At 40.7% G+C, this 255683-nt stretch overlaps 21 protein-coding genes, 1 long non-coding RNA gene and 5 pseudogenes across 34 annotated transcripts; 20 read left to right on the forward strand and 7 right to left on the reverse strand.

Moving 5' to 3' along the window:
- Positions 1 to 861: 861 nt before the first annotated feature.
- Positions 862 to 1813, reverse strand: LOC125315924. The gene is made up of 3 exons (XM_048282338.1): positions 1205 to 1813; positions 1057 to 1108; positions 862 to 951 (listed from the first exon to the last, which is right to left on the reverse strand). Exons 1-3 carry the CDS (start codon positions 1648 to 1650, stop codon positions 916 to 918), a joined length of 534 nt encoding a protein of 177 aa, XP_048138295.1. The 5' UTR covers positions 1651 to 1813; the 3' UTR covers positions 862 to 915.
- Positions 1814 to 7780: 5967 nt separating this feature from the next.
- On the forward strand, positions 7781 to 8852 carry LOC125315925. Its single transcript, XR_007199229.1, has 2 exons — positions 7781 to 7942; positions 8012 to 8852. It is a non-coding gene; the product is annotated as an uncharacterized LOC125315925 (long non-coding RNA).
- A 2505-nt stretch (positions 8853 to 11357) lies between these two features.
- Positions 11358 to 13465, reverse strand: LOC115741890. Its single transcript, XM_030675906.2, has one exon. It carries the CDS (start codon positions 13385 to 13387, stop codon positions 11582 to 11584), a length of 1806 nt encoding a protein of 601 aa, XP_030531766.1. The 5' UTR covers positions 13388 to 13465; the 3' UTR covers positions 11358 to 11581.
- A 1518-nt stretch (positions 13466 to 14983) lies between these two features.
- LOC115741952 (kinesin-like protein KIN-1) lies at positions 14984 to 19565 on the forward strand. 6 transcript variants are annotated; one of them, XM_030676001.2, is made up of 15 exons: positions 14984 to 15239; positions 15451 to 15553; positions 15814 to 15857; positions 16381 to 16410; positions 16490 to 16609; positions 16692 to 16717; positions 16882 to 16963; positions 17337 to 17378; positions 17462 to 17495; positions 17625 to 17700; positions 17785 to 18001; positions 18080 to 18171; positions 18572 to 18686; positions 18761 to 18940; positions 19222 to 19565. In XM_030676001.2, the coding sequence occupies exons 1-15, from the start codon at positions 15126 to 15128 to the stop codon at positions 19429 to 19431; spliced, it is 1485 nt and encodes a 494-aa protein (XP_030531861.1). In that variant the 5' UTR covers positions 14984 to 15125; the 3' UTR covers positions 19432 to 19565. The 6 variants fall into 6 exon arrangements, with proteins under 6 accessions (XP_030531861.1, XP_048138899.1, XP_030531862.1 ...); XM_030676002.1 differs by having other exon boundaries at positions 15099 to 15296; positions 15449 to 15553; positions 17785 to 18171; XM_048282942.1 differs by lacking the exons at positions 15451 to 15553; positions 15814 to 15857 and having other exon boundaries at positions 17785 to 18171.
- Positions 19566 to 20727: 1162 nt separating this feature from the next.
- Positions 20728 to 36466, reverse strand: LOC115741835 (pre-mRNA-splicing factor RSE1). The gene is made up of 15 exons (XM_030675841.2): positions 35952 to 36466; positions 34570 to 34704; positions 34323 to 34402; positions 34110 to 34193; positions 33096 to 33183; positions 32830 to 32978; positions 30667 to 32674; positions 27898 to 28208; positions 27337 to 27652; positions 27086 to 27241; positions 26848 to 26989; positions 26268 to 26344; positions 25480 to 25619; positions 22874 to 22982; positions 20728 to 21527 (listed from the first exon to the last, which is right to left on the reverse strand). The coding sequence occupies exons 1-15, from the start codon at positions 36117 to 36119 to the stop codon at positions 21333 to 21335; spliced, it is 4158 nt and encodes a 1385-aa protein (XP_030531701.1). The 5' UTR covers positions 36120 to 36466; the 3' UTR covers positions 20728 to 21332.
- Positions 36467 to 37560: 1094 nt separating this feature from the next.
- On the forward strand, positions 37561 to 42749 carry LOC115741836 (rab3 GTPase-activating protein non-catalytic subunit). Its single transcript, XM_030675842.2, has 8 exons — positions 37561 to 38038; positions 39861 to 39995; positions 40543 to 40731; positions 40978 to 41039; positions 41172 to 41329; positions 41516 to 41664; positions 41752 to 41892; positions 42465 to 42749. The coding sequence occupies exons 1-8, from the start codon at positions 37694 to 37696 to the stop codon at positions 42651 to 42653; spliced, it is 1368 nt and encodes a 455-aa protein (XP_030531702.1). The 5' UTR covers positions 37561 to 37693; the 3' UTR covers positions 42654 to 42749.
- A 3689-nt stretch (positions 42750 to 46438) lies between these two features.
- Positions 46439 to 49394, forward strand: LOC115741834 (IQ domain-containing protein IQM6). Its single transcript, XM_030675840.2, has 8 exons — positions 46439 to 46832; positions 47019 to 47133; positions 47217 to 47282; positions 47368 to 47456; positions 47550 to 47637; positions 47797 to 48036; positions 48141 to 48242; positions 48537 to 49394. Exons 1-8 carry the CDS (start codon positions 46522 to 46524, stop codon positions 49269 to 49271), a joined length of 1746 nt encoding a protein of 581 aa, XP_030531700.1. The 5' UTR covers positions 46439 to 46521; the 3' UTR covers positions 49272 to 49394.
- A 6747-nt stretch (positions 49395 to 56141) lies between these two features.
- LOC115741848 (40S ribosomal protein S28-2) lies at positions 56142 to 57649 on the forward strand. Its single transcript, XM_030675861.2, has 2 exons — positions 56142 to 56260; positions 57255 to 57649. The coding sequence occupies exon 2, from the start codon at positions 57256 to 57258 to the stop codon at positions 57451 to 57453; it is 198 nt and encodes a 65-aa protein (XP_030531721.1). The 5' UTR covers positions 56142 to 56260; position 57255; the 3' UTR covers positions 57454 to 57649.
- A 1936-nt stretch (positions 57650 to 59585) lies between these two features.
- On the forward strand, positions 59586 to 67510 carry LOC115741846 (rhomboid-like protein 15). 4 transcript variants are annotated; one of them, XM_048281775.1, is made up of 14 exons: positions 59586 to 59776; positions 61067 to 61232; positions 61833 to 62136; positions 62354 to 62386; positions 62487 to 62578; positions 62673 to 62746; positions 65167 to 65261; positions 65341 to 65410; positions 65677 to 65731; positions 65813 to 65855; positions 66292 to 66343; positions 66436 to 66492; positions 67198 to 67272; positions 67352 to 67510. In XM_048281775.1, exons 1-14 carry the CDS (start codon positions 59753 to 59755, stop codon positions 67355 to 67357), a joined length of 1146 nt encoding a protein of 381 aa, XP_048137732.1. In that variant the 5' UTR covers positions 59586 to 59752; the 3' UTR covers positions 67358 to 67510. The 4 variants fall into 4 exon arrangements, 2 of the variants coding, with proteins under 2 accessions (XP_048137732.1, XP_030531718.1); XM_030675858.2 differs by having other exon boundaries at positions 59589 to 59776; positions 65677 to 65855; XR_007199129.1 differs by lacking the exons at positions 66292 to 66343; positions 66436 to 66492.
- A 2556-nt stretch (positions 67511 to 70066) lies between these two features.
- LOC115741847 (universal stress protein A-like protein) lies at positions 70067 to 73079 on the reverse strand. Of its 3 annotated transcripts, none has more exons than XR_007199130.1 (4): positions 72729 to 73079; positions 72435 to 72538; positions 72099 to 72274; positions 70067 to 70182 (listed from the first exon to the last, which is right to left on the reverse strand). XR_007199130.1 is itself a non-coding variant. In XM_030675860.2 (4 exons), the coding sequence occupies exons 1-4, from the start codon at positions 73039 to 73041 to the stop codon at positions 71841 to 71843; spliced, it is 630 nt and encodes a 209-aa protein (XP_030531720.1). In that variant the 5' UTR covers positions 73042 to 73077; the 3' UTR covers positions 71738 to 71840. The 3 variants fall into 3 exon arrangements, 2 of the variants coding, with proteins under 2 accessions (XP_048137733.1, XP_030531720.1); XM_030675860.2 differs by lacking the exon at positions 70067 to 70182 and adding an exon at positions 71738 to 71934 and having other exon boundaries at positions 72156 to 72274; positions 72729 to 73077; XM_048281776.1 differs by lacking the exons at positions 70067 to 70182; positions 72099 to 72274 and adding an exon at positions 70250 to 70382 and having other exon boundaries at positions 72729 to 73078.
- Positions 73080 to 77116: 4037 nt separating this feature from the next.
- On the forward strand, positions 77117 to 77934 carry LOC125315975. Its single transcript, XM_048282603.1, has one exon. The coding sequence runs from the start codon at positions 77117 to 77119 to the stop codon at positions 77921 to 77923; it is 807 nt and encodes a 268-aa protein (XP_048138560.1). The 3' UTR covers positions 77924 to 77934.
- Positions 77935 to 79287: 1353 nt separating this feature from the next.
- On the forward strand, positions 79288 to 83823 carry LOC125316052 (disease resistance protein RGA2-like). Its single transcript, XM_048283017.1, has 2 exons — positions 79288 to 79722; positions 83505 to 83823. Exons 1-2 carry the CDS (start codon positions 79423 to 79425, stop codon positions 83571 to 83573), a joined length of 369 nt encoding a protein of 122 aa, XP_048138974.1. The 5' UTR covers positions 79288 to 79422; the 3' UTR covers positions 83574 to 83823.
- On the forward strand, positions 80903 to 83796 carry LOC115741921 (disease resistance protein RGA2-like). The gene is made up of 2 exons (XM_048283016.1): positions 80903 to 81996; positions 83500 to 83796. Exon 1 carries the CDS (start codon positions 80911 to 80913, stop codon positions 81994 to 81996), a length of 1086 nt encoding a protein of 361 aa, XP_048138973.1. The 5' UTR covers positions 80903 to 80910; the 3' UTR covers positions 83500 to 83796.
- A 2136-nt stretch (positions 83824 to 85959) lies between the features above and the next one.
- On the forward strand, positions 85960 to 87527 carry LOC125315976 (annotated as a pseudogene).
- A 2137-nt stretch (positions 87528 to 89664) lies between these two features.
- On the forward strand, positions 89665 to 97837 carry LOC115741919 (MATH domain and coiled-coil domain-containing protein At2g05410-like). Its single transcript, XM_048281667.1, has 5 exons — positions 89665 to 89746; positions 89815 to 89824; positions 96081 to 96210; positions 96310 to 96467; positions 96918 to 97837. The coding sequence occupies exons 3-5, from the start codon at positions 96095 to 96097 to the stop codon at positions 97757 to 97759; spliced, it is 1116 nt and encodes a 371-aa protein (XP_048137624.1). The 5' UTR covers positions 89665 to 89746; positions 89815 to 89824; positions 96081 to 96094; the 3' UTR covers positions 97760 to 97837.
- Positions 89824 to 226739, forward strand: LOC115741917 (MATH domain and coiled-coil domain-containing protein At3g58270-like). Of its 3 annotated transcripts, none has more exons than XM_048281664.1 (3): positions 89824 to 89954; positions 225117 to 225274; positions 225752 to 226739. In XM_048281664.1, exons 1-3 carry the CDS (start codon positions 89839 to 89841, stop codon positions 226591 to 226593), a joined length of 1116 nt encoding a protein of 371 aa, XP_048137621.1. In that variant the 5' UTR covers positions 89824 to 89838; the 3' UTR covers positions 226594 to 226739. The 3 variants fall into 3 exon arrangements, with proteins under 3 accessions (XP_048137621.1, XP_048137622.1, XP_048137620.1); XM_048281665.1 differs by lacking the exon at positions 89824 to 89954 and adding an exon at positions 193327 to 193442; XM_048281663.1 differs by lacking the exon at positions 89824 to 89954 and adding an exon at positions 224651 to 225001.
- LOC125315805 lies at positions 102055 to 167808 on the forward strand (annotated as a pseudogene).
- Positions 108692 to 109949, reverse strand: LOC115741856 (2-oxoglutarate-dependent dioxygenase AOP3-like). The gene is made up of 3 exons (XM_030675874.2): positions 109576 to 109949; positions 109147 to 109471; positions 108692 to 109043 (listed from the first exon to the last, which is right to left on the reverse strand). The coding sequence occupies exons 1-3, from the start codon at positions 109947 to 109949 to the stop codon at positions 108786 to 108788; spliced, it is 957 nt and encodes a 318-aa protein (XP_030531734.1). The 3' UTR covers positions 108692 to 108785.
- LOC115741920 (MATH domain and coiled-coil domain-containing protein At3g58250-like) lies at positions 124926 to 126710 on the reverse strand. Its single transcript, XM_030675958.2, has 3 exons — positions 126581 to 126710; positions 126314 to 126471; positions 124926 to 125773 (listed from the first exon to the last, which is right to left on the reverse strand). The coding sequence occupies exons 1-3, from the start codon at positions 126694 to 126696 to the stop codon at positions 124941 to 124943; spliced, it is 1107 nt and encodes a 368-aa protein (XP_030531818.2). The 5' UTR covers positions 126697 to 126710; the 3' UTR covers positions 124926 to 124940.
- On the reverse strand, positions 132383 to 133896 carry LOC125315808 (MATH domain and coiled-coil domain-containing protein At3g58270-like). Its single transcript, XM_048281670.1, has 3 exons — positions 133781 to 133896; positions 133526 to 133674; positions 132383 to 133214 (listed from the first exon to the last, which is right to left on the reverse strand). Exons 1-3 carry the CDS (start codon positions 133894 to 133896, stop codon positions 132394 to 132396), a joined length of 1086 nt encoding a protein of 361 aa, XP_048137627.1. The 3' UTR covers positions 132383 to 132393.
- LOC125315803 (MATH domain and coiled-coil domain-containing protein At3g58340-like) lies at positions 151918 to 167808 on the forward strand. Its single transcript, XM_048281668.1, has 4 exons — positions 151918 to 152057; positions 152146 to 152285; positions 152393 to 152550; positions 166725 to 167808. The coding sequence occupies exons 2-4, from the start codon at positions 152173 to 152175 to the stop codon at positions 167564 to 167566; spliced, it is 1113 nt and encodes a 370-aa protein (XP_048137625.1). The 5' UTR covers positions 151918 to 152057; positions 152146 to 152172; the 3' UTR covers positions 167567 to 167808.
- On the forward strand, positions 171798 to 175996 carry LOC125315806 (annotated as a pseudogene).
- LOC125315809 (MATH domain and coiled-coil domain-containing protein At3g58410-like) lies at positions 182292 to 184000 on the forward strand. The gene is made up of 3 exons (XM_048281672.1): positions 182292 to 182407; positions 182520 to 182668; positions 183180 to 184000. Exons 1-3 carry the CDS (start codon positions 182292 to 182294, stop codon positions 183998 to 184000), a joined length of 1086 nt encoding a protein of 361 aa, XP_048137629.1.
- On the forward strand, positions 187230 to 195023 carry LOC115741918 (MATH domain and coiled-coil domain-containing protein At3g58270-like). The gene is made up of 3 exons (XM_030675951.2): positions 187230 to 187353; positions 187461 to 187618; positions 194111 to 195023. Exons 1-3 carry the CDS (start codon positions 187238 to 187240, stop codon positions 194950 to 194952), a joined length of 1116 nt encoding a protein of 371 aa, XP_030531811.1. The 5' UTR covers positions 187230 to 187237; the 3' UTR covers positions 194953 to 195023.
- Positions 195881 to 204455, forward strand: LOC125315807 (annotated as a pseudogene).
- On the forward strand, positions 220768 to 222707 carry LOC125315802 (MATH domain and coiled-coil domain-containing protein At2g01790-like). Its single transcript, XM_048281666.1, has 3 exons — positions 220768 to 220990; positions 221090 to 221247; positions 221609 to 222707. The coding sequence occupies exons 1-3, from the start codon at positions 220875 to 220877 to the stop codon at positions 222448 to 222450; spliced, it is 1116 nt and encodes a 371-aa protein (XP_048137623.1). The 5' UTR covers positions 220768 to 220874; the 3' UTR covers positions 222451 to 222707.
- A 14436-nt stretch (positions 226740 to 241175) lies between the features above and the next one.
- Positions 241176 to 244006, forward strand: LOC125315810 (annotated as a pseudogene).
- Positions 244007 to 255683: the final 11677 nt, after the last annotated feature.

The raw sequence follows: 255683 nt of genomic DNA on the forward strand, positions 1-255683 counted from the left end.
AACCTAGTTTAACATCTTAAGATCATTTGACACTTGGACGCCAATTTAATTGCATAATTGACATACGTTAACTCTAGAGGATAGCTACGGCCAATCATCCCAACATCATTTGCATTTACAGAGAGCAATAGGTAGCATTTCACCTAATACATAGAAACTGTCCTTAAATTGGAAAACAAAACTCTCCTAGACCCTAACCGAAGCAAAATACGAAAATTTTTCAAGGAACTCAAAGGTCCTGACTGAACAGAGTTAGGACCTTTGAGTTTTCATGATCCCACCTCTGCCTTCATAGGCAGCACATTGCTTAACGCAGCTACTGGATTTAGCACCTATTCCACCACATTGATCACACACTTTAGAATATGAAACTTCAATTTCCTTCCGACCTCTAAAAAGTTGATTCTTTGAAGCTTAGGAACAGATCATACCTATAACAAAATAAACTAAAGAAATGAGAACTCAAGTATTCATGAGGAAATCTTTTGTACAAGGTGATACTTTCTAGTTACCGTATATCAAGCACATGTCTTCCTGCAATTCCTAAATTGAAGTTCAGGCCCCCTTGTTCACCCTTGTCTCCAAAAAGCTCATCTGGTCCACCAAAAAATGCACCAAAGACTTCGAATGGATCCACCTAGAGAAAGGGGTCATTAGAGAAAAAAAAAAAGGAAAAAGAAACACGCACATGGAAAAGGTCTGATGGTCATATCAACATCCTGACTATCAAATCGAAGAAACAGAAAGAGCGCTCTAAAGGAGAGGTCCGCACAGCACACAAATCTGCAATAAACCAGTAGTTGAAGGATGGCAGTATCATATCCACAACTTCAGACTTGCCCGCTTCTCCTTGCCATCCTGGAATTGAAAAAAGGAAATTTAAAAATCCCAAAAGAAGCACTAGACTGAATAGAGTTAGAACGACCGGTCATTGACATTGCTAGGTAAGATCTCTACAATGAGAACTTAGGCATTTCAATAGCACGATCAAATTATAATCACAAAACAAATACTCAAATAACAATGAGACTCAAGTGGACTCCAATCGCTGAAGACGATCTTTTCCAATTCACATAAGTGTATCGGAATATCTTTTACAACATCTGGACTGTCAAATAGAAGAAATAGAAAGAGTTAATTTAATCAGAAATTAGCATGCATGATAAAATGAACATAACTTAGTGCAAATAGAATAGTGCTTTACTCGTCACCAAACGGTGCTATCATGGAAGGCATATTCAAGTCTTGTGATGCCTCTAACCTACTGAATAAACTAATGTAAAAACTCGGAGGCTTATTGTAATTTGCAAGAACTTGAGGTACAAAAGAAGCTTGCGAAGAAGCTTGAGGCACATCTCCTTGCTTCTTTCTTTTTGTTTTATTCTTCTCTAGACAGTTTTTATGTCGCTTTCCTCCTTTGTGTCCATCTTTCTTCTTGAGGCCCGTACATTTTGCAAGGAGTCTCATATCTTCACTTAAAGCTGTCAAATTTCCCCGAGACTCACTTCCAAGTGGCATTTCATCGAGAGATTTGTTTATGGTCAAGATCATTTTCTTGATAAATTCATATCTCTGAATAGTTTGTGACCCCTTGATTGCTGTCTTAACAAACTCGGGACACACCTCTCTATATCTATTAGTAACATCCATGTCATCATTCCCTTGAATGAATATATAGAATTTATTAGAAGTTACCAATAAATTAGAACACTAAATTGAGTAAAAAAGAGTGTAATGACAATTTATACCCGAGTATCTAAACCATGCTTCTCTAGTATTCCATCTCTTGCTTCACGTGTCCATCTCTTCAAAAAGTAAGCACCAAGAATTAACTTTATGTCCAAGTTATCAAGCACTTTCAACGCATGGTAACATAAAATCCCAACGGTGTCAAAATGATTACAAGCACAATTCACCACTTCATTGCTTGGGCCACCGGTAACCTTATACTACGGTTCATTTGCACCAAATGAACCAACAACAGATTCAACCAAGAGACCCATCTCATTACACTCCTTGATAACTAGGGATAAAGTTTTTATCTATTATATCTGAAAATTTTCAAACATCGAAGGTGTATAGACCTTACTTGTTTGATGCAACATAGGTGATGTCCGACACAAAATCGTAGGCAATTTCTCTCTAGCATTAAACTCAGCTTGTAACTCTTTATACCACTTATCATTCACCACCTTATCAAATCTCTTAAAAAATGCATTTAGATTTATATTACATGTAAGATAATCCTTCAAATCTCCATTTAAACTCTCACTCAACCGTGTACTACGCATCCCCAAGGTCACTATAGATTTCATATAACATCTAGCGTACTTCTCTTTCAATCTATACAGATGTTGGAGCCAAGAATTGTCACTAGCTTCATATGTTGAAAGTAATGAGTCCCAACCTTTTCAAATTTTTTCACTGCTACATATTCGTACACAAGCTTCTTCAAATCAGTCAAAAAATTAGATCCACTCTTCATTAAATGACCAACATTTTTTTATGGCATTTTGGATTAAATGCCATGTACACAATCCATGTCTTGTCTTGGGAATCACCTCTTCTAATTCCTTCAACATTGCTACATCTTGATCAATAAAAATTGTTACAGGCCTCTTATATTGGTGTGCCCCCAAGAATGTTTCCAAAAGCCATCCGAAGGAATATGTGGTTTCATCATATAAAAGTGCAACCCCAAAAATCACAAGTTCTCTATGGCGATTGAATCCAATAAATGCACCAAGTGGCATGCACTCTTTGTTGGTGGAAAATGTGGTGTCAAAGGTCACAACATCACCAAAAAGGGAATAATCAATAACTATTCTAGAATCTATCCAAAATATGTTTGTTATTTGCTAATTACTATCAAGCTGAACAACATAGAAGAAAGATGTGTCTAAGATCTATCGTTTCTCGAAGTACCTCAATAAACATCCTGTGTCTCCAAACTCCATGTCTCTCCCTCGTTTAATGTAAAGATAATTTTTTATCAACCCTTGTGTAACTAACATTTTCTCTTCCCCCAATCTATACACTAGACAAGTCATGTTGCTAGCTTTGTGTAAGGCCTGCATTGTCAGCCAACACAATTTGTTGAGCTTGGACATCGCTTATTTGCCTATGTGACCGTATCAAGTGAGTACAGTTTGCAAAGTGGAGTGGATGAGAATGCTTTGGCTCAAAATCATACACACTATTTACCACTCCCTCGAACTAATCTGATTCCCATTCGGGCATGGCAGTCCATCCTCATTTCAGATCTAGGCTTTTTTACTAATGCCGGGCGTTTATCTTTTCGTCGACGTTCCTCTTTTGCACAACAAAAGCATGTCGAAGGGAAAAAGTACATTAAAAGTGCCATAACTTTTGTACGGCATTCACTTGAGTGCCATAACTTTCAAAACGTTCACTTAAGTGCCATAACTTTCAAAAATTGTTCACTTGAGTGCCATGCTGACGTGGACACCGGAAAAGCCGACGTGGCAGCCGGAAAGCCGACGTGGCTCGCCGGAAAGTTGACGTGGCTCGCCGGAAAAGTAGTTGTAGCACTCAAGTGAACGATTTTGCTTCGACGTGGCACTCAAGTAAACGATTTTTGAAAGTTATAGCACTCAAGTGAACGCCCTACATAAGTTATGGCACTCATGGTGTACTTATCCCCGTGTAGAAGTTATGGAACCATCCTTCTTTTTATTAGTAACTCTCCTACATACACCAAAATCAATTTTCAATGCATACATCTTCCAAAACTCCCACGCCTCATCTACATTAGGGGTGTGCAAATTGGACCGGACCGACTCGAACCGGCCCGGGATCGGACCAGACCGGCCGGGTTGGTCCGGTCCTTGAGGGGGGCGGTCCGGTCCCCGGTCCCAATAAATGGAACAGGTGACCGGGCGGTCCGGTCCCCGGGTCCATGGTGGATGGGACTAGTCCGGACCGTCCGGATCTGACCGTTCAAAATATATATAGAGATTCTTAAAATTATAAAAATAATTAGAAATGTTTGACTTCAAACAAAATAATTCAGTAATAAAAAAGAAAAAAAGAACCAGTTAACACGAACTAGTTAACCCAATTTTCCTAAGTCCTCTCCGCTTGCGTCTCCTTGTTGCCTCTCCGCTCACGTCTTGCCTTCGCTTCTCCGCTCATGTCTCACCTTCGCCTTTCCACTTGCTCTTCTTGTAGTCCCGCCTATTGTTGACTCGTTGCTCTTCTCGCAATTAAAGCATATTGTATTCAAAGAGTTAGATTTTTATAAGTAACTAATATTAGCGGTCCCATTGGGCCGGGACCGGGACCGGATCGGACCACCGATCCAGGTCCCGGTTTGGTCCGTGGTCCTGAAAATTTAGGGACCGGGACTACCGGTCCGGTCCCCTGTTCTATATCGGGACCGGATCGCCCGGCACCATGCACACCCCTAATCTACATCATTAAATTCCATACCTACTTGTGCGGTGCAATCATTACTGGCGATAAAATCACATAAAACATAGTGGACAAAGTGGCATCATTAGAAGATAAACTTGAACAACAAACAATAAAACAGAAGAAAAACTAACATACTTTCATGAATACATCAATTACCTTGGGCCATCATCATCCATTTGAGAGGGCGTCTCCATTTGAGGGATAATTTGATTGCTACTACTAAGCATGGCAGTTGAGAGCCAAAGTGCTCGCCTATCTCTCCCAATATTTCTGAAAGTGTGCAACCGCTGCCAGCTAACATTTTTCTGGATTTGATAAAGGCAGGTCTATGAGTGTCAAGGATTACTTATAGGAAACAGTTGCTAATGAAGCAATTGCTTGATAGGATTGAAAATAATTTGCAATATCCCTGTCCACATTTGTAGGTGATCCAAGTTAGAATCTTAAAGTTTATAATTGCATGCTCAAACTCCCTTTCTTGTTATTACCTTTGGGAGGCCGGAGAGAGGTAAATTAGGCTGTTTCAACTTGCGTGCGAATTTTCTATTGCTTCAACCCCGCCAAAAATAGGAAAAAGGAATAATCCAACTCTTCAATATGGAATGAGAAGCATGTTACAGAAAAGTTTCAACATCAATGATCCCCTAAAAACGAATAGTCCTTAAGCGCACCAAACACAAACAACGAAATTACCCAAAAAAGCTACTTGATTTCTTCAAAAGACATTCTTATGTGGACCCTTTTTATTCTCCTCTTTTGATTAACTAGATTTCACTTCATTGATATCTACAAAATCTTGAAACCCGATACATTACCCAGAAACAAGTTGGAGCAAAACAATAAAAGAGTAAATCATCAAGCATTCGGGAATCACTCCCAAATCGGATTGAAGAAAAGATTTTACCTTTCTTCTCTCCTTTTAATTAATAAGATTGAAGAAAAGATTTTACCTTTTCTTCTCTCCTTTTAGTTAACCAGATTTCACTTCACTAATATCTACCACATACTAACAGGTTCAAGAAATCTTGATACACAATACATTACCTAGAAGCAATAGAAAGACCAAATTGGAATACTAGGTACTGCTTGAAGCAAAACAACAAAAAAGTAAACCGTCGAGCATTCGGGGAATTGCCCCGAGACCTAGAACAATAGAAAGATTAGATTGAAGAAAAAAAATTCTACCTTGAGAAGTGAATAGTTTGCGGGCCGGTACCAGCAACCAAGACGTGCACAACGAATCGCGCGAGAGATGGCTATTCTTTAGAAATCCTCGATAGCTCAGGGAACAAGCGTAAGTACAAATAGCAATTCCTCTCCACCAATAAGTGCCTGCCCAGACAGACAGAGAAAGAGAGCAAAAATTTGCCGAATGAGTACGACTCGCTCAAAAACAAAGTTGTAGGAATTGATGAATTTTGATATCAAGGCTCAAATCATAAATTTTACCACAGAAGCCGAGGCGAGCGGAGGCGATGCGAGCGAGAGGGCAAGCCGAGACGAAGCCGGCGGCCTCGAAGTGGAGAGCCGCGACGCGTCGAGGGGGAGGCAACGGACGATGCGAGGGAGACCAATAGTCGCGAGGCGGCGAGCGGGGAAGACAAAGGACACGTAGAGCGGAGGAGACAGATGAGGCGACACAGAGCACCAAAGTGCGAAGAGAGTAGCGCAAATTTCATAACAAATATGAGGAGAGAGAGGGAATCCAGGTTTCAAAAGTGCTGCCCAATTTTTGCCTCCCCCTCCTTCAAATGATGTGGAGGATTTTTGGGCATCGGATGAGAATGGACGGTGGAATTTCATTTAATGTTACCACTGACATTGAAGGGGTGTGTTAGGGGATCTGGTTTCATGTCAATGGTCGTTTGGTCTTTAGACAGTAGTTATCCTGTAGAGTACAAATGACGCGCTTTGTCGGGATCCCGTACACAGGGAGATTCCTGTCGGAATGGGGATTCTCTGTGATTGACACCCCTTGTAAAGTTTTGATTGGAAAAACAAATTTCTGGAAATTCCTCTGTAGCTGTAAATCTGGCTATTCATCTACTTTATCATCTGTATTGATTCTTTTACTTTTTTTTATCACTAAGAGTATTTCATTAAGACGCAACAAGGGTATACCAAGCATTTACATCAAGACTCATGGCATCAACAAGTGAATGCTCGTTTCAGATCCAACCTGTCTATGGAGATTTGTTTTCGCTTTCTTTTCTAATATGATTCCTTTGTCACGCCATAAATTTGTTGGGTGAATTTGCTAAAGATCGTTTCCAAGCATAGCACGCTTTCTTTATGCAGCATGTGGCTTTAATGGCGTGGAAGGCTGTTGTGAATGTAATGCGTATTCTGATCATTGGCATTCTGATAGAGGCATTTGATTACATCGTGCGTGGGGAAATGTTCGCTTGAATATAGGAGTTGCATCAAATTTGTGCTTGAGCGTTGACATGCTTTCAGTGTGAAATTATAACGATTGAATTTCGGATTTCGTTGAACCGCTATGTCTTTTTCCCTCAACTAAATGGGATAATTGTAGCAGCTTATGAAGTGAATGATGATTAAGATTGTCTTCTTGTTATTGATCATAATACTGAACTAATGTGATGCTTAAAATTTCCATGCCTGCAAGGACGAGTATGAACTCCTAGAAGCACTGAAGCCTAAACTTGCTGTTCATCCATTGACAGCCCCCGTTTTAGGAAATGATCATAATGAGTTTCCGTAGTCGTGAAAATCTGGTAAGGCCTGATGAACTCTCTTGTTGTGGTTATCTATGCTGCAGATACGAAATTTTACTTGGAACATTGCAATTATCACTTCATTTATTATCTCCTTTTTTGTACTTGAGGGTGGTTGACATGTTTGTCCTTTTCGAATGCTGTGGCAATTAAATACATAACTTGTGCCTTTCTGGACAGGTTTGTGCACCATCATGATGCTGAATTTACCTTGCATTAGTGGAGTCCTCTGCGGAGTTGAAATTTTGTTTCAGTTTTCCAAGCACGTAATTTCACAATTTCATTTTCAGATACAGAGGTGTTTGTCCTGCTTCGAATTGGATAACATGGTCACTACTTGATCATTGTATTGAGGAGTGTTCTCTGTTGCATAAGAGGAGGCATACGTAGTTACTAGTGACAGTTATCTTGATGGAAAATATCCTCTGTTCAAAGCTCAGTATCAGTTTTCAGGTAAGCTTCTTGGGGTTGGGTTGTGGCCAGCTGATGAGGGGTGCAATTTTGTGAACCTGTGGAGGACCCATCTTTGCTTGGGGCAGAACGCCTTATTGTTGGAAATGATATCCTTCTAGTAATAAGTGTGAAACTATTTGTCAGAATGTGTAGACTGATTACTCTATGCTCTTGCTGTCGATTTGGTTTCTTCATGTAATTTTCTACCGTCCCTTTGTACTGTTGTGCTGAATGCTCTTTGCCGCTCCTTGTCTCAAAGAGAGTTATTGGATTTAGTAAGTCTTTGCAACTGAAAGAAGAGCCTTGGCACAACGGTATTATCTGCACTTGTTAAATCCTTCTTACCCCTGTTCTCATGGTTGCTCCTAGTTCTTTTGATGAAGGTTGGGATCCCTAAGGTTCTAGCTGGTGACCTGCTTTTTCTCAGTTTTTGGAGCTTACAAGCATGCAACGGGAGGCTGTACTCTCACTGCCTCTTTTCGCTCCTGAGACAGTCAAATTGAGTTCAGTACCATTTCCTCCTGTTTCGGTCAACCAGGTCGTGCAACTCCTAGAACGGGTTCCTTATGCGTTAAATTAGTCTTGCCATTTCAAGTTTCTTTATGTTGAGCTGTGGATACACAAGTACTCCATGCTTCTCCCCGGGAGGATTCTGTCAAGTTGCATAATGTGCAAAGGGCACTGTGTTTACGACAGTACAGCTATGCTTACGCGGTGAAGTGCCGTCTGAGACGCCCAAGCATAATATGGGAGTTACAAACTCTGATCAAAAACCATACGCTAACCGGGAGTGGAGAGTTTTACTACACACCGGAGCTTGTACACTCCAATTCTCTTGCCAGGAGGATGTTAAGGGCTGCTAAGTTTGCGCATATGGGTAAAACGATGGTTCATTCATGTAACTAGAGCCTTAAAACTGTACCGGTTTTCACATTTGTGCTGTATATTTGATGACAAATACCCTTTCTTTTTACCTACGTACCTTGGCAAGTTAATTTTCAAAAGATGAATGGTGATGTTTCTGGCGGCGGCCTCTTAAATAAATGTTCTTATACTTGCACAAGGGAATGCAATGTTTCTTGTACCGAGAGGGATTTCCGGGTCATGAGGCTGATTTATCTCCAGATTCTACACAAAATAGTGCTTAGCACAGTTACTGCAGAGTCTACTAGTGGATACTGCTGTCGTGATTCTTTTGTACTGAGGGGTGTCCAAGAATGTTGAGAAGTGCAAGAGGTTTCTCTAGTAATATGAAGTGTACGTTTATCAATAAGACGAGGAACAAAAAGTATTGATTGGATTTGCAAATTAAGGGCTTGTATGGTAACACTCCCTGGAAAGTGTTTTTGTTCTGAAAGTGTTCCCGAAACACTTTTGGAACCGAAACGCGTATGATAAAAAAATGTTCCAAAAGTATTCCGGAGAACATTTTTGAAGCAAAATTAAGGAACAAAAAAAATCTTGTTTCTTGTTCTTCGGAACACTTTTTGGAAACAACTCGAAAACAAGCTTGTGTAAGCCACCACATCCCATCATCGTCGACGAGGAGTTGACGCAGCTGTCGCCACCCGTCGTAGCGTCGCCGTTGGCCGCCGGTCGCCCCGCAGCCGGTCGCCGGAGGCCGGCTACCGCTGCCCACCGCCACGACCACCCGCAGCTGCCGATCGCCAGCCTCCGCCCTCGCCGGCCGCCGGTTGCAGATCCTTCCTTTTGATGAAAAAAATTTTTTTTTTTTTTTTTGTACTTACCAAACGAGTTTCTATTCTTGAAAATCATAGCTGGCAACAGAAACACAAAAAAATGTTTCTATTCTAAACATATTTTTAGGAACAGAAGCATTACCATATAGATCCTAAGTCACCGGAGCGAGTTCAGACCATTTACCCTTAAAGGACAGTTTGACCGCCACATTTTAAGACATGTTACGCTTGTCATAACAAATCAACACTTGTCATAACGAGCCGACACTTGTCACAACTAAAGTCACTACTTTTCAACAGTCACCCATCATACAAATGAAATCAATTTAAAACAATCTGATAATCAATGTAAAGTCTCAAGCCCAGATTTCATTCCTATGGAGCGTAAAACAGTAAGTCTAGCCGAGGACAGGATCCCATAATTCCGTCGTCCAACGATATGTGTATAAAAATAGCGAGTTCATAATCTAGATAATGAGGAATTAGCGCGGTCCCGAACGAGCACCTTCGCTTTTATAAGCAGGGCATCGCCTCCCGACACTTTGGGAGCATCTAAAGCTTTCCTCTACTGGATTTGCTTCTCTCGACACAACTAGAGTCATCAAAGAAAGTTGTCCTTCAACCTACCACATCGTGCATTTGGAAGATCTTACCAATCATCGACACAGAGAAGCAAACAACCCGTTAATCCTAAGAACAAGAGAATCTATGTCCTTCCTAGTATGTCATCCTGGATTTCCTGACAGGGAATCCTGGGAAAGTGTCGAAATCACTGTAAGGTGAAAGGGGAAGCATAGTGATTCCCCTTGAGAGCCAACATATCTGAAGAGGAGTTTGCCTGAATCCTGGAGGAGAAAACATGGTCAAGTGCAAGATCTGGAGGTGATGAATAGTGCTTAGCATTAAAAGAATGAGGTTGAATTCCCTCTATCAGATAGACGAGACAACGGTCCTCGGAATGAATGAGGAGTAATAATGAATATTCCTCCATATGCACGACAAAAAAACCAAAGTTTGATTTCGTCCACCACCACTTTCAGGAGTAAGCAGAGTCTGCATCCTACACAATGGAACGAGGTCTTTTCAGCATTCATACATAACAAACATACAATGTCCCCAATGTCCTTAAAATAGCAGGACTTATTCTTACAAGCCCCAAGGACACGAGATTGTCAAAACTGAGGTAATAAGATTCCCCCATATGACTTCACATTGTGCAACATCAAAGGTCTCAGAACAGCACTTAATCACCAATGGAAACAGAACACAAAAGCATATAGCGCTTTCTGTATTTTCTGTGAGTTGGGAATATGCTTCCACGCGTAAATACACAGCAAAACTATTCCTGCACCTCGAGGTTAAGAAGGTGGAGATAGCAGAATCTCAAGCATAACAAACTCACTCTTCGGCGCGCATTACATGACATGTCAGATACAATTTGTTGCTCTTTTCCCCTTGTTTTAGACAGCAAGATATTTACCATGATTCCACAGAAGCACACTGAGAGAAACACCACACAAATGAGGAGCTAGACATAAGTTAAAAACGGATACAGCTCGATGACAAAAATACATTCATGAGGATACCCACGTCTTGCACTGCTCTTCCACTACTTCCCACCACAGTTAATGTGTGCTGAAGAAACTAAAAGCTTTAAACACAGTGAAAAGCAAGCAAGAATAGCTTAACAGAGTAGTGACCGAGAACTGTTAAAAGAATTACCACCGATGCAGCTTGGCTAACATCCACTCTTCAGATTTAGGGACATGAAAGTAAATTTCGGGTACAGATATGTCGGACCTTCATTTCGCAATCTCAAATGCTGCACGTACAAGACATCAGGCATTTGATATCCTCGGAAGTTTTCAAACATATCAAATCACAGGAACATACATAACTTTAAGGACTCACGGAAGAGTTCATCTAATTCTCCGAACTAATAGCTAATAATAGACATCAAAACATGAACATTGATAGGACCAAGAATTCTTCGATGAGGCAGCCTCCCAAACGATATATTTTTTGAGTTCATGAAAATCAAGATCATTCCCAGAGCTAACTTTACCTTCAATCAGTTTCAGAAGAAGATTTAACAGAATAAAACGCAAATATGAGTCAAGAAAACATCATACTACATCATGCCACTGAGCAGAACCTAATCTTGTATCAACATGAAATTTCCCTCAAAATATCTCTCAGTGCCTTATATCTGGCAGGAGATGCACAAAAGCTATTACCCCAATGGGGAACAGCCTATTCAGGCTTTTCTGTTCCAATATCACCATCCAAAATGGCATGCCTAGTCAGAACAACCTCTTTCACGAGATTCCTGTAAGTAAATGGCCTAACTGCTGCTCGCAGAAATAGTTCTGGAGGAATCTTGCTCTTCTTAATTCTCTTCCTCCAAGGGCCGATTCCAGCGATCTTCCATTCTTCTGGACTGACTTTTGCTCTTGCACCCCTGATAGCCGTTTCATCTCCGTCTTCCACGATATTCCTCTTCCCCTGGAATTCCATTTCCTTCAATTGCTTCTTATAGAACTCCGACGTTACTTCAACACTCCGCTTTGCTAACTTTTCCATTCGTTCGGAGTTATTCACTGCCTTATTAAATTCCTCTTGCCAATATTTCTTATCCTCTTCTTCGTCGGAGTTGTCTTCTTCTATACCCGATTCATCAGCTCCGCCATCTTCCAACTCCATTACTGTATCATCCAGATCACCTTCCTCCTCCCCCTCCTCCTCATCATCATCATCAGCACTCCCATCATCCTCTATCCAATCCACAATCTCATTATCGCTTTTACTACCACTCCAATCATCTTCATCGTCCGGAGCATCACAACCCAATTCCATCTCCTCCAACTTAGCTTTCCACTCCTTTGTATATGGATGCAACAGCTGAGCGGGATGATTTGTCAGCAAAAACTCCAAACACTCATTTTTCTTCTCGTCACTCGACTTCTCATAAGCCTTAACCACATCATCTACAAAGGCCTTGGGATTTGCCTTGAGAATCTTGCACAAGCCATTGAAATAAGTACACAATTCGACCATCCCATCACCTTTTTTCACCTTGAAAAGAAAGTCCTTCTCTGTCCTGGGATCGAGAAAAGGCGTCAGCAACCGGAAGAAATCGTCCTGAGGCTCAAACCTACATTGATACACTGGTCTCTTGACATAGATTATATCGGGCCTCATCCATGCAGCACATTGCGTAATCAAGTTCCGAGCCTTATTCCCGAGCCTACCCATCAAATTCCACTTATCCAATCTCTGTTTCCCGGCTTCCAACACTACCTCGGCCACCAAAGTCCACTGCTGCCATGGCGATTCCCTAAGCGTCCACTTTGGGTGTCTCACGAACACCCAAAAGTGCCTAAACCCCACGCTCTTATCCATTTCCTTCAACCTCTTGCCGAAATCCGCCGCCATCTCAAACTGCTCAATCTTCTCCCACTCCTCATGATCTCGGACCTCGCCAATAATGGTCACGCGCTCGTCCGAGAACCTGCCCCGAATCGGGTCGCCCACCACGACCCCTCTCCAAGAATACGGCCCGAATTCGCCATACTTGTACCAATCGTGAGGGTGCCGCAAATTGGGGTCGTCCTTCTCCATGAACCTGACCATCCTGTCATATCCCAGGCCAATCATCTGGAGCTCTTCCTCGGAGAAGTTGTCGGCGTGGTTCTTGCTAGGGAGCTTGAGGCGGTAGAAGAGGGACTCGGCGAGCTTCCGGCTCTTCCTCCGGGCGTTCCGCTTCGCCTCTCGCCGCACCTCGGAGCCGCCCTCGATGCGGCCCGGCGAGGGGCCTCCGCCCTTCTTCTTGCTCCTGCCGGCGAGTGCTCGGGCATCGCGGCGGCGCGGGGAGTCGCTCCGGCGAGGAAGATGGGGCGAGGAGAGAGAGAGGGGTGTCAGGAAGCGGGGGTTCGGTTTGAGAAAGAGGGTCTTCTTGGAGATGGGGCTGGAGCATGGGAGGCGAAGGGGAGGTATCGGCAACAGGGGGTTTAGTAGGGTTTTAGAGAAGGAGAGACACAGCAGGTCATGGTTCAGCATTTGGAAGCAGAGCAATGTGCTTGGCCTTCAAGGAGTCGTCTCATTGCATCCCTTTTACCGCCCTAAAGGATGACAAAAGAAGAGACTTTTTCTCTTTTCTCTCTCTTATTTTTTTTATCATAAATTATTTGTTCGGAGTGAGCACCCAACTAATTCTCACCATAATCCAGTCGAGTCGAGCCGAGCCGAGTCGAGTCGAGTAAATAAGCCGTCGAGCTCGGGCTCGATTCATTTCGCAATGCTCAAAATACAATCCGAGCTCGATCATATATTTAATTTCCCGCTTGAACTCGACTCTACGAGAAACTCTACTTGATATCATTATAATACACCTGTCCATTGATTTTGAACTTAATAAGCTAGAAGGTAATATGATTTCATGTACTTTTATTAATTTTTAGAATTTTAGAAACATTTTTCATAATACAGTACAAGTTCGAGTAGATTTTATCAATTGAGTATTGATCATTGAGAATGCGATGAAAGTTTTTAGGTTTTTATTTAGTAAAATTGTGTTTTGTTAATTTTGGATGATAAAAACCAAAACGTATGTGTACAAAAGAAGATACACCAACGTCCATGTTTACAATTCGAATTCTTCGAGAAAAGAAACGTTCAAAAAAAATATGATTGCCACGTGTCGAATTCACTGAATGACGGGGAGCACGTATAAGTGTTTTATCATTTGCAATATTTTTCAGGAAATTCTTTAATTTTGAACGGTCGTTTCCAAATATATAAGATATTTACCTATCACAATTTCTAAAGAACTTTCGGAATTTAAAGTACTCGTATTTTTTGGAAAATTCCAAATAAAGATTCAAAGTACTCTCATTTTCTCAAATAAAAATCCTAAATGAACTTTATTTAAAATAAGATCCCGAGATGGCATATCATGTTTCAAATAAGGCATTGAAATAGCTATAGAATTTCAAAAAAGGACCTAACCTAAAGGACATTTTCCTCATTTCTCCATTTTGATTTTTGATTTTATCCTTTTTCTATTTAAAAATAAAATCACAGACGGGAGGGCTGTTCTGTCGCCCCCTTGTTGGTGAGGGCTTAACGACGCCTCCACGAGGGCTAGCGACCCTACCGACTAGAGGAGAGGGCCTGTTGACCCTTGCCAAAATTTAAAGAGGGTCGGGCCCTCTCTCTAATTTGGGCGGGGCAGTCCTCTCGCTTGTGTGTGTGCGTGTTTTTTTTTAAATTTTTAAGAAAACATAAAAAGGAAAAAAAACTAATAAACAAAAAAATCAAATATAGGAAAATAACAAAAATGCCCTTGAAATCATGTTTTATGGCCACTTTAGATTCTTATTTGAAATAAAATTCAGTTCAAGCTCTTATTTGAAATAAGGTTCACTTAATGCCGTTGTTTCGAATTTTCTCTTTTTAAATCCAATGTTTGATTGGAAGAGAAAGTGTGGTCGTGTATTTACATTACAATTAAAAGAAAATTGGAAAATGGCCTTGCAATTCCTGGTTCCCTCCATTTTCCGTCGCTATAAAAGGGGGGAAGGAGCGTTTCTTCTCCCAGACTCGGAACCAAGTCGCATTCCAACATTCAAATTCTCTCTTCCTCGGTAAACAAAATTGCCTCCTCCTCCTCCTCCTCCTCCTCCTTCTCGCTCTCTTCTTTCCTTCAATATCTTCGATTTCCTCTGCATTTCCGCCGGTACTCGTCAACTTCCTGAGCTCGATTCGGCCTTCTCTCCGGCAGTGCCAGTGCGCAGACATGGCCAATATTACCGTCTGCGCGCGGTTCAGGCCTTTGAGCTCGAAAGAGAGGAGCGGTCATGGCGATTCCGTCTGCATTGAGCGGATCAACGATGAAGCCTTCAATCTCAAGGTGCTTGACGAAGCTCTTTTTCTACTTCTGTCCGATGAGGTTGTGCACGTGCCGGAAGGTGGCGGATGATTAAGTTATTCTCGTTGATTACACCGAGTCGTGGAATTTGTGCTTTCGAGTGTGATTTTGTGAACTCTCCTCTCGTATTGGCTGAGATCGTGCTGGTTTTGATTAATTATGCTGTTGTTACCTCCATGTCGATGGTCGTTAGGATGAAAAGGAAGGAGAGATGAAGTTCAGCTTCGATAAGGTGTTCTACGAGGACTCCAAGCAAGACGATGTCTATTCGTTTCTGGCTCATCCTATAGTTCGAGGTAAATCTACAGTTTTGTGTTCATTTCTAGATGTGAAGTTTTTTTGCTCTATAGAGCGAGAATCATTGATCAGAACATTAGGTGCTTGTGTCAACATAGACATGAGATTAATCAAGTACTTTCATGCGAATCCACTGATTTCTTCTTTTAGTAGATGTATTCATAGTGAGAATGTAATGTTAGCACGGCACGCACTGTCTAGTTTACTTCCCGGTGTATTAATTTTTTTAGTTTGTTTGTTTTGGTCTTAAATCTAACAGATGTGGTGAATGCAATAAATGGGACGATCATCACCTATGGACAGGTGAGACACTATGCTGCAATAAATGACGCATGGTTTCTGTTGTCTGTTGATTCCTCAACTCTTTACCTTGATGTTTCACTTGGACAAAGTAGATCAATTATGAGGTAGAGAGGCATGACTAGATGCAACATGTTTAAATGTGGAGGAGATGATGCTAATAGGTGCTTTACAAATGAATGGAGTAGACGTAATCCTATGATTAGTGCCATAGTAAGTCTCGAACAACCTCTTTTTGCTTGATCAAGTTGAAAAGGTTGTATGGATCTGAAGTTGCCAATAATTGTTTGTTCTACTCCTAGCAATTCGGTTTGGAATTCTTTCATAGTTTTCCAGTTTGACATTTTGCATCGTTTTTCCATGTAGAGGAGTCCCCTGTCCTTGTTCTAGCTAGATGTCATACTTCAAATTGCTGCAGAGCTAGAACCGCATATGTGATACTTAACTTATTTTCTGAATATGCAAAAGAAATTATACCGGTCATTTTCTCTTTTCTAACAACAAACTCTATTTATTTCTGGAACAGACCGGAGCTGGAAAGACATATAGCATGGAGGTGATCAGTTTGCCCGCCGAATAACGTTAGTAGATGGCTATTGATATATACCAGTTCAGTAACAACAGTGATGAATCAGGGACCAAGCATCCTTGAAAGTAACGATGCCAAGAAAGGTCTCCTTGCAAGAGTGATCGATGGAATTTTCAGAGAAATCACTTATGCTGATTCAATCAAGTATACAATCAAATTGTCCATGGTAAGCCTACGCGAGCTGCTACCTGATGCTTCACTTATTATTGATGTAATGCTCTAATTTTAACGTTTTCCAACTTCTTTAGGTAGAGATCTACATGGAGAAAGTAAGGTATCGATTACCATGACTGGATTATAAGCCATTCATGTTGTAATTATGACTTTTCATTATTTTATTGATTGCATGCTGTATGTCATTCTCCTGAATCTCATCCAAGAATCCTAGGAAGTTCTATGAATAAAACCTCATGGACATTATTATTTTTCTTCTTCCAGGGACCTTTTGGATCTTTCAAAGGACAACGTACAAATTAAAGAGACCAAATCACAAGGAATATTGTTACCTGAAGTTACGGAGGTGATGCTATTCACCAGCTCACGCGACTGCTTTCAATCCACTGATAAACAGAGAGTAGTTAGGCTGTATAAGTGACCAATTTTTTATGTGCAGTGGCCCTGAAGAAGCATGCATCTTAAGAATCTTACCTGCATCACACACAATCTAAAAAAAAATTGAGAATATTTTGCCCTTTGGACTCAAATGGTGTTCCAACAATGCCGCTAGTGGAACAACTAGAAATTTGTTTGTGGCTGGACTAACATAAAATCCACCTATCCCTTGTAGTATGCACAAAAGTGATAGCTTATTAAGTTAAAACCACCTACATTTACACGTCATCTTATGATTTCTTTCTGTGAAAACCCCTTGATAGTTTCCCCCTTCCCTCCAGATATCTCTGTCAGACTCTGCTGAAGCATTACGGAGCTTATCTGTAAGATACAAGCTCTTTTTCTTTTGACTGTGTTCCAATATTCCCTGAGAATTGATCTTCTAGTTCCGTCCCCTGAAATCCAGAGTGGTATATGCAACAGAGCGGTTGGAGAGACCCGTATCCTTTCTCCTTTCCTTTCTGGCTTGGTACTTGTTCTTCATCTTGCGTAGCCAGATCACAACTTTCTTTTAAATATCTGCTACCTGCCCTAATTATGCATGCAGTTTTGAACTTAAGCTGAAACAGAAATGAATGTGGGCAGCAGCAGAAGCCATTGTATTTACATATTCTCGGTGCACCAAGAATCAACCAAACAGACGAGGTATGGCTGGTCTCTTATGCGATTACGATTTCTTGGTAATCTTTTCCTTTCTCATATAAAATTTTGTGTCTTCATTGTGGCCAGAACATATGGAAAACTAATTCTCGTGGACCTGGCTGGCTCTGAGAAAATTGAGAAAACAGGAGCAGAGGGCAGGGTTCTTGAAGAAGCTAAAACCATCAATAAGTCCCTGTCGGCACTTGGAAATGTAGTACATGCCTTGACATGTGGTCCAAACGGAAAAGGGAATCACATTCCGTATCGCAACTCCAAACTTACTCGGATTTTGCAAGATTCTCTTGTGAGACTGCCCCACATTAGCCCTTCCATTATCCTGCTAGCATGTATTCAAAACATAAGCAATGAGTTCGTCTCACAGGGAGGGAACTCTCAAATGGCATTACTATGTTGTTGTTCACCCAGCGCTTCAAATGTGTCAGAAACTCTGTCAAGCCTCAGGTTTGGTGCCAGGTATGGAAGTGTGAAGTCAAACTCATTTAGGGCAGGGCATGTTCTTATCCTGATGGCAGGAATACAATGAGAAAAAAGAAAACGTTTCAGAATCAGGAGGTTCTAGCTTTCTCTATTCCCTTTAGAAGGCATGCAGAGGAGATAATCAAACTCAGAAAAATCACGTATGAGCTCCCCAGGTGTATTGACCATAAGCAACCTATCCATGAGTAGATATGTTCTTTTCTGTTCAACTAGTTGAAACTGACATTAATGCAATTTCTACAAGTTAGAGAATTTGCACCTTGAGCTTTATAAGTTCTGATTCATCAACTATGTATACTGTCTTAGATGTGTTGTGCTGTGCGGGTGGTGGATGCCACCATGCTTTCTAATTCCAATTTCCCTATCATTTCTTCAGGGCAAAGCATATAAAAGCATCACCACGTGTCCACTGTACCAAAGATAAACATGCTAAGACAATCAGAACATCCTTCCCATCCGAAGACGGATCATGTGATGAAGTTACAGAAAAGGTTAAGGGGTACAAGACATCTCATTAAACTCCATTGATCAATCTATTTCGCCCTCTCACATTTGGCATTTGTAGCCAAGGGAGAGCATGGATGCTGAAGATGTCAAGTTGCTTCGAGATTTGTTCACATGGGAGGGTAGAGCACTCGATCCTAATTTTCTTGAGGACTTGGAATTGGATTGGGGGTTGGTTGCTGCACCAACTAATATTCCATTGCGACAAGCTGTGGAGGAGCTTGCCTCTGCTGTCGAGCTGGTTAGTCAAGAATCTAGGTTGCACTTGTTAGCTTATTTCACACTTTTTCTTTGACCATGTGATGGTTCTATGCCACTTTATGGCGGTAGAAAGTATGACATGGTGACTCGGAATCGAGTTGCCAACTCATTTTAAAATGAAGTCTTGGGGGGATTTTTTATTCTTTTGGTACTTCCATGAAACTGAATGACTGCTTAAAGCCATCTAATGTCCATGTCACATGACGAACTTAACACTCTTTTAGCCGTTGCTTATAGCGACATTTCCGGCTCTTTTGACAGCTTAAAGATCAGAACAAAGTCCTCGAGGCGATGCTGGCAGTTGTGACAAGGATGCTGTCATCTCACGGTGAGGCAAATGAAAACGTTGGCTTCGGGCACTTGGTATTGGAATCTCTAAAACCCTCCATCGCTTGGGTTGCATCATTGCCCCTGTTCAAGCTGTTGACAGACAGCTATGCCTTTCTATCATGCTGCTGCTTTACAAAATGAATAGGGTAAAAAGGGAATTATGTTAGAACTACAGTAAAACCTCAATTCAGAAATTGTTCCCTATTAATTCTCTCCACTACTTGTTTTGATGCGACTCTGTGAATGTGTATATTGGAACTGAATTGTTAGCTCTCCACATCCCTTATGGGTTAGTGAAAAAACAAAAAGGGACATCTATTAGGCATTAGTCTCATATGGTTGTGCCACGTGGCTTGAATTAGGGCGAGCTTAGCATAGTATTAAAGCCAGAAAAGGTACGGACCTTGATCTCTGGATAGTCAAATTTCAAAAGATAACAGCTATTTCTAGACGTGGGATCCCTTTTAATGAGTACTAGGTGTTATTTGAATCGATGAATGTACCTGATATCAATTTCTAGGGTTTAAGAGTTATTTCAAATTGATGGAAGGTAATTGTAATAAAAACCATTCTCAAATGATTTAACAAGACTACCGAGTGATCGGAAACAGATTTGGTGTATTTGAGTTTTAATTAAAGGATGACAGAAAGTAGACTTTTTTGAAAAAGTCGAGTAAAAGCTGTGATGGCCAGAGGCAAAATCAACATATTGTTTCCGTTAATCAAAAGTAATTGCTAAGTGTATACAGCATAAGTTCGTAATGAAGATTGTTACACGTGTCTAACATATATGTGCGACAGAGGGCGTGACCACTTTGACAACGTTAAAGTAGAGGGATAGAGTACTTTTGAACTTCATACATCGTACAGATAATAGTTAACTGTATAGACTGATTTTTACCATTTACATTTTGCTTGTGTTTCGACTGTTGTTTCACAAGAAACGCGTAGAATCTTTCGAAATGTCAAGATATCGGCTCGTAGATTTACATATAAATTCAATCATTACTTCTAAAGACTTAAAAGAGTAATACTTTTATAACTTAAATCTTGAAAGAGAAGTTAAGAAACTGAACAGAGATTGGACTCTATAGAACCCAACGCATAATCCAATGACAAATCGCTCTCGAGAACTTCAATGAAGGAGAGAAGGTGGAGGAAGGGACCGGAAGAGTAGGGCTCCAACTCTGAAGGAAACATTCTTAAAACTTGCAAATTTCGACTGCTACCGCTATACCGATGCATAGCAAATCCCATCAATACTTTTCAATCTCCAAAAGTTAAAACCTCCCAACGTACTTGTAGCCAACACTTCACGGTTCCGTTCATTTCCTTCAAAAGATGAAGTTGCTCCGGTGACTTGATAAGAGTGATTAACCATTGAACAAAGCTATAATTTTGTTCCTCGTGTGCGTACTAATAAACGTACACTTCATATTACTTGAGAAACCCATTGCACTTCACAACATTCTTGGACACCTCTCAATACAAAAGAATCACGACAACAGTATCCACTAGACTCTGCGGGATCCATGTCAAACACTATTTTGTGTAGAATCTGGAGATAAATCGGCCTCTCCTCTCGACCCGGAAATGCCTCTCGGTACAAGAAACACTGCATTTCCTTGTGCAAGAGTAAGAACATCTATTTAAGAGGCTGACGCCAGACATCACGATTTAGCTTTTGTGAATTAACTTGACAAGGTATGTAGGTAAAAAGAAAAAGGTTTTTGTAATCATATATACAGCACAAATGTGAAAACCACTCCTGAACCATTGTTTTACCCATATGCGCAAACATCCTCCCGGTAAGAGAATTGGAGTGTACAAGCTTCAGTGTAGTAAAACTCTCCACTCTCGGGTAGCGTATGGTCATTGATCTGAGTTTGTAACTCCCATGTATGCTTGGGCGTCTCAGACGGGCACTTCATCGCTTAAGCATAACTGTACTGTCAAAAACAGTGCCCTTTGCATATTCTGCAACTTGACAGAATCCTCCCGTGGAGAAGCATGCAGTATGTGAAGAAACTTGCAACGGCAGACTAATTTAAAGCATAATGAACCCGTTCTAGGAGCTGCACGACCTGATTGACCGGAATCGGAGAAAATGGTACTGAGCTCAATTTGATTGTCTCTGGCGCGCAAAGAGGCAGTGAGAGTACAGCCTCCTGTTGCATGCTTGTAAGCTCCAAAAACTGAGAAAGCAGGTCGCCATCTAGAACCTTAGGTATCCCAACCTTCATCAAAAGAATTAGGAGCAACCATGAGAACAGGGGTAAGAAGGATATAACAAATGCAGATAACACAATGACTCTCGTAGAGACAAGGAGCGGCAAAGAGTGTTCAGCACAACAGTAAAAAAGGACGGGTTGAAAATTATATGAAGAAACCAAATCGATAGCAGAGAGCATAGAGTAATCAGTTCACACATTCTAACAAATAGTTTTTCACTTATTACTGAATTTTCTGACTGTTTGTGATATCTTTACATCACACTTATGTGGTGTCACAGCAGAGTTCGCTTGCCATCATATAATTCTTCTCTCTCTCTCTGTTGAGGGGGTTAGTGTGTATAGCGACAATGGCTGTTTGTGACAGCTTTACATTGCACTAATGCGGTGTTACAGCGGAGTTCGCTTACCATCATATCATTCTTATGCGTCTCTCGGTTGAGGGGGTTAGTATGTCTAGCAACAAGGAGTAGCTGGACCAAGTCACTAATCCATGCACAGTTCAAGTCATCTTCTGACAACAGAAACTCTTATATGTCTTTTTCAAGTCTTGTGTTTCCCCAATTTTCTCCTAAGGGTGTGTTAGACAGAGAGCTACTCCCATCATTTTCTCACGTGGCATATAAACCCCTCCATCAGTAAATAGCACCATCAGCCCAAAGTGCACTTATATCTCCCTTTTCTCCAATGATATTAGGCTTTTAGAAAACCGAGATAGATGGAAATTACTCTGGTTCAAGTTACCGCGGTAGCCTGGATTCTTTCTGAAGATTTTAAAATACTAGAAGGATATCATTTCCAACAACAAGGAGTTCTGCCCCAAGCAAAGATGGGTCCTTCACAGGTTCACAAAATTGTACCGCTCATCAGCTGGCCACACCCAACCCCCAAGAAGCTACCTGAAAACTGATACTAAGCTTTGAACAGAGGATATTTTCCATTAAGATAAGCGTCACTAGTAACTACGTATGCCTGCTCCTATGCAACAGAGAGCATTCCTGAATACAATGATCAAGTAGTGACCATGTTATCTAATTCGAAGCAGGACAACACCTCTGTATCTGAAAATGGAATTGTGAAATTACATGCTTGATAAACTCAAACAAAATTTCAACTCTACAGAGAGCTCCACTAATGGAAGGTAAAATTGGCATCATGATGATTCACACACCTCAGTCCAGAAAGGCACAAGTTATGTATTTAATTGCACAGCATTTGAAAAGGACAAACATGTCAATCACCCTCAAGTACAAATATGGAGATAATAACTGAAGTGATAATTGCAATGCTCCCAGTAAAACTTCGTATCTGCAGTACAGATAATCACAACAAGAGAGTTCATCAGTCCTTACCAGATTTTCACGACTACGGAACTCATTATGATCATTTCCTAAAACGGGGGCTGTCAATGGATGGACAGCCAGTTTAGCCTGCACTGCTTCCAGGAGTTCATACTCATCCCTGCATGCATGGCAATTTTAAGCATTACATTAGTTCTGTATTATAATCAATAACAAGAAGACAATCTTAAAATCATCATTCACTTCATAAGCTGCTACAATTATCCCATTTAGTTGAGGGAAAAAGACATACTGGTTCAATAAAATCCGAAATTCAATCACTATAATATCACACTGAAAGCGCGTCAATGCTCGAGCACAAATTTGATGCAACTCCTATATTCAAGTAAACATTTCCCCACACATGATGCAATCAAATGCCTCTATCAGAATGCCAACGATCAGAATATGCATTACATTCATAACACCCTTCCATGCCATTAAAGCAACATGCTGCATAAAGAAAGGGTGCTATGCTTGGCAACAATCTTAGGCAAATTCACCCAACAAATTTATGGTGCGTCAAAGGAATCATATCAGAAAGAAAGCGAAAACAAATCTCCATATACAGGTTGGATCTGAAACAAGGATTCACTTGTTGATGCCACGAGTATTGATGTAAATGCTTGGTATACCCTTGTTGCCTCTTAATGAAATACTATTACTGATAAAGAAGCAAAAGAATGAGTAAAGATGATAAAGTAGATGAATAGCCAGATTTTACAGCTACAGAGGAATTTCCAGAAATTTTTGGTTTCCACTAATTTACATGCCTAACAAGAGCGGCATAATTCAGACTGACATAGCCAGCATCATGGATTGTTGAACTTATCAGTATCAAACAAGTTTTTTTGTTTCAGGTATCAAACAGGTTTACAAGGTTGTCTTTTTTCATTTCGTCCTCCAAATTCTTCAAATATCTTGTTCTTCAATAAAAGAGATTGAATTTCACGTGGCTGGGATACGAGCAAAGATCATTATAAGACTTTCAGGGCACTAGAACCTAGTGCCACCAATAGAGGCATTCTACACTGTGCAGTGCTTCACTTCCCTCATCTACAAGCTAAAGCTACAGCCAAAAGGGTCGCTCCTCTTTTGTCTTTGACTCTGTTTAAATTGTAAATCAAAAGCAATCCCCACTTCAGAGAAAGCAAGGAAAGCCCCCCTAGCACCATAGCCAAGGAAGTCCAGAAGCAGTACTAGAATTGCCAATTGTCACCATAGAACAATACTAGCCCCAATTAAAACTTGGAAATTTCTTTTGCATGTATAAATAATAATGTCTAGGCACAACATGACGGCCACATTAACATATCAGAAATGATTTTGTCATGGAAACTAAAAGATGCATCCCTATAAAAGAACTCTGCTGTCTTAATTTAATTGGGTTGCTGTAATACTTAAAACCTCAGATCTTCGACCTCAACAAATTCTCTTGATACAATCCATAGCAAAAGCCTCTTCACTAGCACATATTTGGAGAAATTTGACAATGACAAAGCGGGTTGCTCCCTAGTAATATATGGTAAAAGTAACTTGGCTGAATATTGATTCCAGCATATTATCTACAGTATCGGAAGTTATCCAGATGTGAGGCATATCTTAAATTGACAGATTGTTGCTAAAGAGAAGGCATAAAGCAGGTGGTGCATCATTCAGAGTTCTCTCAGCTGTTGAAGATTGAGAATAAACTGAATTGGGACTTCAGCATATCAGGAATTAAAGGAAAGCAAGGCATTTACACCAGAAGTTTCTCACGAGAACAATTTATGATGTAAAGAGGATGTGAAATACCATGAAAGAATTTTCTGCGCAACCAATTATAAAGAAAATCAAATGTAGACACAGTACCTTATGAGGCAATCTAATTTACATTTTAAATATCCAAACTGATCGGTCTCAAGTGAACAACTAAACATGCCTACCACCAGACATACCATTAATCAATCATGACAAGCCACTGTCAAAGAAGGAAGACATAGAGAGCTAAAATCCACTAGGCCGAAGTCTGTGAGTAGACAAGCATTAATCCCAATAGCTAAGGTATTCCCAAAGTGCATGATAAAAAGCAACATGTAAAGCAGCAAATTGTGGCTCTTGCCTTCATAAAACTAGTAAAAGGCAAAGCACGAAAGTAATTTTTTCTTGGACTTAATGAGTATATCCTCAAAGTCCTAAATAAGTTTCCAAACCCTCCACAGGCAAAGAGGATGTAGAAAGCTAGGGACTTAAAGCAGCAAAACCAAAACCAAAAGCATCGATTGTATCAGGTCCAATTACTATTACAAATTCGAGAAACTTAATGCTTATGACACAAAATTCACTCCTTTCATATCCCAAGAGCTTCCTGCACTTCTTTTACAAGAATCAGGGGAATCTCGGTTTGGCATCTTTCAGTAAATCATTGCTTTCACAATTTGGAAACAGAAGCCTTAACTTGCTATTCTCTTCCCTACTTGGTCAACACCAACCTCGCATGACACAGATAAGGCACCCAAGAAAAACTTCCACACAAATTGAGGACAAGCATTTACTTTAATGTATGGTACAGGTATGCATACTGACTGACATCTTTGCCTATGCTAGATACATAAAGGAAGCAAATTCTGAAATAGCACCTTGATATTGGAATAAAGACTGTTATACTTCCTAGTAATGTGCTGACAATGATAATATTGTGGGCCAAGTCAACTTTCAAAATTGGGTCATCAGATGCCCTCAACATATCATCAGCTGAGAGTTTATAAGAGAAGGATCCCTGCAAATAGAATACAGTTCAGATCATCAGAGATGGTGGACAATAACATCCTAACACGAGAGAGATCACCAGCAACAACTTAAGCCCAACCATAGAAAGCGCCACGCAATAAGATGAACAACATGCCACCAAAAAGAAAGCTCCCAAATGAATCAGACAATCAACCCATTCAACTTACTGATATTATCATCATCGATCGAAAGTTGAAGAAATAATCTAACAAAATTAGCAACTCTAAAAGAGGAAAATTCAGTAATTGAGAATTGAATTATTCTCATTCATTCAAATATTCAGTCATGTTTTGCCTATATCTAAAGTCATACCTAATTTGACTTTCAAGGCTTGGATTGTATGCTGATGAAATATTAATTTTTGATTGCAATGAACATCATGCTCCATCTTATCAATGTTCAAATGGATATACTTTCAAGTTTTATACTCGATAAGGATGTCATAAATAAGTTTCCAAACCTTCCACTAGCGGAAACAAATGCTTCATCAAACAGGTCCTAAGCTCGCACTTCACCCAATTTTATCTAGATCTCAAGATTCACTGCTTGCTCAATGTTTAAAGACAACTGAACAAATTGAAAGCCATACGGTTGTAAACTTTCTGCACAACAGCTGCGTGCCAATAACATGAATTACCTTCTTGATGCTCATCCCAATCTCTCCCATATAATAGGCACAACCCAATGTCAAGTTGCTCTCTGGACTTGCATTATCTGATAACGAGAATAAATTGAGAGAAATCAAGAAAGGAAAACACATTGGGTCAAGGAAATAAAGGATCAACAGCAGATACAAAGCAACAACTATTCTTCAAACAACAATAACAAAAACGAAGATCCAATAACACTCATCCAACTTAGTGGAGCTGGCTATATATCTCCTATCCAAGGCCAAACAACAGTTCACCCTTCGACAAACGCCATAGTATCTTGAAGAGCCCTTTTCTTTAATAGTGACAGCAATTCTTATAGCACATTAAGGTGAGTAAAAAAGATAAAACTGTGGCTCTATAAGTATCTAAGAAACTCCTTTGACCTGTCTAGATGCTCCATTCTAATAATAAGATGCCTCAATCTTCATTAGCCTTCTAATCTTATTAATTGCAGATGCTCAACACAAAACAGTGCCTATACAGATACAGTGCACATCACTAAGTTTCACATCAGTTTGCATCCAGAGTTATTTCATGATGTACACTGGTTGACCAATTACTGACCTTCTGTACGATCAGGAGCTGATAAGACAGCAATACTCCCTTTCCTGTCTGAAACAACAGCTGTGTTGACATCCACAAGAGTACAATCAGCAACTAATCGTTGGGATGGATCAGAATAATCTTGCTCTAGTTTTCTTCCATCCTGGCATCAAAAGAAGTTCCCCAAGGAATATTCATGAACCAAAGAATAAGCAGGAAAAATGTAGTTGCCAGGAATGACTAAGGAAATGCTACAGACCTCATGATAAGAGTAGAAAAGAATACCATCACGGCAATCACCAACAGCAATTCTGGTAAAATGCGACGTCAAAGACGTAATCATAAAACGAGTCCTTCCCATAGCAAACCTTTTCACCTTTTGTGGATTTTCATTTACAAAACCACATACATAGAACTGGAAAAAAGACGCCAACAATATGATCAGTAGAGCCCAAAAATATCCTGTCCTTCATGGACTAAAAAAGCAAAAGATATGGCTAGGAAGATTACAGCATTGCCGGCTGATGCCAAAAAAAGATGATCCAGATACGGACAAACAGCAAGCACCATTCCTGTCCATATAGTTGAATAAGCCAATCGTAACTGCCAAACTTCACTTTCTTCATGTTTGATTCCCTCACAACTAGTATCCTCTTCACTGCTGCAGAAACTACTACTCGATAGCTGCTCAGTCGCGTATCCAACAATCTCACGAAATGGTGAACTGCGTTTAGAAAATGAACCTGCCTTCCTGAAGAATGCCGTTGGACCACCATCCAAATTCTGCGTCTGCTCAAGGCAGAGCACAATCAGACGGCCTTTGGTACTGTCGAAAACCATCCAGTTAGCATAAACATCTTCAGGGTAAAAAGAGAAGGATGTGACAACAGAGGCACAAGTAGATCTTTAAGATTCTGAAATTACAGGTACCGAATGAACTGGTACTAGAGATAATGCAAGAATGAAAAAAATCAAATCCCAAATGACATGGCATCTTTATTTAATGAGAGACAAAATCTAAATAAAAATTAATACTAAGAGATACAGTAGGACATTGGCCAGAAAGTGTACCTCTCAGCTTCACCACTGGGCATTATAGCAGGACCACAAGATCGACTGGTCCCAATCAGAACTACTTGTTCCCTCCCAACCCTCACTACCTCCATGCATTTTCCAATTTCTCCTGGTTCAAGTTTAAAAGTTGACAACACTGAGCCACTGTAAGGATCCACGCAACATATGTCGGATGTGCATGTATCGGCACTTAATTCAGTCCTCATCACAAGTAGTAGCCTGCTATCGCTATGATACAAAACTTTTCTTGGAGTACCTTCAATCTGAAACTTCTGTACATTAAGCCTCTTGCTATGCACCATTTCCACCTTGCAAAATATGCAACGTCACGTTGGTGTCCTTAATAATTGTATGTTACTGAATCTACAGCATTCCTCTTTAATGGAAAGTAAGTTTGGATGAACACAGTGAGGCTTTAGAAATGAATGCAATAACTATGAAATGAAACATCACCAACTCCGCAGTCCACGATCACTACCATCCTTAAAGGAAGGGAAAGTATAGAACAGCCTTGGGTTGATGCATCATCAGCACCGCCCACGAATAACTTGCTAACAACACCTATGCAGCCTAAGAATAAAAGAAGGACCCCCAAAAATGGACAAATTCCTTTTCTTTTCTTAGGAACACGTACAATGTTCACCACGACAAGTTTTCAAAGCATCATGTGCTTCAGAGAAGTATTGATAAGAGGTTCCACTCCACTTGGCAACATTGGGCACAACTATCGAAGGAAGTTAATGAAAAGTGCAATCTCAAGTTCAACATGCTAACCTGCATATATGCCAACGCAGAAAGTCTCCATCATTTGCTAAAATTGCAAAAAAAGAAAAAGAAAAAAGCATCATGTTTTTCCATTCAGAGCAACCATAGTCTATTTGAAAGACTAGAGGGCCGTCTACAGCTATCTGACCAACCACGAAATCTAGAGAAAACAGACCATTCATCCATCTCAATTATAAGCTCTCATACTTGTCAATGTGGTGGTGAAACCTTCATTTAAGGGTAGGAAAAAAATTTGGGCAGTTCTGTTAATCATCAAATAGATTACATTACCGTACTTTGCCGCATCAAGAGGCTTGCTTCCCATAATATTAACTTGTTTACAAGATAACAACTGACTCCAGGAACTTGATCACATAAAGACTCAAGAATGTTTGAGCTGCAATGATTGGCAATGAACTTGTGGCCCACTATAAGAGAAGTTTGCATATTTGCATATATCTTATACTCTTTTAGACTGGAATTTTCAAATGGGTTGCACACCTGGTGGGGTCTTATTTTGCTGATCAGAAAAGAAATTTGCTGTGAGCCTGTGATGTATGGAAGGAGTTTTGTCTCAGCAATATATTAATCAAACCACAAGCTTTTTCAAGTTCTCGTGATATCACAATTTACAATTAACAGTGAACTTTGCCTTTCAAGTTCCTAATCTTTATTCTTCATGTGTGAAATAGCCAAGTTCACTTCATTCATGAACTAAAAGAAGGTTGAGTTTGGCTCCTTCATTCGATCATATGGAAGTTGCAATCCAAAATAATAAGAGATGCATAGATAAAAGTACTTTTTAGCCTTTTCAAAGAAAAATTTCATTTGACAGACAAAAGGCAGGAATCAAACAACAATTTCATAAACTGATTAATCAAGGAAATGAATCTATGGTAAAGCTAGTTATCCCTGGAAGACCATTTAAGAGTGATAGCTCAAAGTGCGATTGTCTTTTACCTAAGAAGCAGCAATAGATAACATTCTTATAGCTCATGAAGTCCAGCAAAAAAGACTTTCGATTGCAAGTAGATCTTTTCCCATGTAACAAAAATGCTGAATATCATTAGCTGCTACCCGCTAAACAGCAATGACAGCTCTTTTCTTGATGCATTGACTGGAATTGACTGGGCAACAGCTGGAAAGAACACCGTGGATGTACAAGCAAAGATTATTTAGGATGTGGATTGCTCTGGGACATGGAACAGAAACGCGGAATGTGGAACATCCTTGTCTCAGATCACGTACTTGAACTAAGATGTGAATATTCAATTCACTTAGGACTATATCAACAGTATTATGTCTGAATCATAGTTAAAAGACTCCATTGTATAGTAAAATTAGACATTTGTAGCTAAAATACATTCCTATGATTAGCACTACATTGATCATAACAGGTCACGAATAAATAAGATACTTACCATACAGTTCAGGAACGGTTATTTAGTGGACAAAATCGCTAGTACAGCATAAAAGGAACAGTGCTTCCATTGTGACTTGATTGTGAAATGTGAATTAGTGTTTATCCAGCAACTCCTAGAAACCAACAATTGTTTGTTTGGGAATGTAGAATAGAAAACTTTAATCCGTATTTTCATTCAGGGAGGAATGGAGAGCTTTTCAAGAGTTTGTTATGGGAGTGGACATGATGCATTAAATGTGCAATTATTATAGATTTTCTAAATCTTTTGGATGGGTATTTAGATGTATTTTCATCATCAATCTAGTTAAAATAAATCATGGATAAGAGAAGACAGTCACCAATGCTTTTGTAAGTACAATTTCTCCTTAGCCCAAAAAGAAATAAAATTAGGACGTGAAATAACAAGAGATAACAAATCAGAATTGCAGATAATTAGTGGTCATGGCTCATGTAAAGGATACTTCCACTGTTGAACTGCTAATACAGAATGACACTAAAGAGCTTCAAACGTGATGAAAAGAAAGAGCAGTCTAACAAGAAAAAGCCACCAGAATAATAAGAATAAGATCAATACTCACCAAATGTAAACTGTTTCCGGCAACAAATAGAACTCCCTTGGTGCACTCAGCCGAACAAACTGGAGTTACATGAGTTGCAGGTTGAAAAGAAATCGATGAAAAAGATAGGCTGTGCCTTGCTGTTTGCAACAACCAGGGTCTATCACTGAGAGCAATCATGTCAGAATCCAGAGAATCACTCAAGGGCACCAGAAAAACAGGAGTTACCCCGATTCGACGAGTGGCTATTAATTGAAGATTAATAGGATGGATATCTCCAAACTTCCCAGACAAGACACCAGTAGACATTCCTCGGCTGAAATAATTTGCCTTTATCTCTGACGCTGCTGCGTATGCATTTCCACGATAAGGACTACTAGAAGAGTTCTGACATAGTAACTCTGAAGAATTCATCCATGAGGCTGTAGGCCACTCAAAACGGAGAAGCATCCCATTCCTCAAACCGGAAAGAACATATAATGTGTCCACTAATACAAGCCTTACGTCCTGGGGGATACAACCGCTGACTACAGTGCCCATTGTACTGGTTAACGTTATGGTCCCTGATGCAATCACTCGAAGGCCTTGATCAGGAATGATAGAAATAACTTCCACAGAAGGCCTATGCGTGCCAATCACAACGATATTGCCAATATGAACTCCTTGAGGAAGAGATTCAGCATGCTTAATATCTCTTCTGCTGACGTAGGAACAGGACTGTTCTCGTTCAAAGTAATTCTGAGGTACAGAAATGCAGGAAATTTCACTTTGAAATCTCAGATGGTGCACGTCGAATATTTCATATTGATATGTAGAAAGGGCTTTAATCCCTAGAACTATTAGAAGGCAAGGATTAGAAGTAGAAATCACAACAAAGTGATGTCCCACTGCACCCATACTAATACCAACATTCCTGGGAGACCAAGTTGCGCATATTGGTGAGGATGAAGGAATGCCTTCTGAATGGGCAGCCTTGGTAGGCAAACAAAGCCTCACTGCACACCGGTGTATCTGGATTAGCCAACCATCTTCTACAAGGCCAGAGGCCGAAGTACAGACATCAGGCTGGAAACCGACTGCATCAGTCACATCGGTAAAGCTTAGACCAACAGATAATACCCTTGTTTCTTCGACAAATGATAGTACAAGGAAAGAATGATAGCAGTCTGTCACTTTCATCTTCATCGTCCAAATACCAGTTATGCCTTGATAAATGGAAGCAGTTTTCAACAGCTTCTCAACATTGATGCCACTTCGAATAATTCTGAGTGATCCTTCGGGTGCCACTCCACAACAGACAAACATCTGATCTTGTTTTTCATCATGAAAATCTGCTAGTGACACATCCAAGATAGGACAATTACTTTGGACAGGATTTGCATATGTTAGTTTCCCATTTTCAAATTTCAGGATCTTCCCATCTCCCATCTCAACAATTGCAGCCAAGAATCGACCTTCTACCCATAGAAGAGCCTTGCATGGTAGATCTCTATATAGACATTCAGATAAATTAACTTTAAGACCATTAAAATCAGAAGAAACTTCAATTATGAAAAGTTCTCCTGTATCTACACAAAATATCATCCTCTGATTTCTAGAGTTTCCAGGTTCCCAACTCCATGAGCAGACATATGTGGAGCTTGACTTAGCATTGCAGTCGTCGTCATCTATACACATGGGATCATGATCCCTCAGCTTCAGTAAAGCACATGCAGCATCGTTTGACCCTTCATCATCCATGCTGAAGTCATGTACACTACATGTTTCTTCCACCACATCAATCTCCTCCACTGAAGGAGGTAAAGAATTCAAACTTGTCCTATAGACACAACAGGGATTGCAATCATCTCGAAGATCCATCAAGAGAACATCACCAAGCCTCATCAAAAAGACAAATCCATGAAGATGAGGAACTTCAATGAGGTTATGTGCTAACGGCCCAGCCTCAACATACTGAGAAATAAAATGCAAGTCTTGCTCTCTAATATTCCATCCGAATAACAACAACTCATTCAGACTTGCACCCCTCCTGCAGAACTGATTAGATCAGTTTGTCATGGGGTTAAAGCACCAAAACAAATACAAAACTAGAATAGAAAGTAAAATTCATCTGATAGTGTGTGAACAACTAAATATTTTGTGTACACAAGTTTCCTAGCAGGACATAATACTCAAAATTCATACCTATTCAGAAGAACGGCTAATACAGTATCATGCTCCTTACTTGGTTGATTTGATAAAAAACACATGCTCCATATAGTTCCACATATATTGGGCTTCTGGAAGCTTTTTCCAGCAAATGTGTCTCCACTGTCAGGGGGATAAAAAATCCTCTGAAATTGCAGCACGAGGGAATTAATTGGGCACTGAGAACATCCATAAGAATAAAGATCTCCCAGACTGCTTATTCCAGACATACATATACAAAGGAACATAATTTTGCATCCAACCTGATCAATAGTACAGCTTCCAACAGAAACTGAAACAGAGAAGAGAGCAAATCGGTCCTCATATGCGCTAACAGCTACAAAACCACCTCTGGACAAAGAAAAGCATAGACGAGGAGTAAGATCTTCAGATAATTCTCAATCGTAAAGGTTACTTAAGTTGACTTTGAAGCACGTGTTGCAACACAAGGTTTAGAAGGAGAAAAGAGCTAGGACAAAAAGAGTGTATAGTGAACATGAAGGAGATAATGGCTATGTATGTATTTCTTCAACAATGTACCATGTCCAGGCCACACCTATTCCTAAACCACATAGCATAGAACTATCCACTGCGTTGTATATGACCAAAACAACGACATTCCCTTGTTTATCATAAATAGAGAATGACATTAAAACCTAAAGATGCCACTGTTCCAAGCACATAACCTGTTTCTCAAAGTTATCTCATGTATGCCTCGTGGTGAGATTGGAGAGAATGCGCCAAAAGACTTTAAAGGATCTGAGACCCCAAATACTTTAGTCTTTGTAGATATGATTCTTGACACCATCCATATGGTAATTTTCGAAACTTCAGAGACTATTATCTCATGATCTGAAGTAGGAAAATTATGGTTCTAGTTGGTGCAACTGCAAATAACTTTAATGATTTTCATTACTGATTACAGAAACATCACATCCTAACGACTCAGTAACTAATGTTCATATAACTACAAGTTGCTTAGTCATTTCCAAAATGCCAATCACATATCTTACTTCCAATTGTCCTACTTATTCCTTATACATATACTCAGCTTCAAGAGACACAAACTTATGCTTCAGTAATTATTCTACGCATAAAACTCAATTACTGTAATTATGGAGTAATTTGCTCCAAAATAAGACAAAGAAGCCTATCAATTCTATGGACATGCAAAATAAATATGACTCAAGCACAGACAAAGAAAAATCACACTTGCACACTGGAATCATCAGATTTGATTGTGTTTTCTGAATCTCATAACTACACATGTAACTTACACCGAATCAACAGCTAACATTCTACCAAGCTGATTTCTTGAGTTCCCAGGATTGGAAAGTTGAACACTTGTCACCGGCAAAAACCTGAGTTAATGAACAAATAGCCATCGTTCCCAGATAAGACATCTTGTCCCTACCTCTTAATAAGGATAAAACAAGCCACAAAAGTACTCAAATTTGATACAGGAAGAGATAAAAAGGAAATGAAATAACCTGTTCATTTCTCCGCAAAATGTGAGAAATGAAAGCTTCCCAGAATCAGATATAACAACCAAAAGATCCTTTCCCTTCATCTTCATAAGATTACAAAGAAATAACATTCAGAATGATCAATGTGTGCATTGTAATTTGCCAAAGAAATTTCATTCATGACATCCTGACAAATTTCTGCCATGAAAGATAAGAAATGAGAAAATATCCCCAATAAGAATGTTGTGGTAAAGTACATAAATTGATAGACCTGAATGTTATGTGCATCAAACTTTTCATTCCAGGGGAGGATTGCGAGATCCTTAATTGTACCAAACACGGACTGCTCACAGATGGACTGCACAACCCCATCATTGTCAATGAATGCCAGCTCTATGGATGTCTCCTGTTATACCATATCCAGGATCACATTTAGAGGAGACGCTACCATTAAAAGTAAATAACTGTCTTCATTTGAAATCGCAACATGTGGGAAGATATCAGGCGAAACAGGAAATGTCCAATTAAACGAGAGGCACATTTGAATTGGGAACCTAAATTCACAAAATTTAATAGGTTTTGTGACTGGCATTTTAATAGAACCATAAAGATAGTTGGTCACAGCTATTTTTGCAATTCTATCCTAACAACCTGCAGGCTCCATGAAACTAAAGAGCTGCATTGCGCTTCCCACCCACAACCAAGGAAGAAAATCCCGTGCTTGCCAAAATTATGGAAAGCTGGTATACAATAACTGTCAAGAATAAACCCAAAGAATTCAAATGCAAAAGTAGAATTCCAGGGACAGATGCAATAAATGGAAAAAAGAAGAATATCGAACATGCATTCATATGGAAAAATCAAAGTCCACAGATTTAAAACAATCTGTCTGCCAACTGACTTGCTTTCAGTTCTTCTCATATAATTGTCAAGTACAACTATACATTACTGACAACATAATGCATACAAGTCATATCATACTAGCTATAAATTGCATTTACAGAACTTAAGCACACAACCAATGTCAAGAAAAATTTCTGAGGATTTCTTATAATAAACCGCTGGCAGCAACAAGGAGACACAATGGATGGAGACCTCCACTCCACCTGCAGAGCAACTCCTTTAATTGTCTCAACAGTCAATCTTTCCTGGAAGATAGTGAGTTTATCACTGAACAACACACTGAGTTAGTACACTGCAGTGCCTTGCTCAGTTCTACTTCTGACCTCTTCATGAACCAACCAAACAAATTGCAAGAGCAAGAAGCGAAGGAGAGTGACATTCAAGCAATCTCCAAATAAATACTACCTCAACATTGCGGACCCCATAGAGGCTATCATGTTGCCTTTCGAATTCTACACAACAACTTAAATTATAGCCAAAGGCTTCAAAGTGGATACATATCAAACAAGTCCAGAATAAAGAGCTTCCATCAATGAACCACGGCAAGCTTAAGTATTGAAGATGCACGAGTCGAACTGACTTATACAAGTTTCACGTGAATCAAGCATGATTTCACGAACTCTCCATCCAACTCCGACACACCAAATTGCGCAACTCAATTTTTATCCGCCAGGCAAATTTGTTAATCGGCACATACTAATAATGGGGAGAGAGAGAGAGAGAGAGAGACTGGGGGCAAATAGAAGGAACCTTGCCGAAAACGACGTCCCGAGAGGACGGCGAACGGAGGCGGCCGTAGGCGACCTGAAGGATGGCGCTTCCGCGGACGACGCACTTGGCCAGGTAGTGGGTCTTGCGCGACGTCGACGTGGATGCCCCGGACCTCGCCGTCGAGCACTCGTCCTCCGACACCGCCATCTCCCAACGACCCAGAATCAATTCAAGACCTCCGGCGAGCCGAAGGCTAGGGCTAGTCCTCTCCTCCTCCTGCTTCTTCTTCTACTTCAACCTCCGACGGCGACGGAAGGGGGATGGTGATCAAAGCGGTTCTCGCTGATTCCCGCTCCAGAGGCCAGAGAACTTCGACGGGAGTGGAGGGTTCCGATCGATCTCACCCGGAGAGAAGATGGAGAAGCAGGGCTTTCGTACTGCCAGGGGTTGATGGATCGATGCGAGCCTGAACGTGAAGATTGGGCTTTTGCTTTGGTTTTCGCTGACGAAGCAGAGAATGGGATTATGGGAAGCAGTTGGTCGAGGGGTCACGGGCACGTTCTAGCCATTGACGGTGACCCTACCAGGCATCGAATCCATGGATTTTAGCCTTGGTCGAGATCCGACCCGAATCAAAAAGTGCACTTAAACCCCAAAATTTATTTAAAAATATGATTAAATCTTAAAACTTTAGAAAAGCATGATTAAGATAAAAAAAACTTATCAAATTAATGAAATCAGGTCCTTATTATACTTTCTACAAATTTTAGGACTCAATTGTACTTTAGTGATAAATTTTAGGAATTTGTTGCATATTTTGAAAGTTTTAACATCCAATTATATTTTGATGATAAGTTTTACAACTTGATTACACTTTTTTATATAAGATAAAGTTATGAGATTGAAATAATTTTTCAAATGAAAACCAAACACTACAAAATATTTTCGACCACATATTATCAAACAAATGAAAATAACTCCTGAAAAATGACTTTCAGGAAATCATTGTCCTTTTTCATGGAGTTTTCCGTGAAATAAACTCACTCCCAAGGTAATCTTTACATTATATGATAACATTTAATGTCGTCCTTGTGTTAATTCATATTAATAAAATCTGTTGATATGTCTCTCAATCCATTAATTTTTAACGGTGGATGACAAATAAAAGTTCCACGTGATCATTTAAGTAAGACATTAATCTAAAATCAGAATATAATAATTCACGTCATCAAATAACAATAGACACGTCAACGTCTTAATTTTTTGTCTTTTTCTAAAGTAGGTGTATAAAAAAAAATGAACGTAGCAAACTGAATAACTTCATTAAACATTTACTAATAGTTTGAAAAACACATTGAATAAGCTAAAAACGTAAGTATTACATTATAATCGGGCTACTGTACGAATTGTGTGAATTTTCCCAAATTGGATTACGTTCCGGTTCTTTTCTTCGGTAGAAAAGTGTATTTTTTTTTTTTTGGGTAAAAAAAAAGGTGTAGTTTATATTGAATAAATAAACAAAATGATTTTTTTCCCACCCAAAAAAAAAAAACAAAATGATTTATTGCTTTTATCATTTTTTTTTTAGTCAAAGTTTTTATCATTTCTGCTTTAACAGTTGTTGCGCTCTCTTCTTCTTCAATCGTCACATCATCGATCCGAACAAAAAGCATCAAAGGGAATCGATCTCCGGTGACCCCTTCTCCTCCTCCGTCTTCGAACTCTCTCAGAACGAATCGCAATCCAACCATGGCTTGACGAACTCCGACCCCGCCCCGTCCATGTCTCGGCGAAACCACACCACCGACCTCGGCTGCATCGCCTGCGACGACCTCAGCGACCTCGGCGCCGGCAAGGAGGGCTGGCTCGCCGACAACCCCAACCTCCTCTGTGCGCTCGACACCCACTCCCTCGCCCTCGCCGACCGATCCATCGTCCTCGTCATCGGGTGGTCCGATCCCGACTCCCCCCGGGTCAAGATCCGGCCCGAGCTCTCCCCGATCCACGCCGAGTTCATCAGCGCCGTCGAGTGGCTGGTCTTCGACGAGATCCGTGTCATCGCCGTCGGCACCTCGCGCGGTCACCTGCTGATTTACTCACTGAATGGCGATTTGATCCACAAGCAGGTAATCTCGCGGGATGCGTCCGTCTGTTCCTTCTCTCTGTTGGTCCTTTTATATCTTCTGTGGAAGTCGGAAGGGTACAACGATAGGAACTGTTTGGATCTGTACGTATTGATTAGAGTTCATCTAGTGTTTTTGGGGAGCAATTTTCCTGCGAATTGATGAGTCCTTTTAGCTTTGTGAATCGCCTTGGTCTGTTTGGCAGATTTTTCATGTTTCGTTGATTTGTAGTAATCTTCTCATTTTGGACGTAGAGAGACCAGCAGATTTTTAATTCTAAGTACTTCTTCGGCATGTTATTCGCAACTCATTGAATTTGAGCCTAGGTTCCCCAGTTTCATCCACTTGGGGTATGGTTGAAGTGACGAGACTGGTGATATGTTCGTTCTGTTCAGGCAATAGTTCATCAAAACTACTCTGCCTACTCACCCCTAGTTCTGTTATAGTACTACTACTGCCTCACAATGTCAAAACTGAATGGCAAATGTTCTTGGTAACTTATTGATGATTAACAAAGTAGACGTGGGCTTGTCTAGATTGGCTTGTACTTTTAACCTTTTGCTATTGCTTAATTTGAGACTCACGCACTTTGACTTTGTTTTTAATCATAGATAGACACTTTCACAATATAAATGGGGACACGTAAATTGACGTATAAGCTTTTCGTAGTTTTTGAAATTTGATAATAATTATTTTGTTGGGAAAGCAAAGTAGTACTTTTGCTTCTGATAATGGCAAACAAATAGGGCAGTAATCTTTTAAGTCTCACTACAGCAGCATGACACTCAGATGGTAGAAGCATCTTGAATCTGTGATGGTTCCATAAAGACCTGCCTTTGCACAAATCTTATCTATGATGGCCAGGCAGGCAGCAGAAGACATTCTGCCGTAGCTTTTAGGAAATAAAATAGATGGAATCCCACCAAATTTAAAATTAGGCAATTCATCTTTCACTTCAAATCATGTTTTGGCAGACCAATACTTTCCTAATAGATGAAGATTACTTCTCTGGGTGCATTTACAGCCCGTGTCTTTCATGTCCTCCTGATTGTCAGCAAACTGTAAGGTTAATCATGATATTAATACCATTCCCCATGTCCTGCTGTTGTATCTATAAGTGTTCAAGTGATTTTGTTGATCATCTCTTTCTCAATTGTAAGTTCGCCCTCAGGCTTTGAAAAATCATCGTCTGAACCTTTTTCGTATGGTTCATTCCAAGACATACCATTCAGCTATTTAGCTGTTGAAATGCCTATATCGGTTACTCAAGTTGTGATAAGTCCCGGAGGGCAGCACTATCATGTGGTGCATTTGGAAAAAAAAAAAAAAAGCCCAACACAAGATTGTTTCGAGGGTTCAAAATCTAGGTCCCTTCAACCCTTCTGGCTTCTATGCCATTCCTTTTTTGCTCAAAATCATTACATTTACAGATGGAGCCTTTCATTTTAAGTTTATGCTTTTCTACATGGTAAAAACAAAAGCCTCATGGTTAACCTTCCTTGTCCTTAGAGCCTCAATTTATGTCACCTGGTTGGTTGGTTTGGCACCATTGGTTTTTGTGTTCCATTCTTTTCATCTCTTCCTCCTGTCATCTTTAATTTGAAGAAATAATTAAATTACTAATGAAATGCGTTTGGTATGGAAAACCAAGTCTACTGAGCGGTATAGGTAGAATTTTATGGAACATCCCTTTCCTTGTCTGTGTTACGGAATCACATTTGTCTATCTTGAGTAGGTTCACTCATTTGAATTGGAATATCAAGAATGTTGTGTGCAAGCATTATCTTATAACATGAATGCATGGCTGGAATGTATGTTCTCACAGATAATACATGCTGCCCGGATATTAAGATTGAGAGTTCGGGGGACTAAGAAGGACCTGATGACAGATGCTTGTGCAGAGGAGGTTTGTGCTATAATGCCAGGTGTGATTGCCCGTTTTGATGGATCTGATATACAGGTGGATCTTCCTTCTGACAGATTGAAATATTCATCTGAATTTCATGGAATGTTTTACATCAAGTAATGCATTTATGACCTTTTCTTTATCAAGGAACATGTTAAAGAGCAATCATTCTTTTTTTTTAATAGTTAGTGTTTGTTAAAACTGTTGCAAAATAAGCTTCTTTTGAAAATATTACGATGATGTTTTAGTCGTTTTAACTTTTGTTTTCTCTATTACTTTTAGGAAATAAATGCTAACAGCGGAATGTACGTCCTAATTTACTATTTTATTTTAACTATTAAATGAAGAAATTTTCATTATGTTTAGTACCATTGTAATAATCGAAGTGAAATCTTCCTGTGATGAAGAGCAATTGAAAGTTCTTATTTTCCTCTTTAAAACATGTGTAAAAGCAATTTTTCAAGTAGCCCCCTTCCAAAATAAAAGAGAGAAATTTCCTAGTATGACTTTCAAATGAGCACTAAAATTTCCTAGATTCCTTCACTATTCAGTTCCTTAAGCTCTTCATCACGACATCTCACATCTTCCTTTTGCAATGTAGAGTATGCTGGATAGATGGTCTCAAGAAACAAAGTCTAAGTTTTGGGAAGAAATGGAAAGACGAAAGTCGGGTTTTTCAGGAAGCACTTTTGAACAATTACCTTACCAGTTATGGAATGTCAACAAGTATGGTGCATGTGCTGATGCAGCAATCACTGGGATAATGCCCCCTCCTCTGATGGAAGTTCAGGTTAGCATATTCCTTTTCTTGCCTAAAGGCCTTTATTTTCTATGTAATGGTTAAGTTGAGCTTGTGTTGTGTTTCTCCGTATATCCTATGTTCGAATCTCATAAAAATGGAAAGATTTCATTTTGCTTTCTAGGTTAATGGGTCCTGCAGTTAATTCTTCATTTTTTTCCTGTTCTTCTATCTACTTTTGGAAACTATCTGAAGTAATACCGATATTTGAAATGAGCTGCCTTTATTGTTAGGCAGTCAAGTCAACGTTATTACCGTGCAATTGCCATTGGTGAGGATGCCGTAATTTCAGCTTTCAGGTTAGGTCTTGCGGTCTGATGTCACTATAGATTTTAGTTTTTCTGGTCATTTGCTGGTTTTTGCCTCTTTCCTTTGTTCCTTTTCCTGTTGATTCTGAATATCTTTTTAAGTTTAATTTCATGCTTTTGAAGACTTTCAGAAGATAGAAATAGATCCATAGTTGGAGCAATTCTCTCAAAGGTTGTGCCTGTGACGTTTTCAACAATAGCTTCTTTCTCTAAAATGATATGGCGAAGTGACCAAGGTTCAACGCAAAAATCAGAAGTGAAACCTCAATCATTTGCCCGAGGTAATATTTTATTGTGTATATTTTGGTGATAATAATACCATAACTGTTGTGGTTTACTCTGACAATAGTCACAAGTGCTAAGTATGCATCTCTATACACATCCATGTTTTACTGGTCTGGTTACCAGGGTCCTAGCTGTTCCGTTATCATTCTAAGTACTAACAAGTGGTTGATTCTCAATGGCAGCTTCTCCATTGACATGTTTGAAGGATCATCCCAGGAAGGGTGAAAAACTCACATTATCGCCCAGTGGTACACTGGCTGCAATAACAGATTCACTTGGCCGTGTTTTACTCTTAGACACTCAGGCCCTGGTTGTAGTGCGTCTGTGGAAGGTTTTTCTTCGAATTCATTCTTATATTTATTAGTATGTTGTAGTATCTTTTGGCCCATCCTGATAATGGGCTTCTGCTGCTATACAGGGATACCGTGATGCTAGCTGTCTGTTCATGGAGATGCTAGTGAATGAGAGTTTGTCTTCGAGTTCCACTCACTATGAAGCAACTAAAAGTGACTACTGCCTCTGCCTAGCTATTCATGCACCTAGAAAAGGAATCATTGAGGTGCGCGCTCCCTCCCTCTCTCTCTCTGGACTTGCGTGTGCACGTGCATGTTTACACGCACGACATGTGTTTTATTCTACTTAAGAATCTAAATTTGGGTATTAGCATGTTCTTCATGATGGCTACTTGAACAAATCTTATTAGGATCATTCTTGTAAGTCTCATCACGACTCTGTTCAGCGGGATTGTGTTGCTTTGGCCATCTTTTCTTCATCTTTTTGTTGAACGAGGAAAAGTACTTGATCTAGGACCAGTTTCCATCTAAGTCAATGGACTGCATCTGAGCCTATATTAGATGTCTACTCGAGACCATTTGAGGATTATGGATATTGTTATCCATGTCATCACCGTACTATATGCATATCCAAATTCCTTGTTTTTTTTTTTTTTTGGGTCAGATCATATACAGATTCATGATCATCATTTTGAACACATTTTGATTGAATTTCCTCATCATCTAGTTTGAGTGAACTCACAATGTTTCATTCGTGATTCACTCTCTAAAATCTTGTTCAGATACTGCATGGCAGTCCTTTCCATTGAATATGCCATTGATCGAAAACTTGATGCAGGTGTGGCAGATGAGAACCGGACCTCGTCTTCTGGCTATTTCATGTGCTAGAGGAAGCAAAATGCTGCAGCCCACTTACAGATTTGGAACGTCAGTTTCCTCTCCTTATGTCCCATTGGAAGTTTTCCTGTTAAATGGTGACTCAGGTCAAATCTCAGTTATCAATAGATATTCACAGCTAAAACTTTGATTTTAGCGGACTATTCTTGTTTCCTCATAACTAAAGAAATACATAATTGTCTTCTCACTGCTTGTGTCTAGAAATAAATCCTTGCCTTTTTTTTTTGCCCTTTCTATGCAAGTGCTAGAAATCAAGGGTGCGCATGGTAACACTTCTAATGGATTTCTGCTTCCGAAGTGCTTCTGGAGCAAAAATTTGTTTGGTAATTTAACTTCTAAAACATAAATTCGTTTGGTAAAATTTTTTACTTTCGAAGGAAATTTATACTTCTCAAGTCTGGAGTTGTTTTTTTCCCCAATTTTGAGAAATTAAAAAAAAATTATTTCTCAACTAAAAAAGTACTTTTTGCATCACTCTCTTTTCGTTATGCCCACACCTTCTTTTCGACCATGCCGGCCTTCACCTGCCATTGACCTCTGTCGTCGTCTACCACCGGCCCCGGCAGCCAATCGCTAACCACCGTCGGTCGCCACTTGCGGCCACTGCTAACTATTGCCCACTACGGACCTTTTCCTATTGCCGCCCACCGTCGCTCTTGACCGTCACCACCCACCGATAGCCCCTCGCCGCCAACCACTACCGACATCCATCGGCCATTGTCCATTGTCACTCGCGACTATCGCGGACCACCGCCGCCGCCAATCATCGCCCACTGCCACCATCAACCATTGCTAATCACCGACCGTCACCCCTCCTAGCAAACCACTAATCGCCGCCCATCACCAGGTGACGTCAACCATCGACCACTGCTCGTCCGCCGCCTCCAACCATTAACCCTCGCCGACCACCGTAGCCCACCACTGTCGCCGTCTTCGTCTCCGTCTCCAACCACAGAAGTAATTTTTTATTTTTAAAAAGTAAATAATATTTTTAAATTTAAAAAATATTTTTTAAAGAAATTTAAAAAGTTTAAAAATGAATAGAAATTTTTTGGCCACCGAGAATAATTTTTTTTTATAGAAGATTTTGTGTTAATAATGTTTTGTAAGTAGAAATTTTCAATCGTTACTAAACAAATTTCTTTGATTAGAAATCAATTTCTTGAGTAGAAGTAGAAAAATCAACTTCTGTTTTTTAGTAGAAATAGAAAAATCAATTTCTCGTTAGAAGTTAATTTCTGAAATACAATTGTTGCCATACGCGGCCCAAATGAATGATCGAAAAATTCCACTCGCCTGTGACCAATTCATGGTGGTCACACCTCTTGGACGACTTCCGTCATCGTGGAGGTCCGGACCTACCCCCTTCCATGTTTTGTGAGTGTGCCAGGCCAAAGTTGATACACTGTGACCATCTTTGCAATGGCTACTTCACGGATGAGACCCAGCTTGGGACGGGGATCTCATTTTGCTCTCTGTCGACGGTGATCTTACGTGGCTACCGCAATAGACTCGAATTAACCACCACTGCAGTGGTCGTTGCGGACATTGGATAAGCGACCATGATGGTGGTGGCCGCCGTTGAGCAGGTAGGATCACCGTGGCGGCGGCGGTTTCTTCCCGTCTACTTTTTTTTTTTTTTCTACTTTAGGGGATTTTTTTTTTTTTTGCATAAAACAAACGTTTTTACTTCTTCACTCATATCAACAACAAATCTACTGAATAAAATTGCAACATGTGTTTTCTGATTGCACCTTAAAATTTTCGAATGTCGACTCAGCACTGTGGTGGCAAAATTTAATCGGACGATTAATAGTAAGACTTTCTAAAACGTACAGAGATTCAAAATTAACAGCACTGAATTGAATTTCAGGCAAAAGTATCGATTACTAGTTCTATCTTACCTTTTTCTCCTTTTAATTGATTAACTAGATATAAAGTCCATAGAGTTAGTGAGACAAACCTTACCGCTGCCTAGAGGTAGCAAAATAGGTCTAGAATTCACATTTAACCCATATTTACTAGTGATGGGTGGGTTATAAATGTGTTGTTTTAAATTTTTAAAACAAGTTTAAATGGATCATAAATGGGTTATTTAGAAAATTAATGGGTCATAAATGGATATAGGTAAGATAACTATTAATTTAGTTATAAATAGGTTTCCTCAATACTTTAAAAAATTCTAACTTTTTAATAAATTATAATTTTTTTTTCTTACTTTTCTTTTTTCCTCCTACCTTTGCCGCCACTAGCCGGTGACGGGCACCGACGATCTCAAACTAGCCGGGATCAACCAAGGCTCAAGCTCGTCGGGATCCGACAAGCTCGTGCTCCCCCGGATCGGTCGAGCTCGAGGCTCACTAGGATCCTTGCCGGCACGAGCTAGTCCGAATCGGTCGTGTCTGTGGGCGGTTGACGAGTTGCCAGCGATCACCGAGGTCCGACAATCAGCATAGGGAGGAGAAAGAAGGAAGAGAAAAGAAAAAATGAAAAATGAAAAACAAAAACAAAACCAAAAAAAAAGAAAATTTTAGAGATTTTAAAAAATTTTAACCTCAATGAATCTCGGCAGGGGCACTGAGGGCTCAGGACTCGGCCTTGAGATTGTTGAGCTAGGCTTCCTGGCATCAGTAATAACACGAAGCCCTTGTCGGTAGAAGAAAAAAAAGGAAAAGAAAATTAAAAAATAAAAAATTCAAATTTTTTTAAAGTAAAAATTGTCCACAATGTTTTAGGAGTATTTTCTTTTTCAAAAATGTATAAGGAACAAATTTCTTAGATTGGATTAAATATGTAAATGTTTTAACAATATAGATCGGGTTAGGTATGGGGAGTTAGATATATGAAAATGGGTCAAAACGGGTTAAATGTTCGACTCAACCCGACCCGATCCAAACCTGATCCAACCCATCCATTTGACAACTCTAGCCGCTACGGGGACAGAGTTAAAGAAGTATACAGAGCCCAGCTCGCAAGTCCCCAAAAAGAGTACTCAACAATGGTTTGGGGTCAAATTTGATTTCTTTCACCTCGGGGTATCAATGTTTAGTTTCGTTCTCCATACCCATTTGATAGCGTAAGTCAGAAAACGAACTTAGCATAATTTGATTCGCGGTCTACAGATTTTTCCTCTCCCAACATAACTCATCACATAATTGTTTGTTATACCTAACGAAAGTGTTGTCTCTGTTTTGAGAGCTTCTCCTCGTAGTCATTGGTTGTCAAAAAAAAAAAAAAAAAAAACAACGGGGGTCTAAACAAATCCCTGACACTTCCTCCCTAATCTCCTCTGTGCATGACGATGCTGATGATGATCATGATAACGGTGACGGGTGCAATTTGAATGTCACATCCTCCACCCTCTTGACTCTTTCCTATACAGAGTTTTTGAAAAACCGTTGAAACAACCGCTTTGCCTATCTTTCTCTCCTCCACACTTATCTCTCTCTCTCTCTCTCTCTCTCTCTTCTCAGATTTGTTTCTGTTGGTCATCTCTGTCTTCTTCTTCTACGCCCTGGACTTTTGCCCTTTCTTCAACTTCTCTCTCCCTCTCTAAATCTGACGTTGGAGCAGTCTCATCAATGGTGATTTAACTTTGTCCCATGTTAAGTACAATCCTCCTCCTCCTCCTCCTCCTCCTCTAGATTCATGATTTTTTTTTTTTTTGGTGGCAATAAGGTTCGAGGAATAGAATTATTGCTCTGCCGATGATTCGGGAAATGCATATGTTATCATGAGAGCACTATTGGGTTTGCGCAGATCTTTCACGTAACATGGAAAAACAAAGCTTTCGCAAAATGATGGAGATTAGTCTGGTGTTTATTTGAGTTCATGTGCCTGGTTCATATTCAATTGATAGGAGAAAATGTCCCCTTTTACGTATGTATCTTGATGATGTCTTTCGGACACAGTTGCATCGCCGCCGCCGCCGTACCGTGAATGGGAGGGTGACCCCCCAGCAATCTATCGGTTTCTGCGGTTGAGATTCGGGATCCAATATGGTGAAATCATACGCGTCGAGGAATGTTTCATCTCCCGTCTACAGCGGGAAAGAAATAGAAACTGCGCTCTGCTTTAGCTCGCCTTCGTTGGACAGGGAAAAGAAGGCCTTTCTTGGGTCGACAAGCTTGAGGATGAGATGCAAAGAAGAGCACTCACGGGAATCGGATGGCCAGCATTCGCGCCTTTCGTTGTCTGAGCTCGCAAGTTCGAGAAGCGAGGCTGCCGCGACGAAGTTGCAGACGGTCTACCGCAGTTTTCGGACCAGAAGACAGCTAGCTGATTGCGCAGTTCTCGTGGAACAGAGATGGTTAGTCTTGCAATTTATATGCATTCTCTTTCCATAGATTTATCCCTAAGAGAAAATGCAAATTAACTCGAGTCCTGTCTAACTACATATTGTAAATAGCATGGACAGGTTTTGTGTCTATTTTCTTGAACTTTGGTCTTGGACATGGGATCCACATTTTCATTCTGATGGCATACTCTTTTGAAGGTGGAAATTGCTGGATTTCGCCGAACTAAAGAGGAGCTCCATATCTTTCTTTGACATCGAGAAAACCGAGACTGCCGTTTCACGTTGGTCCAGAGCAAGGACTAGAGCTGCTAAGGTGCGTACATCCTAGATAACTTCATTTACTTCCATCAGGATATCCGACATTACTCCATTGAGTATAGCTCTCTTCTGTAATAGGTTGGAAAGGGCTCGTCCAAGGATGAAAAAGCTAGAAAACTGGCTTTGCAGCATTGGCTCGAGGCGGTGAATCTCACTTTTGCATAACCGTCATAGCGAAGATGATGCCGCAGCATTTGTCTTACTTCATGTTCTTTTTTTTTTATGACAGATTGATCCCAGGCACAGATATGGCCATAATCTTCAGTTTTACTACGTCAGGTGGCTGCACTGCAGTAGCAAACAGCCCTTCTTCTATTGGTAAGTCGATGGACTAAGTCGAAGCAGATTAATTTAGTTTCGTGCCTGAGAGAATATGACTGACAAAACCAGGACGATCACTGGGAATTGCAGGCTTGACATAGGTGAAGGAAGAGAGATCAACATGGATAGATGCCCTCGAGCAAGGCTTCATCAGCAGTGCATCAAGTATCTTGGACCGGTGAGGCTTTTTCCCCGTGCCTCATCCTTGTTCCGCAACAGTTATGGAATTTACAATCAGATTCGAATGCCTGGATGCATTCCAGAAATATATTAGAACAGTTCTATAAGAGATAATGTGCTGCCTCCACCTCCTATCCGTGTTCTTTTCTTTCTGCAGACTGAGAGGACGGCTTTTGAGGTCGCGATAGAGGGCGGGAAGTTCTCCTACAAGCAGAGCGGCGAGATCCTTGACACAAGAGGAGGGCCCATAGATGTCAAGTGGATCTTTGTGCTTAGCACATCCAAGGACTTGTATGTCGGGCAGAAGAGCAAGGGCACGTTTCAGCATTCGAGCTTCTTGGCCGGTGGAGCCACATTATCTGCCGGCAGGTTGGAGGTGGAAGATGGTATCCTAAAGGTAACAATACATTCTTCATCATCTTGAAATCCTTTTTCGAGAAACGGTTTGGTCCTACCACCAAGGTTTTTGGATTTCATAGCGACAATCTTTTATTGTCTTAGGCGGTTTGGCCCCACAGCGGACATTATCTCCCGACCGAAGAAAACTTCGAGGCTTTTATGTCATTCCTCAAGGAGAAGAAGGTGGATCTTACCAATGTCAAGGTAAGAAAGATGAGCTTGACGGGGTCCTATCTGAAGATATTAGCAGTTGACATGAACTATTGTTTTGATGTCATTTTGGTATAATAGTAGGTGGAATTTTGGATGGCAACATCAGAATTAGAAGGTTTATTTGCAAGTCACAAATTTCGGCAATTCGTAATTCGAAAAATTATCCTAGAGCAAGTCTATCTTCATAGTTACACATCTTATCGAGCTAAATTCTCGGTGGCTTATAGTAATGATCAGATGTTATAAGAAGCCTATAGCTCTTCCAAATTTCTGATGCATGTGCAGAAATGCCCTACTGAGGAAGAAGAGGCAGCCCTTGCAAGAAAAGGCAAGAGCCTCCCAAGCAATCCCTCCGAGGTCGATTGGGTTCAATTCCTTGAACGATTGCATGATGCGAAATCAGCTGACAAGGAAGCTAACTTACTGGTGCACGGTGGCGATGGCGTCAGTGACTCCGATCCTCAAATAACCACTTGGTCACGGCGAAGAGGCTCGAGCATAACCAAGCTTGAAATACCGCAAAAGCCTAATGGCTTCGACGTGCTTGGAGAAGAAGCGCTTACGCGAGGACTGAGCCGCTGGGCCCAGTTCATCGGTAGTCCTCCAGAGGATGGGTACGAAACGCCGGCAGAATCGTTCCTCACCGAGGAGGACTTCATGGTCCCGAAACTGAACATGTTTGACGAGGAAGAGGCCGACGGCGAATGCCCGGTACCGAGAGAGAAGATCATGCAAAGGATAGATTCGCACAAGGGTTTGAGATCATATCAGCTGGGTCAGCAGTTGTCCTGCAAATGGACGACCGGGGCCGGCCCGCGCATCAGCTGCATGAGGGATTACCCGTCGGAGCTCCAATCCCGCGTGTTGGAGCTCGCAAACCTGTCCCCGAGAGGATCAAGCACGCCTTCCCGATTTAGCCCGAAGGTGCTGACCCCAACGTCTCTATGTAGAGAAGCCACGGCGAGCAGAAGCCGCTTCGTCCAGGAACGGGTTATACTGTACCAAACGGCAACGCCTTAGCGTATATACACATATCTGGATTCATTGGCATCAAGCAAAGGATGAGGAAGAAATTTTTCTCGCCATTCTTGGTTTTTTCTTTCTTTCTCTTTTGTAAAGATTAACAGGGCAATGGAATCAGATCAGGAGACATTTTTGCTCTTCTTGGTGGGGAAAAGCTTTGTAGGGAACGCTGATAATTCCATGCTTGCATATATAGTGAGATCCTTTGGAACTAGCACATGTTGCAGTAAACGGGAGATGGATGATTTGCTAGGACTCATCGTGTCCATTGCAAACCATTCCAACCAAATTCAACCAATTTAATCTTCTTTCATATCAAGATCCTATCAGGAGTTGGCAGCCATGAATAACCAAGATATGAAACCAAATCTAGGAACATAGGACCTAAGCTAGACTAAATATTTCTTGATGAATAATAACTTCAACACGACGCTAGAAATTGAATCAAAACATGCTATGTACATGCGAAAACGACATGTAAATGACACTAACTTGCAAAATGGTGATTCGGGACTGCTTGAGGTACTCCGCAAGGTCTAGATAAGAGCCAAAGGCCTATTATTTAGTGTTGTGTGTTGTACAAATGAGTTGTGTTAGAAAGTCTCATAAAAGGAATTGATGTGGGGTGGAATGGTAAATATATCATATCGATCCACAACTTATTGACTTAATCTTTTAAGTGAATATGGATCCCACTACATATATTAACCAACTTGAACGTGGGCTCCCTCTTCGGATGAAGGTATCGAATTTCTACTATGTTTTTTCACCCGACACACCCGTCTGGACTTTGGGTCATTTTTCGAGTTCGAAAAGGGCACCAAATGGCCCCGGGCGATTCCGATGAGTCCACGAGTCATAAGGGCCAATAGAGCCTGACCCGAGAAACCCCTGAGACGCTGAGACAAAGCCGACTATGCACTCAAAGCTCCCTACCAAGCACCGATCAAGTCTAGACATATTACGAAATATTTGTCAAAGAGTTGCATTCTATTTTTCTAATTTTTATCATATCTCTTATTTTTAGTTTTCGATTTACTTTAGGTTTTTAGTTGGCATAATATTTTGTATAACCTTTATGATTAGTTAGAGATAATTGGTATATCTTTTCTTTCCCTTTTTTGTTAAGCAAAAAGTCGTATAAGTATTTGTACTATATGTTAAACGATATAAGCAAATTACAAATTATCTTATGGTATGAGAGCCAGAGAGCTTAAACACACCAGACAATTCGACCCGCATCGTTTGTAATATGGCTGCGAAAGTGTCTACAAAAAAGGTACCTCTGACAATGCTGGAAGCGTATTCGTTTCATGCATGTTGACCCTGGATGACTATGCAACACGATCAAAGGCCACAAGACGTGCATTGTGGGCGAGAAATGAACTCGGGGTTATTGATGGATCTCTAGGGAAGCCGGATCCGACGGCACCCGAACTTAATGCTCGAGACATTTATAATTCCATGATAGTTTCATGAATTTTCAATTCCTTGACAGAGTCTACCAGGAAGTGTGGCATACATAGAAGAAGCAAAGGCAATATGGGATGAGTTTAAAGAGAGTTTCGCTTAAGGTAACGAACCTCGCATCCACGAGATTGAAACTGAGATTGGGCTCATATAGTAAAGAGGACTCTCGGTGGTGGAATACTACAAAACAATGATGGTCTTATGGCATGAACTTGATAACTATGATGACGACCCCGAATGTACCTGTACTGCAGCCGCGAAGTATGCGAAAAAGAAGGAGGTGGAGAAGATCCACCAATTTCTCACGAGCGTCAACGTTGAGACCTATGGGAATGATCATTCTCAAATTCTTAACCTCGACCCGCTCCCGTCCCTTGGTAAAGTTTATTCTATGATCACGCAGGAGGAGCGCCAATGATAAATTGGCTGGGTTAGGGAAGAGAAGATTGAGGGTACTGCTTTCTTGGTTGGAAGAGCAAGCCCAACGAAAGTACCATTCGGGAAACCTGAACGCGACCACTGTGGGAAGGTTGGGCACAAGAATAGTCATTGCTGGGAGTTGATTGGATATCCGTCGAATTGAGAATGAACGCCAGGTGGGAAGGCGCACAAAGGGAATCCTTCCACAATGGCTGTACATTTCGTACGGGCAAGCAGTAGTGATTCAGACACTTACTGCAAATACCAACCAAGGAGCTCCGAAGGGGACTAAGACAAACATCAACAATTAACAATGACCAACATCAACATTTGGTTAATTTGCTTAAGGCGAAGAAACCGCCCATTTCGAATGGCCAACTCACGGGTAAGGTCTATTGGGCCAATGATGGTTCCACAAATTGGACTATCGATAGTGGCGCTTCCGTACATATGACGATGCAACTTTTGCTTCTAAATCGACCGAGAAACATCGCGGGTGCATATCCTATACGAACTCCTGATGCAATAGTGACTTACACCATCAAGAGAGGCTATGTTTATTTAAGCCATAATTTTATTTTGCACGATGTGCTATATAACTCCCAAAATATTGAAATCATATTTCTGTCGGAAAGTTGAGTTCGAATTTGCAATACTCAAAACGTTCTTCTCTTCTCGATGTGTCATGCAAGACCTATCCTCGAAGAGATTGATTGGAGTGAGTAATCTTCAAGAAGGGGTTTGTTCTAAGGGATATTCGGCTTTCCAGGGGTCAAATGACAGAATATTGACATTGAATTTGATCACCAATGTTGAAATCAGGAAGGGGCTAATTTGTGTTATGTACGTTGTCGTGCACAACAAACCTGTTCCTCACTTCATTTGAGTAATAATAAATTCGAAGGATATTTTGATTTGTTGCATTGTGATGTTTGGGGGCTATATCAGACAAGGTCTCTAGCGCACATTATTTTTTAGCCATCCTCGATGATTATAGTCGGACAGTTTGGGGCTATTTGATGAAGGAATAATCAGAGACGTACCAAGTCTTTATTAATTTTTATAATATGGTGAAAATCCAATTTGGTGTATTTTTTTTTTTTCAAAAGAAAGATTATATTCATTAATAGTCGAGAGATTTACATAAAATGCTTTCAAACTCCCAAAAGACAATAAAAGAAACCCAAAAAGCAAATTCTGCAGCTAAAAGCACACTCTCGTCCTCCAATAGTGGATCTGATACCATAACCTTACGGTGGCCGTTCACCAAAGTCCATGATGGGCACACGTCAAATTGGATTTTCACCATATTATAATGGTGCACAGTGAAATGGCCGTGAATTTCTTTCTAGGTCCATCAAGAATTTTTTTTTTGTTTGGTCAGAAGTGGAGCCATGCATCGGACGTTGTGCACTTACACGCCACAAAAAATGGTCGACTTGAAAGGAAACACCGATACATCCTCAATGTTGCATGGACACTTATTTTTCAACCAAATTTACCAATTTGTTTTTAGGGTGGATGCCTATTAACATATGCTTATTTAATCAATCATACTCCAAATCCATCTTTATCGGGAAAAAAACGCCTTTTGAGCTTTTGTTTGGGAAACTCTCCTCCATGAATTATAGTAATCTGCCGGTTTTCTGCGCACTGTGCTATGCTCACAAACCGTCAAAGGGAAAAGATAAATTTGAAGAAAGGTTAAGAAGATGTGAATTTTTGGGATATCCATATGGCACGAAAGGTTGGAAGGTTTTTGGTTTGGAAACTAAAGTATTATCGGCATCTCATGATGTTTTTTCTATTAAGAGTATTTCTCATTTGCTCAGCAAAAAAACCTGCACATGGTGATCAAGACTCTCTTCCTTTGTTGACACCAGCTTGTGAGCAAGGTCTTATTGATGAGGATTGGAATCAGCCTAAGGGGGAAGAAGAAAGGTACCGAGCCAAGTTCGTGAAGAACACGGGCAGACTTGTGATGGGGGATTGTCATAGTACAGTCCAAGTTGAAGAGCAACCCATCAAGCAGCCTGATGACCAAATTCCAATCACAACTCGCCCGCACGATAGAAAAGACAGCCAACCTATTTGCGAGATTATGTGTGCTCATACGATCCAAACGAAGACCTCAACTCCTTATCCCACTCAGTCGATATCTTCAGGTACGGTCTATCTAATCGAGAAGTTAATTTCTTATGAACAATCTAAGCCTCACATGGTACTTTGAGTTGCTGTTGAATCTAGTATCGAGCCTAGGAATTACACCGAGGCATTAAAAATCCCTTGTTGAGAGGAGCGACGGTGACAAAAATCAAAGCACTCAAAGATAACAAGACTTGGAGGGAAGATATCTATAGGCTGCAAGTGAGTTTATAAAATCAAGCATTAAATTTCGTCTTGCTGCCAATGGATTCACCAAGATAAAGGACGCGGACTCCATGAAACCTTCGCACAAGTGGCTAAGCTAGTCATTGCACGGTGTCTTCTTGCAGTTGCATTGGCTCGTAATTAAGAGTTGCATCATACGGACGTCAACAATATTTCTACATGGTGACTTGGATGCGGAAGTTTTTACGAAAGCTTCCGCTTGGTTTCACGACAAAGGGCTCGAATCCTGTATGTCTACTACAAAAGTCCTTACATGGTTTTCGCCAAGCATCTCGAAAATTGGTTTTCAAAATTCTCTAGTGCATTGAGGGGGTGTATGGTTTTGATCAATCGTCAACAAATTACTCGTTGTTCACATAATCTCAAAGCGATACTTTTCTAGCCTTATTACTATATGTCAATGTTCACATAATCTCATTTTGCCAGCCAATAATTCAAAATAGTGTGCAGCGCTCAAACGGTACCGTGATGAGCGTCTTCATATCAAAGGCCTTGGCCAATTAAAGTACTTTTTGAGAGTTGAAGTAATGCGGACGACTTTAGAATTATTTTTGCGCCGGAGAAAGTATGTACTTGACATCCTATCAAGATTGGGCATGCTAGCAGCTAAACCGAATACTTCTCCGATGGTGCAACAATACCGGCTACGTTAACTGGACCCTCTGTGACATTTCTGATTTGTTATCGCTTGTGCTTTTTTTTTTTTTTTTGGTAGAGATCAACAAGGAAATGGAATCAACCCACCCACGCATGGCTAAGTTGGTTGAGGGGCGTGCTATCCCTCGTCAGGTCACTGGTCCGAAACTCTCCCTACTCGGTTTCGTGACTTAAGTGGGGGGCCATGGCTAGTGGGCCGCTGTGCTAGCTCTCCCCGAGGTATTGACGCAGGTTGACGCCGGCGTTGGCGAAGCCGGCAGGTCTCTATGGATCCTCGGTATAAAAAAAAAAAAACAAGGAAATGGAATCAGATTAGGAGACATTTTTGCTTTGCATTGTATGATCACTTTGATAGAAAATCTCTCTTCTTGGGGCAAAAGCTTGTAGGGAACACTTTGGTGATGCCATTGTTGCATATATAGTGAGATCCTTTGGAACTAGCACTGTAAATGGGAGAAAGAAGAAGAATGATTGCAAAACTATTCCAACCATCCAACTTATTAATCACTACCCATAAAAAACTTAATTTCTTCTTACTATTAACATTTGCAACATTTATGTGTTCAAAAAGCAAAGGACATGACATTATGTTTAAACCGCTTGTTGTAGATAGGATTTGTGATAATTTTAACTGTTTCACGCTACACATAGTCTAAAAAGTCAAAGGATTTTTGTTTGATACACTGGCTATGTTGTCGTGACCCTCTCCCCGTGATTCTTGAAGAGGTTTGACGGGGTTGTCAAGCAAGTGCATAGGGTACCTCTTCCGAGGCGGCTCTCGTACTTAGCACAAGCTCTCCCAAGCCGCACCGGTCGCGAATTGGGTTAAATAGAATTAATTATATGATTTATTTGTCTTTAGGAGCGGTTAATCTATTGTGGACCAATTAGAGGCCAAGTAAAATGGGAGAGGTCGGATTGCTTCCATTAATAAGAGATTCAGTCTAACCCTATTTTGTGAATGTCGATTCACTCCTAAACTTTTCAATTTTGTTATTGTAATCTAAAATATTTGCGCGAAAATCAAATGCAATCGTTCTAGCCAATCGCCCCGATGTCGGGGTGCTACGTTGGACGACTGGCGATGATTGGACTCCATGTCATCAATTTTCGACGGCAATTTTTGGCTAGAAATACTACATTAGACTTTTGAGCAAATGTTTAGGGCAATATTGACTAAATTAAAAAGTTTATGGTTAAATTAACATTAATAAAATAAGTTTAGCATTGATTGGGCAATTATCCCCAGTTAATTGAATGACAAAATAAATAGTTCTTCATTTGAAATTTGAATTTACTTGAATTCTATTTAGGCAATCTTGTGGGAATAGCCCAATGGAGCCCAATTAAGATTATTCGTGGTTGCGGCGAACTCCTCATTTTTAAAGTTGCATCCTAAGCTAAAATCATGTAAAATTCTTATCTTGCCATTGAGTTACGATCCTATGTCATTCAACTTCAGTTCTTCACCATTTAAAAAAAAAAAAAAAGGAGTTTGCAATTACTTATAGATTAACTATCTCCTTAATAGCCTTACCAAAAAAAAAAAACTATCTCCTTAATAGATATTAGTTTTCATGCACAAATTGCCCGCCCAATTTTGAAGATAATATTATTAATTTTATTTGTTAAATTTATACGTCTTGTCTTATCATAATAAGGGTAAAACGAAATTATTATATGTTAGTGGAGAAATAAGGTTGTAGTAAAATTTATATTCGAAAAGTGAGACGAGATAGTATTTTGACGTAATAACACAAAAGAAAGGACCCATTAGAAAATGTTGAATTCTCTTTAATTTTGCCTTTTTTTTTGTTGACCTTTTCTACTTTAAAGGCCCATGATATGACAATTGTACCCCTGGGCCCAAAAGCAAGATAAAACCATCGGCGGCTGAGGATGGGGTGGGCAATGTGGTCATGACGGAGATACAACTCCCCTATAAATAGAACCCTCGCTAGGGTTTTGTTCACTCTCGCCGAAGTTTTTGTGAAGCCCAAGCTTTCGGCCGCTTCCTCTCCTCGTCTCCCTCCTCGCTCCGATCTCAGGTTCTTCCACTTCCTTTCTCGATCTCATGTTCTGTTTAGTTCATGAATGTTATAAGTACTGCATCGGTCCTTCGCGTTGTGCTCAAGCCCAACCTACGTCGATGCGTTGTGGATGGTTTTTCTCGGTGGCTTTTGCCTGAATTGGCTTGTCTCTGTTTTTGATTTTCTGACCCTGATAGTGCTGCAGCTAATCTATTCCGATTACTTGACTCGCCTCGAAATGTGATGTGCGATGTTGTTCCTGTTTGTAGTTTGGTTTTCGGTTGGATTCTGGCTTGACTTTGTTTAAGTTGGGGAATCACTTCATGGCGTGTTTCTTGTCGGTAGATGAGAGGGGAACGGGATGAAACGGTCTTATCTGTTTGAGAAGGAATGAATCACCCGTTCTGTTTTGTTTTGAATTGAAGTTGTAGTGGGCGTATGTTCGACAATCTAGGTCCTTTGATGAAAGTGTTAAGTTTTTTAGGTTAGCTCTTTTATTTGCATCGTAGATGTAGTATTCAGTAACTCCTACTGTGGTGTGTGGATTTTGTGCGGTGTGATCGAGCTCGGATCCTATATTCAGTCAAACATTTGCTCGTTTCTTGTTTGCTGGACCAGTCAAGCTTCATTTATGTTAATCTTTGTCATTAAATTGTTGAGGGTTGTTGCTTCTCATGGGTGTGAGTAAGAATTTACACTCTTATGGGCTAATGAAGTACTAATTTATGAGAGTACGTTTGTGGTCGAAGTAGCATACAGTTGTTAACGACGCTGACTTTTTTCTCGTTTGTTGTGAGAATTGGGAAGTTAAATTGTGGTTTGTGAATGGGAAGCGAATGTGAATTTTTCCAATGTGTATGGCAGCTCTTCTGTGTATCCATGTGTGACGGGCAATTGGTTTGTCAATGGTAGCTCTTTTGTATGGTAGCTCTTCTGTATATCCATGTGTGACTAGCATTTGGTTTGTCAATGGTAGCATGTTCTTTATGTTTGGTTTGTCTCCTTTGTGCAGAATGGATTCTCAGATTAAGCATGCTGTTGTGGTGAAAGTCATGGGTCGAACTGGGTCAAGAGGGCAGGTGACTCAGGTGAGAGTCAAGTTCTTGGATGACATGAACCGGTTCATCATGAGGAATGTGAAGGGACCAGTGAGGGAAGGAGATGTCCTCACCCTTCTGGAGTCCGAGAGAGAAGCAAGGAGGCTTCGTTGAGCCAATCATTTTTATGTTTTCCATGAGTTTTGGTATGACTATGGTGGGGTTTCTGCTGCTGGTGAATTGAATGTGAGAGCGTTTAACTTTATTTTTGGTTCACATTCTGGTCACTTTGTGTGAAAGGTTTGAACTCGAGTATGAATGAATTGTAGGAAGTATCTTACATTTAATGATGCGTCATGGATTTCCATTTCGTGGTGTGTGAGATATCATGTCACTTTCAGCTTCTCCTTTGTGTTTCTGAGATGTTCGACTGTATGTGCTTGAATTATTGCCCTTTCTTTTGAGGGATCGATCTGAGCCGGCAGTAGCTTCGAGCAAATAGCTAATTGAACTCTAGGGGATCTTGTGGAGAGTGTTCGAAGTGAGGTTCTTATGGTAATTACATCGCTTTGTAGATGTTGTGAACTTTTGAGATATATAAGAAGTATGGGCATTATGCTGGAACAGATGATTTTGGCCATTCTTCTTCTCAACCTTATATGGTCGAAACGCTGTCGACTGGATGTTTTCCCTAATTCAAACTCCTTAGTCGTTGCACCTCTCAAATTGTACACCTCTCAAATTGTACATATCTATGTGGAAGTTAATTGTCTGAATATGAATCTGTTACTGTATACTCATTGTCAAACAAGGGATAGCATCACCAAAAATCTTATATTATGTCCACTGGAACATATTTATCTCAATTGTTTTTACATCAAAAATCTCAAATTTGTATCAACATTTGCCTCAAAAATTTTTTTGACACCAAAATCTCTAAACTTATGCTATTTTGAAATAAATGTCTCCCACCGATACAAATTTTGAGTTTTTGGTGTCGCAAGAAAAAATTTGGGGCATATATGTCACATGGATAAAAGTCCGAGATTTTTTGTGTCAAAAAAAGGTTAAGGGTAAATGTGGCACAATAAATATAGTTTATAATTTTTTATGATGTTTTTCCTAGCAAACAACGATTCTAGAGAGAGAACATTATCTTAGTTTTCATAGGAATTGGATCCATTATCGAGTCCTCGTAAAATTCAATGTGGTTTTGTTTTTCTCTCTTTCTTATGGTGTTTTTCGTGATATACAATTTATCTTTCGGCCTTGGTATCTCGTTGAGTGGTGAGCTGATTGTGCTGAATTAGGACACTGGTCCGATCGAAGCAGATCATCATACGTGCCGAGAGCAAGGGGATTCGCACGGATGCCCGAGCCCGACCCATAACAAACGATGTCGAGCCATGATTAAAATTTCGATGCCCGTGTTCTTCTTAGGTGAAAATTTCCATTTTGTGTTACCAACTGTGATTATTTAACCGGTCTCTCCTTTATCAGATAGTTGAGTTTGATTTAAGGGTTTGTTTGTCTTGCGAATTTTTTTGTTTGTCGGAAAATATTTTCCTCACTTTCGAGTGTTTAGATCGCCTGAGAAAATGACTCGAGGGATACTTTGTTTTGTAGTTAATGTAAAGCTTATGTTTAAATTCGGAAAAAAATGATTTCTTCTTTTAAAAATCACAAATCATCCTGCAAAATATGTCTAAATAGTGATACTTAAGTTAGAGATCTGGACAAGTGGGCTCGGGAGCCCGAGGACTTGGGACATTAGCTCTCGTGCTCGAGTCCTCAACGGCTATGCTTGAGTACCCGGCTCCCACACGTAGGTCCCACTACACTCGGGTTAGAATTCAACCAAGTTTCATTTCAATTTCCTGAATAACTTTTGCTAAATATTTTATATCAAATTATTCACGCGAGCGGAAATGTTTCGTATTTCTATTTCAGTTCTTATTATTAAAGGTGGAGAAGGTTTTTAAGGAAACCTATATAACATCGTCAATTAGCGATTACAATTTGTCTCATCACTTGTCGAATGTCACATCGTACCGCATTGTACGAGGGCTCTCCGATCGGGCCTTTCTACTGTCCGCATCCTTCTGTTTTACCACGCTTTCTATTGTCCGTCCATTTCTCTTTGTTTCACCACTCTTTTTCCACATAAATCATTGCCCAAAAAGAAAAAAAATTGTAAAAAGAAAAAAAAATCATGATTTAGACAATTCCTTTCTTGCCCTTCTATTTTTATCGCTCGCCACGGGGCTTTTTCTAAAAGCCTTTTCGAGCCCCCGCAGTTCACGCCATTGCAAGTTTTTCTTTCCAAAAGTCGCAGTCTCGAAACTACCGTGAAGTTCCCGAGTTCCCCCCCAACTCAGTCGAGTCGAGCGGTGGACGGAGTTTAGTTTGCAGGAGTTGGAACGCTGTTGACGCCCCCAAAAGTCACTGAGCCCGAGCGAGTGGGAATCGAGAAATGCGACCCAACATTGTTACCGAGGTGAGCCGGAAGTTCGATCCGCGGCTTCTCTGCTCCGTTCGTTCTCTTCGATTCCGATCTCCGATTTTCGCGTTTCCGCGCCTTCACCCCGCGAAAATGGCCGCCGAGCTTGAGCCGGTCGCTTGCCCACGTAGTTTAAGAAGAGTTGAATTGCGAGATGGGTCGAGATGGCTAACTCGATGCTCAAGAATGGACGGGGGAGTTAGCTTCTTAGGGTTTTGTTCTATGGGTGATGTTTAGAGAGCCGTGGCGCTAAATAACGGTGCTTAAGGAACTCTTGAGTTCCGATTTATTTACTGTCCGAAGGGTCTGAAGTTTTTTCGACGTATCTTCGGTTTGGAGTGCACTCGCATTGAAAAGATGGGTAGATCTTTCATTTGGTTTGTGCTGAAGATGGATTTTGCCGTGAGAAGAGGAAAATTCTGATTTGTGTTGTCAATTTGGTCTTCTGGCAACGGGAATTTCTTTGGAGTGGTGGAGTCATGTAGAATCAAACTGTTGTATGGACAATAATCGAGGTTAATTTGAATTGAGTGAAGTCCTGGATCTTTAAGAATATGTGTTTAAAATTAGTATGCTCTTCATCATTGTTTAAGTTCTGTATAAAGAGAGGTTTTCAAATTCCTAACCTCGTCTGTACTTCCTGGTGGTTGGATGAGCGTAGGTCTTGACTGTGGGCATTAATGGCTGAAGCTAGCTAGGTTTGTGTATTTAAGCTGGGTAATCTTGTCAATATATTTCTCCTACTTAATTAGATTTTATTAGCTCTTTGCTGATTGTACCGAGGAAGCACAGTAAGCTGGTCAAGCATGCTGTCTACTCGCAGTTATGCATTTCAATGTAAAATACCTTTTGCAGTTCATTCGTGTTCGAATGAGGTGGTCGATTCAGCTGGTTGATAAGATCATATGGCAATGGCTGCGGTAATGTTTGTGATTATCTCCACCTGGATTGAGTTTCCTCTATTAGGTGGTATGCATAAGCTGTCTTGTTGTTTTTTCAACCCTGATTTCTGCTTTATGTTTTCTTGTTATGCAACTTCCTTCTTCCTGGTTGCTTTGAATTCATATTGCTTAGGCCTTACAAAGCATTATTGTGTTAAGAATTGAGGTCCCATGTGCTGACGAGGTTGTTCTGCTTTGTTGGTGTCAATAACTGTTTGCTCATTGAAATGTGACATGTGCATGATATGGTAATCATTAAGAGTAATTCATATGAATACTAGGTTTTTGGTTGCTTCACAGAGCATATATTTATCATTTTAAAATGTTAGTTTTACACCTTGTACAGGCTGGCTTGCCTACTCGGTTGGGACAATGGTGGGAAGGGATTCCATTCCTCACTTCTGCCGTGGTCATCACGTGTGGTACCATATACTTGATATGCCTTCTAACGGGATATGACTCCTTTCATGAAGTATGTTTCTTGCCTTCAGAAGTCATATCACGATTCCAAGGTATGCTTTTCAGAACTAGAAGGTCAAAATAATGGGCAATCCAAGCCCCATATAGTTATGCAAGACTATGATTTATGTCAATGCCAATGTCCCTTCTTTCCATTGTGTTACCTCTCCTCACCGTCACCTCCCACATTCCCTTGCGGCATTTCGTTCTTGACAATGTCGATCCGCAGGATAGTTCTCTTCGAAAGTTCACTGGTTTTGATTGCCCTTGTAAGTAAGTGTCACAGGTCAAGGAGAGAGAAAAAGATGGTGGTTGAGTGAGGAATGGTACTTGAAAATCTTTTTGAGTAGATGCAATTTTCAATTGAATAACTGTTAGATGGCCTTTCGTCACAACGGAGAGTATTAATCTGATACGACTCTGTGACCAAGCCTAACATGTCCTGTCTTGTGTCATGCTCTGAGTCTGACTTGTCTACTTACTTCCATGCAACAATAATGGGTTAAATAACTCGATCTTTTAGAATATTTCACAGCACATCATCATGAGCTTGAGTAGATATGATCGATGCTTTTGGTTGTATTGATGAATTGCAAGATGGTTCTAATTGTTACATTAAACTGATTGGAAAAACTTTGTTTGTAATTTTTTAGTGTACAGGATATTTACGTCAATTGTCTTCCACGGTTCACTGCTGCATGTTTTCTTCAACATGCTGGCTTTGGTTCCTTTGGGCTCAGAGCTGGAGAGACTGATGGGATCTGTACGGCTGTTGTACATAATAGTTCTCTTGGCCACAAGCAGTGCTGTTTTCCATCTCTTCATTGCGCTTTTGGTAGCCCATAATCCTTTTCGTCGTTCTCCATACCTGATGAATGAGTGTTCAATTGGCTTTTCCGGGATTTTATTCTCCATGATCGTGATAGAGACGAGTTTGAGTGGAATTCAATCAAGAAGGTCTGTTATTACCCCTAGGCTTGATGAAAATGTTTCTTCTTGCCTAGTTGCAGGCTCTTACTCATGAACCTCATTATTTCTTTGGAAAGTTATCCTACAATGAATATAATCACAGTTGCGTGTTGACAAAAGAATAATAGTAATAATCACAGTTTTTAATTGTAAGGTGTATGCATTGATTCTAACAGATCTGGAACTTTTGACCCTTATTTTGCAGTGTGTTTGGACTCTTCAACGTGCCTGCTAAATGGTATATGGATTAACATGCCTTTAGAGTCTTCAGTTTATTCTTAATCTCACTCTCTGCTATGTTTCATTGAAGTAATGTCATTCCATAAATCATGAACCAGGTATGCCTGGATCTTGCTGGTTGCCTTCCAGCTTCTTATGTCAAATGTGTCATTACTTGGACATCTTTGTGGAATTCTGTCGGGTTTTGCATGTCAGTGATTCTCCTTTTATCTCCTTTCTTCTTGCTCTCTAACAATCAAGTTACCAGTTTGATGAAATTTTTCTGGTATGCCTGCCTTTTACAGATACTTATGGCCTTTTCAACTATCTCATACCTGGGACATCATTTTATTCTGCCATAGAGGCCTCCTCGTTACTGGTAAACATTAATCGTCTTTGTTGCTTGAAAGTTGAAATACAATCATTTTAGATGCCTTTGTTGGATCAATCTATTAGGTCTAAGTTTTGCAAAGCCTGAGATTGTAGAATATGCTTTCCATATTATTAGTACTGGTAACTTCCTAACATTAACCATTTGACATGGTATCATGCGTTTTAAACCTTCTCTATTTATTAGATAAATGGGGTCTTACATGGATCTATAGGAATATTATGGTGGTAATGTTGAATGGTCGCATATGTTTGAAACCTCTTTATGTTTTACACAAATGGGGTGTTACTTGGATCTGGGAGCCATTTCAACTGTAAAAGTAACAACTTAGTCAGCATGATCTCTTGGGAGAGATGCTGATGCACTTATCTTTCCTTGGACACAATAAATTTAACCCCTAGGGACATTCAGTTGGACATGGAATCTACAATAAATACAGAAAAGACCTGTTGGACGTCTGTGGCTGTGACCTGCAGGTTTAAATGGCCAGTTTTATGGGTCTTATCATCCTAAAGTTTTGGTCAGAATTCTAACCTGCATGAGAGCTGAGAATGGCTTGGTTTGGTCTGCTTCAGGTTTTCTTCTCCTTGCTTAGTGGTTTTTCCCATGGTAGAGTAAGAAGATCCCCCATAATACTAATTTTATTTTTTTTTGGAAAGAGAAACATAGTTTTCTCAGGTAATAAGATGGTGTGAATGTGTGTGACCTATAGGAATATTGGGAAAGTTATGGGTGTAGGTAAGTGGCAGATGGCAAAGGTTGCACTATTTGCAACAAAAAACGTTTTTATAGGTTCCTTTTATAGGTTCCAGTCTAGTGGGCCAGGTTCATATGGTTTGTTCGAGACAATTCCAGTTTTCCATTTTAAGATGTAAACAAGGAACAGAACCTGAATATTGAAAATCCAAACTATGGTGAGCTGAATGGGGCATGAAGCAAAAGAACTTCGGAAAATTGTTTTGGTGTTGGCTAGCCTGCTTTGTTCAAGTCTTTAGGTCAGCTTCATCTGTCCTATCTACATGTAGATGTCTAGGTGAATCTGAGCTGTTTACTCACTTTAATCCAGCGCTTGTCGAGAACAATCTTTTGGTACTGTAACATAAATTCCTGCTTTATCCGAGGGTGGACAGACTAGTGGTTGAGAAAAAGAATGAACTGCGAAAATTTCTTATTCGACATTTTTTCAACTAAAGAGCGCTTGAAAGCATCCCCATTTGCCATCAGCTTAGTGGACTATATTCATTCTATGACCAATAATTTAGCTCTTCTTCTAGTTGTGCCTGTCTATGTTTTCTAGGCGACTGGTGTCCGTATTTTCCAGAGAGATGCAATTATAATTTTCTACTTTGGTGCTTGAGATAGGTTTTTGTTGTATGCAGTGGACATACCAAATCATGCATTTTCAAAGATGTCACTATGTTAGCTTCAGACGTCAAAATGATATATGTGGCTTTTCATATCTAACTGCTTGGTATATGTAGATTGTAGAGAGCCACTAGCTTGATTGATGCTACTTTGTTGTTTGCCTCCATGATGTGTACTGGGTTGAGTAAATTGTGACTGATTCAGATGCATGTCAGATCCCAATGTAGCCAGCTTGGCTCATGCACATGCGGTGCATATTGAAGAGCCAGTGTTTTGCAAGCTTCAACTTTTGTTCTTTCATATTGCAGTTTGCTGCGAATTGTAGAATCACCTGAATAAAATTGCTGGTTTGGTGACAGTGAAAATGGGTCCTTCTTTATGTTTGTTTGTGGAAGTAGAGCGAGTTATATACATCATATGACACGTATTTGGGTTTAGGGCCATTGTGCAGTTATGAGGATGCTGACTCTCTAAGTTCCCTTGACAGTTTTTGACTAGTGCTATCTTGGTTTAATTCCATACAATCACCGTACAGTATTATTCGGCCTTAGTTTCTACAAATGCCATAGAACTTGTTTGGCATGCTCATACCCACCCGCTGTTGTTTATTTGGCATTTGCATGTCTTTCATCAATTGTTGAATTAAGTTTTGCAACATCAAACGCTTGCCTTCAATTAAGTGATGAGTTAAGTTTGAGGGGACAGGGTAGTGTGTTAATCAGAATATCTGGCAGCAAGCTTAGTCCATGTACCATTACGTTTTGCCATTCAGTCTGTGTGTCTTTTGCGTATGTTAATGTATTTAGGAGCACTCGATATCTTAACTGCTTGTTTTTCTGCAATTTCTTGATTCATAGTTTTGAATTGCTGGACAGAGAACTTTTGAATGTTTTTTTAACAACACTTATTTTTGTGGGTGTGATACTGCTGAGGATCTTGGTCATCATGATGATGGATTGCAAATTGGTTTACATTTACTTCTTATGTTTTCAGTTTGATGTGCATAATTTAATTAAGTGTTGTGTCCCTTAAATTATCTTCAGTCAACTTGTGTAAGACGGCCAAAATTTATCATGTGCACTGGGGGGAATACTACGGGTTACATCCCTACATACTTGAATCAAAATGCAACATCCAGGTAAACAGTGGTTTTGCTTCTCAAATTGATCTTCACATAACTGGGACACTTAACTGTTTTTTGTTTTCAATACTCATAGTGGATTGATCTCTGGAAATTTGTGGAGAAATTTGTCTGCCTGGATGCCACAGCGGGAAACTTCTGTTCAGGTATTGGGCACAGGTTAACTGCTAAAAACATTCATCATTTTTTGTTGAAGATTATTTCTCTGAAACGCCGATTTAATCATAATATGATTATCCCTGGGAGCCTACTTCCATGAGGATGACAATTAGTTCAAAATGAATGGCTGTTGTCATGACATGTTAGCTTTGAGAGAAATTAGGTAAAGAATATTTTGGTTCTTTGATGGATTCAGATTTTGTTAACCATGTCTTAGAATTTGTTTTGACCTTGTTTTGTTAATTCGATGCAGTCAACACAAGACGGTAGGTTTCCTGGTAGAGGAAGGACGCTAGGATCTGAAAGAGGTCAAATGGTTTCTTCTCAAAATTCTGATTACAACTTACAGGCTAGACTCCTGGATAATAATGGCCCTGAACATTCACCAGGCATCGCACCTGTAGGTTCTGGGCTGCCGTTACTGGATGGAAGGTATTCTTCTCTTTTCCCTTGTCTTTTCTGCTCGTCTGTCATTTACGTGGATACAATCTTTAACATTCTATGATCTTCTATGGTATTGGGGTTGTAGTGATTTAAATCTTCTTCAATTCTTGGTCTTTTTCTAGAACTTGCCAGGTTATCAATCTTAAGTGAGCTGATTACATTAATATCATGCATGAAAATTAGCTGCTGTGATCTTTAGAGGAGGTAAACCAGCATTTTCGCCTTTAGTAAAAGTACGGAGAATCCTGAAATTAGCCTCGGTTCAGGTTTATCTGTCCGCTAGGTGTTTTGGAGATTGGAACAATGAGCTACCCTTTTCTGTTGAATACTCGCCCCAACCTATCTACCAGATGGCGTTAATCTTGAAAAATTCCGTATTGTTGCCGCTTCTGGTTTTCACCTATCATTTTCTCCTCTACTCCAGGAACCTGGAAAACACATTGCCCGTGACTTTAGAAAGCCATCTACACAATCAGGTTTCTTTCTAGTTGTGATTCAAAATGCCGATTTACCTTCCTGCCTCTGGAGGTTATTTTGTCATCTTGGGTTTATTCATTTGTCAATGCAGGCATCAGTTGTTTCCGATGAAGAAGTCCAAAAACTTGTATCAATGGGCTTTGATAGGGTAAATTGCAGCTTCCATTGTCTACATTTGATTTCATGATTGCTGGGCTGGATCCTTTAAGCTGTAGCTTCTATCTTTTAAACTATTCCTGAAAATTTGGGTCCACTATCCCTGAAGAAGTGAATTGCTTGGTCAGTAGTCATCTTCTTTAGAGCAGCAGTTCCCAGGCTAGTCTTCACTGTTTGACAATTAATCACATAATTCACGTTATGAGAAAAGACGGATGTTCAAGTGCTTATGGAGCATGTCGTGTCGTACACCCAAGTAAATCTCAGCGTGTGAACTGTTATCTTAGATAGAGGATGAGGAAATCCATGACTATCCACTAGAGTCATTTATTTGGGGTGACGAGAAAATTATGCTCCTGGAGCACCTAAAAATTTGTCATGAGGGGGGCTCTTTCTTTTCCTTTTCCCTTCTCCTAGTCTTGATTTTCCTTTACTTTTTCTGCGTTCTTTAAAAGCAAAATTCTAGAATACATTTGGTGAGTGAGTCTTCACAGTTCTTTTAAGGGACTCGAAACTGCAATGAGAAGAAAATGGCCATGTATTGATGCATTTGATGGAGGAAAAAGATTTAATCATTTGGTATTTCACCGTCTTCTTTTATGATTTTTCATTGTAGAACCCCTGTTCATCGAAGTTTAACCTCGATTTCTTCACATTATTACCTATGTCTATGACTAACTCCTTGGTCGTGTTTCAGACACAAGTTGAAGTAGCAGTTGCAGCAGCAGACGGGGATCTTGATGTAGCAGTAGAGATTCTGATGAGCCAACAGGTAGTTCCTTGAAATCTGAAACATCAATAGGATTCACATCGTGCTTCTGGTTCTAAGTTGCAAACGTGCTGTGCTACAGGGGTGAAGCCGGGGCAAGCGCTTTTTCCACATTATTCCTGGTTAGCTCCTCCATTGCGATTGATCTTCTGTGCTTAGTTTCAGCTGATTATCCAGTGTCATTCTGTATATAACTTACTCTTAATTACTCAGTTTAACATGGTTTTACAATGGTTCAAAAGAGGCAAAATGGGAAAGAAGATATTGTACTTGCAAAAGTCACTAATAGGATTTGAAAGAGAACTTGGGAAGAGGGAATTCCTAGGTATTTCACCTAAAGCAATGCTTGAGAATGCCATTGCATCCAGCTATCTCTGGGGCAAAGAAAGCGTTGTCGAGAATTCGAGAAACTCATCCTCCGTATGAGATTGGGTGTAATTGTATCTCCAAGGCAAATAAAGAATATTTGAAAATTTAAGAAGCTTCATTTTACCTCCGCATGAGATAGGGGTGTAATTGAGTTGAGCTGAACCAATATGGTGCTGAGCTCGAGCTCGAGCTCGAGCTCGACTCGATTCACATGCTTGGCGGTCCAAACTTCGTTCTAGCTCAATCAAGTACTAAACTTTTTTGCTCGAGAGCTAGCTCAAGCTTGATCTTCATCTTCAAAAGGCTTGAGTACTTTCCATCTATTTTGATATGTGTGGTTAGACATGTCACTGTTTTGGAACAATAATAGAAGCTTCATTTAGCTTGCGAGCTTGTCGGTATGACCTCAAAATCAGGCTGTCAATCTCAAGTAAATCGAGATCAAGTTACTCTCAGGTAGCTCTACTCATTCATGGAGTTCCCCTAGTTCCCACTGTGTTAAACTTGGGGAACCCTAAGAAGCCTTCTTTATCATATATTGGTTTGCAGGATCTTGGCATATCATTTAAACCCTACGCCAATTCTGTTTAAGGGGCACAAATTATAGTTCATGTCGTTACACGGTAGTAAATCTGGTTCAACGTATAAGGTTTTCTGATCTTGCCGGCCGCAAGAAAAATATGCCAACATAGAAAAGTGGAGTTCTTTTTTCTTTTTCTGATCTGCACCAATTTTGTTTAAGGAGCGCAAATTAAACCTTGGCATAACTACGTATTTTACGAAATAACCTGTGTCTTCTACACGCAATTTCTGATTAGGAGCATATGTTTGGACAAGGTTTTGTCCCACTCTTCTATTTAAAAAAGTTCGCCCGTTGCCAAGAAACAAGTACCCATTTATTACACCATTCTATAATTTACGTTCTTAATTTATCAGCACATCGACCACCGCCTGATCTCTCTCGTCGATCCCTTCCTCATGGCTTGCTCACTTCTTTTGGGGGCTTCATAATCAGGATTGGGCATTTCGCGTGATGCGTGCAGTAGTAACAATGCCCTGCAGCTAGCAAGAAGACGATCAACTCAACGATCAATACAGCTTTGCTGTAGAAGGAATTACCGGGAAAACTTCATTGGGGAAGTCTAAAATTGTCTCAATGGTCAATTCTATTCTAAATATTTTAATTGTGTCAATTTATTTTTAAGCCTTTTGATGATTCGTCAATTTAATTCTCCATCTTTTAATTATGCCAATTTAGTCTTAAATATTTTGATGATTTGCAAATTTAGCGTAAAATCTATTATTCTGATAATAGGCCGGAAGGATCACATTGATAAATTCTCAAAATATATAAAATTAAATTGGTACAATTGAGAGGTTTATGATTAAATTGATACAATTGAAAGGTTCGGGATAAAATTGATAAAACATAAAAAAAAAATTAACATTAAATTGTATAATTAAAAAGGTCGAGAGTGAAATTTTTTGAGAAAATTTCTAAAAAAGTCATAAACCTATTGTATTCTAAACTTTTTTTTTTTGCCAATTCAGTACTAAACCTTTTGCAATTATGTTATTTCGGTGCATCCGGCAAATTTTGGCCGGCCGATGACTAAATATTTTAATATTTTTTCGATTTTATTTTTATGATTTTTTGCTTTTCCTTCCCCCATCTTCTTCGTCTGTTTAACAATTGGCCATGGAGCGTGAGATTCTTGAATGGGTAGTTGCCTTCTCCATTCGTTTTCTCCATTAAAAGCCGAGCTTCGATTCAGAGAGAGAGAGAGAGAGAGTTTTGGAAATATTACTGAAGCAACCATGAATGGAGGAACCTAGATCCGGGGCGACGAGATTCGACTTTGCACAACCATGGCAAGGCCGACCTCGCCCGATAACGGCGAGGCTTGCCCACGCCGGGACCTTGCCGTCGTTGTCTCGCTCGGCGACGGCGATGTTGAGCCTCACCATGGCTGGGCAAGGCTTGACCTTGCCAACCCGGATCTAGGCTTGTGAGGTCGAGCCTTGCTCGCCCATGGTGGGGCTCGACCTCACCGTCGCCGGCCTCTTCGATAGCGTCTTTGGCCGTTCGCCGGCCTCACCTAGCGATGGCGGGGCTTTGCCTCGCCGTCACTAGCCTCTCCGACCGCGTCCTTGGCCGTTCCGGCGACCGGCTGGAGGTAGGGAGAGGAGGAGGAAGAAAAGAAAAGAAAAAAGAAAAAATATAAAAAATATAAAAATTCAAAAAATATTAAAATATTCAATCGCTAGCCGGCCGTGTCGGATGTTCAAAGTTATTTGGATAGATTGAAATAATACAATTGTAAAAGGTTTATGATTGAGTTAACAAAAATAAAAAGTTTTAGAATTGAATTGACATAATTATAATATATTTAAGACTTTTTTGATAATTTTCCCGAAAGTTTTTCTAGACAATTTTTCCTCTTTCCGCAAATAGAACTCAAAAGACTCGACCATACCCTAGTCTCACACCAATCTAATGGTCATCGTTAGACAACTCCATCGACCACTGAATCGTTACTGAGCCTGTAATAGCAAGAAGCCATCTCGATCCACCGAGTGCTTACAGTGACACATCAAAGGGTTTGCTCTTACGATCATCATCACCTTTTGATCTTGCCGAGTCGGCGGCTGCCCACGACGAGGAGATCCACGTGCATTTGCTCCGTCGCCTGGCAGATCATGTCTTTGGGGTCCCCGATCAGAATCAAGGTCTCTGCCTTAACCTGCAGGCATCCTTGGGTTTACAATTGTGTTGTCTGCATTAACCAAAGCTCAACTCAACATCGTCAAATATGAAATTTAGGGTCTCTCCTGGACTGCTCCACCCGCCGTCAGCGGGGCCGTGTCCGTCGCCATCGTTTCGTCCATCGCCGGATTCCGCTCGTGGCCTGACTGGGGATCAGGCCGAAGTTGTCTTTGCTATTTAAGATCTCTCCATTGAGAGGAGTAAGAGAAACGGGCAGACATGGGGGCGCGATAGCTGAAGGAGGAGGAAGGAGAACATGGACACGTGGCGTCCATGCAAATGCTTACGGGCAAACTTTCCATGCGAAAAAAGCACAAACCCTATCTTCCAGGGGCATTTCCGCAAATTTTTCGAAATTTTGATTAATCTACAGTTGCTGCTCTCATAGGTCAGCTCTTAATATTCGGTTTAGTTTCACGATCACCTTTCCGCTTCTAGGATGGGAATTTGATTTTTGAAACTTTAGTGCTTTGGCGATTTGGTATTTACCGAAATTAATCTCACAAATCTAATCATCCAATGTGTATTTTGGTATTTTTGAATGACTACTTATATTTATTCCTCGACTTTCCTTGATCCCGCACTTCCTTTTCAATCTAAACTATATTTCCATTCAACTTAAACCGCCTAGAAAAATTCTGCGAAAAAAAAAAAAGGGTCTAGAAGTTCAAGGATTTGATCTCAGAAAAAAAAAAGGGTCTAGAAGTTCAAGGATTTGATCTCAGATCTCTATAGTGATATATCACATCAAACCCTAAAAATACTAGATCGATTCATCGACTTAGTGTTATATATATAGATTTCTCCGATTATATTTGATTATCTAGATTTTTAAGTTACTACAGGATTACTTGAGTAGCTCGACCTAAAGCTCGAGCGAAAATCAGGCTGTCAATCTCGAGTAAGTCGAGCTCAAGTTACTCTCAGGTAGCTCTACTCATTCATGGAGTTCCCCTAGTTTCCACTGTGTTAAACTTGGGGAACCCTAAGAAGCCTTCTTTATCATATATTGGTTTGCAGGATCTTGGCATATCATTTAAACCCTACACCAATTCTGTTTAAGGAGCACAAATTATAGTTCATGTCGTTACACGGTAGTAACGTATTAGGTTTTCTGATCTTGCCGGCCGCAAGAAAAATATTCCAACATAGAAAAGTGGAGTTCTTTTTTCTTTTTCTGATCTACACCAATTCTGTTTAAGGAGCGCAAATTAAACCTTGGCATAGCTACGTATTTTACGAAATAACCTGTCTTCTACCCGCAATTTCTGATTAGGAGCATATGTTTGGACAAGGTTTTGTCCCACTCTTCTATTTAAAAAAGTTCGCCCGTTGCCAAGAAACAAGTACGCATTTATTACACCCATTCTATAATTTACATTCTTAATTTTTCAGCACATCGACCACCGCCTGATCTCTCTCGTCGATCCCTTCCTCATGGCTTGCTCGCTTCTTTTGGGGGCTTCACAATCAGGATTGGGCATTTCGCGTGATGTGCGCAGTAGTCGCTCACACTCCCTAACAATGCCCTGCAATTTCCAAAAAAGACAGTCGACTCAATGATGAACATGCTTCGTGGTAGACTGAATTATCGGAAAAACTTCATTGGAGATGTCTAAAATCGTCCAAGAACTCATAAAACTATTGTACTAAGTATAGTGGCCAATTCAGTTACTAATCCTTTCAATCGTGCCAGTAATAGCAAGAAACCGTCTAGATTACTTAGTCCACCGGGTATGAGCATCATCACCTTTTGATCTTGCCGAGTCCGCGGCTGCCCACGACGAGGAGATCCACATGCATTTGCTCCGTTGCCTGGCAGATCATGTCCTTCGGGTCCCCGATCAGAATCACGGTCTCTGCCTTAACCTGCAAACATCCTTGAGTTTACAATTGGCCAGTGCTCAACTCAGCATCGTCAAACGTGATCACCAACTCTCCTTTCTTACTTTTGTTTCTCACTTTTTACACTTTCTATTACAGGACAAGAAATTTAGGGGAAGAAGTGGTAGGAGATGAGTCGAATCACCATCGATTCTTTGCACATGTGCAAAGCACGGGACATTATGATGGCCGTGTTCTCCTCTTGGGCTTTCCTCACCGATTCCGCTGCCGCCGATGTTGCATACATCGCTGCGACCACCCCCACCGGACGCCCCCGAACAAATCCATGTAAATGTTAGTACAATCTATATGTCAAGCTTTGCCATTCTTGCAGATTTACATGCTTTGATGACTAGTGAGATGCAACGGTGTCTTATGAACCATTAACGACCATCGGTTTGTGTAGTTCTAAATGAATTTTGGACGGAGAGAGAGAAACCTGTTCCTGCAGGGCCGGCGGGGACGGCATAGTGATGAAAAGGCTGCTGAACGTGAACGAGCGTGATCATCTCCACCTCCTCGTCGTCGTCTGCCGCCGGAGCGGGGCTACTCCTCCCGACCTGGTGGTCCAGCGTCCACCTCAGCGCGTAGAAACTCCCTTCGCTCTCGTCCACCGCCACCATCACCTTCGTCTTCGGCTTCCTCTCCGCCGAATGCACTGGTTCCTGCATCACCATCCCCACCACCATGCTCTCCTCCACTACTGTACCCGCCGTCAGAGGGGCCGTGTCCTTCTCCGTCGTTGCGTCCATCGCCGGATTCCGCTCGTAGCCTGACTGGGGATCAGGCCCAAGTTGTCTGGCTATTTAAGATCTCTCCATGGAGAGGAGAGAGAGAAACGGGTAAACGTGGTGGTGCGATAGCTGAAAGACGGAGGAAAACACGGACACGTGGCGCCCATGCAAATGCTTACGGCCAAATTTTCCATGCAAAAAAGCACAAACCCTATCTTGTAGGGGCATTTTCGTAATTGAAGTGAGATTTTGATTAATCAATAGTAGATGCTTCCGCAGGTCAGCTCTTTTTGTTTTTTTGGTCGTGAAGATGCATGTATTAAAGTAAGTTAGTTGCAGAGGTACAAGTGGGGTAGGCTTCAGAACATAGGAGAGCCCATAGAACAGTTGGCGGTGAAGTGGGCCAGTCCGAAGGGAGGGCCTTCCGCCGATGGGCTTGGCACAGCCAGTGGGCAAGCTTGTTTGCTTCCCTAAAATAGAAACTAAATGAAAAAAGTGATGCGTTTGGACCCATCAAGCGGGAGCACTCCAACAGAATTGGGGAAGAACTCCACGAGGAGTCGAGGACGATTGGAGCAGAGTCGCACACGGTTGAGCCGAGGGGTTTGACGCAGACCATCGTTGCTGGCGGGTAAGATCTTCAATTACATTCTTGCAGTCAGATTCAATGGCAACCAGTGTTGACGTACTGAGGTCAGCACTGTCCTGGGCAATGCGATTGACAACAAATTTAATAGTTTGTTGACTTGCTAGGGCTTCAACTTGTTCGGGATCAGTAGCATTGACAGATTGTGCAAAGCCATCAATGCATCGGCCATTATCATCGCGAAGGAGGCCAGTGATGGCACCAGTAGCTTGTCCCGAGATGATTGAGCCATCGCCGTTGAGCTTGAGAGCTCCAGGGCGTGGCGGTTGCTTAATAGGTAGGGATTCCAAGTTACTCAGATCTTTCCTCTACTTGTGTTCCACTGGTTACGAGCTTGCATTCCACCGTGTAAAGCTTAGGCAATTTGTGAGCACAATATTTACAATGTGCCACGGATCAGGGCTCTGTTGCCGAAATATGTGGCCATTTCTCGCTTCCGCCTTCATAGGGCAATGCTTTAACCAATTGAACTACAATCCCAATCGAGATAGGTACTTTGAACACAGTCATTGCATATTGGGGAATCACCTGGACTACAGCTTTGATTAGGACTTTTCTTCCCCCCATTGAAATCAACTTCTCTTTCCACCCTTCCAGTTTACGGTGAACCCGTGCTAGAATCCACGAGAAAAGTTGGCACTTAGTCTGACCCCAATCTGATGGAAGACCAAGATTCTGTCTTGTCTTTTTCTATTCCAGGACCCTGAACTCTGTTGCTAGTGTATTCCGTAAAGATTGAGGGCAGCCACTGCTAAAATAAATACCATATTTGTTCAGTTTAACAACCTGACCTGAAGCATAGCAATAAGGGTCAGAATCTGGTTCAAATTCTGGCATTCTGAGATTTTTCCGTCAAGGAAGAAAATAGCGTCATCTGCAAACAGCAAATGTGAAAGGATTGAGCAGTGATAGTTGAGTTTAATACCTGTGAAATTGCCTTCATTTACTGCCGCAGTTAACATGCAAGACAGGACATTCGACACTAGGATAAAAAGGTGGGGGAAAGTGGATCGCCTTGTCGTAGAGGACATGGATGGAGTAAAAAAGGCATAGGAGTACCATTGAATTTAATGCTGTAGGAGAGTTTCACGATCATAGGGTGGGAATTTGATTTTTGAAACTCTAGTGCTTTGGCGGTTTGATTTTTACCGAAATTAATCTCACAAATCTAATCATCCCATTTTGTATTTTTGAATTTTTGAATGACTAATTATAATTATTCCTTGACCTTTCTTGATCCGGTACCTGCTTTTTAATTTAAACTATATTTTCACTCAACTTAAGCTATCTAGAAATTCAAGGATTTGATAGGAAAAATTACTAAAGAGTCCTAAATTTATTTTAATTGTACTAATTCAGTTCTAAACCTTTTGTATATGTGCCAATTCAGTCCATTTGGCCTCGCTGGCCCCCGGGTCCAAAAAAAACTTAAAAAAAGGAAGAAAGTTGTAAAATATTATTTTAAAAAAAGTCCACGTTAGAGCTGCAGCGCCATATCAGCATCGTCCGATCAAAATTAGCTGAATAAACTAAATTGACACAAATACAAAAAGGTTTAGGACTGAATTGGCCCAATTTTTTTTTTTTTTAACGAAGTTGACACAATTGCAATAGTTTGACGACTTTTTTGGTAATTCTCTTGGATTTGTTCTTAGATTCATATAGTGATAAAATTGTGTCAAACTGAACATATAAACGTGTCTCATCAAAACCCTAAAGGGATTTAGAACGATTCATCAACACAGTGGAATATATATATAGACCTTCCTAACTGCGTTTGGTCGTCTGAATTTCTAGTCGGGATGGATAGGATAAGATATGGCATCTAGAGATTTTGCTATATTTTATCTACAGTATGGTAAATCATAATAGTAAAATCGGATATTTTCAAAAATAAACACGTCCATTGTTTTGTATGGATGTAAATTCTATCTATCTTTATCACACATCCCACATGGGACAATTTTATTCGAGTTATATCCTTTTTATATTCGACTTAATCCTTCTTTGGCATGAACCAAAATACAGGATAGGATGACTACCAAATGTAAATGACTGGCTATAAACTTAGTTTGTTGTAAATTACACATTAATTATCTAGAGAAATCCGAAAGTTGCTTGAATACGATCAAATTTTAATGTCGCGTGAGCACGGGCCACCGAGCTAGTTATTTAGTATAACCAAACATGATTATGACTTTAGAGACACTTAACGAAACAACAAACAAGTCAGTCTGCTTTATTGTTTCCAATACATGAAAAAAATAAATGCAAGCAAACACTTCTTATTAATTGTTGATTACATCCGAGATAACGCTTAACTACTTATGATTTCAAAAAAGGTCCGGAATTGGGGTGATCGAGTCCCTCTGCTGACGGTGTTAGGATTTCGTTGTAGGGTTTCCACAAGGTTCAGGATTTTGATTACACTCCCCATGAAGAAGTCTTTAAGGACTTTGATGTGATCTTCTTGATATGCAAGTTTAGGACGCTCACTTCTAGTGTTAACGATTTGTCAATTTCATGTAGGAGGTAACTTGAATATGTAAATATACTTTCCAACGGAAAGGATATATACAATATTTGAAATTTCATTCAGTTGCTATAGTTGATAACTCTTATATCTTTAAAGTACGGGTCCAGGACCTTCCGTCGGATTCATGCCCTTTGATTCTGTGATGTCTTCAACATAGTTCATCCAGTTTTATTATAACAGTGATTGAAGGCAATGAGTTCCAGAGGCTTTTACAGGTGCACTGTTAGCAACTTCAGCTTGCGGACTGCGAACAAGCTCTGCTCTGATGTGTTCACTACTGCTGGTTGTACTTGGTAATGAAGAATTCGGATTGTACTTCGATGATCATGTGACGATCGCTTTTCCAGGCAATGTTTCCCTTTGAAGCTCTGATTTTTTTTTGTTTTTCTTTTTTGTTGGCATTTCTGAGCAGGAGAGTGCAGATTTTTCCCAGGGGGAACAATACGAATCGCTTGTCTTTATACCTTGAAGTTCCGGGTTCCGCGATATTGCCAAGAGGGTGGATTAGAAACACCTGGTTTGCGTTGACTCTGGTCAGTGAACTCAATCCAAGTTGCTCTTTGAAAAAAGGTTTGTTCTCTCGACCTTCATTATTTCCCGTTCTCCTGGGGGGTCTCTAGTTTCTTGTTTATATAACTCTGAATATGCATCTTTGATTGATTGCGCTTGGCATTCGGTCGTGCAAGCACGAAAGTTCCTCGTTTTCACGTTTAGGGTCGGATTTGGATGTTAATGTTTGGAGTTCATATGGATGATTCTGTGTGGTCGGATTGGCCTAATTGTGAGCTTGATTTACACGAATTGCAGTTCCTGATGGATTCCTATCTAAATTTACCCTATCTTTTCTGAATCGACAGATCGCTCACTATGATTAACAGAAAATTCAAATTGTTAATGGGGTGCTTATCTTGATGGAGTTCATATGGATGATTCCGTTGACAGAGCTCCACGATCATACCAAAGGCTATCTAGTGAATGACAGGTTGGTGATTAACGTCGAGGTTTGCGTCTTAAGGTTCAATCCTGCTGTCAATACTCGATCCGCGGGACTGATAAATAACTTTGGCGCCTATTTTGTGAGTCTCAATGAACGCATTGAAGAGGCTGAGACTAATGGTGTTCGTGTAGGATCGAGTTCGCGAAGTCGAGATGTTGCTGTCACATCTGAAACTCTTAGCTTGGAAGAAGTTGAGGAGGCTAAGCAGTCATTGAAGGGATGCCTTTGGGATCTCTTCAAATTGAATATGAAAGAGAGACTATCTATGGCATTGTCAACTTTAAGGTCAGCTAGAGCTGGATTATCTGCCAAGCACTGTGAAGCGATCCAAAAATTCCTGGCCAACTATGATGAATTCACTTCCGACTACTTAATTTTTGAACAGGATAATGCTGAATTTGAGCTGCATAAGATACAAATGGATAGAATGTTTTTGGAGATGAAGGAGGTCCGCGAAATTCACACCTTTTATAAGCAATTGATGGAGGACATCACCAAGGAAGAGAGAGAGCTCAATGGAAAGATGCAGAAAGTGCAGTGTAGGAAGGACAAGCTCCTCTCAGACTGGGAGATTTTGTTGGTCAAGTTGGAAGAAGCGAATTCGGGCTACACTGAGGAGAAGAAGAAAGCTGCAGAGGCTGAGGAAAAGAAGAGAATAGCTGAGGAAAGAATGTCTAGATCTGCCACTGCTTGGTCTGACTTGAAGGTTCTATTTTGTTAAAACTTTCGGTGGCCATTCTTTCAAGTATATGAAACTGTGCTTTTGGCAGAATTATTGCTAGATTATGTAAATTCGAACAGGATGTTAGGCCAAAAATCTGGATGAGTAGTCAGTTTCTAATTATCTTTAGATGACATGCGTGGGGTTACAATTTCCTGCTCTTGGAACTTGGGAACAGAGTGCTCTGTCTCTGTAGGTTTAAGTGTTTTGCAAATAGGGAACAGAGTGCTCTGTTTCTTCGGGTGTCAAGTGTTTTCCCAGAGAGATGGGAAACGAATATGCCACAGCTGAGCAGAAAATTTACCATTTCGGGACACTTTCTCAAGCATTTGTTGAGTCGTTAATCATCTATCTATGTGGATCTAACTCAAATTTTTGTTTAAAGAAAACCTTGATCTAGTACATCTTTCTCCTCTCTCAGCTGTCGCAAGACTCGTCATGGCCACCGCCGTTCCACCCATCACTAACGCCGTGTCACAGCCACCATGGTGGAGGCTCTTCATTTGGACAGCGGTTAATCGTTACCGGACTGTACTTAAATCTTTTTCAAAGATGCTTGCCAAATGATTGCTTGTCCGGAAATTTAGCATAAAGTGAGTCGGAGCAGAGAAACCAAAAGCAACTTAATATGCAAGGCAGAAAACAATGCGCCTAAGAAAAGGTTTGAGAATTAACGTTGTTAGACTACTCAGGTCAAGAGATCAAACAGATACCTAAATCGTGTAGTTTGATTGCAAGACTGATACTAGTGTATGATTCCGACAGTAATTCATCATAAAATGGAAAGTTAATTCATCATAAAATTGTCGTATCCTATCAGAAAACGAATTCAAATCTTGCTTTTGATTGTTATATACAGTGTGAGAGCGACTCTCCTATCATGCAAATTGTCTTTTATAAATTGTCCATAATGAGAACCTGCGTTACAAAACTCGAGTTGGAATCCCGCTAGCGACCCAGATGCATTTGCATATGCTGATGTCAGTTTGTAGTGTGCCCCTAATTCACAACATAAGTCCTTTCCTAAACCGCCAAGCTAATCCTGTGGAATTTCATAGCCAATCATTGTGTCAGGCATATCTAAACATCACAGAACCTAATCTCAGATAAAGAAAAGGTAGAAAAGAATATTTTTGTTAACCTGCTGGCCACTCCTAAGGAAAGAACATCCCTTTCATCCCGTTGCAAGAAAGTTATCATACAGCAATTAACTCACGAAAGGAATATATTTCTTTTGTCCTTAAAATTAATGGCACATGCGCAACTTGAAAAGCAAGTAATAACAATATGCCATTAGTAATATGTTCATGTGAAATATGAAATTCATATCCCTTGCTTGACCAATAATAATTAGCAACCTACCGGGTATCATATTCGGGTTGCTACCATTATTTACTTGGACATTGAGACATTCTTGTTTAGACCATCAAGTTCTCGAGTTAAATAGCCAAGAACCAATTTCCTCCACCTTTGCAGCCCCATTCCCTCCTTGGGAAAACATGGCAGACCTCTTTGGCATCGCAGAGGGGGTGCTCGGGAAGATAGCCTCCCGCGCCTTCGAAGAAGCCATCACGATTTATGGTGTCGAGGACCAGATCATCGAGCTTAGAGAGACGTTGACTTCTATTAAGGCAGTGTTGTTAGATGCAGAGGAGCAGCAGATGAAGAACCACCGCCTGCAAGTGTGGTTGGATAGGCTTCAAGATGTGTTATATGATGCGGAGGACGTGCTCGATGAACTCGAGTGCGAAGCCTCACGGAAGAAGGTGATAAGTCGCTACGGTGGCATCAAAGGGAAGGTATGCCGCTTCTTTTCCAACTCTAATCCTCTCGTGTTCCGTGTGAAAATCAGTCATAATATTAAGGAGATTCGGGAGAGATTATCTAGAATTTCCACTGATAAAGATCAATTTGGTCTTCTGCGAAGTGCTGACAATCATGAGGTGCATATGCCAACACGAGAGATCACTGACCCATTTGTAAAGAAATCGAATGTTGTCGGAAGAGATATTGATAAAAAAAAGATTATTGACATGTTGTTGCCATCAGTAGATGATCAAAACATCTCGGTGATTCCCATTGTTGGAATAGGAGGCTTGGGTAAGACAACCCTGGCAAAATTAGTTTATAATGACAACAGGGTGAAAGAACAATTTAAGTTGCGAATATGGGTGTGTGTGCCTGAGGACTTTGATCTCAAGAAAATTATGGAAGAGATCATTAAACATGCAACTGGTCAAAGTTTGGGTGACTTTGATATTCAGCAGTTGCAAACTCTTTTGCTAGACACCATCAAAGACAAGAAATATCTACTTGTCTTGGATGATGTATGGAGCAATGACCAAAGGAAATGGAAAAAATTGAGAGATTTGCTCAGTGAAGGAGCTAGTGAAAGCAAAATAATTGTGACAACACGCAGTTTAGAAGTCGCTTCTATAATGGGTACCCATCCAACGCATCATCTGAAAGGCCTTTCTTACGAAGACTCTATGGCCTTGTTCCAAAAATGTGCCTTCGATAAAAAGGAACCACGTCCTGAACTGCTTGAGATTGGACAAGACATTGTCAAAAAATGTGGAGGAGTTCCTCTCCTTGTGGAAACTCTGGGAAGCCTACTGAATTCAAAGGATGATGTTGGGGATTGGAATCGTATAAGGGATAGTGAAACATGGGAGTTAGCGGAAGCGAAAAAGGACATTTTGCATGTTCTTAAGCTTAGCTATGTTCATTTACCATCGCACTTAAAGCAATGTTTTCCTATCTTGTCACTTTTCCCCAGAGGAGTTCGATTCCAGGCCGAGCATTTAATTAGGCTATGGATGGCTTTAGGACTTATTAGTCCAAAAAGGGAAAAAGTAGCACCAGAAGACATTGGTGTTGAGTATATCAAAGAGTTGCGGAGGAGATCTTTGATCCAAGATGTCGAGGAGCAAGGAACACTATTATTCATTAAATTGCACGATTTGGTTCATTCTCTTGCAACAAATATGGGACAAAATTATTGTTTGACTGCTGACTTAGATACTCTAGAGATTTCAGAAAGAGTTCGATACATTTCGATCCCTACCACTTCGTTAGAGGAAGTCTCAAACTACGATGGAGTCCCACCTTTTCTGGGAAAGAAAACTTCGAAGAGGTTACGTGCAATTTTCTTTCCATACGAAGTTGATGATGGAGTTATTACTAGAAAATTTGCTAGAACATTCATCTCCAAGTGTAAACACTTACGGCTTCTCGATTTGTCATGGGGTTGCTTTGAGGAGCTGCCAAGTTCCATATGTAACTTGAAGCAATTGAGAGCATTAAATCTCTCTGAGAGCAAGCGGTTGAAGATGCTTCCAGATACCATTTGTGAGCTGCAGAGTTTGCTAGTGTTGGACATCGGGGGTTGCTTGGAGCTATGCGAGTTACCAAAAAATATGAACAGACTTGTCAGTCTTAGATTTTTATATATAACAACAAAGCAGAAGAGTCTGCAAGAAACTGGCATACAATATCTGGAAAATTTGCATTTTCTGGGACTCGAGGCATGTGATAATCTCCAAGTTTTATTTGAAGGTACTTGCCAATTGACTCACCTTCGGAAGTTGGACATTAGAAATTGTAGGGGACCACTATCTCTGCCTTTTGGGGAATTAGTTGCCCTCGAGTCCTTGAATATTGCTAGTTGCAAGCTCGCATTAACCTCAAAAAATAAGTCCAACTTTCCGTTGAATCTTCGAGTTCTGGTAATTGATAAGTCCGAACAAGTGATGGAGCTCCTCCGATGTCTCGAAGAATCGGCTTGCACTTTGGAGTCGTTTTCTATCTATGACTGCCCTAGCTTGACAGCTATTCCAGAATGGCTGCCCAATCATACACATCTCGGATTAATTCACCTGATCAGATGTCCCAACTTATCATTCATGCCACAAGGAATCCGATCCCTCACTGCCCTCAAAGAATTATGCATCGAACACTGTGGTGAGCTGAGCAAAAGATGTGAGCTTGAAACCGGTGAGGATTGGAACATAATCGCCCATGTTCCTCGAATCGAACTTGATTTGATAGAAGTACAATGGACGGATGATTAGGTACGCACCAATCTGCCTCTCCCTTCATTTCTTTTACGTTCTTAGATATATATTGAGATTCCTTCCTTGTCTTTTTATTTTTCCTTACTTCCTCACTTGGTTAAAATTAGAATAAGAAAATAATGCATTATGTTTGGACTACTACTGACGGACTCCAATTTCCCAATTTCATGTAGCGCATTGAGTGTAAAATTTGATTGCCTACGGTGGAATCTCGCGTCCTCCTTACTTAGAAATTGGCCTGGGACGTGCTGTTTGACTATATATACTTTTTCTATTCGTAGTTTGAATACAATTTATCAAATGAATCTGTTGCAAAGTGTCCTAAAAGGACTAGTTAAGTTCACTAACCACATCAAACAGCAACTGTCAAATAATTGGAACCTTATTGAAGAAAGCGGACTTAGTAGAAAGCCATATATATAAGAAACCTTACAACTCTTTTGATCTCAAGAAACATTTTCACGACATTTTTTCATTCTCGATCAAATGGAAATGAAAACAAAAGTTTAGAAAACTTGGAGGAACCAAATAAGGCCTTAAATTCTCAAAATGCATTTAGCGAAGTTTATAGTAACTGAAAGCTTTGCAGGTTGTCTCCTCCGAACTTGCCACGTGGAAAGATGATTGAGGGTCAAGTAGCAACTTTTACCCAATTTGAAATTTGCCAAAATACGACCAACAGTTGCAATTCTGGATCTCATTATAAAACTATCGAAAACGTCTTCAATTCAATTTCTTATGACTATATCTCATTATGCTTCGCAATGTAAGTGCTTATATTTAAGTAAGTGTTTTTAACTTTCTGCTATCATATATACTTCATAACTTTCATAATACAACACGTGAAAGTATAAAAAATACCAACAAGATTCCTTTAAAATGTGCTAGTATTGTGGCTCCAACTATGCATGTGGATGAAGCACAAAGTGTTCAAGAATATTTCTTCAAAATCTTTGACCCAGTGCAGGGGATTGCCAACTAGTGACTTAGGATAGCAATAGGTCCTTAACTCAAGTTTTGGGGGCATGTTTCTTTTGGATTAAGCAAAAGTAAAAAGTACTTTTTGCATTTCCGTTTAAATTTAAACTATTATTTGATAATTTAAAGATAATAAAATCTATGTGCCACCATTTACTTGTGAAAATTTGAGGTGATTTGATTAACCAAAACCCAAAGCATGTAAGTCATAACACTACGACTAGAGGCCAAAATGGACTCTCCATTTTTGTGGCAACCAATCAATAATAAATCAAGATTCATTGGTCGAGTACCATTAGCACATTGTTCAACATGTAAGCGCTTGCCCTTAATGTGTACATAGCATACATCTGTTTTTATTGAAAGAATCTTACAACCATATGATGATTAATTTCGCTAATGAACAAACAAAATCTTGGAAAATAGAATATCTAAGAATGACAAATTCACATGACACCACAATAGATGCCATAATACTATGTTGTATTTACTCTAAACTCTTTTTATTTTTTTTCTTTTGAGCGCAGATGAACTCCCATGATCTATTTGCCACGCCATGTGGATCTCTACAAAGATTTGAACGTGTACTCAGCTAATCTTTCGTCGATCTCTTTCAATTACAGGGATAAAAGCAAAGGCCGTTGATATTGTGCTTTTCTCTTTCTTTCCTCGAGTGCGTGTTATTCTCTATAATTTTCTTGTGTGGGCTTGTGTTTGTGTTGCACATTTCTCTATGGAGAAAATTCTTTAGTCGTAATGTTTGAGACCTATTGTGACATTATCTTTGTCTAATGTAAAACAATATTTGTCTTTGGTTCATGGATAATGAATGAAATCATGCCGCAACATTTGAATCTTATTTTTTATAAATTAGTGCTAGTTACTCGATAGTTTTATAATTGTTCCACTAGACCATAGAAAGAGTTTCCTAGAAATAATGCGCTTAGGAAATTATATATTTTCACACCTACATAGAAAGATTATTTCTTGTTTTCGTCTTGATCTTAGGACCAGATCTTATGAATATGGATGCACACAGGGTATTGCATGAACAGTAAGATCTTACGACGGCCTTAAAGCCTTTGGGAGTTTGTGTCTCCGTTTTTTCAATGGCAAGAAAAAAATGGCCGAAGCAATCCCTTTCGGTGTCGTAGAGAGTGTGTTAAGGCAGCTCAAGTCACATGCCCTCCCATAATTTAGCTGGGATGTGTAGGCCTAACTGTTTTTTTATGAAGATCTCGTTCAAGCACGAAAAGGTCCAACAAAGTTTAATTTTAGAATTTGGGATTGCGTTTCTGACTATTTTGATCTAAAGAAAGTTCTTGAAAGTCTTGAGAGATACTACAAGTCAAGGCATGATTAGAGTTTTGTGGACGCATAAATTTTCGCCGAAAAGATCAGTTAGGCATTCGAAAAATTTAGGGATTAAATTCACTGTCAAACGACCGAATTTAGCCCCTAAGCAAAAGCATCGATTTTGCATTCATCTTTCCTATTGCATCCTTTCTGCATTTAGAAACTAGAGACATGGCTGTTTGTCGATACTTGAGTTTCCCTCCCCATAGACCATCCATGCATTTTATAAAACTTACGGATGATCGAGTTCTCGAATAACAGTGGAATTCGGCCCCTAGCAAAAAATCAATCCAGCAACGCGTTGGATTCCCTTATCTTACACCATTCTTCTGCGTTTAGAAACTAGAGGCATTATAGTTTATTATTTCAGACCCATCCTGAGAGTGAGGGATCACCCCTGCATTTCGCAAAGGTTAAGGGTTGAAGTTGCTGATAACGGTGGAATTCCACCCTTAACCGCAAACGCCAACATAACATCATCATGCACTTAGCAACTGGAGACATCATAAGTTTAACAGTTTGGACCTGATAGCGAGAATTTTGAATGACCAAGTAGCCGGAGCTTAAGGACCAATCAAGGCCGGAAATCGGTGAAAAATCGAGCAGTGAGGGGTTGATTCCCGCCTAACTTCTCTTGCTTGTTTCATGATCCAAACAAACTTCGAAAAAATGCGTACCACGTACCACGACGGTCGGTCTTTGAGTCTATTTTTTTATTGGTATGTGGCTCGTGTACTGATTCTAAGTGTAGCTTTCCAGACTTGGCTTTTCTCAAGAGGCCTTAACTCGTAATCTGTCCAACTTAGGCCACCAAAACGGGGTTTCCCGATATCTGTTTAGCGTGATTTCCTTACCTGATCAACATTGATTTGTTAGCTCACTTCCCTCCAAATTTCAGATGAATCGGAGGAACGACAAATGCGAACTCACAATATGTCCTTCCTCACCCGAGTAGAACGTTTTTTCCGACCTATTTTATAAACCATCCAACCGGCCACCACTAACTAAAAGGTAACGACTAACTAGATATGAAGTAGAAGTTAAGAGGAACCAACTTGGATGACCATACCGGTTCATTTTTTTTTTTTGTGGGGGGGGGGTCGATAGCCATACTGGTTCATTTGGCCACCGCACTCCCCAACCAATCAAAAAACGTCACGTGTGACATTTCAGCGAGTGGGCCAAAGCAAATTTCCGGATGGAAATTGCTTACATGACCGTCTAACAATACTATCAGTTATTTCTAACCGTAGATTCACATACTATCACCACGTATTTTATATAAAGCACTCATTAATTGAAAAATCGTCTCTTCTCCACTGCCTCTCCTCCCCTCTCTCTCTTCTGTGTCTCGCGAAGCGAACGCGACCACCCTGATTTCGAAAATTTTGGCCGCCGGGTCTCTCCTCCGACACACACGAAGCCCAATCTGCTCCTTTTTTTTTCCTCTTTAATGTCGCGGGGAAGTTTTCTCTGTTTTGATTTTTCCTTTTGCAATTCCCCCCATTCCTCCTCCTATAAAAAGCTCGAGACTTCCCACAGGCCACCACCTTGAAGTCGAAGAGGAAACAGCGGAGTTGTTCGCAAAAGTTGATCGTCCAAAAGCAGCAGCCAAATAAAAGGAAAATGGTTGCACAAAATGATGTTAATCGGGGAGAATTCGTGTGGAAAATCAGCTACTTCACTGGGAAGAATGCGAAGGACCTTCACTCTGAAGCATTGACAGTTCTGGTTGTAAATGGTACTTACAAATTTTTTTTTTTTCTAATTTTGCGTTGTTTCTTGATGTTCGCATGTTCATCACGTTGCAAGCGATTCTTGTAAGCAACTGGTCCAGTGGATGGAGCTGTTGGGGCTTGACTGCACCTATATGTCGGTCCAGCAAAATTGAAGATGGTTACGTCTGGTGGTGTTAAAGATGTCGTGTATCCGTCAGTTTCATTTTTGTATGGATTTGGTTGTTTAAGCTGATCATGGGGAGGTGTTTGCTTCTTTTGTTGTTAATATTGCTCATCTTACAATACAACCTTCTTAATTCTTGATAAACCCCCAATGTTTTTCCTCTACATATCCTGATCTGGTGTTGTAGTAAACAAGTTTTACGAATTTGTCACCTGTCTCCTAAATTCTGCGGAGACGCAATGCAATTTCACTGCAGGGGACACTGAATGGGGTTTCCCCAGTTTCATTCCATTGACTGAGCTTCATAATTGTACCGGGGGATGCCTAGCAAATGGCACTTTGGTGATTAAAGCCGAAGTTTGCCTCTTAGCAGTTACTCCTCCAGTGAATATTCAGCCAGCTAGACCAACCGACTTTTGACTCCTATTTTACTGGTCTGAAGGAACTCATCGACGCTAATGAGACTAACGGTGCTAGAGTAGGATCAAGTTCGCGCCATCAAGATGGTGCTTTGACGGTTGCAATTCCTAGCTTAGAAGAAGTTGAGAAGGCTAAGCAGTCTTTGAAGGAGTGCCTTTCGGATTTCTTTAAATTGAATATGAAAGAGAGGCTATCTGAGGCACTATCAACTTTAAGCTTAGCCAGGCAATAATTAGCAATTGAGACATTTGAGGCCAACTTCGATGATTTCACTTCCGGCCTCTTAACATTTGAGAAAGACAATGTTGCGTTTGAGCTGCAAAAACTACAGAAGGATCAAAGGTCCTCTGCTGTGAAGAAGTGCCATGAGACTCACATCTTGTATAAGCAGTTCATGGATGAACCTAGCCAAGGAATAGGGAGAGCTCAAGAGAAAGACGGAGGGAGTGAAGTCTAGGAGGGACAAGCTCCTCTCAGACTGGGAGTTCTCGTAGGTCGAGTCCGAAGAAGCTAAGTCGGGCTATAAAGATAAGCAGAAAAAAGTAGTGGAGGCTGAAGAAAGGAAGAGAATAGCCGACAAAAGAATGTCTAGATCAACCATTGCTCGGTCAAATTTGAAGGCCCAATTCTGTTACAACTTTAAGGTTTCAAATAGGCTATGAGCAATTGTTCACTTGAGTTTGGAAACTGTGTTTTTGCTTGGCCAATTTTCGGCAGAACAATTGCTCAGGGTAGCTTATGTGGTTGATCCTATATCATGTTAGTTTAGTCAGCATGTGAGTCAAATATGTACATAAATAGATGTATGCGGTAGAGTCGGTTTTTGATGTCTTCATATGAATGGCATCGTCATTGTGCTTTTTGCTCTAGGAGCTTGGAAATTCTCACAATTCTGATGTGCTTTCCTGACTATTGTTCTGTTAATATGTGATGATCGAGTTGTTCCTTCACAAAAATCCTTCTTGTATGACTCAGCATTTGGTTGACTCTGGTGATAAGGATGTTCCCTTCTCATGAGGTGGAGCCTATAGTATCATTACCGTATGGGGGATTTGTATTAGGAGAGTCTACCCTGTCCTAAGAAAGGGATTTTCCCCTTGCAATTGAGTTAGCATTTATAGTATCTGATGGCTGGGAGTGTTCATACAAGGAGAGATCCACAAACATGTGGCTCTAGTGTTGTTGGGGATGTTATCGGTTATTACAGAAGAAAAACGATTGACGCTTTCAATTTCTCCAGACAGATAGCAATGCAAGACATCTTAGGTTTCGGTTGTGAGGTACAGAACACGACATTACATCCATAGTTCTCTGGAAGAAAGGGCTGTTGCTGCCTGGGTTTTCATTATGTCCCTAGCTGATCCATGGCTTTTCCTGTTGGTGTTTTTGGGGGCAACACAATCGTTTGGTTCAGAACTTTGGAGTTTGAAACTGCATAATCAAATGAAATCGGGCTCTCATTCCATGGTGCGGCATTACTTTGTTTAACAAGGATAATGAATGAACGAAAACACATGGGGAGTTTTATTCTTAGAGGTTTTGGCCAAACTAAACTTTTGTGAATGAACTGTCATTATGAGGAGGACCTCTAAGGAGGATGAGAACTTTGTTGTAACACATAGTAAAATTGTACAACTAAGAAAAGTAGATGGTCGAATGATGATCCGGAGCAATTAAAATGAAACCATCATGTCTCAAGAGTTTTGAAGAATGAGTAAAGAATTGATATGAGGAATTCTTTAACAGCCATGGCTCGGCCCTTTCTGAGAGATCAAATCCATTAATTCAACTTAGGAGGATTTAAAAGCAGGGCCCCGAAAATCCCATCTTGTATAAGCAGTTGATGGAGGACATAACCAAGGAAGAGAGAGCTCACCAGAAAGATGGAGAAAGTGAAGTGTAGGAAGGACAAGCTCCTCTCGGAATTGAGAGATTTTGTTGGTCTAGTCGGAAGAAGCGAAGTCGGGCTATGAGAAGGAGCAGGAGAGAGGAGCGGAGCAATATGAAAAGAAGAGAATAGTCGAGGAACTTGGTCCGACTAGAAACCTCTATTTTGTTAAAAAATCTAGGGGTCATTCGTTTTCAAGTATTTAGACTGTGTTATGGCAAAAAATTTGGCGGATTATGTTAATTTAAACAGGGTATTAGGCCAAATATCTCCATTTATAGCCGGTTTCTAATCATCTTTAGATGAACTGTGGGGTGGTTGCAAATTTTATTTGCTCTAGGGACTTGGGAACAGAGTTCTCTGTTTCTTTGGGTGTTACTGTTTCGGGACTTCAAATCAGAGTGCTTTAATCCAATAATTATATATGCTCTCTCGTTTGAATGGGTTTCGAGAATATGACCTGTCTGTCATGACACGAAATTAACTCACTCACACAAAATCAACCCACCGGCGGATCACAAAATATCCTTAATTTTTCATAAAATCTATTTACAAACTTCAATAATCCGTCAACAAAACATCGCCAAATTAAATTAAAAAGCATGAAAATACCCAATGGAATTCATCATTTTAAAATCTTAACAGTGAAGAGCATGTCCGAATAATCTTGTAGTTAATCGTGTCTAAATGATCCACTTACAAGCCATGTCAATACCAACTTGTTGATTATCCGGGTCAATTGGGTGTCCGGGGGGTTGGGCAAGGACACGAGGGCTATAATTCGGGTCTCGAGATTGGCTCGAAATTGACCCGGGCACAATCACTATCCATCCAATCAATTTTGATTGGCATATTGAAAAAAAGCGTATCATTTTTATTTATTTTTTGGTAAAAAAAAAAAGGCGTATCATTCTCCAGCACTTTTGGTGGGCATAAAGAAAGCCAATAAGTTTTATTTGAGTTTAAAATTCTACGCGACACTTTTAGTTTAAGAGGAGATAACTTGCCCATGAAGTTCTTCTTCTTATTTTTTCTCTTCACGGGCAAGTTTTCTCTCTCCCTTTTTTTTATTTTGCTTTTCCTCGTTTTATTAAAGCCCGAGACTCGCGACATACCGTCAGGTCACCTTGAAGTCGAAGAGTCAACAACGTTCGACAGAAGCACTCGTGTGGAGAACCATATAAATTTCCCAACTCCTGTAATGCAAGAAACTCTCCTCCTCCTTCTGGAAACAAACACATTTCTGTTGTTTGCGAAAGTTGATCGTGGAGAAGCAGCAGTCCAATATAAGAAGAATGGATGCACAAAATGATGTGAATCGGGGAGAAATCACGTGGAAGATAAGCTATTTCACTGAGCAGGATGCAAAAGAGCTTTACTCTGAAGCATTTACAGTTTCTGGTTGTAAATGGTATTCCAAAATCTTTGCTTTTCCTATTTTTGCCTTGTCTCTTGATGATCGCGTGTTCATTGTGTCGATCCTTTTTGAGCAGGAGACTTCTGGTATGCCCCAAAGGAAGTGGCTTGACGAACGATTTGGAGGTGTACCTTGGTGTTCCTGATTCTGCAACGTTGCCGAACGGGTGGACCAGAATCGCCAAGTTCAGCTTGAGTGTGATCGATCAAATCAATGAGGATCGCACTATTAGAAAGGGTCTGTTCTTGAATTGGGTGGATTTTTCTTGGAATGTCTTATTTTAAATGTGAGTGTATGATAGGTTTCTGTCTGACTGATTGTGCATCTAGATTTTAAAAGATATCGGTGTTAAGACTTGAATAAGAAGAAGAGTTTAGATGACAAAACAACAGGTGACAAGAAGTGGAAAGAGAAAATAGCTTTTCTGTGTCTCATTCGTTAAACCTCTGAAAGCCGGTTGTTACTGATTAAGGAATTTAGCAAGTTAAGTTTGTAAGCAACTGGTCCAATGGATGGAGGAGTTGGGGCAATTTAAGTTGCCTGATGCATATGTTGGTCCAGAAAAAAAGAAGGGAGGACCCACAATTTAAGTTGTAGGATGGTTACGTCTGGAGGTCTTAAAAATGTTGCGGATTGTCAGTTTTATCTTTTTGTAGGGATTTGGTTGCTTAAGCTGATCATGGGGAGGTGTTTGCTTCTTCTGTTGCTAATATTTTGCTTGATGAACAGTACAGAATTCTAGTTCTTGATGGTTTCCAATGTTTCTTCCACCAGTCATGCTCTGGTGTTGTATACAAGTTTTTGAATTCATCGCCCTGTCTCCTGAATTCTGCAGGGGGGCATAATTATTTCACTGCAAGAGAGAGATACTGGGGTTTCAGAAGTTTCATTGCATTGACTGAGCTTCATAATTGTACCCGGGGATACCTAGCAAATGACACATTGGTGATTAAAGCCGAAGTTTGTGTCTTAACAGTTACTCCTCCTGTGAACATTCAGCCAGCTACACCAACCAATAAGTTCAACTCCTATTTTACTGGTCTGGAGGAATTCGTCAATGCTGCTGAGACTAATGGCGTTAGTGTAGGATCAGGCTCGTGCGACCACAATGGTGCTTTGACAGCTGAAATTCCTAGCTTAGAAGAAGTTGAGAAGGCTAAGCAGTCTTTGAAGGAATGCCTGTCAGATCTCTTTAAATTGAATATGAAAGAGAGGCTATCTGAGGCACTATCAACTTTAAGCTTAGCTAAAACTGGATTATCGCCGGAGCAACAAACAGCAATTGATACATTTCATGCCAATTTTAATGATTTCATTTCCGACTTCTTAGCATTTGAGCAGGACAATGCTGAGTTTGAGCTGCATAAACTACAAAAGGATCAAAGGTTCTCTGCTATGAAGAAGAGCCAAGAGACGCACATCTTTTATAATCGGTTAATGGCTGACCTCGTCAAAGAAGAGGAAGAGCTCAAGAGAAAGATGGAGGAAATGAAGCCAAAGAGGGACAAGCTTCTCTCAGACTGGGAGATCTTGCTGGTCGAGTCTGAAGAAGCAAAGTTGGGCTACCAAGATGAAAAGAAGAAAGTAGCAGAGACTGAGGAAAAGAAGAGAATAGCCGAAGAAAGAATGTCTAGATCAACCACTGCTTGGTCGAATTTGAAGGCTCAATTCGGTTAAAACTTTTAAGGTTTCAAATAAGCTATGAGCCAATTGTTCACTTAAAAGTACAAAACTGCATTTTAGCTCGACTACTTTTTCCAATATCGACGGGGCAATTGCTCACAGGGACTCAAGTGGTTAATCCTATTTTCTGTTATTTTAGACTGCACATTGGTCAAACATACACGTACATATGTATGTCTATAGAGTCAGCTTTTGATGTCTTCATATGAATTGCATCGTCTTCGCGCATTTTGCTCTTGGAGCTTGGAAATTCTGACAATCCGGATGCACTTCCCTGACTGTTATGTCAATATGTAACGATCAAGTTGTTCCTTCACGTATAGCCTTCTTGATATGACTCTGCATTAGGTGGCTATTGTGATGAGGGTGTTTCGGTAAGCACATCTCAAGAAGAGGCGGAGCCTACATGCAGTTCATTACAGTCTTGATTTGTTTTAGGAGAGTCTAACCTGTTCTAAGTAAGGGATTTGTTGCTTTGCAATTGAGTTTGGAATGATCAAAACAAGGATACTGTCTAATGGTTAGGAGGAGTGTTCTTACAAGGAGAGAGCCCCAAACAAGTGGCTCTTGTGTTGGGCAGGCTATTGATATTTACAGTAGAAAAATATACGATGCTCTCAATTTGCCTAAACAGATAGCAATGAAAGACAATTCAGGTCTTGGTTGAGAGAACCAGTACATAATCTCATATCCGTAGTTATCTCGTTTCATTTTGGGACATTTGATTCTTGGAGTTTTGTCCGAAATATAACTTTTGTGTCCAAGCCGGAGGTAAACTCGAGTCATCCACTCATATGAATCATAGTACACGTAACAGTGGCATTCGACGAGCGCCATAAATGACGACCTACGTCGTAAAACAAGTGACGTTTGATCTAACCGCAAAGATAACTTTTTGATAGTCTTGTTTGGGAAAAAGTTCTCATATGGAGTCTATTTTGAATGAACTCTACGGAGGAATTGAATGAAGGATATTATTTCTTGTAAATTTGTTCAACCAGGAAAATTAGATGCTTTTGGGATTCCTGGGAAAGTAAAACGTTGCGATATTGTGTTACGAGTTTTAGAGGATCAGTAAAGAATGATAAATGGAATTCTCACAGAAGACTTTAGTGATCATTTGGAAGCCCTTAACAGGTAAGGATTTCCTTTGACAGCCCTGGCTTGGCTCTCTCAGTATTATGATGATTTGAAAGTGGGAAATAAGACTCCATAAATAATAAATTTCTATATATAAAATAAGATATACAGTTTATCCGTCATTTAATTTCTATTTAAATGCTAAGGTGAAATTCAAAAGTAGAAAATTCTTATCCAGCATTGAATGGATTTTTTTTTTTTTTAAAGTATGGAGTGTGATGATGTTCAAACCAGGGAGAGAGAGAGAGAGAGAGAAACAAAGAAAAGAAGATTGCTTATGAACAACAAAATAATTAACGTACAAGGAAGTCACGAGAGAAATGATTTCAAGCAAGTGAATTACTACGTGAAATCCTGTTTCAGATGACTTGAATAAGTGGAAGGATATGTAGTGTGATGTCCCAGGACGTGTCGCCTTCGAGTTCGACCCATAGTTTCTATTTTTTTTTCCTTTTAATTAATGGCATGAGGAAGCGCAATCTTCTTTTTCCCAACAAATAATCAGCAACCAAAACATTCAAGAGCAAAAACACACGACTTATTTAATAGGTGTCAGTATATTTTACATAGCCTACTAAGGCTTTGTCCACTACTACATTATATTTACATAATATTCGCATTATTAGAAAGGCTGGGGTGACCTAGGGCCGCCATTGGACATAGCCTCTAAAATTAGTCATCCTCCATTGGTAGACCAAAGCATCGAAATAAGCCATACCTACAAGTTTGGAAAAATATTCGGGTGAGATGACGCTCAATAAGTAAAGTCGTTAGTTCTAAGATAAGAAAATAGTTCGACATCTAACCGGTCACACTACTCACAAAGCCAAGCCGATAACGGATCAATAGCAAATGCAATATCATCTGTTTACTATATATACCCCGAATAAATATATACGCTTAGACTACGACTATGAGAAGGCATAAACATGAGCATGCATGCATGAACTTTTAATAACATCATCACCGTCTCAGCATCAACCAATCTTTCTAGCATCAACCAGGCATCTCGGAACTCCTGGCTCGGGGTCCTCTTAGCTCAACCAAGGCATCGCTCACTACCGGCGGTATCCCATTGACGTGGGGGCATCCCGCAACTAAGACAGAGCATCTCTATCACTTCGAGCAACGGAGGATCTTATCTTTTCTTAGTGTCCATGCAATCATAATATTCACATCTAATGGGTGTATTATCCTGAATTTTAGCGATAACACAAATATCGAACATATGACATAAAATCACACACTGTAATTATGAGGACTTTTAAGGTGGATGAGAACTTTCTTGTCAAACATGCTTGTAACGTTGCACAACTAAGAAAAGTAGATGGTTTGAATGGTCATCTGAGCAAAATTAAAATGAAACCATCATGTCTTACGAGTTTTGAAGAATGAGTAAAGAATTGATATGAGGAATTCTTTAACAGCCATGGCTCGGCCCTTTCTGAGAGATCAAATCCATTAATTTAAAGTCAGAGGATTTAAAAGTAGGTCCACGAGACTCCCATCTTGTATAAGCAGTTGATGGAGGACATCACCAAGGAAGAGAGCTCACAAGAAAGAAGGAGAAAGTGAAGTGTAGGAAGGACAAGCTCCTCGCGGGACCGGGAGGTTTTGTCGGTCGAGTCGGAAGAAGCGAATTCGGGCTATGACAAGGAGCAGAAGGTAGCAGTGGAGGCTTATGGAAAGAAGAGGAGCCGAAGAAAGAATGTCCACATCAAACACTGCTTGGTCTGCATAGAAAGCTCTATTTTGTTAAAAAATTTAGGGGTCATTCTTTTTCTAGATAGTTTGCATTTACATGGACTCTAGAAGATTAGGATAAGATTCGAATTTAAATTAGGACTTGGATTAGTGAATTTCCTATTAACAGTGGTGCAATCTCATTCTAGATGGTTAATTTCCATTATTTCCCAATTTCGAATTTTAATTTAAAAAAACCAAAAAAAAAAAGTCTTTTGCATATCATATAGTCAAGGATGCATCATTTATGCTATGTCGTCCATCTTTGCTTCATCATTGACTCATGTCATAAATTTAAAATGGTTTTGCATGTTAATGTAGTTAGATTAATTTTTGCATGCCACGTGACATATTAGAATAGTTGTATTTAGTTTTAAGTGTGCATCTCATGCATTGCATCTTAATATAATGGTCATTTAAAAGGAAAAACAAAAAAAATTAAATTAAGATTGCATTCTTATATACACATTTTTGTTTGCATGTTAGGACAAAAAAAATCCCAAAAAATAAATCATTTGTTTGTATTGCTTGATTTTCTTTCTTGCAATTTTTTAACCGCTTTCAATTTATTGGTTGTTAAATTATTAATTGCGCAAAAGCATGAACACCTTTTGCATGTTAGGGGCTAAGTTAAAAAGAAATAATCAAAGATTGCCTACGAAAATATTTTTAAAAGAGGAAGGTATCGAAAGTGCGTTAAAGAGTAATTTAACCTAACCAAGTCAAATAAAAATCTTTTGCATGAAGTACTTCGACCATAATCCTATAAAAGAAAACTTTAGGTCACGACACCAACCCGTTAATTAAAATGGGTTACACGGGTCAATTGCATCTTTTCTGGTTGGACAAGAACAAGAACACGACATTACAAATTCGTCTCGAGGTTGACTTGAAATTGACTTGGGCACAATTATTCTCAATCCAAACCCTCTAATTTGGTTAAGATAATTAGGATATTTCCTTGTTTTAGAGACAAGTAGGTTATTTCCCTTGATTTTCTATATCTTTTGTCATCTACATATATTTAAGATATTCTTCATATCTCTTTTAGATCGTGCATAACCTTGATTAATGATCTTGTTATTTTTTATTTTTTTGGTCAAATGATCTTGTTATCTGGATGGCATTGTAATAAAGCCTATTCATGTACTCATCATTACGAGACATACCAATATATATATATATACATCACACCATTATTTTTTCAACTTTATTTTTATCTTGGTATTTTTTGGAACCGTAGTACAGTGTCGCTCTAGAAAATTTCACCCAAACAACGTGAATTCTCGATTGTGAATTTTTTATTGTGATATAAATCCTTTTGATTTTTTTTTTTTAATTTTTTCTTCCCGTGTTTTTCTTCTGCGTTTTTTTCCATTTCCTCCTCCCATAAAAGCCCGAGACCTGCGACATGCCGTACCGTCGCCTTGAAGTCGAAGAGTCAACAACGTTCGACACTATTCCTTAATGTAAGAAACTCTCCTCCTTCTAGCCAGTTAGGGCGTCCGCTAAGAAGAAGCGTCGTTTGCGAAAGTTGATCGAGCAGAAGCACAGTCCAATTCAGAAAAATGGATGCACCAAGTGGTGTGAATCAGGGAGAATTCACGTGGAAAATCAGCTACTTCACTGAGCAAGATGCGAGGAAGCTTTACTCTGAAGCATTCACAGTTTCTGGTTGTGAATGGTACTTCTATGTTTTTCGATTTTTCCATTGTTCCTTGATGATCGCAGTGTTCATCGTGTTGCCAAGTGATCGTTGCGTCGTCCGATCCTTTTTGAGCAGGAGAATTAGCTTATACCCGAAGGGGGATGACACGGACCATTTGTCGCTGTACCTCGATGTCCCTAATTCTGCGACGTTGCCGAACGGGTGGACCAGAAACGCCAAGTTCAGCTTGAGCGTGATCGATCAAACCAATGATGTTCAATCTATTAGAAAGGGTTTGTTCTTGAATTGGATTAATTTTTACTTGAATCTCTTCTTTTTTTAATGCAAGTGTATGATGGGTTTCTCTCTGATTGATTGTGCATCTAGATTTTGAAAGAAGTCGGTGCTATCACTTGAATAAGAAGAGCGAGTTTAGATCACAAAAGAATAGGTGAGAAGAAGTACGGAGAGGGATATTGAGCTGAGGGAGAAAATAGCTTTTCTGTAACTCATTCGTTAAACCTTTCAAAGGCTGTTGTTACTGATTAAGGAATTTAGGAAGTTAAGTTTGTTGCTTATGCTGATCATGGGGAGGTGTTTGCTTCTTCTGTTGCTAATATTTTGCTTGATGTACAAAAGAACATTCTAGTTCTTGATGGTCTCCAATGCTTCTTCCACGTCATGCTCTGGCGTTATGGTACAGAAGTTTTTGAATTTGTCACCCTGTCTCCTGAATTCTGCAGAGACGCAACATAATTTCACTGCAACAGAGAGTGACTGGGGTTTCGCAAGTTTCATTCCATTGACTGAGCTTTGTAGTCCTACTGCTGGATACCTAGCAAATGACACTTTGGTGATTAAAGCCAAAGTTTGCGTCTTAACAGTTACTCCTCCAGTGAACAGTCGGCCAGCTGGACCGACTGATAAGTTTGACTCCTATTTTACTGGTCTAGAGGAATTCCTCAACGCTGCTGAGACTAATGGCGGTAGTGTAGGGTCAACTTCTTGCAACCAAGATGGTGCTTTGATGGCCGAAATTCCTAGCTTAGAAGAAGTTGAGAAGGCTAAGCAGTCTTTGAAGGAATGCCTTTCGGATCTCTTTAAATTGAATATGAAAGAGAAGCTATATGAGGCACTATCAACTTTAAGCTTGGCCAGAACTGGATTATCGTCGGAGCAGCAAATAACAATTGAGACATTTCAAGCCAATTTCAATGATTTCACGTCCGACTTCTTAGCATTTGAGCAGGACAATGCTGAGTTTGAGCTGCATAAACTACAAAAGGATCAAAAGTTCTCAGCTATGAAGAAGAGCCAGGATACTCACATCTTGTATAAGCAGTTAATGGATGACCTCATCAAAGAAGAGGAAGAGCTCAAAAGGAGGACAGAAGAAGTAAACTCTAGGAGGGACAAACTTCTCTCAGATTGGGAGATCTTGCTGGTTGAGTCTGAAGAAGCGAAGTCGGGCTATCAAGATGAGCAGAAGAAAGTAGCAGAGGCTGAGGAAAAGAAGAGAATAGCTGAAGAAAGAATGTCTAGATCAACCACTGCTTGGTCAAATTTGAAGGCTCAGTTTTGTTGAAACTTTAAGGTTTCAAATAGGCTATGAGCCGTTTGTTCACTTAAAGTATAAAAACTGCATTTGAGCTCTACTACTTTTTCCAATTTCGACAGAACAATTGCTCATAGCGGCTCAAGTGGTTGATCCTATATAATGTTATTTTAGACGGCACGTCGGTCATATACATTCATACATATATATATATATATATGTGTGTGTGTGTGTGTGTCTATAAGTTCAGTTTTTGGATGTCTTCGTATCAATTTTCATGGCCTTCACGCATTTTGCTCTTGGAGCTTGGAAATTCTAACAATTCTGATGCACTTTCCTGACTGCTGTTATGTCAATATGTGATGATCAAGTTGTTCCTTCACACACAGCCTTATTGATTTGACTCCGCATTAGGTGGCTCTTGTGATAAGAGAATTCCTGTATCCACATCTCAAGAGGCAGAGCCTATGTGCATTCCATTACAGTCATGATTGGTATTAGGAGAGTTGACCCTGTCCTAAGTAACGTATTTGTTCCCTTGCAGTTGAGTTTGGACTTACAAAAACAAGTATGCTGTCTAATGGCTAGGAGGAGTGTTCTTAGAAGGAGAGAGAGCCAGAAACTTGTGACATTCGGTCTGAATGATAAGTTAACTTTTCGATAGTCTTGTTTCGGAAAAAGTTCTCATATGGTGTCTATTTTGAATGAACTATAAAGCTGCGGATGCTCCTAACCATGATTGCCTCTCTCTATGTCTTACATGAATGGCCGATGCTCGCCCAACATAATCCGTTACTTGTTGTGGTTTCATTGTGTACCACACCACCTCCTAGGCTTTATGTGAACGGCATACGCTCGGCCAAAAGGAGCACAATGTCTCTATCGGTCATGTTGGAAACACGGTAACAGGTGACATATGTGCTTTGGACAGCAAGCGATCATACAATAAAATAAACAGAATAAGGAAATAGGTTGGATGCCATATTTATATGGCTTGGTTGGTGTGACCTACAGTTTGGGAGAGAGCAGAAAGAATTTCTCAATATGCAATGGGGATTACATCCACGTTCGAATCACTCAAACACTCTAAAGTGTTTCGCACTCCTAATTATAGTCATTAACTCGTACAATATTTAGCCATGAAATAATCTCTCAATCTCATAAAAGAATTTGCAAATCTTATGACAGGATTCAATCGGCTTCCCACACGAATTCTTGGCATAATTCTATGAAAAAAAATACAAAGATAGTCACTGCTAAGCACTAGATGAAACGTTGCTTCAGTCAATTATCGAACACCAAAGACAACCAACAAAAAGGGATGATAAGGCCGACTTCTATGTGAATAAGGAAATCTGTGTGATTCGGTCGACCAAGTCCAAGTTTGGACTTTCCCTTGTCTTGACCGAGATTTCTACATGATTTTATATATATATATATATATATATATATATATATATATATATTCTTGATACCTTGGTCGACTCCAGTAGCTAAAGGAAGTTCTGTTCCCGCCCTTTTTTTTTTCCTTTTCAATTCCCACGACAGGAGTACATGTACTTCCCTTTTACGTAGCCGGTTAACTTAACAACTTTAATTCCGGCCGGATTTCATTCGACATAGTTAAACTCGAGACATATTTTAATAATTTGCACATACAATTTAGGAACTCTACTCTGATATGATTTGTCTGATCTAGGCCAACTGGACTCGGCCATGCATTGGCGCAGCACCTGATGAGTAGATTCACTAGGCCAGCCTTCCTTTCAAAGGATTGCTCCCATGGCTTGTATGTTAGAATGCTTCATTGTGACCAGTTGTTCCTATGTGTCCCATCGACTTGGCCACCTCACCGTGCCGAGCTAGGTGTACGTCTCGATTCAACATAATAACTAGTTTCCACTTATTTGATCATCATTAGCTCCTTATCAGTTTGCACAAAAGTGGTCAACTCTACCTTGTGCCACCGAGGAAAAAGTAGGTTCGGAGAGAGGGTTTCGAAAAATTGGAGAAACTTGGTTTCAAAACTAACAAGCTCAGAGGATTCTTCGGGTAACAAATTCAATGGGTTTATTCATGAACCTCGTATCTTTAATCCAGGAATTTAATCTTAATTTTAGCATTAAGGCTTGCTACTTTTATTGAGACGGTTTTTGAATCCTTGCTAGGACACCGCATTAATTGTCTTCGATCCACATTTGTCTTGGATCGGGTGGATTTTTTCCCAAGAGGATTAGTGGCTCAGCGCATTGCTTGCCGACCCAACCTCAAGCGACCACGTATAACCTCAACCGATCATCATTTTTTTATTAGAATATATGAAACAAGAAAACTCGCTATAGAAAAAACAGAAAGAAAAATTGTTATTATTAACTACTTTGCTAATGTTTTCATTATTTTAGAAAATTTAGCATTTTAGTTAATTTTGATTTCCCCACTAGTACATATTTTCCATTTTTTCTACAACAATTAAGAGTAAAAGTGAGATTTTCTATAAAAAAAAAAAAAGATAAAAGCACATTTTACCCTTTAAAATCCATGTGCATTGAACCTGCTAACGAAAAAGTTTGGAAAATTGGAATATAGAACATTCTGATGGTAAAAGGAAAGAGGAATCTTTTGATTTAGGAAAGATTATGCAATCAAGTGGCAACATTTGTATACGACGCTCACTTTGATGCCAAAATTTTTTGCTGGCTTACTTAAGTGCCGGATCGGAGAAAAAAAGATCACTTAAGTGCCAATGACGAGAAGTTCCGGCCAAAATAAATACGTGACTTTTTTAATTAAAACAAGTTAGTGACATGTCATTTTTAATTCAAACAATTTAGTAACACGGCTTTTGTAAATAAAAAATCAATTCCATGTGTGCAAAGAGAACAACGTTACTCGATCGACGTGGCTAGGATGTTTTAAACTTATAGCACTTAAGTGATCACATTTTACAACTTATGGCACTTAAGTGATCATTTTCAAAAAAGATTGGCACTGAAAAGATCATAATTTACAACTCATGGCACTGAAAGTCACTCTGCGAAATTGACAAAATGACGTCATTTGTGCTTTGGAAGCTGATTAGGATCTCCGGCAAGCCACGTGGGATTAGTTAATTATTAAAAAATTGCCACGTATGGTTTCCGGCCGTGCTCATCGGAGTTGACACTGAAATAACCGTTTTTAAAAAAAATTGGCACTTAAGTGATCCGGAAAAAAAATTTGGCATTAAAGTGAGTGTCATACACAAATATTATCACTTGAGGTGTTCTTCTGCCGAAAAAAATCTCATTATAGGAAAATGGGAAACTTCCGATTGCTTTCAAAAGGAATGTATGGTCACAAAGAAAGGAAATTCAATTATCTACATATAGGATTAGTCCAAGTTGCTTTGAAACCCCAACAGAGATTGAAATAAAACACTCTATCTTGGTATATGTTTAAAGGATTAGGCAAAATAAGTTCACACACTCTTCCTAGAAATTATAGAATCCCCACTGTGTGATGGACCTGTATTTTTCTATTGCTATCCAAATTTTACCATTTCGACAAAAGATCAAAATGTTATGTGAAAATACAGTGAATATAAGACCTCAATATTCGTCATAATTGAAGGATCTCATGATCTAGATTAATATATAAAATCTATTACAAGGTCATGTCACTAACAACTGATCCAAGAACACTCGAGTTAGATCTTAAAAAATGTGAAACTATTTCGGTATATGCAAATGCTGAAGAAAATAAATAACCCAATAGTGTCAACAACAATTACACAGAACTAAATTCAACTTTCAAGAAAAATGATTTTTTCAATCAGAAAATGTTCAAAGACCTGCAAAACAATGAAGAAGTTGAAAAGGATGGGACTGCCAAGACGGGATCGCTGAACGGCAACCAGAGGTGCGAGACTGCCGGGTTGCTGCTGAATGGCCCTAGACAAGCTCGGTAAGCGTGGGATGGCGCTGAAAGCCAGCCCAGCCGGGGCTGAGCATGCCCAATTAGGGCTATGTCGGCCATCCAGTTGGCCAGCATGCGGTAGGCCGTCCTTGCCGTCACCCAATCCCGCCACCGTTATACTCCTGTTCTCTTGTCCCGACACTGGTGAGTGTAAAATGTCATTTTCGATAAGTCAATGCCAAGTCAAGATAGAATAAATGTCATTTTCAATAAGTCAATACGAAGTCAAGAAGCAAAGGACAAATAGAAATATCATTTTCAAGCATTTAATAATAGGATAAAATTAATGTCATTTTCAAGCATTAAATGATAAGAACAATGTGCCTGAGGATCTTCTCATTTATTACGTATGTTTGTTCGCGGTTCTTGCCAATTGGAGCGTCAGCTAAGAAGAAACGTCTGTGTTGTTAGCGAAAGTTGATCGTGCAGAAGCAGCATTCCAATACAGAAAAAATGGATGCACAAAATGATGTGAATCGGGGGGAATTCACGTGGAAAATCAGCTACTTCACTGAGCAGGATGCGACGAAGCTTTACTCTGAAGCATTCACAGTTTCTGATTGTAAATGGTATTTCAAGATCTTTTATTTTGTTGGCTGTTTCTTGATGATTGCAGCGTTCATCGGTAGTTCTTTCTTGAATTGGATGAAATTTTACTTGAATCTCTTCTTTTTTTAATGTAAGCGTATGATGGGTTTCTCTCTGATTGATTGTGCATCCAGATTTTAAAAGAAATCGGTGGTATCACTTGAATAAGAAGGAAGAATTTAGATCACAAAATAGCTGAGAGAGAAAACAGCTTTTCTGCAACTCATTCGTTGAACCTCTCAAAGGCGGTTGTCACTGATTAAGGAATATAGGAAGTCAAGTTTGTTGCTTATGCTGATCATGGGGAGGCGTTTTCTTCTTCTGCTGCTAATATTTTGCTTGATGTCCGATACAGCATTCTAGTTCTTCATGGTCTCCAATGTTTCTTCGACATGTCATGCTCTGGTGCTGTAAAAAAGTCTTTAAATTCATCACCCTGACTCTAGAATTCTGTAGAGACGTAACATAATTTCACTGCAAGAGAGAGTAACTGGGGTTTCACATTGATTTCATTGACTGAGCTTCGTACTCATGCTAGAGGATACCTAGCAAATGACACTTTGGTGATTAAAGCCAAAGTTTGCGTCTTAACAGCTGCTACTGCGGTGAACATTCAACCAACTGATAAGTTTAACTCCTATTTTACTTGTCTGGAAGAATTTGTCAATGCTGCTGAGACTGACGGTGTTAGCGCAGGATCAACTTCGTGCCATCAAGATGGTGCTTTGATGGCTGAATTTCCTAGCTTAGAAGAAGTTGAGAAGGCTAAGTAGTCTTTGAAGGAATGCCTTTCGGATCTCTTTAAATTGAATATGAAAGAGAGGCTATCTGAGGCACTATCAATTTTAAGCTCAGCCAGAATTAAAGTATCATCAGAGCGACAAATAGCAATTGAGACATTTCAGGCCAATTTCAATGAGTTTATTTCCGACTCCTTGGCATTTGAGCAAGACAATGCTGAGTTTGAGCTGCATAAACTACAAAAGGATCAAAGGTTCTTTGCTATGAAGAAGAGCCAGGAGACTCACATCTTCTATAAGCAGTTGCTGGATGACCTCCTCAAAGAAGAGAAAGAGCTCAAGAGAAAGACGGAGGAATTGATGTCTTGGAGGGACAAGCTTCTCTCAGACTGGGAGATCGTGCTGGTTGAGTCTGAAGAAGCGAAGTCGGGCTATAAAGATGAGCAGAAGAAAGTAGTAAAGGCTGAGGAAAAGAAGAGAATAGCCGAAGAAAGAATGTCTAGATCAACCACTGCTTGGTTGAATTTGAAGGCTCAGTTTTGTTAAAACTGTAAGGCTTCAAATAGGCTATGAACCAATTGTTCACTTAAAGCATAAAAAATTTGTTTTAGCTAGACTACTTTTTCCAATTTTTGGTAGAAAATTTGCTTAGATGGGCTCAAGTGGTTGATCCTATGTCATGTTATTTTAGACAGCACGTCAGTCAAATATATGCATAAAATCTGTACGTCTATAGAGTCAGATTTTGATGTCTTCAAATGAATTATGTGGTCTTTGCGCATTTTGCTGTTGGAACTTGGAAATTCTCACAATTCTGATGCACTTTCCTGACTGTTTTGGGATGTCAATATGCGATGATCAAGTTGTTCCTTTACATATCGCATTCCTGATAGGACTCCGCATCGGGTGGTTCTAGTGATGAGGGTGTTCTTATATCCACATCTCAAGAGGCGGAGCCTATATGCATTTCCTCGCGGTCTTGATTGATATTAGGAGAGTTTACCCTGTCCTTAGTAAGGGATTTGTTCCCTTGCATTTGAGTTTGGGATGAAAAAACAGAGGATACTGTCTAATGGTTAGGATTGTTCTTACAAGGAGAGAGCCACAAACAAGTGACTCCTATGTTGGGCAGGTTATTGATATTTAAAGAAGAAAGATAACTGATTCTTTCAATTTGCCTAAACAAATAGCAATGACAATTTAGGTTTTGGTTGAGAGAACCAGAGCATAATGTTATATCCAAAGTACAACTTCTGTGTCCTAGCTAGAGGTAGACTCGAGTCATAGATGTAAAATTATAGTAGACATATGCCAAGCGCCATAAATGACGACGACTGTGTTGTGAAAAGAAAAACAACTTGTAACGTTCGGTCTAAAATGATAAGATAACTTTTTGGTAGTCTTGTTTGGGAAAAAATCTCCCATATGCAAGTCATTTTGGATGAACTTTTATGCTGCGGAGGACATGCAAGGAGTATAAAAAAATTCTTGTAAAATTGTACAACTAGGAAACATAGAAGCTTTGAATGAATGGGTAAAGAATGCTGGAAGGAACTCTCACAGAAGACTTTCGTGATCATTTGGAACCCTCAACAGGCAAGAATTTTCTTAACAGCCCTGGCCAAGTGCCATGGGTCCGTGCGGTGCCTCGTGAGCCAGCCTTTGCTTCTAAGGATTATTCACATGGCTTGTATTAAGCAACGCCTCATTGTGATCGACCACATCATGTCTCCTTTTTATTTCAGTATCTTGTTTTCCGAGAGGACCATGGGCTGAAGGTCTCGATTCAACACTGTAACCGTTTTCGGCCTGGCATGGTCATCTTCAGGAGAGCGGCATAATGCACAAGTGGCTAGCCTCGCCTTCGGACATTTTCCGTATGATATCCCTTTCATCAGTAGATTTATAACACCAGGCCAACGATCAAGTTCTATTGTTCAAATCTCATCCCTCATGCTTCCCCTGTATCCCAAAGTTTACTTCCATGCTTTTTCATGGGGATAAGTACACCGTGAGTATTATAACTTTTGTACGGCGTTCATTTGAATGGTATAATTTTTTTTTTCCATTTACTTGAGTGCCATATCGGAGTAAAAACGTTCACTTGAGTGCTATTTCCAAGCGATCATCGTACGTGGACTTTTTATAATTTTTTATTTATTTTTTAGTGACACATGGATTTTTTTACATTTTTTTAAAATATTTGATGGAATTTTTTAAATTTTTATTTATTTTTATTTTAATTATTTAATAAAAAAAAGCCCTTCAATTTCCCATTGCCGGCTAGCCCGGGAGCGAGGGTCGCCACGCCCTCAACCGGTGGGTCCTCGACAAACGTTGCGGCCTCGTCGGCCATGGGTGAGGCAACCCCGGCCCGGACCCGACGAGGGTCATCGTGCCCTTGGTAGTGATCAACAAAGCTCCCTCGATCGCGGTCAAGGGCGCGACGGCGGTCCCTGTGTCTAGGCGAGGGCCGCCTCACCCATGGTTGGTGGGGCCGCGAGGGCCCTCGCCCAAATCTGCGAGGACCTTAATGCCCTCGCCCGCCGCCGCCGGGGCTACGACGGCGGTCGTCCGGGGCCATCGTGGTCCCCCCTGTTGAGGGCGAGTTGGCCGTGGCCAACGAGGGCCCTCACGATGAACCTCGCCGGCCAAGAGGGGGAAACGAAAAAAAAAATCAAAATAACTAAAAGAATAAAGTAAAAATCCACATATATATTAAAAAATTCAAAGAAATTAGTTCAGCGATGCCACATCAGAATTTTCAGCATCCATGTAGGATTTCCAGCGGCGCAAATCGATGATGACACTTAAATGATCATTTTTTTAAATTTGTGACACTCAAGTGAGCGAAAAAAAAGTTGTGACACTCAAGCGAATGCCATACACAAGTTATTGTACTCACAGTGTACTTATCCCCTTTTTCATGGAATGGGAAATACGCGGACCATGGAATTCTCCCACTTGATTTTAACAACGCCCTCGTTGATCCGCCAAAATGTTACATGACGAAGATATCAACCTAGAGGGGATAGTGCAGCTGTTGGCACCACCATCACACCTGATGAAATTAAGGCCATCCCGAAGGCGCAGCCTCCTCGAAATGGACGGGAGAACAAGTAGGATGTATTTCCATCCTAGGGAGAGATAGCCACGCTCTTCGATGAGGATGAACCGGTCGACTCCGAGAAGGTTATTCCCAATGAGCCTTTCGTAGGCGTCATCATATCCGACTAGACAAAACACAGCCGGTTCAACCAACCCTCCATCCAACCAAAAACAAAAAACAAAAGAACCAACCCTCCATGTTAGGATCGCGGATTTGTTAGTTTTTTATCATGTATATATGCTTTTACCACCCTACCTGTCACCAGTCTAGGAGTACATAGGTGATGTGGTTACCATTTTTTGGAAGCTCACAGTTATTGAGCTGTTGGCCTAGGGCAGTACATGTTGTAATGCGGCTCGCTGGTTTGAATAAAACCAACATATGTTTATTAAGGATGTGTGAAAGTATACTGCCAGTCCTATGACAATTCCAATATAATCATGAGGACTGGAATTTCATACGCTTCCTAGTTTCAACTCTTGGAAAGCCGGGATGGCCCAATGATATGAGGGTATTTCCTGGAGCTTGCTCATTAAAAAAAAAAAAACATTGTTGCAAAATTGTTTTGAAGGACACAATTTTTGCACCCTTTATTTGTCATATTAACCTTTCTGCATCGTGTCTTAGGCATAACATTTTTCATATTCATGATAAAAATGCATATGACTTGAACTCGCTAGAGGACGATTCTTCAGACTTAGACAAAGACAATGATGAAGGGGATTGAATTCGAATGGAATTGTTCTGAGGACTCAAAATCCGTTAACAGCTGAGCCGACATTGACGGTAAATTTGGGCAATGAAGACTGTGTCAAAGAGGTCAAAATTGGGGCAGGATTGCAGTAAGCAGAAGCCACCATATTGATCGGCCTTCTTCGAGAGTTTTAAGATGTGTTTGCCTTGATCTAGCTATCGTGTAGCATACCCTGCCGACTAATCCAGTGTACCCCTAAAGAAACAGCCGTTGAGGAGGACAAAGCTTGAGCTGTCTAAGAAGATCGAGGAAGAAGTAATGAAGCTTATGAAGGTCAACTTCAATGAGGTCACTCATTATGTGAATTAGATAGTGAATATTGTCGGGAGAGTCAGAGTGTGTGTTGACTACCGTGATATGAACTAGACCAGTCCGAAAGATGACTTCTGGCTCCCGTATATTGATGTGCTACGTGATAGTACAGCTGAATTCAAGATGTTTTCCTTCATAGACGGTTTTTCTGGCCACAACCAGATTCGGATGAGAGAGAGGAAGACAAAGCAAGACTTCCTTAATAACCCCGTGGGGCATCGAGATCGATAAGTTGGTACGTCACTCTAATTTAGATTGGTAATATAACATAAAAGTTAGTAAATCCAAAATATTCATCAGTCATCTGAATGAATTTTGGTAAGTTAGTACAAAAGGTGGTAATGCGCAAACTACATGTCAAAACTGTGGATAATTCCATAAAAATGCTGGTAAGTTACGAATAAGTTATCTGGAGAAGAAAATCACTAGTCATTTTTATTTTTGGGCAATAGTTCTTTTCACACTTGATGTTGAATTTCACCGGAAAAAAATAAAAAAGAGCGCATTATTTAGGCACGGAATAGAATTTTGTCATTACACTCACATGTGGCTCACATCTTTTACCTTAGCAATGTTTATATTAATGTGAAGAATGGTGGATGGGATGAATGCGAATGTCTTCTTAGAATGATATATTTTTCATATAGTGTTTGGTCAACGGAATATGCTCACTTGATGAGGCTTAAGGAGCCGAAAGAAATATAGTTTCTTAGGAACTATTACATGTGGTTCCAGTGGTTTGAATTCTGCTACTTCTTATTATATACCGTTACTTCGCAAGTTCCTTTTATTAAGCTATTCCGTTTCTCAACCGTAGTGCGATTTGGTGATGTTCGTACGGTCTATCTTAGTTATTCAACTGAAAAGCCCGTGTATAACTCATATCAAAGGTTCATTTCGTGACGGCTGAAGTTTTTTCGGTCGATCATCTTTCACGAACAAGCCATAAGTTCTTTTCACCGATGCCCAAAATAAGAGAGAACCAAATGATGAATGGCATTTACAATTTCGAAGGGCGAGTATGAACCAAGTTCTTTATGTTGGACATGGCTCTTATGTTCGCCAACGGGCCATTGAGCCTTTTCCCAATTAACCTTGAAATGAAAACCCTTCGCCCTATAAATTGAAACGATGTACGGCTTGGAGTAGGATGTAAACTCTTTTCCAAGTCCCATCATCTAAATTAATCAGGCCAGTTAAGTTGGATAAGCCCAATTAGTATACCGTTAAGTAAGTCCAAAATACGTTGCGTGGACTGACTTTGCCAGTGCTATGTTGGAACAAAGTAATTGAACTTAAGTTCAACTAATTGCGGAGAATAGGAATGAAAAAGTAATTGAACTTATGTCCATATGGACATGCTTATTCGAACAATATTGATGTATTCGAAAAGTTGTGCAACGGCATATCCTGGATCAGATTTTATTACAAAAGCAAACGAAGCCAATATTAAGGCATGACAAACTCGCGAGAGCCCTCATGACATGATTGTTTCACCAAAGAAAATAGAAATGACAGATAATTTGAAGCAACATTGCAAAATCACACACCAACACACAGTTACATAAATAACAAGGGGCTCATTGAGCCTTTGATTAATCAGACGACAGGGGTTTCGATCCCACAATAAGCCTTGACCGTGTACTCGTGCTTGCGACCCTCCTCGGACACGTAGAAACTGATCAACCCCACGTTGTCGAATGGATTATACTTGAGAGGGTGGTTCTCATCGACGAGCTCTCGAGGCACTTGAACCATGCCGCTGAGGAACGAGAACAAGGCCAGCGTGTACCGGGTCGTGCTTGCCTTCATGGCCACTCGATGATAACATGCACGTATCCTGTCATTGCTCCATGCCTGGTCGAGAGCCGACACACGGAGAATTAGAGTCGTTGCTAATGTTTGAAAACATGCATCGAATCAATCAGATGATTAGGTAGTGAAAGGCCGAGCTATTTACCATGCTCACATCGCCCGCCATGACTATGAAAGCGTTCGGAGGGAGGTCGATCCCGATCCACTCGCCTTCCTTGGTCTTGATTTCCAAGCCGTTGATGCGGTTCTGGTTAAGTATAGACAGGAAGGTCTTGTCGGTGTGGCGGGGCAAGGCGTTGTCGCCCTGGTCGCTGGTCTCGGGCGCCCTATACTTCAAGATCCGAAGGAGGTAGCTAGTGGAAGCGACATGAGAGTCATAGCATTTCTCCAAGCCGTAATTCTCGAAGATCATCCTCACCACCATATGATCTAGCTCCGCGACTTTCATGGAGTAAGAGTACGCGACCTCGCTTATCACATAACAAACCAATTCGTTAGTTAATCACATCATAAAGCAAGCAATTCGGGAGGAATTTTTCCGTAAAACGGAGCCAATCAACGGTTAGCAAGGTACCGGAAGCGGTGATTCCCATCGGGCCACATGAGCTCGGTGAACTTGCCGACTTCTTCTGGATCCGTGACGTTGTCGATTCCCATGGCTTCGAAGAGGGGAATGGTGGGTATTTGGCCGGCGTAGCCGAACTGAGGCTTGTCAACGACGTTCTGGCTCTTGATCTCCGTGGGGAGGGCGAACAACTCCTCGGTGGCCTTTAAGATTGCACCGTCGAGCTCCGGAGGGACTCCGTCGTACAAAGCTACGAAGCAACCGTACTCTTCCAGGCCATGGCACACTTGTTTCATCGCCGAAGCCCATGCGCTTGTCCCTTGTTTCAAGTCCTTGTGGTTGAAGTCAATGAACGGAACAACGGGAGAAATAAGAGAACCCATTGATGGTGAAGGTGGGTAGGTGACTTTGCCCTTCTACAGATATGGTGTATATGTTGATGCTTCCCCTTGTTCGTTCCATGTATATATACTGTCATATGACGCGCGAACGGGTTTCTTCTTTTATTTTTATGCTTAATTTACACAAGCCATGTCACATCACGATTGAATTTTTTTTTTTTTTGGTCAAACATCACGATGGATTTGTTTTTTTTTTTTTGGTCAAACATCACGCTGGATTTTTTTTTTATTATTATTTTGGTCAAACATCACGTTTGATCTAGTTATTTAGGTTATTAGTTTATTGGTTTCTGTATATCTGCTCATATCGCTGGTGATTCGATAGCTTATGTTGAAAAGGAAAACATTTCATGGCATACGCATAGGAAACGGGGTAATTGCGAAAAAAAGAAAGCCAGTAAATTTGTTGTATGGATGTCAATTCAGTTTTAAAACTTTCGATTTAGCCAATTTAGTTCTAAACATTTTGATAATTTGTCAATGTAGTACTTTCAACTTATTTTGGTCGAAAATTACTTATCCGTCGTAAGTGGTACTGTTGAAATTGACGTTGACAATTTTTGCAAATTTTTTCTATATTTTATACTTTTTCTTTTTTCCTTTTCTTTTTTTCCATTGCGGTTGACGAGGGCTATCTCACTCGTGGTTAGTGAGGGCTTCAGTGGCCGCTTTGTGAACAAAAAAATGTAAAAAAAAAATCATAAAGTCTTAATAAAAATGCAAAAAATGTTTACATTAGCACCGGCCATCCGACTATGCCACGCAGGACAAGTGGCGTCTACATCAGCAGTTCTTTGCCATAAATTAGCGGGAACGACTTCACTGTCAAAAAGTTTAGAACTAAATGGGCCAAATTGAGAGATTTAGGGTCGAATTGACATCCGCACAATAAATTTATGATTTTTTTTTTGTAGTTTTCGCCATCCAAAATAGATCGTGAGATTTGTCATGTTTCTCTCCATTCAAGAAGCTGCAAGAAGAAAAAGAAAGAAAAAGGAAATTTATTCTATTGTTCAATTTCTCAAAATAAAGATTTTATTTCTCCATGCTGCTAGTTTATGAAAGAGTCGGCAAATATAAAATAACGGTAAAAAAAAATTATCACTCACTTGTTTTTCCATTTAATTGTTCGTAAGAAACTTTCGTGAAATATCTTTTTAATAGTTCGTAAATTACCAACTTTTTTTTATTGTTATCAATTTGTTTTGTTAGTCTTTCTTTCCAACTTCTTAAATTTATCAAATCTTATATGAATTTACTAGCCCCTATGCGACCGACTATTCAAAAAACAAAATTTCTAATCAACTAGTTTTGGATCACCAATTCTCATTTAAGTTACTACCACATTTGTTGGTTTCTTAATTTGATGCATCTGTTTGGGGTTTACCAATTTTTGTTCTTCTACAGATGACATAAATTTATCAACTTTTATGTGAAATACCAACCTTTGTTTATATGATTTACTGGATTTTCTCCCTTCGTGTTAACAACTAGTTTTGGATCACTAACTCTCCTTTGAATTGATTTCTAAACCAAAACTAGTAAATAAGTTTAGTAGGAGAAAATTTGATAAATCACTTAAACTAAATATAGTAGAGAGTTGGCAAATTTAAGGCATACTTAAGAAAGATTTATAAAAATTGGTAAAAGATAAGAAAAGTTAGTAATTGAAAGAAGAATTTACTCGCTGAGTGAATTAAATGACAATGCTAATCGTTTGCTAACTTACTCGAAAAAGAGTTTGGAAGTCACTCTAATTAAGATTAGTAACTTCTAAAAACAATTGAAAATTTTTAGACTGTTACGAAAGAATGCAAAAATAATAACAAAAAAGAGTTTGCAAGCGGTAAGAAAAATTTGGCAAATTAAAAAATAAATAAATATTCTTCTAAGTAACTCAAAAAAGAGTTGATAACCCAATACTAAGTGATACCTAATGGAAGAAAAGATGGTGAGTCATGCTCATCTAGGTGATCATCTTTAAAAAAGTTTGTAAATGCAAGGGGTCATTAAATAAAATAACAAAAATTAATCAATCCACAGAAAAATTGGTAAATTAAAAAAAAAAATGATCGCACGTTGATATATAACTCCAATAAAAATCAGTAACCCAAAATCAATTGACAATTTAATTTGACAGAAGTTGGTACTCACTCTAATTTAGATTGGTAATATAATATAAGAGTTAGTAAATCAGAAGTACTCGTCAGTTATGCAAATGAATTTTTGTAAGTTAGTACAAAAGATGGTAATGTGCAAACTATCAAATGAAAACTGTGGATAATTCCGTAAAAATGCTGGTAAATGTTTTTTTGGCAAGTTCATTATGTTTTCCGGAGAAGAAAAACACTAGTCATTTTTTTTTGGCAATACCTACTGCTGTATAATATTTCTTTCTTTATAATTGATAGGATGTTATGAAAGGTGCGAAGTGCTAATTATAATGGAATTATTTACTGGACGTAGTTCTAATTTAAGAGTGAATCAAAATAATTGTAGCGGGACTTCCACACTTTTCTGTTGTTGGGGAGTATGAACCACACCCCAACACTTTTCACACTTGATATTGAAGTATACCGGCAAAAAAAAAAGAAATTTGAGAGTATTATTTGAACACGGAATAGACTTCTGTCATTACACTCACGTGTGGAAATTGGTTCCAAGACCTCGTAATAGCGCGCCGCTGTCATCTATTCGTGTTGCGTTCTGTAGGGGAAATGAAAAGCCACGTTAATACAACAGAGGTGATGAACCGTGTGAGGTAACTCCACTAATTATAATTTATCCAACTATTAGCTTAGGATATAATTAAATGATCTTCTAGAAGAAGAAGAATTTTTCTAACAAACATGGGAAAAGACTACTAAAAAGGATGAAATTAATAGACCTGGAAATGACTAATTAAAAAGATGAAAAAACACAACCAGAGGAAGACAAATATGGAGTTGTTGGGAACTAAAAAAACAGAAAGGAACGAAAGAAAAGACAAAAAGCATGTGATTCGGAATGCGCGTTGACTTTTATTGCATTTGTCTGCTCTTCCTGTGATTTTGTATTTTATAAATGAGACAAGTCCACTAAATATCCTAAAACTTGTCAAGAAAATATAATTAAGTCCTAAAAAATTTTTAAAAATGTAATCAATTGTTAAAATTTTTCAAATTGGTACAATTAAGTTTTTCCATGAACCTCACCAGCTTTTTATCCGGGTTGGCATGGCCTGGATACCCTTGCCCAGGTCCGGCAATGGGCGGCAACAGCCACGCCTCACCGACAAGGCCTTGCCCTGCTCTTCTTCTTCTTCTTCTTTCCAGTTTTAGCTTTTTAAAATTACACTTTAGTCATTTTTAACATTTTCAATTTAAAGTAAATAAGATTTGGAAAAAATAATATTAAAAAATTCCACGTGGGAGAGAGAAGTTAATTTCAAAATCCCACGTCAATGTTTTCATTCTCTCGTTGTCATATATTTCTTTTGTAATTTCTCTTTATCAACAATGGGAATATGCATTGATTACCACTTATTATAATTCAACTTTATAAATAGCAGGAACTCTTATAAAAATTTTTCATTACGCGCACAAAGTTTGCAAATTTCTATAATTTAGGCAAATTTCCAAATAAAGGCCTAAAATACTCTCGTCTATTCAATTTTCTTTCATTCTCTCACAGCTAATCCAAGAGATCGAGGTAATTGACATTTGGTTGGGAAGTGGAGCAAAACACAAGTTTATAATGCACACAATCTGTCAAACTATATTGGTTTCATGTGAGATTCGCCAAATCCAATGGATCTTACAGGCCAAAAGTACCGACTTTCATCTTTTTTTATTTTTTTTTGTAAAAACCAATCTCACCACTAAAACTACCCCACAGCATGAAAAATGAGGTTTACTATATAATCTAGGGTTTTTAAATAATCTAGGGGAATTGGAATGGGGATTGAGTGATCCGAAGACTCACGAAATACCATGCGAGTTTGATGAACATGATAAATTCTAGCTCTTGGTTTGAGAAAGTGATCCGGTTCCAAACCAGTTTGCACACGATTGATGGAATTTGAATGAGTAAGTGGTTGACAGTTTAATGATGAGGAAGATCTTGAATGGTGAACTCTATGTTAATAGGAGTTGGTAATAAACTTATAGTGTTTGCAATCTCAAAAAGTCTTTTTCTCTCCTAGGCGCTCGAAGATGCTTGGAATTGCGATTTCTTCAGCATTTTATGGATCCTATGCTAAGTACCGAGATCCAATGGCTGACTCATCATCTCACAATGAGGAACCAACTTTTTTCAATTACGATGTCCCTAGCATGCATCATCATCAAAGCATTGAGATAATGAAAAACCTAGACTTTAAGTCTCTCTGAAAAAAGACAAATGAGGATTAGTTAGGATATAAGTAATTGGACATTGGAAGTCTGCAAGAAGAAAACGAATTTTCTTAATATACCAAGAAGAAGACTAATTAAAATTATTGAGAAGACGACCAGAAGAAGACAAATATGGACTTGTTAGGAAAAAAAAAAAAAGCAACGAAAAGGAACAAAATAAAAGACTGAAGCATGAGAATATGAACGTGCATTAAATTTTCTTTCATTCCCTCGCTGTCATACATTTCTTTTGTAATTTATCTGAATCAATAATGGAAATATGCATTGATTACCGCCTGTTATAATTCAACTTTATAAATAGTAAGAACTCTTATAAATTTTTTTATTACGCGCATGAAGTTGGAGGGCTTACGTAATTTAGGGAAACTTTCAAATAAGGGACTGAAGTACTCTCGTTTATTCAATTTTCTATCATTCTCTCACAGCTAATCCAAGAGATCAAGGTAGCTGACATGTGGTGGGGAAGTGGGGCAATTTTCACAATGTATCTGAATCACACAAGTTCATAATGTACATGATTTGTCAAACTATTCTAGTTTCACGTGAGATTAACCAAATCCAATAGGTCTTACAAGCCAGAAGTACCGACTTTCATCTCACTTTTCGTAAAAGCCAATGTCACCTGTAAAACTACCCCACAACACTGAAAAATGGGGTTTACTATATAATCTAGGGGTATAGGAATGGAGATTGAGTGATCCAGAGATTCACGAAATACCCTGCAAGTCTCATGAACATGTTAAATTCACGTTCTTGGCTTGAGCAAGTGATCCAGACCCGGATCGGTTTGCCCTTGATTGATGGAATTTGAATGAGTATGTAATTGACGGTTTAATGATGAGAAATGCCTTGAACGGTGGACTCTACGTATATAGGAGTTGGTAATAAACTTAAAGCTTTTGTCAATCTCAAACGTCGTTTTCTCTCCCAGGTGCTAGAAAATGCTTCGAATTGCAATTTCCTCAGCATTTTATGGGTGCTATTCTTAGGACCGGCATCCAATGGCTGACTCATCTTCTCACAATGAGGAACCAACTTTTTCAATAACGGTGTCCTCGCATGCATCATCATTGAAGCATTGAGATAATGAAAATCCTAGACTTTTAAGTCTCCGAATAAGACAAATGCGGATTAGTTAGTATAGCAGTAAATGGGCATATGAAGTCTGCAAGAAGAAAAGTAATTTTCTTTAAATACCCAGAAGATGATCAATTAAAATTATTGAAAAGACGACCAGAAGAAGACAAATAAGGACTTGTTAGGAAAAAAAAAAAAGCAATGAAAACGAACAAAATAAAAGACTGAAGCATGTGAATATGAACGTGTATTAAATTTTCTTTCATTCTCTCGCTGTCAGATATTTCTTTTGTAATTTCTCTTAATCAATAATGGGAATATGCATTGATCACCACTTATTATAATTCAACTTCATAAATAATATGAACTCTTACAAACTTTTTATTATGCGCCTGAAGTTGATGGATTAATCTAATTTAAGAAAAATTTCAAATGACGGCCTGAAGTTCTCTCGTTTATTTAATTTTCTTTCATTCTCTCACAGCTAATCCAAGAGATCGAGGGAGTTAACGTCTAGTTGGGAAGTGGAGCAATTCTCATATGTATCTGAATCACACAATTACATAATGCACGTGATCCATCAAACTATATTGGTATTATGTGAGATTCACCAAAACCAACAGATTTTACAAGCCAGGAGTGACTTTCATCTCACTTTTCGTAAAAGCCAATCTTACCCCTAAAACTACCCCTTATCACTGAAAAATGAGGTTTAGTATATAATCTAGAAGTTTGTAAATAATCTAGGGGTATATGAATGGGGATTGAGTGATCCGGAGACTCACGAAATCCCCTGCAAGTCTCATGAACATGTTAAATTCACGTTCTTGGCTTGAGCAAATGATCCAAACCCGGATCAGTTTGCAGTCGATTGATGAAATTTGAACGAGTAAGTAGTTGTGGGTTTAAAGATGAGAAAAGTCTTGAACGGTGAACTCTACGTATACAGGAGTTGGCAATAAACTTAAAAGTTTTTGTCAATCTCAGAAAGTCTTTTTCTCTCTTAGGTGCTCGAAGATGCTTCGAATTGCAATTTCTTCAGAATTTTGTGGATCCTATGCTTAGGACCGAGATCCAATGGCTGACTTATCATCTCACAATGAGGAACCAACTTTTTCAATTGCGGTGCCCCTAGCACGCATCGTCATCGAAGCATTGAGATAATGTAAAAACCTAGACTTTATGTCTCTCCGAAAAAGACAAATGAGGATTAGATAGGATATAAGTAAATGGACATTCGAAGTCTGCAAGAAGAAAACTAATTTTCTTATAATACCCGGAAGAAGACTAACTAAAATTAATGAAAAGACGACCAGAAGAAGACAAACATGGACTTGTTAGGAACAAAAAAGCAACGAAAAAGAACTAACTAAAAGACCGAAGCATTCGAATATTAACGTGTATGAAATTTTGTTTCTTTGTTTCATTCTCTCATATATTTCTTTTGTAATTTATCTTAATCAATAATGGGAATATGCATTGATCACCACTTGTCATGATTCAATTTTATAAATAACAGGAACTCTTATAAATTTTTTACTATGCGCATTAAGTTGAAGGATTTATGTAATTTAGAGAAAATTTCAAATAAGGACTCGAAGTGCTCTCGTTTTCTCAAATAAGAGTCTAAGGTGGATCTTGTTTTAAATAAGAGCCTGAAATGCCCCCATTATTTTAAATAAGGATCTTATTAAGGGTATTTCGTCATTTCCCTTTTTCTGTTTTTTTCCTTTTTTTCTTTCTTTTTCTCCACTTTTTCCGTTTCTTTTTTTCCTTTCTTTTTTTCTTTCTGCCTTTTTTCTGCCAAAGCTTCTCGCTTGTGACCAGGCCGGCACCGAAGAGGGCAGCCCTCGCCGGCCTCACCCTGCCCAGGCGAGAGAGCCGAGGCCCGCTCGGCGTTGATCCCATGAAAAGTGACCGCGAACGCATTCACTGTGGAAATGTGACGAAGAGAAGATGACATTTGCATCGGCAAGAATAGCGTTTGTGGCCTCCTCGAAATAGATGAACCATCACCCCATATTTTCTTTGGAACTGAGGTGGGCGAAAAGACCCAACACCCGATTTACATCTCCACGAAGCTCAGCCACATCGACCCCAGCGCCCTCAAAGAACTCTATGCCTCCTGCAACCTCTGCGTGCCACCGGTCCCCAATGTGGGTCTCGGCCGCTGAGTTCGAGGGGACGACGTCGTCTGTCTCGACAAGCTCCGTCGTCATGTCCATCTTCTGCAGGGACGAGGATTTGTCATCGGACGTGGAGCAGTGTGCGGTGGTGTGGATTGGCGGTTTGGTGAATAAGATGTTGCGGATAGTCTGTCCCTCGGATGGCTGGTTGGTGGGATTTGGCCGGTTTGTTTCGGATTTGGAGTTGACTGTGTCCATGTACGACGTCATGGCCCGAAGAGGGCCGCCCCCGGCTTGCCCAGGAGAGGCCGGTGAGGGCAGCCCTCTCCTCGCCCAGGCGAGGGCCTAGTTAAAAAGATGAAAAAGCCAACCAGAAAAAGACAAATATAGAGTTGTTAGGATTGGGATAAAAGTAAGATTTAGAGTTTTTTTATGAGACAAAAAAAAAAGTTCTGGATATAATTATCGCAAATGCTAAAGTTAGAGATTTTTTTTGGGAATTGAGCCTATAATTGTCGCAAATGCTAAAGTTAGGGTTTTTTTGGATAGTGAGCCCCGATTCATTTAACATCTTTAATTCGAGGCGAGTTTTATTTGACGCATTCAAATTCAAGACATATTTTAATAGTATGCACACACAACTTGGGAACCCTTGCATCGACCATGCGACAGGGTGGCGCTTGGCGTGAAATTCACTAGGCCAGCCTTCCTTTCAAAAGATCGCTCCCATGACTTGCATCGTGGAATGCCTCATTATGACCAATCATTCAATATCGCCCATCAACTTGGCCACCTTACCATCTCGAGCAAGATATGCGAACATAACTTGTTTCCATGATCCAGTTTTTATCTTTAATATCACATCTAAGTTAAAAGGGAGAGCGGCCTTAGCTCTTGATCAGTTTGGACATCTCACTATCTGAGCAAAGGCACTCGTCTCGATTCAACACCAACTAGTTTTCAATTATTTGATGATCATTAGGAGAGTGACATTAGCTCTTGACCAATTTGTGCATAAGTGGCTAACCCTGCCTTCGGACATCTTCCATGTGATGGTCCTTTTGTCAATCGACTCCTAACATATACTTTCCGACACCACTCTAATTGTCTTCGATCCATAATTATCTTGGATTTGGTGAAACTATTGAGTTTCTCCAACCTTCAGAATTTCCTTACCCAAATCAAGAGGACTAGTATCCAGATATAGAGAGAATGATAACTAAAGCATGAGTTATAGTGAATTACCAAGAAGAAAAAAATAGACCACAAAGGCTTAAAAAGAAAATATTTCTTTTTCACCAAAGAATGAGGGAAAAAGAAGATGATTTGCAGAAACGTGCAGTCTAAGAAAAGGAAATGTTTCCAAGAACAATGATATGCAGAAATAGAGAAAAAGAAAGTGAATCTAATATTATTTAATTAATTTCTACCTAGAGTAAAAAAATAGGGAAGCATAAAAAACATAGAAAATCATCATGCAACTTATACTACGGTAGATGGAAAACCCAAAAGACCAATCCATCCTCTTTTGGTCGGATTAGAACTAAGAGAGAGCACTACAGCATATCTTCAGTTATGAAAGGGCAAGCTGATACAATAGGCATTGCGATGCGAAGAGCTATGGTTACCTGTCCAATTTCTAATTAATCAAGATAACCATTCGTTTCCGTAAGAGAAAAATGATGATTGGCTATGCTTTTTTAAGCGTGCATCATGTCATCATAAGGTGGTTCATATGACCGTTTTCAAAGTAATACTAATGGAAACATAAGTTAAGACCATTGATTTAATTCTCAGTACACGAAAATTTTTGGAAATGTTTTAAGTTTTCATCACTCCATATTCGTAACATTTCTGCAGATGAAGCGTTGGGAAAAGTGCATTGAGAAAAGCCTACTAGCACTGGAACTAGAAGCCCCTATAAAATCAGAATCAACGGATTGGTATTGATACGGCCTGTACGTGACCTGTTTAGACATAATTAATTAAAAATATATGTTCACTAGAAGTCTTAAAACTTATCATGAAAGTATAATTGAATTGTAAAATTTGTCAAATTAGTGTAATCGAGTCCTTCGGTTAACTCCGTCTAAATTGGCTAATGGAAAATGCTGACGTGGATCGTTTAAATATTTTCTCTCTCCTACATGGTGATGATCATGATGTCGTTTTGGACCAAATATGATTTTTAATACAATTTGTATTTAAAATTACTTTTAAAAAAGGTAAAATTAAAAAAAATAAAATCAAAAGAATGAGAACCAGTGCAGCCCTCGCCGCCACTGCCCCACCACAGCCAGGAAGGGCCGGCAATGATGGGGAAGTGGTCGGCGGGGGTCTCGGAGCCCCAACCAAGGTGTGGCGACCCTGCCAACTGCAGGCTAAAGTCGGCTGAATTTCATGAAGAATGGGGTTCTGCGATTGCCTCCTGTGTATCGGTTCCTCATCAAACCCCTTTTTGCCTCCCAACGATGGACAAAAATTCTATGCTTTTCTCAACAGTTCCGCCTCACACAAGTACTTTCCTCTTCCCTGCTCAAGAACTCCAAACCATGAACAGGAAAGGACCTGGATGAAGGGTTCTGCGATTGCCTCCTGGGTTTCGGTTTCTTACGAAACCCTTTTTTGCCTCCCAACAATCGATGAAAATTTTATGGTTTTCTCAACAGTTCCGCATCAAATTCACAAGTACTCTCGTCTTCCCTGCTCAAGAACTCCAAAACATGAAAAGGAAAGGATCTGGGTGAGGGCCAGTTGGCCCTCACCTTTGGTCAGCAAGGGCCGCCGGCCCATTGCCGGGGATCGGCAACCACCACCAACCGCTTCTCCACCATCGCCGCCCCTTCCCAGCGGCGGTGAGGGCTGCAAAGCCCTCGTCGCTGGTTCTCATTCTTTTTTAATGTTATTTTTTTTTTATTTTACCTTATTTATTAAATTATTTTAAATATAAATTGTATTAAAAAATAGATTCGAACAAAAACGACGTCGTACATCAAACTGTTAGTTTGTGAGAGAGAACCAGCCTACGAAGCCAGCCAGCCCTGCTCTAGAAGATATTTCCAATCTTATATCGACCAATTGCTTTATATAAGTAGTAGTTCATCGCCACATAAAAGAGGGAAGGTGTTAAAAAAAGCCACATTAGTATTTTCCATTAGTCAAATTAGATGGAGTCAATGAAAGGACTCAATTGGATCAATTTATCAAGTTTTAGGACTCGATTGCACTTTTTGCAAGTTTTAGGACTCAATTACACTTCCACGACGGAGTTTTGGGATTTCTAGTGAACATATCCATTAATTAAAAGATTATCCCTTCAGGCTTTTCACTAATAATATGCTAAATTGATGATATTTCCTTAGTTGTGTCACGCCTCAATCCTCGTGTACGTAATTCCTTGCCGACTATCACTGCGGTCGACCATGTGAAGGCACAAGTGACGAGCTCCTTTGCAACAGTTTTGCTAAAGGATGGTTCAATAAAAAGAAAAAAGAATAAATCATCTCGATTTACTTTTGGAAATTGAAAAGCGAGCTCAAGGAACCGGCATAAATCTGCGACCACGATCGATTTCAAGCCCTTCGGGAAGGAGAAAACTTGCTATCCCTCTCCCTTTGTCGAGCCATCGAAGATTTGAACTTCAAAGGTACTCTAGAGAGTAACAAAAATGATATTTGATGTAATCTAATTATATTAATTTGTTGTTTCGTTTAATTTCAGGTCGTTAAATTTCGAGTCTCGTGCGATTAGAAGGGAGGCTTGAGATAAGCTGTATGCATGCGGTTTTTCAATTGGCAATTTGTGTTTGTTTCATCACATCATGATTTGTGATTAGGATAATTGGCTTATTGTGAGAATGATGGAATTCGTGTTTATGGATTAGAAAGATGTCAAAGTCGAGTTTGTCTAGAAGAAAATTAGTAGGTTCGCGGGTATCCTGGAACTGGATTCCGAAACCCGTGATAGAGTAGGTTCCGGATTCCAAGGTATGCGGGATAGGTTCTAGGTTCCGAAAATTAAGGAACCTGTACTAGCGGATAGGTTTCGGGTTTCGGGTGGAACCTATCCAGAACCTGGAACCGCTCACCCCTAGTAGTATACCCTTATGTCGACACAACAAGAACATGACCATGAACACGAATTGCCACCCTGGTCATCAACAATCCTTTTCTCCATTTTTATTTTTGTATGAAAATTTTGCGGCATTCCCTTTCTTCAAGTATTTACGCAAAGTGCTTTATGAGTGAAACACATATAGGTACGTTTGATGGTGTTTACTGCCTGACATGCTTCGGCATGTCAACTATGCTCCCTTGATGCCCTTGTCTCATCCTTTTACATTACTAGAAGTGACCAGGTTGCTCCTCGACAAAGCTTATGAGTTGCGTGGGCCTAAGCATTGTAACTGGTAGAGACAAGATATTTACCAGTTGGCAAGAAACCTTCAAGCCGATGGGAACACAGTTGCATCAGTCGACAGCATATAACGCCGGTCGAATGGACAAATCAAGAGACTCTATTGGTGTTTGGCGACATACTTGAGGTGCATGCGTTTTGCTAGGCCAAACTGATGGCATCGATGGTCATCCTTGGTTGGATGGTGGTACAATACCACCTTCGGCACTGGCATCCAGACAACCACATTTCAGACTTTGTATGGTTCTTCCCCCGCCAACTCTAGGGCTCGACATTCATGTGTTAACTGTCAAAGCAGTAGCCCCAAAATGAAAACTTGACCAAGCCTCAGAGTTGAATGAAGCAGTATGCAGATAAGAAAATGGCTGATAGGTCTTTGGAAGAGGGGACATGGTATACTTAAAGCGACAACCCAACAAGCAGAGATCCTGACAATCTCACAAAGCTCATTCCTAAGTGCAGTGGCTCTTTTCCAGAATGACTCATGTGTTCTTGGCTCAATTGTTAGTGACATGAGCTTGTAATAGATTTCAATCTAGATTCTGATAGCCTCAAATTATGACGAATACTGACATTTTATATTCACCATATTTTCTCATAACATTTGGATCTTTTATCGAAATGGTATATATATATATATATATATATATATATGTATATATAGGTTCATCACACATTGTGGATTCTACAATTTCTAGTAAGAGTGTGCCAACTTATTATGCCTACAATCCTTTGATCATGTACCAAAATAAGTGTTCAATTTCAATCTCAGTCGTGGATTTTAAAGAAACTTCGGCTAATCCTGTATGTAAATAGTCCAATTTCCTTTGTTTGTGACCGTTCTACATTGCTTTTGAAAGCAATTGTGCGCACGATGGGGTGCGATTGGGCCTGCACGATGCAGGCCCAACGTCGTCTGGTCGTCATTCGAGTGTGGCCCTGCACATGCTTTTTCCTTAATAGAAGTGCGAGGGATGTGATAGGACAGATACAGCTGGATCATGAGAGTTGTGTGAGGGAGTTTATGTTAGGAATAAGTTCACCAAAGGACTATGGCAAGGAAGATGTCTGAAGGCAAGGTTGACCACTTGTGTACAAACTAGTTGGGAGCTAATGCCGCTTACCTAATGATGATTACAATAAGTGGAAACCGTTGCAATGGGGCATACCACGACACAAGCTTGAAAGGAAGGCTGGCCTACTGAATTTGCACGCCAGGTGCCGCACCGTCGCATTATCGATGCCGGGGTTCCCAAGTTGTATGTGCATATTATAAAACTATATCTCGAGTTTTGTCAAATAAAACTCGACTCCAATTATCGTTGTCAAATTAATCGGTCACGTAAAAGTGAAGTGCATGAGCTCCTATCATCGAAATTACAAAAAGAAAATAAAAAGGATGGGCACATAATTTCCTTTAGCTACTAGAGTCGGCCAAGGTATGGAGGAGATACATAAAAGACTCATATCTTCGCGGCATAATAGGAGTTCATTCAAAATAGGCTTCATAAGGAAATTTTTTCCAAAACAGGACTATTAAAAAGTAATGTTTTCACTTAGATCAAACGTCACAAGTTGTTTTTCTTTTACGACATAGGTTGTTGTCATTTTCGGCGATCGTCGAATGCCACTGTCGTCACGCATACTATGATTGATATGAGTGTATGACTCAAGGCTGTTGGAGTTGGCAAATACTTGAGAGACCCTTGTTTCTCACACCGGGTATGCCCACGTGAGCTTAGGGAAACCGAAACGTTACCCAACGACATGTGACCCCTGCGCGCGGGATGCGGGGGTTTGGGGGCAGTGCCTCCGACACGGGATGTTCCGCTGTCCGGTCACCGGGCGGGGGTTCGAGGGCAGCGCCTCTCGATGGGGGTTCTGCTGCCCGGCCCGGCGGACAACCGCCCCCTCACCGGTGAGCGGGTTGGGGTTCGGGGGCAGCGCCCCCGAAATCTCTACGGGTTTTGACTTTTATTTAAGCTGGCCCGTATGGATGGAATTAAGAGGTTTTAGGTTTTTTAGCCAGTTTTTGGGGCATATATATTTTGCTCGGTTTTATCATTGTACTAGTTGAATTGGCTGTAAACCGAAAAATATAGTGAAATCTCTTTGCAAGGCGTAGCCCTAATCTTGGGGTGAACCTGGATAATGTCGTGCGTCATTCCAATTTTTCTTGATTTTCTGTGTGATCGTCTGATTCGGTTCCGATAAATCCCTTCGGAGGCTACCTCCAGCTTGGGCACAAAAGTTATACTTCGGACAAAACTCCAAGAACGTTACAAAATCAAATGAGATAACTATCGGATATAACATTATGTTCTAATTCTCTTAACCAAAACCTAAATCCTCTTTCATTGCTACCTGTTTAGGCAAATTGAAAGCATTAGTCACTTTTCTACTGTGCATATCAATAACCTGCCCTACACTAGAGCCACTTGTTTGTGGCTCTCTCCTTGTAAGAACACTCCTCCTAACAATTAGACAGTATCCTTGTTTTGTTCATTCCAAACTCAAATGCAAGGCAACGAATCCTTTACTTAAATGCATCTAGTCTCTGCCTCTTGAGATGTGGAGACAGGAGCACCCTCATCACAAGAGCCACCTAATGTGGAGTCGTATCAAGAAGGCTATACGCGAAGGAACAACTTTATCATCACATATTGACATAACAACAGTCAGGGAAGTGCATCCGAAGTGGGAGAATTTCCAAGATCCGAAAGCAAAATGAGCAAAGATGACGTAATTCATATGAAGACATCTAAAATTGAGTCAGTAGACATACATATGTATGTATATGTTTGACCAACGTGCTGTCTAAGCTAACTTAATATAGGATCAACGACTTGAGTCCCTCTACGCAATTGCTCCTTCGCAATTGGAAAAAGTAGCCGAGCGAAAATGCAGCTTTTATACTTCAAGTGAACAATTGGCACATAGCCTATTTAAAACCTTAAATTTTAACCAAACTGAGCCTTCAAATTCGACCAAGCAAAGCTTGATCTAGACATTCTTTCTTCAGCTATTCTCTTCTTTTCCTCAGCCTCTGCTACTTTCTTCTGCTCATCTTGATAGCCCAACTTTGCTTCTTCAGACTCGACCAGCAAGATCTCCCAGTTTGAGAGAAGCTTGTCCTTCCTAGACTTCACTTCCTCCGTCTTTCTCTTGAGCTCTTCCTCTTCATTGACGAGGTCATCCATTAACTGCTTATAAAAGAAGTGAGTCTCTTGGCTCTTCTTCATAGCAGAGAACCTTTGATCCTTTTGTAGTTTATGCAGCTCAAACTCAGCATTGTCCTGCTCAAATGATAAGAAGTCGGAAATGAAATCATTGAAATTGGCCTGAAATGTCTCAATTGCTATTTGTTGCTCTGACGATAATCTGATTCTGGCTGAGCTTAAAGTTGATAGTGCCTTGGATAGCCTCTCTTTCATATTCAATCTAAAGAGATCCGAAAGGCATTCCTTCAAAGACTGCTTAGCCTTCTCAACTTCTTCTAAGCTAGGAATTTCAGCCATCAAAGCACCATCTTGGTGGCACGAAGTTGATCCTACACTAACACCGTTAATCTCAGCAGCATTGACAAATTCCTCCAGACTAGTAAAATAGGATTCAAACTTATCAGTTGGCTGAATGTTCACTGGAGGAGTAACTGTTAACACGCAAACTTCGGCTTTAATCACCAAAGTGTCATTTGCTAGGTATCCCCACCTAGGATTACAAAGCTCAGTCAATGAGATGAAACTTTTGAAACCCCAGTCAATCTCTCCTGCAGTGAAATTATGTTGCGTCTCTGCAGAGTTCAGAGTTCAGGAGTCAGGGTGACGAATTCAAAAACTTATTTACAGCACAAGAGCATGACATATGGAAGAAACGTTGGAGACCATCGAGAACTAGAATTTTGTATGTTGGTCAAGCAAAACATTATCAACAGAAGAAACAAACACCTCCCCATGATCAGCTTAAGCAACCAAATCCATACGAAAGTCAATAAAACTGACAATGCACAACATCTGTAAGACCACCATATGTAACTACATAACTTAAATTGTGGCTCCTCTCTTTTTCTGGACCAACATTTGGATCATATAGGCACAGCCAAGCCCCGACATCATCCAATGGACCAGTCGCTTAGTAACTTTCTCTCTCAGTTCGATATCACTCTTTCTACTTCTTCTCACCTATTCTTTTGACGTCTCAACCCTTCTTCTTCAAGTCATATCACCGATTTCTGAAAAATCTAGATGCACAATCAATCAAAGAGAAACCTATCACACACTCGGATTAAAAACAAAAGATTTCAAGGAAATTTTTATTTAATCCAAGAACAAACCTTTTCTAATAGAGCGAACATGATTGATTTGATTGATCACACTCAAGCTTAACTCGGCATTTCTGGTCCACCCGTTCGGCAACGTCGCAGAACCAGCGACAGCAAGGTACACCGACAAATGGTCCGTTTCGTTCCCCTTAGGGAAAACCAGAATTCTCCTGCTCAAAAAGGATCGGACCACGCAAGAATCACTTGGCAACACGACGAACACGGGACCATCAAGAAGAAACAATGCAAAAACAGAAAAAAGAAAAGACTTTGGGATACCATTTACAACCAGAAACTGTAAATGCTTCAGAGTAGAGCTTCTTCCCATCCTGCTCACTGAAGTTGCTGATTTTCCACGTGAATTCTCCCCGGTTCACATCGTTTTGTGTATCCATTTGTCTATATTGGACTGCTGTTTCTGCACGATCAACTTTCGCAAACAACACAGGATGTTCTCCTTAGCCGGCACTCTAATTGTGTCGCACGTTGTTGAACCCTTCGACTTCAAGGTGACGGCACGTCGGAAGCCTCGGGCTTTTATAGAAGGAGGAATTGGGGGAAAGCAAGAGCCGGAGAGAGAGAGAGAGGGGGGGAGAGGAGAAAATTTCGCCGTGAAGTTAAATAAGAAAAATCGGGAGTGGTTTTTTCAGGTTCAGAGGAAAATCAAGAAAAATATCGTCGTTATCTCTAATTTATAAATATCATAGTAATCTCTGACAAAGTTAACATAATTGGATTCCGACTGGTCGTGCCCAAGTCAATTTCGTGTCAACCTCTAGACAAGATTAGATGGATGACAGTACAACGGCTATGACAATATATTTCAATTGGACTTGACGATAATTTGTTCACGAATTGTTGCAACTTCTAAATAGATTTCATGAAAAGTTGAGGATATTTTGTCACATTGGTGGGTTGATTTCGTGTGAGCGAGTGAATTTCATGTCACAGCGAGTCATGCGCTGATGTTGACCCATAAGATTTAATCATGTCACTGAGGTCATGTTGTGTCAACAACATTTTTGAGGTACAGTCGCACACCAACCAAGTCATGTAGATCTAGTGTCCGACTTATTTCCTTTGATTGCTTGCTTTTTGCAACAAAGATGTGATATTTTACCATGTTTGGAGCATGACCGTTAGAGATAATGTGTTCTATTGGCCGAGCGCAGGCCGTTCGCGTAAAGCCTCCTAGGGAGAGGTGGTGGTGGTGTGGTACCCAAGCAAACCATAGTGAGTGACGCATTTTGTTGGGTGAGCATTGGCCATTCATGTAAGACATGGAGAGAGGCGATGATGGTTAGGAGAATCCAAGGAAGAGATAGAATGACCCGCAACGAGGGGCATTGTTGAAATCAAGTGGGGGAGAATTCCACAGTCGAACTATTCTCTATTCTATGAAAGAGCGTGGAAGTAGACTTTTTAATATAGGAAAAAGCATGAGGGATGAGATTTGAACGACACAACTTAATGGCGGGCGTGGTGTTAGAGACTTCGTGTTAGAAATCTATTGATGAAAAGAATATCGTGCAAAAAGTTGTCCGAATGCGAGGCTAACCACCTATGCATTATGCCACTCTCCTAAAGAAGACCATAGTAGGCCAAAACCGGTTATTGTGTTTAATCGAGATGCATGCCCCTCTTAGGAACCAAGATACCCAAGTTAAAAGGGAGATGTGGTACAGTCGATCACAATTAGGCGTTCCATAATAGAAGCCATGGGAAGAATCCTTAGAAGCAAAGGCTGGCTGACCAGGCAGCATATGGTCCAATGATAGAGATCAATTGGCCCAAACCATTACACCCTGCACGAGAGGGGAGGATCCTTCACTTATTTGAATCATCTAGAATAGGATTTCACGTATCAATTCACTTGCTCGAAGTCATTCCTTTCATGACTTATTTGTATATTCATGGTCTTGTTTTGAATTCATAAACAATCTTCTTTTCTTTGTTTTCTCTCTCCTTTGTTTGAACTTCTCATTTCATACTCCAATAAAATCCATTTAATGCTAAATAATAAATTTCTACTTTCGAATTTCATCTTAGCATTCAAATATAACTTAAATAGTGACTAAAGATTGAATCATACATATGTGATTTTGAATGTAGATTATTTATTGTTTGTGGAGTCTTATTTCCCACTTTCAAATCCTCATGATATGAAAGAGTTGATCTCTTAGAGATAGTCAGCTAGGGCTGTGAAAGAAAATTTTTACCCTAGGGCTGTGAAAGCAAATTTTTACCTGTGAAGGGCTTCCAAATGATCACAAAAGACTTCTGTGAGAATTACATTCCGCATATCATTCTTTTCTCATTCTCTAAAACTCGTAACACAAGAACGTTCCATTTTAATTACCCATCATCAAGTTCAAACCATCTAGTTTTCCTAATTGGACAATTTCACAAGAAAGTTCTCATCCGCCTTGCAAGTCCTCCGCATTGTAATTAATAGTTCATCCAAAATAGACTCCCTACGGGAACATTTTCCCAAACAAGACTATCAACAAGTTATCTTATCATTTAGACCGAATGCCACAAGTTGTTTTTCTTTTACAGCATAGGTTGTTGTCATTTATGTTGCTTGTCGAATGCCACTGTTACGTTTACTATGATTTTACATTGGATATGAATCTATGACTCGAGTCTACCTCGAGCTTAGCACAAAAAGTTATACTTCGGACAAAAACTTCTAGAATAAAAGGTCCCACAGTGAAATGAGATAATTACTGGTATAACGTTATGTTCCAGTTCTCTCAACCAAAACCAAAAATGCCTTTCGTTGCTATTTGTTTAGGCAAATTGAAAGCATCAGTTATTTTTCTCTTTAAATATCAATTACCTGCCCAACACTAGAGCCACTTGTTCGTGGTTCTCTCCCTGTAAGAACGCTCCTAACCACTAGCTTCTCCAATTTGTCGAAACCTACTTTTTCCTATGTGGCACTTCGCATCACGTCCCTCACGCTTGTCCCGCTATTACAGAGATTACTTTCATGTGTTCATGGAAGAAGTAAACAGAATGATTGAACCGGATCATGAGAGTGGTGTCGGAGAGTTTATGTTAGGAGTCCGATTAACGAAAGGAACGTCGCATGGAAGATATCCCACGGCTTGATAGCGACAAATGATGTCAGACCAGGGCCTCAAGTTGTATTGTGCAGACGTTATCTATTACCATGTCTCGGGCATGACCGGTAGAAACGATGTGTTTCTAATGGCCGAGCCGAGTGTAGGCCATTTTCGTGAAGCCTAGGGAGAGGCGGTGCTGGTGTGGTACATGAGGAAACGGCAGCAAGTGTCGCATTCTGTTGGGCGAGCATTAGCCATTCATGTAAGATATAGAAAGAGGCGGTGATGATTAAGAGAATTCAAGAAGCGGCAAGACGACCTGCAATTCGACAGGGGAAAAAAAAATCGTGCAAGGAGGGCGTTGTTGAAATCAAGTGGGGAGAATTTCACGACCCGAATTCCCCATTCCGGGAAAAAGCATGGAAATGAACTTTGTTACACAGGGAGAAGCATGAGGGATGAGATATGAACAACGCAACTTGGTCGGGGGAATGGTGTCAGACACTTTGTGCTGGAAATTTACTGACGAAAGGAACATCATGCTAAAAATGTCCGAAGTTGGGGCTGGCCTCCCGTGCATTAGCTGTAAGGAATTTATGCGACTCTCTTGATGGTGATCGCGGTAGGCCGAAGTCGGTTGCCGTGTTTAATCGAGACGCATGCCTTCCTCGGGACACGCGATACCTATGTTAAAAGGGTGGTGTGGTGTGGTCGATCACAATAAGGTGTTCCATAACACAGGCCATGGGAACGATTCTTATAAGCAAGTGGTTTGGTGAGTCGGCTCACTAGGCACCGCATGGTGCCATGGCCAAGACCAACTGACTAGGAAAATGTCCAAAAAGTCCTAAACGCATTGCACTTTTTCCCATTAAGTTCTAAACTATTTAGTTTTACCAATTGAGTCCTAAACCTTATAACATTTTGCCAATTTAGTCAGTCTAGCCAATTTTAACCAGAAATCATTGACTTGGATATCGATGGTGCTACGTAGGATGGCCGGCATCGATGTGGACATTTTTTTTTAAAAAAAATTATTTCTTTTCTTGCTTTTCCTTTTCTTTTTCTAATCAAGTCCGACAAGGATCATCGGCGGAGGCTCGCAGCTCGCAAGAAAAGTGTCAGAAATAGCACATAGGAAATCAACGACTTGTCCAACTCACCGGATACGCAATTGACTCATACAACCCATTTAAATTAAGGGGTTCACACGACCTGTGGTGACTCGTTTCGATACGATTAATTAAAAAATTATTAGCCATGCTCTTCACTATTAAGATTTTAAAATGGTGAATTCCATTGGCTATTTTCATTTTTTTTAAATTTGATTTGAAGATATTTATTAACGGGTTAATTGCAATTCGTAAATAGGCCATGAAAAATTGAGGATATTTCATGTCACTTTGGTGCGTTGATTTCGTGTGAGTGAGTTAATTTTGCGTCAAGACAGTCATGTACTCGTGTTCCCTCGTCAACTTGATATTTAATCACGTTAACACCAGTTGCGTTATTCCAACCGGTTAATTTTTGGGTCATGTTCCTGAGTTGGCTTGCTTTGCAGTGTACCCCTTATGTCGATATACCACAAACATGATTCGCGAACACGAATTATTGGGTTATATATCTATTTTCATTATCTTTTAGCATATACATCGATAAATATTGCCACTTTATTACAAATCATTGAGAGCGTCTATTGTTTTTGTAGAGGAACAGTATGATCTTAGTTGATCAAATGACTTCAAAACCCATAAAACTAAGAGAGAACGTACAATAATTTGAAGATTTTGAATCTGAAACCAATGAAACAGAGCACTCTGTTCCCAAGTTCCAAGAGCAAAAAGTTTGCAACCACCCCGCAATTCATTTAGATAATTAGAAAATGGCTATAAATGAAGATATTTGGCATAACATTGTTCTAGATAATATAATCTGGCATTAATTTTTCCGAATCACTGTTTCATATACTTGAAATCGAATGACCACTGAAATTTCTAACAAAATAGAGCTTCCGAGTCAGACCAAGCAGTTGGACCAAAAAAAAAAAAAAGTCAGACCAAGCAATGTTTGATCTGGACATCCTTTCCTCGGCTATTCTCTTTCCTTTCCTAAGCCTTCACTACTATCTTCTGCTCCTTGTCATAGCCCGACTTCGCTTTCTGCCGACTCGACCAACAAAAGTTTACTTTGGCCAAAACCTCTAAGAACAAGAGGCCCCATGTGCTTTGGTTCATTCATTATCCTCGTTAAACAAAGTAAATATCGCACAGCGAAATGAGAGCTCGATTGCATTTGAATATGCAGTCCCAATACTCCTAAGTTCCTAACCCAACAACGATTATGTTGTGGCCAAAAAACGCCAAAAAGAAAAATTATGGATCAGCTGAGGACATGATGAAAAACCAGACAACAAAAGCTCTTTTTCCAGAGAACTTTCGGGTATAACCTTATGTTCTGTACCTCACAACCAAAACCGATGACATCCCCAACACTAGAGCCACTCTCCTTGCATGAACCCTCCCAAACATCAGATAGTATCCTTGTTTTGTCATTCCAAACTCAATTGCAAGGGGGAAATCCCTTACTTAGAACAGGGGTAGACTCTCCTAATGCAAATCTCCAAGAATGTAACGATACCATAGGCACCGACCCACGAGAGCGGAACATCCTTATTACTAGAGCTACCCATTGCGGAGTCATATCAAGAAGCATTTATGTGAGGGAACAACTTGATCATCACATATTGACAGAAGAATAGTCACGATAGCACATCAGAATTCATGAGAATTTCCAAGCTCCAAAGGCAAAAAGCACTGACGACGCAATTCATATGAAGACATCAAGCACTGACTCTATAGAGATACATATGTGTGTGTGTGTGTATTTGACTCACATTCTGACTAATTTAATATGATATAGAATCAACCACATAAACCCCTCTAAGCAATTGTTCTGCTGAAACACAGATTTCATACTTTGTGTGAATAATTGCTCCATGGCCTATTTGAAACCATAAAAGTTTTAGCAGAATTGAGCCTTCAAATTGGCCCAAGCACCAGTTGATCTAGACATTCTTTCCTCGGCTATTCTCTTCTTTTCCTCAGCCTCGGCTACTTTCTTCTGCTCATCTTTGTAGCCCGACTTTGCTTCTTCGGAGTCAACCATTAAGATATCCCAGTCTGAGAGAAGCTTCTCCCTCCTAGACTTCACTTCCTCCTCTTCCTTGATGAGCTCATCCATTAATTGCCTATACAGGATGTGAGTCTCGTGGCATTTCTTCAAATCAGCGAACCTTTGATCCTTCTGAAGTTTATGCAGCTCAAACTCAGCATTGTCCTGCTCAAATGCTAAGAAGTCGGAAGTGAAATCATTGAAATTGGCCTGAAATGTCTCAATTGCTCTTTGTTGCTTCAATGACAATCCAGTTCTGGCCGAGGTTAAAGTTGACAGTGCCTCTGATAGCCTCTCTTTCATATTCAATTTAAAGAGATCCGAAAGGCATTCCTTCAAAGACTGCTTAGCCTTCTCAATTTCTTCTAAACTAGGAATTTCAGCAGTCAAAGCACCATCTTGGTGGCACGAACTTGGTCCTACACTAGCACCATCATTCTCAGCACCATTGATGAGTTCCTCCAGACCAATAAAATAGGAGTCAAAGCTATCAATTGGTCTAGCCAGCCGACTATTTACCAGAGGAGCAACTGTTGAGACCCAAACTTCGGCTTTAATAACCAAAGTGTCATTTGCTATGTATCCAAACCTAGGATTATGAAGCAAAGTCAATGGCATGAAACTTGCGTAACCCCAGCCTCCTCCTCTCTCGTTGAAACGACGTTGCGTCTCTGCAGAATTCAGGAGGCAGCGCGACGAATTCAAAAACCTCCTTACAACAGCACCAGAGTTTTACGTGGAAGAAAAACTAGAGAGACCTTCAAGAACTAGAATGTTGTATTGTACGTCAAGCAAAAGATTAGAACCACCTCCCCATGATCAGCGTAAGCAACAAAATCCATACAGAAGTTGATAGACAATATCGATTTTCGATATTTCTCAAAATCTAGACGCACAATCAATCAGAGAGAAACCCATCATACAAATAGATTCAAGAAGAACAAGAGATTCCAAGATAAGTCAGTCCAGTACGAGAACGAACCTATTCTAATAGAGCGAACATCAATGGTTTGATCGATCACACTCAAACTGAACTTCGTCCACCCGTCCGGCAGCGTCGCAGAATCATCGGCATGGAGGTACAGCGACAAATGGTCTGTCTTGTTCCCCTTGGGGTATACGATGATTCTCCTGCTCAAACAGGATCGGACGGCTCAAGGATCAGTCGGCAACACGACGAACATGCGATCACCAAGAAACAACCGCAAAAATAGAAAAAGAAGAGATTTTGAAGTACCATTGACATCCAGAAACTGTGAATGGTTCAGAATAAAGAATCTGCTCAATCAGCCCGGTGAAGTTGCTGATCTTCCACGTGAATTCTCCCCGATTAACATCAGTTAGCGCAGACATTTCTTTTCTATTGGGCCGCTGCTTCTTCCGTTACAGGAGGTGGGAATACTACAAGGTACTCCACATGAGCAACCGTGTCAAACTTCGTTGATTCTTCAACTTCAAGGCGACAGTACGCTGGAAGCCTCGGGCTTTTGTAGGAGGAGGAACAGAGGGGGAAAAACAGCAAGAGAAAGTAGAAAACTTACCCGCGAAGTTATGGGAGATCTTTGACCAAAAAAAAAAAAACAAAAAGTTATGGGAGATATGGAATATCAAGATAAATATCATAATTATCTCTAATATAGAGAACTACCATAATTACCTCTAACAAAGTTAACAGGTTTGGATTGACACTAATCGTGCCCAAGTCAATTTCTCGTGAATCTAATTAAATTCGGCACGATTAGTGTCAATCCAAACCTGTTAACTTTGTTAGAGGTAAATATGATATTTCTCTATATTAGATCCATATCTCTATTTGACCGTGGATTTGCTTATCTTAGATTAGTCATCGAATAAAAATTTTCTTTTTCGTTTTATTCTTATCTTGACATCGTGTTAGAGCCCCATTAAAGAGTCCTATTAGATTTTTTTTTTTCACTCGAATAAAGCTCGGGAAAAATTTTAGTATATGAAAGTGTGTTTGAGCAAAATTTATTGCCGGATTATGTTAATTCCAACAGGGGCCAAATATCTGCATTTATAGCCAGTTTCTTAGTACCATTAGATGAAGTGAGGGTTGGTTGCAAATTTTTTACTCTTGGAACTTAGGAACAGAGTGCTCTGTTTCTTGGGGTGTTACTGTTTTGGAACTTCAGAACAGAGTGCTCTAATGATCTAATCCATTAATAGTACATCTTGTTTTAATGGGTTTCGAGCAGATGACCTGTCATGCACTCACACGAAATCAACCCACCAGCGTGATCCGAAATGTCCTCAATTTTTCATAAAATCTATTTACAAATTGCAATAATCCGCCAATAAAGTATCACCGAATAGATTAAAAAGCATGAAAATAATCAATCCAACTCATCAATTTTAAAATCATAATAGTGAAAAGCATGAACATAAAATCTTTCAGCTAATAGTATCTAAACCAGTCACTTACACGTCGTGCCAATGCAAACTTTTTATTTAAAATGGGCTATACGAGTCAATTGCGTGTCTGGCGGAGTGGACACGAATAAGACAACTGTAAATCATGTCTCGAGGTTGCCTCGAATTTGACCTGAACACAATTACTCTCAATTCAATCCCGCTAATTTTGGTGTAGATAATTAGGTTATTTCCCTTGATTTTATATACCTCTGTCTTGCATATATATATTTAGGATATTATCCATGTCTCTTTTTGATTGTGCATATCCTTGATTGATAATCTTGTTACTTAGATGGTATTCTGATAAAGCCTATTCATTTACTCATTATATGTTACACAATCAAATTTTTTCACTTTATTCTGATAGAAACTCTCCTTCTCCTCCTCCTTCGCAATTAGAGTGTCGGCTAAGAAGAAACATCTGTGTTGTTTGCGAACGGATGCACAGAGTGATGTGAATCGGGGAGAATTCACGTGGAAAATCAGCTACTTCACTGAGCAGGATGCAACGAAGCTTTACTCTGAAGCGTTCACAGTTTCTGGTTGTAAATGGTATTTCAAAAAAATTTCTTTTGCTGTTTTCGCGGGTTGTTTTGATGATGGCATGTTCATGGTGTTGCCAAGTGATCCTTGCATCATCCGATCCTTTTTGAGCAGGAGAATTCTGGTATTCCCCAAGGGGAATGACACAGACCATTTGTCGCCGTACCTCGACGTCCCTGATGCTACGACGTTGCCGAACGGGTGGACTAGAAACTCCAAGTTGAGCTTGAGCGTGATCGATCAAATCAATCATGTTCGCTCTATTAGAAAGGGTTTGTTCTCTTCTTGAATTGGATTCATTCTCCGATTGATTGTGCATCTAGATTTAAAAAATAATAATCGGTGTTATGATGGTTATAGGATGGTCAGGCCTGGACGTCGTAAAGATGTTGCGCTTTGTCAGTTTCAATTTTGTAAGAATTTGGTCGCTTAAGCTGATCTTGAGGAGGTGTTTGCTTCTTCTGTTGCTAATTTTTATGCTTGGCGTACAATACAACATTCTAGTTCTTGATGGTCTCCAATCCTTCTTCCACTTGTCATGCTCTGTTGTTGTAAATAAGTCCTTAAATTCATCACCCTGACTCTTGAATTCTGTAGAGACGGAACATAATTTCACTGCAAGAGAGAGTAACTGGGGTTTCGCACGTTTTGTTACATTGACTGAGCTTCATAATCGGACTGTGGGATACCTAGCAAATGACACTTTGGTGATTAAAGCCGAAGTTTGCGTCTTAGAAGAAGTTGAGAAGGCTATGCAGTCTTTGAAGGAATGCCTTTCGGACCTCTTTAGATTGAATATGAAAGAGAGGCTATCTGAAGCACTATCAACCTTAAGCTGAGCTAGAACCAGATTATCGTCAAAGCAACAAATAGCGATTGAGACATTTTAGGCCAATTTCAGTGATTTCACTTCTGGCTTCTTAGCATTAGAGCAACAAAAGGTCAAAGGTTCTCTACTATGAAGAAGAGACGGGAAACTGACATCTCAGATGAGCTAGTGGAATATCGAAAGAGAAAGATGCTGGTCGAATCTGAAGAAGCGAAGTCGGGCTGTCAAGATGAGTAGAAGAAAGTAGCAGAGGCCGAGGACAAGCTTTTCCCAGACTGGGAGACCTCGCTGGTCGAGTCTGAAGAAGCGAAGATGGGCTATCAAAATGAGCAGAAGAAAGTAGTAGAGGCTGAGGAGAATAGCCAAAGAAAGAATGTCTAGATCAAACACTGCTTGATCGAATTTGAAGGCTCAGTTCTGTTAAAACTTTAAGGCTTCAAGAAGGGTACGAGCCAAATTTTTCACTAAAAGTATAAAAACTGTGTTTTAGCTCGACTATTTTCTAGCCAATTTTCAGCAGAACGATTGCCTACAGGGGCTCAAGTTGTTGATCCTATATCATGTTATTTTAGACAGCATGTGGGTCAAATATATGCGTACTTATATATATTTCTATAGAGTCAGTTTTTGAGATTTTCATGTGAATTGCGATGTCTTCGTGCTTTCCTCCATATGACTCCGCATTGGGTGGGTCTAGTGATGAGGGTGTTCCCGTATCCTCATCTCAAGAAGCAGAGTCTGTATAAAAGAGAAAAATAACTGATGCTTTCAATTTGCCTAAAAAAATAGCAATGAAAGGCGTTTTCGATTTTGGTTGATAGAACTGGAGCAAAGTGTTATACCCGCAGTTATCGCATTCCATTTTGGGACCTTTTATTCTTGTAGTTTTGTCATAAAGTATAAATTTCCTGTCCAAGATAGAAGTAGACTCGAGTCATAGATTCACGTCCAATGTAATAGTACCCATAACAGTGATTCGACAAGCGACATAAATGACAGCAATGTATGTTGAAAAAGAAAAACAACTCCTGTGATTAAAGCTTCATGCGAGCGAGAGCAACTGGGGTTTCTCAAGCTTCATGCCATTGACTTTGCTTCACAATCCTAGGTGGGGATACATAGCAAATGACAGTTTGGTGATTAAAACCGAAGTTTGCGTCTTAACAGTTACTCCTCCTGTGAATATTCAGCCAGCTAGATCAACTGATAGCTTTGACTCCTATTTTACTGGTCTGGAGGAACTCATCAATGCTGCTGAGACTAATGGTGCTAGTGTAGGATCAAGTTTGTGCCCCCAAGTGGTGCCTTGAGAGCTGAAATTCCTAGCTTAGAAGTTGAGAAGGCTAAGCAGTCCTTGAAGGAATGCCTTTCACATCGCTTTAAATTGGATATTAAAGAGAGGTTATCTAAGACACTATCAACTTTAAGCTCTGCCAAAACTGGATTAACGTCAGAGCAACAAATAGCAACTGAGACATTTCGGGCCAACTTCAATGATTTCACTTCCGACTTCTTGACATTTGAGCAGGACAATGCTGAGTTTGAGTTGCATAAACTACAAAAGGATCAAAGGTTCTCTGCTATGAAGAAGTGCCACGAGACTCACATCTTGTATAAGCAATTAATGGATGACATCATCAAGGAAGAGGAGTAAGTGAAGTCTAGATGGAGAAGCTTCTCTCAGACTGGGAGATCTTGTTGGTCGAGTCCGAAGAAGCGAAGTTGGGCTATAAAGATGAGCAGAAGAAAGTGGCAGAGGCTGAGGAAAAGGAGAATAGCCGAGATAAGAATGTCCAGGTCAACCATTGCTTTGTCAAATTTGAAGGCTCAATTGTGCTAAAACGTTAAGGTTTCAAGGAAGGCTATGAAACAATTGCTCACTTAGATGTATCAAATCAGTGTTTTAGCTTTGAGTAGTGTCGGATACTTAATCCGATCTAATAGATACTTAAAAGCGGAAACATGCACAATAGATCACTAAATTCACTGATCGACGAAGATACATCACGAGGACATACCTTATTGATCACCGGTTAAAGCCCTTTGCGATCTCGGAGTTTTTCTCTGTCAAACGATAATTGACAATTTGGGGAGGAGCGCTCTTCATTCTCTGTTTTCTTGGAAGTGTCAGAATGAAAAAGTGACTTCATAGAACGATGGGAGGACGTCAGTTATTGACGTAAAATCAACCAACGTGACCTTTCACGTTTGAAACAGATAACTGTTCAAGGGGGTGTGGTTGCCCGCATGGGCGCACATCGTAACCCCGTGGACCCCACTTTAATTTAATCTAATATCTCCCACTCGCCCATGTAGGGCAAACAACTCCTATTTGTCCACGGAGGACTAACAACTAAACTTTTTATCTTCGCAAAGTTCATATTCGCAAATAACCCGTGCGACCAGTATACACTGGGAGCTCGTTGTCATATATCCGTTGGGAGTATATGACAGCTCTAAAATTGGACATAAAAAAAATAAATTGTATGTTGTACCCTAAATCGATCAGTCACATATAAATTTCTCACTAGATCTCATTTTAAAATTGACATATTATATTCACAATTATGATCACGCCAAATAATCATAATTGACCGGTCTGTGAATATAATCCATAATGTGACTTAAAACTCCAAATCAATCTTCCTCATTCAATAGATCTCTCAATCTCGGTTCAGCTCGCTTTCCTAGAAATGTTCCTTTAGATCGAATCAATTTCATGACCATAGACAACACCCTAAGATAGCAAACACTAAATAGATACCTTGAGAATAATGAAAAGTCATGAGGGTACTAAAAATGAGGAATTTTATCCTCGAGAATCTCATACGGCATAGAGGAGTTGAGATCAAAACTTTTGCCTACTCTCATTGGTCGATAGTGCATACGTAATACGAAATACGTACTACGGTATGTTCTCCTTTCCTATGGTGCGTATGTCTTTCTATTTTAATACCGTACAGATGCTCATCTTGACACACTCAGTGTCTAACTTGCGTTCACGTAACAACTCCAGCCGAGAGTTTTCATCATAACTCTCATCCGGCATTTAAAACAGATAAAGCGAAATATGTGGGTTATTTCACTTTCGGACATTGTAAGTAATAAGTCCTCATCTTAACATCATGTTAAGGCGGTATTAGTATTTTAAGTTTGAGCTCTCAATTATCACATAAATAATAAGCTTAAAATTGCCTCATCTCTATTCACTACATAATAAATAGAGGCGGTTACCCGTGTGAGTGGGCTAACCTCTCATCCGTCCGACATACCTTTTTAACATATAGTGCACCAAGCATTAATATGCATGAATATCAAATAAACTTATAGACTTCAATATTGATAAACAACATCATCAATTATTGACGTTCAGGGAAAAAATTACAAATATTCAATACATTAACCTCTACGCAGTCCTAGAGTCTTTATATGACCAAAGAAAGCATCTTTAGGAATTGGCTTTGTCATGGGATCTGCTAACATTCTATGCGTAGATATATACTGTAGGTTCACTTCCTTTCGTGCTTCCATGTTTTTGACATAGTTATACTTAATGTTTATGTGTTTGGTCTTACTATAAAACTTAGGATCCTTAGTATAAACCATTGCTGCTTAACTATCACAATAAAGATTCACAGGTTTTGCAGCATCTCTTGTAACACCCAAATGATCCATAAATCTTCTAAGCCAAACACCTTCTTGTGTTGCCGCTGATAATGCCACGAACTCGGCTTCCATGGTGGATAAGACTATACACTGTCGTTTCTTACTACTCCACGATATGGCGCCATTATTCAGTAAGAATACATTTCCAGAAATGGATTTTCTCTCATCTAAATCTCCTCCCCGGTCAGCATCAGTGTAGCCCTCAAGGTGCAGATCACTTCCTTGATAAGTTAGCGAGTAATCGGCGGTTCCTTTCAGATACCTCAAGATTCTCTTAACGGCAATCCAATGTGCTTGACCTGGATTGGATTGGTATCTACCGACCAATCCAACTGCATAACAAATATCAGGTCTTGTACACATCATAGCGTACATGAGACTTTCGATAGCACTGGCATATGGAACGTTTTTCATACGTTCTTGCTCTTATGGAGTCTTAGGACACATTCTTCAGCTCAACCCATTACCTTTTGCAATAGGAGTATCAATAGGTTTGCAATCTTGCATACAAAATCGTTCGAGAATTTTATTGACGTAGTCTCTTGCGAAAGAGATAATGACCTTTTCGAACGATCTCTCGAAATCTTAACTCCGAGAATGTATGTAGCTTCACCCATATCTTTCATTTCAAAATTAGAAGATAGCCAACTTTTGATTGTCTTCACAAACTCCATATTATTTCCAGCAATCAATATATCATCAACATATAATGATAAAATTACAAAGTGACCTTTGGACCTTTTGATATATACGCAATTGTTTTCATTAATTATATCAAAATCATATGCCACTATGGCATTATTGAAGCGTATATACCATTGTCTTGAAGACTGCTTAAGGCCATATATCGATCTCAAAAGTCGACATACCTTTTGTTCTTGGCCCTTTTTAACAAACCCAACGGGTTGTTCCATATAAATCTCTTCATCTAATTCTCCATTGAGAAAAGCAGTCTTTACATCCATTTGATGTAATTCAAGATCCAAACTAACCACTATTGCTAGAATAAGACGAATCGAGGTAAATCTTACCATAAGAGAAAAAGTATCTTCATAGTCAATTCCTTCCTATTGGTTATATCATTTCGCCACAAGGCATGCCTTATATTTCTCAATTGAACCATCAGTCTTGCGCTTTATTTTGAGAACCCATTTGTTCCCAATGGCTTTGCGTCCTTTCGGAAGATCAACCAGTTCCCAAACTTGGTTTGATTTCATTGACTTCATCTCTTCTTTCATTGCTTTCATTCATTTTTCTTTATCGGGGCAAGATAGAGCCTCATTCACATTTCTTGGCTCATATTCATCTAATGGAGCGATCATGAAAGCTTCCCCTTCAATTTCAAAGCGTCATCGAGGAATGCTTTTGTGACCGGTTCGTCGTGGAGAAGATTGTACCAAGGGTACTTCATCCTCCAATACGCTCTTACTCGGACCAGATAATGACATTGGTTCATCAAGTGGTTGCAATGGAGATTGGTTTGTATTCAACTCCCTACCTCTCACATTGCTTCCACTTGGATCATTATGTCCAACAGTCTCATTATCTTGATCCAATGTCTCAAATAGGGAACAATCTTCACCTATTTCGCCCTTTCTTGGAAATTTATTCTTTAAGAATGTGACATCTCGTGATTCAAATTCAGTAACATTTCCACTTTCTTGCTCACCTATGAACACATATCCTTTTGAGTGTTCTGAGTATCTTATGAAGATACTCTTTTTGCCTCTTGGTCCTAATTTTCCATATTTATGTGAGGACTCATGAGTATAGGCAACACAACCCCAAGGTTTGAGAAATCTTAAATCGGGTTTTCGACCTGCCCACAATTCATATGGGGTAGAAGTGATCGATTTGGAAGGCACTCGGTTAAGTACATAGGCAGCAGTTAATAAAGCATCACCCCAAAAGGCAATCGGTAAATTAGCTTGTGCCATTATGAACCTAACCATTTCAAGTAGGGTTTTGTTTCGTCTTTCGGCAACACCATTTTGTTGCGGAGAGTATGGAATAGATAATTGTCTATCTATTCCCTTTTCATCAAATAGATTTCTGAACTCATCGGATAAATATTCTCGACCTTGATCGGATCTTAAAGCTTTTATTTTCTTATCTAACTGATTTTCCACTAAGGTTATAAATTTCTTGAAGCAACTAAATGCTTCTGATTTATGAGATATCAGATAGACATATCCATATCGAGTATAATCATCAATAAATGTGATGAAATAAACAGCACCATGCCTTGCCCTAACATTCATTGGGCCACAGATGTCAGTATGAATTAATTGCAATAGGAATTCAGCTCTTGTCCTTTTTTCCAAATGGCTTTCGAGTTGTTTTTCCCATTAGGCAATGCTCATAGGTAGGCAATTCAACTTTATCAATATTGCCTAATAAGCCATCTTTGGCTAATCTATTCATTCTTTGTTGGCCAATACGACAAAGTCTAGCATGCCATGTATTTACATCATTCTCATTAGAACTAGAAGATGTAAACAGGGAATAACATACATTCACACTAGCATATTCAATATCCAATACAATAAAGCCATCCGTGAAATAACGGGAACCATAAAAAGTTGGTCCTAACAACAAATCCACACCATTATTGTAAAAATTCATACTAAAACCAAGTTTGACACAGAGACAAGATTTCGACAAATCTCCGGAGCGCATCGAACATCATGTAGAAATAAAGTGCGTCCACCACGCATGATAAGTTGACAAGTGTCAATTCCTTTCACTTCTACTCTGGAATTGTTTCTTACATAAATCCATCTCACTCCACTTGGAATTCGTCGAAATTCCACAAACGTATTTCTATCTCTGGCTACATGGTCCGTGGCTCCCGAGTTTAGAGTCCACAAAGGATGAGATTCAGTTAAAAATACCAAATTTGAAACATAACAAACACTTTTAAGTGTGTTAAGGGTTTCTACCTTTTTCGGCTCGCCATAGTCGCGAGCGAAGTGACCCTTCTTACCATAGTTGTAACATTTCATCCTCGAAATGTTTTTCTTCATGGGACGTTTCCCTTTTCCATGCTTCTCAAACTTTGGTTTCTTGTCGGATGGTTCAACTCTTTTGTCTGTCCACTTTTTGAACTTTCTAGGATGCTTGCGCTTGATGCCCGAAGCTTCATGTGAGCTAGATCCAAGAACATATACATCAGATTGTATCTTAGCCGCCAGAAGGTGGTCCTCCTCTAGCTCCAAATGGCGCACAACATCCTCAAAGGTTGTGACGTTCACATTGTGAGTCGGGTTCACCTTCATGTGTTCCCAATTGTGAGGCAAAGAGCGAATTACAGCCTGCACTTGTTGTTCATCGGACAATACATGACCAGCATCCTTTAGCTCACTAATCATGTTCGACATCTTCCTCAAATGTTGTTTTATATTCTGCCCATGTGGCATCTTATAAGTGTCGAACCCGATTGTAAGCTGCCTCGCCTTAGTGACAGAAGTCTGTCCAAATCTAGCCTTCAATGCATCCCACATGTCTTTAGCATTTTCATGCTGCCTGAACTCCCGCATGATGTCATTATCCATACTACTCAACAACGTAATGCAAGCAGTTGAGTTCTTTTTCTTCTAGGCAACGAAGGCTTCTTTGTCTCTTCGTGGCTGTGTAGTATTACCATCCTCTAGCTCAGCCATGGTCGGGTTAAGAGCTTCCAGTGCCTCTAGTTCTTCAAGCACATACTGGATTTTCATACTCCGGATTTCATAATTTTCTCAATTCAATTTCTCACCCTTGTTAAGCTCAAGAACAATATTCTTAGATGTCGTTGCCATAGTATCTGAGTATAACATTTAGTACATGTTTAAAGTTTATTTGTATGCAACAAATGCAATCATATTCATACATCTTGATTATATTGGTATATAATTTCAAGAAAAAAAATTCTAAAATCAACAGTTCACTAAGTTCCCCATCATCATCCAAATTTTCTTTTCTAAAACCAATACCAATACAATCATCACTTTGTGTTCATCATACGATTACTAAAACTTGTGAACACTCCCACTCAAAATATATACACATAACATAATGTATATACATAAATCATCAATACAACAATCACAAGTCCCTAAAAGTCTCCTAAGAATACAGAAAAAAGAACTAGCTAAAAATAAAAGTCTAAATATAATGTGTGATCCTCCTAGCTCCGGTTAGAACATGAGCATATGTAATTTTCTTGGTACAAAGAAAAGAAACATTAAGGTCTTGATGAGGATTATGAATCAAATTAGAAGCCAAAATCAGCTCCTTTGGATAAAAACTTTGAGGACCCTTGCGTTTACGCCAGGGCACATTCTGTTTGCGCCAAGACACATTCATTGTAAGCGATGACGTCTTTATCGCTCCGATCCTTATAAAATCGTGTAAGAAATGTAGCACGGATTTCTTATATGTGGTAACATCATTCCATCATGCACTATTCATCAAACCATGCCATTCTACGGGTATAGTGTTACGTAGTGCATAAAATGCATATACTGGAGTCATTTCTTGTCCAGCCCATACGATTTCTTGGATCATGTCGTTGACCTTAATAACATGCGTTATAATGTCAAAAGCATTATCCCATTTATAAATGCCCAATTTTGTAATCTTTTCCCTTTAGAGCTTGCCGAGCTTCAGCTCTCCTTGGCCTTTGGGATGTTCTCGCATGTCGTCTTACCCATGTCATTGTTCCTACAACGAATGCAGAACACAAATGGATTATGAAAATCCAATAATTTTGTAACTATTATGAACATATCATAACAAATAAAATAATAGATAAAACAAGTCCCCTTAGTATTGACCAACAAGACCCTTTTTTTTTTGGGGGGGGACAACGGTCAAAGTCAACGGGTCAACGGTCGACGGGTCAAGGTCAGACCGGGTCGGGTCCGTAATAAAGCTCCGGTCGCCGGCCGGACCTATTGAAAACGAAATGGGCCGGCCCAATTTTTTTTTTTAAACAAAAAAAGGGGGCTTGGGCTTTGTGGCGGATCGGGCCAATTTTTTTTTTTTAAAGAAAAAGCTTTCGTATTGGGCTGGACACGGCCCAATACGCCGCGGGCCGCAGCCATGTGCGCGGCCCGGGTCCCCCCACGTGTGGCGCATGGCCCGCCGCACATAGCAGCTCTGCTAGCGCGTGCGGGCGTGGTGGCGGCCGTCCGGCCTCCTCCGGCGACCAAATTTCCGTAAAAATTTTCGTCTCTTCGAGACGAATACAATGGTATATTTGAAAATAAAAAATGACAAATAAAAAGGGCATAAAGAGGGACGAAACGCCACGGCCCCGCGGGACTCCGCCCTGTCGCGGCGCGTGGCGCGCGTGCGGCGGCTTCCGGCGAACCCTCGGGGTCGGCGACCACTCAAAACGATCGTCTCGACGAGCTCGTTCTAATGGTATGTTCAATTACTATTTTGATGAACGAATCATAATCAAAATGCTATGAACAAGAACGACGCGATTTGGGTAAAAATCCTTAAAACACAGCATATCAACATAAAAACGATCGGGAAACTAGTAAATCATTGCTCTGATACCAATGTCGGATACTTAATCCAATCTAATAGATACTTAAAAGCGGAAACATGCACAATAGATCACTAGATTCACCGATCGACGAAGATACATCACGAGGACATACCTTATTGATCACCGGTTAAAGCCCTTTGCGATCTCGGAGTTTTTCTCTATCAAACAATAATCGACAATTTGGGGAGGAGCGCTCTTCATTCTCTGTTTTCTTGGAAGTGACAGAATGAAAAAATGACTTGGGAGAACGATGGGAGGATGTCGGTTATTGACGTAAAATCAACCAACGTAACCTTTCACGTTTGAAACGGATAACTGCTCAAGGGGGTGTGGTTGCCCGCATGGGCGCACATCGTAACCCTGTGGACCCCACTTTAATTTAATCTAATAAGTAGTGGTGGGCCGGAGGGGTCTATACGGTTTATCCTATATCATGTTCGTTTAGTCGCCTTGTGTCTCAAATATAGACAAGCATATGTGTGTGTATGGAATCGGTTTCTGATGTCGTCATATGAGTTGCCTGGTCATCGCAGTTTTTGCTCTTGGAGCTTGGAGATTCTCATAATTGTGATGCGCTCTGCTGAATGATGTTATGTCAAGATGGACAATCGAGTTGTTCCTTCACGTATAGCCTTCTTGATATGACTCCAAATTGGGTGGCTCTACCGATGAGGGTATTCTTGTATCCACATCTCATGAGGCATTTCATTACACTGTCATGGGGATTTGTGTTGGGAGAGTTTACCCTGTTCCAAATAAGGGATTTTGTCCCCTTGCAATTGAGTTTGGAATGAAAAAAACAAGGAAACTATCTAATGGTTAGGAATGTTCTTACGAGGAGAGAGCTGCCATAAAGAAGTGGCTTGTGTTGGGGAGTTCATCGGAAATTACGGAAGAATGATAGTTGATGCTTTCGGTTTGTCCAAACAAATAGCAATGTTATGTCCGCAGTTATCCGGTGAAGGGTTTTTCCTTACATAGATTTTCATCATATCATTAGTTGATCCGGGTCTTCGTTTTAGTGTTTTGGGGAGCACAACACGTTGGTCGAGATTTTTGGAGTTTGGTACTGCATGATGAGATGCATTCCAGCTCTCATTTCGTTTTGTGATATTTAACTTTAATTCAACGAGGATATTGAAATGCTCTACAACACAAACTTGCTTATGTGAGACCTTTCGATCTTAGAGGTTTTCTCTAAACTAAGTTTTTTTATCCAAGCTAGAGGTAGACTCGAGTCATGAATTCTACCCAACGCAAATTCACGGTGCACGTACAGCTCGTGTGGTAAACGAAAAACAACTCGAGACAGTGCGATTGGTAAAGGAGAGATTTCCTCAACAAATGGGATTAAAATACACCTTTACTCCTTCAAAGTCATGTGGAATGCAGCTGTCAAAGAAAAACATAATTGAGGGTTGAAGGCCGTAATAAAATGGAAGTTTAGGAGGTTGTTACGTAACATTTGAATGTTTGGGAGCGAACGAGTACTACCCCAAAAGTCATGGTGACGTTGTGAAAAATGAGTAGTGTTGAAGTGGTTGTTGACAATCCGGTTTGTTTTTCTTGCTGATGTGATACCATGGAATCGAAACATTCCTCTAGCCGTGTGTCATGGGCCGGCACTTTCCTGGCTGCAGAATAGCCCGTGCGACCCTTGACAAGTCGTGTAAGCCAGGCCAACATCGTTTCTCTTGTTATCCCATAGAATACTTAGGTAGATAACTTTACCATATGGGATGATACCACACTTGGCTCGGGCATCCATTTTATCGAGCGAGAGCATATTACATTAGGCACCATAACTAGTTTCGACTTGTCATGGCCTCATCAAGATAGCGATATCAGCTCTCGACTAATTTGTATACGGGAGGCTAACCCCCACCTTTAAAGATCCTAAGGGCATATTCTATCTAATCTAAAACTGCTAGCAAAAATTGCCCTTACACCACTCCCCATGAACCCAGTTGCATCTTCCTCTCTACATTTCTCACTCACCACGATGACACCAACAAACTCCATTTCAAGGTTATAAGAGTACGGGAGGACACGGGGATGCAAGTCTTCCAAGCCACTACATTATACATTTATACGGATAAGGGACACGGAACAAGCGGCCCGTGTCATTCTCCCTCACTCAAATCTGCAACGCTCCTGTTGTGGGCGATTCTATTGCTTCCTTGAGTCTTTTCCTATCATCAACGCTTCTTTCTAGGTCTTACATGGATGGCAAGCACGCGATCGTACGATAAAATAATTGCGGGCTGTTTTATCCCTTCCTTGCTCATTTTCCTACCATTAATAGCTTCATTTTTATCAAAGGCCTTTCGAACTTTCTTCGGTCACTTGCATGTTTTCGGGTGTGGCACTTTTGGCCAACCGTGCTTTTCTGGTAGCACCATTTTTGGTCACTTGCACTTTGCAAGTATGGCACTTTTGGCCAACCGGGCTTTTTTACGGCACCCTCTTTCCCCTACTTGCACTTTTCAAGTAGCTAAATAGCAGAGATTTTTCCTTGTTGAAAATGTGGTAGAAGACGCATCTTGAGATTTGTGTAATTTATCCAGGAACGTTATCCCATTTCGGTGATGAATACGTTTCTTTTTGTGCTCCCATTGGCATCCTAAAAGCAAGTCGAGAGCCGCACTTTGTCGTAGCCACTTTTACTCCGACGATTCACTCTCTGCACTCGTAGGACCAAGTAGACCACAGATTCTCTCTAACTCCCATACCTACTAGAGGGATCCTAGCTCTGATATTACTTATCAAGGGCCGATGCTTTCATGGCTGCAGAATGGCCCGTGTGGCGCCCGGCGAGTCGTTCGCGCCAAGCCGGTCTTGTTTCTCCTATAGAACACTTAGGCAAGTAACTTTTTCATATCAAATCATACCATATCCAGTTTAGCTCGGGTTTCCGTTATATCGAGTAAGAGCAGATTACTTTAGGCCCCATAAGCGGCTTCGACGTGCTACGACCTCATTAGGAGAGCGGCATCAACTCCCGACCGGTTTGTACACGAGAGGCCAACCCTACCTTCAAAGCTCCCAAGAGTATATTCTATCTAATCTAGAAATTCTAGCATAAACTCACTCCCACGGACCTAGTTGCATCTTCCTCTCTGCATCGCTCACTCATCATCATAGCACCAACAAGCTCCCCTTCAAAGTTATATGAGTGTTGGAAGATACGGGACACAAGTCTTTTGGCTTGTGTCGGTTGTATATAGGATCCTTATTCAAGATGTCCGCCATACATTCGACAAAATGTTTCTGAGAAATGTCATGTTAAATTCAAATCGGTTTCTATGTGAATTTATCTCATTGATTTCATACATTATGGAGTGATTTTCACATGCACGTGGTTTCAAGTTTGAATTCACTACACCTCACTTCACTCCCCTCCATCGGCTATACGTGAGACATTTGATAAAATGTCACTTAGAATTGACTAAAACACTACCTACAATGGTTCAATTCGAGAGTATATTGGTGATATACGCAAGACGTGGACTGAGATAGTAGCTATTACACATGATTGTGTATGCCTCCCATGGTTCCTACGTACATTGATGAATGTGTGTTTTCTTTATCTTGTGTCTTATATTCCCATCGTAATTAATGTTGAACAATCGGCGAGTAATGATAGATAGACAATGGCTGCCGGTTCCGGCTAATGACGGTGGTCTTTCGGTGGCCGGCGGTAATCGTCGACGATGGCCGCAATTCGACTAGGGTCAAGAGTGGCCGGAAATGGGGATTGGTTGAGGTCGTTGTCCACGGTCGGTTTGGAGAAGACAATAACAGAGTGAGAAGATGGTCAGAAGTGATTTAGAGTAAAAGGCTTTATTAGGTTCAATTAGGATGGGCTTAAGTTGGTTTAGTGGGCTTGAGCTTTTCTCCGTTTTCATGGGTTTAAATGAGTTTAATGGGTGTGGGCTCAAATTTGGGCTTACCGTGGCCTTAGGTGAGTGCGGATTGAGGTGGATTCGGACGAGTTTTGATGGAGTGGGCTTCATTAGGCCTTGTTTTGAAAGGGGCCGAATTGCCTCCATAGCTCGGACCTGCCAAACCACATCTATCCTTATTTAGATTGAGCACAAGGGCCCAGCCCGGGTCCCTATTTAGAAAAGGGCTTGATTAGGTTGTTTGATATTAACATTAGATTTAGCTTAATTTCTTTTAATTAGTGCACATATAATTTTGATATTTTAGTGAGTTACCTTTGATATAAGTGTAGTCTTGGTAGATCAAGCTTTTAGGTGAGAAATTGTACTCGATTTGAATTTAGCTCACGAGGATCCTATCCCGGGGACCGGGGCTTCCAACATGGCTATGTATATTCTTTGCCCAACAATTATTGGGTCTTCATTTCCGTATTTTGTACTTTCTAGTCTTTAAATAGGTTGGTTTTTAAATACTGTATTGAAACAATTGTTTGTTCTTTTATTTTCTAGAATGGTTAGGATCACCATTACGAACATTACAAAAAAAAAAAAAAAACGTTTGCGTGAACAGAAACACTAAACGAATTTGAAAGGCCTTTTAGGATTACAATCGGCAAAAGGATAGGAGAGTCCGAAAGCCATTAGCTTGTCTTTGGGCAATATCTCTAAGTCTTTTCTTGCGACAATGAGTCGTGCGGTGTTAATGCTAACTCGTTAATTTAAAGGTCTTAAGTAAAATACCCTAAATAGAATGAGCTTCAATCCAACCTCTCTAAAACTTGATATCGTATTTAGAGTCTAATTATTGGCTTTCGAGCCCTGTATGGTTTAGCATTGGAGCTCTAAGTCTTTTGGCCAAATATAAATGGTATTTGATTCATTTTTTAGCTCACATTGAAGAGATGCAATTGCATCTGAAATACTTTCCAAAGTCCTTTAGCCCAAAGTACGGCCCTTTTTGGTTCATCATTGGGAATTAGCATTGAAGCTCTAAAGCTTCTTGGCAAAATGCAAATTGTGTTTGGTTCATTTTTTTGCTTACTTTGAGGAGATGCAATTGCTTCTCAAATGCTTTTCAAAGTTCTTTAGCTCAAAGTACCTTTTAGAGGTACTTTGGGCTAAAGTACTTTTGCGAAATGCAACTAATTTTTTTTCTTTTAAATTTGTCACCTTAGATTGCCGCCACTCGTCACTGCCGCCATCGCCGCCAGCCGCCATCGCCTCCGGCCATCGTCGCCCGTTGCCACTGACCGCCGCAGATTGCCGTCCATATCTTATGATCGCTGCCCACAGACCGCCGCCTGTCACCGCCGATGATCGCCGCCAATGATCGCCGCCACCCGCCTACCGTTGTCGCCCGCCGACCGCCGCCGTGGCCCACCAACCGCCGCCATCACCGACCGCTGTCACTGCCCATTACTTATCGCCACCACCGCCGCCGCTCGCCACCTGCCGTTGTCCACCGCCGCCCGCCAACCGCCTCTGCCACCACCATCGACCGGCGGCGGAGGCGGCGGCCGCCCACCACCGATTGCTAGCGCTCGCCGATCGCCACCAACAGTGGCCCGCCGCCATCACCGCCACCACCATCGATCGCGATCGCCGTTGACCGCCGCCTCCCACCATCGCCGATCGCCACTTTTTTTTTAAAAGTAAAAATACTTTACAAAGTTTAATTTTCACCAAACAACATTTACTTCAAAGTTGTTTTTCAATATGTTTTTAGAATATATTTTACCAAACACTACTTGCATTTTGGAAAATACTTTTAGCCCAAAGGTATTTGCAATTTTTCAAAGTCTCTTGGCCAAATGTTGAACCAAACAGGCCCTACCTCTATAGGTACTTTAGGTTGAAAGACTTTTGCGAAATTCAATTAATTTTTTTTCTTTTAAATTTGTCACCTTAACTTGCCACCACTAGTTACTGTAGATCGCCACCCACTGCTGCCGCCTGCCACCGCCGACCGACGCCGACCGCCGGCTGCGGCTGCCTAGCGACAGCGGCTGATCGCCGCCGCCCCTCGCCGATGCCGCCGGCTGCCGCCGCCCGCCGTCCACCCCCCACTACAGCTGATCGTCGTCCGCCGCCACCACCGATTGCTGCCGCCGCCGACCGCCACCTCCCACCACCTCCGCTTTCTTTTTTCAAAAAATAAAAATACTTTACAAAATTCATTTTTCACAAAACATCATTTACGTCAAACTAATATGTTTTTAAAATATATTTTATCAAATATTACTTACATTTTAATACATTTTAAAAAAGGTCTTTAGCTCAAAAGTATTTATATTTTTTAAAAAAAATTTTGATCAAATGCTGAACCAAATAAGGCCACGGTATGCCAACCAAAAGTGTGAATGAGGCGCCTTTCTCCTTTAACCCCGAAAGAAGAGTTCCTCTTTTTTTCCTTCCCGAGGAAGTTTTCTCCTTTTCTTCTTTCTATAGAAGCCCGATCGCCCGAGACTTCCGACGTACCATCTCCTCCAGGTCGAAGAGTCAACAACATTCGGCACAAGTACCGAGGTAAAGTACCTCAGCAATTTTCCCAACTCCGGTAATGTAAGAAACCCTCTTCCTCCTCCCGCTTCTTCTTCGCAAGTAGTGTGTTGGCTTAGAAGAAACATGTGTGTCGCTTCCTGGAGTTGATCGTGCGCGAAGCGAGCAGCCAAATGGATGCACGGAATGATGTGAATGGGGGAGAATTCAGCTGGACAATCGGCGGCTTCACTAGGAATGCCCGGAGGCTTGACTCTGTTGCATTCACGGTTTCTGGTTGTAAATGGTATTTCAAAATCTTTTCGTTTTTCTGTTTTTGCTGGTTGTTTCTTGATGATGGCATGTTCATGGTGTTGCCGAGTGATCCTTGCATCATCCGATCTTTTTGAGCAGGAGAATTCTGGTATTCCCCAAGGGGAACAGCACGGACCATTTGTCGATTTTCCTCGATGTTGCTGATTCCGCAACGTTGCCGAACGGGTGCACCGGAGATGCCAAGTTTGGCTTGAGTGTGATCGATCAAATCAATAATGTTCGCTCTATTACAAAGGGTTTGTTCTCTTTCAACGATCGTGCATCTAGAGTTTTAGAGAAATCGGTGTGATGAATTGTCTAAGAAGAAGAGTTTAGATGATAAAAGAAAGAGTGAGAAGAAGCTGGAAGAGAGATATTCAGCCGAGAGAGAAAATAGCTTTTCCGTATCTCATTTGTTAAGCCTTTGACTGATTAAGGCATTCAGCAAGTTAGTTTGTAAGCAACTGGTCCCTGTGGATGGAGAAGTTGGGACTTGATCGCATCTATTATGATCTACATGTTGGTACAGCAAAAATGTCGTGTGTTGTCGGTTTCATTTCTTGTAGAAATTTGGTTCTCTATGCTGGTCATGGGTGTTGACGCCTAAATTTTGACTAATCTATTTTTTGCATAAAAATTATAAAAAAATCATCTCACATATTTATTTTTAGCGTACATTGCATTGGCATATAATCGGGCAAGCAGAACACTTAATTTAGCATGCGTCTAGACTAGGCACGGGATGGAAAAATACACCGAGAAGATTTGAAACTTCAAGGACTGTATTGCAAATACTTAAAATTTCAGGGACTGTATTGCAAATACTTGGAACTTCAGGGACTGTATTGCAAATACCAAAAGAAGATGAAGAAGGGAAGATGATGAAGGGAAGATAATGAAAAGAAGATGAAGAAGGGAAGATGATGAAGGGAAGATAATGAAGGGAAGATGAAAATGGAAGGTGAAGAAATGAAGATGAAGAAGGGAAGATGAAAATGGAAGGTGAAGAAATGAAGATGAAGAAGAGAAGATGAAGATGGAAGGTGAAGAAATGAAGGTGAAGAATGAAGGATGAAGAACTTTGCCTATAAAAGAGAGAGCTCTTGAGAAGAGTTTTAGAAGGGGGAAGTGGAAGAGAATTGAGAGAGAGAGTAGAAGAGAATTGAGAGAGTTTTTTAGGAAGAGTGGAAGAGAATTGAGAGAGTTTTGAGAGAGTTTTTGAGAGGAATTTTTAGAGAGGAAAAAGAGAGTTCTTGAGAAAAATCAGAAGAGAAAATTCGAGAGTGAAGAAAAGTGTTTTAGTCGAGCATCATCTTCGACGAGTCCCGACACATATTTCCCCCTCGCAACCCAACAACGCCATTGCTTGCCATTTTCGACGACAGCCGCGTTCTTCCAGCTCCGAGATCTTGAAGGGAACTATAATGTGTATGTGAGTAAGATTTTATGTAATAGAAGGTAATCCTTTCCATCTCGATCTACAAAAATGTAATCGTTTGGTTTGAACATTTGTTTGTTTATTTTAGACATGCCACGTGTTCCAAATTTTAGCATTATTACATGTTAATTTATTTTTATAAATACTCGTGATTGGCTGCGTTTTCTTTCTTTCTAAATCACCCATGGTGTATATCGTACAAAGTTCAATGTTTTACATCCCCATAAAAAAGAAGAAAAAACCAAAAAAATTGCATCTTTGAATTTCAAGCAAAATCCATCAAAATTGCCAAATCAAATATTTTTCATGAAAATGGTACCGAAAGGGCGTTAGAGAAATCTGACGTAACCAAATCCCCGAATTCAAAATCTCTGGTTCGCGGAAATAAGATAGTTTTCTCCCGCTATTTTATTTAGGTTTCTAATCAACCTACCAAAAATGATTAGTGGCGGCTCCAAAAAATGAAAAATCTTTTGCAAGATAATCACATGAACCATAAGTTGCGATTTGGTATGGACTTGGGAGAGTCCGAGTTAGGTTAGTTAATTAATTAACCTGATAATCCATTAGCCCGAAAATTAACTCGCGTTTATTTTTTTTAGGTCGCGACGACTTGGCGACTCCACTGGGGACCCAAAGAGGACTTAGGCCGGATAATTTCATGAAAAAGAAATCACTTGATTTGGTAAACTTTGGTTGAATTCTCATTCTTAGGTGTTAAATGTTTTTGCAGATTGGGAGTTATAAGGAGAGGAGTGATCGGCTAACCCTTTGTTTTGCAGGCTTGGTGAATTGGAATTGTGATTTAACTTTTGAATCATTGAAGCGGTGTTTGCCTTTAATTGTTGTGCATGATTTATCGTCTTTGCACTACACTGCACACAACCCGTGACCGAACCCGGGTCACACTAATAGTTTTAAGATGGTATTTAGATGGTCCTTTAACCTTGGCGGTAAGGCTTCGCTAAAGGTTATCCCATCTGGATCCCGAAATTTTTTTTTAAAAAAAATGGCTCAAGGGTCGTTCTTATGCACGTGAGACTACGATGCATGAGAATTGCCCTTGTCGACCGAACCAAGCCGAAGTGATTGGACCCGACTAGTCATGACTATTGTACGCGAGGTTGCGACTAGTCATGATGACTGTGCGCGAGGCTGCGACATGTCGTTTCGTTCATCATTTCACTTTGCAAAAGCCTTTTGGATAGATAGAATAAGATTTAAACTCACGATTCATGCGCATGTCTTTGTGATTGACATTTTCTTCGTATGAGAGGTAAATTCTTGTCTCTTGTACCCTGTTATCTCATTTTTATTTTTGGCCGGTCCATGGTTTAGGTTGATTGTTTAGAAGTTTCATTGTCTTATTTCCAATTTCGCACTTTGCTTCCGTAGCTTTTACAATTTCATTAGTTGTCCTCAATTCTGATTTGGCTTATTCCTGTTGTGCGATTTTTACTAAATTCTACGATCGAGCTTTGAGTAAGTGCCAAACACGAAAGTTGTAGACCTATGTTTCAACTAATATCTTGCAAAATTTCAGAATTAAATTCATAATTTAAGATGGCCTTTCGTTTTTTCAACTACCTGCGGTTATAACAGTTTTCTGAATGTGATTTTTTTGGAAAAACACATTAAACTGATTTGATCTGTGCATTTCTAGTCCGATTGGCCAACATAAAAGTTGTTCATCATCTTCTCAACTATAAGCTCGTAAAATTTGGAAATGTTTTGATCAACGTACGAATTAATACGAATTTTTTTCGTAAAAGCGGACAAACTGAAAATTACATGTTTCAATCCTTTGGTCATAATCACTTTGTTCGTTTGAGTCTAGATGGACGCCATGGGCCGGCTCGCTATTCTTGCTCCCTGTACTAATTTTGGGTTTGTTACTGTGTACAGGTAATTTATCACGGATCCTCCACATATTACTCGATCGGTCGCAAAGAGGATGGCCGACATTAACGATGCCGTTAGTGCTGCCCTAGACGAGAAACTTGGCTCCTTGATCGAGCGCTTTGAAGGGATGATGTCCCGAAAGATGAAAGAAATGATGGCCGCCTTCACCGCCAAATTTCAATCATCCGCCGCCAGCCCGCGCTTCTCGCTCTAGTTCCCCCTACGGACAACTTCGGTCACAAGTCTGGAGAAGTTCAAGATGCCCGACTTCGAGAAGTATGATGGGACTTCCAACCCGGTTCAGCATGTCCGAAGCTGTCACAAATGTCAGATTCATGGTAACAAGATTAATGTCCCTCCAAACGAGTTGCATCGGTTATCCGAACCATGGCCGTTTTCTATGTGGGGCATTGATGTTATCGGCCCTATCAACCCTAAAGCATCCAATGGCCATCGATTCATCTTGGTGGCGATTGACTATTTCTCCAAATGGATCGAAGCCGCATCCTATTTAGCGGTCACGGCACGAAATATCGTGAATTTTATCCGCCGGGATATCATTGCTCGATACGGTTCACCTGAAGCTATAATCACCGACAATGGCTCGAACTTAAACAACAAGCTAATGGACGAATTGTTCAAGATCAAGCATCCGAACTCTTCCCTATATCGTCCTCGGATGAATGGAGCAAGAGAAGCCGCCAATAAGAACATCAAGAAAATCTTAGCGAAGACGGCTGAAAATTATCGCGATTGGCATGAGAGGTTGCCATTTGCACTTATGGCGTATCGGACCTCGATCCGGACATCTACCGGGGCAACCCCGTATTCTCTTGTATATGGAATGGAGGCTGTTCTACCGGTTGAAGTGGAAATTCCTTCCTTACGTATATTGTCTCAAGCTATGCTGACGGAAGCTGAATGGATCCAACAGAGGGCGAGCCAATTGAATCCGATCGACGAAAAGAGACTTAAGGCTGTATGTCATGGCCGGTGTTATCAGCAGAGAGTTGCTAAATCATTCAACAAAAAAGTTCGGCCTCGATATTTTCAGATCAATGACCTGGTCTTGAGAAAATTATTGCCAATAGTCCCACTCCCGGAAGGGAAATTCGCTCCAAACTGTGGTGGTCCATATATAGTAAAGAAGGTGCTCCCTGGTGGTGCTTTGATTATGGCCGAGATGGACGGTCATGTCTTTACCAACCTGATTAGTTCGACTTTCGTAAAGAAATATTATACTTGATTCACTCTGATGTTTTCATAATCGAGTTATAATATTAATACTGATTCACGAGTTGTTCACATTTGGGCATTCGTTTGTTTCCTCGCTACTAATCTTTGCTGAGAGATTGTTTCAAATGGGGGAGTCTCTCCGGCCCAATTGAAATGACCATCAGTAGCGTGAGATTTACATATTCACAGAGTAAAAGGCTTATCTTGCAAAAAAAAAGATATGACGACCAAGATGAAATGAGTAAAATGAAGAGCCCCTTCAATCCGTCAGCATATGGAAGATCGAATAATGCGAAAGCGAAATGCAAATGAGTAAAAACTTGCATTTATTTCATCCATCGGAGAGCCTTACAAACAGATCATCGGGGTGGGAACGTAAAGCCAAACCGAGCCCTAATGAGCATCACAAAGGAGTTTAAGCGACTCTCCATACAGTTGATGCTCCGCCTACACCGATCGCTTCGAGAATCGAGATCCGCCAGCTTAAAGAGGAGGAGCTCACATTTCTCTTTAAGCTTGGCCACCCTGTCCTCGTGATACTCGGCAGCAGATTCCAAGTCATGGATCAGCATTCTCCCGCGGGCTATATCCAGGGTCGGATCGTCCAGCCTTTCTTCCAGCCATGAGCATTGAAATTTCAAAACAATATCGAGCGGATCGCGCTCGAAGATGGTCTGGGACATGGCCAAGCGTTCCACCAAGTTCCCCCTCTCACGAATCAGCAGTGAGACTTGATCATTACCGTAGTCAAGGGCCTTCTTATAATTGTCGGCTACAAGATCGGCCAACATCAAGTTATCCGACCGATCCCGATAGCGTGCCCTCACAAGATAGGCCAAAGTAACATCTTGATAAGCATGATTGTAAGCCTCCAGGAAGTTAGTGAAGAGGGTAGGGAAGATCCTATATTCCTCTTCTAACTTGGTACCTTGAATAGAAACGGTGTCCATATCCGTAAACATGAGACGGATTTCGGTTTCGACCTCCGGATGGTTGGCTATATAAGAGTAGCCCTGGCCTAAGAGATTATAAAGTTTCTCCCATTTGGCCAAAACTTCAGCCGAGAAGATGCGTGCGGGGAGGGAGGCCATTGTTGCTTGAAGTTGCTTTGAAAAAGAGTGGATGCGAAAGAGTGCTTAGAAGGTTGGAGATGAGGATATGGAAGCGATAATCGTCTCGGCGTTAAATCCTAATTTAAAGGGCAGAAAAAGTTATAGCAATAATTATTGTGGGGGCCGAGTTAATTATCCGGGTAAAACTACGGACGTTTCGTCCGTGAATCACGGATCTACCATCTCGAGGCTCACGAAATTCGAAAAGTTGCGAAATGACTTAAAGGTTCCGCCATATTAAAAGAGGGACAAGCATACTGCAGAAAAGATTTGAGGGTCCCACCATGTTAGAAGGAAATGAAGAAGACAGGAGCGGGAAACACGAAATCTTGGGAGAAGCACCGGCTTAGTGGTTTTCATCCACGTTAAAAGGGAGGCTCTGGAACATGCATGTTTACTCGGAAGAATTTGGAGAGAGTAAGCATACAGCGGAGAGTAGAGTGAACAAAAGGCAGTAAGAAGTATTTCAATCCAACATGTTTGGAGGCTACCAGCACTTACTGGAGGCAACCAACCTAGACATCCCCGAGAATGAACTGCTGAATTTCGAGGCCGGATCCAGCGCAGAAGCCGTAAAACCCAACTCCCTTGGCGGTGAAGTTCAAGATCTCGATAACAGCAACAACAATAGCAGCAGCAGAAAGCCGTAGTCAACCCCGTAAAAGAAAACATCAAATCAAAGAGCTCGAAGCTGCCTTTAAGGAGTGCCCTTACGTGAACGGGAAACGAAAAAATGAGTTGAGCCGGAAGCTAGGAATGGAGCCCTTGAAGGTCAGGTTTTGGTTTCAAAACAAGCGGGCCCGAGTGAAGGTTCGAAGTGAAAGTCATGAACTTGCGTCTCTAAAGGAAGAAAATGAAGAGCTTCGAGCAGAGATCAAGAGGTATAGGGATGCTCTTAACATCGCTATTTGCCATGTCTGCAGCAACCCCATCACCTTTGGTGGCATGTTCCTTGATGAGCCACATCCGAGCATTGGAAATGCTCATTTATCGATTCATCCTCCCGAGCAAGTTCTCGCACAATCGGATTTCGTTGGGGATACATCCCGGAATGTCGGCCTTGCGGAGGCGTAACCGATGCCCTTCGAGGGAAGTGACATGCATCACTACAATTGGAGTTTCCACGATGTCACGATCGGCCAATTCAACACCGATGAAACTCCGAATCTGTAGCCTACATGAAGCTTGAGTTTTTATTATGGGCTCTCAAAATGTCGCTCTTTTGAGCATTACTAGCCAGCCCTTACGAATCCTCAAGAAGAGTAGAGACATGCGTGAATGAATGTACTGTTTGTTACAAAGTCCCCATGCGAGACATTCTTCCTTTTACGCCTAGAGATAATCAAGGGGCAAAGAACAGTACTATCCGCAAATATCGTCATGCTTAAATGCGTGAATTCTTTGTCAGATTTGACTGAACGCCGAAAGAAAAAGCATTAAAAGCCTTCACATAGGTAGATGCAAAAAGATTTGAGGAGGGAAATAACTGCCTCGTTCGTAGGAGAAAGCGGAAAGATTTGAAGAGGGAAATAAGCGCCTCGCTCGTAGGAGGGAGCGAAAAGATTTGAGGAGGGAAGTAAGCGCCTCGTTTGTAGAGAAAGTGAAAAGATTTGAGGGCTCCTCCATATCAGAAAAGGAAGAAGATGATAGATGGAGTGAGAGATGAGAGTTATTACGAAACGGATCCAAGGCACTAAGGCTGAAAAGGAGAGAAAAAGCTGTCCTCTTTCGTAGAGAAAGCGAAAACCTGTTTGCAAGACTAATAAAAAAAAGAGAGAGGAAGTTTATAAAGAACTTGAAGTCTCCATACACCTAGCGACCTTCGGAATCTGTCACGAAAGGCCATCATCGCTTTTGTGATTTTCGGGCAATTTGTTTTTGCAAGTCCAAGAACATCTAAAGCTCATTCTCTAGTCGAAATAGCCATTTTCGGTCTACATATGGAAGGTTTTAAAAGAAAAACACGTTCATTCCAAGCGGAAGTATGGGAACCTTCCTATCCCGAGGATCTGCATGAGTCATGGCCATTGATGGCAACCCCGTTTCCCTCTCAATCCTCGTTGCTATGCTTGAGAAGTTGCATGTACGGGGTTTTTGCTTATGCGAAGGCAACGGATGCCTTAGAAGTGCTGAGGCAGTACAAAGAAGAGTTTGACATCGTTGTCACAGCCGTGATAGGGATCAATATGGACGGTTTCAGTCTCTTAAAGATCATTGATTCCGAGTTAGACATACAGGTCATCGTAGTATCAGCAAGTAATGATCGCGAGTTCATAACGAGGGCCACATTGCATGGTGCTCGAGACGTCCTACAGAAGCCGGTCTGCGTTCGAATGCTCCAAAACATTTGGCAGCATGCTGTAAGGAAGCAATTACTCGAACAAAAAAACTACGACCAAGCCGATGACGACGATTTTGTCCAAAAGAAAAGGCCCCTTTGGTCCGCCAAGCTTCATTCTATATTCATTGAGGCGGTTCGACAGCTAGGAATCAATTCAACACGACCAATGGCTGTACACAGAATAATGAATATAGACGGACTCACCATGCAAAGTGTCACGAATCACCTTCAAAGGGTTAGAGATAAGCTGAGGAAGCACGATGCAGGTTGGGACCAACACGACAGGACCAAAGTTGATTGGAAGATCAATACCGGGAAAATCTACCGAGCAAAAGGTACTCGGCCACTTCCCAATCAAGAATACATGTCATACCAACCTTCCGCTGGTGGTTCTAGCAGCAGACCAGTTGATCATCCCTACAAGTTTCCGAGCAACGGCGGAAGTTCAAGCTCAAGGGGTCAGATTGCTCACGGTGAAAACAAAGTGGGAAATCCGTCGCTAGTGTTAGCAAGTAACACTACCCAATTCGAGTATCAATCAGAAGATTACTTTGATGATGAGCTCACCACATTGATCAGCCGGTTCGGAGCTGAAGGACCTCCCGAGTTGTGATCCGAAGCAAGTGATTATGGATCCTTGAACAACGATCGTTGGTGTATAATCCAAGACAAAATCAGTCGATCATTGGAATGGCCAGCAAGAGAGGTGGAACCAATCTCGCATGAATACTTCTTTGATTCCATGTATAGTTCCCCTGCGTGGGATATTTTTTTTTACTTTCTAGCTGTCTAGAATTTGCCTAGAGTTAAAGGGCGAATTTTCTCCTCCCTTATCAAATGCGTGAGTTCCTTGTTAAGCTAGGCCTGTAGAAAATCAATTTGTGGACGACGCCCCTGAACGCCCGTAAAGAGAGATTCCGAATAGCCTTACTTGGGAGAATACGAGTAAAAGGCCAAGCGGACTCAAAGATGGGTAACTCCGTATCGTCCCAATTGGCTCTCAATCATTTCAAACTCTGATTTAAGCTTATTTCATTCTCGACAGGAGATTGCCAACTGTTTTGAGAACAATATAGCAAAAAGCGAACCAACCGTGGACGCCAACATCACCATGCCCTAATGGTTGGGGGAATAACGATGGTCCGAGGCGTCCCAGGTTCGATCCCGGGATTTGGCATCAATGTACAAAGATTAATAAAAACTTTTTTGCTTCGCAGTTCAATGCCGATTGAAACTCAGCCCAGATGGTTACAAGACCGGAGAGATAACACCCCGGACATACAATCCAATCCAGATGAGTTGATCCTTTCAATTCAAAGTTCACAAGAAATTCGTACAAGGGTAAAGTGGTATCGTTTCAACTCGTTTAGAACATGAGAACGTACATTGATGCTTTCCCTTTTGATTTTTACGGGGGTCATTGCCTTTCCAGATACGGAAGTATCCCTTCTCCCCGAGAAATTAATGAAATGAGAAATTCCCGGAGCCTTTGACAATCTCATGTCTCGAACCAAATAATGAAGTTTTGCAACTCATTTGCATGAGCAGGGGCAACTCACGATCCACGCCCCTAAGAAGTTTCTTATATGCTTGCAAATTCTATCCACCAAGATAAAAAGTTGCTGCATTTTATATGCTCGAAAACACTCATACATTGCATAGTTTGTGCATGATTGTTCCTCATGTTTAATTTATCAACTCTGAATAAGGAACATGAACTACATAAGATACACCAAATGTATGGAATGGGGCAAGACAGGATGATGAAAGGCAATCTTTTTCCAAACACGTCCCATTTTTTCAGGCGAGTTGAACGGTGGCTAAGTTCCGCATTCCCCGAGGTAAAGAGTTTTCTCGCGAAAGGTACGTTAGCCGAAATGACAGAGGCATTCAATTCTCTATCCCAAACACTACAGGTGATCCATTGATTACCCCTTTTGAGCGGTGGTTTCATTTCTTTACCCCTGTCAAGAACCACCCCACATCGGGGTCCAGACGAGTTAATTCCAGCGGCAACACGAGGTAAATGGTTAGAAATTTTCTTGCTGGGACTAACATTAATCTTCGGGTGTTTCTTTGCATTTATACTCGAATTTTAATTCAAGTGCCTTAGGATGATGAAGAGCATTCACTTCTCTATCCTATGCACTTCATTCTTTGCATAGCCCACTTGAGCCTGCAAATTCATTTCTTAAACCCCCGTTGGTGATCATTTGCTCATTCCAAAGACGAAGATAGCATGTTCCCAAGGATTAGAATTGAAGATGGTCGGGTCAACAGAGAATTCCCGAATGGACTCATTTCTTGTATGCTAGATTTTTTATGTTTATATAATTTTTCTTTTTAAATGTTTATGTTTGTTGTAATTCCTGGTTCAAAATCATGGGATTGTAAAAAAAAGGAGAGGCAAACTCAGCTTAAAGGAGAAGGGCCCGCTCTCGAAACAAAAAAACAAAAAAAAAAGAGCAAAATAAAGAGATGTCGAAGGGCTCTCAAAGAAAAAGGAAAAGAAATCTTTTCTCGAAAAAAAGAAGAAAAAAAAGAAAAATGAGAGTCGGGAGTAAGAAAAGCAAAGGCTGATCTCATATGAAAATTTCAAGCATAGGAAAAGCAAAGTGCCTACCAAAAGTAAGGCCAATGCACATTCATTTGTAAAGTACTTCTGAATTTTGAATGTACATTTTTGCATGTTAAGTTGTAAATTCCATGTACATGTTTGCATTGTGTCTCTTGCAAATCCTTGACGGACACTTGTTATGAAGAAGACTCCCCAAGAAATCGGTTTGTAAAGTGCAATTTTCAGTAGAAAACTACCATCCCTCATTCAATGATGGTATTCTTTCTGAAGACATTTCCGGAAGACCAAGATCGGTGACTAGTCGGCGATGATCACCAACGTCAAGCCCCTTCTCATTTAATTTCTGAGCCAAAACGAGCCTTTTCGTTCCTCGGTCCCCAATCCTAGCCTACGTTATAACCCTCCAAAGTCTCTTCCGATTAGGGCACTTGAGTTAACGTAGAGTTAAATGATTTTAAGCATCACTCGAAGAAGTTCAAGCAAGATTATTTCTCTCTCATTTTTGCAGGATTCTTGACTTGTAAATCCGGAGCAAATGATGAAGAAATTCATTTCAAGCAACCTTGACTCAACCTGGAGTCCCCTTTGTAAACCTTTGACCTAGCTCTCATTACGGTTCTAATCAAGACCTCCAGATCGACTCGGTCGTATCAATTGCGAGATTACTTGGATCCTTATCGAATGCGATGATGGAAAGATTGAGTGATTTCTCTTGAATCCCTGAGACAGGATAAATAGCTTTTCTCGAGAGTGAGAGAAAGCCCTTTCGGACTGAAGTCCCCCCATTCAGCTCACATTCGAGGTATTCGTAATGTGAGAACCTCCATGGACAAAATTGGTAATGCAAACTTGACAGAATGGTTATGCATGAACCATAGTATGAGTGATTGCATTATACTCATTGTTGAATATGTTTGTGTGTGTTACCTATGACATTCTATGATAGGTAATACATTCCCGATGTTCGAGTTCCCTCCCAAGGTCTCGAAATTCATCCAAGGATTATTGAATGAGCAAGTTTTGCTGGCAAATGCCTACCAGGTACGATACAGCAATCTGCTTCGTTCCTTGATTAATCGTTTGGAGAACCCGGGTAAGTTTTCTGAACCCCTTTTCAAATTAACAACTCTTCTCATGATAGTTGTTATGATTCAATTCGGGCAATATGCCCCTTTTGTACTTATCGATTCCATTCGATGGTGCTCCTATCAAATATTGTTCAATTCGGGCAATATGCCTCTTCCGTCAAGTCGTGTAGACATATGCACCGGCGATCTTGACATCTTATCAAATCATAACGACGTAGCTCTTATGGTTTCAATCTCGGGACGTGAAGACATATGCACCGGCGATCTTGACATCTTATCAAATCATAACGACGTAACTCTTATGGTTTCAATCTCGGGACGTGAAGACATATGCACCGGCGATCTTGACATCTTATCAAATCATAACGACGTAGCTCTTACGGTTTTAATCTCGGGACGTGAAGACATATGCACTGGCGATCTTGACATCTCTTCAAATCATAACGACGTAGCTCTTATGATTTCAGTATCAGATCACGAAGACGTATGCACCGGTGATCTTGACCTTTAGTCGGCTCATAATGACATAGCTCTTATGATTTTCGGCTCCTTTATCAAATCATGAAGACATAAGCACCCATATTTTTGATCCAAACCAAATCATAACGACGTAGCTCTTATGATTTTGGTTCCCCTTTATCGAATCGTGAAGACATATGCACTGGCGATTTTGACATTTAATCAACTTACAACGACGTAGCTCTTGTGAACTTGATCCCACTTCTTTCGACTCACAACGACGTAGCTCTTGTGATCTCAAACGACACACATATCTTGCGCTGTCTTGCATTAGGGAGAAGTCTCCGATAACAGATAGGCCAAATACCTTAAAATCCTTGCATCCGCAAAAAGAAGCTTGGAAATTAAGAGAACCATTAGCTTACGAGAAATTTGGTAAAACAGGTATTCTTGTATGCGATCAATGTGCAGGTTTCTCTAACATGAAAAAGGGAAATTATGACACGTGTTATTTACAGTCTTGCATATCATGCATCACTTCATTACATAAAAAATGGGATTAAAACTCCCGCCAAAAAGTTCATCCATAATTTGCACTGTCAAAATTTAGGATTCAATTTTGTCTTTGAGCGGAACCTCTACGAGCCTCCACTCAAAGAGGGGCAGCTGTTGACGCCTAAATTTTGACTAATCTATTTTTTGCATAAAAATTATAAAAAAATCATCTCACATATTTATTTTTAGCGTACATTGCATTGGCATATAATCGGGCAAGCGGAACACTTAATTTAGCATGCGTCTAGACTAGGCACGGGATGGAAAAATACACCGAGAAGATTTGAAACTTCAAGGACTGTATTGCAAATACTTAAAATTTCAGGGACTGTATTGCAAATACTTGGAACTTCGGGGACTGTATTGCAAATACCAAAAGAAGATGAAGAAGGGAAGATGATGAAGGGAAGATAATGAAAAGAAGATGAAGAAGGGAAGATGATGAAGGGAAGATAATGAAGGGAAGATGAAAATGGAAGGTGAAGAAATGAAGATGAAGAAGGGAAGATGAAAATGGAAGGTGAAGAAATGAAGATGAAGAAGAGAAGATGAAGATGGAAGGTGAAGAAATGAAGGTGAAGAATGAAGGATGAAGAACTTTGCCTATAAAAGAGAGAGCTCTTGAGAAGAGTTTTAGAAGGGGGAAGTGGAAGAGAATTGAGAGAGAGAGTAGAAGAGAATTGAGAGAGTTTTTTAGGAAGAGTGGAAGAGAATTGAGAGAGTTTTGAGAGAGTTTTTGAGAGGAATTTTTAGAGAGGAAAAAGAGAGTTCTTGAGAAAAATCAGAAGAGAAAATTCGAGAGTGAAGAAAAGTGTTTTAGTCGAGCATCATCTTCGACGAGTCCCGACACATATTTCCCCCCTCGCAACCCAACAACGCCATTGCTTGCCATTTTCGACGACAGCCGCGTTCTTCCAGCTCCGAGATCTTGAAGGGAACTATAATGTGTATGTGAGTAAGATTTTATGTAATAGAAGGTAATCCTTTCCATCTCGATCTACAAAAATGTAATCGTTTGGTTTGAACATTTGTTTGTTTATTTTAGACATGCCACGTGTTCCAAATTTTAGCATTATTACATGTTAATTTATTTTTATAAATACTCGTGGTGGCTGCGTTTTCTTTCTTTCTAAATCACCCATGGTGTATATCGTACAAAGTTCAATGTTTTACATCCCCATAAAAAAGAAGAAAAAACCAAAAAAATTGCATCTTTGAATTTCAAGCAAAATCCATCAAAATTGCCAAATCAAATATTTTTCATGAAAATGGTACCGAAAGGGCGTTAGAGAAATCGACGTAACCAAATCCCCCGAATTCAAAATCTCTGGTTCGCGGAAATAAGATAGTTTTCTCCCGCTATTTTATTTAGGTTTCTAATCAACCTACCAAAAATGATTAGTGGCGGCTCCAAAAAATGAAAAATCTTTTGCAAGATAATCACATGAACCATAAGTTGCGATTTGGTATGGACTTGGGAGAGTCCGAGTTAGGTTAGTTAATTAATTAACCTGATAATCCATTAGCCCGAAAATTAACTCGCGTTTATTTTTTTTAGGTCGCGACAATGGGGAGGTGTTTGCTTCTTCCGTCGTTAATATTTTGCTTCGTGTACAATACAACATTCTAGTTCTTGATGATCTCCAATGTCTTTTCCACATCATGCTGTGCTGTTGGAGTAAAGAAGTTTTTGACTTTGTAACCTGTCTCCTGATTCTGCAGGGACGCAGTATGTTTTCACTGCGAGACAGAGTAACTGGGGTTACAAACATTTCATTCCATTGACTGAGCTTCACAATAGTACTGGGGGATATCTAGCAAATGACACTTTGGTGATTAAAGCCGAAGTTTGCGTACAAGCAGTTACTCCTCTGGTGAACATTCATCCAGCTGGACCAACTGATAAGTTTGACTCCTATTTTACTAGTCTAAAGGGACTTATCAATGCTGCTGAGACTGATGGTGTTAGTGAAGGATCAAGTTCATGCCACCAAGATGGTGCTTTGACAGTCGAAATTCCTAGCTTAGAAGAAATTGAGGAGGCTAAGCATTCTTTGAAGGAATGTCTTTCAGATCTCTTTAAGTTGAATATGAAGGAGAGACTATTTGAGGCACTATCAACTTTAAGCACAGCCAGAACTAGATTATCGTTGGAGCAAGAAATAGCCGTTGAGACATTTCAGGCCAATTTCAACGATTTCACTTCCGATTTCTTAACATTTGAACAGGACAATGCTGAGTTTGAGCTACATAAACTACAAAGGGATGAAAAATTCTCTACTATGAAGAAGAGCCAAGAGACTCACATCTTTTATAAGCAATTAATGGACGACCTCGCAGATGACGAGGAAGAGCTCAAGAGAAAGATGGATGAAGTGAAGTCTAGGAGAGAGAAGCTTCTCTCGGACTGGGAGATCTTGCTAGTTGAGTCCGAAGAAGCGAAGTTGGGCTATAAGGATGAGCAGAAGAAAGTAGTAGAGGCTGAGGAAAAAAAGAGAATAGCCGAGGAAAGAATGTCTAGATCAACTTCTGCTTGGTCAAATTTGAAGGCTCAATTCTGTTAATACCTTAAAGGTTTCAAATAGGCTATGAAGCAAGTGTTCACTTATAGTTGAAAGCTGCGTTTTAGCTTGACTATTGGTTGGCCAATTTTCAGCAGGACAATTGCTTAGAGGGGCTTATGCGGTTGATCCTACATCATGTTAATTTAGTCAGCATGTGAGTGAAAAATATCATACAGTCAGTGTTTGAGTTTGGAATGAAATAAAACCAGGATACTGTCCAATGGTTAGAAGTGTTCATACAAGGAAAGAGCCACAAACAAATGGCTATAGTGTTGGGGAAGTTGTCTGTAGTTAAAGACGAAAACTTTCTCGTAGCATATGCTTGCAAATTCATCAATTCGTCAGATTTAGTACTGCATTTTCTTTGCTGTTGTTAAATTTCTTTTAATGATACCACTTCTCGATGGAACTTCCAATCTCTAACGATATCAAGGAGAAATGCATAGGAAGTTCTATAACTTATTCCAAAAGTGCAATTAAATCCTAAAATTTTTAAAAAGTGCAATTAAATTTTAAAACTTGTCACGAAAATACCATCAAAGTCCTAAAATTTTCAAAAAGTACAATCAAGTTTTAAAACTTATCACAAAAATGCAATCGAATCCTAAAATTTTCAAAAAGTGCGGTTAATAAAAGGACTTTGTTTCACAAATTTGACAAGTTTTAAGATTTGATTGTACTTTTTAACAAATTTTATAAGTCAATTGCACTTTCATGATAAATTTTAAGACTTCCGACGCATTTACCTCCTGTCAAGAATGTCCGAAAGTTCCTCAAGATATATGTGACGTGTCTTGATTAATTGGACCTGGTCCGACTGGGGGGCATAGTACTCATTGGCTTTCGGTGTGAGGGGTGCCAAGCCAACCAAAATGTGTGAATGTTATGCCTTTTTCCTCCGAACCTGGAAGAATAGTTCCTTATTTTTTTCTTCGTAACTTCCCGGGGAAATTATCTCCTTTTCTTCTTCTATAAAGCCCGAGACTTCCAACACAAGTGCTCGGGGACTACCTGATAATTTTCCCGAGTCTTGTCTGTCACGACCTAAAATTTAGGCTAACGGATTATCGGGTCAATTGAATCAACCAACCTACTTCGGACCCTCCCAAGTCCTACCGAATTGCAACTTAGGTTTATTCGTGAAAAAAAAATATTCAATTGGAGCCGCCACTAATCATTTACGGAAGGTTGATTAGAAACCTTAATAAAATAGAGGGAGAACTATTTTATTTCTGCGCACCAGAGAAAAATGGGTCCGGGGACTTGGTTACGCTAATTGAAAAATTAACGCCCTTTCGGTACCAATTTCATGAAAAAATCTTTCCGATTGATCGATGTGAATTTGATGATTAATTGGAAAAATGTGACATGAGGACCATATATTATGTGCCCGGAGGATTATTATTATTTTTTTGGTATTTTCGGTGATAAAAGAAAACATTTAAAAGCAATCAAAAATCTGAATAAACAAAAATGCCCATAATATACCTTTAATTTTCAATTTTTTCGAAAATCCTCTCATTCCCAAATATCTAGGTTAGAGCGAGATTTTATCCACTACATTCTCGAGGATCCGAATCAGTATGCGGATATGTGTATAGAAAACCAACATCCCTTTCACCAAAGGGCAGAATATAAATTTCTATACTAAATCATTATCCCATTCCATAAGATCATGGACAAGGCGTGTGATTTATTTTTTTGATAGGTCAAGGCACATGGGAGCATATATTATGGGCATGTTTGTTTAAAATTGTGCAAATTTTATTACAAATCAACACAAACAAGCATAATGACAAAAATAAAATAAAAATGAGTTGATTTATTTTGGATTTTTGAAAATATGAGAGGGGTGGCCAAAATTGTGAGATTGGGGTCCACCTTTCCTCATCCAAAGTTCAATTTTAATTTGAGAAAATTATCTTTAAGATCTAGAAATTTAACTTCAGATAATTCTTGAAATTTTGGACAATTATCCAACTGAATTCAGATCTTATCGCTAATCAAATAAACTCAAAAAAATTAGTGAGAGATAAGATAAGATAACAACCTAGCAATCCATCCAACCAAATCAAATGTTAATGATAAGCATTCAAAGCAAATGATTATCCAAGACAGATCAGATATTATCTAATTCAGTTAATTCTCGAAAATCCGGATAATTATCTGATTCAAGTACATCCGATCCATAGCATTGAATATCCGCAAGAGATAAAATCATCCAATCCACCAACAATAAAATTTAAACCAAGGCTCATCCATTGGCACATCCAATTCAGCCAAGAGGGGGTATATGCCGAAAATTACAGATTTTATCCACCCAAAATTCTTATCTTTTCAAGTTATCCAATTTGATCTTTAAAAATTGAACAATTTGTTATCTTGAGGAAAAAAATTTCAAACCAAATTTAATTAATTCCCAAGGTACCGCAAAGCTCAATCAATCTCATGAACAAGTTGAATTAACTCAAAAAAATCAGAATTACATACAAGGCAATGCGGTTTTCGGTTCTAATCATGGACTTTGATAGAGAAGGTTTGAATTTTCCCACTTTAATCGCAAATCAGGTATGCTCAAGCTGGTACAAGAACATTAATGCAAGTTTCTAAGTAAACAAACATGATTATGCAATCAAAAGTTTCAAAAATTCGTACCTTTTTGAACCAAATTTCCAGCACAGTGCAGCCCAGGATTTTCATCTAGAAACACCCCATGTTCGAGTCCAATTTGAGCTCTAACCCTCAAGAGATTCTAGCACCAAATAGCACACAAGTTAGCAATTGAATTTCAATAAAAAGACAACGTTGGATAAACCTCAAATAGGGCTAAACAGTAGCTACAAAGCTGCTGGACAGCAGCTTGATTTCTGGAAACAGCAATAAAAATATTCCTCAAATGGCCTACCAAACGACCCAAAATCTGCAGCAAAGATTTGAATCAAAATATGAGTGAACTCAAGCTGATCTATCATGGAACAAGAGCTGTTCAACAACCGAACAGCAGATGGATGAGTTGACAGTGAGGCAGACGAACGGGACTCCACGGGATCAACTTCAATGGCTTTGGGAGGTCAACCTGCAGTGGTCACCTTGACACATCGTGGATGACTAGGAACGATGACCAGAAGAACCTTTTAACTTTGCTGAACGTGGTTCTCTTTCTTGCTCTTAATCTGTTGAATACTCCCACTGGAAAATCTGGGGACCACCATTTGGAGTCCTTCTTTTTGTCTTGTGTCTTTGGACATGTGGCGCCTCCCCTCCTCCTTCACGTTTTTCTCGGTTTTGCTTCGTTGCCCAGAATCTTCATGTGGAGACCAAAGAAAAACCCTTTCTTTTGCGTGGCCGTGTCTTATCAATGAAGTGGCCTCCTGTGAACATTGCAGAGGAAGACCAAAAGGAAATTCTTTCTGTGAGTGTCACGTAGCAAATAACTAATACATAAAAGGACAAAACAATGAATAGAAAACTTCTCTTCTTGTTGCTTTTTTGACCGAGAGAAAGAGTTTGATGGTCCGAGTCTTCTCCTCTTAGGCGTGTTCTTTTTGGATGAAGCTCTCTGATGAAGACCGAAGCTCTCTGATGAAGACTCTCACGTGGCCGTGTATGACAATTGTGTAGCCCCCCGAATGTAAACCCTACGTGTGTATTTATAATGGTGAGCTAGGGTTTACGTGTTATTTTCATTATTTGCAAAATTATCCCTCAACTTGTGATAATCGCAATTTGATCCGGAGACAAAATATTCATCTACGAAGCCCTTTTTTTTTTTTTTTTTTTCAATTAATGGACATTTTTAATTAAAAGGATTTTCCCAAATTAAACAGTAAATGGGCTGATTTAAGTTCAGAATTATTCCAATAACCTTGTTAATTTTTGGCACACACCCCTTCTTGATTGCCGAAAAATCCAAACTAAGCCTAGTCTAGTCCTCTGTCAAATTGAGCTCAATTGCTTTGCCTCCGGCCTGAATGCAATGATATGCATGACTGACAAAAAGTAAATATGCAGTGCATGAGAATTAATTTTTGTGAGAATTATGATAATTCTCATTTTATACTTAAATGAATGATTTACTAAAAATCAAAATTTAGGTGTCAACACTGTCATGCAGGAAAACGCTCCTCTTCTTCCGCCATTAGAGTGTCGGTCAAAAAGAAACCTCCATGTTGTTTGCGAAAGTTGATCTTGCAGAAGCAGTAGCCCAGATTGAAAAAAAGAAAAGAAAAAAATGGATGCACCGAATGATGTTAATCGGGGAGAATTCAGGCGGAAAATAAGCTGCTTCAGTGAGCAGGACCCGCGGAAGCTTCACTCTGAAGCATTCACGGTTTCTGGTTGTAAATGGTACTTCGAAAGTTGTTTATTTTTGTTCTTTGTTTTTCTATTTTTGTGTTCTTTCTTGATGATGGTGTTGCCAAGCGAATCTTGCATCATCCGATCTGTTATGAGCAGGAGAATTCTGGTATTCCCCAAGGGGAACAACACGGACCATCTGTTGTTGTACCTCGATGTCCCTGATTCTGCGACGTTGCCGAGCAGGTGGACAAGAAACACCGGCTTCAGCTTGAGTGTGATCCATCAAACCAATGATGTTCGCTCTATTAGAAGGGGTTGGTTCTCTTCTTGAATTGGATTGTTTTTTATTGGAATCTCTTCCTGTTAATGTAAGTGTATGATGGGTTTGTCTCTGGTTGATTGTGCATCTAGATTTTCAGATTGAAGAAGAACAAGGGTCTAGATGGGGAAAGAGTAGGTTAGAACAAGTGTAAGAGGGAGAGAATATGTTCTCTATATTTCATTCCTATGAACCCTAAAAAGTGGGTGAGCTTCTTACATGCGCGTACGACAACCTTGAGGTTACTGATAAAGGAATTTAGCGAGTTAAGTTTGTTAGCAACCGGTCCAGCGGGTGGAGGAGTTGGGGCTTGACTGCGCCGACATCATCCAAATGTTGATTCAGATAAAAGAGAGGAGCTGCAGTTTAAGTTTAAGATAGTTACTTCTGGTGGTGTTAAGATGTTGGGTGCTGCTTAAGCTGATCATATGGAGGTGTACGCTTCTTCTGTTGCTTATATTTTTCTTGACGCACAGTACAACATTCTAGTTCTTGGTCACCTCTAATGTTTCCTTCACGTATTATGCTCTGGTGTTGTAGTAAAGAAGCTTTTGAACTCGTCACCCTATCTCCCGAATTCTGCAGGGACATCACGTGTTTTCACCGCGAGGCACAGAGACCGGGGTTACATAAGTTTCATTCCATTGACTGAGCTTCGTAATCGTACTGGGGGATACCTAGCAAATGACACTTCGGTGATTAAAGCCGAAGTTTGCGCATTATCTAGGGACATCATGAGTTAATATTGGACCAGAAAACGAGAAATTTGATTGACCAAGAAGCCGCAGCTCAAGGACCAATCGAGGCCGGAAATGAGTGAAAAATCGAGGAGTGAGGGGATGATTCTGGCCTAACTTCGCTTGCTTATTTCATGATCCAAAAAAGCTTGAAAAAAATGCGAGCTAGGTATCACGATGATCGATCTTTGAGTCTATTTTTTGTTGGTATATCGCTCGTGTGCTGATTCCTAAGTGTAGCTTTCCAGATTTGGCTTCCTGACAATTGTTTTGTGTATGTGTGATGATCGAGTTGTTCCTTCACACAAATCCTTCTTGATATGACTCCGCCTATGGTGTCGTTACCTAAGAAACACAGACACTCTTCGGGAGCCTACAAGTCATATCGTGTCGTGTTCGACGCTTTCCGAATCTCTCGACACTCTCGATACGCGGCAAACACATGGTCAGCGCTCCGGATACGTCAACAACATGTAAATCTAGCATCCCAGTATGCCATTTCGACACACATGTGGTCAATTAAACATTTTCAATAAGTTAGGGATCAAAATGTAAATTTAGCACCCACCCATCGGTGGCCGCGATGGTTTGAGTCCAGTTCCTTTCACGAGGATCCTGGGTTCGAAACTCGTAGGCGTCGGTGATTTAAGCGGGGGGTCGTGACGGTGGGATGCTGCGCTAGCCACCCCCGAGGACTAGTCGTGCTTCATCGCTGGTTCGAGCCATAGCTCGCCGGCCGCGCGGACATCTCGGTTACCAAAAAAGAAAAAAATGTAAATTTAGCAATTATATATATTTAGTTCATATATCCAACAATCCCAAAATTAATATGCACAGCCATAGAAAAAAACTAATCATGAATCCCTTAAATAAATAAAAAAACTTATCGCTGATATTTTTATATACACATAATAATTTACTCTATATATATTTAATGTATAATATATCCCAACGTATCGGGATTATCTTTTTCCTTTTTATAGAAATGACGTGTCGGCGTGTCATGTCCCGTGTCGATGTCGATGCTACTTAGGTCATTACAGTCTTGGGGATTCAGAATAGGAGAGTCTACCTTGTCCTAAGTAAGGGATTTTCCCACAGCAATTGAGTTTGGAATGACAAAACAAGGATATTATCTGATGGTTGGCAGCGCGCGTACCAGGACAGAGCCACAAACAAGTGGCTCTAGTGTTGGAAAGCTCGTAACGATCAAGTCTTCATACAGGAAAAACCAAACTCAGAATCCTTAATCGTAGCAACGGAGTCGATGCTCTAAAGTTACAAGAAATGGAACCCTAAAAGCTCGAATCTTTCTGTGAAAAGGACTCGCCTGCAGCAAGAAGGAGACTTACATAAACAGAAGAACCTGAGGAAGCGTTGTGCTTGCTCTCGACTCCTTTGGAGTGGTTGAAGCTCTACTAGATATCGAGAAGGCTCCATGGGACATGAAACCTGTTATAATGGAAGCCCATGCCCTGCTGGCCCATTTCAAGAATACAACCATAGCCTACTGTAGAAGATCAGAGAACCAGGTTGCTGACTTCCTTGCAACCCCTTTGGCATTTATTATGTAGCGATGCTCCCTTGTTGTGCTTTTCTACAAAGCACTCTTGAGACTTGTAAATAAAATTATTGTTCCGCATCTTGCTCAGTGAAGTAGCTGATTTTCCCCTTGAATTCTCCCTGATTCACACCATTTTGTGCATCCATTTTTTCCTGTATTGAACTGTGCTTTTGCACGATCAATTTTCGCAAACAACACAGAAGTTTCTTCTTAGCCGACGCTCTAATTGGCAATGAGGAGGAGAGCTTCCTACATTAAGGGATGGTGTCGAACTTTGTTGACCCTTCGACTTCACGGTGACAGTATGTCGCACAACTCGGGCTTTTATGGAAGGAGGGATGGGGGAAAAGCAAAACAAAAAAAGAAGAAGAAAAAACAAAAAGAAAATCAGAATTAAAAGGCTTTATATCACAATCAAGAATTCACGAATACCATCTAAATAAATAAAAAAAAATCAATGATATGCACAATCAAATGAGATATGGAGAATATCCTAAATTTATGCATGATGACCCGTGATATAAAAAATCAAGGGAAATAACCTAATTATCTCCAATATATGAAAAACATCCTAATTAGCGGGTTTAGATTGCAAGTAATTGTGCCTAGGTCAATTTGAAGTCAACCTCGAGAAAAATCTATAATTGTAGTGTTCTTGTCCAACCGGCCAGACACGCAATTTTCTCCAATTTTTTCATTCAATTGACTGAGCTTCGTACTCATGTTGGGGGATACCTAGCAAATGACACTTTGATGATTAAAGCCGAAGTTTGCATCTTAACAGTTGCTCCTCCGGTGGACATTCAGCCAGCTGGACTAAAAGTTTGACTCCTATTTTACTAGTCTACAGGAATTCGTCAATGCCGGTGAGACTACTGGCATTAGTGTAGGATCAACTTCATGCCACTATGGTGCTTTGACAGCTAAAATTCCTAGCTTAGAAGAAGTTGAGAAGGCTAATCAGTCTTTGAAGGAATGCCTTTTGGATCTTTTTAAATTGAATATGAAAGAGAGACTATTTGAGGCGCTATCCACTTTAAGCTCCGCCAGAACTGGGTTATCATTAGAGCAACAAATAGCAATTTAGACATTTCAGGCCAATTTCAATGATTTCACTTCCCACTTCTTTGCATTTGAGTCATACAATGCTGAGTTTGAGCTGCATAAACTACAAAAAGATCAAAGGTTCTCTGTCATGAAGAAGAACCAAGATACCCACATTTTTATAAGCAGTTAATGGATGACCTCATCAAGGAAGAGGAAGAGCTCAAAATAAAGATGGAGGAAGTGAAGTCTACGAGGGAGAAACTTCTCTCAGACTGGGAGGTAGTACTAGTCGAGTCCGAAGAGGTGAAGTCGGGCTATAAAGATGAGAAGAAGAAAGTAGCCGAGGCTGTGGAAAAGAAGAGAATAGCTGAGGAAAGAATGTCTAGATCAACTGGTGCTTGGGCCAATTTGAAGGCTCAATTCTGCTAGAACTTTTAAGGTTTCAAATAGGCTATGAAGCAATTATTCACATGAAATATGAAGACTGTGTTTCAGCAGAACAATTGCTTAGAGTGGTTTATGTGGTTGATCCTCTGTCATATTAATTTAGTCAGCATGTGAGTCAAATGCGCACACACACATATGTATGTCTATGGAGTCGGTTCTTGATGTCTCCATATGAATTGCGTCGCCAGTGCTTTTTTCCTTTGGAGCTTGGAAATTCTCCCAATTCTAATGCACCATCCTGACTATTCTTCTGCCAATATGTGATGATCAAGTTGTTCCTTCATATAAATGCTATTTGATATGACTCTGCACTGGGTGGCTCTAGTAATCTTCTTTTCTTAGAGGTTTTGGCCAAAGTAAACTTTTGTGTCCAAGCTAGAAGTAGACTCGAGTCATATATTCATACCCAGTGGAAAATTTAAGTATGCATAACGGGTTGCATTCGACCAGTGCCACACACTTGATGACAATATGGAGTCTATTTTGAATGTTGTTAACTTTTACGAAGGCTTAAGTACACTACAAGTGCCAAAACTTGTGTACGGCGCTCACTTTAATGTCAAAACTTTCAAAACGATCACTTAAGTGTCAAATTTTTTGAAAAACGATCACTTCAGTGTTAAAACTTTCAAAACGATCACTTAAATGCCAACATTTTTTGAAAATGATCATCTAAGTGTTAATTTTTTTAAAAATCGATCACTTCGGTGTTAATTCTATAGTGCCACGTTAGCTCAAATATTAATAAAAAATAGCACGTGTTGGATTTTCGGCAAGACATGTCAACTCAAATTAGAGTTGACACTGCGATGATCGTTTTTTAAAAAAAGTTGGCACTTAAGTGATCGTTTTGAAAGTTTTGGCACTAAAGTGAGCGCCGTACATAAGTTTTGTCACTTCTAGTGTTCTTTAGCCCTTTTAAGGAGGATGAGAACTTTCTTGTGGCACATTGTAAAAAATGGTACAAAAAGTATATGGTTGAATGATGATCCTGAGCAATCAGTATGAAACCATATTATATATGTTATGAGTTCTGAAGAATGAGTACATAATTGATATGATGATGCTGACCATGCAATGGTGGGGCACCTAGCCAACGAATTCACTAGGCCAACCTTCCTTTCAGAGGATCGCTCCTATAGCTTGTGTCGTGGAATGCCCTATTGTGACGATTTCCACTTATTGTAATCATCATTAGGAGAGCGGCATCAATTTCCGAATAATTTGTACACAAGTGACCAACCTTGCCTTTGGACATCTTCCTTGCTATTATTCCTAACACAAACTCCCTCACACAACTCTTACGATCCAGCTGTATCTTTCCTATCACATCCCTCGCACTTCTATTAAGGACAAAGCATGTGCAAGCCCACACTCGAATGAGGACCGGACGATGTTGGGCCTGCATCATGCAGGCCGACAGGCACCCCATTCCGCCCACAATTACATATAGCATTAGCCCAAGTTTCTTTAAAATCCATAACTGGGATTGAAATTGAACACCTTATTTTGGTATATGATGAAAGGATTGTAGGCGTAATAAGTCGACACGCTCTTACTAGAAATTGTAGAATCCACATTATGTGATGGACCTATATATATTTCAATTGCTAGCCAACTTTTACCATTTCAATAAAAGGTCCAAATGTTATGAGAAAATACGGTGAATATAAAACCTCAATGTTCATCATAATTGAAGGATCTCATAATCTAGATTGAAATCCATTAAAGGGTCATGTCACTAACTAAGTAGCACCGATACTGACACCGACACCGACACGCGACACGACACGACACGCCGATACGTCATTTCTCAAAAATAGAAAAATCCGACACGTCGGGGACACGTTATATTAAATATTTTTTTTTAATATAAAAAAATAAATGAAGCCGAAATAGGTATTATATGCACTGATTCGAATCGTAGATGACGAGCTTTCACTTACGTCAACAATTCGACAAACTCAAGAATTGTAAAAAATAGAAAGATATCATATTCTGGAAAACTTAAAAGCATGGCACCATCAAAGGATTCCAAACGAGATTAGAAGGTTTTATCTTTCATAAAAGATCTAAAAGTTAGCATTGCCGAGTAGTTAAGGCTAAATTTTTAGAAGATGGGTCAGTCCCACAACTTAGAGTTAGAGAGAAGGAAAGGGAAAAACGACGACGGGGGTCGCAGTTCTACAATATCTAGGGTTCCAAAGTCCAAACTGTCGTTATTAAGTTTTTTCTCTTTTTTAATGAACTTCACATGTCCGACACGCCGGACTCGGGTGTCGGCAGAGTGTCGGACCCGTTGACCAAGTGTCGAAATGCCGATACGCGGTCAACGCGACCGACACGGGTGTCGGGAGGTGTCGGACGGGTGTCGGTGTCGGACACGGTGTCGGACACGACACTTTCACTTAGGAGGAGTGTCGGTGCTACATAGGTCACTAACGATTGAGCCAAGAACACACCAGTCGGATTCTAGATAAAAATGAGAATCGAAAGAGTGATTGTAGCAATTATAATTGCTGGTCAATGTAACCAAAATCCATGATCAACCATTGAATTAGCATCTGAACACCAGCTTGTACCACTCACTTCCTTATGTCCAATGTGCTTTTTCAACAGAGACATGGAATAGATGATGAATTTGAGCTGTAGCTGGCAAAGTCAGGCGATAGGCAAGCTTTTCCGCTATTCTCTCAATTGGAAAAGAGCCACTGCACTTGGGAATAAGCTTGTGAGATTGTCAGGATCTCTGCTTGTCGGGTTGCCGCTTTAAGTATAGCATGCCAGGTAGTAAACATCATCAAACTACCCATATGTATTTTATGTTAGAGTAATTAAATATTAAACCACACATTCATCTTACAGTTTAAGCTTTTAGAGCAGTTGGTTGTGGTCCTATCAAATCTCACATTTCACTCATGAAGCACTGACGTTCTTTGCGTAAATACTCAAAGAAAGGGAATGCTGCAAAAATTTCATACAAAAATAAAAATGGAGAAAAGGATTGTTGATAACTAGGGTGGCAATTTGTGTTCAAGGGTCGTGTTCGTGTTGTGTCAACATAAGAGTATACTACAAAATAAGTCCACTCGATCACATTATAATTAATTTAGGATCATGCTTTTTTGACTCATTATTTGGCTTAAACACTCCGTTTATAGTGCAGTGACTACATTATTCTTGGCTTTTTTCTCCTTTACAATGTTGTACCCATAATGAATCAAATGTGAGGCCCATTTGGGCCTTTTTTTTTTTTTTCCTTCTTTCTCTTTCACTTTCCTTTTCCTTCTTGATATTTGGTTGACTGAGGATGCTGCCTCACCTCCGACGAAGGTTTATTGACAAATTTTCTAGCTCCTAATCGTCCTAGATGTCCAGTTGCCAGTGCATCGGGTTGTCCTCTTCACGCTCTAGTCTTTTCTTGCGTTGCCCTTGAACTCAAGCACCACGATCAATTTTTTTCTGATTCTCAAAAATCATTACAATAATCAAAGGATCATCATAAATAATTACAAGCCCTCTCTTCATTGGTAAATCTCGGAATGATCCTCTCGAACCACAAAGCCTCAATTTCAAAAGGATTCTTCCAAAATTATTGCCAAAGGTGGCAAAATCCACTCGTTGACTCGATTGGTGATGGAATTTAGATTTTCCTCACTAGTTACAACGTGAATCTCTCTGAAATCTTGATGAATCATCCATGGCAGGGAAATCTAAATCTGTGGGAATTGTACTTTGAAAGCCCAACCTCCGGTGATCTCCCGATTCGGTCTCGGTCTGATCGGTGTAATTAATCCTTGTCGTGCTATGGAGGCTTAACACCAAGGCCGAGCTCTACAAGGAAGTGTCGTGCTCTCCTACCTATGCCTCGTGAATAATTTGAACTACCCCACGAACCTCAAAGCCTGCTCGGGAGACAAGCAAGTAGCGAGGCACACGGAGAAAATGAGGCATTACATGGCGAGTTATGAGGCAACGGTGTTGAACAAGGTTCTATCGTCCCTCCTAGAGATGGCAGCCAAGGGACAATCACCAAAGGTGGCAGGGGCATGTCTCCAGAGGTTCAACGCGACGTTCAACAAGGAGTACCAAAAGGCGGAAGCGGATGCCGTGGATTGTCTGGACGAGAAGTTGAGTGACGAGATTAAGTCGTTCCTCTTGAGGAAAATTGGAGGAGGAAGATGGAGAAGCGCTGTGATACGCTTTAATACAAGCGAGGACAAGAAGAAGGAAAGTGGAAGAAAAAGAAGAAACAAATAGAAAAATATTGAAGCTGTGGTGTACAGCATTCAAAGGAGGAAAATTGAGGGGTAATATAGTCAATACAATATAAAAGGGAGTGTTTGAGCCATATGAGGAGTGGAAAAAGCGCCGTCCATAATTTATCGTGTCTATCTACTTGACACAAATTGACACGAAATTAATCTGAAATTAAGTAGTTGACACAACCTCTGTGGCATTATTAAGTATTGGGTTGACGAGTTAACACTAGTGCATGACTTGCTATGACATGAAATTTGCTCGTCCACACGAAATTAACCCACCAATGTAACACGATATATCCTAAGTTTCAAAAAAACTATTTAGAGACCGCAATAATTGGTAAACAAAATACCATCAAATCAAATTGAAAAATATGGTCAAAACCGAAGGAATATCATTAATTTAACATGTTATTAGTAAAAAGCCTAAAGGGACAATTTTTTAATTAATGGATATGTTCACTAGAAGTCTTAAAACTCGTCGCAGAGGTGCAATTGACTCTTAAAATTTACAAAAATGGCAATAGAGTCTTAGAATTTTTCAAATTTATTTAATCAATTCCTTCCGTTAACTCCATCCAAATTGACTAACAAAAATTATAGACATGGCTTTTTTAAACATCTTCTCTCTCTTACATGGCGATCATGTGATTAAAATGACATCGTTTTGGTCCAAATCTAATTTTTACTACAATTTATGTTTAAAATAATTTAATAAATAAGGTAAAATAAATAATAAAATAAAAAATACTGACACCTACGAGTGAGGGCTTTGCAGCCCTCGCCGCAGCCGTCTCACCACCGCAGGGAAAGGACAATGATGGTGGGAAAGTGGTTGGTGGGGGTCCCTGGGCCTCAGCAATGGGCCAACGACCCTTGCCGACCGCAAGCGAGGGCCAGCTGGCCCTCGCCCAGATCCTTTCCTTTTCGTGTTTTGGAGCTCTTGAGCGGAGAAGAGGAGAGTACTCGTGAATTTGATGCGGATCTGTTGAGAAAAGCACAAAATTTTCGTCGATTGTTAGGAGGCAAAAAAGGTTTCGTAAGGAACCGAAACCCAGGAGGCAATCACAGAAACCCTTATCCAGATCCTTTCCTTTTCGTGGTATGGAGTTCTTGAGTAGGGAAGAGGAGAGTACTCGTGAATTTGAGGCAAAACTATTGAGAAAAGCTTAAATGTTTGTTGATTGTTGGGAGGCAAGAAAGGGTTTTATAAGGAACCAAAACCCAAGAGACAATCGCAGAACCGCATTCTTCATGAAATTCAGCCGACCTTTGCCTGTCTCGCCAGGGTCGCCGAACCATGACTGGGGCTCGGCGACCCCTGCCGACCACTTCTCCATCATCGATGGCCCTTCTTGACGGTGGTGGGTAGCGGCGCGAGGGTTGCAAAGTGCTGGGTGCTGGTTCTCATTTTTTTTATTATAAATTTTACATTATTTTTTAAGTAATTTTAAATGCAAATTGTGTTAAAAATCATATCTGGTCCAAAACGATATTGTTTTAGCTACATCATCACCTCGTAGGAGAGAGAAAATATTTAAAATGGAAATTTCAGCATCTCAAATTAGATGGAATTAACGAAAAGACTCGATTGGACCAATTTGACAAGCTTTAGGACTCGATTGTACCTTCGTAATAAGTTTTAAGACTTCTAGTGAACATATCATTTTAATTAATCCTGTGTAAACAGGTCACGTACATGCCGTGTCGAAAGTCGAGACCAGCCCCTTAATTATTTACCGTGTCTAGAGGTTGAAATGAAATTGAATTTGGCACGATTGGGGTCAATCCAAACCAATTAACTTTGTCAGAGATAATTATAGTAGTTCTCCTTATTAAAGATAATTACGATATTTATCTTGATATTCCACATCTCCCGCGATTGTGCGTGTATCTATGAGAATCCGCATATCTCCTTTTTGACTGTGATCGAATAACAATTCTCTTTTCCGGTATATCCTTGTCTTGACATCGTTTAGAGTCTTTCGGGATTAGTGCGTCGGCTTTCCGAGAGTTGATCGTGCAGAAGCAGCGGCCCAATAAAAAAGAAATGTCTGCGCTAACTGATGTTAATCGGGGAGTATTCACATGGAAGATCAGCAACTTCACTGGGATGATTGCGCGGTGGCTTTATTCTGAAACGTTCATAGTTTCTGGGTGTCAATGGTACTTCAAAATCTGTTCTTTCTTTTTCCATTTTTTTACGGTCGTTTCTTGGTGATCGCACGTTCATCGTGTTGCCAAGTGATTCTTGCACCGTCCGATCCTTTTTGAGCAGGAGAATTATCGTATATCCCAAGGGGCATAACACAGACCATTTGTCGCTGTACCTCGAAACCGGTGATTCTGCGAGGTTGCCGGACGGGTGGACGAAGTTCAGTTTGAGTGTAATCGATCAGACCATTGATGTTCGCTCTATTAGAATAGGTTCGTTCTTGAACTGGACTGACTTATCTCGCAATCTCTTGTTCTTCTTCAATCTATTTGTATGATGGGTTTCTCCCAGATCCATTGTGCATCTAGATTTTGTGATATCGTTATAGCGATCAGATGAGGAGAGGCTACGAGAGAAGAAATAGCAAGAGAGATATTGAAACTGAGAGAGAGAATCTGTATTTCATTTGTTTAACCTCGCAAAGGCTGGTGAGCTTCTAACATGCGGTACCACAATCCTGAGGTTACTCATTAGGCTGGTGACCTAAGTTTGGGAGCACAATTTAAGGTTGGTCTTAAAAATGTGGTGCGTTGTAAGTCTATAGACTTATGTATGAATTTAGTCGCTTATGCTGATCATAGGGGAGGTGGTTCTAATATTTTGCTTGACGTACAATACAACATTCTAGTTCTAGATGTGTCTCTAGTTTTTCTTCCACGTATAACTCTGTTGCTGTTGTAAGGAGGTTTTTGAATTCATCGCGCTGCCTCCTGAATTCTGCAGAGACGCAACGTCGTTTCAACGAGAGAGAAAGAGGCTGGGGTTACCGAAGTTTCATGTCCTTGACTTTGCTTCATAATCCCAGGTTTGGATACATAGCTAATGACAGTTTAGTGATTAAAGCCGAAGTTTGCGTCTCAACATTTGCTCATCCGGTGAATAGTCGGCCAGCTAGACCAATTGATAGCTTCGACTCCTATTTTACTGGTCTAGAGGAACTCATCAAGGCTGCTGGGACTAATATGGCTAGTGTAGGACCAAGTTCGTGCCACCAAGATGGTGCTTTAACCACTGAAATTCCTAGTTTAGAAGAAATTGAGAAGGCTAAGCAGTCTTTGAAGGAATGCCTTATGGATCTCTTTAAATTGACTACGAAAGAGAGGCTATCTGAGGCACTATCAACTTTAAGGTCAGCCAGAACTGGATTATCATTGAAGCAACAAATAGCAATCGAGACATTTCAGGCCAATTTCAGTGATTTCACTTCTGACTTCTTAGCATTTGAGCAGGACAATTCTGAGTTTGAGCTGCATAAACTTCAGAAGGATCAAAGGTTCTCTGATTTGAAGAAATGCCACGAGATTCACATCTTGTATAAGCAGTTAATGGATGAACTCATCAAGGAAGAGGAGGAAGTGAAGTCTAGGAGGGAGAAGCTTCTCTCAGACTGGGAGATCTTACTGGTCGAGTCCGAAGAGGCGAAGTCGGGCTATCAAGATGAGCAGAAGAAAGTAGCCGAGGCCGAGGAAAAGAAGAGACTAGCCGAGGAAAGAATGTCTAGATCAACCGGTGCTTGGGCCAATTTGAAGGCTCAATTCTGCTAAAACCTTTAAGGTTTCAAATATGCCATGAAGCAGTTATATTATCAAAACCGTGTTTCAGCAGAACAATTGCTTAGAAGGGTTTGTGTGGTTGATCCTATATCACATTAACTTAGTCAGCATGTGAGTCAAATGCGCGCACACACGCATACACGGGTATGTCTACAGAGTCGGTTCTTGATGTCTTCATATGAATTGCGTCGCCAGTGCTTTTTGCCTTTTGGAGCTTGGAAATTCTCCCAATTCTGATTCGCTATCCTGACTGTTCTCCTGTTAAAATGTGATGTTTCTCGCCACAACATAATCGTTCTAGGGTTTGGAGCTTATGGGAGTTTTGGAACTGCACAATCAAATGCAATCGAGCTCTCATTTCGTTGTGCAATATTTACTTTGTTTAAAGAGGATAATGAATGAACCAGAGCACATGGGGCCTTTAATTCTTTAGAGGTTTCCGCCAAAGTAAAGTTCCGCGTCCAAGCTAGAAGTAGACTCGAGTCGTATAATTCGTACCCAATGGAAAATCTAAGTATGCACAACAGTGGCGTTCGACCGGCACCACACACTTGATGACAACATGGAGTCTATTTTGAATGAAGTGATGTTAACTTTTGAGGAGGATGGGAACTTTCCTGTAACACGTTGTAAAATCGTACAAAAAAAAAAGAAAAAGTAGATGGTTGAATGATGATTCTAAGCAATCAATATGAGACTATCACGTGTTACAAGTTTTGACGAATGAGTAAAGAGTTGATATGAGGAATTCTCACACGTTGGAAGCTCTTTTTGAGAGATCCAATCAATTCAAATTGAGAGGATTTAAAAGCAAGGCCAGGAAACTCCTACATGACAACATCGATATCCAAGTCAACGATTTTTGGTTAAAATTGGTTGAATAGACTCAATTGGCAAAGTTTTACAAGATTTCGGATTCAATTGGTAAAATTGAAAGGATTATAATTGAATTGACAAAAGTGGAATAGGTATTGGACTTTTTGGACATTTTCCGAGTCAATTGGTCTTTGCCATGGTACCACTCGGCACCTGGTGAGCCGGCTCGCCGAACCACTTGCTTCTAAGAATCATTCCCATGGCTTGTATTATGGAATACCTTATTGTGATCGACCACACCACGTCACCACTTTAACACGGGTATTGCGTGTCCCGAGCAACGCATGCGTCTCGATTCAACACTCGAACCGATTTCGATCACCATCAAGAGAGTGCCATAAATTCCCGACAGCTAATGCACGGATGGCCAGCCCCAACTTCGGACATTTTTTCACATATGATATTCCTTTCGTGAGTAGATTTTCTAGCACAAAGTCTATTGACACCACTCCCACGATCAAGTTGTACTGTTCATATCTCTTCCCTCATGTCTCTCCCTGTGTTACAAGGTTCACCTCCATGCTTTTTCCATGGAATGGGGAGTTCGGATCGTGAAATTCTCCCACACTTGGTTTCAAAAGCGACCTCCTTTCATGGACATACGAAAGTAATCTCTGTAATAGCGGGACAAGCGTGAGGGACGGGATGCGAAGTGCCACGTAGGAAAGAGTGGGCTTCGACAAATTGGAGAAGCTTGGTTTCAGAAATAACAAGTTCAATGGATTGATTACTAAAAATCAAAATTTTAATCCAGAAAATTAATGAGTATATTCATTTGATCTTAATTCCAGGATTCCAGCATTATCGGATTCTACCTTTTTTTTTTTTTAAGGCAGGGTTTTGAATACTTACTTAAACACCACGCGCATGCATATATATTCAAAAAAGGATGAGGGAAAAAGAAAATGATTTGCAGAAACATGCATTCTAAGAAAAGGAAAGGTTTTAGAGGATAATGGCATGCAGAAATAGAGATAAAGAAAGTGAATCTAAAATCCTTTGGTTGGTTTCTACCCAGAGTAAAATAAGGAAGCATAGATAACATAGAAAATCAACTTGGGTCCGCAGCCATGTGTGTTGACATAAGGGTGTACTGTTACAAAAAAATCAACTTGAGCACAATATAATTTAGTCCATCATGTCAATCTACTTGACACAAATCGACATGAACTTGACCCGGAAATTAAGCGGCCGACACAACACGACCAGAGTAACATGATTAAGTATCGGATTGACCAGTCAACACGAGTGCATGACTCGCTACGACATGAAATTTACTCGCTTGCACGAAACACAAGATATGCTCAGCTTTTCATGAAATCTATCTAGAAATTGCAATAATCTGTTAAAAAAAATCACCTAATCAAATTCAAAAATATGGTCATAGCCATTGGAATATCATCAATTTAATTTTCTCGAGGTTGAAGCAAGATTGACTTGGGCATGATCAGTCTCAATCCAAGCATGTTAACTTTGTTAGAGGAAATTATGATATCTTAGAGAGTCATCGAATACAAATTTTATTTTTCGTGTTATTCTTTTCTTGACATCTTATTAGAGTCCCACTAAAGTGTCGTATTAGATTTTCTTTCACTCGGTTAAAACTCGGGAAAAATTTTAGTATATGAAAGTGTGTTTTAGCAAATTTATTGCTGGATTATGTTAATTCCAACAGGATATTAGGTCAAATATCTGCATTTATAGCCAGTTTCTTAGTATCTTTAGTTGAATTGCGGGGTGGTTGAAAAATTTTTTCTCTTGGAACTTCAGCACAGAGTGCTCTAATCCATTAATTGTATTTGCTCTCTTGTATATGACCTGTCATGACACGGAATGAACTCACTCACACGAAATCAACCCAAATCTATTTACAAATTTCAATGATCCGTCAATAAAATATCACCACATAAATTAAAAAGCATGAAAATAACCAATGGAATTCATCAATTTCAAAATCATAACAGTGAAAAGCATGAACATATAATCTTTTAGCTAACAGTGTCTAAACGAGTCACTTACATGTCGTGCCAATACCAACATTTTATTTAAAACGGGTTGTACGGGTCAATTGTGTGTCTCATGTCGTGGACACACGCATACGACAAATATAAATCATGTCTCGAGGTTGACTCGAATTTGATCCAGGCACAATTTCGACTAGGTTATTTCCCTTGATTTTATATATCTCTGTGTGAACATATTTAGGATATTCTCCATTTCTCCTTTTGGATTGTGCATATATCCTTGATTGATAATCTTGTTACTTAGATGGTATTCTGATAAAACTCTCCTCCTCCTCCTCCTTTTGCAATTAGAGTGTCAGCTAAGAAGAAACATTTGTGCTGTTTGCGAATGGATGCACGGAGTGATGTGAATCGGGGAGAATTCACGTGGAAAATCAGCTACTTCAATGAGCAGGATGCGACCAAGCTTTACTCTGAAGGGTTCACAGTTTCTGGTTGTAAATGGTATTTCAAAATCTTTCCTCTTTCTGTTTTTGCTGGTTGTTTCTCGATGATCGCATGTTCATGGTGTTGCCAAGTGATCCTTGCATCATCCAATCCTTTTTGAGCAGGAGAATTGTGGTATTCCCCAAGGGGAGCAACCCGGACCATTTGTCGCTGTACCTCGACGTCCCTGATTCTGCGACGTTGCCAAACGGGTGGACCAGAAACACCAAGTTCAGCTTGAGCGTGATCGATCAAATCAATGATGTTCGCTCTATTACAAATGGTCTGCTCTCTTCTTGAATTGGGATCATTCTCCGATTGATTGTGCATCTAGATTTTAAAAGAAATCGGGGTTATGATGGTTAGGTCTGGACGTCTGAAAAATGTTGCGCTTTGCCAGTTTCAGTTTTCTAGGAATTTGGTCTGCTGAAGCTGATCATGAGGAGGTGTTTGCTTCTTCTGTCGCTAATTTTTTGCTTGTGCACAATACAACATGCTAGTTCTTGATGGTCTCCATTACTTCTTCCACTTGTCATGCTCTGGTGTTGTAAATAAGTCTTTAAATTCATCTCCCTGACTCGTACAGCCAGCTAGGGGAATTGGTAAGTTTGGTTCCTATTTTACTGGTCTGGAGGAATTCGTCAATGTTGCTGAGACTAATGGTGTTAGTGTAGGATCAAGTTTGTGCGACCAAGATGCTGCTTTCACGGCTGAAATTCCTAGCTTAGAAGAAGTTGAGAAAGCTATGCAGTCTTTGAAGGAATGCCTTTCGGACCTCTTTAGGTTGAATATGAAAGAGCGGCTATCTGAAGCACTATCAACTTTAACCTCCGCTAGAACTAGATTATCGTCAGAGCACAAAAGCGATCGAGACATTTCAGGCCAATTTCAATGATTTCACTTCTAGCTTCTTAGCATTTGAGCAACAAAAGGATGAAAGGTTCTCTACTATGAAGAAGAGGCGGGGAACTCACATCTCGGATGAGCAGTTAATTAATAACATCGTTAAGCTAACGGAAGAGCAAAGGAAAAAGATGCTGGTCGAGTCTGAAGAAGCAGAGGCTGAGGACGAGCTTTTTCCAGACTGGGAGATCTTGCTGGTCGAGTCTAAAGAAGCGAAGATGGGCTACCAAGATGAGTAGAAGAAAGTAGCAAAGGGTGAGGAAAAGAAGAGAATAGCCAAAGAAAAAATGTCTAGATCATGGTCGAATTTGAAGGCTCCTCTCTTAAAACTTTAAAGTTTCCAATAGGCTATGAGCCAAACTGTGTTTTTAGCCCGACTATTTTCTGGCCAATTGTCGGCAGAACAATTGCTTAGAGGGGCTCGAGTTGTTGATCCTATATCATGTTATTTTAGACAGCATATCGGTCAAATATATTGCGTACTTATATATTTCTGTAGAGTCAGCTCTTGAAATCTTCATATCAATTGCGATGTCTTCGCGCTTTCCTTGATATGACTCCGCATTGGGTAGGAGTCTAGTGATGAGGGTGTTCTCGTGTCCACATCTCATGAAGCTGAGCCTGTATGAAATTCATTAGAGTCTTGATTTATATTAGGAGAGTTTACCCTATCCTATTTAAGGGATTAGTTCCCTTACATTCCTCATATCATTCTTTTGTCATTCTCTAAAAACAAGGATACGTATGTTGTAAAAGAAAAAACAACTCTGTGACATCGGTCTAAATGAAAAGATAACTTGTTGTCTTGTTTGGGAAAAATTGTACAATTAGGAAAAATAGATGGTTTGAAACTTCATAATGGGTAATTAAAATGGAACGACCTTATGTTACGAGTTTTAGAGAATGAGAAAAGAATGCTATGTGGAATGTAGTTCTCAAAGAAGCCTTTCGTGATCATTTGGAAACTATCTCTAAGAGATCAACTCTTTCTTATTATGAGGATTTGGAAGGGGGAAAAGAATGATATGTGGAAAACTCTTTCTTATTATGAGCATTTCGAAATCACATATGAATTATTCAATCTTTAGTCATTATTCAAGTTATATTTGAATGCTAAGATGAAATTCAAAAGTAGAAATTTATCATTTAGCATTAAGTGGATTTTATTGGAGTATGAAATTAGGAGTTCAAACCAAGGAGAGAGAAAACAAAGAAAGAAGATTGTTTATGAATTCAAAACAAGACAATGAACATACATATCAGTCATGAAAGGAATGATTTCAAGCAAGTGAATTAGTATGTGAAGTCCTATTCTAGATGATCGAATAATGGAAGGATCCTCCCCTCTCGAGTAGGGTGTAATGGTCTGGGCCAATTGGCCTCGGTCATTGGTCTATATGGTGCCTGGTGAGACAGCCTTTGCTTCCAAGGAATGTTCCCCTGGCTTTTATTATGGAACAACTCATTGCGATTGATCATATCACGTCTCTCTATTAACTTGAGTATGTTATTTCCTGAGAGGGGCATGCGTCTCGATTCAACACAACAACCGATTTTGGCCTGCTATGTCATCTTTAGGAGAGTGGCATAATGCATAGGTGGCTAGCCCCGCCTTTGGACGACTTTTTGTGTGATATTCTTTTCATCAGTAGATTTCTAACACAAAATCTCTGACACCACACCCGCCAAGTTTTTGGGCATAATGACCTAGTCGTCCACATGAAAAACAGTACACAGGAAGTCTTTCATAACGAAAATCCAGCCAGTGTTCCTTACCCTTGAAACTGTAGATCATTCCAGACTCAAGGGGACAAGATAAGTCTAATATAACTTTTGCTTTTCCCACAGTCAGAGCAGAAAAACCCCTTGTTTCAACCTTCACATCGAGAACTTCTCCTAATTTCCCTGCAATGTTTCTAATTACTTCTTCCGTTCTCCCCTCCACGGGAAGCCCATGAATATGCATCCAGAAGGCGTAGGAATCAAACTTAATACATTGCGGTAGAACACCAGGTTCCCAAGGCCTAAGGACAAGCACATGGCGGGTGAAAGACCATGGCCCGGACTCCAGGATTCTCAATTTTTCCTCTATCGTTGGAAACTCGAATTGGAAGAGGCCAGGAAGAAACTGCGTACAGGTCACATTCTCACATTTCCAAGCTTTCTTCATAGTTGTCTGAAAAGCTTGGAAATTCACATCCTGACTTCCATGTAATCTGCCGAAAGCAATTTTTTCCCCATTCCGCAAATTTTCCTCTGTGATATAATCATCTACAACTGCAGTTTTTCTTTTTGGCCAGAGGTGTCTTAATCTTCTGCTCAGAGCAGCCATACGCAGTTCATGTTCATAATCCGCTTCCATTGTTCATTAACAGAAACGAGAGTTACAAGAGAGGGAGACTTACACAGTGGACTAGAGCTCGCTCGAAAAGGAAGCTTGGTGACCCGCAAGCAAGCAACATCTTAACCTTCCATTTTGTCAGGGTAATGGTCGTCGGAGTTATATGGATTCAAGAGTATGATTTGTGGTGATGGGAAGGGAGGAAATGTCTTCCATTTTTAGGTTTCGGGAGTTGGGGTTTCAAATAGGGACAGACAAGCTAAGAAAAAGGGGTAACCCAGAAGGGTGTGTAATTTGGAAGGAGTGGAAAAACATTTCTATGGCGAAAGGGTTTGCTAGGGTTTTGGATAGGGGGAAAGGGGAGAGCTACTCAGAAGAGTAGAGGGAGCTCTGCAAACGAGAGAGAAAGTAGGTGAATAGTCCACACCCGCCAAGTTGAGTCGTTCAAATATTATCCCTCATGCTTTTTCCTATATTAAAAAGTCTACTTCCAAGCTCTTTCATGGAATGGAGAATAGTTCAATCATGGAATCTCCCCCACTTGATTTCAACAGCGCCCCAAGTTGCGGGCCATTCTATCTCTTCCTTGGATTCCCCTAACCGTCATCGCCTCTCTCTATGACTTACATGAATGGCCAATGCTCACCCAACAGAATGCTTCACTTACTATGGTTTGCTTGGGTACCATACCACAACTACCTCTTCCTAGGAGCCTTTATGCGAATGGCCTACGCTCGGCCAATAGAACACATTGTCTCTAACGGTCATGTTCGAAACATGGTAAAATATTACGTCTATGTTGCGGAAAGCAAGCAATCCAAAGAAATACATCGGACACTAGATCTACATGGCTTGGTTGGTGTGCCACTGTACCTCATGAACGCCGTCTTCTTCTCCATTGCATGCTATGCTCTTCTTCTCCACGTCGTCCTCTTCACAATCAGGTGTGTAATACCTTCTCCCTCGAATACTATCTTTGTCTAAAATGCAATAAAGCTCCTCAACTTGTGACGATGCTCAAGGTCGCCTATGGGTGGTTGTTAGCCACAACTCTTGGCGGCCAAAGAAGAAGGAACCGGATAAAGAAAGAAAAAAAAAGAAAAAAAATTAAAAATCTAATTTTGAAAAATAAAATAAAGAAGAATAAATAAAAATAATAATTGTTAAAAGGAGTGCATGGAGGAAAATTGAGCCTGCACACTTGCACTCTAGAAATTGATTTCTACTCCGAAGTTGATTTTTCTACTTCTGTTTTGGAATACAAGTTGAGTTTTCTAATTCTAGAGAGAAGTAAATTTTTTATACTTCTTTAAATGACTCCAAAACTAGTTGAGAAAAAACGAAGTTCATTAACCAAACGGATTTCTTCTCCTGAATCACTTTTGGAGTAGAAATTCTATTCCAGAAGTGTTGTCATGCGTGCCAAGCATCACCATATAAACACTATATAAAAAAATGAGTTTTGGCGACGCTTTTTTAAGCGTGCATCCTGTCATCATAAGATGGTTCATAATTTAAGACCACTGATTTAGTTGTCAGTAAACATATATTTTTTTGAAATGTTTTTAGTTTTCATCATTTCATATTCCAGACATTTCTACCGATCAAGCGTTAGGAGAAGTTCATTGACAAAAGCCCACCAGCACTAAGAATTATAAGCCCCTATAAAATCAAAAGCTCTAAAAATCAGTCCTCTGTTGCTAAACAAGCAAAACTCCTAAACCGCAAAATGTGAGGACTTAAGAGATTAAGAAGAAGAAAGGAATGCGTAGAGAAATTTAGAGAAGTGGAGAAGAGAGGAAATTGAGAAAAGAGTGCTAATAACGTACTAGAGTGGCAACTCGTGTTCGCAGATCGTGTTCGTGTTGTGTCAACGTAAGGGTATACTACAAAACAAGTCCATTGAGCACAATACAATTAGTTTATCGTATCAATCTACTTGACACAAATTGACATGAACTTGACCCGAAAATCAAGCGGTTGGCACAATACCACCTGGGTAACATGATTAAGTATCAAATTGACAGTCAACACGCGTGCATGACTTGCTATGACATAAAAATATACTCGCTCAGCACGAAATCAACCCACAATTGTCACACTACATCCTCAACTGCTCATGAAAACTATCTAGAAGTTGCAATAATCCGTGAACAAAATATCATTAAGTCATTCGACCAAAAAAAAGAAAATTATATCATCAAGTCAAATTGAATAATATTGTCATTGCCATTGGACTATCATCCATCTAATCTTGTCTTGAGGTTGACACGAAATTGACTTGGGCACGATCAATCTCAATCCAATTATGTTAACTTTGTTAGAGATTACCATGATATTTCTCTAAATTAGAGATAACGATAATATTTATCTTGATTTTTCATATTTCTTGTGATTGTGCATATATTTATGATATTCTCCATATCTCCATTTGACTGTGGATCTGATTATTTTAGGTAGCCATTGGAAAACAATTTTCTTTTTCGTTCTATTCTTTCCTTGATATCTTTTTGGAGTCACGTTAAACCGTCGTGTTAGATTTTTTCACAGGAATAAAACTCCCCGTTTTTCTCTTGTGCTTTCCCCCCAATTCCTCCTTCTATAAAAGCCCGAGGCTTCCGACGTGCCGTCACCTTGAAGTCGAAGAGTTCAACACCGTGCGACACAATTAGAGTGTCGGCTAAGAACAACATCCTGTGTTGTTTGCGAAAGTTGGTCGTGCAGAAGCAGCAGTCCAATATAAACAAATGGATGCACAAAACGATGTCAATCGGGGAGAATTCACGTGGAAAATCAGAAACTTCAGTGAGCAGGATGGGACGAAGCTCTACTCTGAAGCATTTACAGCTTCTGGTTGTAAATGGTATTTCAAAATCTTTTCTTTTTCTGTTTTTGCGTTGTTTCTTCTTTGTGCTCGTTTGCATGTTCGTCGTATTGCCAAGTGATTCTTGCGTCGTCTGATCCTCGTTTTTATCAGGAGAATCCTGGTTTTCCCTAAGGGGAACGAAACGGAACATTTATCGCTGTTCCTTGCTGTCGCTGATTCTGCGACACTGCCGAATGGGTGGACCAGAAAGGCCAAGTTAAGCTTGAGTGTGATTGATCAAATCAATCATGTTCGCTCTATCAGAAAAGGTTTGCTCTTGAATTAAATAAAAATTTTCTTGAAATATTTTGTTTTTAATCTGAGTTTTAGGATAGGCTTTTCTTTAATTGATTGTGCGTCTAGATTTTGAGAAATCGGTGTCATGACTGAGAGAGAAGTTACATAATTTAAGAGAGGAGCCATAATTTAAGTTTCATAGTTACATATGGTGGTCTTACAAATGTTGTGCACTGTCAGTGTTATCTGCTTTCCTATGGATTTGGTTGTTTAAGGTGATCATGGGGAGGTGTTTGTTTCTTCTGTTGATAATATTTTGCTCGACGAGCAATACGAAATTGTAGTTCTCGATGCTCTCCAACGTTACTTCCCCATGTCATGCTCTGGTGCTGTAAACAAGTTTGTGAATTGGTCACTGAACTCTGCAGAGACGCAACATGATTTCACTGCAAGAGAGATTGACTGGGGTTTCAGCAGATTCATTCGATTGACTGAGCTTCGTAATCTTACTGGGGGATACCTAGCAAATGACACTTTGGTGGTTAAAGCCGAAGTTTGCGTCTTAAGAGTTACTCCTCCAGTGAACATCCAGCCAGCTAGACCAACTGACATGTTTGACTCCTATTTCACTGGCCTGGAGGAATTTGTCAATGCTGCTGACACTAACGGTGTCAGTGTAGGATCAACTTCATGCCACCAAGATGGTGCTTTGACGGCTGAACTTCCTAGCTTAGAAGAAGTTGAGAAGGCTAAGCAGTCTTTGAAGGAATGCCTTTCCGATCTCTTTAAGTTGAATATGAAAGAGAGGCTATTTGAGGCACTATCAACTTTAAGCTCAGCCAGAATTAGATTATCGTCAGAGCAACAAATAGCAATTGAGACATTTCGGGCTAATTTCAATGATTTCACTTCCGACTTCTTAACATTCGAGCAGGACAATGCTGAGTTTGAGCTGCATAAACTACAAAGGGATGAAAGGTTCTCTGCTATGAAGAAGTGCCAAGAAACTCACATCTTATATAAACAGTTAATGGAGGACCTTGTGAAGAAAGAGGAAGAGCACAAGAGAAAGACGGAGGAAGTGAAGTTTAGGAGAGAGAAGCTTCTCTCAGACTGGGAGATCTTGCTAGTCGAATCCGAAGAAGCGAAGTCGGGCTTTAAAGATGAGCAGAAGAAAGTAGCAGAGGCTGAGGAAAAGAAGAGAATAGCCGAAGAAAGAATGTCTAGATCAACCAATGCTTGGTCGAATTTGAAGGCTCAATTCGGTTAAAACTTTGAAGTTTCAAATAGGCTGTGAGCCATTTGTTCACTTAAAGTATAAAACTGCATTTTCGCTCGGCTACTTTTAGGAAATTGCGTAGAGGGAGAGATTCAAGTTGTTGATCCTATATTAAGTTATTTTAGACAGCACGTTGGTCAAACAAATGCATTCATATGTATGTATACAGACTCAATTTTAGATGTTTTCATATGAATTGCGTTGTCTTTGTGCATTTTGCTCTTGGAGCTTGGAAATTCTCCCGATTCGGATGCACTTCCCAGAATGTTGTTTATGTCAATATGTGATGATCAAATTGTTCCTTTACGTATAGCCTTCTTGATATGACTCCGCATTAGGTGGCTCTTGTGATGAGGGTGCTCTTGTATCCACATCTCAAGAGGCAGAGCCTAGATTGCATTTCATTACAGTCTTGATTTGTATTTGGAGTGTCTACCCTGTCTAATGGTTAGGAGGAGTGTTCTTACAAGGAGAGAGCCTCAAACAAGTGGCTCTAGTGTTGGGCAGGTTTTTGATATTTGCAGTAGTAAAACGTTTCCGCATTCAACACAATCTAGGAAAACTTGTTTCTTATGATTTTGAGGGAAAATTATATTGCTAGAACCCTTCCATGCAACATGTACATGAGGATATTATATAGATAATACAAGAAAGCAGAGATAGGAAATAATATACAAGATGATATTTCTCTATTTTACAAACTAAGTATCCAATCTTACTGATTTACTGAATCAATCAATCTATAATCTAAGATCTTCACAATCATTCTGAGTAATCAAATCCTATCTTCGACACTTTTTTCTTCTGACCCTAAAAGAATAGTTCCTGATTTTTCCTCTATCAGTTCTCGGGAAAATTTTCTCTTTTTCTTCTTCTATAAAGCCCGAGACTTTGATCATGCAATCATCTTGAAGTCGGTCAAGAAGAAACCTCCGGGTTGTTTGCGAAAGTTGATCTTGCCGAAGCAGCAGCCCATCATAAAAGAAAAATAATGGATGCACGATATGATGTGAATCGGGGAGAATTCACGTGGAAAATCAGCTACTTCAGTGAGCAGGATGCGAACAAGCTTTACTCCGAAGCATTCGCAGCCTCTGGTTGTAAATGGTACTTGAAAGCTTTTAAATTTTCGTGTTGTTTCTTGATGATTGCATGTTGATCGTGTTGCCAAGTGATTCTTGCGCTGTCCCATCCTTTTTGAGCAGGAGAATTCTGGTATACCCCAAGGGGAATTACACTCAACATTTGTCGGCATTGTCGTTGTACCTCAATGTCCCTGATTGTACAATGTTGCCGAATGGGTGGACCAGGAATGCCAATTTCAGCTTTAGCGTGATCGATCAAGTCAATAACGTTCGCTCTATCAGAAAAGGATTGTTATTGAATTGATTTGATTTTTCTTGGAATCAATTGATTTTAATCTGAGTGTATAATAGGTTTCTCTCAACTAGATTGTGCATCTAGATTACGAGAAATCGGTTGACTTGAAGAAGTATGAGAGTTATAGATGGTGGGACAACAGTGTTAGAGTTATCCTAATGTGGGCTTATATTAATTGGGATTGTAATAATTGACTTGGTCTAATAAAGATTGGATATAAAGATTCTTAATGGGCCTAATATGGGCCTGGCTAGTGTGGGCCGAGTTCGGCCCGGCCCGTGATGAGAGAGCCCGCCAGAAACTCTATAAATAGCGCTCGGTCCCTCCTCTAGCCCTTAAGGATTCAGAAATCACTTCACATAAAGTTCGGAGAGAAAGTGAAGGGCGTCTCATCGAGCCGGTCATACGGAGGGTAATAGAGGAGAAGATCTAGAGCGTCGGATCATTGCGATTCCGTTTGAAGTACAATGGATTCGAAATCAGGTGCACAAACTCTTTATTTTCTCAGTATAGCGTTCCATTTTTAGCTATGGTGATCCCGGCATAGCCGCAATGAGGTTTATAGCGGCCAACGGTTGGTATCTGAGCGGTTCCATAGTCTAAATCTGGAACATTCGGTTTTAGCTTGTTTTCGAAAATTTGGACGGATAAAAGTTGAATTTTATTGCATATTTGGAATCTACTCGACATTCCGAGCATTTCGAGGGGTGACCGGCCTCCGGAAGAGGCCGCACGGAGCCGCACGCGCCACACGCGCCACCGCGGCGTCGGACGGCGTGGGTCACGCGCGCCCACGCTCGGCACGCCTCGGGCGCGTGCGCCGCGCGCTCGCCACACGCGTGCGACACATGTCCCGGACACGTGTCGCCATCGGGCGATGTGGCGCGCCCGCGTGGCCGCCGACGTCATGATGACGTCGGCGGGCCACCGCCTCGGCGTCGCTGGTCGACCCGGGTCAACCCGACCCGGATCCGGAGACCCGACCCGGATCCGGTCAACGGGTCAACCGCTGACCGTTGACCGGGTCAACCCGACCCGTTGACCGTAGACCGGTTCGACCGGTCGATGGTCGGACCGGGTTTTGGGTGGACCGGTCAAACCGGTCGAACCGGTCATTGGACCGGCTGAAGGGGCCAGCACGTGCATGGCACGTGCGGCGTGTGAGGCCCACGCGCCGAGGCTTTAGGCGGCGCGTGCGGGTGCGTCCGAGCTCCGTTTGGGGCGTTTTTTGTACCGGCGTGCTCGTATGAAGATTCTCTACATTGTGGTATATTTATTTTAAATATTTGGAGCTTTTAAGGATTGAAAAATGCATAAAAACCCTATATATATGTGTATTTTTAGGGTTATTTTTGGCATTTTTATTGTATTTCCATATAGTTTTGGAAATACTAAAGCTAGCTCATATGAGTATGACCACATACAGAATGTGTAGAGTATTCTAAAGTATTGGCATGTATAAAGGTTAACATGCATCAATAAATGAAGCAATGCCATTGGCATCATATGTGATTTTAATGATAACCGCCCATGTCATTAAGTTTAAAATTACATGTATATGATGAAAGTGAGACATAAAGCTTATATCCTTGGTATGAGAGAGTTTCAAAGACTTAATTGGGTTGTGACCGCCAAAGTGGCACACTTGATTGAGTTTGAGAAATATCGATCTCATCTTGTGGGGGATGTCTCCTATTCTAATGCATGGTTATACTCCCAAAGGAGGTGATTATGTATTAATTTTGGAGGGATACATGTACAGCATATGGTTAAGGATTGACTAATCCTAGTGGTTCATACACCCAAAGGTGGTGATTCACAAAGATTGGAATATATTCTAATGACCGCCGACATGTGGAGAGTTTACAATCGTAAGTTATACAATCTGCCTAAAGGTGATTGTATGGTGGTGCATGTAACTCTCTAGTTGTGTACTTATATGGTTTTTAAGTTACACAGTACTCACTTGATGCTGATTATATGCACTGCTTATTTTTCCAGTCACCTTCTCTGTGAATGGCAACTCCATTACAATTGAGGTTCTTCATGGTTCAAATTTTAAGAAATGGAGAGAGGATTTTCTGTTTGCTATGGAGCTGGCGGATGTTCATGTGGCTCTTTATGAAGATAAGCCAGCCAATCTCGTTGAGACCAGTACAACAATTGAGATGGCGCGTTTTGCTGCTTGGGAAAAGAGCAACGGGATCCGCTTGTTATCAATGAAGCGATCCATACGGGAACATCTAAAGAGTAGTCTCGCGATTGATCGCACCGCAAAAGAAATGATGGAAGTTTTGATGGCCAGAAACCGAGTATCATCCAATGCTGAGGTTGGGACACTCGTCCAGGTACTTTTTAACATGAAGTACAATATGGGTGCAGGAGGAGTTAGGGATTATATCCCGATAATGCTGGATTTGCAAACAAAACTTAAGATTCTGGGTATTATAATTCCCGATGCCATTATGGTACATCAAGCCTTAAACACCCTTCCCCCTGAGTTTGGTATGATCAAGACCGGTTTCAACACACAAGATGAGACTTGGTCTATTAATGATTTGATAGCCAAGGTCGTGGCGGAAGAAGAAAAGCTGAAAAAGGAAGGGGGGCATTACGCTATGGTAGCCTCCGGTTCTGGCATTAAGAAAGGTAAGGGGTTCAAACTTCGTACTCGTAAAGGAACTCATCTTGCCACCGGTTCATCCGACAAGACGGGTCATAAGAAAGCGTCCTTTAAAAAGGATAATAACCGCTGCTTCTTCTGTAAGAAGAGAGGTCACAAGAAAAAGGACTGCTTCAAGTATAAGAATTGGCTGTCTAAACGTGAGGATGCAGGTATTGATTCTTTGGCATCTGTTTGTGAATCCAACCTATCTCAAGCTCCATCGAGTTCATGGTGGTTAGATAGTGGTGCAACTAATCATGTTGCGTTTACCATGCGGGGATTCATAAACCGGAGGAAGCCAAATCGGGATGAATCAAACCTCAAAGTGGGAGATAACAACAAAGTCGACGTTGAGTTCGTGGGAGATATAATTTTGGTTTTAGAATCTGGTTTTAACTTGATGTTAATGAACACTTTTTATGTACCTTCCTTCAGACGGAACTTAGTGTACGTATCATGTTTGGACATGTGTGGTTACTCTTTTGAAATAAAGAACAATGTGGTTTCCATGTTTTTTAATTCAGATAAAGTTGGGTACTGCAATATGTCCAATGGATTGTACAGATTGTGTTTAACTCCCAATGATATATACGTCACCTATACGGTTGAGAATATTATCTCCAAAAGAACTCTACCTAAGGAACAGTCGTACGCATTGTGGCATAAACGTCTTGGTCACATTTCTAGGGAAAGAGTGGAAAGGCTGATAAAAGCCGACATCCTACCTACTCTTAAAAGTGACCTGGAAACTTGCGTAGACGGCTGTAGAGGTAAGATGACTAAGATAAAGAAGAAGACAGCAGTCCGCAATTCCGACCTATTGGAGGTCATTCATACCGATATCGGCGGACCTTATATTGCGACCTTGTGTAGAAATTTTTATTTCATCACTTTTGTTGATGACTATTCCCGATATGGTTATCTGTACTTGATTAAGGAAAAGTCTGAGTCTCTTGAAAAATTTAAGATATTTCGAACCGAAGTCGAGAAACAGTTGGGAAAAGTCATAAAGGTTGTCGGATCTGACCGAGGTGGCGAATATTATGGCCGACATGGCGATGCTGGACAGCTTAAAGGGCCATTTGCCATATATTTAGAGGATTCTGGGATAATAGCTCGATTTACTATGCCTGGGAGTTCTGAACAGAATGGTGTAGCCGAAAGGCGTAATCGCACCCTTATGGATATGATAAGGAGTATGATTAGCAGAACCAACTTGCCACCTTTTCTTTGGGGTGAGGCTTTGAAAACAGCCCTTTATGTTTTAAATCGGGTTCCCACTAAAGCTGTTCCATTGACTCCTTTTGAGTTATGGACTGGACGTAAACCCAGTTTAAATCATTTAAAAGTTTGGGGTTGTCCTGCAGAAGTGAAATTATATGATCCAACATTGAGTAAGTTAGACTCCGGAACAACTCGATGTTACTTCGTGTCTTATCCAGATCATTCAAAGGGGTATCGGTTTTATAACCCTAATGGAGGTACAAGAATTGTGGAGTCACGGCAAGCGAAGTTTCTGGAATTTGATGCGGCCGAAAAGGGTAACTGTTCGAAGACTATAGAAGATAATAGTACAATGGAGACTACTGTATCGTTTCCTCTACCAATACAGACAATTATGGAGCCTCCTATACCTCGGACGGAGCCTGTTGGGCTTCGGGATCCAATTATTCCCGATGAAGTTATTCGGGCCCCACGGTTGCAGGATCAAGCCGAGGTAGCTCCACTTAGGAGGTCTATCGGGCAGAGAAGATCAGCGATTCCACCGGACTATATAGTCTATCCGGGAGAGCAAGACTAAGATATTGGCTGTGTGGTTGATCCAGTTACTTATACAGATCTTGTTTCTTGTCCTCAATCGGATCTGTGGATGGATGCGATGAAAGATGAGTTGCAGTCTATGAGACATAATGGTGTCTGGGAACTTGTTGAATTACCCGATCGTCATAAAGCAATTGGCTGCAAATGGGTGTATAAGACAAAAAGGGACTCTAAAGGAAAGATAGAAAAGCTTAAAGCTAAACCGGTAGCCAAAGGTTTCACTCGGAGAGAAGGAGTGGACTATGAAGCAACTTTTTCTCCAGTTTCTTCTAAAGATTCTTTCAGAGTGATCATGGCATTAGTAGCTCATTTAGATATGGAGTTACACCGGATGGATGTAAAGACCGCTTTTCTGAATGGGGATCTTGATGAGGAAGTCTATATGGAACAACCCGAAGGTTTTGCAGGTGATGTTTCAGATAAGCTTGTGTGTAGACCGAGAAAGTCTATTTATGGTCTCAAGCAAGCTTCCAGGCAATGGTATTTAAAGTTTCATAATGTTGTGACTTCTTTTGGTTTTGTGGAGAATAGAGTGGATCGGTGTATATACTGCAAGGTCAGTGGGAGGAAATTCATTTTTCTCGTTCTTTATGTGGACGACATTCTACTTGCGAGCAGCGATATTGAATTACTGCATGAAACAAAACGGATGTTGTCAGAAAACTTTGATATGAAGGACCTTGGTGATGCGTCTTTTGTTCTTGGCATTGAGATCCATAGGGATCGTTCTCGCCGGGTATTGGGTTTATCTCGGAGGGCATATATTGATCGTATTCTGGAAAGATTCAATATGCAGCATTGCAAGCCAGGAATTGTTCCTGTCTGTAAAGGTGATAAATTGAGTCTTTCACGGTGTCCTCATTCAGATATTGAGAAAGCCCGGATGAAGGATGTACCTTATGCAAGAGCAGTTGGTAGTATCATGTATGCACAAGTTTGCACAAGACCGGATATTGCTTTTGCAAAGGGACTTCTAGGCAGATATCGGTCAAATCCAGGACACGATCACCGGGTTGCTGCCAAGAAAGTTTTGAGGTACTTAAAGAAGACGAAAGACTATATGCTGATTTACAGACACGTTCAAGACCCGCAGCTAATAGGATATTCGGATTCAGATTATCTTGGCTGTCAAGATGACAAAAAGTCGACATCGGGATACATTTTCATGTTAGCAGACGGTGCAGTATCATGGAAAAGCGAGAAACAGAAAACAGTATCATCCTCTACCATGCAAGCGGAGTTTATAGCATGCTATACAGCTGCTACTCGGGCTATTTGGCTCCGGAACCTATTAGAGAGTTGACCGTATTTGATTTCGTTGATAGGCCCATACACTTGTACTGTGATAGTAACTCTAAAGTGTTGTTTATTAACAACAACAGAGGTCTCAAGGGGTCTAAGCACATGGAGGTCAAGTTTTTGACCATAAAGGAATCTGTGCAAAATGGTGACGTTGCAGTAGAGTATATTTCCACAGATGATATGGTTGCGGACCCACTGACTAAAGGTCTTCGCCCTTATGTATTTGAACGACATGTCATTAGCATGGGCTTAGTGGCATCGTTGGATGCTGTAGTCTAGTGGGAGCCATTTTGTTTTGCTCTAATAAAGATTATATCTGTGATTGTTACATAGTGTAACATTTTCATATGTATTAAAGTTTGTATACAATAAGCGTGATAAGTACATACATATGACGAAAATCTCGAGGTGTGTGTAAACCTTGAGTATTGGCTATGGGCATTTGGTTACTAGCCGTATAAATATGTCTTGTTACACATAAAGTAAAGTTAACTATAAAGATAAGACATATGTGGGTTCATCGGAACCATATGGATATTCTCCGATGACACATTAAGGTTTGTGACACATAAGGTGAGAGAATGGTGACTAACAAAGGGAATGACACAAAAGATATCTCCAGTTTATGAAGTGTCATCCAATTGCCACACTACCATATTGAATCCATATCAGTAGAGTTAAGGGCACTCGTGACCATGGATGGCTCTGTGTACAATTTTATGCGATTCTTGCCATGATTCGGTGTTTGAGACTCTATGGGATCGGATTGGCCATTAAGAATAATCCCTAGACCAGCATAAAAGTGCGCACTACCATACACTTTCAATTAAAATATCCCAAGTGGGAGAATGTTAGAGTTATCCTAATGTGGACTTATATTAATTGGGATTGTAATAATTGACTTGGTTTAATAAAGATTGGATATAAAGATTCTTAATGGGCCTAATATGGGCCTGGCTAGTGTGGGCCGAGTTCGGCCCGGCCCGTGATGAGAGGACCCGCCGGAAACTCTATAAATAGCGCTCAGTCCCTCCTCTAGCCCTTAAGGATTCAGAAATCACTTCACATAAAGTTCAGAGAGAAAGTGAAGGGCGTCTCATCGAGCCGGTCATACGGAGGGTAATAGAGGAGAAGATCTAGAGCGTCGGATCATTGCGATTCCGCCTGAAGTACAATGGATTCGAAATCAGGTGCACAAACTCTTTATTTTCTCAGTATAGCGTTCCATTTTTAGCTATGGTGATCCTGGCATAGCCGCAATGAGGTTTATAGCGGCCAACAAACAGTCCCAACGCTATTGATTTAGGAATTTAGTGTTTTAAGTTACAAAGCAACTGGTCCTAGCGGATGAAGTTGGGGGTCTTAAGCTGCTCATGTGGAGGTGTTTGCTTTTTCCGTTGCGCATATTTTGCTTGACGCACAATACAAAATTCTAGTTCTTGAAGGCCTCCAACGTTTCTTCCACATGTCGTGCTCTGGTGTTGTAAACAGGTTTTTGAGTTAGTCAAACCCTCTCCTGAAATCTGCAGAGACGCAACATAATTTCACTGCAAGATTGAGTATGTGGGGTTTCTCAAGCTTCATTCCATTGATTGAGCTTCATAATCCTACTGGGGGATACCTGCCAAATGACACTTTGGTGATTAAAGCCGAAGTTTCCGTCATAACAGTTGCTCCTCCGGTCAACTTTCAGCCAGACTTAGACTCCTGTTTTACTGGTCTGGAGGAGCTCATCCATGCTGCTAAGACTAATGGTGTCGGTGTAGGATCAAGTTCGGACCACCAAGATGGTGCTTTGATGGCTGAAATTCCTAGCTTAGAAGAAGCTGGGAAGGCTAAGCAGTCTTTGAAGGAATGCCTTTCGGATCTCTTTAAATTGAATATGAAAGAGAGGCTATCCGGGGCACTATCAGCTTTAAGCTCAGCTAGAATTGGATTGTCAACGAAGCAACAAATAGCAATTGAGACGTTTCGAGAAAATTTTGACAAATTCATTTCCAACTTGGCTGCAAGAACTAAAAAATGATTGTTGGTTCTCTGCTATGAAGAATTGCCATGAGGGTCATGTCTTGTCTAAGCAGTTGATGGGCGACCTCATCAAAGAAGAGGAAGAACTCAAGAGAAGACGGAGGGAGTGAAGTCTCCAAGGGAGAAGCTCCTCTCAGATTGGGAGACGATCTTGCGGGTCCAGGCTGAGGAGGCGAAATTGCACTACAAAGATAAGCTGAAGAAAGTAGCAGAGGCAGAAGAAAAGAAGAGAATAGCTGAAGAAAGGATGTCTAGATCAGCCGCTGCTCGGTCAAATTTGAAGACACAGTTCTGTTAAAACGTTAATGGTTTGAAATAGGCTATGAGGCAGGCCGTTCACTTTAAGTATGAAAATTTTGTATACAGTCAGTTATCGGTAATTATACAAGAAAACCTATTGATGCTTTCAATTTCTCCAAACAAATAACAACTAAAGATATTTTAGGTTTTGGTTTTGGTTTGTAAGAACGAGCACACAATGTTTTCACAGCCCCGGCTGGTCAGTACCTTGCTAGGCCATTTTTTGTCCCATTTGAAATCGTAGATGCATATATTATTCATTTTTCTTTTTAACAATTTGTAGTCTCTCAATAGGATTTGAACCCAGACAAAAAAAAAAGAAGTTGAGATTTGTGATAAAAAGGAAAAGAAAAAATGATGTTATGTTCATTACCAAATGAACATTAGATGAGTGTATTTATAGGTTTTATATGACGACTATTTAAAGTATGTCGCCAAACACATGAATGTCAAGCCCTAGATTTGTTGGGGAAGAAGCATATAAAATCTGAAATGTAGTTTTTGTCTGGATGCTAGTGCTAAAGGTGGGATTGCACCACCATCCAACCAAGGATAACCATCGATGCCATCTGTTTGGCCGAGCAAAACGCATGCACCTCAAGTATGTCGCCAAACACCGATGGAGTTCCTCGATTTGCCCATTTGACTGTCGTTGTATGCTGACGATTGAAATGTAGTTGTCGTTATATGCTGTCGATTGAAGGTTTCTTGCCAAACTCAACTAATAAATATCTTGTCTCTGCCAGTTACGATGCTTAGGGGTAGCCCGTGCAACTCATAAGCTTTGTCGAGGAACAACTTGGCCACTTCCAGTTCTGTAAAAGGATGAGACAAGGCCATAAAGGGAGCAAGGTTGACATGCAGAAGCATACGAGATAGTAAACACCATCTAACGCGCCCATATCTTTCCATAAATACCTAAACAAAGGGAATGCCAATAGTGATTTCATGCAAAAATAAAACTCTAGTAAAGGAGTGCTAATAACGTACTAGGGTTGCCATTCGTGTTGGCAGGTCGTGTTCGTGTGACATCAGCATAAGGGTATACTACAAAGCAAGTCAACTTGAACACAATACAATTAGTCTATAGTATCAATCTATTTGACACAAATTGACATGAACTTGACTCGAAAATTAAGCGATTGACACAATACGACCTGAATAACATGATTAAGTATCTGATTGATGAGTCAACAAGAGTGCATCACTCGCTATGACATAAAATTTACTCGCTCACACGTGATCAACCCACCAACGTAACAAAAAATATCCTTGACTTTTCATAAAATCTATTTAGAAATTGCAATAATCAGTCAACAAAATATCATAAGATCAAATTGAAAAATATGGTTGAAGCCAATGGAAGCACATGGTCCTGTTCTATTTCTTTGAATACACGAGGTGTGGCTCATAATGCAGAAGTCTTATATAATTTGAGCCCATATTCTATTGGTAGTTTAAGTTTTGGCCATGATTATCTACTTTTATCTATAATCTCTTTCTCTTGTGATAGAGTGATGTAACAGAGAGGTGAGAGATGCTAATTATAGTGAAATACTTTGCTGAATTTAGCTCTAGTTTAAGGATGATTCAGTACAAACCTTGTGTCTCGATTTTCTCTTTTTCGCTTTTACTCTCTATTTTGGTGTGGTTGTGTACCAAATCCTGAGCAACGAAACGAAGTGAGAGGCCATCATCAATTTAATCTTGTCTTGAGGTTCACATGAGGCATGATTAGTCATGATGCAAAAGTGCCGACTTTGATAGAAATAATCATGGTATGTCCCTAAAGTATAGATAATTATGACATTAACCTCGACTTTTCATATCCCTCTTTAGTTGTGGCTTTTATTATCTTATTAACTTAGATAATTATCAAATAACAATTTTCTTTTTACTTTTAGGGCGGCGTTATTTCCACTTCTTACATGGCTCAAACACTCCCTTTCACGTATATACGACTATATTACCCCTCAAGGTCATTTGGGTTTTCTTTTTAATTATTATTTCTTCTTTTTCTTCCACTTTTCCTCTTCTTGCTCTCACTTGTGTTGAAGTGTATCACCGACGCTTCTTCGTCTTCCTCCTTTGAGACCTCCATGCACACCAACCGAACGGCCTCTCGGAACCCCACGAGCTTCCTCTCTACCTCACCGTTACCCCTCACAAACCGTTAGCACATCTGGCAGAACCACCCCTATGTCAGCAAAGCTTTTGCGAGATGGACAGCTTGATCTTGTCCCCAGCTTCTTGTCTGACACGATCCACAAGATCTTCTTCCAATATTCTTCCTTGAATGCGTTGAAACTCTAGAGACATGGCCTATTTGCCTTCCGCGAACTTCCCTCATCCGCCACCTTGGGCAGCAATAGAGGACCTTACTCTACACCACAGCTACATAGCTCATCGCGTACTTCCTCACCTTCACTGTGTGTCTTGGTACTTGCTTTGACATAGCAGGTATATGAGATTTATGAATCTCACCTTTTGTCACGCCCCGACGCTCAAGCTCGCGACATCCCTACCTTACTCGCCTCGGGTCATGAATGATAGCGTCCCATGCGGAACATGCAACTCCCAAACAAATAAGATCAGCATGGATAGTTCAGTAGGAAAGACACCACAGTCAAATCACAAAAGACAATTTCATTAAACAGCCAAAGCGGACGAATCTTAACCCTCTTGAGTTACGGTAAATATGTACAACCCCATTCTTCGGGGCAGCTCACCATGACCTCAAAAAGACACAAGGTCGGGTAAGGTTAATCCCTCGTCTACTCCCAAAAATCCTACCACAATCCTCTCGGTTCAACGTCCGCGGCCTCCATCACTGCCTGAAAATTGTTAACCACGACGGGGTGAGAAATTAATCTCGGTGAGCCAACGCCTAAGCTTGATTAGGACGTTGATTCGCTCGAACACCCTAAAAATTATCACATCAGCATAAATCAAATATTTCAACCACATGCAAGCTTACCCTTCAGGCCACACATAATGCAATGCGGACTCGACTCAACAATCAATCAACCAAATCAATTCAGCCCATTGCAAAGCATCACAGCACTTGCATGCACAGGACACCGCATGTAGTCCATTTATTATCGGATCCAACCCGTAGGCCCAGCACACTAGTCGGTTGGTGCTCTCTTGGCAGACCCAGGCATCGTCCCTTACTTCCTGCGACGGCGTCTAATAGTCCATGTGACTCCACTGGACCAACTAGAAGACAATGATTGTCGACACGGCACGGAGCTAATAGGAATACTAAAAAGGCTTCAACCCATCACAAGCTGCGACCGGCAAACGTACAGCCGGAAGACAATGAATGACGTGCATCCAGTAACAGGAAGACAATGATTGCCAGGACCGATCGACCAAAAGACAATGATCGTCGGAATTATCCCATTATGTGACCACTCGGGCACTTCGACACTCGCATGTTCAAATACTTGGCCCAAAGCCGTTTTCGTGCAAAAATATGCAATTTTATCTCATATGTGGTCACATGAATGAGCAATTAACTCGATTGACACACTAGGCAATTTAGGGCGATTAACTTCTAATCGGACCCCCACGGTAATCAACAACCAAACTGGCACTCACGACTAACAATTCAATAATTCAATAAATCAATTGCAGCCAGTCGATTATTAATCCCAATTTCAATTCTAATTGCGCACTCGTCTCTGACCTATCGCTCGCTCGCGATCAGTCAATTCAATCAATTCTAATCAATTAATCTCATCTAATTAAGCATAGAATCCTAACTAATTAGACTAACTCAACCAATTGAGGCCATTAAACCTAAACCAAGTTTCTAACCTAAACCGACCCTAATAGAGCTACCTAAATACCTAATAATCTAATTAAACTAATCCGAACGCAATTAGCGTCATAACCAAGAGCTAGGGGCTAACTCAAAATTTTAACTAGCTCGGGCGGTCTCAACTCGAGCGGCGGTGATGGGAACTCGGCCCGGCCCGACGGCGACTCGCGATCCAACTCGAGCGCCGGGCTCCAACTCGGTTCGGGACGACCCGAACGACTTGGCGACACTTCGGGAAGGTGGCACGGGACCCGAGGTAGCGGCTGGCGGTCGCCAGTGATCGGAACTGTGGCCGGCCAGCGGTGAATAGTAACCGGAAAAAACAAGGCAGCAATAACACGTAGGCGTTTTGGGCTGATCGGAGTAGGTTCGGGTGGTTCAAGGTTGGGGAAAAGCTTGGTCAAGGTTTAGGGGTCTTCGAGGTGGCCGGAGGTGGTGCCGGAGGTGGCGGCGGACAGCTGGAGGTAGCTGAACAGCGGCGGTGCGTAACCGGCGTAGAAATAGGGGAAATCGGGTCGGAGCAGGGGAGGCTGGCCGGGGATGATTTTGAGCTCTACGGGCGGCGGCCGGCTACCGAAAGCTTCGTGGGACAACTAGGGGTAGAGGGCGACGGCTTGGGGTGGTCGGCGATCGGTGGGTGCGGTTGAATCGCAACGGGGGACGGCTGAACGGTGGTCCGATGCGAAACAGGGCGGGGAGGTCGCCGGGGCTTCGGGCGGCTGTTCCGGGCCTTGCGATGGTGAACGACGGCCGGGACAAGGTTGAGAGGGCTGTGGAGAGGGCGGTCGACGACGGCACGGTGGTTGGAGGCGGTCGAAGCGGTCTTTGGGCGGCCGGCCAGCTCACGAGCTCACTGGACCCCGAACAAAGCGGGCGTCGGGCGGGCCCGATCTCAGGGTCCGGCGGCGGCTCACGACGGCCGAGGTAGAGGTAGAGTGGCGGTAGAGTGACGGTGGACACCTGAAGTGGTGGTCGGAGGTGATCGTCACACAAAAATGACCAAGGAAGAAGAGGATGTGTTCGGTTACGGAAGGGGGGGTTGCGCGTGAACGGGGGAGGGTAGGGGCAAACGTGAAAGAGAGAGAGAGAGAGAGAGAGAGAGAGAGAGAGAGAGAGAGAGAGAGTGGCGGAAGAGTGAGTGGACTAGTGGTTGGGGAAAAGACAAGTGGGTCCCACAAATCCACTCACCAATTAAAACTTTTGTCCACAAGTGAATAATTGAAGGGCAAGATGGTAATTTGGCATTTTAGGACTAAACGAATTTTTGGCTCAACCGATTGGGAATGACATTTGGATTTTCATGGGCTAGGTTCGGTTTGGAAAAATGCTAGGCGTGAGGACTAAAAATCCTAAGTTGCGGTGACCACGATTTAGAGATCCAATCGAAATCGAACGACATTTCGGGACTCGTCCAAATTTGTCACTTTCGTCCTTGCAATCCAAAATTTGCACCGACTAAAATTCAATTTTCTTTCTTTTTATTGAATTCAGGCAATTTATAAAATCTGAATTTCCCGGGCGTCACAACTCTCCCCACTTTAGGAAATTTCGTCCCCGAAATTACAATACGATTACAACTCTTCAAAAAGATAAGGGTAGCCGCTCTTCATAATTTCTTCGTTCTCCCGGGTAGCTCCTTCTGTTTCATGGTATTGCCAAACTACCTTGACTAACTGAATTGTCTTGCTCGAGAGCACTTGTTCTTTCCTATCCACGATCCCGACTAGCCGTTCTACGTACGCGGCTCGCTCATCTAGCTCGATTTCTTCATAACTCAGCACATGAGCGGGGTCCGGTTCGTACTTTCTTAACATCGACACGTGGAATACATTATGCACTTGGGCCGGTCTTAGCGGCAACGCAAGACGATATGCCAGATTTCCTATCCACTCCAAAATCTCAAAAGGCCCAACATACCTAGGGCTCAACTTTCCTTTCTTGCCAAAACGAGATGTCCCTCTCATAGGCGGCACCTTCAAAAAACATGATCGCCCACTTGGAATTCCAAAGGTCTACGCCTCCTATCTACATAGCTCTTCCGAAGACTCTAAGCTGTTTTCGGTCTGTCTCTGATAACCTTGACGGCTTCCATAGACTGTTGTACCAACTCGGGACTAGTGATTTTTCTTTCGCCTACTTCATCCCAACAGACTGGCGTCCTACACGCTCTACCATACAATGCTTCAAATGGGGCCATCTTGATACTCTGCTGAAAACTATTGTTGTAGGCGAGCTCAACCAAATGCAATTGCTCTTTCCAATCGCCTTTAAAATCCAAGACACATGCTCTCAGCATATCCTCCAGTGTCTGAATTGTCATTTTAGATTGACCATATGTCTGCGGATGATAGGCCGTCTTGAACTGCAGTTTCGTTCCTAAAGCGATCTGCAAACTCTTCCAAAATGTGGCAGTGAACTTGGGATCACGATCCGAAGTGATCGTCACTGGCACTCCATGCGGTCTCACGATATGCCTCACATACAAATCTGCATATCTGTCCAAGGCGAAGTCTTTTCTTCTTGGAATGAAGTACGCCGACTTCGTCAATCTGTCGACTACAACCTATATCGAATCATGTCCTCTCTGACTTCTAGGCAATCCCATCACGAAGTCCATCGTGATATGCTCCCATTTCCACTCCGGAATCTCCAAAGGCTGCAACAGTCCTCCGGGCTTACAGTGTTGCACCTTGACTTGTCGACAGGTTAGACACTTAGCTACATGCTTGGCTATATCCGCCTTCATACCATTCCACCACTAGTGTTGCTTCAAATTCTGATACATCTTCGTACTTCCAGGATGGATACTATAAGCGCCACGATGTGCCTCTAATAAGATATCCTCCCTTAAACTTTCATTGATCGGCATAGCTAGACGTCCTCTAAACTTGAGTATCCCATCCTCGGCCACTTGAAAGTTGACCCTTCCTTTAGCTGAGTTTTCTTGAAGGATCTTCTGAACAATGGGGTCCGTCGATCGTAGGGTCTTAATTCTGGTATGCACTTCCGGTTCAATTCTCAATGTAGCCACTAGACTCGACAAACGACTTATCTCCAACTTAAAGTCCGAGTCTCTCACCTGCTCAAGCAAACGCCACTCACTCACACATAATTGAGCAATCGCTGATTTTCTACTCAGAGCATCCGCAACCTTATTTGCCTTACCCGGATGATACAATATCTCGCAATCACAATCCTTGCGCAGCTTCATCCATCGACTCTACCTCATGTTCAACTCTTTACGAGAGAACAGGTACTTTAAGCTCTGATGATTGGTATATACTTGAAAACTTTCTCCGATCAGATAATGCCTCTAAATCTTCAAGGCGAACATGACCGCAGCCAACTCCGGATCATGCGTCGAATAATTCAACTCGTGGGGTCTCAACCGGCGAGACACATACGCTACTACCCTTCCATGTTGCATTAGCACACAACCTAGACCTTTGAGAGACGCGTCACTGTAGATCTCAAACCCTCCGGGACTAGACGGAATAGTCAACACGGAAGCCGTAGTCGGCTTATGCTTAAGCTCTTGAAAACTACGCTCACACCGGTCTGTCCATTCATACTTCACATCATTCTTCAACAGCTTAGTCATAGGCAAGGCTATAGCTGAAAACTTTTCCACGAATCGCCTATAGTAACTTGCCAATCCCAAGAAGCTTCTAATCTCGGTCATTGTCGTCCGTCTTGGCCAGTCTATAATCGCCTTAATCTTAGACGGATCCACAACGATTCCTTCACCGGAGACTATGTGGCCTAAGAACACCACACAAGCCAACCAAAACTCGCACTTACTAAGCTTGGCAAAAGGCTGATGCAATCTCAGAGTCTCCAACACTATCCTCGGGTGTTGTTCACGGTCCTCAGAACTCTTCGAGTACACCAAGATATCATCTATAAACACAATTACAAAGCGATCCAAGAATTCCTTAAAAACTCTGTTCATCGGGTCCATAAAAGCAGCATGAGCATTCGTCGGACCAAACGGCATCACTGTGAACTCATAGTGTCCATAACGCGTCCCGAATGCCGTCTTCGGTATATCTTCCTTCCTAATCCTCAACCGATGGTATCCCGTCCGTAGATCAATTTTAGAAAACACCGATGCCCCCCGCAACCGATCGAACAGATCGTCAATTCTAGGCAGTGGGTACTTGTTCTTGATCGTCACTTGATTCAACCGCTTGTAGTCTATACATAACCTCATAGACCCGTCCTTCTTCTTGACGAGCAGCACGGGTGCTCCCCATGGCGACACACTAGAGCAGATAAACCCTTTATCCAACGGTTCTTGCATCCGCACCTTAAGTTACTTTAGTTCTGACAACGCCATCCCGTACGGTGCTTTAGAGATTGGCTCCGTCCGTGGAGCTAACTCTATCACAAACTCTATTTCTCTTTCCGGCAGCAATCCAGGCGATTCTTCGGGAAAAACGTCCGGAAACTCACATACTACAGCAATATCTTCCAACTTAGTTTCCCCAACAGACGTATCTACTACCGCAGCCAAATAACCTTAGCAACCATTTTCCAATAAATGAGTCGCCTCTAGCGACGAAATTACTACGATCGAGGTTTCTCCTCGATTTCCCACAAATTCAAATCTGGCCCCATCAAACGGCCTAAATTGAATCGCCTTACATTAGCAATCCATCGTGGCCCTTTGCTTCATTAACCAATCCATTCCCACGATCGGATCAAAATTGTACATCTCCGGTTCAACTAGATCTATCTCACTCTCATGACCATCCACAACTAATCTACAGCCAGGACTGCCTACAACAGCTATTATGCTATCCTTCAAAGGTGTAGACACCTTGACAACTACATCTAATGGTACCACAATCAATCTAGACAGTCTAACGAATTGATCCGCAACATAAGAATGCGTAGCACCAGGGTCAAACAAAGCATAAGCTATGCTATTCTGTAGAAGGCCCGTACTTGTGACGGTCGATGAGTCCTTCGCCTCATCCCAGGTGATCACAAACACTCGTCATTGCGCCCGAGGTCCGATCCGGTAATTTGGTGGTGTAATCCTTCCAACTTGGCCTCCCTATGGCCTAACTTGTTGCCTCTGCGGGCGTCTCTCACCGAGATGGCCCTGTTGGCCACATCCAAAGCAGACTCCATGCATCGGACACGGAGTAGACCCATGCCTCCGATTACACAGGCGGCAGACATCATCTCTGCGAGGCATCGACTTACAAATCGCTCCTCAACGATTAGGCGGAACATTGAATCGGTTTCCTTGCATCGGCCTCTTCTCTTGCCGAATATCTCTTCTATTCGAGGGCGCGAATCGCGATCCAGATGCGGCAACCCTTTCTATCAGATCCTGCTCAACCGTCCGAGCTCTCTCATAAAGATCATTGTAGTCCTTCAAGTTGAATGGTATCAGCACACTCCTAATCTCGGGCTTCAGCCCATCTCTGAACCTTCCGGCCCTATCCACGGGGTCTTCAACTAATCTCGGAGCATATTTAGACAGTTCAGTAAATTTGGCCTCATACCGATCAATTGTTATCTGATTTTGGCGCGAGCGAAAGAACTCTACCATCTTTTGTTCCCTCGCGGTGTCAGAGAAATACTTTCCATTAAAAGCTTCCACGAAGGCATCCCACGTCGGGACCGTACCCTCGGGAAATACTTTGTCCTTTGAAGCTCTCCACCATGTACTTGCGTTCCCTTGAAACCGGTACACGGTCAAGGTAACCTTATCCTCACTAGTATACCTCAACGAGTCAAAAGCTTTCTCCAACTCCTCGATCCACGAAGTGGCAGCTTCGGGATCTCCGCTCCCAGAGAACTTGGGCGGTTTCAGCTTGAGAAATTGCTCTACCGGTCTCTGAGCCGGGTGCCCATCGTTCACGGTTCCAGCGGGCTGATTCACGGGTGGGGTTCCAAGAGCGGCGGCGACGGCAGCATTTTGATTTCTCACTTGTTGCCCCATTAGGTCTCCAATAACCCTCGAGCTTGCGAGAATCCCAGCCATAGTCGGCTCTTGCCCAATCGGCTCAAGAGTACGCGACGCTCTTTCTTCTTCCAGAATCTCCTCTATCGGCCGGACAGGCCTAGTTCGAGGTCCTCGGGGTGCTCTTCTACCGCGTTCGCTCATTTTACAGGCAAATTACGAAGTCCCGCATACCTCATAGCAAGCGTGGTCAGAAGGCGGCCCCACAACTCAAATCCATAGCAACAATCACATGCACAATGATTATTAACCCACTAACTATCCCAATTTCAATCGCTCCTTATCACTCCGGGCCAATGACCGGATGGATCAGGCTGACTTTGCTACGATACCACCTTGGGCGGGAATGTCACACCCCGATTCTCGAGCTCGTAACATCCCTACCTTGCTCGCCTCAGGTTATGAATGATAGCGTCCCGGGTAGGCTATCGACCTACGAAAATTTCGGCGCATGCGGAACGTGCAACTCCCAAACAAACAAGATCAACGGGGATAGTTCAGTAGGAAAGACACCACGGTCAAATCACAAAAGATAATTTCATTAAATAGCCAAAGCGGGCAATTTTAACCCTACTCGAGCTACGGTAAATATGTACAACCCCATTTTTCGGGGCGGCTCACTAGGAGCTCAAAAAGACACAAGGTCGGGTAAGGTTAATTCCTCATCTACTCCCAAAAATCCTACCACAATCCTCTCGGTTCAACGTCCGCGGCCTCCATCACTGCTTGAAAATTGTTAACCATGACGGGGTGAGAAATTAATCTCGGTGAGCCCACGCCTAAGCCCGGTTAGGACGTTGATTCGCTTAGACACCCTAAAAATTATCACATCAGCATAAATCAAATATTTCAACCACATGCAAGCTTACCCTCTAGGCCACACGTAATGCAATGCGGACTCGACTCAATAGTCAATCAATCAAATCAATTCAGCCCACTGCAAAGCATCACAGCACTTGCATGCACGGGACACCACATGTAGTCCATTTATTATCAGATCCGACCCGTAGGTCCAGCACACTAGTCGGTTGGTGCTCTTCTGGCGGACCGGGCATTGTCTCTTACTTCCGGCGACGGCTTCTGATAGTCCATGTTACTCCGCTCGACCAACCGGAAGACAATGATTGTCGACACGGCACGGAACTAACAGAAATCCTAAAAAGGCTTCGGCCTATCACAAGCTGTGACCGGCAAACGTACAGCCAGAAAACAATGATCGACGCGTATCCGGCAACGAGAAGACAATGATTGCCAGGACCGATCGACTAGAAACAATGATCGTAGGAATTATCCCTTTATGTGACCACTCGGGCACTTCGACAACCAGCCAGTTCATTTCTTGGATTTAGGTCGAATACTCACACTCGCATGTTCAAATACTTAGCCTAAGGCCGTTTTTGTGCAAAAACATGCAATTTTATCTCATACGTGGTCACATGAATGCGCAATTAAATTGCCTGACACACCGGGCGATTTGGGGCTATTAACCTCTAATCGGACCCCCACCGCAATGAACAACCAAACCGGCACTCATAGTCAACAATTCAATACTTCAATAAATCAATTGTAGCCGATCGATTATTAATCCCAATTTCAATTCCAATTGCGTACTCGTCTCTAACCTATCGCTCGCTCGGAATCGATCAATTCAATCAGTCAAATCAATCAATTCAAATCAATCAATCTCATCTAATTAGGCATAGAATCCTAACTAATTAGACTAACTTAACCAATTAGGGCCATTAAACCTAAACCAAATTTCTAACCTAAACCGGCCCTAATCGAACTACCTAAATACTTAATAATCTAATTAAACTAATCCAAACGCAATTACCGTCCTAACCAAGAGTTAGGGGCTAACTCAAAATTTTAACTAGCTCGGGCAGTCTCAACTCAAGCAGCGGCGACGCGAACTTTGCCCGGCCCGACGGTGACAATTAACGGCGACTCGCGATCAAACTCGAGCTTCGGGCTCCAACTCGGTTCGGGACGACCCGAATGACTTGGCGACACTTTGAGAAGGTTGCACGGGACCCGAGGTAACGGCTGGCGGTCGCCGGTGGCCGGAACAAGAACCGGCCGGCGGTGAACAATAACCGGCAAAAATAGGGCAGCAGCAACACAAAGGCGTTCGGGGCTGATCGGAGTGGGTTCGGGTGGTTCAAGGTTGGGGAAAAGCTTGGCCAAGGTTTAGGGGTCTTCGAGGTGGCCGGAGGTGGTGCTGGAGGAGGTGGCGGACGGCCGGAGGAGGTCGAACAGCGGCGGTGCAGAACCGGCGTAGAAATAGGGGAAATCGAGTCGGAGCAGGGGAGGCTGGCCAAGGCTGATTTTGAGCTCTACGGGTGGCGGCCGGCTACCGGAAGCTTCGTGGGACAACTAGGGGTAGAGGGCGACGGCTTGGGGTGGTCGGCAACCGGTGGGTGCGGCTGAATAGCGGCGAGGGACGGCTGAATGGTGGCCCGACGTGAAACAGGGCAAGGAGGTCGCCGGGGCTTCGGGCGGCTGTTGCGGGCCTTGCGACGGTGAACAGCGGCCGGGACAAGGTTGAGAGGGCTGTGGGGTGGGCGGACGACGATGGCACGGTGGTTGGAGGCGGTCGAAAGCGGTGCCGAGCGGCCGGGCAACTCACGAGCTCACTGGACCCGAAACAGAGCGGGCGTTGGGCGGGACTAATTCCGGGGTCCGGTGGCGGCTCACGGCGGCCGAGGTGGAGGCGGAGTGGCGGTAGAGTGACGATGGACACCTGAGGTGGTGGTCGGAGGTGATGGTCGCGCAAAAATGACCAAGGAAGAAGAGGATGTGTTCGGTTACGGAGGGGGGGTCGCGCGTGAACGGGGGAGGGCGGGGGCGGACGAGAGAGAGAGAGAGAGAGAGAGAGAGAGAGAGAGAGAGAGAGAGAGAAAGAGAGAGAGAGAGTGGGCAGAAGAGTGAGTGGACTGGTGGTTGGGGAAAAGACAAGTGGGTCCCGCAAATCCACTCACCAGTTAAAACTTTTGTCCACAAGTGAATAATTGAAGGGCAAGATGGTAATTTGGCATTTTAGGACTAAACGAATTTTTGGCTCAACCGATTGGGAATGAAATTTGGATTTTCACGGGCTAGGTTCGGTCCGGAAAATGCTAGACGTGAGGACTAAAAATCGTAAGTCGCGGTGACCACGATTTCGAGACCCAATCGAAATCGAACGACATTTCGGGACTCGTCCAAATTTGTCACTTTCGTCCTTGCAATCCAAAATTTGCACCGACTAAAATTCAATTTTCTTCCATTTTATTGAATTCGAGCAATTTATAAAATCCGAATTTCCCGAGCGTCACACCTTTTCACTACGGAGTTCATATTATTGGCAAGGTATAGGTAGGAGAGCGAGACTTCCTTGTAACGCTCGGCTTTGGTGTTGAGCCTCCATAGCGGGAGGAGGATTTATAACACTAATCAAACCGAGACCGGATACATCGAGAGATCGGTGTAGTTAGGGCGGATGATCCGTCAAGATATCAAAGCGAGTCGCTCCGTAATGGGTGAGGGAAGTCCAAATTTCATCACCGATCGAGTCGGTAAGTGGATTCTACTGCCTCCGGCAAGAATTTTCAAAGTCCTTTTAAATTGTGGCTTCATGGTTCGATAGGAATCTAGGACCACTTAGTTTTTCCAGCTGTAGAGGGGGCTTGAAATTCTCTCCAGCGATCCTTTGATTCTCGCAATGATTTATGAGGATTGAAACATTTTGGTCGAGCTACTCAAGCTCTCGAGAAGTGTAAGCAAAAACCCAAACGGGAATGAGGATAAGACCAATGCATCTGCAATCGGCCATCCGAGAGGATAACGAGTTCGACAACCATCACCGAAGGCTGTGTCATCCTTAGATCCACGAGTCCTTGATAAACAAAATCACCAAGAAGGAAAAGGAAAAGGAAAGTGAAAGAAAAAGAAGAAATAAATAAAAAAAATCCCAAATGAGCCACACGTTTGACTCTTTAGGGGTATATCATTCTAAAAGAGGAAAAGTGAGGGGTAAAATAGTCAATACACTATGAAAGGAGTGTCTAAGACTCTAAGCCAAATTAGGAGAGCGCCACCCTATTTTTATTCATAAACCTTTCTTAAAAGTCGAATTAAAGTGTCATATTAGAGTTTTTCCCCCGAACAAAATTCGTGAGATTGAGAGATACGCCTTTTTCCTTTAAAAACCACTCCTGAGTTCTTCTCCTTCTATAAGCGCTCGAGTTTGAAGTCGGAGAGTCAACAATGTTCGACACGATTCCTGTAATGTAAGAAACTCTCCTTCTCGTTCTCCTTCTCCTTCGCAATAAGAGCGTCGGCTAAGAAGAAACGTTTTTGTGCTGTTTCAAATCCACGTTGTGACTTGAAGAAGAAAAATAGTTTAGATGACGAAAGGCTAGGTGAGAAGAAATAGAAAGGGAGAGATTATGCTGAGAGAGAGAACTTCTGTATTTCATTTGTTAAACCTCTCAAAGGCTGGTGAGCTTCTAAGATGCGGTACAACAGTCCTGAGGTTACTGATTAGAAGGAATTTATCTAAGTTAAGTTTGTAAGCAGCTATATGATCCGAGTATTGGTCCCGCAAAAAGGGCAAAAAAAAAAAAAAAGCCACAATTTAAGTTTATGATGGTTATATCTGGTGGTCCTTAAAAATGCTGTGCATTGTCAGTTTATAAACTTCCGTAGGATTATGGTTGCTTAAGCTGATCATGGGGAGGTGTTTGCATCTTCTGCTGCTAATATTTTGTTTGACGAACAACACAACATTCTAGTTCTTGATGGTCTCCAACGTTTCTTCCACATATCATGCCCTGGTCTTGTAGTAAAGAAGTTTCTGAATTCGTCACCCGGTCTCGTGAATTCTACCGAGACGCAACATATATTTCACTGCCAGCGAGATTAACTGGGGTTTCTCAAGCTTCATGCCATTGACTTTGCTTCACAATCCTAGGCGGGGATACATAGCAAATGACAGTTGGGTGATTAAAGCCGAGGTTTGCGTCTTAACAGTGACTCCTCCTGTGAATATTCAGCCAGCTAGATCAACTGATAGCTTTGACACCTATTTTACCGGTCTGGAGGAACTCATCAATGCTGCCGAGACTAATGGTGCTAGTGTAGGATCAAGTTTGTGCCACCAAGATGGTGCCTTGAGAAGGCCAAGCAGTCCTTGAAGGGATGCCTTAGAAAATTAATTACCAGCTGAATGGGTGTTTTCTTTATCTTGTCGTCCACCATTAATTACCATGGGAGTATAAGACACAAGATAAATAAAACAAACGATCGGCGAGTAATGACAGAGAGACAATGGTTGCCGGTCTCGGTAGGCGGTGGTCGCTAATGACGGTGGTGTTTTAGTGACCGGCGATAGCGGTTGATGATGGCTATGACTTGACGAGGGTCAAGAGTGGCCAGAAATGGAGGTTGGTTGGGGTCACTTGTCCACGGCCGGTTTGGAGAAGATGATGACAATGTTCCGGCGGGGAATCGGATCCCCTATCATAAAGGTAGGGGTGACAGTGAGGGATCCGGGGCCGTCCATTTCAAAATGGACGGCTCGGATTCATCCACATCACCTTTTAAAAAGGAGGGAAAATTTTTGGCGGGAAATTTCAAAATTTTAAAAGAAGTGATGTGGATCAATCCAAGCTGTCCATTTTGGGCGGCACAGATCGAGGCGTTTCTCCGTTTTCACGGGTTTAGATGAGTTTAATGGGCGTGGGCTCAACTTTGGGCTTACCTTAGCCTTAGAAAATTTGGGCTTGATTGGTTTAGATGAGTCTGGATTGAGGTGGATTTGGGCGAGTCTTGGGTTTAGTTCGAATTTTGGGCCTTTGTTTTGAAAGGGGCCGAGTATAGAGGCTCGAATTGCCTCCGTGGCTCAGACCCCTGAATCCACTAGCTGTCCTTATTCAGAATAGGACTACCCCTAGGAACATTTAAAAGAAAAAAAAAAACTACAACAACAACATTTGCATGAACAGAAACACTTAACGACTTTGAAAGACTTTTAGGATCATAATCGGTAAAAAGGTTAGGAGAGTCTGTGCCTAATCGAGGGCTGTTTACTTGCCTTTAGGCAATACCTCGTGGAAAGAAGGGGTCGTGATAACTAGTCAGCTACATATCGTGTTAACGTTAATTCATTAATTTAAAGGTTTTAAGTGGCCAGCACATAAACACCAAATAATTATTAATAGTGCCTCATTGCCCTAAAATAGGATTGGCTTCAGTCCAATCCCACTAGACAGAGTCTAATTATTGGCTTTCAATATGCCAACCAAAAGGGTGAATGATATGGCTTTTGTCCTTTGACCCTGAAAGAAGAGCTCCTGATTTTTCCTCTACAACTTCCCGAGGAAGTTTTCTCCTTTTCTTATTCTATAAAAAGCCCGAGACTTTCCGACATTCCATCACCTCCAGGTCGAAGAGTCAACAACATTCGACACAAGTACTGAGGTGCAGTGCCTCGCCAATTTTCCCAACTCCGGTAATGTAAGAAACCCTTCTCCTCCTCCTTCCGCTTCTTCTCCGCCATTAGAGTGTTGGCTTAGAAGGAACATCTGCGTTGCTTGCTGAAGTTGATCGTGCAGAAGCAGGGAAGCCAAATGGATGCACAGAATGATGTGAATCGGGGAGAATTCAGGTGGACAGTCAGCGGCTTCAGTAGGCTGACTGCCCGGAAGCTTTACTCTGATGCATTCACAGTTTCTGGTTGTAAATGGTACTTCAAAGTTTTGTTCTTTCAGGTTTTTTTTCGGTGATCGCATGTTCATGGTGTGGCGAAGTGATTCTTGCTTCATCCGATCCTTTTTTTGAGCAGGAGAATTCTGGTGTTCCCCAAAGGGAACAACACAGACCATCTGTCGCTGTACCTCGACGTCGCTGATGCTGTGACGTTGCCCTACGGATGGACCAGAAACGCCAACTTCAGCTTGAGTCTGATCGATCAAATTAATAGCGTTCGCCACGTTAGAAAGGGTTTGTTGTCTTCTTGAATTGGATTGATTTTTCTTGGAGTCTTTTGATAGGTTTCTCTCTGATCGGTTGTGCATCTAGAATTTTAGAGAAATCGGTGTTGTGACTTGAATAAGAAGAAGGGTTTCAGATGATAAAATAGTAGGTGAGAAGAAGTGGAAAAAGAGATATTGAGCTGAGAGAGAGAATAGCTTTTACTCTATCTGATTTGTTAAGCCTTTGACTGATGAAGGAATTCAGCAAGTTAAGTTTGTAAGCGACTTGTCCAGTAGATGGAGGAGTTGGGGCTTGACTGCATCTATATGCTCTGGTGCTGTAGTGAAGATGTTTTTGAATTAGTCACCCTGTCTTCTGAATTCTGCAGAGACGGAACATAATTTCACCACAACAGAGAGTGACTGGGGTTTCCCAAGTTTCATTCCATTGACTGAGCTTCGTCGCCATACCTTAGGATACCTAGCAAATGACAGTTTGGTGATCAAAGCCGAAGTTTGCGTCTTTACAGTTACTCCTCCGGTGATCATTCAGCCAGCTGGACCAACTGATAAGTTTGACTCCTATTTTACTGGTCTGGAGGTACTCATCCATGCTGCTGAGACTAATGGCGTTAGTGAAGGATCAAGTTCATGCCACCAAGACGGTGCTTTGACGGCTGAACTTCCTAGCTTAGAAGAAATTGACAAGGCGAAGCATTCTTTGAAGGAATGCCTTTCAGATCTCTTTAAGTTGAATATGAAAGACAGACTATCTGAGGCACTAGTGACTTTAAGCTTAGCCAAAACAGGAATATCGTTGGAGCAACAGATTGCCATTAAGACATTTCAGGCCAATTTCAACGATTTCACTTCTGACTTCTTAACATTTGAGCAGGACAATGCTGAGTTTGAGCTACGTAAACTACAAAGGGACGAAAGGTTCTCTGCTATGAAGAAGAGCCAAGAGACTCACATCTTGTATAAACAGTTAATGGATAACCTCGCCAAGGAAGAGGAAGAGCACAAGAGAAAGATGGAGGAAGTGAAGTCTAGGAGAGAGAAGCTTCTCTCAGACTGGGAGATCTTGCTGGTCGAGTCTGAAGAAGCGAAGTCGGGCTATAAAGATGAGCAGAAGAAAGTAGTAGAGGCTGAGGAAAAGAAGAGAGTAGCCGAGGAAAGAATGTCTAGATCAACCACTGCTTGGTCGAATTTGAAGGCTCAATTCTGCTAAAACTGTAAGATTTCAAATAGGCTATGAAGTAATTGTTCACTTAAAGCATGAAAACTGTGTTTTAGCTTGACTATTGGTTGGCCAATTTTCAGCAGAACAATTGCTTAGAGGGGCTTATTTGGTTGATCCTATATCATGTTAATTTAGTCAGCATGTGAGTCATATATATATATATATGTATGTCTGTACAGTCAGTGTTTGATGTCTTCATATGATATGCATGATCATCGAGCTTTTTGCTCTTGCAGCTTGGAAAATCTCGCAATTTTGACGCTACTTTCCCGACTGTTGTCTATGAATGTGTGATGATCGAGTTGTCTCTTCACATAAAACCTTTTTGATATGACTCTGCATCAGGTGGCTATAGTGATAAGGGGGTTACCTGTATGCTGTATCCACATCTCGTGAAGGCTGGGCATAAGGATTCCATTACAATCTCGAGATCTTGAATCAAGAGAGTTTACCCCGTCATAAGTAAGGGATTTATCCCCTTGAAATCGATATCGTGGAGGAGCCCCGGATCTCTGCTTTTCCTACCATGTCGTCTTCTTCAAAACACCTTCCACACTTTTTTTCGTCTGCGTACTGCTCCATTCGACTCTGAGTGCCCGCTGTCAACCTTGTAGGGGCCGATTACCGTTTCGCTGGGTGACAAGACTATGAATGTCAAGCCCAAGAGCCGGTGGGCAAAAACCATTAAAGGCAACAAATTGAGTTGTCTGGATGCTAGTGCCAAAGGTGGTATGGTACCGGCATTCAGCCAAGGATAACCGTCGAGCCATTTGTTTGGTTGAGCAAAATGCATCACCCTCAAGTAATTCTCTAAACACTGATCGAGTTTGTCGATTTGCCCAGCTGACTGGAGTTATATGCTGTCGACAGATGCAACTACGTTGCCTATCAGCTTGAAGGTCTCTTGACAAACTGAACTACGAATATATCTTTGTGTCTTATCACTCACAATGCTTAGGGGTAGACCATGCAACTTCGCAAAACTGTAGAGTAACTGCTTGGCCACTTCTAATAGGGGTGTTAATGGTTTAGTTTGGTTGAACTATTAGCGTGCAAGCCTGAACTAAATCGAATTCGCCCCGGGCTGAGTATGAATTGAACCAAAAATTCAGTTCAGTTCGGCAACCCCGCTGGCCCTCAGCTCCAAAAAAAAAAAAAAAAAAAAAAAAGGAAAAGAAAAGAAAGAAAAATGAAAAAAAAGTTGTTTTGGAGATTTTTAATGGGGTTTGGCTAACCGGACCAAAATAACTGAACTAAAAAAAAAAGAATAGTGAACCGAAAATCAAACTGAATCAAAATGCATGAAATTTTCAGTTCGGTTCGCGGTTTGGTTTAGTTTTCAGTTCGGTTTAATACCCTACTTCTAGTGCTGTGTAAGATTAGACATGGCCGTATAAGGGGGCACAGTTGGTGAGTCCATCCACCGTCGCAAACCCAGTATTCTTCCCATCAGATTCAGGCAGGCAGGACCTCCTAAAGCTGAAGCATGTAAGGTAGCTGCCAGCATCAAACATACCTCTCTACGTATTTCACTGATGGAGCACTGATGTTCATTGCATAAATACCTACACAAAAGTGGAATGCCGTGAAAATTCCATTTGCTCGCGCCATCGATCGAATATCGTGGCATGAAATCAAGCCACCAATACAAATGTGACTTTTCTTAATATTTATTGACAGATAGCAATAATCCGTTAACAAAATATCATCAAATCAAATTGAAGAAACACGGTCTAATCAATAAAATAACATCAATTTAGAATCTTAACAGTGAAGAGCATTGGAAATACTTTTCGTTCATCGCATCTAAACGGGTCACGTACGGATTAGGTTAACATTAACCCATTAGTTTAGACGGGTTATACAGATAAATTTCGTGTCTAGCAGCACGTTGAATCGCGAACACGACAAAATCATTAATCGTGCTAATGGTTTGATCCGAACACCATTGAACTCAATCGAAACTCGCTAACTTGGCGTTGAGTCGGAGATACATTATGTCGTCGTGTTACAAATTTTCACACTCTAGATGGAGCTCGTCGGGCTGAGGCATAGCAACTGATTGGCTCTGTGTGTGTGTGTGTGTGTGGAGTGCCCACCAAAAAGCATGAATGGTATGCCTTTCTTCCTCTGGACCAGAATAGACCAGTCCTGATTTTTCCTCCTTAACTTCTCGGCGAAGTTCTCTCCCTTTTTTTTTTGTTTTCCCTGTAAAAGCCCGAGACATCCAACATCCCATCGCCTTGAAGCAGAAGAGTCAACAACGTTCGACACGAGTACTCCCGTGGAGTACCTCTTGATACTCCCAACTCCTCTGTATTGTAAGAAACTCTCCTGCTCCTCCTCCTTCGCAATTACAGTGTCGGTCAAGGAGAATCCTCCAGTGTTGTTTGCGAAAGTTGATCGTGCAGAAGCAGCAGCCAATGGATGCTCAAAATGATGTTAACAGGGGAGAATTCACGTGGAAGATCAGCTACTTCAGTGAGCAGGATGCCAGCAAGCTTTACTCTGAAGCATTCACTGTTTCTGGTTGCAAATGGTATTTCAATTCTTTTTTTTTTTTTATAATAATTTTCCTGTTCTTGTGTTGTTTCTTGATGATCGCGTGTTCATCGTGTTGCCAAGTGATCCTTGCTTTTGTCCATTTTGAGCAGGAGAATTCTTGTGTTCCCCAAGGGGAATAACACGGACCATTTGTCGCTGTACCTCGACGTCCCTGATTCTGCGTCCTTGCCAAGTGGGTGGACCAGAAACGCCCGGTTCAGCTTGAGTGTGATCGATCAAACCAATAGTGATCGCTCTATTCGAAAGGGTTTGTTCTTGAATTGCTTTGATTTTTACTGGAATCTCTTCTTTTTAATTATAAGGGTATGATGGTTTTGTCTCTGGTTGATTGTAAATCTAGATTTTGAGAAATCGTTGTTGTGACTTGAAGAAGAAGAAGAGAAGAAGGGTCTAGATGAGGAAAGAGTAAGTTAGAAGAAGAAGAAGAAACAGAGATTGAACTTGTTTTCTGTACATCATTCGCTAGACCTCTAAAGGCCTGTGAACTTCTAACATGCACGTGCCACAACCCCGAGGTCACTGATCAAGGAAATTAGCAAGTTTTAAGTTTGCAAAAATGTTGTGCGTTGGCTATTTATCAGATTTTTGTAGGAATTCGGTTGCTTGAGCTGATCATATGGAGGTGTATGCTTCTTCTGTTGCCCATGTTTCCTTCAGGTGTTCTGCTCTGGTTTTGTAGTGAAAAAGTTCATGAATTCGTCCCCGTGTCTCCTGAATTCTGCAGGGACGCAACATGTTTTCACCGTGAGACAGAGTGACCGGGGTTACACAAGTTTCATTCCATTGACTGAGCTTCGCAGTCGAACTGGGGGATACCTAGCAGGTGACACTTTGGTGATTAAAGCCGAAGTTTGCATCTTAGAAGTTACTCCTCCGGTGAATGTTCAGCCAGCTAGACCAACCGATGACTTCGACTCCTATTTTACTAGTCTGGAGGAACTCATCAACGCTGCGGAGACAAATGGTGTCAGTGTAGGATCCAGTTTGGGCCACCGAAATGGTGCTTTGACGGCTAAAATTCCTAGCTTAGAAGAAGTTCAGAAGGCTAAGCAGTCTTTGAAGGAATGCCTCTCGGATCTCTTTAAATTGAATATGAAAGATAAGCTGTCTGAGGCGCTATCAACTTTAAGCTCAGCCAGAACTGGATTATCGCCAGAGCAGCAGATAGCAATTCAGAAATTTCGGGCAAATTTCGACGATTTCACATCCGACTTCTTAACATTTGAGCAGGACAATGCTGAGTTTGAGCTGCAAAAGCTGCAACAGGATCAATGGTTCTCTACTATGAAGAATTGCCATGAGGGTCACATCTTGTGTAAGCAGCTGATGGGCGACCTCGTCAAGGAAGAGGCAGAGCTCAAGAGGATGATGGAGGAAGTGAAGTGTAGGAGGGACAAGCTCCTCTCAGACTGGGAGGTCTTGCGGGTGCAGTCCGAAGAGGCGAAGCTGCGGTATAGAGATAAGCAGAAGAAAGTAGCAGAGGCCGAGGAAAAGAAGAGGATAGCCGAGGAAAGGATGTCTAGATCAACCACGGCTTGGGCCAATTTGAAGGCTCAATTCTGTTAAGACATTAAGGCTTGGAACAGGCTATGAGGAAGTTGGTTCACCTAAGTACGAAGATTGTGTCTTGGCTTGACTGTAATTTTCAGCTTGTGGGTCAGATATATACAAACATATGCATGTCTTATGTAAATGTGACCGAGTTGCTTGTATGCAAATATAAGTTTTGGCATGTTTCTTATTGAAGTGGGACCTTTGAAACAATATTTGCGAGAAAGCCTAATATATTTAATTAGTATAATGTAGATACAAAGATGGGACGATCAACGTAAATTTTTTTTTTTAAAAAATAATTTCTCCATGCTAATTTTTATTTTTTAAAAAAATCGTTTTTAAAAATCGCTTTTTAAGGCTCAATTTCACGTGCACGCTCAAACGAAGATGTAACGGAGAGAATAATGTTTTTAAAACATGACTTAGATTTCGAAAAGGTTTTTCCTTCTCCCATACGGACACTATCAAAGCAATGAAAATCGACCATTTTTTTTAAAATAATTTTCACCAAAAATAATTTTGTCCATTAATTTTTATTTTCCACGGAACAAATGCATCCTGAATGTTATTGAGAAGCAATATGAGCATTAATTATCGTTGACATATTTTGCTTGCTCGCAATCCCATTTCCCTGAAGTATGATTCATCGACACCAATGAGCTTTAATTGGGTAAATGACACAAATTGTGACGCCTTGGAAATTAGACCATCTGTATAGAGGCCGAGCTCAATAAAAAGGATTATTATTAGATTTCAGTCGGTATAAAATTTCGAATCGTAAGGATGTAAGTGATAATTAATTGGACGATTCCTGATTTGCCGTTCGGTTTAGATTAGGTTTCAAAAATCGTAGTCATCGCAATTTATGATTTTTATTCGTCGCACCTAAGCCTAATTCTGACCGAGCTGGGCCCGTGATTCAACCAAAACACCCCCCACCAGTTGAGCCAAACATCTGATCAGCCCCGATTTATTAAAAGACCGTTATACCCCTCTAATAATACACTAGAGTCCAAAAATATTCGAACTTCCCATCGTGGGCCCCACTTACCATAAACTCCCCACCAACCACGGCAAATCACCCATCCATCACTCTCTCACGTCACTCACTCTCTCTCCTCCTCCCCCTCTCTCTCACTCTCTCTCTCCCTCTCTTTTCTCTTCTACTGCGCGAACAGAAGCTCCCCCCTCCCCCACGCGACTTTTTCTTCTTCTTCCTTCTTCTTCCTCTTCTTCCTTTCCTTCTCTGGCCTTTTGTGTTTGCGACCCCCCAGACCGAAACTGCTGGTCCTCCGCCAGCCGCCACCGCACCACCTCGCCACCGTCGCGCCACCCTCCGCCCGACCATCGCTCGACTCGTGGCCGAGCTACTCCGTGGACAAGTCGTCTTCCGACTCCGACGCCCAGCTCCGTGGAGCCCAAGCTCCCTCTGCCGCGAACCGTCGATCTTGTGCCAGCTCGTCGCCGCACCATCACCGTTCCGCATTCGTCCTCCAGCTCGCCCACCCACTGCCCGGTCACGCTACCGCCGCTACACACCGCCACCGCCACCGCCACTCTGCCGCCCCGAAAACCCCCTGATGCTGAGATCTCAGCCTCGTCCCGCGTCGCCCGACCCGAGCCTCTACTCACCCAACCCCCCAGCCACCACCCGAGACCTACCAGATCTGGGTATTCCGACCGCCGGAATCGCAGCCCTGCCGTTGTCCCGATAGCGTGCGGTCAAATTTCCATTCGGTGAACAGTATCGGTGAATAGTGTGGTGAACAGTACTCTGCCGAGTCCGTGAATAGTATTTTGAAACCCCGACCCGACACCGACAGTAGATTTTTTAATTGTGAGTTAAACCCCTAAACCTCATTTAGGACGCTAATTGCGCTTAGTTAGTATAATTAACGGTAATTAGTTATTGTAATTAGAATAATTAGCCTAATATGATGCTTAGGTAGTCTAATCGTGGTCGATTAAATAGAGACTGGGTTTAAGTTAAATGGCCGCGATTAATTAAGTCGGTTTGCTAGTTAAGATGTACGTGGCTATTTGGTGGTAGATCGGACCGATTATTTGGACAATGATTGCCGATGTGTGATCGTGAGCGAGTAATAGGACGGGGCCGAGTGGACGCTTAATTGTTAGTTGGATTCAAATTTCGATAGTTGAGTTATAAATTTGGATTGACCTTTATCAGCAGATTATTGAAAAATGTTGGCTGATTGTCCCGATTGCGTGTTTGGATGCTTGGTTTTACGTGTTGGATGTTATGAGTGGAAATTGTGGGTGTCAGTCCCATATTATTAGATGCAAAGTTTGGTGGATAATATGTGCATCCATGCGAACCGAGTAAAAGCAAACTGTATATTTTTAGCATGAAAACGACGTGATGCCGAGTCTTTGATCATGACATCCGGCTAAGTGTAAAGATAAGAATCTGACCGATTGTTGTCAAATGTGCTTGAGTGGTCACTTAATGGTTGTTCCCGACATGATCGTGCTGTGTCGATCAAAAGTACACAATATGTCGGATGCACGTCAATCCGTGTCGCCGGGTTAATCGGATGCCGGTAGCAACTTGTGACGGATCGATGCTCCTTTTGAAATGCCTACTATGTCATGCCGTGTTAATCGGAATTACACCGGCATAGTAGTCGCCGTCGCCGAAGTAATGGGACGATGTCCGGTCATGTTAGTAGAGCACTAACTATCTAGTGTGCTAGGCACCAACTGTCTAGTGTGCCGGGCCATGTGTCTTCATCTATTAATAATCGGACTTCGTGTGGTGTCTCATGTGTGCAAGTTGATGTGATGCCTTGCCAGTTGTTTATGGGTCGTGATTGTGGATTTGAGTCAAACATTGCATTATGCATGGTTGAAGACTAGTAAATTTGCATGTGATTGAAATATCTGTTCAAGGATGATATAACTATTTGTTAGGATGTCTAAGTGAATCAACGCTCTAGCCGGGCTTAGGCGTTGACTCACCGAGGTTTATATCTCACTCCGTCATTGTTAACCCTTTTTTCCGGTCCCGAGTGATGGAGCCTGTGGATGTTAGGACCTGGTTGTTAGAGCAGTTTTCGGGAGTAGATGATGGCTTAACCTTACCCGACCGTATTTCGTTTTAAGGTCTTAGTGAGCCACCCCGAAGAATGGGATTGTATAGGCCATCTATAGCTCCGTAGGGTTAAAACTCATCTACTTTGACCTTATGAATGAAATTGTCTTTTGTGAATGACTTTCGTGTCTATTTCCTGCTTTACTATCTCATGTTGTTTGTTGATTGGAGAGTTCACGTTTCCACGTGTACCGTAAGTGTGAAGGTCGATAGCCTACCCGGGATGCTATCTTTTATGACCTGTGGCGATATTGGTAGGGATGTCGCGAGCTCGAGAGTCGGGGCGTGACACAAATGGTGCATGAACTTCACGCTCAAAGTATAATGTAATTTTTGAACTTTATATTTGTTCAATATAGTCTTTGAACTTAAGTCCAACGTGCAATGTCATCCCTATACTTTTAATTTGTTCAATGTAATCCCTAAAATTTTTTGATATAATCTAGGCACTCAATGAACATGTATCAAAAGTTCAAAGACCATATTGAACAAACTAAATTTTAGGGATGACATTACACATTGGACTAAAGTTCGGGGATCGTATTGAATAAATATAAAATTCAGAGACCACATTGCACATTAACCTAAAGCTAATTCACCCCATTCCGATCATTCAAGATTGCATCGCACAAATTAAAAAGGTAATATTTGACAACTTTCCATATCAAAAGATTTCTTTTTTACTAAATTGCGTCAGTGTAGAAGTAGTAAATTCTCCCATATGTTTTGTTAAACGAATTTACTTTTCCCTAAAAATTTAAATTGCTATACGAATTCCAAAGCTTATAAAGAAATTTACTTACCAATATTTGCATACTGTGAAGGACTTAGCAAACAAGTGTGCCTTTGCACTTTTGAACCACCCAAAAGAAGAACAATTCTTATTTCAAGTGCACTGTCTTTGTCATCTTATGTGTAATTAGTACATTGAAAATCAATATTTCCTAGGCAAACATACCTAAGTAGAGCAATCCACAAATTTCAGGTCAACTCTTACGATTTCACTTTCAACTTTTTAGCTTTTGAGCCGGCCAATGCTGAACCCGTGCTCGAGAGACCGAGGAAGGACGATGTTCTATGCAATTATGAAGAGCCTTGAGACTCATCTCCCACATAAGTGAATGTTTGGGTGACCTCACCGAGGAGGAGGAAGCCGAAATTTGGAGGAAGTGAAGTTCAAGGAAAAAAAGCTCATCCCATGATGGAACATTTTGATGGTCGAGTCGAAGGAAGCGAAATCTAGAGGAAAAAAAAGTGAAGAAGAGAGTGATCGAGGAAAGAATGTCTGGATCGATTGCTGCTTGGTCAAATTTGAACAGCTCGGTTTCTTTGAAACCTTGTAGCTGGTAACTGTGGCGATTGGTTGCTAGGTTTATGTGTAGAAGTGTTTAAGCAAAATGGAGGAAAGTACATTAGAAGTGTCATAACTTGTGTACGATATTCACTTAAATGCCATAACTTTCAAAACGTTCACTTAAGTGCCATAACATTCAAAAATCGTTCACTTGAGTGCTACGTCGGAGCAAAATTATTCACTTGAGTGCTATAGTAACTTTTCCGGCGTGCCACGTCAGCTTTTCGGTGTGCTATAGTAACTTTTCCGCTCATGCCACGTTAGCTTTCCGGCTACCACGTCAGCTTTTCTGACGTCCACGTCAACATGGCACTTAAGTGAATGATTTTTGAAAGTTATGGCATTTAAGTGAACGTTTTGAAAGTTATGTCACTCAAGTGAACGCCGTACAAAAGTTATGGCACTTCTAGTATACTTTTCCCAACAAAATGTGTTGAGAAAATTTTATAATATTTTGAAGTTAGCAAAACCGTTATAATAAATTGACAAGATTTGGTGTTGTACTTTGAGGACATCTTCTAAATATATCATTGTACTCGTTAATCTGCTAAGTTTTATGTAATGAAAGAAGCAAGTCACAAGGATAGAAGCACATTCTACCAATCATTTATAGCAGGATACATTCTGAATTTTCATGCGATCCTCAAGGATTTTATGTGCTTAATCTTTGGTCTTATGTCAAAATATCCCTCACTAACGGCTCATGATCTGGTTGGTATTTTTTTCAAAGTTAAATTGATTGTCCAACAATCTCAAAGATCATCTTCGAACTTTGTATACAAGGAATTGTGATTGATTGGCAATCACCCGAAGATGATTTCCTTCTTTAGAGACTCGATTTGTGAATTTAACGATTTGATTATATGGGTGAATAAATCCTCTCAAATCTCCAATCTTTCAACCTTAATGGCTACATGATCTTTTGCATCAATCTACCAATGGTTAGTTTGAAGATTAATCATTGTGGTTCCATTTGACGAGAAGCTTGGATGATGAGGAGTATGTAAGTAACGCATGGCTCTAAAGAGTAAGAGAGAGATCAAGAGTTCAACATCATATTTTGACGAGATCTATGCATCAATGGCCAGGTTAGAAGCTATTAGACTTCTTCTTTCTTATGCTTGTTTCTATGGCTTCAAACTAATTCATATGGACGTCAACATGGAATTCCTAAATGGATATATTAAAGAGAAAGTGTTCATGGAACAACCTCCTAACTTTGAAGACCCAAAGAAATCAGAACATGTATGCAAATTGAAGCAAGCCTTATACGGCCTCAAACAATTATCTCGTACTTGGTAGGAAAAGCTAAGTAACTTTTCGATTGAAAATGGCTTTGAAAAAGGTAAAGTAGATACAACTCTTTTCATCCGGAAGAAAGATAAAGATTGTGATGGCCTGAAAAATTCAAACCTTTTTTGGTGATAGAATATAGTTTACGAGATGTCTGTGGACTCCAATGTATTGTTTGAAATTGAATTCATGGAAATCTGGCTATGGAAATTCCTAATTTCCCGAATCATCGATCGTATTAGTTTAGGGTTCGATCGATCAATCGCTTTGCTTTAGAATTGGAAATTTCTATACGTAAGTCTTGTTCTAGCCTAACTAAGATGGGATTGGATGAAATTGCCCTTCTTAGAATGGCCAGATGACAAGAGTGTCCTTAGGAAGACAATTGACGAAAATGTCCCCGAAATTTTAAGAAATCACAATTTTGCCCTTAGAGTTATGGATAAGGGGACAATGCAATTAATAGAGGTGGGCTCCACCTTATCAAATAAGATCTTCCTAGTCAAAATGGCCGGCCACACCTCAGCCCTTGACCCTAAGCCAACCGCCTCTCTCTCCCCTCTATTCCCTCCCTCTAGTTTTTTTTTTTCACATGCCCACTGCCCACTCTCTCTCTCTCTCTCTTGCTTTCTAAAAACCAGAGCACCGGCCCCACCGCCATACCGCACGGACCTCTTGCCAACTCCCCTGTACCATCCCAACCACCACACGCCGCCGAACGACATCTAACGCGCCCGGAACAGCTGCGAGAGGCCGGAAGTCCTGCAATAGCCCTTACTCGGTCCTGCTGCGTCTGCTGTTGTTCCAACGGCCTTCACGCATCATCGCCCGCCACCACCCCGTCCTCCAACCACCTCGGCCTTCCTCGGCCTCCCGACTTAAAGTCCGAGTCTCTCACTTGTTCAAGCAAACGCCATTCATGGACACATAATTGAGCAATCAACGATTTCCTACTCGGGGCATCTGCAACCTTATTCGCCTTACCCGGATGGTACAGAATCTCACGGTCATAATTGAGCAATCACCGATTTCTTACTCGATCCTGCTGCTATTCCAACAGCCTTCACGCATCATCAGCTGCCACCACCACATCCTCCAACCACCTCAGCCTTCCTCCGGCCTTTCCAGCCACCACCTCCGACCGCCGGAAGCTGCCACGTAACGGTTGGAGTAATCGAAACATCGGCTACTTCCAATGCGCTCCGGTTTAGCCCCTGTTTCGCCCGGCTCTGTTTTCAGCTGTTGTTCACCACTCTACCGCCTTCTTCCGCCCATTTCCGACCACCACAACATCCTCCAGCCTATCCTCGACCACCCTACACCGTCATATAGCCGCTTGAAGTGCCGAAAATTTGCAGAACAGCCCAAAACCGCCCCTTCCCTGCTACTCTCGTATAGTGTAGTTTTTAAAGTCTGATTTGGAGAAACAAAGCTCATTCGCATAGCAAACGGACCCAAAACCACCCCAAATTTTGTATATACCTTCCTCTACCTCTCTATGACGTTTCCATCTAAAGAAAAACCCCCAAATCAGTACCCGATATTGAAACTGTACACATCGCCGTTCGAACCGCTCAATCTACCCGGTTTTCGAAAAATTGGACTATTCGCCTTGCCGTCATTTGTCTGGACCACCTCCGACCACCATGGCCCTCTTCGGTCGAAGTTCAGCCACCCCGGAATCTGTTTGAACACCCTTAGCCACGAAAACAGCCGCCTCGGCCCCGATGTACCACGTTTTTCGCCTGCTCCGTCCTGGCCATACCTTGTTTAGGCCTTTCTTTGAGCCTGCGAGCTGGGATGTGGCCTAATCTGACCCAGGCCATGTCCTGTAAAGTTGGCCGAGAGCCTGGGCCCGTGAGCCTTGTCCATGGGCCAAGTTGGCCGAGAAATTGCGCCTGTGAGCCTAGACCGTGAGCCAAGAATTTAGGCCATTTGTCCAAGAAATTTAGCCGTGAGCCAAGTGTCCGAGATAAGTCCGACGTTCGTGCACGAGGATTTTCAAGAACCATCGTTGTACTCGCCTCGCCCAAATTGACGGTGAGTTGACCTCTAATCTTTGATTAAGTCACTAATTACGTTCAGATTAGTTTAATTATATTATTATGTATTTAGATAATTTGATTAGGGCCGATTTAGGTTAGAAATTTGGTTTAGGTTCAATAGCCCTAATTGGTTAAGTTAGTCTAATTAGCTAGGATTCTATGGATAATTGGATTGGATTGATTAATCGAATTAGCTATTAGTGATTACTTTGGAATTGAGCTTAAATGTGTATGACTCGAACGAATGTCGACGCTTAAATTGGTCAACTCATTTGAGTCGAATGTCTATATCGATTGTTTGATTGAGTGAGTTGATTGATTGGATGCTTGATTGGGGATTAATTATCTCATATTACTTGCGAAGTCTAGTGGATGAGCTTGAGTGTTCATATGGTCATGTTTGGCATCGAATACATGATTTAGCATAAATATGGCCAAAGGCCGAACCTTGATCATGACTACATGAGCATGTGGCTATACTTGAAGATAAAAATGGAATGGTTGTTGGATGGATTGAATGGTCATATGATGGGACGATGATGCAAAGCCCGATGAGCTCGTACTATGCCTAGGGCACAAAGCCACACGACTTGTCAATTGCATGACTCTCCATGTTCTACTGGTACGGGGTTCATGGATTGTCGGATGCCGATAGTAGCTTGTGAAAGACCGATGCTCCTTACTAGAATGCCGACTTGCCGTGGCTGGTATGGTCACCGCTTGTAGTTGCCGTCTTTGAAAGGATATGGGACGATGCCTGGTTCTACTAGATGACACTGCTAAGCGTAGTGTGAGCCTCGCCGGTTGTGCGGGTTGAACGCGCTAATTGCGCCGATCATCTTCAATAACAAATGGACTTCATGTGGTGTCCAATGTTCGAATGATGACATGATGCATCGTAAATGATTGAGTGCCTTGATATTGAGTCAAACCGATATGATTGTTATACTCTATTCATGTCACATTACGTGTGGTCTCTTAACTAGTAAATTGTTTGTAATTGAGATTGATTGCTCTGTTTATATGGTCAATGGACAAACATTATGTACGAATCAACGCCTTAGCTAGGCTTAGGCATTGGCTCATTGAGATTTATCTTACGCCATTGTGGTTAACCTTTTTCGGGTTCGAAATGATGGAGTTTAGGGTCCATTTTATTTTAGAGTAGAGGCTGAAGGCCATGGTAATGTAACTTCTTTTGGGAATAGAAGTGATGTCAACCCTGCCCGACCCCTTACCTTTTGTTGATCCTAGGGAGCCACCCCGAAGAATGGGGTTGTATACGACAGTAGCTACGTAGGATTAATTACCGTCTACTTTTTATATGATATCGACAATTGTATTTTGGTATTTGATTGTTATGGATGTTCCTACTTACTATCCTTGTCATATTTATTTGAATGGGAGTGTATACGTTTCCACTTGCCTATTTGGTATCGTAGGTCGATAGTGTACACGGGATGTTATCCTTTATGACCTGAGGCGATTTGGTAGGGATGCCGCGTACTCGAGAGTCGGGGCGTGACAAAGTTATACTCTTTATTCAAATTTATGTGGATGATATAATATTTGGATCTTCTAATGAGAATTTATGCAAGGAGTTTTCAAAGACCATGAAAAGTAAATTTGAGATGAGCATTGTTGGGGATTTAAATTTCTTTCTCGATTTTCAAGCCAAGCAATCCAATGATGGTACTTTTATCTACCAAGAGAAGTATGCAAAGGAGTTTGTCAAAAAGTTTGGAATGGAACATTGCAAGAAAAGCGAGACACCTATGTCTCATTCAGCCAAGCTTGATAAAGACGAGAATGATAAACGGGTTAATCAAAAGCTCTACAAAAGTATGATAGGATCACTACTCTATATTACTGCCTCTAGACCTGATATTCTCTTCAATGTATGCATGTGTGCTAGATTCTAATCTAATCCTAAAAAATCACATCCTCCTTTTATTAAGAGAATAATCAAATATATTAGCACATATCCTAAACTCGGCAATCATCCTACGTTTTATGTATTGAAAGAAGCAGGTCATCGGGGACGGGAGTAGATTCTATCAATCATTCATAGAAGGATATATTCTGAATCTTTATGTGACACTCAAGGCGTTCATATATGTCACGTCCCGACTCTCGAGCTCGCGACATCCCTACCAATCTCGCCGCAGGTCATAAAAGATAGCGTCCCGGGCGGACTATTGATCCTCGCACTTACGGCACACGCGGAAACGTGAACTCTTCGATCAACAACCAATGTGGGATAGTAAAGCGGGAAATAGACACGGAAGTCATTCACAAAAGACAATTTTATTCATAAAGCCAAAGCAGATGAGTTTTAACTCTATGGAGCTATAGAAGGCATAAACAACCCCATTCTTCGGGGTAGATCCCTAGGACCTCAAAAAGAAACACGGTTGGGTAAGGTTAAGTTCTCATCTATTCCCAAAAACTGCTCTAACAACTAGGCCCTAACCTCCACGAGTTCCATCACTCGGGACCTAAAAAATGGTTAACAACGACGGGGTGAGAAATAAATCTCGGTGAGTCAACGCTTAAGCCCGGCTAGGGCGTTGATTCGCTCGCTCGGATATTCTAGCAAACAGCCATATCATCCAAGAGCAGATATTTCAACCATATGCAAACTTACCGGTCTTACGCCATGCATAATGCAACACTTGACTCCAATCAACAGTCACGACAGACAAACAAGCGGCAAGGCATCACATCAACTTGCACACATGGGACACCACACGAAGTCCAAATATTAATAGATGAGGCCTCATGGCCCAGCACACTAGACGGTTGGTGCCTAGCACACTAGACAGTTGGTGCTCTACTGATAGGACCAGGCATCGTCCCATTACCTCGGTGATGGCGACTACTATGCCAGTGTAATTCCGATCGACACGACACGACATAGCAGACATTCCAAAAGGAGTGTTGGTTCGTTACAAGTTGTGCCCGACATCCGATCAACCCGACGACATGGATTGACGTGCATCCGACAATTCGTGTAATTCCGGTCGACACGGCATGATCATGTTAGGAACAACCATTAAGTGACCACTCAAGCGCATCTGACAACAATCGGTCAAATTCTTATCTTTACGCTTAGCCGGATGCTCATGCAGTCATGATTAAAGACTCGGCACTAAGCCATTTTCATGCTAAAAATATGCGGTTTGCTTTCACTCGGTTCACATGGATGCACATATTGTCCACCGGACTTTGCATTTGACGACATGAGACTCACACCCACAATTTTCACTCATAACATCCAACACGCAAAACCAAGCATCCGGACATGCAATCGGGATAATCAACCAACATCTTTTAATAATCTGACGATAAAGGTCAATCCAAATTTATAATTCAACTATCGAAATTCCAATCCAACCACTAATCAAGCGTCCACTCGGCCCTATCCTATCGCTCGCTCGCGATCACACACTGTTAATCATTGTCCAAACAATCGGTCCGATCTACTACCAATTAGCCGCAGACATCCTAATTAGCAAACCGACTTAATTAATCGTGGCAATTTAACTTAAACACAGTCTCTATTTAACCAACCACGATTAGGCTACCTAAACACCCTATTAGACTAATTACTCTAATTACAATAACTAATTACTGCTAATTATACTAACTAATCGCAATTAGCGCCCTAATCGGGGTTTAGGAGTTTAACTCACAATAAAATCGGCGGTCGGTGTCGGGTCGAGCACAAGACTTTAGGATCGGGTTGGTCTTGGGTCGTGATTCTTGTGCACGGATAAGGCTCGGTGCTGTTCGGGTCGGGTACTATTCGGGTCGAGTTCGGGTCAGAGCTTCGGGTCGGGTTAGGAAGCTGCAGAGCTTCGGGTCTAAACGGGTCGGGTCGGCGGCGATTCGGGTTGGGCTCGGGCGCAGGTTTTGAGTTGGGTCGGAATCGGACAACCGGGGTTCGGGTCGGCGGTGGTTCGGGTCGGGCTCCCGAATCTGGGCGGTCGTGCTGTTGAGGACCTGTAGGATCTCGGGCGGCGACGAGGCTAGGTGGCTCTCGGGATATGCGTAGGGGGGGTCTGCTGTAGAGGGAGGGAGAGAGAGAGAGATTGACGTTGAGAGAGAGTGATGCGTGGGTGATTTGACGTGGTTGGTGGGGAGTTTATGGCAAGTGGGGCCCACCATAGATTTGAATAATTTTGGATTTTAGTGAATTATTGAGGGCAATTCGGCAAATTGGTAAATCGGAGACTGAGCAATTTTTGGCTCAATTGACTAAGAGTAAAATTTGGATTTTCACAGGCTAGGCTCGGTGCGAAAAAGGCTTAGGCACAAGGATTAAAAATCCTAAATCGCGATGACTGAAATTTCGAGACCTAATCGAAACCGAACGACAAATCGGGACTCGTCCAAAATTCGTCACTTACGTCCTTACGATCCGAATTTTGCACCCACTAAAATCCAATAATAATCTTTTTTATTGAACTCGGTCTCTATATAGACGGTCTAATTTCCAGGGCGTCACAATATACTTAAATTTCATTGGTCTTATGTTAAAATATCCCTCACTAACCGCTCATGGTCTGATTGGTATTCTTTCCTAAGTTACATTGATTGTCAAGCAATCCCAATGATCATCTTTACAACTTTCCATACAAGGAATCTTGATTTATTGGTAATTACTCTGAAGATAATTTCCTTCTTTGAAGACTCGATTTGTGGATTCAAGGATTTGATTATATGGACAAAAAAATCCTATCAAATCTACGATCTTTCAACCTCAATGGCTACATAATCTTTTGCATTAATCTATCAATTTCTAGTTTGGAGATTGATCCTCGTGGTGGTTCTATGCAATAGGAAGCTTGGATGACGAGGAGTATATAAGGAACACAAGGCTTTGTAGAGTATGAGAGAGATCAGGAGTTCAAGATCCATATTTCAAGAGAGTTGCATATACTCTAAATTATCTTCATTGAGCTGAACCTTGTAATTCTTTGAGAGGTGTTATGCACTGTTCAAAGTGCGTAGAGTGAGACAGTTTAGCTAGTGTTGAAGTGTGTGGGAATAAGCTATCACATTTTAATGTAATATCTCATTTGATTACTTAGTGTATTCGAACTAGTAAGTTGTTAGTATGGGAGGATGGACGTAGGCTTAATATAAGCCAAACTACTATAAACTTTTGTCCCTTGCTCTCTACTCTCTTACGTGCATTTGTTTACAGTCTCATAGAAGCATTGCAATATTCTGTTCATTATATCCGCTCCTATCAATCTTGAAGTTATCATTTTCGCATTATTTTGTCAAGATTGATCATAATCATTGATTCAGCCCCCCTAAGTGATAGTGTTAGCAAACAACAAAATGAACCAAACTATAAAAATCCTCTAGCGACTTGGAAGCGCAATCCCCCGCAACCCTCTTCGGGAAGGCTCTTCGGAACCCTCGCCCGCTCATCGAAGAGCGGAACCCCATTCTTTCTTATTGATGGGGAGTATGAACCACACCCCACAGAAACCATTGTTGAAACGGCCTTGTTTCTTGTTTCTCATGCTATCCAAACGTAGAAAAACATAGAGTGTCGACTGGTGATGACAAACGTGCGGACGTCATTGTTTTTCGCTCTTGGACCTTAGAAGTTTTGCTCTCATAAACGTGCTTTTTGTTGCCGTTGTTCCATCGATGCATGAGGATCTGAGTAGCTCTGTCTCGTAACCCATCGCTGGTCTGTACTTTGCATGTGTCCAAACTATCCATATGCAGTTTACGTGTTGGTTGCGAGTATCGCGGATGTGCAGCATCGAATCTGCATCAAAGAAACACATCTTCATCTCCCCAAACTGTTTGCTGTTTCCAGAGGAAGAAGTCTTCCCTTTCTGTTCCTGACGTTCTTGCTCGCGTTTCGGAAGGACTTACACGTAGAAACAGAATTCCTCAAGATGACTTATTCCAATAACTAAAGGTAGGGACCGGTCGTGAAAAGAGACTTGGTCATGCAAAAAACAGACTTCGAATCTGAACTCTTGAAGCGGCTAAAACCGCAACAAAGCCAATCTGGAAAGTGTGTGAACATGTTCGTGCCACTCGGCGGTCATAAGGAGATAAGAATTTGCCAGCGTTAATTACACAATAAGGCGTTGCTTTCACATCGAGAAATAATCCATTAACTAATATTTGAATGTTTAAGACATGAATACTGCCATTGCCAATATGACAAAAGGAACAAGAAATCTGTCCCTTGTGTTTATTTAATTTGTTTGTTTATTTTGGCGATTATTGATGAGCTCCATTAGGGATATTTAGATATTGAGTACACATTTAATTTACTTTTTTCTTTTCTTTTCTCGGATAGTGTCGTATATTATAAGATTTGATGGGACCACAGCCAACTGCTCTAAAAGCTTAAGTTTATAGAAGAAGGCGTGGTTTAATATTTATATATTCCAACACTCCCCCTCACGCTTAGTCTGGTCTTTTTTTGACTACTAAGCGTGGAAATATTCATTTTGAGAGGCAAATAGGGGCCTGGAAAGATTTGAACTCGGGACCACCCGCTCTGATACCATGAAAGATTTTGATGGGATCACAGCTAATCGCTCTAAAAGCTTAAGCTTATAGAAGAAGACGTGGTTTAATATTTATATATTCCAACATATAAGATTTGATGGGACCACTGACACCTGCTCTAAAAGCTTAAGCTTATAGAAGAAGGCGTGGTTTAATATTTATATATTCCAACATATATAAACACATTGAAATGCACGGAATATGTAGAAATCTTTCTTATTTTGAGATCCCACGACTCAATGGGTGCAAGAAGAGGTTTCTTTTCTCGTTGGGGGTTCTCTTCTCGTCCTCCCCAGGACACAACCCAAGTTCAACCTGCTGTTGTCTCACTCTCTTTTGAGTCGGAGCTCCTTCCTCGTTTCTCCGGAGAGGTTTGTGTTTATTTCTTTATTATTATTATTATTATTATTATTATTATTATTATTACCTCTGTTTCAAGAAGTCCCATGTTCTTGAATCTTGCCCTGTCTAATGCAATTTCAAGTCGATGCTTTAACATTCAAGAAATGGGGGCGAGTGTTTGCTTGGTTTCGATGTTACGGAATGATGATGTCTAATTTCGATTAATTGGATCACGGGGAAGCAGGCGGTGGGAGATGGAACTCCCTTTTCATGGAGATAAACATGGAGGATTACCAACTTCACTAGCTTGACTCAAAACAAGTACTACTCCGACAAGTTCACAGTCGGCAACAATGTCTGGTAATCGTTGAATTTGGCTCTTGGCAAGCATTATGATCCAATTGTGCCCTGTTCTCGTCTTTTCGTTTCCTTGTTTAATTCCTAAGAATTATCAGTTCTCGCGTGTGGTACGGTTGAGCAGGTGAATACTCCTCTTCCCCAAGGGGGACGACAATACAGAAGAGCATCTGTCCATATACTTGGGACTCGTTAATTCCGCAGAGCTACCGAATGGGTGGAGCATAAACGCCATAGACCGATTGATTGTGGTCGATCGGGACTACCGCTATTCAATGATTAAGGGTAAGTTGATTGCAACTCTGATTATGTCTGGTGTTTTCAATCTGCTGTTGAGATCTGATTTTTGATATGGTATTATGGGGAATGAGAAACCTTCTTTATTTGCTACTGAAGTTCTCTTTCATGTCTTGGATGGATTTAGGCACATATATGTCCTCGCGTTTGATGGTATTCATATTAATGGAGTTCGCACTCAGAAATTTCGTACCATGGAAAATTTGATTCATGGCCTGAGAAATCTTGCTTATGCTAGTATCTTACGAAATTATGACATGTGAAATAAATCCACCATCATTCATCATGTGAAGTATTCCATTGTGTTTGCAGTATGCACCAGCAAAGACCATAGTCTAGTTAGCTATCCAGTACTATTCTATCCATAAGTCTCTTCCAAAAACAGTCGAAGGATTACTTGACTGCACTTGTTGTCCTAAGTATGACTTTGGGGAATAAAGTGAGAAATTGAACATACGGTATTTTGCACTTCAAAGCATCTGAAGTAACCATATGAATACCTGGCTGGTGAAGGTTTAGAAGGAATGAGGGAAAATTTTTACATTTAGAAGTATATGAAGGAGTGGAGATTCACCACGTCGCTACTTTTCGTGGAACAAATTGCGGGATTTTAGGTACTATATCAAATGGACACAGAAGCGTTGTCGCAATTTGGATTTTTTTCATTCAGCAGACCAGACCGTGTTTCTGACGAAGCAAAGTGAGAGAGCATGATTAGGCCTTGTTGTTGCAATGCTTTTAACTTCAGTCTTGTGGTTCTGTGTCCCATGTTTCTGACCGGAAATGCGGTTGTCTTTTCATTTGTGGAGCCTAGTGCAGTGAAACAAAGTCTTTAACCTTCTACCCCTATATACTGAAATCCCATCTAAACAAATTTGCAGAGGGTCAACAAAATTTCACTGCAAGTAATAGTTACTGGGGCTACAGATCCTTCATTCCATTGAGCGATGTCCATAACAGCTGCTACGGGTATTTAGTGAACAATGCTTTGACGGTTGTAGCTGAAATTTTGGCCTCCCAACCCCCATCTGAAAATACTCAGTTGGCTGAACCTCCTGCAAGTACGCCCGAGGTGACACCAACAGATAAGTTTGATGTGTATTTCACAGATCTTGAGGAAATTATTAACGCTGCTCAGAGTTCTCCCACCAGAGGATGGTCGAACACGATCAATCAAAAAGGTGCTCTTTTGACTTCTAAGGCTCCAACCTTGGAAGACGTAGAGAAGGCTAACTGTCTTTGAAGGAGAACCTTTCTGATATCTTCAAGCTAAATGTAAAAGAGAGATTGGCTGAAGCAATGTCGACGATAGCTAAAAGCAGGTTATCACTGGACCAGCAAAAATCAGCCAAGGCCTTTTGGGCCAGCTTCAATGACTTCAATTCCGACCATTTGACCTTTGAGCAGGACAATACCGAATTCAAACTGCAGAAATTTCTGAGGGATCAAATGTTTGCAACAATGAAGAAGAATCACAAGACTCACATCTCGTATAAGCAGTTGCTTGGTGACCTGACCAAAGAGGAGGAAGAGCTCAACCAAAAACTTGAGAAAGTGAAGTCCAGAAGAGAAATGATCATTTTGGACTGGGAGATTTTGATGGTCGAGTCAGAAGAAACGAAATTCGGGCACAATGATTGAGAAAAGAAAGTAGCAGAGGCCGAGGAAAAGAAGAGAATAGCCGAGGAAAGAATGTCTAGATCAACCACTGCTTGGTCAAATCTGAAGATGCTATTCGGTTGAAACCTTGGGGGTGGATCAGAACTGGCTATGTGAAATTCTCTTGCTAATAAGTGCTTTTGAGTGGTGAACACCCGTGCCTTCGAGATACAGTCACCTTCTGAAAATTTTGTCCAGAGTTACCACATCTTCTGCGTTCTTATACGCTTCGAATTTCTCATTCTGCGTCTTCCTTTCGGTTATTTCATCAGAAGTTTCAAGATATAATCATTCCCACTTGTAAGCCTATTGCTGCTTCGCGTTTGTCCGCGTAATTGTACGGAAATGATGACCTACCTATGCCTTCATTTGCTTTTTCACTTTGAAGTTGAGACTATGAATGTTCTTTCATCCATTTACCTGTACTGCAGAAAGATTTCAAGAGGATGGTTTTGGACATTAACACTCTCTTACATACCACAATCATTTCACACTCATGTCCTTGAGGCAATTCACTTATATCACTATTTTTTTTATTTTTGGTCAGACACATATCACTTTTTTATTTTTTTTTTGGTGAAGAAGACACATATCACTTTTTTTTTGGTAAAGGTAAGAATTATATTGACTACTGGCAAAAGCCCAACTATACATCAAAAGAGAGACCGGACACTACAAAAGCTTGCACTTAAGGCGACACCAATAGATGTCGGGACAAGTGCAAGAGTGACTCGGTACAAAAGGGAGCCACAGCTCACGTGTAATGAGAAGGCCCGGCCAAGCAGGAAACCGGACAAAGACAAACAAGCAATCAGAACGACCCTCAAGCTAGGAGTGTCGTGTACATGGTTGAAGGTAAGCGCCTTGTCTCTTACAACCTTGAGAAGGCCCGGCTCGCCTGCAACCTCCTATTGCGAGGAGTGTCTTGTACATGGTTGAAGGTAAGCGCCTTGTCTCTTACAACCTTGAGAAGGTACTGTTTGATTGCCGGTATGTAGAGGATCTTGTTGCGGAACAATATGCGGTTCCTCTCACTCCATATGATGTGACAAAGAGCCCCGAAGGAGAAACGGGCAATCTGGTGGTGGAAGGAACGACCACCGATATGGTGAATGGCCCAATGGAGGTTGTCCTCCCAGCATCGATTATACCAAGGGAGGTTACATTTCGCCGCCCAAAACGACGCCAAAGAACCGGTGTGATGGCAGCCAAAAAACAAGAGACACATATCACTTTGATTGGGGAAAAAGCGAAAAATTTTCAGTGATGTTAATTCCCTAACATTGTTAGTAAATTTGAAATCATGTTAAAAAGTTCGTGTGAATGGCTATATGTTCGACAGATATGTCGATGGTTATTTACTAGCAATGCTAACAACTTTTGAACATCGCATGAAATGGTAAGTTATCAATGATTTTGGAAATTTACCGTTCAAAAACAAAAAATTTAGCAAATAAAAAGAGTAGAATGAAACCAATATATCTTTTTATAGAAATTTAATGTTGAAACAACTTTCCTGTGTAACTTACAATGAAATTACTGTAAGGTGATGTTATAGAATATTGTAAATGGGTATTTCAAGAAAGTAGACTACATTACCTACCCGATAATATGAAGTTATTTGGCAGAGATTATGTGGCAGAGTCGAGATGGAAATTTTTTTATTGAAAGGCATTAGATGCAATTTGTCCGAGGTTGACGAAAAAGACAGGGTATCACATTGCAAAAACAAAGACTACAAAAGAAGCCATGGATATTCTAACGAATATTTATGAGAAGCTGTCCACATTAAATCAGATATTTTTTTCTAAAGAAGCTAGTTAATATGAAGTTATACGATAGATGTTCAGTGGCAGAGCATATTAATAGTTTCACGCATTTCACGGGTCAGTTAGAATCCATAAGCATAAATATAGATATGAAGCCCCGGACTTTACTATTTTTATGTTCCCTTTCAAAAAGCTACAATGTCGTGGTGCAGGGAATTTTGAGCACTATGAAGGATGATTTGACATCGAATGAGGTTGTAGCATCATGGATGAAGAGATGAGAAGGAAAGTTTCAAGTGGAGATAAGTTTTTGGCATCTACGTCTTTGATGGCACTAGCAGTGGAGAACCATGGGAGAAGTAAAAACAGAGAAAAATTCAATGGGCATGGTAGGTCACAATTAAGGGGGAAGAAAGAGGTTGCAAAAGATGAGTGTTGGTTTTGTCACCAGAAACGAAACCGAAGATTTCATGTGAAGCTTATAAAAAAAAAAAAACAACAGGATGAGAATTAAGGAGTTAATGTGGTTAGTGATGAACCTTTGTTAGAGAACTTGTGTTTGTGTGCAAGGTTTAACTTGACGACATATAAGTAGTTTGTTAACTTTGGTGCTTCTTTTCATTGCACCTTTCAAATAGACATATTTGTTGATAATGCCAGTGGATATTTGAGGCAAGTCGTTGTGAAAAACGGCCACATGTCTCCATTTGTTGGAAAAACATCTATGATTGTGAACATCTCTGGTGGAGGATGTCTAGTTTTACATAAAACCAGGCATATTCCGGAGTTGAAGAAAAATCTAATCTCAACTAGTAAACTTGACCAAGAAGGTTTAGTATCAACATTTGAATATGGAGAGTGGAAGACAATCTCGGGGGCAAGAGTAGTAGCAAAGGGAAAGCATACGCGTACACTTTATCTTGTCCAGGGAGACAACATCAGTGATATGGTTGCAACTACAATGGCTGTGGGTAATTTGTCTACTCTTTAGCATTAATGTTTGGGACATCTTGGTGCAAAAGGGTAAAGCAGTTATACTCTAGAAAGTTGCTTCTAGGTTTGCAGAAAGTTGAGTTGGATTTATGTGAGAGTTGCACTTATGAAAAAAAAAAAAAAACAGCGTTTAGTTTTCAATTGAATGAATGACAGAACAAATGGCGAAAGCTAGAGTTAGTTCATGATAATATGTGGGGACCAGCTCAGGAACTCTCTTATGGTGATAAGAGATATTTGTCACTTTCATTGATGATACGACAAGAAAGACTTGGGTTTGTGCTCTCAGAAAAAAATCAGAAGTATTTGAGGTGTTCAAAATATGAAAGACCATGAAAGAAAAAGAGACAGATTATCAAATTAAAGCTTTGAAATCTACTAATGGTGGAGAATGCACGAGCAAGGTACTTGCAAAGTACTTGAGCTGTGAGGAGCGTACATGAGTTGAAGAATATTCCTATGTTATATCGTGCAGAGATTCAGTAATATCTAGCTCAGAGTAGTAGCAAAATATGTAGCGCATATATTGTAGAGGTGCAGCAGAATATTTAGTGCAGAAATGTAGTAATATTTAGTGCAGAATAGCAACAGATTTAGTACATAATACAGAGAATACAGAGAAAAGAAACAGAGAGAACATGATGGCTTTATGAGTGTTCTCAATTTCTTTGTGCCTCGATCTTGGGAGAAGATCATCAATTATATTCCTAATTTCTCAAAAACTAGTGGATTCACAGAGTGCCTCTTCATGGAGACGTAGCCAAGTTTGGATGAATTTCGATAACAAATTCCATGGTGTTTTCTTTTGATAATGTTCTTTTATTATTATATTTTGCTAATGTGGATTGTTTTCTTGGATTATTTTCTGGAATTGGTACGCGATTCCTAACATGAACGACATTGTAAACAAGTGCGCCTTTGTACTTTAAAACACCAAATGAAAAATAATTGTTATTTCTCTCCTCTTATGTGTAATTAGCACATTGAAAATCAGTATTTTCTAGGCACTCGTTAACAACACCCTTTAGCAAAAATTTCAAGTGCCACTCTCATGTTATGTGCAATGGCAAGTTTGATATAGTGAAAATTTCAATCCACAAAATTTCGGGTCAACTTGACGGTTTCACTTCCTACTTTTTAGCCTTCAAGCTGGAGACACTTAGGAAGGACGTCGTTCTTTGCAATTATGAAGAGCCTCAAGTGTAACAAGTATTGTGGCCCACATGATGTTGTTAACAATGGTTTAATAATTATTTACATGCAATAAAGTTAAATATATTGGTTACGAAAAGATACAATTGTAAATGTGCGCTTCTAAAGTATTTTGATGGAAGGCACCTCTTGGATAACATTTCTGTTTGAAGAGAAGTTTGGTCCTCTTTCCAACCCCAATGAATAGACGTAACGGCGTTAATAACATAACGATATACGATTGTCTCTCTCCATAAAAAACAACATAAAAGAACAGAGGTTAAAGGAAGAGAAATTAAGTTTTCATCTTTTCTGCATCAATTGTTCTTGAAGAATTGTTATGCACAAAGGTATATCTTCATCCTTATTGATCGTGAAAATCATGAAGATCAACGATTTCGTCCAATCTCTTACGGTTGGTATCAGAGCATGATTTATGATCTCATGATTTTTTCTATTACGTATAAGGTTTCTATGTATATGGGGAAGGCTTGGTGAATATTCATTGGATGAATTTTTAGGGTTTTGTAAACGAATTAATAAATTCGGATCAATTTTGGCCTTGAAGTGAAAACGCCGATTCCGACCAAATTCCGACCTCCCACAACAATAAATTTGTATAGTAGGGGCGCATCGCCGTGGGTAATAAAAGCCCTAAGTTTGTTCGGCATTACAGTAATTGATAGAGACAAATTAAACAAAAGAAGTTTTAGTGGTTAAGGTTTATGTGCGATTGATTTTTGCTTGATTTCAGCCAATTTCTTGGTCATTTTTGCAATTCCCCAGACCTACATGGTCGCACCGTTGGGGTCTTTGAAACCCATGTTTTAAAAGGAGACCCAAGGGAAGTCGCGGCAAAATCTGGCGAAGAAAAGACGAACAGACGCGAAGAAAAAAGATAAAAAAAAAATCATGCGGAAGAGTAGGGTGGGTGTAGGCGCGTGTTACGCAAGCTCATGGGGTCCGAAATTTACAATTATGCCATCTGTTTTGTCTTTTTCTCAGTTTGTTCTTTTTCTCCAAATTATAGTTTTTCCCCTGTTTTGTCTTTTTGCGAAAATTTCAGTTTTTAACCCTATTTTGTCTTCTTGTCACAAAAAATTATTTTTTTTCCATGAAATCTAATTACAATTTTGCCCCCTATTAACTTAATTTACAATTTTGCCCTTGGACACATGCATTTAATAAAACTTGAGAAATTAATGGTTTGTTAGTCATCAAAGTGGCCGAACCATAAATTTCTTGAGTTTTTGAAATTCTTAGTATTTTAATCAATTATCCATGATTATTTGATGCTATAATTGAAATTGATATGTTAAATATCTTTATTGGTGTCGTGGATATATTGAAGCTTATTTATTGCAAAAACTTATAGACTAACCCAAAGGTTAATTAACTTCTTATGATTCATGAACGCAATGGTTAGTAATTCATATGTCTTATTAGATTTATTTGTATATCCAAAAATAGCAAATGAATTTTAATGAGATATATTTGTAATTACCGAATAAAAGTTATTAGCATTATTATGCTTAGTATGTTTGTGTGTCATAGGATCTCCCAAAGGAGAATTATAATATACATGTAATGCTTAATTTGAATATGATTATATGATATCCTCAAAGCGTTAATGTATGAGTATTTTCTTGCATACTTGCGATGTATCGTACTGTTTCTCTTCATTCGCATGCTTCGTCTGTTCCATTATTCAATGGAATGAATTTTTTTGATTGAAGTGAACAAGTCCAATTTCACTTAGGTGTCGAAGTCCAATTTCACTTGGGTGTCTGGGATCTTGACTTAGCACTTCAAGTTGCGAAACCGGCTGCTATTACCGACGAAAGTAGCGACAATGAAATGTCTTTCCATAAAGCTTAGGAAAGATCGAACAAACAAAGCTTAATGTTCATGCGATTGATAGTAGCGAACAACTTAAAGACCTCTCTTCCCAAAACTGACAACGCTAAGGGATTTATGAAATTTGTGAAAAAGCGTTCTCAAACTGCTAACAAGTCACTTACTAGTACATTGATGAGCACTTTGACCACCTTGAAATATGATGGTTCATTTACCATGGATGAGCATGTACTTGAGATGACGAACTTAGCAGCAAAGTTAAGGACTTTGAGAATAAACGTGGATGAGTACTTTTTAGTATAGTTCATTCTTAATTCCTTGCCTCATGAGCAATATGGGTCATTTTAGATGAATTACAATACTATAAAAGATAGGTGGAATGTAAATGAATTGGTCAGTATGCTTGTTCAAGGGGAAACAAAGATAAAGAATCAAAAGGCTCATTCTGTTCATCTCTTAAGTCATTAAGAGCTTGAAAATAATTCCAAATTAATAGGTGGGAAAGGTAGAAAGAGCAAGAAGAAAGGATTACACATCCTGAATAACTCTTCCAAGGCTTCTCAAATCCACAAAAAGGAGCACAATATTATTAAGTGTCACTTTTGTAACAAAATTGGACACTTGAAGAAAGATTGTCTGTAGCATAAAGCTTGGTTCAAAAAGAAAGGTAAGTCTTGTGCTTTAGTATATTTTGAATTAAACTATGCTGAAGTTCCTCATGATACTTGGTGAATTGATTTGGGTGCTACTACCCATGTTTTCAATACGATGCATGGATTCATTACAATCCAAGCCTTAAAGCTAAATGAGAACTGCGTGTATATGGTGAATAGAAACAAAGCTCTGTTGAAGGCGTTGACACTTATCATTTAGTCTTAGATATTGTACAATATTTTGATTTGTTTTAAAACCCTTTATGAATCTACGTTCTCCCACAATTTAGTTTCTTTGCCAAAACTTGATGTAGCTAGTTTTTCTTTTAAGTTTGGTTGTGGATCTTTCAATTTGTTTAAAAATGAGAATATTATTGGAACTGGAACCTTATGTGATTGCCTCTACAAGTTTAAACTTCATAATGCATTCTTTGAGATCATAATGACCTTGCATCATAATGTTGGCACTAAACATAGTTTAATGGATGAGAATTTTGCTTAGTTGCGTTGTAAACATTTGGGTTACATATCCAAAGAAAGAATGCAAAGATTAGTGAAGAATGAAATTCATCCAAATTTGGATTTTATTGATCTTGGAGTGTGTATTAATTGTATTTAGGGTAAACAAATAAAACATACTAAGAAATGTGCCACAAAAAGCACAAAGCTTCTTGAAATTAAACACATTGATATATGTGGTCCTTTTGATATTCCATTTTTTAGTGGAGAAAGTTATTTTATCACCTTTATTGATGATTTTTCACGTTATGGTTACGTTTATCCGTTGCATGATTAATTTCAATCTGTAAATGCACTCGAAGTGTGTATTAAAGAAGTTGAGAGACAATTACATAAAAAGGTGAAAATAGTAAGGTCGGATAGAAGTTGTAAATTTATGAAAAGTATGATAAATCAAGACAATGTCCGGGTCTATTTGCTAAATTCCTTGAAAGACATGGTATTTGTGCTCAACATACAATGCCAAATACACCACAACAAAATGGTGTAGCAGAAATGCGAAATCGTACTCTAATAGAAATGGTTAGGAGTATGATGAGTTATTCATCTTTACCCTTATCTATGTGAATGTATGCATTAAAGATTTCTATGTACTTATTAAACGGGGTTGCTAGCAAGGTAGCTCCAAAGACTTTCTTTGAACTGTGGACGGGTAGGAAACCTAGTTTACGACACCTACATATTTGGGGTTTTCCAGCAGAAATATGTATTTACAATCCATATAAAAAGAAATTAAATTTTAGAACGATTAGTGGTTATTTCATTGGTTATGCAGAAAAATCCAAGAGGTATAAATTTTATTGTCCTAATCATAGTACGAGAATTGTTGAATCCGAAAATGCTAGGTTCATTGAGAATGACGACATCAGTGGGAGTGAAAGAATACGTGATGCTTGCATTCAAGAAGTTAGGGTAGAGGTTCCTTTACCTAAAACTTCTTAAGTTGTTGCTCCCGATATTATTGTTTAACCAAGCAATAATCAAGAACAACAAATAAATGATCAAACGCTCCATGATGAATATGTCAACAATGAAGCCACAGTAGTTGAGCCACCGGAAATAGCATTAAGAAGATCTCAAAAAGACACGAAGCCAGCTATTTCTGATGACTGTGATTTATCTACAAGAGTCAGAAATAGACTTAGAAATTGATAACGATGCGGGTTCATTTTCTTAGGCCATGGAATGTAGTGAATCTACAAAGTGGTTTGATGATGTGAAAGAAGAGTTAAAATCTATGGATCGGAATCAAGTCTGGGATATTTTTTAATTGCCCTAAAGGGTGTAAAAAGATTGGGCGTAAATGGGTCTTTAAGACCAAGCGCGACTTAATAGGTGATATTGAACGGTATAGGGCCAGACTTGTTGCTAAAGGTTTTACTAAAAAAAAGGCATTAATTATAAGGAGACTTTTTCACCAATCTCTAAGAAAGACCCACTTAGAATCATTTTGACTTTGGTAGCTCATTACGATTTAGAGTTACATCAAATGGATGTGAAAACTGTCTTTCTTAATAGGAATTTAGAGGAAAAGGTTTACATAGACCAACTCGAAGGCATTTCGGTTAAAGAAAAGGAACCTGGTGTGTAAATTAAAGAAGTCAATCTATAGACTTAAACAAGCTTCCTAAAATTGGTATACTATAATCTCTTTTGGGTTTAAAGAAATCACTGTTAATTGTTATGTATATATGAAGGTCAGCATGAGCAATTTTATCATTCTATTCCTGTATGTTTATAACATTTTGCTTGTTGCTAATGATCTTGATTTATTACATGAAATCAAGAAATTCCTCTCTAAGATTTTGAAATGAAAGATATGGGTGAGGCAACGCATGTGATAGGAATAGAAATATTCTATGATAGATCACAATGATTATTAGGATTGTCTAAAAAAAACCTATATTAAAAAAATTCTAGAGAGATTCAATATGAAAAAAAATATTCAGCAGGAATAGTTCCAATTCGGAAAGGGGACAAAATTAATTTTATGCAATGTTCAAAAAGTGAATTAGAACGAGAGCAAATGAAAAGTATTCAAATGAAAAGTATTCATTATGCATCTATTGTTGGGAGTTTAATGTATGTTCGGACTTGCACCGGACTAGACATTAGTTTTGTCGTCAGAATGCTAGGTAGGTATCAAAGTAATCCAGAATTAAATCACTAGAAAGCTGCAAAGAAAATTCTCAGATACTTGCAAAGAACAAATGATTACATGCTTACTTATAAAGATCCAATCATCTTGAGGTGATTGGATATTCAGATTCGGACATATCCGTTTGTGCCTATACAAGGAAGTCAACGTTTGGTTATTTGTTCCATTTGGTTGAGGTACAATTTTATGGAAAAGTGCAAAGCAGTCAATTATTGCTACATCCACTATGGAGGCTGAGTTTGTGGCATGCTTTGAGGCCACTATTCATGGATTATGGTTGCGGAACTTTATTTCGGGGCTTGAGATTGTTGATAATATTGCCAGGCCATTAAAAATTTACTATGATAATTCTGCAGCAGTTTTCTTCTCTAAGAACAATAAGTATTATAAGGGTGCTAAACATATGAAAACCAAATATTTGTCCGTCAAAGAATAAGTTCAGAAATAGAAAGTGCCAATTGAGCATATTAGCACTAATATTATGATTGTGGATCCATTAACAAAAGGATTGCCGCCCAAAACATTTAATGAACATGTTGAAAGGATGGGCATTATTGGACGTCACTAATGATATTATATTACGACCATATTAAGTTTATGTATTTAACACTCTAAGCTCATTTATGTGTGTTTCTAACATATTCTGTTTTCTATTTAGTATATATGATGAAAGTAGATGATATTTGACAAGATAGTCTCTAACGAAGATATTATAGTTTGACCATTATTATATTTCTTATTTATAAATCATGATGAGTAGATAGCTATAGTTGTAGCATATAGAAGGGACTGTGTCGATTAATGACACACACCGCCATGACTCACATTAGTCTTCTTTACTTTATTGTGATTATTATATGATAGTCAATTGCAAGAAAAGTTTTAGCCTGTTATTATTGTGCACGTTATAATCTTTATTAAACCATGAAAGGAAAGCTCATATGGGCCAAGTGGGAGGATGTAACAATTATTGTGCCCCACATGATGTTATTAGCATTGGTTTCATAATTGCATACATGCACTAAAGTTAAATATATTGGCTATGAAAAGATACAGTTGAAAAGGTGCGATTGTGAAGTGCTTTGATGAAAGGCGCCTCTTGAAGAGGCATATCTTGGATAACGTTTCTTTTTAAAAGAAAGTCTTGTCCTCTTTCCAACCCCAATGAATAGACGTAACAATGTTAATAACATAACGACGTACGGTTGTCTCTCTCTATCAAAAACAAATGTAAAAGAACAAAGGGTTAAGAGGGAGAAATCAACTCTTCAATTTTTTTTTTTTTTGCATCGATCGTTCTTGAAGAATCACTATGGACAAAGGTACGTCTTTATCATTATTAATCATGAAAATCATGAAGATCAACGATTTATGTCATGATGAATTTCCGCATCAAGTTTACGTTAATCACTTACATCGAAATTCTTGTCTCTATGAAGTAAATGTTGGAGGAATAGGATATTCTAGATTGACGACTTGTCTCAAACATCAAACAAGAGACCTCGCCAAGGATGAGGAAGCTCTCAACATAAAATTGGAGGAAGTGAAGTTTAGGAGAGAAAAAGCTCATCCCATGGCCGTGATGGAAGATGTTGATGGTCGAGTTTTACGAAGCGAAATCCAGGGACAAAGCTCAAGAGAGAGAAGAGACGAAGAAGAATAGCCAAAGAAAGAATGTCGTGGCCGACCACTGCTTAGTCGAATTTGATGGCTCAGTTTTGCTACAACCTTGTAGTTGGTAACCGTGGCAATTGGTTGCTTGGCTTATGTATAATAGATGTTTAAGGGAAACGGACTGTTGGAGTTGGCGAATACTTCGGGAACCCTTGTTTCTCACACTGGGTACGCCCACGTGAGCTTAGGGAAATCGAAGTGTTATCCAACGACATATGACCCCTACGTGCGGGATGCGGGGGTTCGGGGGCAGCGCCCCCGACACGGGTGTCCCGTTGCCCGGTCGGCGGGTGGGGGTTCGGGGGCAGCGCCCCCGAAACCTCTACGGGTTTGGGCTTTTATTTAAGCTGGCCCGTATGGTGGAATTAAGAGGTTTTAGGTTTTTTAGCCCGTTTTTGGGCATATATATTTTGTTCGGTTTTATTATTGTATTGAGTTGAATTGGCTGTAAACTGAAAAAATATAGTGAAATCTCTTTGCGGGACGTAGCCCTAATCTTGGGGTGAACCTGGGTAATATCGTGCGTCTTTCCAATTTTTCTCGATTCTCTGTGTGATCGTCTGATTCGGTTCCGATAAATCCCTTCACGGACAAAATTATAAAACCCCTCTAGTGGCCCATGCCCCCTAGACTCTTACCTGCTCATTGGAGAGTGGAACCCCATGCCTTTCTATCCATCCTTAGAGGATATGAACCACATCTCAATAGAAACCGTTGTTGGCCGCAAGTAATTCTCTCTCGTAAGACCTATGGCTGGTCTGTACTTTGCATGTCTCCAAACAACCATGTGATGTTGGTTGCGAGTAGTGCGCAAGTGCAACGTCGAATCCGCATCTATGAGACGCGTGTTCATCTTCTCAAAACTGTTTGCTGTTTTCAGAGCAAGAAGTCTTCCCTTTCTGTTTCCTGATGTTCTTGCTCGCGTTTCGGAAGCACTGACACATAGAAACAGAATTCCTCAAAGATGACTTATTCCAATAACTAAATGTAGGGACCTGCCGTGAAAGAGGCTCGGTGGTGCGAAAATTACGACTTCGAATCTGAACTCGTCGAAGCGGCTACACCGCCCCCGAAGCCAATCTTGAAAGTGTACGAAAATGTTCGTGCTGGTCGACGGTCATCAGGAGATGTGGATTTGCTGGGTGTATTACAAAAGACAGTCACCAAGCTATAAACAACAATGTGGGCCGCAATTGACCATGAATAAAGTTATAATCTAGTCCAATTTCTAGAGAGTATGCATCACGTATATCTAGAGCGATGATGACGAAACA

Source organism: Rhodamnia argentea, chromosome 7 (genome assembly GCF_020921035.1).
Source record: "Rhodamnia argentea isolate NSW1041297 chromosome 7, ASM2092103v1, whole genome shotgun sequence".
Lineage (NCBI taxonomy): Eukaryota > Viridiplantae > Streptophyta > Magnoliopsida > Myrtales > Myrtaceae > Rhodamnia > Rhodamnia argentea.

Excerpts from the sequence above, each read along its gene's own strand:
- LOC115741921 (XM_048283016.1), top strand. The coding sequence starts at position 80,911 with ATGGGACAAAATTATTGTTTGACTGCTGACTTAGATACTCTAGAGATT.
- LOC125315808 (XM_048281670.1), bottom strand. The coding sequence starts at position 133,896 with ATGTCTGCGCTAACTGATGTTAATCGGGGAGAATTCACGTGGAAGATC. Across the intron at positions 133,675-133,780 it reads ACAGTTTCTGGATGTCAATG|GAGAATCATCGTATACCCCA; the intron begins GTACTTCAAAAT and ends CTGTTTGAGCAG. Across the intron at positions 133,215-133,525 it reads TGTTCGCTCTATTAGAATAG|AGACGCAACGTCGTTTCAAC; the intron begins GTTCGTTCTCGT and ends TGAATTCTGCAG.
- LOC125315803 (XM_048281668.1), top strand. The coding sequence starts at position 152,173 with ATGGATGCACGGAATGATGTGAATGGGGGAGAATTCAGCTGGACAATC. Across the intron at positions 152,286-152,392 it reads ACGGTTTCTGGTTGTAAATG|GAGAATTCTGGTATTCCCCA; the intron begins GTATTTCAAAAT and ends CTTTTTGAGCAG. Across the intron at positions 152,551-166,724 it reads TGTTCGCTCTATTACAAAGG|GGACGCAGTATGTTTTCACT; the intron begins GTTTGTTCTCTT and ends CTGATTCTGCAG.
- LOC115741952 (XM_030676001.2), top strand. The coding sequence starts at position 15,126 with ATGGCCAATATTACCGTCTGCGCGCGGTTCAGGCCTTTGAGCTCGAAA. Across the intron at positions 15,554-15,813 it reads GGCTCATCCTATAGTTCGAG|ATGTGGTGAATGCAATAAAT; the intron begins GTAAATCTACAG and ends TAAATCTAACAG. Across the intron at positions 18,941-19,221 it reads TTGCCTCTGCTGTCGAGCTG|CTTAAAGATCAGAACAAAGT; the intron begins GTTAGTCAAGAA and ends CTCTTTTGACAG.
- LOC115741836 (XM_030675842.2), top strand. The coding sequence starts at position 37,694 with ATGTCTCGGCGAAACCACACCACCGACCTCGGCTGCATCGCCTGCGAC. Across the intron at positions 41,330-41,515 it reads ACCTCAATCATTTGCCCGAG|CTTCTCCATTGACATGTTTG; the intron begins GTAATATTTTAT and ends TCTCAATGGCAG. Across the intron at positions 41,893-42,464 it reads CTAGAAAAGGAATCATTGAG|GTGTGGCAGATGAGAACCGG; the intron begins GTGCGCGCTCCC and ends AACTTGATGCAG.
- LOC115741846 (XM_030675858.2), top strand. The coding sequence starts at position 59,753 with ATGCGACCCAACATTGTTACCGAG. Across the intron at positions 62,137-62,353 it reads AGTGGAATTCAATCAAGAAG|TGTGTTTGGACTCTTCAACG; the intron begins GTCTGTTATTAC and ends CTTATTTTGCAG. Across the intron at positions 62,747-65,166 it reads TAGAGGCCTCCTCGTTACTG|TCAACTTGTGTAAGACGGCC; the intron begins GTAAACATTAAT and ends AATTATCTTCAG.
- LOC115741890 (XM_030675906.2), bottom strand. The coding sequence starts at position 13,387 with ATGCTGAACCATGACCTGCTGTGTCTCTCCTTCTCTAAAACCCTACTA.
- LOC125315924 (XM_048282338.1), bottom strand. The coding sequence starts at position 1,650 with ATGGATGTTACTAATAGATATAGAGAGGTGTGTCCCGAGTTTGTTAAG. Across the intron at positions 1,109-1,204 it reads ATAGCACCGTTTGGTGACGA|TCCAGATGTTGTAAAAGATA; the intron begins GTAAAGCACTAT and ends TCTATTTGACAG. Across the intron at positions 952-1,056 it reads TATGTGAATTGGAAAAGATC|ATCTTACCTAGCAATGTCAA; the intron begins GTCTTCAGCGAT and ends CTCATTGTAGAG.
- LOC125315975 (XM_048282603.1), top strand. The coding sequence starts at position 77,117 with ATGGAGTTCATATGGATGATTCCGTTGACAGAGCTCCACGATCATACC.
- LOC115741856 (XM_030675874.2), bottom strand. The coding sequence starts at position 109,949 with ATGGGTTCTCTTATTTCTCCCGTTGTTCCGTTCATTGACTTCAACCAC. Across the intron at positions 109,472-109,575 it reads GATGGGAATCACCGCTTCCG|CGAGGTCGCGTACTCTTACT; the intron begins GTACCTTGCTAA and ends TTATGTGATAAG. Across the intron at positions 109,044-109,146 it reads TGGCGGGCGATGTGAGCATG|GCATGGAGCAATGACAGGAT; the intron begins GTAAATAGCTCG and ends GCTCTCGACCAG.
- LOC115741835 (XM_030675841.2), bottom strand. The coding sequence starts at position 36,119 with ATGGCGGTGTCGGAGGACGAGTGCTCGACGGCGAGGTCCGGGGCATCC. Across the intron at positions 25,620-26,267 it reads TTGGGATGAGCATCAAGAAG|GGATCCTTCTCTTATAAACT; the intron begins GTAATTCATGTT and ends TTCTATTTGCAG. Across the intron at positions 21,528-22,873 it reads TCCGTAGTCGTGAAAATCTG|GTTGGGATACCTAAGGTTCT; the intron begins GTAAGGACTGAT and ends CTTTTGATGAAG.
- LOC125315809 (XM_048281672.1), top strand. The coding sequence starts at position 182,292 with ATGTCTGCGCTAACTGATGTTAATCGGGGAGTATTCACATGGAAGATC. Across the intron at positions 182,408-182,519 it reads ATAGTTTCTGGGTGTCAATG|GAGAATTATCGTATATCCCA; the intron begins GTACTTCAAAAT and ends CTTTTTGAGCAG. Across the intron at positions 182,669-183,179 it reads TGTTCGCTCTATTAGAATAG|AGACGCAACGTCGTTTCAAC; the intron begins GTTCGTTCTTGA and ends TGAATTCTGCAG.
- LOC125316052 (XM_048283017.1), top strand. The coding sequence starts at position 79,423 with ATGGCAGACCTCTTTGGCATCGCAGAGGGGGTGCTCGGGAAGATAGCC. Across the intron at positions 79,723-83,504 it reads ACGGTGGCATCAAAGGGAAG|ATGAACTCCCATGATCTATT; the intron begins GTATGCCGCTTC and ends TTTTGAGCGCAG.
- LOC115741834 (XM_030675840.2), top strand. The coding sequence starts at position 46,522 with ATGGTGAAATCATACGCGTCGAGGAATGTTTCATCTCCCGTCTACAGC. Across the intron at positions 46,833-47,018 it reads GTTCTCGTGGAACAGAGATG|GTGGAAATTGCTGGATTTCG; the intron begins GTTAGTCTTGCA and ends ACTCTTTTGAAG. Across the intron at positions 47,283-47,367 it reads TGCAGCATTGGCTCGAGGCG|ATTGATCCCAGGCACAGATA; the intron begins GTGAATCTCACT and ends TTTTTATGACAG.
- LOC115741919 (XM_048281667.1), top strand. The coding sequence starts at position 96,095 with ATGGATGCACCAAGTGGTGTGAATCAGGGAGAATTCACGTGGAAAATC. Across the intron at positions 96,211-96,309 it reads ACAGTTTCTGGTTGTGAATG|GAGAATTAGCTTATACCCGA; the intron begins GTACTTCTATGT and ends CTTTTTGAGCAG. Across the intron at positions 96,468-96,917 it reads TGTTCAATCTATTAGAAAGG|AGACGCAACATAATTTCACT; the intron begins GTTTGTTCTTGA and ends TGAATTCTGCAG.
- LOC115741847 (XM_030675860.2), bottom strand. The coding sequence starts at position 73,041 with ATGGACGCAACGACGGAGAAGGACACGGCCCCTCTGACGGCGGGTACA. Across the intron at positions 72,539-72,728 it reads CGCCGGCCCTGCAGGAACAG|CGATGTATGCAACATCGGCG; the intron begins GTTTCTCTCTCT and ends GGGTGGTCGCAG. Across the intron at positions 72,275-72,434 it reads ACATGTGCAAAGAATCGATG|GTTAAGGCAGAGACCGTGAT; the intron begins GTGATTCGACTC and ends GGATGTTTGCAG.
- LOC115741918 (XM_030675951.2), top strand. The coding sequence starts at position 187,238 with ATGGATGCACGGAGTGATGTGAATCGGGGAGAATTCACGTGGAAAATC. Across the intron at positions 187,354-187,460 it reads ACAGTTTCTGGTTGTAAATG|GAGAATTGTGGTATTCCCCA; the intron begins GTATTTCAAAAT and ends CTTTTTGAGCAG. Across the intron at positions 187,619-194,110 it reads TGTTCGCTCTATTACAAATG|AGACGCAACATGATTTCACT; the intron begins GTCTGCTCTCTT and ends TGAACTCTGCAG.
- LOC115741920 (XM_030675958.2), bottom strand. The coding sequence starts at position 126,696 with ATGGATACACAAAACGATGTGAACCGGGGAGAATTCACGTGGAAAATC. Across the intron at positions 126,472-126,580 it reads ACAGTTTCTGGTTGTAAATG|GAGAATTCTGGTTTTCCCTA; the intron begins GTATCCCAAAGT and ends CTTTTTGAGCAG. Across the intron at positions 125,774-126,313 it reads TGTTCGCTCTATTAGAAAAG|AGACGCAACATAATTTCACT; the intron begins GTTTGTTCTTGG and ends TGAACTCTGCAG.
- LOC125315802 (XM_048281666.1), top strand. The coding sequence starts at position 220,875 with ATGGATGCACAGAATGATGTGAATCGGGGAGAATTCAGGTGGACAGTC. Across the intron at positions 220,991-221,089 it reads ACAGTTTCTGGTTGTAAATG|GAGAATTCTGGTGTTCCCCA; the intron begins GTACTTCAAAGT and ends TTTTTTGAGCAG. Across the intron at positions 221,248-221,608 it reads CGTTCGCCACGTTAGAAAGG|AGACGGAACATAATTTCACC; the intron begins GTTTGTTGTCTT and ends TGAATTCTGCAG.
- LOC115741917 (XM_048281664.1), top strand. The coding sequence starts at position 89,839 with ATGGATGCACAAAATGATGTGAATCGGGGAGAAATCACGTGGAAGATA. Across the intron at positions 89,955-225,116 it reads ACAGTTTCTGGTTGTAAATG|GAGAATTCTTGTGTTCCCCA; the intron begins GTATTCCAAAAT and ends CATTTTGAGCAG. Across the intron at positions 225,275-225,751 it reads TGATCGCTCTATTCGAAAGG|GGACGCAACATGTTTTCACC; the intron begins GTTTGTTCTTGA and ends TGAATTCTGCAG.
- LOC115741848 (XM_030675861.2), top strand. The coding sequence starts at position 57,256 with ATGGATTCTCAGATTAAGCATGCTGTTGTGGTGAAAGTCATGGGTCGA.